Below are 220,270 nucleotides of genomic sequence, written 5' to 3'. Positions count from 1 at the left end.
TGGTTTCAGATGGTGGGAAGATGACAGTCATATGTGGCATCTCAAAACTCAAGGCTTTGTCTGGGACTGAGCACTCAGCCTAGCCACATGGGTGGCCATTCTCCCCAGGCACAAGCGCAGCTGTCTGTGCTCCCCTGAGGTCAGCCCAGTAAGTGACACTGGGGGTACACCGAAACATTAAAAAAAAATTTTAAAAACTCCAAACCCAAACCAATAAAATAAAATAAAATAAACCTGAAAAAATAACAATAGCACCACCATTTATGCTTTATATTCTGTGCAGCTACGGCAGACCAGGTCTGGCTCCAGCATGCATCTCTCTACGTCTCTCTTTGTTAATGGGCATCTCTGCCTGCCTGTGCTCAGCACCTGCAAACAGCTGGTACATGCTCATGTGTTGCACTGACATCTGTCCACAGCCACCTCCTTCAGCTGGAGAAGCTCCACTCCTGTTCATAAATAATTGTCCAAGCAGCTGCTGGCAGCCCTGGGGAAAAGGACTCGGGACTCAGGAAGGTCGCAGAGCAAATGCAGAGCACAGATGTGTTGTGCCCAGTGGCTGAGGCATATGGACTCCTCCAGACCTCTTACTGAGGCACAATTCACTTACTGCCCAGGGTGATAATATGCTCAAGTCTCCCATTCCTTGCATAAAATACAAAGACAGGCTAGGATGACCATCACTGTTCCTGGTGGTGCCATGGGAAGGTGACCTTGGGCCGTACTATCCCTTCGCTGAGGAGCAGAGGCTGGTGCTGCCCCAGGAAGATGCCAAATGATAGCATGGCCCTTGCTGTGAGGGTCGTGTGGTGACCTATGTCAAGGGAGGCTAGTCTGTGGTGGTAAGAACTGCCACCTGTCTCCCCATCAGAGCCTCCCAGATAGCAGGAACAGAAGATCTCCCCAGAGAATGAAATGCAGCCTTTCTCTTCTCATCACCTGAACTGCTCTCGGTTCAGATCAGCTTCAAGCTCTTCTGTGGCCTTTTGTCTTTCTCCCTTCTTTTAAAAGTGCTCACCAGCCTCCTGCTTCTCAGCAAAGCTGCTGGGGCTGGCCAACCAAAGGGCAGGATCTGACATGGTCTTCTCATGAGGTGAGACAGTAGGCATAGGGGAGACCAGTCTGCAGACTCCTACCTGCTGCCTGTGTTTTGGGCTCACGAGCCTGACCCTTTCTTAGGCAGAAGAGATGAAGATCCTTGCTGCTGAGTTTCTCTCTGTGGCCAAGTATCCTCCTGGAGATGAGGCTGCCAGGGGCTGGCTGGCTGAGCCTTGTGATGCTGCTCAGCAGCTCAGTCCAGCTCTCTGGCTGTCAGAAGCACTGGGGATTAAATACACCATCATGTATAAATCCTGTGTTTAAACAAATAATTCTCTCAGAATAACAGGCAGGCTTTTCCATATGAAGTAAAGCTGACACCTGACTCTTCACCTGACTTCTCCCAGGAGAATATTTTAATGAGGCCCACAGCTGTAATATCACACAGAGAACATTAACAATGCTAATTACCTAAAGTTTAGCCCATGAATACTCAAACAACCATACCTTGGAGACAGATTGTTGTTTTGGCCCAAGCAAAGCACTGATGGCTTGCACCAATGGTTTGCAAAATGAATCAAGGCTTGTGAGAGCATCAGAAACAAGGCGTTAGGCTCACAGCAGGGCTGGTAAATAAAACCTTCTGCTTGGACAGAAGGCAAATCTGAGATTGGAGAGATAAATTGCCTTGAGGTGGGCAAATCCCTCCTGAGAAAGCACAAAAGGTGTTGATGGGTCTCTCAGCATCATCTCATACATCAGCACAGACAAAGGGGGTCAATACTGAAGGAATTCTGTGCTAGGCAGCTGTAGCTGGCACCAACTAAGCCTTACACTGTGCTAGGAGAAGCCAGAAGTCCACAAAGATATGCAGCATGTAAGTGAGGTCCTGCCTGGAAGACATCCAGGGCCTTTGTTTCACACCATATGCCCAGTTATTCTGCAGCTCAGGGTCACCATGGAGGTGCCTGGGTGTGCTAGGTTGACTGTTCTGAACCAACCAGCTCCATGTGCTCTGCTCCCAGTGCCAGAGCTCAGTCTGTGGCGCAGTAAGTAGAGCGATGTGTACTCTGCTGCATGAAGCTCAGCCACCGCCTCTACCTTTAGCTCCTTATCACAAACGCTGCAGGGCAATGCACAGGAGCCATTGTGCAGCAGAAGAGGAGACTTGGTTCACCCAGGTGTCTCTCAGAGGGAGATGGGAATTTTTAGCAGTCTGTGTTGCTCTAATTGAGCACAAAAGCATCACATGGCAGGCAATAGCCCATTAGCAACACTGCGTGCTGAGAGGCCTTTTAATTATTTTTGTGTTCCCAGAGGACTACAGAATGCTCTTCGTAAGCATGGCATGGGAATGCCAATTAGGTGGCCTCCAGCCCTGCTAGACAAGGTCCGGTCACATCACCTTGCGTCACAGGCTGAACCCTGCCCTCCATTTTCTCCCCAAGTCTGCTGTTCTCTGCTGTGAAACATTTATTAAAGGGAGCTGCTGGCTGTTGTGAATGTTGAGTCTCCTGTCTCCTTGCCAAGGTCAGGCTGCCGGGGAGGTACCTTTGCTCTCCGTAGCTTCTCTTTGACACTGACAGGTCTTTCTTCCATTCAGCACAGGCAGACAGCCTTGGACAGAAGGCTCTTTCAATTTCTATGGATTCTTATTTCCAGGGAATAAGGTGGGTATGTAAACAAATCACTAAAGCAGACGCTGCGCAACAGTGAGCTATTGCGGTATCAGAACACATAGTTGCACCAGGGCATTTCAGGAGCATATAATAAAAAGCCACTAAATCAATTTCTGCTGGGACAAAAAGCCACCTTCACTCTTTGCAATCACCATTGTATCTTAGGAAGCTCCTACACTTAGAGATGAAATCCCAGTCACACAGAAGTGGATGGGAGGTTCAACCTCTACTGATGTGGTGATAGGTTTGCGCTCTCTGAGTTTAGCTGTGGTGTGCTGAGTTTGGATTTGCTATTTCATATAGGGTTTGGATCAGGAAAAGGTGAAGGCTTGAACCACAAGCTGTTTGATAACCTTTTATCAACTGTACTGAACAGGCACAGCTGAACTTGCTCAAGAAGGACTACAGTTAAAGTGTCAAATAGATTTTATCCCACTGTGGACATGTATTAAAGGAGTAGGAAAACATATCAGGGATAAACTCCATTAAAGCAATATGTGAGAACCAAAGTATGGGGTTGGCTGGAAATAACCTTCCCTAACAATGACCTCTAAAGGAAGTTTGGGGGCCAAAATATGAGTACCAAGTGTATATAGAGCATGCACCTCACAGCTGGGCTGTGCCTGCTCAGCTGCAAGGACCCAGATGCTTAGGGATGTCTGGGGCTGGAAGTGCAGCTTGTTCTCTGCAGCAGCTGGTTCCTAGCAAACCTGCAAACCTGTCTCTCATTTGCCATGTCCCTTGACAGCCAGTAAGTCCCAGAACATTTGTTCTCTCCTCACTTGGAAGCTGCCCCATAGGGCCAATGCTTTCTGGCTGTTCCCTATGCCTCTTCTGGCCTCTATGCCTCCTCTAGCTTTTTTGATGCGTGCTGGGCTGTGGGGATGGGAGGGTGGGAGCATGGAGAAGCTGGAAGCACTATGCAGCACAGGACCACACCACAGATTTATGCAGGGACATAATGATGTTTTCTGGTTTCTCCTTTTTTTCCTCCCCTCACAGTTATTCCTAACATTTTACTTGTGTTTTCGACACCTGTTCAGCCTTGACCTGTCATTTTCTCAGAATTAGCGACGATGCTGAGATCATTTTCCCGTGAAGTGATGGCTGATTTAGAGCCCCTCATTATGCATGTATAATTAGGGTGGGTTTTTTCCCCAGAAGCATTACTGTGCATTTATCAACAGTAGATTTCAGCTGTCATTTTATAACCCAATCTCTTATTATCATGAAAAACTTCTGCAGCTCTTCACAGTCAACTCTTGTTTTCACTGCCCAGAATAGTTTTTAATTCTCAGTAAACTTCTCACCTCACTTTTCATCTTCTTTTCCAAATCACTTGTAAATAGATTAAAAAATACACGTCCCATCTTAGATCTCTGGGTAATTTTCCTCCCCTGTAAAAACATATTGTTTATTTACACCTTTATGCTCTACTGCTACAAATACTCTGTGTCTTTTATTGGAACCACCAAACTGGCAATCACACTATTATTCAATAGCATTGCACTGGAAAAAGTGTGGACAGACATTACAGAAATAAAACAAGCAGCAGTCCCATTTTTAGGACTTAGCAGACAAGCTATATTTGTTTTGATCTGTGATTCTAATTATCTTGTAAATTCCTACCACTAAATTTCATCTCTCACTGTATGTAGTATGTAATATATCTTTCTTTTTGTTTTCTAAATGTATCACCACTTCAAAGTTCATTAAGCCTTTCCCAGAGACTACAGCTGATAAAATCCTCATCTGGATTCAAAGTATTAGCAGAAAGACTAACTCCTCAAGTCTCTGGCACTAATGCAAAATATTGCCATAAATCCATAGGAAACCAGATTTCATTAGTTCCATTGGTCATGGAATTAATTGTTTGCTCCAGTGCTGGGCACCTGCAGGCAGTGGGCAGCAGGAGAGCCAGAGGCTTTTTAATGTTGTTCCTCTGCTGTGTTTTACTTGATTTTTGTGTCAGGATTATGAGATGCCAGGGATGTAAAACAGCTTCTGGGAAGACAACAGCTGCCAGAAACACAGCCTTCTGTTTTGTACTTTGAGCTGTGCATACCATCTAGAGTTAAAAAAATAGTGCTTAGAATAATTTAAAGCAGAAATCTGTTACGTTCCTTCAAAATTACCCGTGCTTGGTTTAATAGATGCTGGATTAATTGCGTGCTGTCTGAGAGCTTTTGTTCCTCTCTGGAATGGCTGTGGTCTGTGCCACAGAGGTGAATGCTACTCTACTGTATGGCAAATTTGACATTGAAGGGCTCTTTGTAGAAATAAGACTGCCATTCTCTCCCATTGTTCCTTTGATTAAACAGTGCCAGCAAAAGAGACAGTTTTGATGGTTGTTTTCATATTATGGGCATCTGGCTACTAAGAGCTGGGCTGAGATCACCAAATCACAAGCCGCTTTAGAGATGTCTGTTTATGCATGCCGATTCCACAGTGATGTGATCCAGAAAAGTATTTGGATATGCACATTGAGGGGGGCAGGGAGGCAGGGAGGAGAGAGAAACAGTTTCTGGGATGTGTGGTGAAGACCATTTGTTGCCCATGTGCTGCTGTTTTCCTCTGGTACCCAAACCTGCAACTTACCAGTACCCCTGAAATAACCCTGGACTGTGGATGTTTTTCCTCCACTTTTAAATCAACAGACTCCCAGTGAGCTCTGAGGTACTTTGTGATAAAAATAAAAGAAATCTAGCATATTACACAGTGGAGTCATTCATTAACTGCTCCTCAGTTAGAACCTCTTTGTAGATACTCACCAATGTTGATTCACATTGGTGTGAATGAACACTTAGTGATGGCTTGGCAATCCCTCAGACACTTCGGCTTCAGTCGCAGGGACTCTGCAAGATTCTAATGGCTTTTGGATAGGTTGCTGGCATCTTCTGTTTGCTGAATAAACTCTAACACCCAGAGCTCTTCCCAAAATTTTTATCATCTCTTTTTGTTAGTACCAAAGCAAACAGGGAAGATCTTGGGAAGAGGGCACTCCCGACTCTTTCCACACGTCTGTTATCCAAACAGATACAAAGGCACGATGAAGGCTACAGGAGCATTTTTCCTTGTACTTTTAATTGAAGTGGCTTTAATATAAAAAAAAAAAAAAGATACATACAAGTTCTAAACTTCTGATTTTTGCAATGTTTTACACTTTTTCTAAGTTGCAACAGAATATTAGCTACGCAGGTAGTCAACACAGCTAACAAACTACATTACAAATTACTAATAACAGTACAAGATGCTTGGAATACATTCTTGCAAATGTGTATGAATACCAAAGAATTCCTTTGAATTGAGAGGTTTCCAACACACATTGCCCTCTTGTCTCAAGCCGCTGTAGGATTTCACTCACAGGTTTCCTAACCGCCAAAACACGGAAGGGCTGATCCTTGGCTGGTACAAGCTATGGTGGCTCCATTAGCATCTACAGAGCAATGTGAGTTGTCACGATTCACTTTGTGCTCAATAGACACCTTCAGATGGGGGTGAAACATCATGCAAGTTTCCATGCATGACAAACCGATGGGCCTTCTTGGTCGGTGCTGGTTAGTGCATTAAGCAATATATTTTTTCTGAGGGTTTCAATCTCTTTCTCCAGGAAGCAATCAGATCAGGATGACTGAAGAACAGTTGTGAGCACCCTGGATTCTTATAATGCTCTATGTAAAGCTGGGCAGATTTCCCTCAAAAAAAGCGAAGTTTTGAAGCCACCTTGTCACCTCTCCTCCCCCACAAAAGGCTGGCAAAGCTATCAAGCACTTATTAAAACTGAATGTGAGATAAGAAGAGCAAAGGTCCTCCACACAAGCCATGTCAAAACAAATCTCTACATACACACATTGTAACAATACAGTCACTTCAGAGTTCAAAAGAAAGGTTCACACTTTACAAAGGAGGGAAAGGGAAAAAAAAGTAACACAAGAAGCTGTCCTTACAATTATGTACCAGTTCCCAAACCTCTAACCTTAGTCTGTGGCCACCAAAAGTAAACGATTTCCAAGAAACATAGTGTAAACTCCAATAAGGCCTCACAGGGTGTAGCAACAGGCAACCTGGAGGTAGTGTACATGGCTGAAAAGGGATTTGAAAGAAAGACAGGCATTTTTCTCCTATTCTGGTACATTTACAAAACCAAAGACAGTGACAAACACACTACAGAAATGTGTCTCTCCAGCCTTGTGAGCCTAATTATGTGCCACCCAGGATTCAAAAGGTTTTTCCTCTGAAGTGAGTGGTATCTAGGGTTTTCTTCAGACAGGAGCCCTTATTCTTTCCCCCTCACTTGGTTGTTTTGGCTTGCCTCTGTACTTACCATTTGACCAATAGACATTCGGGTTCATCTGAGATTGCTGGGTTTTTCTCACAAGCATCAATACAAAACATCCTTAGCACTATTGCCCTGCAGACCACCATATCAATGGCACACTCCTCCAGGCTATTCACTGACAATTGTAGTTTTAGTTAAATGGGAAGGATTTTTAGTGAATTTTTTCATACCACCCCCATCTGAGCTGGATCCAGGAAGACTGCCCCTAGCCTCTTGGGACCTGCCAGAAAGGTGGATTCCTGAAGTGAAACATCCCAGGAACTTGGGAGACAGGAGATAAAGGCAGGTACAGACCAGAATTCTTTCCCTTTGTACCTGTTTTTTTTTTGCTCACTGAAGTGAGCAGACTCTTGGAGCCTTTTCCCAGGGACTGCCCTGCCTCAGCTGTGGCATTTGCCACCTCAGCCATAGCCGTGTTTCGCATCAGACCAAGCCAGCCCAGCCCCAGCACTGCGCCGGGTCAGCCCAGCCCCGCCGTGGTCACTCCACATGGTTTGCTATGTCAGAACTCATGCCATTGTCTCAGCGGCATAGGACTTTCCTTTGGATGAAATATCCTTCCAGGTTTTGTTTTAACCTAGGGGGGAAGGGGCTAGCTAGGTAGTATTTTCTGCTATTGGGGGTTTTTTGTTTCTTTCCATTTTTAGTAAAATCATTATTTTTCCTTCTTCATTCAGACTCCTCATAATTTTTACCTTGTCTATAGTGGGAGTTGGGGCAGGGAAATAAACAACAGAGGAGAGTTCATCTCATTGGAGGTCTCACCTCCTGAATATATTGTCATTAAACCAAGACACTGACTGGCATTGGATTATTTTGGTGGGAAGGTACAGAAGTTTGCAAACCCATGACAAGGTTAGCTTTTTGATTCATCAGCACATTATGAAAAGACTGAACACCAATGGCTCCAGCTCAGAGTACTGACACAAAAGTCAGGTTCACTTCTGCTGCAAAGAGTATAAAAGGCTATTTAGGGGATGCAGAAGTTGACATATTGTAGAAAACATGGTGGTGGCTCACAGTAAGAATTCTTCAGCTGTATTGCCTTTTCAGTGACTTTCATTTTTCTATTCATGTTAATTTGTAAGTACTTATGTTTTTTTCCAACCACATTATCTTGACACCACAGTTATTACATTACAAAAGCAACTACGATGCAGTCACTCAACATACATTATATCATGTGTAGGTAGGGGTATGTACAGCCAGGAAGTGGGGCAGCTTCCAACCCATATTTTGTTGTTTCCATAAGGCAGGCATATCCCAGCTAGTTGAGACAGACATAACCTAGAGCATCCTCAAATGTTGAAAAGAAGGCTATGAGTAAATAAGCAGATAGAAACCCCACAAACTAAGCTACAAGAATTAATGCTAGTAGAATGTCCCCTGCTTTGTAGGTCTAAAATGACTAAAATGACTCTCACCTCAAATAATTTTATGATGCAGAATGTGCAGTACGTGCAAAGAAAAAGCTACTCTTTCCCCTGTGAATGCAGGGAGTGGATGTGCTTTCTCAGTATTGTCTAGAAGTTACCCAGTCCACCTGCTCCTCCCTAGTCCACTGTCTTTATAACAATGATTCTTTTGTTTCAATGCCTAACTGGTAAGACTAGACTATTTAATTACGAATAAACTTCAAGGTTAGTGTATTAGAAGACTGGAAATAGATACCCTGATACTTTTAAAACAAATAATGCATTGTACACTTAGTGCTTCTCTGAATCCTCTTTTCACAGAGCAAAGCATCACAATGGCAAGATTTCCATCAGTTCTGAGCTGGGACAGCCAGTTCCAAGAATTAAAAATGTAGATCAGGCCTTCCCAGTCTTTGCTTCCCTGCCAAAAATACTCCCTGCCCCCTAGAGAAACCAGCTCATTCTGAATATTTCTGTGATGTAGACACTTCTGTACTGGGATCCACAGCAGGTGATCAATTGCTCTTATGCTGGCCAGTCATCAGGAACATTTTTTGATCACTTTCTGTATTTCTTAAATAAAAATATAAGAAAAAACAGTAAATTTGGAAGACTTTTTATCCCATACCCAAATTTATCTATTAGACTAGAAATAGACCACGGGAATGTACTCAGTTCCTCAGAAAGTTCTCAGAAATCAAGTCAGGAGCTTCTCGTGTTATGGGATGTTTTTTCGTCTTTATGCTGAGCCAAGCTTTAGCACACAACTATTGTGCATTTCACTAAAAGGGTTTTACACAAGAAACAAACTTTAACAATTTCATCACTGTGACATTGAGCATCATCCCAGGTAAGAGACTCTCTGAAGACTAAAAGAGCCTCTCGGGTACACTTGTCTAACAACCTTGTCTTAAGACCACTCTGGACCTTCCATGACCCTTATAAAAGTCCTTCAATTATTTGCAAAGGCCTTCCAGGACACAATCTGTCAACAGGAGGCAAGCCACAGAAATGGATGATACTGTGGCTGGACACAGACTATGGTTCTACTGTCTCTGATGACAAGATGGGAAGAGCCCAGTTGGACCCCAGGGCTCAAAGCTAGACATTGTTTAAAATACCTTTTCATTTCCAAACTGAAGAGATGTGATAGTAAAACCAATAAGTTACCTCAAATAAAAGCCCTCAAGTTACTTTTTGAGGCCATTTTTAGTGATAAACCAGTGCCAGCTAAAGGAGGAAGCCTCTGAAGTCAGAACACAGTTCTTGGATGTTTTGATCCCAAATTGAATTATTCTTAAAAGGGGGGATAACCTAAAAGTCTTTACAGTCTATTTTTAAATGAGAGGATGTTTTTCATATAAATTTCAGTAACAGAATAATTTGAAAATAACTGAGGAAACCATGCAGTCGCAGATGGTCTGTATTCAGTGTGCTCATGTGAAGCTGCTGTGACTCCACTGCATTAAAAAAAGACATACATTATTCTGTAGCAATTGTCCATGACACTGAGGCTTACAACATAAATATTGCAATACCTCATCCAGTTTCTGTATGACACACCATGTTTTATTGCAGTAATGTCTTATAATAGATGAAGGTGCTGCAGGGTCCTGTTTGGCCAATTGCTATAGGACCCTGGAGTGCACTTTCATAAGCAGGGAATATCTCCCACGGGAAGGGAGTTAAGATGAAGACTGGATGCCAGGAGAACCAGCTAAAAGCTTCGCATATGATTTTAGACAAATATTTTCTGTGCCTCACAACTCCATTTTCTCCCAGCACCTCCATTAAATGGGAGGTTCATTTCCTCACTTGCAGATTGTGCTGGATGCAAGATAATGGAGCACGGCCCTGCCATGCACAGCAGAATGCCTCTAAATCAAGAAGCCAGTGTTTTTTGCCAATGTGACAGATTGAAAAATGCTTCTGGTACTTCCATGAGTGGGTTACTAAGCAACACTTTGGCTTCCAGAGAGTAGCCCTGCTGGATGTGATCTCATGTGCCGGCAGCCTGACCACATCCCCAGCTGGAGCACTGGGGAAAGGAGGGAGAGTGTGTGCCGGCAGCAAGGCTGCATAGCTTCACTTGGCTGTAACACTGGTTCCTTTGAGATGAGCTGTAACCACAAAGGAATAATATCCCAGAGGTGATGATGGGCTCACTCACAGGATAGCTAAAAAGCAAAGACATACAGTCAGGACATATCATTGGGAGGGAGTTAAAGCTTAGAGGATTTAAACACAACTCGGTAAACCTATGGCGTATCCTGGGTGCAAGTCTCAAAGCAAATGGTGCTGAGGAGGACTGACTCCAGGGAGAGATGCTGAAAATGAGAGAGGCTGGAACGGATTTCCACATGAAGAGACAGAGAGATCAAAAAGACTAGAACTGATTAGAAAGGGGTAAGAGAGGGGAGGTTGGAGCTGACCAAGGTGAGGTCTGATACAGAAGAGGAAAATGTGCTGCTGTCCACTGCTTCCTGATATAGCAGTAAGGGGCTGTTTACAGAAAATCAGAAGGTAGTACACTGAAAACTGCTGAATCAAGCTCAAACTCCATGAAGTCAGAGAGAAATTTTCCTTGGTTGCTGAGTGCTCCATCATTATCTTTTGCTGAGAATTCTCACTTTCTTTTGGAAACTGTGACATGGCATCACCAGAACCAGACTGAGCCAGAATAGAGCACAAATAGACCAAACTCATCTGGGAAAGAAATAACTATTTTATTACATGTGTTGGTTGTGCTCAACTATTAAGCACTTTAATAAATACTAAAGTCTAAGACTGCTTAGCCTGGGCCTCTTTAGGATACCAGGCCAACCTCTTGACTTAAAGTTAATGGAGGAATGTAGACTGAGAGCAGCTGAGAATCAGTCTCACCATTTAAAGCATTGGTACTCTTTCATGTGTTGATAAGTCATGCTTCAAATAGGATTGAGATTAAGTTATAAGGGATAATGTTTTGCCTTATTATGTTAGAATACTAGCACACCTTTTCAAAACAATTGGGATTTTCTCCTTCCTCCTTCTTCTCCTTCAAGGTGAGTAACACTTATTATAGGATTCTAGAGCTATTCTAGATTAAAGTTTATGGTAAATAACAATATGATACACAAATATATATGTATATATATGTATATATAACTTAAGTCTTCTAATTAAAAATCTATACTATAACATCACAAGGTAAGGCTCTGCCAATGTATTAATGGGAATGCCACTATTTTGAGATCATTATTCAGCATTTTAAAATGCACTTAAAAGTTGATGACAACAGAGCTTTTATCTGAGAGAACTGCTATGGTGTCACAGATTTATCTTCCTTCAATTTTCCTTTTGAATAATGAGGACAATGTTGTCCCAAAGTCAAATAAAAGATCAACAGCAAAGATGATAACTCAGTCTTCCTCACCCCAGTTTTAAGTGTTTATGTTTTCTTTGCCACCACTTCTAGTGAAAAAAAAAAGGGTACAGTGGTGGCACATTCAGTCTGAAATGGCAAATGAAGAAAAGGTGAACTGATACATTAACATGTACACAAGCTCCTGGTTCTTAGGCGATCGGACTGTCTAGCACAGATGATAATATACTTAAATGCTCTTGAGCTTCTCTTTACATCTGAAATTCAATGAAATAAATTATCTCCAGGTCTATCCCCATCACTTCTGATCCAGGCTGCAGTGATGGAAGAATGTCTAAGTAAACAGGACTGCTGATGTCTGCTGCAGCACAAAAAATGGAAAGCCATCAAGGAAAAGAGGAAACGTTTCTCCCTGGTTTGTTTTTCTTTTTAAAGAACATTTTAAAATTAAAAGGTCTATATGAACTATTGTATGACCTTAATGTGGAGCTGGGATTAAATAAACACATGAGCTTGATTCCCTGCAATGATCAAAGCTTTGTTGAACACATCCAAGGGAGAGATAAAACCTGATGGTTTGATTTGGACTTGTCTCTATTTCTGAATTCCTCTAGATCGTTCAAATCAGTTTTAGTACATACTGTCTCTGACATATCGTAAGAAAAGAAAAAAATGAAATAAACAAGGAAAGATGTTCTGTAATAAAGCTCAAAGGAGATGACACTTGGAAATTCCTCACGCAGTTGCTATAGCCTTCCCAAAAGGATGCAGGGACACATCTCCAGTGTTTTACTCCTAGGAGAGCTATGAAGGAAGAGTATGTTAGGCATAATATTTGTGTTTGATTTTCAGCAGATACTTCTCTTTTAGTGTTGCTGGCAAATTTGGCACTGGCAGTGCATAGTGAACATCAAAATGCAGTCCTTTGTCCAGTAGCAGCGGATGTCAAGGCTGGAAACAGATCTGTGTTCTACCAGAGTTCATATGTGGCAGAGGGTTTGGCCTTCCAGGCAGAAAATCTGGAGAAATAAAAGGGAAATCCTTATCTTGATTTTCAGAACTGTAGGCACAAGGTTCCTTGATGAGACTTAGAAGTTTCAAAGTTTTATATGACAATAGCAGGAAGAGTCCTATTCAAGTGGACAAAATGTTGGACTGTGCTTTCTCATACACAGGTGAGACAATGCTAGCAAAGACCCTTCAGACTGCTACAGACAGGAATGCTTTCCCAGCCAAGCAATTCAATCATTCAAGACATGGAAAGGAGATGAACATGAAATGAATGTATCATCCTTTATCAGTCTTGCAGAATACAAAGAATAAAACCTGCCCTTCTCTCTCCCTAGCTCCAGAAAAGTAGGAAGAAATAAAATATTTCCTGAGTCACTGTGGAGGTGAAACCTATAGTTTGTTACAATGAACTTAATCAGATGGATGACTAGACTGACAACAGTCTGAAAGAAAATATCAATACCTGAAAAATCAGCAGTTTTCAGGTATGAAGTGTTCTATTGTTAACTTCATGCACACAAAGGGCAGTAAGCTGATCTGAAAATATTAGTTTCCTCATTTCAAAACAACCGTACCAACATATATTCTAAATGCACTAATACTTTACATTTTCATCCAGTGTGGCAGAAATGCACAGGATATGTTAATAAGCTATTGGCTTGATTCTCCAGCTGCAAATTGCCTGGCATTCTCACTTGCATACAATAAGAGGGTAAACCCTAAAAAGCCTTCTGTCCCCCAGAAGTACTTGCTGTTCTTTACCTTCCTTCCTCAGTTAAGTACCTCAATGCACAGTGATGATGGGGCTAGCCAAATACCCCAGTGGTGCAACTGGAGAGACAGGACAGTGACACACCTCTCTGCTACCCTGCTAAGGCTGAGTTTATCTTATATAAACCAGACCAGGTTTGATGCCTGCCCCAAAAAGCCATTTAATTACCACTGGGGCTGGAGGTCATTGCTGGTAATTATTTCATCACTGAAGATGGATTTGGCTACCTGCCAGTCCCAGATCCTGCCCTCTTTTACCAGAGGAGAAGCCCAGCCACAATAACTAAACTTTTTTGGTTTCTTCTTCAGGGTCTTCGACCTTCGGCATTAAACTCCTGGCTTGTCACCTGTTCCTATCTCCCAGGCAGTGTCATGGGCCCATGGCTGGCAATAATAAATGGTGTAAGGAGCAGTGTAGGAGAGCTGGTTCTTCTTACTCTGCCAGTGCAGCGTGGGTCTGCAGCACTGTGGTAAACAACAGTAGTCAGGACTCGCACACTGTTGGTAGGCTCCAAGTGCTTTGCAAAAACAGCTAAGAATTGCCATCCTGCCTTTTCTCCAGAAGCGAGTCATAGATTTGAGCACCTGCCCACAGCAGTGCTGCAATCCCTGTTGTAAGCAGAAATAAACCTCATGCTTTATGACTCTGCTTAGGTGGGGTGCAACGTCCCGCTCCCAGTCAGAGCAGCTCTGACTGTCCATGTCAGCAGGCAGCGGCACAACTCACAGCATTGCTGTACAGGCTGTCTCCCATTCAGGTCAGCTGTTGTTAGCTGAGGTCTAAGTTGGAAAATGAGTTTGTGAGCACCTCTGCCTCTTTGGCCACAGGCTGTTTTTACAGACACCTCTTGTTGTGGGGGCTAGGCCAGAACCCGCCTGCAGCAGTGGTCACCCTGCTCAGCTGCATACTTACCCTGTCCTGTCATGCAGTATATCATGCAAAAGTATGAGATGCTAGGATCATAATGAACCTAGACTGGTTAGAGAGGGCTTTCCTGTCCTGTCTGCCTGTTCCTCTCTGCAGAACTTATTTTCACAGAAACGGAGAACTGGTCAACTGTTAAAATGTCAGGGGACCTCCTCATGAGCAGCCCACAGCCTCCCGTAACAAAATTGACTAGACAATCCATCTTTTAATCATGTCCTCCATAAGATTTGCATTTTCTTCCCTTTCAGACTGGTGCAAGATTTTTCCCAATATGAATTAGATTAACTTTAAAATTCAAATATGGAAATGATTAATTCTAAAAAGATTGAAACAATCATTTTCAACTCTTCCGATATTTCTCCCGTATTTTTTGTAGAACTAATTTACCAGATTGGACTTGGATATGTGAATAATTTACGGTTCTCTCAAAAGCCCATTTTTTAAAAATAAATTTACTCCACACAGAAAAATCATGCCAAGCCCTACCTGGAATTTTCTTGCCCACAATGCACGCGATCCCTCTGGCAGTGACAAGCGTAATTAATATTCCTTTCTACCTCCATCCACTCTCACCTCCCAAATGACCCCTGTCAAAACACATGCTGTAGGTGTAAAGAACATGGAACAGCCCCATAACACTGCATGGTGCGGGAGAGTCTTCCTTTGGGGCAGAATTTACTATACTCCTTTTAAAGGGAAATGAGAAGTAATGATTTCAAAGTTATTTAGAGTAGCATTTGCTTCAAAAGAACACACTTAACAGTGACTTTCCTAGCTTGAGAACTGGCCTGAGGTGCATTTACAGAAATGCCGTAAACTCAGTGCAATGACACAACTATGGAAATGTAGTTTGGAGGCAGATTAGGACCCATCTCATGTTTCTTAAAGGTATTGCCTTTTCCAGACTACAGGGGAGGCTCTGCAATGGCAACATGGGTTCACCTCCTCAGTGGCACCCCTTGGATGCTCCCCCTTTTGAGACCATTTCTCCACCCCTCTGGTTTCTGAGTCTGCCACTGCAAGTGGTCCCCTCCCCAGATGGTCTTCCCACCATGGACAGAAAACTGGGCAACACAGCACTCAAATGTGATAGAGGGAGAGCCAGAAGCAAGCCATGGCTTCACACAATGTAGTCTGAATTGTTCAGTCTCTGGAACAGCCTGAGGTAGCTAACACCAAAGTAGCTGCCATTGTGGGCATGAAGGAGGTAATGTGCAATTTACTGCATCAGTAAAGACGATTTTCTGTCAGTGACCTTTTTTAGGTTATCCAAAATGAGTTAAAAATTAGAAGGATCAGGTGCATATGCTTAACTAACATACTTCAAGGCCACTATGCAGACACTGCTTTTATTTAAATATGTCCTCTCACACAGTAAACATCTGTTTTCATAATAAGACCAGGAAGAACAATTACATCATCCAGCCTGACTTCCTCTATAACACAAGCCTTTTTCAGTTAGACATTCCTGTGATTAACTAAGATTGCATTTAATTGAAATACATCTAGGAATCTGTCTGTTCTTGATTTGAAAACTTCAAGGCATGCAGGATCTACCGTCTTTCATGGTAGTTTGCCCTGATTTGTGCTAAAATATTACTTGCCTTGCCTACACAGAGGAGTTTTGAAAGATGCCAGAGTTCGTTCACCCTAGGGGCTGCCAACAGCCTTGCAGGTCTTGCCATAGCAAGAGAGAGAGAACAGCACAATGAGCCAGAGCCCTCACATTGTTTACTGGCCAGACCAGATCACTGCTATAACATTTGCCTGACAACGGATGGTGTTGCCCGGGTCATTCCTCCCAGCAGTCATGCAGGAAGACTATCCTTGGCAGGATAGCAGATGACAGGGAATCAGTTACCAGAGCTTCTAAACTCCTCCTCTTCCAAATCCCCATGGCTGTGCCACAGCCTCTCCACATCTCAGTAAAGCTGGTACAGCATTGTTCTCTTGGGGGATCAGTTAGTATTTCTAAAGTGCACCAAGACGTATGGCTCTGAATGCACTCTAAAGATGACACTGAGTGGCCTTTCCGGCCCCTTGTCTTAGACCCAGCTAGTGAAGTAGGGAGGCTGTAGCTGGAGGAAGTTCTCAGCAGGGGAGAGCTTGCATCTAATCTGCTGCCAAATTCACCTGGAGCTGCCTGGCTACAGAGCATAAAGCTGGAAAGTTGAGCTGGTCCACTTGTGGGTAAGTACTCTATCACACTGATCTCAGATGGCAAACAATGTTTTGCCATTGAAGATCTAGCAATCTCTCCTTCCATCATACCTCATTAGTGATGAAACTTCAGCAAGGCCACTGAAAAGTATTTCTGAACATGAAAGATACTCTTTGCTGCAGAATGGTTGTGGAAGGAGAAAACAGTCAGAACTATGGATCAAAACCACAAAATAAGAAAGCAGGTGTGTGCAGACATCACAGCTCCTTTAGCAATGTCTCCGTCACAAGGATGGAGACCACTGAAATTCTGCACCAGCCACTCCCACCAACTAGGCTACCTGAGACTTGCATGATGAGCCACCACTGTCTGCTTAACACACAGGCTAAAACAACATGCATTTTCCTCTCCATTTGAGAATGCAGACATTGTCCTACTCCTCCCCCAAAGTCAATGCAAATACCAGGAAACTGGAAGGCGATGGCCATTTTTATGATGGACCTAAGCCCAGCAGGACTTAGGTTGAGGACCAGCCCAAACACTAATCCACATCTGCTGCTCCCACTGCTAGCACCACCATAAAACTTTCCTCCAGCACGCACACTTCTCAGCTCCAGTCACTCTTGCCAAAACATTCATTTTCTGTGAGAGAGCTCAGTGGTGTCTCTGGTGAATACATAGTTGCACTCCTGGCCACAGCAGCAACAAGACTTTGTGTAAGACTGAGCCATGTGATGGTCCCAAAGTACCAGGTCAGCAGGTTCAACCACACCAACAGATAGGTGTAAATGCTCATGCAGATGAGCTGTGTCCTCCAAGTGCTCACCAGGGCCAGGGTAGTTCCAGACTGGAAGGAAGACGCTTTATTTTACATTTGTTCTGGAGCTTTGTCCCAACAGGCACCAGACACCTAATGCAGGTGCATGAGCTTCCACTTTGCTCTCCCCACACCTGATGCTCACATTTCTTTGTGCTCTCAGCTCATCTGAGGAGCTGTCACATGGAAAGCCTAAGATATTGAATGAATTTTGCAGGTAGCAAGTGTAGTTGCTCCAAGAGAGATGTGGTCCAATACAATTAGGATAAATAATTCCTAAATCTTTTTTTAACAGGTTAAAATACTAATGCTGCAGCCTGAGAAGAGGCTGCAACAGTAGGCAGGAGAATCCAGCAGCTGACAACAGCCACTTTTGAACAAAAAACAAAAGGGGAAGAAACTATCTAAATAATGAGGGAAAGTGCATTAGGTCACTATAGCTCATTCTAACTAAATGTAATTAGAAGGAGAAGGAAATAAAAAATAGCTTACCAATATTCTTTCACAATGTTTTTCAAGTGTTCGGGGACATTTAATTTTGCAGAAAAGTTTCAACCAAAATAAACATGCCAGATATAATCTTCAGTGTCCTTACCTACTTCTACAAGCAACATGAGTCACATGCTGCTTGGGACTCTCATAAATTTATATTATAAACCCACTTAAATCTATGCATAGAAAGTAATATACATCATACCCAAGAAAATGGTTATTCTGGGCTACTTGGCAGTTGAAGGAGTGGCAGGTTTTTAACTTTAAAGATGCATCTTGTAGAAGTTATTGATGTACTCATCCTCCTAGTGATGTTTTAAATTATTCAAAGAGACTTAACTGCAATAAACTTTTTTCGAATGATGCTCTTACTTACTTAATGTTTCTTCATTTCACATGCAGAGGTTTGTTTAAATAAAGTAGAACTATTTCTATTTAAATTTTAAAATCATTATGAAAATCCTTCTTTTCATATTAGATTCAATAAATTAGTCTTTCCTTTAGAGTTGGGGAAGGTTTTTTTGACAAATTATCTCATTTGCCAAAAAATGCAGTTGTAGAGAATTTGGGGGCAAAATTATTTGGAAATTCAGCTAGACCTTGTTAATGACTTTGACAAAAAACTGTAACACTTTGGAAATGCTGGAAATCCTGATTAGGCAATTCCCAGAAGAAGATGAAATTTTAAGTTGCAGAACATTTTAGCTTAGAAATTTCAAAAAATTAATCAAAAGTACCTCATTTGACTCTAAGGCAAAGTTGTTCCTTTTTGCAGCTTACTTTAGATTGCTCAGAAAATTGACAATTTTACTTTCTATGATCAACTTAAGATGACATTTTCTCTTTTGTTCAATTTTCTCAGCTAAACGGAAAGTCAGTTACATACATAACCATTTGGAATTTTCTGAATAAAAAAAAATTATGAGGCTGGACTGCATGCTGGCATTGCAGTGGGACAGTGTGCCTGAATATCCTGAAATACCAAAGACGGTAGGCTTTTCTAAGCATCTTTGTGCATACATACCGGTGCTGCTCTTCCTTCAGATACACTAAAGACAAGTTTCTAAAGATCTGCCAAATCAGGGCATTTGATCCAATGGAGAAAATGTCACCCCAAAAAAGTTCTGATCGGTGAACATGTGCTGTTCATGAACTGGGAAGTATTGAACTAATTGCAATTCTCAGAGCACCCCTCATAAACACCCATTCATATACAGAGTGGTTGCCATAAAGAGATTTCCAGTCAAGCCTGTGAAAAGATGCATCTGGTGCTGCTCCTAGCTAAAGTACTCACCAATAATTCCTTGGGAGATATCTTACTACTTTTGCTTTTACAAAAAGACTGAAGAGAAAGCACAAGGCCACACAAAATTGACTTCTCCCTGTTGATATAACAACCCTCCCCCTTCTGTAATGTATGTGAGCCTGTTAATGGCAAGCAGCAACCATGCATAGCAGTGAAGAAATTTCATCCAGAGCATCGGAAAAATACACAATCCTTCTAGTAGAGCCCAGGAGGTATGGCCTTAGTGACAGTGAATACCACAGGTACCTCTTCCTGTATTTGAGTGTCCATTCATTTTGGTGTGGGTTGTGTCTTTGTGTTCTGGATGGGAATCATGTGCTGGTATGGCAACACCAGGAGCAAAGTGTTTCTTTGACTGCTGGAGCTCCTCAGGCCTGGTAGCCAAAAGCTGATGCTCTCTCTCGGAGCAGCTCCTGGCACAAATGACAACTCCAGCTACCTGCAAATGAAGAAATCCTTCTTATAGGAATGACGGCAAATCCAGGCACTCAGAGTTTATGTCAAGATTGGCTTGAATAGGATATCAGGTATTCCTAATACTGGAATTGCCTGTATTTTTGTGAAGTGGTCTCTGCTTCCCTTGGTGTTGTGTCCATAAGCTTTCTGCATAAACTACAATGCTGCTGGGGTGCGCATTCAATACACCACTTCCCAGTGGAATAGAAACCTTTAGCTTATTATTAGCTTCATTTCAAAATTTTCCCTCCTGACTTAGCTTCCTTTTTACCAAAGTTACAAATATTAGCTCCTGAATCCATGATCAATTTGTAATTATTCTTGTCTTGCCCTTCATGTAAACTGCAGTCATTCACACTAACTTATCTCCTTCTCCAATTCTACTGCTCTCTGCAGATTTTAGCCAGAGGATCTATAATGTTAGGAGACTAATTCCTCTGCTCCACAGCCAAGTGACAAACTACAACCAGTTGTAGTATAGTCAGACTGAACTTACTGCAGAGGTCATAACTACATACCAAACGTAATACGTAAAATTCTCACCCTGCCAAGGCAGAAACGGATCATAGAGGAAGAAAAGTAATTTCTCTTAACCCAGTCTCCTGACAACAGACTCTCAGGTGCTTCAGAGAGGACCTCCCTATCTGGGGCTTTCTCTCTGGGACTTCGACTTCTTAGGAAGTCCAAAGTCACAATTGAGTCCTGAGTCACAGGACCTCAATTCAGTTGACTAAATTGAGGTGACCAATGACATGTGGGACATCCCAAGGTACCCATGACCCACAAAAGAGTCATATCCTGTAAGAGGAGGTAGAGACCAGGCAAGACGGAATAGGATATCACAGACCACACTAGACCTTCACATCTTAATTTTCTTTCTTTCCAGTGCTACTTGTCTCTGCTTTGCTACTGCTTCCTTAACCCTGCATGGCCTAGATCACCTTTCTGAAATTCTTCCCTTCTCCACAAGGACTTAATTGTGATTTTCAAAGCAGACTTTCAAGATATGTTACCTTCTGGGGGCTCAAAGACCGGTGGATTCAAGCAATACATGTGATAGCCACGGTCACAGTCATCACAGAAGAGCAGCTGGTCCTGAGGCAGGTTTGTTGAAGAGACAGTAGGGAAACAGGAAGAGAAAGAGAGGAGAAGAGATAAAATGATGTAAATTAGTCTGTTGCCAAGATGAAAACATAAGAATGGTAACCAGCAGTGCTCAGCTAGGAATGCAGACCTGCGACACAGAGACTAAGAGACTGTTGGGAGTGCAAAAGGCTACAAGCATCACATTTGTGCATCCATGATCAACCACCATATTTCTGAGAAGCTGCAGAAAGCCCTTCTTATCACAAAGGCAGCTCAGTTTCTAACTAGAAAATCACCATGAGAAGTAGAGGACTTGCTTCCAAGGTGGCCTCATGATGCAGGAGCAAAAGAGCTGTTAGGCCAGGGATAAGCTGTCCTAAGAGGACAGGCTTTGCTGGGCTCCAGGGTGACCATGTGGTGGATCTCATCCCTTCAGAAAAAAACTTTTACTTAGACAGTTCTCCAAAACTCAGCTGAGTAAATTCTTTGTGAAACAGATGGGAATAACATGACCACACCATGTGGTCTGCAGCTCTTTCATATATTTTGGGTGAAAAAATCTGCTCCGAAGTATGCCATGATTCTTAAGGCAGAACAGCTCCCTGGCTTCAGATTTCCTTATTTATTGCAAAAGCAAAAAAAATATCTCAGGCTTCAAATGTATTCTGCTGTAAGGAATGTAGTGTTAGCTAATGTCCTCCAAAGTTCTCCAGGCACTGTTAGTTCTCCCAGTTTCTCACAGGCCATGAAGGACCCTTGGCATCAGATTTTAACTGAAAACCCCACAGAGAGACATTGTTCAGCTGCAGGCTCTGGATCATAGTTTGGAAATCACTGGAATAGGTGATTAGGTGAGGCCTAGCCATCTCAGTTCAAATGTTTTCATGTTTACTTAATGTAAAAAAATCATGCCAAGAAAGTAAGGAAAATCAGGGACAGAAGAAACATACTTGGGTTATCACATATTTACATCTACTTCTGACTACCATATTGAAAATAATACTCTCTTGAAATGCCCTGCAACAGGAGTTTATGACCCCCAGTTAACTTCTATTGAATAAGCATACAAACTACAAGTATCGCCACCTTAAGTGACCCTGTATGATACCTGTGGTAAATTCAGACCAATGGCTGAATGGGGACACTTGGGAGAAGCCTATCTCTGCTCTTAGGGGTGGCTTTTCCTTGGAGATGTATGGAAGTAGCAGTAAAACAATGACCCACACTACTGCCACGTGCTCCTCAAAGATGGGCATGGGAGCAGATTGCAGATGCTTATTTGCATGAAAAGATAAATGAACTCACATCGTTCTCAGAGGTCCCACAAAGGCTGCAGGATTTGCACTCAATGCATTGCCACTGATAGGTTTTAACAGCCTCAGTCATGTTTGTGGTGAACTGCAGGCAGGTCGGGTGTCCTGAGGAAGATCGGAAACAACTGTCATTGTTAAGGCTCACTTATTGCTTGTTAATTAACCAGTATTAAATTTGGGAACAAAACACACATGGACATGGACTGATCACAACATGGGCTGCAACTAACAGATACCAAAGAGGAAAGCAGGCATTAACCCTTTCGCTGCCGGGCACAAGAGAAAATCAGAGTCATCTCCACCCATTCCCCATTGGCAAAGCATTTTTATTCAGAGCTCTTAAAAATGGTTTGGCTTTGAGTTGTTTTTTGTGCATTTGCTTTTTGTTTTGGTTTTCTTTTTTTGAAAGACAACAAGAGAAAGGATGAAATCAGAAACAAACCTGATTTCAGAGAGAGACCATCTGTCTTAATAGAAATTGGACTACAGTTTCAATTAGCGTTGTTTCGACTGGAACGAAGGACCTGGTGGAAATGAGGTTATTCTCCATTTCACAGCTTCCCTTCCTGGTGTCCAAATGGGTGGAGCAATTCTGTAAACTTTGCTTAAATGGAAGCAGTGGCATAGAGAGATGATGCAAGACAGGATGGAGGGATATAGCTTTTAATTTTTTTAAGAGCTCTGCCACTAAAGTTGGTTGGCACAGAAGAAACCAAATTGCACAGCTATCCTTCCAGGATCAAAACAAGGAACCAAAAGGAAAAAAAACCCCAAGCCAACTCCCACAATGAACTAAATGAAAGGAATAAAGAAGGGAAAGCTAGCAGAACAGTCACATCTAATTGGGAAGGACAAATTGCCAGAGTTACAACCCCCGCCCCTACATGCGTGTCAACTCCAGCTTTGCAAAACAGCGGTATCACAGTAGCAGGGTCAGCAATGGGCTTTCTGGAGGGGAAAATACAAACAAACAAACAAACCAAAGGTAGGATCAGTGTTCCTTCTGCAAAACAAAACAAGAAAAATACAGCGCTGAAATAAAGTACTGTACTCCCAAACCACCCCTATCAGGCTGAGACATTGCCTAAATCACCTGCAATAAGCTACTGGTGGAAAGCCACATATTTGGCATCCCTCTCTGATACAAGAAAGCATTAATGCTGTGCATAGTCATGACAGGTATAGTCAACTGCTCATCTGTAGAAAAACTAGAAATACAGGTATACACATCCAGCACTGCCGCCTCTTACTTCTAGAAACTCACGCAGTCAGGCGCACAGGGTTTTTTCACCTCCAGCCAATCTGCTGTTCTTAGACTACAGGGTATGAAAAAATCTTTTCCACTTCCACCAGCCTAAGCGCCTTTTTAAGAGTGGAGAAAGAAAGGCTGCTTCTCTGATAAGAAAAAAAGGCATGTCTGTGGTAGATGTGGGCACAGATGTGCCATCTTCATTACTAGACCTATCAGCAATATTTTGCTGTGTCATCACACCACCCATCACCACCCTACAAGAAGTTTCTGTATTTTCTAGCTAGTGAAGCAAACAGTTGCTGAGAATTGCTGGATAAGGCAATAATGCTGTGGGCAATATATTTCTTTTATGTGTCCATGGTACTACCAAATGCTGTAATAAGGATTTTTGTTCTCCAGTTATATTTGCACAGTTTTGGTATGAAAACTAAGCCTGTCCAGCAAAGAAATGTGTATACATAAGTTATTAAGGAAATGGAATAGAAAATAAAGGAGATGTTTAAGGAGGGAAGGATCAATGACATTGCTTGTATCACTCTTAAGCCTTTGAATAAAGAAATGTCTTGACAATGCTGGTGAGCTCAGATGGGCTAAGAAGATCACTGGGTTTTGGAGCCCTTGAAATATCAGCACAAAACAAGTATCAGATTTTACTTAGAGTTATAGTGAACCAAATCCAAACTAAAGTTCTGGGGAGCTTGAAACAGCAACTATGCAAAAGGAGATTTGACAAGATACCTTTTCTTCCTGAGAGGACCTCATATAATTTCTGATACTACTAAGCTAGCAGAACCTGACATGACACTGAAATGTTCCTCCAGATCTGATTTACAGTGAATGCAAACCTTATTCCAACACCAGTAAATAGAACAAATGGGCCACACTACATATTGGGGGGGAATTCATCCCAGCATCAGAGTTGCTTCCAGAAATGTTGTACATTGCTGTAATATATCACAGAAAGCAACTCATACAGGGAGGTGAGTTAATCAGAGTTAAATAGCTTCAGTCACATTTGAAAAGAAACAGAAAGAATGGAACCAAACTTAGGGAAATAAATCACAGCTAAATGCGTACACATCTTCACATGCTCATTTGTTTGTGTACACACATTTCTCATTGCAGAGATTCCAGCTAAAGACCCCCTTTTCTCACACAACACAAAGGTCAGGTTCTGTTCACTACTTTATCCATGTCCCTCTGCAGCCATTCCTGCTCTCTTCCAGTTATCTGTCTTGACTGTCTTGTTACTCATTTGCCTCAAAAACACCTCTGCAGGTCTTCTGTGCTGCATGTCTATTGATGGTGCCTCATCCTTGGAGTGATCCATCCTATTTTGCAGAGCACTTCTTAAGAACCTCACCTACCAGAAGCCTAAAAGAAAGGGTATCTTGTGTACTGAGGATTCCTTAGAAAATATTAATAGTAGAGCAAGGGCCACAGTGGTTTCTTTTTACTAGCAATGAAGAAATATTTTGCAAAAATATACCAATTTATTCACTCTATTAGGCTCTGTCTCCCACTGCTGCAACTACAAGAGTAGTGTCTGCATAGCTGCAGATTGGTCTCTGTTAATCCAGGGCTTATGCCATGTGTAAGGCAAAAAGAATATCTCGTGGACATGTCTTTCTTAGACTTCTAAGTCAGATCCTTTTTTACATTAAGCAGCATCCCTTGTGGTACCATGACCCTAACCTAATGTCATTGGAAACACTATTTTTACTTATGCCAGCAGCATGATGAGGCACTGTAATGTATGGTAAGCATGCCAGTAGATACATTAAAATTCTTTTTCCTTCCCTCCCTGCTCTCCTTTTTCACAATCTCTCTATATTCCTGCTACTTTTGCCAAAACCCAGTGGTTTACATCCTATGAGAAAATTCACACATCCAAGACTTCCTGAGGCAATGTTAGTGAACATCATCCCTGCTCCATATCACAGAACTTCTTAGCATTCCCTCTGTGTCAGAATACCTAAACACAAAGCCCCCTGTAGCTGCATGTGGCAAGCTAGAATAGGTAAATTCAAATTCCTTTTCTTATTTTTTTTGTGTTGCTTTGTTTTGGTTTTTTTTAAAGGCCAGTTCAGCCCACAAACAATTTTCTTTTACACAAAGAGCAGTCCAAAATATGGTTCAAGTTACAGACACTATGGTAGTGCACAAGCTGGAGAGCTGAGAATCTTCTTGCTTAAGTTCATCACTTATGTGGTTAAGATGAAGAAACAGTCTTATTTCATCTAAACTTGCGATAAACAGCATTTGCTATGGCAAAGTTGTGCAGCAAAGAATCTGCAGCTGGAACTCAGTTCATAATTTAGGTGGTGGCTCAGCTCTGGGAAACCCTGGATCACTCTTGCAAGTAGGTATCAGCTCCACAGATGTAATAAGAGGAAGAAGTAACATATATTTATGGTGTCACCAAAGTCAATAGACAGACCTCTAAAACACACTCTGGGAGCAGTTCTGTTGAAGGAGAAGGCAATATATTAACATTGACAGTTTCTAATCTACCATAACTATTCTCTACCTAAACTTTTGCTATGCTGCAATAGCTATAAACAACATAGACAATAAAACTTGCAGTGAGGTTTCCAACAGCTCATCCCTTTGTCTTAAAACAATATTTTAAAGTGTAGATCATGTTTGAAAGCTCCCTCATCTTTGTCGAAACTCTCCTCTGGATCTGAACTCTGCAACTGAGACCATATTTTATAGTGACATCCGTGTTTCACATGCCACTGCTTTTCATTGTACACTATGCTCACCAGACATTTGCTCAGAGGAGTAGGGAGGTGAGCACATTCAGAGACCAATTCTTGTCTCCTGCACTTGGTGCAATTGCAGGCTGATGGGAAAGATAATTTTAAAAGAAATACCCTAAAAAAATATAAAAATCTCTTCTGCTTACACTGGCTGTGTAACATTAAAGACCAAAACTGACATTAAAGGGCAGGAGCAATCTGCTGCTCCCAGGCACTCTTGTGACCAGTGAAGGCCTTAGAATGGCTCATTAGTGCTTTTTCAATAATGGATTCTGCATCACAAGATTAATTGCAGTCATGTGCTCTGTCACACCCGCCACAGACTATTTAAGTTAACAATCCAATCAATAACCTTTTTGAAACAAAGGCAGAGATTATCTTGAAGAAAAAAATAAGCAAAGTTTTTTTTTAATAACAAATGTGAAATTATTTATACAGAGTAAAAGGAATTTTGACCTAGTTTCCAATTCTTTCCCTTATCTTCACTATGTAGTAGTGGGCTTTTTAATCAATAGCATGATGAAAATTCACAGGGCTCCTGGCTATATTGCATCAGAATTTATTCCACAAACTATTCAGGTCTTTAAACAACTATAAATACGTATTGCATCAGAATTTATTCCACAAACTATTCAGGTCTTTAAACAACTATAAATACGTATTACAGATATAATGACCTATGTCACAGAAATCCCATCCAAATAATGGAAGTTTTACATGCAAAGAAACGGCATAATTTCCTCCTGCTAAGAATAAGGATTGCTGTGACCACTGCCATCATTAGACAGAATTATTACCATTATGTGTACAAAAGAAGGGAAACTTGTAATTCTAATAAGTAATATGATTTTATGGTTATGATATAAAAATTTAATCCTCATTTGTCTGTCTAGGAAGGCATGCTTACAGACTTGTAGTGTCAACAACAGATGGATTAGAAAAGGCCCTTAAAAACTCAAACCACCTAAGCACACCAAAAGACTTGGCTCTGCCAGAATCCCAGGTTCGAGGAGCTCAATGCTCAGAAAAAGACTAGACATTCCTAAGGGATGAGGATGGGAAGCTCTTGTCATTTTCCTGGCCCTTTCTATCTTTCAATGTGAAGGTGTAGATATATGCTTGCCTGCTAAAATGGAGGTACTCATGAACAGAAGCCCATGTTTGTGGGGTGAGGATCCAAGGCACCACCTGCCACACTACCTCTGTGTCATGGTTTGAGATAGGTTTTGGATTTTGGAGCTATCTCAAACCATGACACACTGTGATATGGAGAAGCAGGAGTATTTCATTACAGAAAAATATAATGGCTTTTCTAGTGGCCAGGGCAGGGGTAGATGTCGGAGTCTGCAGGTGAAGGACTCTTGTCTCAACCACTTCAGCACAGGGCCCCGCTGAATACAGCTTCTTAAGAAAAACACAAACAAACCAAAAAGGAAGTCTCACTCATAGGCACCATTGGGTTGTATTACTATTAGACAGAAGAGGAAATATTACCCCTGTGAATTTCTATGTCCTGATGGAAGTGAGAAAACCTGGCGGTTTCTCCCAGTGTGTTCCAGCACTGCCAACTCTGCTAAAGAAGTGAGTCTGAAAGGACTCAGTGGCTTCAGTGAATAGTCTGGTTGCTCTGATTTGGTTAGAGACCAACTCTCCTCTATTCTAATACGCTACAATGTGCCAGTAATTGTGGAAGAATTAGTGCCTCTAATAACTGATTGATCTCTGAAACCATTCAGCTGTAGAAGAGCTTATAGTTCCTATTATTTCATTTTCTAGCCTATAGTTGCTCTGGCCAGCATGGACAGAGCTTAAACTGAGCCTGTAGAAAGTGAAAGGGCACTCTGCTGCATTAGCACTGTGACTGGCAGCCAGCTGCACTCTGGTGGAGGTGGTTTGCTTCTCAGTACTGCCAGTTCCAGTAGAAGTGACATAAATTACAAGCACTTGCTCAAATATTCGGCACCAGTAGAAGAGAGTCCACTTTAATTGTTCACCCAAGGGACAAATAAAACCCCCGTGCAAAAGAAAGTGGTTCAGTCCCAGTTGCAGTTTGGCAGGTGTAATTGGAGTCAATGGGAACTGAAAGCAGGACAGACCTGCGTTTGAAGGCAATTAGAGCCAGAGATTTTGAGGAAGTTAGAAAATGGTGGTATGTGGCAGGTGACACTTGCAGCTCACTCTCCTGCACTGGTCTGCTGTTCCTTTAGCCATATAAACACCAAAGGGCATGGGGAGCAGAGTTAGCGAGCTCCTGCTGTAACACCCTTTATCTCCAAGCACTCCCCAGAAAATTTAATTGCCTGAGGAAACTCCACCCACCAGCTCAACTCATGCCCAGGTTTGACTCTACAATGCCATATAATTTTCTCTGAAACATTCTTAAGCACCAAGAGCATCAGCTAGGTTACAAGGAACCTCGGTTACAGAGGGTACCTGGAGAGCAAAACTTGGCTCAGGCTGCTCATGTGCATAAACAAAATGAAGGATCTGTGCATACACAGACCCAGATGCACCCAGGGAGATTAGCCACGGACAAGGCAGCAGAACTCCATCTGGCACATGGCAGCGGGAGGAGCTGGGTGGGATTCAGGGGTGACCTCTAGAGCATGCAAAGAGAGAGAAGCCAGGAGTGAGTTATTCTGGGTTTCCTAATGGTTTGTCAGTCAAATCATTCTCCACACGCCATCCCTGTGGTAGTAGATGGCACACATCTTAAAAAAGCTACTTGAGAAATCTTTTAAAACAATTTTACTGCAATAGATTTGTGATTTTGCCCTGTGTACCCGCTGCCCCTTCCTCAGCATGCACAATCCAGTCATACATATCTTAGCAGGGAAAAATGAAAAAACAGGAGTAACAGATTTTAAAAGCCTCTAAAAACTGCTGATAATTAACTTCGGTGCAGACCAATCACCACAGGGAGAACACCCCGATTTGGGCTGATGCTGCTGCATTTCTGTGCAGGTTTGCCAGGGGGAGGACAAGCCCTGCCAGGGTGTCTGCTGCTTTGTGGGTGTCCCCCTCTGTCCAGGCACACTTGTCCCTCCAAAACTGCCTGGGACAAGCTGAAATCTGCACCTCTATTTCCATATCTCCCAGAGATTTGGGCTGCGACAGATCTGGGGCACAGTCCCATTCCTCTGTCTTCCTCTCTAAGGCCAAGCAGTGGGGATTCAGACACACCTGACATACACTGCTCAGTTCACTGCAAAGATGCTGTGAGCCCTGTGCATTTGCAACCTGGGGGATCAGAAACAGCCCCCAACTGTAAAGCTGAAGGAGATGTCACATGCCCCCATGTCTCATGTCAAAACCAGCCAGCACTCAGCTCCCTCTTCTTCCAGACTGGCCCCCATTAACCACTGTTGGCCGCTAGACAAAATGGCTATTTCTTGCCTAAGAAAAATAATGTAGAAGCACTCAAATAACCTTGTACTGAAGCATCAGCTTGTTAATGCACTGGTAAGTCATGCCAGCACTGTACAATTCCTGGGGGTGAATTAGGTCAGAGTGACCTCCAGAAAAACCACCAGGCTGCATCGCTGAGTGCTGCATTATGGGTAACGATCTGCTAATTGCCAGGAGGCACTTGGGCTGCTTACCAACACCAACAGGAAGGAAACCTGCCTGCAGGCACCACACGGACTCCATATGCCAGGGACATAGCTCCTAATAACGAGAATAAACCCATTTATAGAACATGAACTGGCCAGGAGGACAGGCATGGAATGCTAATGCTGCCAAGCCGTACAGCTCAGGGGGGCCGACTGTGGAAGACACCCAGCAAGGCTGCCCATACACTGAAGGGCAGGTTTTGCATTTGGTTGCACAGTGAAGTAGGGGTGAGATACACAGAGCTGAAAATGCAAGAGTGAGAGAAAGACTGCTTATCCAGACAAGATGAATCACCACAACCTGGAAAGCCAACATCCCCTTTGCCCCAGGGACATTTTCGTTACCCTTCAACAAACTGCAGTGGAAAAAAACCTCCAGCACAGCTCCGACCTCGTCGCTATGCACTGCAGGCTCCCCAGCCAGGCCAGCTCACACACCACAGAGCTTTCAATCAACTGGCAGGCTCACTAAACCCTTTCAAAATGAGCAACCAAGCAAAAATACTTGGTCATAAACACTAAAAATAGGAACGGAGGATTGGGGTTTGTTTTGCTTTTTAACTTGGTGAAGCCAGCTCTTCCTAGTGCATTAAATCCACCTCCCTGGCAGCCCATTTAGAACATCTCCTCCCCCCTGGGAGAGCCAAAATCTCCAGCTATAATGAGAGGAGTGGGGTGGTATTTAAAATGCTAGGGAAATGGCAGCCTGAATAGCCTTCCACGAGTGGCATTGCCTTTGTTACCAACCACCCCCAAAACAAGATATCAGCTCTGCCCCTCCTCCCCTCCCTTTAATATAACAGGGCCTCTGCTACCTGCTTGAACACACATTTGCTGTCCAAATACCTGGTCCTTCCCCAGTGTTTCTGGTGTTAAATTGCCCCACTAACACAGCCAGATAGATGGCAGCCTGCCTGCAGGGATGCCCAGTGCTGCCTAGTGCTCCCATGATATCAAAGGAGCATTCAAAAAGACTCCAGTGTTTTCACACAAAGTGTGTCTAAACTGGTGGCAGCAGTGGATGGGACACATCATTTCCCCAGAGCGCTCTAACAGGGGTTTCTCAGCTGGGATTATGAGGGAAACTGCAACTCAGGCAATTTGTCATGACATTTAAAGCAGGCCATGTTCACCCGGTCAGTTCAGAGAGCATCAAGACAATCTCCACTGCACCACTGTGGTCCTCCTCAAGCATCAAGGACTGTGGGAAAAACTTCAGAGGTGATCTCACCCATGAGCCATGAAACAGCCATCCCATAAAATCAACTGTTAGTTGGAAACAGGATAGGCTGGGTTTACACTGATAAATTAGGGAAAGGAAAGGGATAAAGGAGAGAGTATTACTAATCTCTGGACTAAGTTTCTTTCTAGAAAGATTAAGGAATTACTCTAGACTAATTCCCTGCCAGCACAGTTCTAGAAATTTCAAATCAAATGGCAAACTCCAGAGAAATTATTTAAATGTCATAATTTTAATATCAAAGAAACTTAACTATGCAGAAGACACCATGCCATTGTATACACAGTGACCTCATTGCTGTTACATGAGGTAACATATCATCTAGGTAAAGAAATTCAGCATATGATGGGTAAATGGTTGATAATTGATGTGAACGTGCTGAAAATGCAAGAGGTCTGTCTTTCTCACACAAGCATAATTTACACTATTGCTAATGTAACTGTATGTTCAGACATAAGTGTAACTGCCTCACTCAACAGAAACAAAACCAATTTGGAGCAAGTTACTTCAGTCTCTTGTTAAGTTAAAGAATTAAGTTAAAGAAATCCTTTTAGATGCCAAATAGGCAATGATCTCCATGTACACTCTCCACTGTTCGTAATGCAGTGTCAGAAGCTGGGAAAATCCCATCGTCTACTGATTTTATTCCTGTTTGGTTAGGAATTTTTAAGTGCCAATAAAGATTTCATCAATAAGGCAGTCAGTTTTCACTTTTCTGTCAAAGTGAACAATCAATGTCCAGAGGGAAGTAAGAGCTATAACTGCATTCTGCAAAGCATCAATATGAGTGCCGTAGGAGGGAGTGAAATGTCTTTGTTTGCTCTCTAAAAAATGCAATTTCAGGGTGATCTAAACATCTGAGTGAAGGAGTGAATTTGAACAAAGTAGTTTCAGTCAAAAGCAAGTGGGAGGGGAGGAAGGGTTAAGAGGTGGCAGAGGGAAAAAACTGATTTTTCAGAAAGGGTGAGTCATTTTGGGCCAGTGTCTCACGAACAAAAAGTTGGACTTTCATTTTGGAGCAGTACCTTGCTTCAAAAGTGAACTTGATGGAATTGTTTTTAAGAAAGTAAAAAAATGAAATGTTTCATTCAGGCCTGCACACACTTGGCATTGGAAAAGGGTCATTTCATTGAGAAAAAGAGAACACATTTCATTTTGAAGGAGGAGGAGAACCTCACCATGGTCCTTTTCAGTTCAGTTATTTCAATGGCCTTTTTGAGTAAATGTCCAATAAAATGCTGCCAGAGATGAAAAAAACAGTAGGCTCTTTAAATTTGTTTTTCAGTGGAAAACCACCAGAATAAAATCCGTGATCTCTTTCCTCAGGGCTCACCAGACCTTCCACTCCAGATTAGCAAAGTCAAAGTGCAGGCCATTCCTTAACCTGTAACAAGTGAATTGTGCTGCTCTAACCTACACAACTAATACTTCATAAGAGCTAAGTATCACATCAGATTAAACAAGAAACGAGCTAGTTCCATGATAGCTGCACTGAGCCTAATGGGGACTAGTTCTTCTTCACACCATGCTAGACTCAAAAATATGTAAAGAGTCGTAGATGAATATAAAGGGTATGGATGTCCTCAGGAAATTCATCTCGACTTTTTTCTTTCAGCTCACTATATACTTTCAAAATCTCACCCTTCATGGAAGTGAGGAAGGGGTCTTAGAGAGCTAGTTAATGAAGAGGCTGACCTTGCCTTGCAAGAGAAATAAAGCTCTCTAACTCAGGAAAGGTCCTCTTCTCACATGAAGGACTATCTGGATGTTTGAAGAGTATGACAGCAATCTAAATTCAACCTAGAGAGAGTTCGTGGACAGTTAAGAACTCTTCTAAGCCTCCAGGCTGATGGACACATTCAGAGATACAGTCAGTATGGAAAGACCTGAGAAGAGCTGGGACCTGTTCTTTAAGAAGCTTAAGTACAGATATCCCAGCAACAGATAAGACTTCTGAGCCAGAATCCGCTGCAGAATGCACCACACTGTAAAACAAGTTGTTAAGCCTGGGGAATGGGCTGGAAAAACTTTAGTATTGTTTTACATATTTAAGCCGCTCCCAGCAGAGCACTGATGCGAAGCAACTATGATTTGTACCAACAGGAAAATTTATTTCTCAAAGATAGGCTGAAAACCACTCCATGTAAACTTCACTGCACAAAGTACTACATGAATTTGAAAGCTATGTGACACTGGCCTACACTAAAATAAAAGTACCCCTTTACTGACAGTACATCTTTCCACTATTTCCCATCCAGTGACTTCCTCTCACCTTGAAGAGTTGGCCTCAATACTGATTCCTGAAATCATCATATGAAGAAGTTAATGGCTGTTGGCTAATGACAAAAATACAATTTATCAAGCTAAGTCTTCAGCAATGCTTGATTATAGTATCTCCAGCATTATTTAAAATCTCTAATCTCTTTCAAAAAAGGAGGCTGTATCGGAAAGATTTGGTCATGTTCATTCACTTCCTGCAGTCCACAATGAAGTCACCAACACCAGGATGCTGAAGGAACTTAATAAGGGGCTTCAGTCCAAGAAAAAAATTACTCTTAACACTTCTATAAACCTAGATATAAACTAGGTCTTACTGAGAATTATGGAAGGTGAATAGCACTGAGAAATGAAACCTCACTCAAAAAAACCCCAAACTCCTCAGCATTAAGACTTTGCCTCTCTGAGGCAGGCCGCAGTAGTTCCAAGAGTTTCAGTCCACTGCCCAGCTTCAATGTTCAAAGTGTATTGCCTTTTCCATAGCAGTGCCATTGTTGGTTTGTAGATCATTTAAAGTTACCATAGCTGTCTTAGGCAACATTAAGCAAAACTGTTTCTAATTACTGACGGCAATATTAGCCACAACACCATGCTCCAGAAATATATGGGTTTTTTTAAGGTAAATGCCATCCTTCTCCCACCATGGTCCACCCACCATGGAATCATGAGGAATTACAGGCTACAAAGACATGAAATAACAGATGAGAGATAGTGTAAGTTTCTAACACACACAGCAAAAGCCTTTGATGAAACAGCAGAAAATACAGTCAAGTCTTAAAAAATATACTGGTGAAATTAAGGTGCCACAGATGGATGGCTCTCATCTTACGTCATTAAAATCAAAGATAGGACTTAACTGTGGCAAATGTCCAGCTTTAGTGCAGCAAACAAAATACAATCTTTATACAATAATTTCCAAGGGATAGTGGAGATCTTAGAAACATCAAGCTACAGTTTGGACAAACCCAGACAAAGCTAAGGGGAGTAGTCATTGCTTTAAGTAGTTGAGGTCTTACTCATCCATCTTCAACATCATGAATGGGACGGGATACTGAGACGTCTATGTCATTGCTAACGAGCATTAAAAGCTTGGTTTCAGAGACAGAGTGTTATAGGGGCTTTTTATCATTGGTAGGCTGATGGACCTAAATACAAGCAGGGCTCACAGATCCAGGATGCAAATTTTTATCTGACTGCAGGCAAAAGTTTGGAGTAAATCTTAAACTAGTGCAATATTCCAGTTCAGGTTAAAGCAAATTAGCTGATGCTGTTTTTATTCCACCCAGAGAGCTCAGGATCCCAGCCCTCAGCTTTGCCAGCCTTCATCTTGGTCTCAGCCCAGGGAAACCTTGGTTTTGGGGGCATCCATTTACTTCCACAATGCTAGCAGACATTTTTACTCGCTCCTGCTGCCATGTCTCACTCTCACTGGCAAGAGCCATTCTTTAAATGGGAAAATAAGATTTATTTATGCCAGCATAAATCTGCTCAGGGACTTAGGGAACAGCGGTATTTTTTTCTGTTCAGGTAATTTCTGCAAAATTAAAATTTTGTTTAGAACATTTCTATTTCCTGGCCTGTGGCTTAAAAAAAGAAAAAAATAAAGTGCATCTCTCACACTGGAGACAATGAAAATGACAACTGAGAATGGGAGATGACCTACTGAACAAGAAAAGTGTAGTGATGCCTTTTTCCTTCCTTCCTTCCTTCCTTTCTTCCTTCCTTCCACGCATTCATCCATCATATATCCTCCCTCCCTTTCTCTGATTTTGGGTAGGAAAAAAAAATTACTTGCCCCCCATGAATCCTTACAGAAAAGTAGTTCTGTAGGCCTGCAGCTCAGATTGTTGTAAGAGTATCTGAGATCAAATCACAGAAATGAAATTGGAACTTGTTAGGAGGGGCTTTAAACCCATCAATCCCATCACTTAATTTAAACTCTAAGGAGACTACCACAGCTACCTTCTCAGCATGGCTCAGAAATACAGATAGCACCCTACCCTGTCTTTTCAGCTGCCTCTGGGCCCCAGTGCCCAGCCACAGAACAGCTGAGGACAATACAGTAAGGAGTCCATGAACTGTTCTATTAGAACTCAAACAGGTTCCCAAGAGCCACAGTGACTGAGGACAGCAAAGGTAGCTGAAACTGCCTTTTTGTTTCCTCCTTCCTCCAATGAAAAAGAAAACAAAAATTGGTATGAACCCTTTTAGATTACTTTCTTGACAAGAGTCTGCTAAGGTCAGAAGGGAGAAAGAACTTCTTGTCATTCTAGAGTGTACCTTGAGAAAAGTTAATTACTGCAGTATGCATCATGCCTCTCTCCAATCAAGTAAATAAACGTACGCATAGACTGAGTATAAGCGCTAACTGGTGAAACAAGAGATTGCATATATTCATGCTTTGACATTATTAAATTGTAGAGAGTATTGGGATGGGGGTTCAAAATCAATTACTACAGGTCAAGTAATACAAATTACTTCTGTGAATTGGCCAAAGGCCTTGCGCAGGTAAAGATAAGGTCTGAAGGCAAGCAGTGAAGTTTTCAAGTCATAGTCACCTGAAGAAAGAGTGAAGAAACAAAACACTAATGGAAATTGAAATTACATGTGAAAAATAAAACTTTATAGGGAAAGGCTATAAAAGATGATCAAGGAGAGTTAATTCTCTACTGCAAAGAAACACATTCTATCACATACAGATTTTAAAAATCAGGCAGGTACAACAGAGCTTCATAAAAAAATAACAGCAAAGCATATCAGGGAAGAGGTCACACACAGAGTTTCCTAAAAAGATGGCATCTAATCTGAAACAGTATTTCCTCTTTCTCTTTCCATTCTATACAACCATACCATTAATCTAATATATGCAAAGGGAAAGGGAAGATTCATGTCAGCACTGTAAAATGCAGCAAAGGGAACCACAGTTTCCAGTTACTCCAATGACTGGATTAGAAACAGCATAGGTAGGTGCAGGAATCTTTAAGCAGTGTCACTAAAATCTATACAAACAGGTATCATATAATATAGACTCCACTTTTGATTCGAAATTACCTTAATGCATCTCTGTTAATCTCATGAAGAAGACTATTAAAATACGAACACTTTTAGGAAGATCCTCTATTATCACCAAATGATAGAAAAAACTCTTAAAATGAGTCCTACACAAAAGCACTTTTTGATTTCCTGCCTACCTTCACTATAGCAAGCAACAGGACCAGTTTCTGCGGTCCAATGAATGGAGAAGAGAAAGTAAAGACAAAAATGAAGATAATTCTTGGTTAATGTAATGGTTCATTAAGAAATACCAAAACAAAAATCTGGGGACAAAAGTAATAATTTACAAAATGGAAAAGGGAAACAAAATTAATAGAGGAGGAAGTTTTATTTTAAGCTTCAAAGAGAGTATTATAAACAATGGAGAGTTTAGAAAAGTATATGTACAAGTACTCAACAATGTCTTTTTAAAAGAAGATTATTTGTACTAAAAAAGACCTTGTGGAATTGGTTCGATAAAGTAGTATTTACAGAGGAATATACAGTAGGGACATTGGAAGCAGAACTTTTATTTCGAAGGAGTATTACACAAACTGAAAAGAGACCCTAGAGTTTAAAAATCTTCATTACAGTTGTGCGTCTTATATTTTGATGAAATTAAATTTATTTTTTTTTTCTCTAGAGGCCGTTTACCACCGCAAGTTTAGAAACCAACAAAATGAACAAAACAAGCCCATCCTGCTAAAGAGCTCAATGAGGACACAAATTCTGTCATTTAATTTAGCTGGAGCAGGATTCAGGTCTACTGGACATCTTACATGACTATTTTTGGCCCTATGAGTTAATCTGGGAAAAAACAGGCGAAGGAGAAGGGAGAAGGGTACAAAATCTTCTGCTACTGACACATGGAAACTTCTTACTGATGTGAGTTTGAGCTCTAGGTGTGCAAGAAACACGATGCAGGGGCAGCTTCACCTAGCCACGATGAATTTTTGTAGACATAGCTTTTTTCCCTCTGAAAGCCAACTAAAGCCACATAAACAAAGCTAATTTTTTTCTGTCTATACCCTGGGTGTCTCTACTAATACCTTTTGGTATGGTTTGCCCTCAGTTTGCCTCTCCTCTGTAACAGGGGTGTCAGATATCTGGCACCCCTGTTACAGAGGAGAAGCTAATCTGAGAGCCAAGTCCAATACTCTTCTAGGACACAAGGCTATCCTGCATCTCTACTACACTGCATCACACATGACACTAACAGTGCTGTGCTATCCTTTGTGAGCAGATTTGGCAGCCAACAAAACCCTCCAGTGCCTGTATGAAGCAGAACATCTTTTTTTCACTGAGAAAATGCCTCACAACTTAGAATTTGGGGTGTGAACATCCCTCACTGTTGCCTCACAGGACAATTTAGAATTGCAGCTGTGGGAACTCACATTCTTCTCCAGCTGAGTAACCCCTGTTGCTTGCTGCTGACATATGGGTGCACCTGTACACTTTTCAAAGTCCACTACCACTTAAGGAAGGGCTAAAGTAAACAAGTTTTCTACACTGGCATCATCCTTGACAGAAAGATCCATGCCAAGAGCACTTAACATTGAGATACTTCCTTTACAGACAAATCGCAATGAGCTGTGGAATTACCAAAGCAAAAAATAATACCAAAATTAACAGAGTGGCTTTCATTTTTGAAACCCCTCTTTCAGCAGAAGTATTTCTCAGCGTTGCTCAAGAGCAAACCTCTTTTAACATGCAGAAGAGACACATCAATCCTGTTGGGAGAAGACAGTCCTTTGAAACAGACATAAAATCTGGTAGCAAAAAAATTCAGCGACTGAGCCTGGTCTTTGCTACTCCAACAGTTTTTGTTTAGATTTGTGCCTAACACAGTACAGCAAAGTAAGTTTTAAGCATCTAACAGGATAATATTATTAAGGAGAAAGTAAACCAGAACAATCTTCACTTACCACATCCAATTTTCAAAAAACAAAGATACACAGCACATGTATGAATGGCTTCTTTAAAGCAAGAGAGCAGAGTTGACCTTTATTTTCATTATTTAAAAAAAGTTTTTTCCTCAAAGTAAATATTCAGTCTTTATTTTACAGTAAGTGCTTTTTAAAATTTCATGTCTTCACAAAATTGCATTTAAAATTTGAAGTAAAATGTATTTCAAACAAAAATACTGTGCAACTTTAGCACTTCTTTTCTTTCTTAAATATCGAAATAAATAAAATAGTTGTCTTTTTCAGTTTGTTTGTTTTTCAGTCAGTTCTACTGTAGATCAATTCCAGTTTGACCTGGGTTTATACACACACTTAAAAGAAAGTGAAATCAAGACTTCAAAAAACTTCTTTGTATTGCACCAGCTTAGGGCATCCCCAGGACTTCTCTCAACAGTTGGCAGCCAACTTCCCATAGTCCAGGCTCCTGTGCCAGATGGAACACGGGTACAGAAGAGTCAGGGCAAGGAAAGAAGTATCAAAGCATCCTGGCTTCTCTTGGTCTTCTGAAATGTGTTGCTTGAAGGATGCTGGAGTCCACGAGGGCAGGGCTGACTGCAGAGGGAAAGGCAATACAAAGTAAAACTAAACAAACTCAAACAGACAACAAAAGCAAGTTTTCAGAGAAAAAACAGAAGCAGCACAAACCAAAATTCCAACACTGATTACCTTCTAGTTCTTTGAAAATGTAACTCAACAGACTCAGTTTCAACTGATCATGGAAGCCATAAATTAATACAAACAAACAAATCAGATATGAAAGAGCATATCCAAGAGAAAGGCACTGAACCAGTCAATCTTTCTTATTGTGAACAACATTAAATGACCTTCATCATTCAGCTTAGATAACTGTCTTTTCATTGAGGGTAAGACCTTTGCTTATGAAATCCTGCTCTGATTACCTTGCTATATTATGAATTATTTGTAGGGAGCCACAAGCATATGCAGCATGGCACAAAAGACATTTTCAGAAGTCTGAGCAATACTCATGGGGTGGCAGCAATGTGATAACTCCTGGAAAGAATGAAAGATTGCATTTTGCATTGCATTTATTCCATGAATTGACTAAGTTACATGCTGCTAAGCTCCTGAACAGGATTAGATAGCAAATAAAATAATCTCTTTATTTCCACAAAATGTAAGTGCCTCCCCCCATGTCTTCCCCACATCTTTCATATCAGTTCTGGACTATACAAAGGTCCAAAATCTTAGAAGCTGCCAGCAACCAAAAGAATAAGTCAAAGATATGAACTGGCAGCATCCGCTTAAGAGGGCTATCAGAACTTGAAATCCCAACAGCTGGGGTTTTTTTCTAGATGTTATTACAACTTGTCTTCTCTGAAATTGGAAACTTAGCACTCATGGAAATACAAACAGGGACATGAGAATAGTTCTGACCCAATTTCAGTATTCTATGGTATTTACATAGGTTGGGGTTTTTTTCAACACTGGTAGATATCTGGCAAGGAGAACAAAGATTGGTAGGGTTTATTGTAATGGCTCAGTCAGCAAAAATTCAGGCTGGATACATTCCTGCACTGTGAAGGTTTGTCAAAACAACCCCATGCCAGCGTGAACACATGTATGTGTCTCATACTTTACATATACTCATAGCTACAAATTTCATGTAAATAGGAAAAAACCAAAAAACAGAGAATATGAAATGGGTGTTTATTGGAAACATCTACATATGTTGCAGCACAAAAGACACTGTGCAGATTTTGGAGCTTTTATAGTAAGATGACTCCCAGTGGGGTCAATTCAATGTTTGCTTGAGGAATTGATTCAGTAAAACTGAATGCCATGAATGCCTCTGCCAAGGGGCAGAGGAAAATTGCACAAGGAGCCAGGCTTTGAAAGGTCCATAGTTTTATGGTATTTGAACTATAATTTCAGGGCCCATCTCAAAATATCATTGTAAGAATTAACCAAAAGAAGGCAAAGTGGGCAGGAGAGAACATCACAGCCCAGATTCAGTGACTCTTTGGGTGCATTTCTCATTTGCTCCATGCATCAGTAGGCAGCAAACTGAGTCTCTGTCTTCAATCAAGAGCCTAAGCTGAGGTCTGTAAAATGGCAAACTAGAACTCAAAATGAATAACTAGTGTAAAATCTCAAAGGCAAAACAACGTGGGGAAGGAATTCTAGTAACACATTCTGCTGAAACAAGCGGCCATCTAGGAGCTTGTCTACACCATACTAGCAAGAGTATTAACAGGAAGGTTTCATTCAATAAAAGCAATAGCTAAGAAAGCCCAGTGGTAATCCTTCTGAAGTCAATGGCAAAGTTCTCTCTGACCCTTGTTTCAGCAGCCTATGCTCATCATTTATGACCTTACCACATACATACGATGTTATTCCCGGCACCATTACATATTAAAGAAATAAATACCCAGCCCACAAAACTGTGGGGTGCCTGGGCAAAGGGAAGAGATGCAAACTGAAGCAAATCAGATTTCAGTTCCATTGCTGTTCTGCCACATTCCTCACTTTTACTTTTTAACTTCAATGCCAGAAACCTGTATTTTCTTAAAAATTTCCTAATACATATTATTATACTTAAAATTTTATACTATTTTTGTGAAAGAGCTGAGGTCTGTCCCTGCCAAAATTTCAACTAATAAAGTGCTACAAAAGGGAGTAGGCTGAGGATCAGTGCACAATCTACATAGCCTTTCTTCTCCCCTATCAGCTGCTCAAGCAGCACTTCACTTCCTTTTTTCTCCTGTTCCCATCTGTGAATCAGAGTTAGCAGAGGACAACTCAGAAAACTATGTGTGTTTTCTGAGATCCTTTAGTATAGAGCAGTAGAAAGGTACCTGAGGAGATGGCTTATATGATTAAACACAGAAAAGTCTGAATTTAGGGCCTGAAATAAAACACCCTTTATTCACCTTTCCAATTGAGGCTGTCTTATTTTGGTACATGGTTTGCGTGGGAGCAGGTGTTTCAGGATATTCTTTAGAAAGTCTTGTGCTAACCTTCCTGTAATAAGAAGGACATCTTTGGAGGAGAACTGAAATAGCCAGGGTTGTGATTAATTGAAGGGCTGTAACTTCGAAGATTTTATGAAGAACAGCTGGTCTCACTGAACTGCTGAAATCACTGGGGAATACAGAGCATCACATTCCTTTCTGATTTCAAAGATTTTTTAGGTACAATCCAGAATTCACATTGAAAATTCTTTTTATGCCTTGCTAGATTGTTTTGACACCAATGTGTCCTTTAAGATACAATTGACACTGTGCAGTTCCCTAATCAGTGAACTGGCTATGGTAGTGTCAGGGTCCTCTTTCACAGGTTTTTTTTGTTTGGTTTTCATTTTTTTTAAATTGCACTTACAAAATGTCCTTCTGTATATTTTCTACCTCATTAACATTGTCATCTTTGCCTCGTCCATCTCAGAGGGTCTTGTGTAGTAGCCCCTTTGCTTTGCTTTCATCTTCAGCTTAGGAGCTACCAACCTCCTTTCCCTGTTCCCAGACTTCACTCCAGCACTACATGTCCTGAGAATATTTCAATTCCATATCAACACCTCATTCAATATTCACTGTTAACACTACTTTACAACACAGCTTAAACAAGTACTCTTTTAGCTTCCAACTCTACATCTTCATTTCCTCTCTATGATCAATGCCTTCCTATGGTCGGTACCACACTGCTCGGCCTGCTGGACTAAACTCGTGTTGGCTATCTCAGTCTAATAAGACACCTTGAGGAATCCAAGAACTACTTTCTCTCTATAACAATTAATTAATTTTATCTTCCTTCCTCTCTCAGGACTATATTGAACCATTGACCATCCATATACACATGAATGACATAAATAATGGCGATGGATATTTTTTTATGCTATCTGCAATAAATGTCAGATGGAAATTTTTATGCACTCTGTGAGCTGTTGTGGCTTCTTTCTGAGGGTACTGTGCTACTCAGTTGTCATGAAGATGTGTGGTTTGGTTCCAAAAGGATTAAGACTGTGTGCATTGTTACAGTAACTGCATTTATGAAGATAAATCAAGACTTAATGAATTACGGGCATCTGATTATTGTTTGTATTCCAAAAGAGCCTAGAATGTGTTAGGCATGGTTCACAAAAGACAATGGTAAGGATTCCATTTGGAAAATATTCTGTTTAGGGTATGCCTATTTTGCAGTGGATGCAGTGACTGGAGTTCTTCAGAAAGATGTACTTGGGTAGGTTTCAGCTACCTAGTTCAGGTGCTGCAAGGACTATAGTCAGCATATCAGTGCAGAGCTCAGCATGGGCTGCCACAGCATGGAAGAAGCTGGGTAAATATAGGGTTTAGTAAGTGCTGAGCTGTGTAGTGCCATCCTGCACCACAGGCCAGGTGCAGCTGGCTGGTTCCAGGTGTGTCAGGCCTACACCCCTCAGGCAGTGAAAGGCAGACAAATGAAAACTGAGTTCTTTTTCAAGTCAAGATAATAATTCAAGTCTTCATTACTTCTGTAAGCTTTTCCCTGTCAAAGCTTACTCTGACTGTATTTTGAGGAACACTGGGTAACATTTAAACTTTTCTTAACCTTCTAATTTGTATGATACGACTTCTGCATGGATAGAAAAAGTAGATGCAAGACAGATGCAAGAAATCCTGTTGTTTGTTTACTGTGGATTTAGAGCATTTCTAGGTGCTTGCTCCTTTTCTATTTTCCCTGCTGTTCACATGAGCATGTCAAAAAGTAGCAAGCAAAAGAAAAAAAAATTTAAAGGGAGAGAATATGATACTAATGCCACAAATGTAAGTGCAGGGATTGAAGGGCAGGAGTATCAGAAAAAATAAATCTGAACTTCAGTTTTTAAAATCTGTAACATTTCAGCTTTTTCTGTTGAAAATCCGGGGCACAGAGATTTCACAACTGAGTGAAAGACATTTCAGTTCAGACATACCTTTCAAATCCTGCTGCATGTTTCCTCCTTTCTGGGAAAGTCGCTGGGAAGGGAGTCACTCTCTTCTCCATTGCCCTTGGAACTTTATTTAGTATTGCTTTGGTTTTTTTCAAAAGAAGCTATTAAAAAGCAAATAAAGTCTCTCACGAGACACTACAGAGAGAAAAAACAGGGCGACACAGGAAAAAATGCTGTCAATTGAAATTTAAAAATGGAAAGAAAAGTATAGGTGAGGTATTTTTCCATATAATTTCTTCCATGATTCTGCTCCTCCATCTGTTTTGTCTGTGACGCCTATGACTTGCCACTTGTATTCCATCCCTATGCTTGGAAATTGCTGTCCATGAAGTGAAAAGCGAAGAAAAAAAAAAAAGAAGTAGAACGGCGTGAGGAAGACATTAAGGGGTGCAGGGAGGAAGAGATCTATTGAGTGTAAAGGTGTCCAAAGGAAATGGAAATGTGTTCCCCAAGGCCATAGTCTTCAATGGTGCTGTTGTATTTTCTGGTTGTTAGCATAGCAGGTGTACAAGAAGAGCCAAACTCCATGTGCTACAGTAAGTGCAAAATCTCGAAACGCAGAAGCCATCATATCAAGGGTTTCCTTGTCCCCTGATAGAGTCCGCCCACAGTGGTTCTCTAGAAACAGTTCTATTATCAAGTAGACATCCATTGCTTTTTTGTTTCTTTTTCTATTTTTTTTTAAAAAGTAGTTTTCTAATAATATATAGAATATATAAATAATAATAATAATTAAAAAAACCTATTTGGGTTTGCTTTCTGTTATCCAACCCATCTGTATTTTTTGTGGTTTGCCGATATATATATTAAAAGACAAGAAAATCAACTCTGCTCACTATTAAAAAAAATATTAAATCCACTTTTTATGTTTCCAAAGAGAAAGAGAAGGAGGGGAGGTGGGATAAAATCAAATTAAAATGAAAAAAAATAAAAACAAAACCCTCAAAAAAACAGGAAAATCAAAACCTTCTGTCTCTTCAAAGTAGTTGTCAAGAGCTTTAAAAGCTTGTGCTTTCAGTGTACACCCCACAGGAAAAACAACAAAAATAACAAAAATAACAACAACAACAATAACAAAAAAACCCAAGGACCTAAAATTAAAAAAAAGAAAAAGGTAATAATAATCTTAGTAGTAAAAAGGACAGCAAATCGTTCAGAGTTTCTGTGTCTTTTTAGTTATTTTAGCAGCCGCCCTTTTTGTCTGCAGAGGGAGAGCTGCCACCACAGCCACCTCCTCGGCTCGAGAGAGGCTCTTCTGCATCGTCCTCGTCAAAGCCATGAAAGGTCGAGGTGTCGCTTTCTGACGTGGAACCGAACAAGTCCTCCGTAGTGCGTGCTGGCGCTGCTTCTTCCCTCCTGCCTTCTCTTCCCAAATGAGCTGACATGTATGATGAATATATCAGCACATGGGTTAAGCAACAGGCATTATCATCATAATTTTTTTAATTATCATTTAATTATCATTAAAAAAATCAGACTATCGAGCTCATAGGTGTGTGCTTGTATGTGCCCGCACACCTCAACAACATAGCATAGGAAGAACTGCAGTAAGAGAAATAACAAAGGATCAGTTTCTCCTTCAAAGAAAAGACATCTACAAACACTACAGGTGCCCATAGCTACAGCAGCGAAAGGGTTAATCATGTTTTCCTCTCTTCAAAAGACAGTAAAATATTTCCTCATGATTACTGAGATCAATTTTTAAATATTTTTAGACCATATAAGTAATTAAACACTGTTAGCTCTAAGCACGATGACTTCAGACTGGCGTCAACTGTCACAAATTTACTGCTATAGAAATGTAAACCTCATCAGTCTCAGGACTACTTTTTGTCCCCATGCTTCACCTGAGCCTAAAGAACCTCTTCAGTAGACAAAATGAAATACATTTTGAAGACTAAGTGAAATTAGCTTAAACCAATACTGTTATGCAAATTCCATGGCATGTCCTTCAAAAATAAAAAAAAACTCCCAAACTAATATATACAGTTCAACAACTAAAACAACTGAGATGAGGAATGACCCATCTTGGGGAACACTGAAAAGTTCAAATGTGTGTGAGTCAATCCAACTTTCAGTATGGAGCAGGAAATTCTCCACACAGGACATCAATAATTGCAACAACAACAACAACAACAAGACTCTTAAAAAGAGATGTCAAATACTGAAATCTGCAAAACTGAGATTTATATTCTCTCTCAGTCAAACTTGTGATGTGATTAATAGTACAGCCTTCAAATTCCCTCTTCAAGAAAGACTGGCCCAGCAAAATTCAAGTGTGAGATTTTAGGGAACAGCTATTTTCTTATTCAGAAACAGTGAATGGTATTAACCAACCATTTGGTCCCTGCTCCAGCTACAAGGAATCAGCCATATAAGAAGTACACTGCATTGCTTGAGACACAAAGAATTAAATACTGTTCACAAAAAAAAAGACAATGGATATAGCAAAATAACTGGTAGATGAACCACCTTGTAGATATGTGAATTTACTGACTTTGTGAACAGAAAAAACGATATAATTTCCATGAGCTCTCTTTCAGAAATTTTCTCCATTATCAAGAAAGATGGCAGCCACCAAAAAGGTTTCATTGTTTTAGTTTAGAGATTAGTGTGTGGTTGTACCTTAATCACTTTCATCACACATCAGTCACAGCATTGCAGACCCCTATGAATGACTCAAGTGGGTCAGAATTTGTACAAGGATAATGTTTAAGGGAACTGACTTTGCACAGTTTAGGTTATGTGCTGATCTACTTGTTCTATCACACTAAGAAATCAAGGCAGTTAATGTATTTGTGTTACATTCTGATATAATCACTATAGCAATGTTTAAATAGCAATAAAATATAGATCTATCTCACTGTGCCATATCAGGACAATGCTGAAATTAGTTATATTGTAATATAACAATCAAGGAGAAGAGCAATGATCTTCCAAGATGGCACCACAGCCCTCGTGAACTTCCCCTTTCTATTATTACGAAGCAATCACATACACACTAAAAGGTCCGTGTCCCTGACAGCACAGCATTTGTAAGGATGCCCCTGGAGAAAACCAAAGGGGTTGCCACTGATCCTCTGGTGACCAGTCAGTATCATTTCAGAATATCCTCAGAGGTCACAACAACTGCAGAAGGCAATTTGTCATTGAGAGTCTAGTCCTTCTCCCATTGAATGTAGTAATAGACTTTCTATGAATTTCAGCAGGAGCATAAAAAGACCATTTCCTTGGCATGAAAACATTGCACATCGCATTTCAGCCACAAAGCAACAGACATCTTTCAATGACTACAGTACAGAAGGAGCAGCAGCCATATTGAATTTCAAGGCCTCTTTGGTTTTCAGATTTCCATATGATTGTCTTATCACCACTAGTATCACCACTCTACAAAAATACCACAACTGAAAACTTGGATCAAAGCTGGAATATGCAGTTATTAAAAGTCTTGTATTCCCTCTACCATTGCCACCACCTCCTACATGAGCTATAAATAACTGTTCAACTGGTATAAAATTTCCCAAAAAAGACAGAGAGAAAAAAAAGAAAGAAAAGAAGGAAAAAAACAACAACCCAGAAATAAAGACAACTCAGAATGGGAAAGACACAATTGCCTACATTTAAAAAGATAGAAGGGAAGAAAAGGGAGAAATAAAAACCTCTTTAAACAAAACTAATGATAGTCATCTTGTAAGAGGATAATTCTTGACAGCTACCCCCACCCCTACCCTATAATTTCCTCCCTCTTTCTTTTTTGGATGAAGAAATGCATGAAATGTGTAATCAATGGAAATGCTTGTCATGCAACTTTCATAAACCTTGTAAGTAATTCATAGTTGTAATTGTAGCATTTGAAGACAGAAACCATTCTTTAACATTGTCATAGGATTTTCTCCTTCTGTGTGAAGAACAACTAATACATGTCCCAATGTTCCCAAAAGCCAATAAATACATTGAAACTTTATTATTTCATAAGACCTCATTAGCTTTAAAATGTGAATCCAACAATAGGTTTTATGACAGAAAATTTCCCAGTCATCCTTTCCCACAAACACAGAGAAGAGGTAAGATTTCATTTTCTATCCCTTCCCAAATGTGCTGCCTTTCTTCAAAATCTTCAGAAGGTGCAAAACACAAATCACACAAATGCCTTTGTACAAGAAAGATACAAGAAGGAGTCACTTACCAGAGCGCCCACAGTCTGAGCACGATACAAGTTCCTCAGGTCGACCACTTTTTTTGTTCATATTGGAGCCTCCAAGGCAGAAGTCACAGTAGTTATTGGGAATGATGACCCCATCTGGTCCTTTCTGGGCTGCAGTCGGGTTAGAAATCAGATTTACTCAAAGAGCACTCATTTGGACATTTCCCCCTTCTACTTGATATGATGTTAGCTCAGTGAGTTTGCAGGCCACTGTCTTCCTAAAACATTGTCAATCAGAACAAAAAATGAACTACATAAACCACCTCCATTTTAAGTACACCCGCTATTGTATCTCTTTTTGCCTGAAATGCCCTTCACCACTTCCTTTATAATCCCAGCCAGGCTGCTTTCTCACAGGGACGTGCTTCCAGATATGTCTTTACAGTTCAGGGACCCTGTAACACATACAGGCATAGAGACAACCTCTAATGCAGAATCAGACCTATGCTGTCAGTAAGCCAAGCCTGGTTTTCAGGCAGCACTCATCATTGTAAACCCACAAAATACAAATTAAGAATGGAAAAATACAATCTCCAAAACTCAAAAACCAACAGCAGGGAGATTGCAGGGACAGGAACCCTTACTGGTTTTATTTCAAGCAGGTTTTTAGGGAACTACATCTCTACGTGGCAAGGTGTCCTTAGTCAAAAAGTTGGTTGAAATGCTCATGAATATTCACAGGCAAAGCCATTTGGGGTGTTTTGCCAAAGGCTTAAGCCACCTGCAGCAGTCATGTCCCCTGGGATTAGCAGGGAGGGCAGCAGATCCAGTGCCCAGCACAGGTGCAGAGTCAGCCTGGGGCAGACGTCCCAGCCAACAGAGTTAAAAACTCTTTCAGTCAAGAAATAAAGGAGGGAGGTTATATATTCTTAATTTTCAACTAGGAATAGTTGGAAAGGAGCAAACACACATTGGTCTTAAGTAGAGGAGGGGACAGATCCCCTAGGAAGGAGAGAAGGGCAGAGGTCTTTTGCATTCCTCTGAGTTGACCAGAACAGAAATGTGCTTTTTTTCTTGCTCACAACTGCCATTTTTCTCCTCTGCTCTCCAGAGAGGAAAAACTTCTTGTTCCTGTACAGTCTAACTAGGAACTGGGGCAGGGACAAGGGAGTAGAGGGAATGATTGGTCTTTGCCTTTGTTTCTTCTCTTTGAACTTAAAAAATCCAGTAGAATACCTAGCCTAAGCCTACCCCATGAAGATTTCTACAAACTAAAAAATTAAGAACTTTAAACTGTATCATCTATATTTAATTATCTTTTTAATGCATATTTTATAACTTGAAGATTTTTAACAGATGTTTCGACAGCCTTTCTAATGGTCTTTTTGTCCACATTCAAATTTCCCCCAAAGAACAATGACATTCTAAAGGGCTTCTGGTAACAGTCCAAGACATACACTTAAAATTAAAATTTCCTCCAAGTTCAATCTGTTTTTCTGGTTTGGTGCATCTATTTATTAATTTATTTGCAGCTGTTGATTAGCTGAACTTTTTGGAGTTCGATAACTGAAAGATTGCAGGAAAGGTGGAAGTAAGAAGAAAATTAAAACTCATAAGGCTGCAAATACAGCAATATCTTCCTGCATGGTCACTGAGTCCCTGAAAGTATTTACTAAACAATGGATTTTGCTCTGAAATGGTCCTAGTTAACAGATCCATAGCTCTCTCAAAACCAGAGAGAAGCTTGCAGTGTTGGATTAGTATTTTGCCTGTTCACAGAGAGGCATTTAGTATGTGCATGCAAGATAAGCAAAAAAAGAACAGGAACCAGGTGGAAGCCCAGTCACCAGCTCATTTTAAGAGCTGCAACAAAATGATCATAAAGTTGCTGCTTGTACATATTTTGTATATAAAAAGCAGATCTCCCTAGCATTTCTTTTTCCCACTGCAGCCACATTTCGAAAAAGTTAAGTAATTACATCTTTATATTATTCTGCATCTACAGACAGGCCATGTGCAATGCAAACTCAGCAAGCTCAGCATTCACTGACTTTTTTGGGTTATTGTTCCTTATTACATTACCTCACCTTTCATCCAAGTGTCTTAAAGCCCCTTACAGATACTAAGATCTTGTTATTAACCTTCAGTGAGGTCAAAAGCCTCTTTTGCCATTGACTCTAACCAAAGTGTTCTGGACTCTAATTAAGTCTTGTGGTGAGGTCACATTGCATTTTAAAGATGAAAGACTTGGAGGTAGAGTGGTGAACTAGTTTACTCACAAACACACAACAATTCTGTGGTGAGGCCACAAATAAAAACAAGCATTCGGGGTGACAGCCAGCGGACTTAGGAAAGAACTCCACTTCTGCCACTGCTCATAATGGTATAATTGACTTAACACTCTGCATATACTGACTTAATTTTTTTCAGCATGGATTATGACCCTAAGATCCACTGACTATCAAACTGGAAATGGAAAGGGGGACTTTGTGAAAATACAAACACTCATTAATTTGTCTGTGGTGTGTGGGAGAGGTGAAGGGTATTTGCTGACTATGGTGAAGCTGAAGGGATTCTCCGAGGCTGTTGGCAAGGGAATAAGCATGGGTTTTGATTGCCTCTTTTCTTTTTTTTTTCTCTTTTCTTTTCTTTTCTTTTCTTTTCTTTTCTTTTCTTTTCTTTTCTTTTCTTTTCTTTTCTTTTCTTTTCTTTTCTTTTCTTTTCTTTTCTTTTCTTTTCTTTTCTTTTCTTTTCTTTCTTTTCTTTTCTTTTCTTTCTTTTCTTTTCTTTCTTTTTTCTTTTCTCTTTTCCATGTTTTTCTTTTTTCCATTCTTTTCTTCCAATTTAATTAAATTCTAATGTGAGTGCCTATGTGGTTACTTATTGCTCATCACTTACAAATATCAACCTGGCCTACACAGATAAAGTGTGATAGAGATACCAGGCATGAAAAGTAATACACAGATGAGAAATCCCTGAAGTTACATCAATGATATCTTAAATTATGTATCTCTGGAGCCAAATAAGCCAAGCAATGCTATTTTCTTCTTTTTTTTTTTTTGTTCTAACAGGTGTAAAAACCAGAATCAAATGCGACATAAGCTTATTTTGTTGATCAGTACCATACAGTGAACTAAGCCATAGGCTAAATCACAGAAGGTTTGAGAATAAAGAGATTTTCAGATGATAGTAAGCAGAGTTCCTACTTTCAAAGGATTTTTTTCTTTTTATGTCCTTGAAGTTTCTTGTTCTATTTTACTCTTGTTCACAAATGATGAAGGAAACAAAGCAAAGATGGCAGGATTTAACGTGCAATAGTCATGAAAAGGGTATGATGCACAGAAAGCCAACCCTAATCCCACCACTTAATCAATAAAATTACTTACAAAACTAACTATGGGAATGAATTCACAAGTGAAAGCAACTGAATTTCTAGAGATGTTGCTGCTTTTCATCTGAGACATAATAATTATCTAAGCATCCACTTTTTGCACAAGTTAATCACCAAGTAGAAGGTGTTAGCATAAGCCAGACAAATAGCTCAGCTAGCAAGAAGTAACTCTTTAGCAGTGAGCTGAATCGTTTTGATCAGAAGACTGCCACTAGGGATTCTGTCAAAAAATGTTCAGCCAGAATCAGAAACTGTTTTAAAGCAAAGGCTCGAAAACCAACCATGGTCTTGTCCTAACTTACTCAAAACTCCTCTTTTACATTGCAAACTGCAACAACAGATCAAAAGCTGTGAGGAACTTTGAGGCGTACTGCCTGAGCTAAGGTGTGCTCATAGGGCATGTATTTAAATCAGTGCCTCTTGCTATTTCAACTCAGTGTCGCTTCTGTTTCATCAAAGGCCTTGTCTTCATCTACATCTGTCCCAAAATAAATACAGTATACAATTTTTTTAAAATACTTTAAAACTTTTAAAAATGAATTAAGGAGAGACATGGAAAGATCTGCACAGTTCAAATAATAGTTTCTTTGAACCTGAAAGGTGATTCATGGGAAGACAGGATGCAGACTGAGAGTAAAGTCAATATTTCCAAATAAATTTGGTATGCACTTATTCTGAAATATTTTTTTTCTTCCTAGCCTAATCAAGTTCATTTTAAACTATAACAAGTTAAGCAGCATAAGGAACTACTTAAAATATGATACCATCACAGGAGTCTTTTTGCAAAGTAAGTTCTGTAAATTAAGTAAGGTCTGTAGTATATCACACAGTAACTTTGTTCTGTAGACAAAACTTGAAAATCTAAACAAATCAACTGAGTTTAAATATATAAAATAACTTCTGTGCCTTCTTGATTTTGAAAGCAGGGGCTTTACACAGAGTTCTAGCTTCCCTTTATCCCTCCCAAGTAATCAAAAAACCTGTAAGTTATGTTCCTCATGGTTTCAGTTTAATAATCAAACCAAATCACAGTCACATATATTTCTTCAGCCTGTAGGTAATAGAACATAATGCTTAACCATAATTTAAGCAGTGCATCTAGGTTTGGCAGCATATTATCCCTATTTTTTATCATATCCACATTACTGGGAAGGCAGCAGAGAGCGTGTGGAGCGCACGCCTTGCTGTTAGGGTGGGGAGCTGTGCCTCATTTATTTAAATGACTACAGTAAATTAGCTACAGTCAGACATGTATGCACTTCCAAAGGGATTTCTTCTAGCACGTTTTGTCCAGCTCTTACCTGCTGCTTCTGAGTTTCATCCAAAACCAATAAAGTCCACTGTAGGTTTTCAATTCAATTCAAAAGGCTTCAAATCAGGCCATTTACTCTGTTAGCAAAAAGGATCTTCAGACAACAATTGAGACCACGGGACCCAGCGTGTAGGCCTGAATCAAGTCAGTGCACTTCACCGTGGAGGAAAAGGGGTGGATTTGCTTTTTTTGGTGGTGTTTTTATTTTGTTTAATTTACAAGACTCTTTGTCTGAGATAGTGCCAGTTTTCCTTTCCAACTCTTCCCTTTTTCTTCCTGTAAAAGGGCACGTCCAGTGTTGGCTGCCTGAGCAGCAGAATGCTAGCCAAGAGCCTGCGCCCCTGCGCCTGCAGTCATCAAGCCCCTTGGAGGCCTTGGTGACATATAATCCCAACCCATTGCTCCATGTGCCTCTCCTTGCCACCCCCCATCGCTGCCAGCGCTCCTCCCTGGCAGGCCTGGCCTGTCTCCATGGTGACCAGTGGGCTCCGCTGGCTGTCGCTGGCCTTGCCACCTGCTATTGCCTTGTCTCTCAAGTGTAAGGAATAGCAGCGCAGCCCCTCCATTTGCTGCTCAGAATGCTTCAGTGGAGAGGCAGGCTCACGCGAGAAATTACATAGTGATAATTATATTAAAAAATGGCTTTATGAGAAGGCAAAAGAAAAGCAGCGCTTGGACTGTGGCTTTCCTTGATGGAAGAGAAGGGAGGTGGCTGGTTGGGCGTGCATCCCCTTCTGCCCCCCTCCCTGCTGGGGTGCAGTGAGCAATGGTGGGGGCAGAGAGGTGGACTGGGAGCTGCTTCTGTGCTTAGGGTTAGACCCTGCCCTGGGAAGGAGCAATAAAAGAAGAATGCATCTATAACTGATGGTGTGGTGAGGAACGGGCCATGTACAGCTGAAGTGCACTCCAGGCTCTTGCTCTCTTACACATAGCAGCCAGGCAGGGATATGCACGGCCATTTCTGCAGACTCCTTGCTGGTGAATTAAGTGTATGGTTTTTTCATTGCAGTTTTCCAGGAAAAAGTGTAAATCAAAATGAATGACAGGAAATCCCCAGTCAGTCTGGGCATGTTTACTCTGTCGTTAACACCAAGATAAGCATGTTGGCTGACCCTAAACTGGGAAGTGTTGGGGCATTTGATACAGGACCCTGCAGCAGGCTGCTGTGGCACATCTGTGGATGTGGTACTGTTTGCAACTGAACAAGCTCAGAACTTGGGTGTAACACTGGGAAACGGCTGCTGTTCTGTTCCCAGAGTCATGCTGTTCAGCCTGCACAGCCCGATGGGCCTCCACTAGCTCCAGCCCCCCATGCTGCACTCCCCTGCACAGCATGGGCATACCCTTTGCTGTCAGCCAGAGAAGCAGGCTATGCTACTGAGAGGTGCTGCAAACCACCCACCCAGAGTATTGCCAGTTCTCCCTAGTAACTGGATTTTCTCCTTTTTTGAGTTAGCCAGTAGTGTGGAGATAGAAGAAGCTGTTGCCTTTGCACAGTTTTTAGCAACTCTAACAGGTTTGGCTTTCCTACAGCCCCTGCTCACAGAGAAGAACAGCCAAAGAACACTACAAGAAGTGCTAGGAGAAGGAGATACATCTGTAAGAGTCATAGGAAGCCTCTGAACGTGAGGAAAAAAAGATCATTTGATTGTGTGTTTTACAGGAATCGATGTGGCCCTTAAGTTGAACAGCTAATGAAAGAACTGGGAGGTGAGCTATCTAGCTGGAAGGCACAGCTAGGAAAATACACCATCAACTGATTGGATTCAGTACAATTGGGGAATCAGTGTTCCTCTACCATAAGGCAGCACTTCATAGGAATGTCTGTGCACTGATCTTATAGAGTCTTCTGTAGGAACACATAAAGCAGGAGCCAAAACCCCACTGCTCACGGTAAATCATTGCAACTGTCTAGTGCCCCATGATGATAAACAGTAGGAGATGCAGAATAGGAAGACAGACAAAAGAGTCTGACATGTTAACATACAGATTTCTGGACTTTGAGGTGTACCTCTCCTGAGACTTGGCTTCTGGCCACAGAAATGCATCATTCTCATCAGCTAAGGGAATATATTCCTCCTCAAGGAGGGATTATAATGCCATTATACAGCCTGGTCTGGCAGCATCACTCAGTATTCAAGTGAGAGTAGCCAGCGTCCTGAATTGGGTCCCTGCACCATCTTGTAGGCTTTCGATCTGGAAGTTACTCACTGGAGGAGTGTGAGAAGGCATAGAGCATCTATTCAGTTCAAATTCAGCCAAAGAATTTGTTTTCCAGTTGGTTCAATTTTGACATGGAGGCGAAAAAAAAAAGGCAGAAAAAGCAAGGAGATAGTGGAAAAGGGAAAAAAAATATAAATACATAAATACATAAATTATACCATTCCGTCTCAAGAGCTGATGTGCTGTTGAAGCAACACATGGTTTTCAAAAACTAATTAGTCAGATTGAAAATATTTACCAGGAAATACTTAGAAGAACTCAGTGCTTCTCTTCAATGACAGTTGTGTATCAAAAGCAGCATTTTAATTTTAGTCCCTGTCCAGGCACTATATAAAAGAAACATCAAGATAACAAAAAACCTACACCGAGACTCCAAACAAAACAACAAAAAGTCCTATAGGTCCCTGTACATGGGAGGCAAGTTTGGGATTTTCCACTATTTCATAACGCTAAACAAACTGATCTATTTTTTTTCCTCGGCATCCCAAAATACTTGCACAAAAGTCTGAGTAATTTACAGCTGCAAACACGGTTTGAGAGAAATCTTTACACAGTTCCAAACTCTCCAGTCACTAACATTTCTTTTAGTATTTTGAGTCTTTTTCCTTATGAAAACAAGCTCTGAAAAGAGAAAAAACTCAAACAGAAAAAACTCAAACAGATTAAATTAATAAGTCAACTCAAGGTAATGTACATATTTTCGCTGAAAAGCACCTGCCGCAGGGTATCTTGTTGCAAGGTGGGCATTGATGCATCCTTGCATTCAGAAGTAGCTCCTACCATGGCCCCAGCAAGGATCAGCACTGAGGCAGGGAAAAAGTAGGCCTGATGTAGCTTTTCAAATTGATGCTGCTTGTGGAGAGGAACAAACAGCTCACCTCCAACTGAGGGGCTGACTCTCGTCATTTATTCATGGCCAGCCCCCTGCCTGGATGGAAATAAAAATGTTTCAAAGATGACTGTGTGGGGGAGCTGGAGGACAGCTTGGAGGCACACTGAGGTTAGCACATTAATTTTTTATCTCTCGGGACTGGGTATCCAATTATGCTTAGAGTACACAAACAACTTTGGTTGGTCCCTCCAGCAGAGATTTATCCACATAATAAAATCTGTGATGGAACTGGGCACAACAGGCTGATGCCACAAAATAACGTACAGATGGTTTTGCAGGTCAGATGCTCAAGCTAACAGAGGGGCAGGAGGGCACAGGACTGCATTCTCATTAACTACATGTATTGCAGGACAGACCAAACTGCACTCGGCAGCAAGGCCAGCAACAGCCTGCACAATGTACTTTATTTAGGACTGTCTTATGCTTGTGGGCATAAGATCCTGTTCAGTTGTTGTTTACTGCACAGTTGCCTGCAACCAACGTTTCACATAGCAAAATGCCACTGAAAACTCTTCCCCTTTAAAGGAAAGGAAGTTTTTCTCCATGTAGACACACTATTCTCTTCTCCCAGGAATTAAGGAAGAGCATTTATACTAGTACGCTCATTCATGGACACATTTGAATAGATAGAAGTCTAATGTAATTTCTTTATCAGAATTGTCTCAAAATTTGTGAGCACCAGCTGCCCCCAGAGATGGCCTGTACCCATGGAGTGAGATGGAATAAAAGAACAGATGTTTTGTGGCAGGCTTGGATGCACCCTGAGCTCACAAATCTCATGCTCTCAGTGCCAACATGTAGAGGAAAAGTCAGCAGAGAAAAAGTCTGAGAATGGTATGGGATCATTTATTTTTATCAGTGGAGTTGAGGAAGGAGGAAGTTGACTTTTTAAAGAGTTTTATATAGTTCCCTTTTTACAGTTCCATACTCAAGTGAAAACATCAAAGAGTAGGTCAAAAATAAATGCACGTGTAGGCAGAGGCAAGACTACACAATAAGGAAGGGCTGTGTCAAAAGGCTAGATAAAGCATACAAACAAAGCAATTAAAGCTCAAACAAAGCTCAGACTAAGGTGTTTTAGGAAAGACAAAGGCCACAGAAAAGGGCTGAACTGTCTTCAGTTTGCAGTGGGTAATCTAGTGGTGAGGAAGAAGGACAGAAAGAGAGAGATGTAAAGAGAGGTAAATAAACAAACCTTCTACAACAGTCAAGGACAGTGAGATGTGCCAAGGAGGTGACTTGGGTGTTCTTAGATACACACCTATTCAGTGATTTTAAGTAGGTTCCTCCTATCTACATCTCTTTTCCAATCTCTAGATAATTTTCTGACCTACTCAAATTGGTCTGTGCATGAGAAGAGGAGAAAGAGGACTGAGTGTCCAGAAAGACAAGAGGCTTTCAGCTCTTGAGCTGGTACCATGAAGGGCATCAGTAGCTGAATTGTGCAGAAGCTCTGCTCCCTCCTGCATCATGACAGCTGCTGTTACCACAGGATCTGCAAGGAGTGGAAGCTGAAGAGGAGTCGCTGGTACAAAGGAAGGAAGTTTATGCTGCAGCTGCCCGCCTGAACTTTACTGACCCAGTGCTCACCTCCTACTGCATGGCAAATTTCAAATGGCTGGTTTGAATTTCCCTTGCCTTTTCTAAATCAGGCTGTTCATATCTCTGACACACTGCTAAGCAAATAACCAGATCCTACTCTATACCATATCTCTGGTCCTCCTGTACATTGGGTTGTGGATTAGCTGTTTGGATTAACATCCCCCCACCTTCCCTCCCTCTTGGCCCCCCCTCAAGCCCCAAGCCCATGCAGAGAGGACTCTCGAAGCTCGAAACCTACAATGCTGCAGACCTGTCAAATCTAATTCATAACACATGCCTAGCAGTTCCTAGGGGAGAGGAAAGATCTGATGCCCTGGCTCCCCACCATCCCCCTGTATGAAGGGACCGTTGTATGATGCAAATTAGCGATGTGGACAATTAGCATTCACATGGAAGATAAACAGAAACGTAAATTAAATATCACTCAGTGAAAGAGCAAAGATGCAAGATCTGAGCTTAAGGTTGTAAACAAACAGGCAAAAAGGAACAGTCCCTGTGACAGCTAAGCCATGTGGGAGTGTTACCTTCCAGCATCTGAGAATTTCCCCAGGGCCGATCTGCACGTTTGCATGGCTGTTGCCCATACTTCACTGGCTCCCAGCTCGTTGTTAAGTAGACTCTTTCCACTCAGGAATCTGGGCTTCAGAGTAGTTTACCCCAATGGCTCTAAACTTCTTCCTGTTTGTGGATCTGTGCATCAGCAGCTTCCCTCTGCCACATGTACCACACAAGAGCTCTGGGGGAACACAAACCTGAGCAGCTCTTTCTCTACCCTTTCCCACAGTGTAGACGCACTTTTTTTTCCATGGGCCAAAGCCAACTGCTCCTAACCTTACCATAGCTTTTCTAGCTCTTCTTGCTAACTTCTGTAATTTCCTAAGCACCAGAGACACGAGGACCAAGATTGTCATTGGCATCTATGACAAGCTGAGGGGCAGGGGTCATTACTGTTCTTTGTTTGGGCATCCATGCAAGGCCATTATCAATATTAATTCAATATAGATTTGCAATATGCCTCTCAGATATGCAAATATTACTGACTATTGCAGGCACAGGAAAAAACAAACAAACAATCAAAAAACCCCAGAGCTGATGTAAATGCTAAGTAAACAAATGCTACCGGCTGAACACTGACATTCCCCAGCCTGCATAAGCAGTCACTCTTAGTGCATTGACAGTTCAAGTTTATCAACAGCTGGAAGAGTCAAAATTACTTTTGCTGTGAATCTACAAAACATGTGAATAACTAAAAGGTAGAGCATAAAAGTGACAGAAACATAGGGATTGCCAAGTGGCATCATACTAAATAGTCCTTCAAGCTCAAACAGTGGCTAGTAGCAGATGCTTTGGAGAAAGGAAACCCCCTCCCACACCTTCCTGGGGACAATTATCAATTATCCTGCTTAGAAAAAAAATGTTTTCCTACTTCCATATTTCTTGTAGTTCTTCTTAACATATTAGAAACTGTTTCCCCTCATAATTTTCCCTATAAGCATTTCATTGCTTTACTACTTTGAACTAAAATGATACAGACCACATGCTTTTGAAAGTGAACAAAGCTACCTACACAACTCCCAAGATGACAGCAAACATCACAAAGCATTGCACACTGGCAAATTGAGAAACAGGGGATTAGAGACTTGGAAAAATCAGTAATAGAACACAGTCTCCTTGACTTCCTGTTCCTTGCCTAAGAAGCACAGGAAGGACAGTCAAATAGGGTGATGGACCTTATGCTCACATTGAGCATATGTGATTCATCATATATAAATTTGGTCCACTAAGATTCCTTTCAGCCTTGTACCAGTATGGGGAATTGAGGCACATAACTCTTCTCTCCTCTCATGTTCCAGCTCTCCTCCTTGCCGATCAATACTGATGTGGTTTCATAGATTTTCCCAAAGTGTAACTAAGAAGCAGCTTCTGGTGAAGTTGAGGGTAAGCTGTTCGGGGAGCAGATGAAGGAATAAGGGACAAAGGTGCTGTTAGTTTCATACCTAAAATCTGAGACATTGGCAAATGTCTCTTATTCAAAGGCAAAACAAAGGCAACCCTCTCAAACTATTGGATGCGTATTTCCTTGACAACCCTGCTAAGAGCCACTGGGAGGCTGCTTGATGATGGGCAGGTTGGGCATCTCTTCTTCCCCCCCCCTTGCCACTTCCTTCCCACAGGAGCAGTAATGGGAAAGTGACTTGCTGCAGAGATAATGCTGGGTTTGAAATGAATTTCTGACTGCTGAGCCAGCACCCATGTGAGCTGTGGCTGATTAGCTCCAAGCATCCAGGTCCCAATCACTCACAACTGAGCCAGGCAATAATGCCAGCCTCTGCAAGGCAAAGACAGGGTGGAGGCAACATACCTGAAAAGGATCTCAAAGGTAAAGGGAAAATCCTACTCACGTTTGTGGTTTTCGTTTCTGTGGACAGGGGAAGAGCGAGTCTCCTGCTCACGGGCTTCATCACCCTCTTCGCTGGCGAGGTGGGTGTGAGCATAGTGGTAGCTCAGCCCAGGCCTATTCTTGTAGCGCTTGCCACAGACTGGGAGGAAAGGAGATATGAGGGAGGGGAAGACAAAATGGAAACATCAGTATGATCCACAACCATAGCAGCATCCTCTCAAATAATGCTCCCTTTTCCTCTGAGAACAGCACCACACACTCCATGTGTCTGCCCAAAACTCTTCCCACCAGCACTGGTGGAAGGTGACAGAGGGCAGCTCTGCAGCCATAGGTCCCTGAACAAGCTTTCTTCCCATCTTGTTGCCAGCAGTTCATTCCTACAGGCCTAGGCAAATGCACATTCAATCCTTGCAGCTCATACAGCCCTAATCCTCTCTGCTAAGATTACTAACAAGACTGCACATAAAACTTAATGAAATGCCAGTTCCAATGTTGGTGCTGCACAATGCACAGCAATGGGAACAAGACTTAGAAGAAAGGACATTATTTTCTTCATTACTGATCTCTGAAAAAAAAAGGAAATGGAGTTTTTTAAAAACTTTCTCTAAAAGGTTAATAAATAGCTTTATTCAGATTCCTAGTCAAGATAAGGAGATGGAAATCATTCACAGTTTCTTGCTAAAGGAACATGTGGCAGTGATACTTCTTTGCCCAGGTAAACTTCATATTCAGCATCTCAATAAATAATACAATATGTGACAGAGAATCCTATTTCTGAACTTTTGTTTATTTTAGGACTAAGTCAACAGATATTAAGAACAGGATCAAACAACTCAGGGTGATGAAAGGTCTACATTTTCACAGGGAATTCACCTCAAGGTCAAGCTACATCTTAAGATTCATTACATACAAACTGAGTTTCTATGAAGTATTTAATTCATGCTATTTTCTCTAAGAGTTATCACTTTTCATCTCCAAAGCATTCTCCGAATGTCCATTTTCTTTCATACAGCTGTTTTGTCTACCAAATACAATTATTGCCATTTTAAATGATTGGAAAACGAAGCTTAGTGCCCTTTCTGCAAGTTTTCAGTCATGTTACTACCTTCTTTAACCTCAAGGATTTCGCACAGGAGTGAATGTCCTGTCCAGTAGTCTGTCCTGCATAACTTGCTTAGAAGGTCAAAGGAACTAGTGCCAGAAGAGAGAATAGAACCATTTTGGTTTTAGGCCCTTTGAAAAGAATCTCCAAGGGAGAAGGCACCATCCATTCCTAAAAATTTCATTCAGCCCCAGTATTGAAACCTGGGTCTGGGAAGGTCTGGGAAGGAACGTCAAAAGGCTCCACAAATAAATAAAATAAAAAAAATACCCACATCAATTATTCACTCACATATAAGTTAAAATTTGATTTTTATACCTTTCTGCTACTACTCACAAAAAGCCAACTGATGCTCCACATTCTGGAACAGATTATAGAAAATTGTAAATCAAAGCTTAGTACAATAACATATTTCATTCTCAGTATCTTCTAGCTGATTTGCAAATTCCCTCAGGGAAAACAGTTTGCCTTATTAGAAACATGTAAAACAACCTCATGATATGTATGAATATCTGGAATATTAGATACTTTTATCCCAGTTTTCTTCATTCTGCAAGGTGATGATCACACAGTGGTCATAACAGGACAAAAGTTTTTTTCAAATGTAATAATGTCCTTAGCCACAGATTTTTTGTCTTTGAATGCCTTTGATTTTAGAAATGAGAACTCCTGCAGAAGGGAGGAGGGAATGTTGAGGAGAAGTAAAATACCCATATACATATGCACATCCATTCTTTGAAGCCTCTGCCCTTGTTTCATATGTAAACCTAACTCTACTACTCAGCATTTTGAACAACTAGACTGCTGTTAGATGCATGCTCTCCCCAAAACATTAGTTCAGTCTCCCTTCTCCTACCACCATCCATGTTTTCTCCTAATGCATTCTGGAGAGTGAAACTACTCCTCCTTCTCTGTGGTCCTACAAGCAGCGGAACAGATGCTGACCAAGAGTCAAAATAAGATAGCCACAGCTCTGTATGACTTCGTCTCCATTTTTTGAATAGTGGAAAAACCTTAACACTACAGTAATCATCAAACGGGAGAGAGCTAACTGTTTAAATTATTTCAGACCAGTAACCTCCTCTAATTGTTGCAGCATTTCTTAAAATGGAGAGAGATATTTACATTTTTAGCAGATTGAGGATCATATTAAGTATCCTACTCTATTTCCCTTACTTTTGTGTGTTTGAAGAAGAAAGTTAAAAAATTATTCTATTGCTATGAATTACCAGTACTGTTCAAACACTTCTGTCAAATTATTTCCAGAACACTATCAGGTGATCAGTGCTATACTGACAAAGGAAGAGGCACTTGCAATTAAATATCTGCATGATACATACTATCTTGCTGAGAAATGTAAACAGAGTGGGAATTTGCTTATCCAAAGAATTGCAGGCTGTTACAGGCCAGAACTTAGAAGAGAACTGTCTTTTATCCAACTCTATCCAACTCTATCTTGCTCTCATATAGCTTGATCCTCCATTAATGCTAATGTAAGTGCAAAATCAGATAACTCTAACACCCAGTCCCATTCACCTATTAGAGAGAGTTTCAAACCAAAGATATTTCTAAAAGCCCTGCCAGACTTAATTTCATTCAACTCTACTTGAAAATATATGACCTGATGTGAATGCCATCTTAGGAACAAGATGGGTAAGTAAGCAATAATACAGCAGTGTGGATCAAATGCCACAAATGGGGAAGAGGGAGAGATTTTATTAGGCCACCAGACACTCCTATGATGAATGTTACTTTCCTTCCAACTTGAAGACTGAAATGAAGATATTACACAACTGTCTTATAGACAAAACCCAAAATTTGCAGACAGCATAATCACAAGCATTGAGTGTTTCATAAAAGACAGTACTCTTCTAAGGTCTGGCATGTTACAGCCTGCAATTCTTTGGATAAGAAAATTCCCACTCTGTTTACGTTTCTCAGTAAGTAAAATTAATATAAAATATACTTCCCCTGTTAAAAAGGGGATTTGAAACCTATGACTTAAAAGACTTTCTCATCAAATATCTAATGGCTATGTTGCTGTCATTTTGAAATTGTTACACATTTGGTCTTTGGCAGCCTGTGAGCTATGTTCCAGCCAGCTCTCCACATACATTTTGCACAATCTGTCACCAGTATGAGACAGAAGGAAACAATCCATGTTTTCAGTGGAAACAGGAAACTGGGGGAGTACATGCTGCCTTTTTTTTTCTTTTTGGTCACTGAATCCTGTCCCCCTCATTGTCTGTCTTTGGTTTTCTCCTTTGCCTCCCGTTCTTTTTTCTCAGCTGGGCTTTATCAAATACTAAATCTTGAGTTAACTGCTGGCAGGCAGTCATTCCTCAAAGTTATCTTCCTATCCTACCATTCACTCTACTCCAAAAAAGAAAAAAATATTAAAAACATTTCTTGTTTTGTCCTGGTTTGGTAATATGTTCTCCCCTGTTACAGCTGTGTCCACGCTCTGGCACATCTAGAGATCTCAAACACTAACAGTACATTTTGACCTCTACTGATGGAAAGATGTTACGTTTGTCCCTCTCTGGTCAGTACTATGCTATACATCCCTAGTATTAGAGCAGCTACTTAGTAATCCATTTTATAGAGAATTTTCTGTAGGTAGTAAACAGTCCTTGTTTCAGTGCCCCCAGAGGACAAGTCCCAGAAGCTATCTGCAGAATTAAGATCAAAGTAATGTTGAACCCCAGTGCAAAACATGCACAGGTCAACAATACATCTGTGCACATTTCAGTAAATGGATTGCTATCAGGAGCAAAGGAGAAAACAAGTATCCTATATGAGAAGAAAATGTTCAGCTATCAGAGTCAACTCTGTTCCCCTCTTACTATGTGCTCTACTCAAGATCTGTGTTATTCAATATTTTTTAAAGAAAATTTAGAAAGTGTTATTGTCTCTCTAACTTTGTCTTTTCTACCAATAATGAAGTCAATGGAAGCCAAGAAGAGCAGCTATGGTGGGAGAGTTATTTGTTGGGTTCTTCTGAACAATAATCTTATTCTAGATCTTATTGCTTAACTACTTAGGGATTCACTAGAGAGGATAATACCAGGAGATGATTTAGGGCTTAAACTGCTAATACTTTAAAGGGAAGTTGAAGTCATGATGGAGATTATGAGAAGCATGTAAAAATACAATGCTATAATAAAGGCATTTTCAAATCAGCTTGAAATTGTGAAATTTAACCAAAGGTCTGTCCTAAGCAGCAGCACTTAGTAGTGTTGGAATCATTCACAGTATCTGTAAGAATTAAGACAACAGATTAAGTGTCAGACAACTAGTAAAAATCAAGCTAAATCGGGATTTATCTTGTATTCCAGAAAACCTTCCAGATAATCAATGACATGTTTGACAGGATCAGGACCATTTCAAGGAGATGACAAAGAAGACAGGTGAAGTTAGCAAGGAATATACTAGAGCTGTCATTTTTTTAACAAATACAATAAAATAGTTCCTAAAGATTAGGCCTCAAGGAATTGCATTTGGCAAGTCATGCAAGAACAATGTAACATTTAACTGGGATTTTCTAAGGAAACTAAAAGAGAGGGATGCTCTGTACCAATTGAAACTCAGTGAAATCTGTTAATGTTAAATCGCTTAAGCTACCTGAAGACTTCAGCCTTTTGTTGGGAGAACCTAAAATATGTTTAGTAGAGAAAGGGGATGGGGAAGAAAAAGACTAATCTCAAAATAATGACATTTTCAGGCCCCGTTGAATGATGAACTTACAGAAAAAGCAGGAAGATGTTTCAAGCTATAGTGATTTGGATGTAGAGTCAAGCATTTTTAAAAACAAATCCATGTTCTGAATAATTATTAGTAATTCAATGACAAGTTCAAAGTGTTCATTTAGGGACCAAGCCATAGATGATCTATAGGCACAACACAAGCAGATAGGCACTTAGTGGGTTATTTAGGGAAAACAGTTTGGTTTTACCTCCAGCTGAAATCAGTGAGAATTAGGAGCTCAATTTTTTGAAACCTTCACAAGGCACCTTTCTACATCTTCAAGCACCTGAAAGAGTCCTGTTTGGACCCAATGCTTGCCTATGGTTTTATCATTAATATGAAGGGTGGAATAGAGAGTGAAAGAATCAAACATGCACAGAATGGATTGTTGATCAAAATACTGGAATAATAATAAAAATATATTGTATGAGATTCATTGATCAAATAATTCTTTCAAACAGTAATTTAATTAATATTGACACCTAGTATCAATAAATAAAACATAGTATAAACAGGACAAAGCAGCATAATGAGGAGACTTAACATGATAATCTGCCTGAGTAGAAACAGGTTGAACAGGGAAGGAACAACAAGCTATAGCAAATGGTATATTAAATATGAATACACATGGTGGATAAGGATGAAAACTCCTTTGCCATTGAAACATGACACAGCACTGGAGAGGAGCATCTTGCACTGAAGAAGGTTTTACTAAACAACCTGTTAGGTTAGCCATCTCTACCTCTCATAGACACATAACAGAGCAAGTTGCGTAAATCCAATTTCTTTAAGTAATTGTAAGTACATGTAAATGTATCAACCACTCCTCTTCTGAAGTGCTTGTATCCTCAGAACAGTGCATTCAACTTAGTTTTGGCCACCACTACTTAAAAAACACCCTTTGTGTTTTTGCAGATAAAAGAAACAAGCTTAGTAAAAGAGCTGATGAAAACACAGCTGGAAGAAGTCCCAGTAACTGTTTACAGAAGTAGAAGACATTGTTATCCATTGAGAAGCGTGCAAGGACTGCTAGTCTTGGACTGTGGCAGAGAAAATGTGTGTTAAAGAGCTAGAGAAACCTGGAAATTAAGTTCTTGACAAAAGAATCAGTTTCTATAAAACACTACAGGATCAGTGTCTCTGGGTACATACAGCGTTGCATTAGTCACTGATCCATCAGAGATCATAGGAAGGTTTCAGTAAATTCTTATTTTGCACAGGGAATGGATATGAATGCATAGCTCAGACTCAGAGGGACTGTGAAAAAAAGATACAATACAAATATAAGTTGCTATGCTAAAATAGAAGTTTATATGGGAATAAAACTAAAAGGAGACAAGGACATATTGGTAAAAGGAGAAGAAAGAAACAATTCCTTTCAGAGATGGGCAAGGGAAATCTTCCATAGATAGAGGGACAGAAAACAAAGGTGGATATAGTCCCACGTCTCCATGGGAACTTGAGAAGAATGAAAGCAGATAAATGAGGAGAGATAGCAGGAAAGTTAATAACTTGCAGAGATTCAGCACAAACTAACTGCTCTGGCTAAAGGAAGTAGACATTTGAAGTCATGAAGCTCAGGAGCTACAACTGATTGCAACTTTTAAACCAGAGCACAAGTTTTTAGAAAAAACTTCAGAGAAGGTTGTTCTTTTTGAAAAGTAGTAAATAATATATAATATACACTATGAAAATAGTAGAAATAATGGTTCCCCAGATGAATATTTGACATAGCATCAATTCTTATTAGACATGTAGGTATTCATTCATTCATTCATTCATTTACTCTGTCCCTCCTTCAAAAATCACATGCCCAGTTTATCATGAACAGTGGGGGTGGTGTATCTTCCACTTCTCTTGCTTGACATTGGAGGCTTCGCTTTGCTCCTCAAGTCCTACTTTTCACTGTCTTTTGAGTCACCTGCTGTATGTCCCAGCCAGGTGTTCAAGCTGTGTTTGGGACTGGTCTCATACAGCTGAGTCATTTGGCTACGGTACCATTTCCAGCTCATACCCATTTCACACTAGGCTGTCCTGCCACTTTCATGATTGAAGCATTTATCCCAAGGGAGCTCAAGGCACAACACTATCCACTGCAACTGGTTGAAAATCTGACCAACAAGTTTTCGACTTGGTGATTTGATGAAACGATGATTTTCGTGATTGTTCTAGCAATCTTATTGATGCTTTGGTCAAACATTTTATTCTGAACTTCTCATACAATATATGCTCAATAAAATCAACTGACGTATTTCAGAATATTTCAGTCCACAAAATAAGAAACCAACCACTTTTTAAAAAAAAACACAGGATGACAAAACATTTTGAGCTTTGAAAATCTTCTTCCATATGGATATTCTGTACTTTTATTCAGTTTTATACTGGTGTATAGTTGAATCCCTCTTTAAAAAAAAGGCATTTTTTTCACAAATAGCATTGCTATCTTCAAACACAAGGGGCAGTGTCAGCTGGGTATTGCATCACCTCACTGACACACAGACTAATTTTTTCCTGTAACTTTTTTATTACCAACAAAACCTGGTGATACATTCTTGTTTCACATAAATATGAATGTGTAAGTCGACAGAAGTTCTTCACCACCAATCATTTTTTGTGCCCATCTAGTTTAATATGAAAATTAATTTGGTTTAGCTATGTTTATGCTTTCTTCTTTGTGGCCATTTTCAAAACTCAAATATCAGAATACTTGCAGAAAAAGCAGTTTGGAGGCAAATTAAATAATATACAGAAAAAGTAAACTGCTGACCCATTAAGGTAATTATTTATACCAATAGTATGATTGAAGGAATCAAGTTTTCCAAACAGGGAATACATTCACTGTTTTTCACCTGCATGTTTCCAGGTAAAACAAACCTATCTGCCCAAAAGATCTGCACATGGAGTTCTGCAAACCAATTTCTAACCTACCACAATTAGACTGAGTTTTATCTATAAAAATATTTAGCAAATAATTTCAAAGAAAAAATTTATTTAAGAAATCCACCCAAGTAGAAAAGAGGTTTCAATAATAAGCCAATTGGCTTATTATTCATCATTAACTGTGTGTAATATTTCTATAGAAAGTTAGCAAGGACAGGATATTACTTTGGGATGATGACATTACAATTGGGACAGTTCTTTCCTTCCACTCCACAGTCAGGTAAAAGAGTTCTGCTATCACATAACCCTTTTCTCAGCTATCTACAATGGAAAAGGAGGAGTCACTGTGCAAAGTCTGCATTCCAGAGCTCCCTATGACTCTAAGTTTCCTAAAAATGAAATGTATCAGCCAAATGAAATAGGAAAGTTTATATTTCCAAAACCAAAGGGTAAATTTATGCTCCAAAATGTAAGCCAAGGCAAAATGCCATCAATACAACAATGTATGAGAGTCTTGACTTCAGGCTAGATTTCTGCTGCCTGCTTTGATACCTTCAATGTTTAATTCACTCTGTGCAAATCACTACTATGCATGTTGTAAGTTCTTGGTAAAATCCAAAAGCAATGCAAGATCAGACAATAAAGAGTCATTATGTTCAAAATTATTACCACTGACAAGTGTCCTTGGATTTAGAAGGATGTTCCAGAATAGAGATAAAGAAAGTTATGCATATACCAGCAAAGGAAACCTGTGGGTTTCAGCAAGATACATCCTGGGCTCTCAGAGAAGTTTTAGAAGACACATTTTAGTGCTTCCAACACACCAGCCAGGACAGCTATTTAACCCCAGCATAAATCTTCTGACTCTTCATATTTTAAAGGGTTTAGACAGTCTCATTCATGTGCAAGTCTTTCCATTTCTGCTCACTGCCCTTGAAATATTCACCTTGCTGAAGCAAAATACCTAACATATCCATCACCGTATGGTGCAGTCACCTGGTCTCACCATACAAGAATATGATTGCATCACATGTAATATAGTTCATATTTACCATGCATGCTCCTTATTTCTTCATGTTTTTGAAAATAAGCAGAAAATATTCCCATAGATCGACATAGTAAAAGTTATTCATTTAAGGTCAGTAACACAAGATAGGCAAATAGTAGAAAAAGGGGGATGCTAGTTGTCCTTAAAACCATCAGTTTTGGATGACAGAAGTTAAGATCTCCTACTATTCTCCTACTGCTATTAAGTTTTGTTAGGATATTTTCTTATAGGCTAGAAGGTACCTGGTAGCACAAAGTACAATTGCATGTACACTCTACAGTAAGCCTTAAAATGGGATGCTTAAAAAAAAACCACACACGTGGGTAAGATAAGTGCCCCTCAAAGAAATATCATAGTGAAGCAAAAAAAGAGTATCAAAAGAAGGAAAGCACCAAGGACTAGACTATTTAAAAACCTCAAACCATTGTGTAACAAATATCAGATTCTTCCCTCATGCTAGGACTCTGGTATCCTCCTTCAGTGTCAGCATTGGGCTCTAGTATAATTTTTCAGTTGGGGCAATGCCTTACTTAGCCTGCAGTCCAACTGCAAGATGTCAAACAGCATGGCCAATATGGCCAAGATACATATTCAAGGGGAATATGTATCAAAACAAGGCATTCCAGATGTTATATGTTTCTTAGAAGGGCTCAACTTTTAATGATGCCACAAGAGTACTTTCTGAGTGAGGGATAAGATTAAGACCTTCAGAATTTAGCCCAGTGAGATTTTAAAAGGACTGAAGGAAAGAGAATCACCAAATATATCAAGAGATACAATGAGGGTGAAGTACCTTTGTCGGAGATTTTTGAGTTATGCTTTTGTTTGTAACTATCTGAAACAGAGAAAGAAATAGAGGGTGAAACTTACATGGGGGGAAAGAAGACAAAAGGCAGAGAAGCCAGAAAAAGAGAAGGAGAAAGAAAATGTAAGAGATGATTTATTAAAGGGCAAAGGGAAGTGGAGTCTTGCTGAGGACTTAATTTTATTTCCTTCATGCAAAAACACCAAGAGCAGCAGCAGCAGCAGGTGGCAAACATGCAAGTCAGAGAGCAGCAGAATATTTTGCTGGAAGGGAAAAGATGAAGCCCTGAGTGCACTGAGCTGGTAGGACCAGGCTGGAAGCAGAATCAGCTGTCTGGGTGCTACTTACTGTCACAAACATAGGGTTTGTCGTGATCGTCCTGGGAGGCAGCATCATTCCGTCTCCTGCCACCTCCAGATCCCCGAGCCTGCAAGGACAAGAGGAATGTTAGCAATATTCAATCACCCCTCGGTCTCCTTGTGCCCCTCACCCTCCTATGAAAAATGTGCAATATAAACTAAACAAATCCTCAGCTTCCATACAGGTTTCTCAAAGGTGATCTTGACCCTTCATCTCCTAAGATACACACTATGTTAATGGACCTTGCAATGCAATGGAGATCCTCTCCACAGATAGCCCAAACTGTTCATCCATGGCAGTAGGTCACAGCCAGCACATATTCAGTCGAGTATCGTCACACATTCATTTTTGAAGATGTTCAAATACCTTGCTTAACTGAATATGAATGAATGAATAGATGAACAGGTGTTGGAGGATAAATACAAACATTAAATCAGCCAGAAAACAGGTCCCAGATAAAAGAGGTCAAATTATTTCCTTTAATATTTTCAAAAGGGGGTTGTTTGTGTTGTTGAGTATTGTTTTCTAGCTGAAAAGCAATGTTTTGAAATGACCTGCTGGGACAAAGATACCATGGCTAATTATAATATGGAGCTTTGGTAAGTTAGTGGAAAAAATCAGGTAACATGGCTACCTGGCTACCTGCAATAACAGGAATTACCCAGAAAGGTCCTTCTGCAGTTCTGTGTTTCTACAGTGGACCAGACTGGCAGCTCTGGAAATGGAAAATCTCTGTTTCTCCACAGCACAGACTTCTCTGTCTTGGCCTCCAGGGGTGAGAGTGGGATTCAAAGCTACTTGGTCCTGACCCTTCTCAGCTGAGATGCCAACAAGGGGACAGCTCATATCTGTCCAGTGGTGGAGAGATCTGTGATGTGAAACTGGGAATTGGCCAAGGCCTTCGATTCTTTCATGTTCAATAATGTACAGTCTATAAATGACAATCATTTTAGACTTGGTCTTTGAGGAAGTGATCACAGGTGGATGGCTAACTAGCCCTTTATTAATTCTTGTAGCTACTCTATTCCTGGATAAAAGCACAGAATTGCTTCTGCTGCTTCTGTTATTAAACTGTTGATACTCCTCACTCTAGACAAGGCTACTTGACTGAAATTCTGCAAGCTTTTGCATGTGAAAATAAGAAAGGGACAGAGCTTTGTTAGGTAAAGCTGAAGAAGGTGTAGAAATTCTGAGAGCATTAGTACCCAGACATAAAGGGGGTGTAAAAACTCTGTCCCTCTTCTATGCATTTGGAACAGAACTAGCACTGTTAGAGCTGTGTTCCATTGGACATTAAAGACAAGGAACAAGAAAATATTTTACACTGGCCTGACAAAGTCTATCAAAACAGGGATTTATAAAACCTTCACACATTATTTCCCTGGGATTGCTTAGGGCTAACTCTTAACATAGTCCTGAAGGAAAGACATGGATTTGCAGTTGTCTGGATAGGGTAAATACTATTAGGTATGACAAGTATAACTCTGCCTTCTGCAAAGACCTCTGTGCAGACCAGCACACATGTGCAGAGCAAGATTTGTAAGGGTGAACTGAAAAGCAGTTTCACCCTGGAAAAGGCCCCAGCAACAATTGTTTGGTGGAAGCTACTTTACTGACCATATCACATAAAATCATCTTACTAGTCTGCAGTATTTTCTCTCTGACTGCCAGCTTTGTAAACCCCCTCTGGGCAATGAAATCAATCCCAGGCTAGTTCCTTTCTTCCCTGACTGCTGCAAAAATGTGTTGCAAGCTAAATTTCAGCCCATGATAGCTCCTATACAACTCTCAATTCATCAGAGAGTCTTCACAGAGACAAGTGTTTGGTCCTTAATAAATATTTCTGCTGGTACCTGGATTAGGATCTAATTTCCCTATCCTACCAGCTGCACTGGCTTTTCAGGGCTGTGAAAAAGATGTAAAGTCATATATTTGTCACTAGTCAGTAGCTCTGACTCTATTTACACACTGGGAACGTATCTGTTGAGTAAGAAGGTACTATTTTTACATAGGTACCTTTCAGAATAGGACAGCAATTTAAGGTTTGTTGTTCAGAGTTTTATTAGTCTTACAGCCAGCTGTTTCCCTTCAAACTGTTCTCTACACAAATGCAGGAGTACACCATTCATGTCATGACCACATGTCAGATACATTTTTTCATGCAGTGAACTCAGGGGGAGATTTTTCAAGTCAGTGACTTTCAATGGGACTTATGTTCCTAAATGTCTTTAGTGCCTTTGAAACTGTCCCATGGGATATCCAGCTGACGAGCAGACAATCTGTACAGGTGCAGCTGCGTCTGTCTCATATCTTCTAGCAAACTACCCTTTCCAGCTCCTTCCACAATGTCCCAGTCCAGCAAAGATACTAAAAGTCTGCCTTCATAAATCCACCTCTTTGGCCCTCAGTGTCCTTCCTAATGCCCCGACGATTTCAGAGCTAGCCTTGAGGGGAAAGGAAACCAAGCAGCTGCCCCAGAGGCACTAAAATGAGTGCCCCATGCTTGCTGTTAGTGCCCCAGGCTGTTGAATTCAGTTATCCATGACTGTCTTCATTCTCCTGATGGGTTGCAGCAAAGACTACAAGACTTGACATGCGAGGCCTGGAAGCCAGGGCACAGCAGCCTTGAAGCAGCCCTGAAGCAGCCAGAGAGAGCAGCCAAAGGGACAGATGGAGAGTCCAGGATTAAAAATAAAATCATGCTGCAGGGAAAAGAAGGGGCATGTGCAATTTGGAAAGTCCAAAGCAGTAATTCCACCGCATTAATCCTGCATTGATGCTGTCACTCCTTCTCAGAATCCCCAAAGGTCACACTCAAGAGGATCTAGTTTCCTATGCATGTCCTTCCCCTCTTCTGCCCTCTAAAAATACTCTAGCCACTCCTTCCCAGAAAAACAAAGAGCTGCCCAGGTTTCATGTCCCCTAATTTCAAATCCCTAACCTCAATTCCCTATACTGGGTCAGGCTCACATTAGAAAAGGGCTGCTTTCAGAAAGGTGGTGAAACACTTGTGACCAGACAATTCAGGCTTGCCAGTTTTCAACATCTAGGTAACTTGGCCCTAATTTTGAAATCCTAATTTTTATCACATTTTGCTATGGTTATTGAAGCCACCAAATAAAAAACAAAAATTGCTCAAAGTATTTAGCACTCTTCAGACTTCTCTTTTTTGCACTGAAAGAAGCCAGGGCACTAGCAAAGCAGGAGTTAGTTGCAAGAAAAAGGCAAAAGATCCTGCTGCTCCTGTACTTAATAGGGGTCTGGTTCTGGGGCAGAAAATAACACATAAATTTTTGCTTCAACATGAATGGGACATCTAGCACCCTCTGACTCTCTCCACTACAGTAATATTCTGTAACTATAGTTATTCTGTAACATTTGCCTGAATGGAAAAGCAACAGTAACTTCAGGACTTTGTTTGAGTAGGTCTAGGACATATGAATAAACCAAATTCCCTTCTCCTGAGCAGTATATCTCTTTTAGCTATTCACTTCCTTTCACTCACCCTAACCAGCATGCGCAATTTATGTAAGAGCAACTTATTAGAAAAGAATTGTTAGCCTGGAATATTAGTTGATCACTACAATCAAGCTTGTGTGCATGTATTGATTCTATCTCCTGGTTTTGGTTACTGGTTCATACAAATTTTCTGAAACTTACATTTTTCTGGAAAATTTTTTTCCAGGTGGGGGTCTTTGGCTAAGAAAGAAAGAAAGAAAGAAACTGGTTCAGGTGATTTTGAGAATAAGGAAGGTGAAATATATACTTATCCAATTATTAAAGTGCTTTGATCTTATATTTAAGGACTTAAGCTCCAAAATAAAGAGGAGCAGAAAACTGAAACAACACAACAACAGAAGAAACCAAAAGAGAGGGTCTGATGCATAAGTATATTGCTAGTATTCAATGTGGTTTCATGTCTCTCATTCAAAAGCCATTATTTTCTGCTCACTTGGCCTAAAATGTGGCCCTTCTTGCTTGATTTCTATAAACACATCGAAAGGTATTTCTAGAGCTCCTGTGCCCCTGTAGCATCCACTGGAGCCAAAGAGAGATGAAAATGCTCAAAACTTCTGAGAATTGTGTTCATTTAGATGCCTGGCTCATAGGGCCAAAATTGAAAATGTTGATTCCAAGTTTTAAAATGTTGGCCTCATTACTTGACTGGTATCCTGATGAATTGTGAAGACAACTTAGGTAAAAGAAGGGACACAGAGTCCCCTAAGGATAAAATATTGCCCATTTTAAGCAAATAGAAGATTTGCCGTGGGCTCAAGACGGCCAGCGTCAGCCACAAAATGCTACCCTAGAGAAAGCTGCAAAACTTATTAACATAATTCAAGTTACTTTTATTAATACATTTTTGGTTGTCATGACTGAATTTCTTGCTTTTCTGTAATTAGTAAATGTTGTTTTAAGGAGCATTGTAATAGCAGGATGTTATCATAATTATTACAGTTTACAATTGTAAACACAGCACTAAAATAAACTTCCCTCACTTTTTACTCTCAAAGTAGTCTTTTTTGCCTTGGATATTCACAAGAATAAACTGAAAAAATATTAAAAATCTATCACCATATGACTGAAAATTACTATAGTATTATCAATATTATATATTTATTGATACACATTTTGCATATATAATACACATAACAAATATACACTAGAAAGCAGAGGTTTGCTTCCTTCCTTTCCATTCCAATAAACTCTCCACCTACCCGTCCTCTAGGCCTGTTCTTTCGTTTTGGAATATCTTCTTCCAAATCTTCTTCCTCATTCACTTCATCTGCATTTTCATCATTTTCTAAAACCCTCTGTGGTTGAACAATAAACAGGAATAGTTAGAAGAGGAGAGGAGGACACATACAACCAACTTCTGCTCTTCATTCCAGAGACTGTGGGTTATTACAGTTGATATAATGCCAAATCAGATCCCAGTACCACTACTTCTCTCCACTAAAGCAAAATTCGCTTTTCTTTTCCACCCTCAGATCTCCAGGGAGTTCTTACTAAAAATACTGTTGATATCAGTCAACTATGAAAAAAAGGTTCCTAGGAAAAAAGAGTGGCATCACTGAGCACCAATATCCCAAGACAAGTATTAGTATGTGTAACTGCAGGCCCTGTATGGGAACCTGTTTGCATGGGTTTTTTATTTTCATTTCTTGCACCATAAATTGTCTTGTTTTCCTTAACTTTGAGAATGCACATTAAGAATACAAAAATTCTGGGTTTTTCTCCTCAGTATCCCACAATCTTCTTTCTTTAGAAAAAATAGAGAAAATTTCTCCATATATTCCAGAATGGATCTAGAAAGCAATGTCTTTCAAGGCTTGCACTACAGGTACAACTCTAATCTAGAAGGAGGAGGGTTGCTGCATGAGAATGCTGGGAAATTACAGGTCTCACTGAAGTTAACAAGACCAATAGCAATATTTTGTTCTACTAATTATTTAACAGGAACAGTACTTCATCAGCTTATATAACTGTGAGATGCCTGGGCCATGGTATTTCAATCCTTTTAATTTGACATTTTGAAATGTAATCTCTATAGAACCAAACACAGGCTGGCCATCCTGCATGAAAACATGCACAAGTCAAACATTGCACAGACAAAGGCAAGACAAATCATCACAACACTAATGTTGGAAGAGGTCCCATTGAAATCCCCTCAACCCTTGCCATGTCTGCTAGGAATACAGGAACGGGCAGCAGCCACTCCTGCCATTCATGGTGTTGTGCCATTTTCCAAGGTGCTAATCTGGAATCACTAACTTACCTTTGCCATGACAACATTCATTTAAATTGCAACCTGCAGCCATGACGCAGATTCAAATCAGTGACATTAAACTGATGGGCAGGTTTTTCAGTCTTACTGTATTTGTCCCTTCTCTCTAATATATTTGAGAGCCAGAAGAAGGAGAACAGGAGCAAATCACAGTTTCTTTCTCTCCTTTCTACATACCTCAAGCACCAAATTCTGAATTTGTGGGAAAGAATACAACAGAAATTTCACTTTTCAAAAATTCTGTATTTGGAAGACCAACTAAAAAAGCTTGTTCTTATCTGATCAGCTAAATTTCTAATACTAATATTGGTCAGTGCGTTTTTTTAAAAGTACTAACAACTTTTAGAACATGGTAAAGGATCAAGTCTTCATCTGATTTTTGCTTCTTTTATTTTTAAATCTCAGGAGGCTATTAATGAGGTCAATTTCACATAATACTACAGTACATAATACTAGAGGGTGTAAAAGTTAAGCAGGTTCCAGTTCTGTACATATAAAATGTTCCTTCAAAATTCATACAATTGCATACATTAATTGACTTCCTCTTAGGAAACTGAAGCACTTGAAAAACGTACATGAGGAGACTGTAAGAAATTTAAGAATGTATGTAAGAAAATAGGCAAATATGTATGTAAGAAAATAAGCAAACTTACTGATATGAGTTTGTATTTTTACATTGCTTCCTATCTTAAAGTATCTCAGAAAAAAAAAAAACAGGGGCAACCACATCATATATGGGAAGGAAAGAAGCTAGTTTACAGCAATAATAATACACAAGAGTTAAGAAAAATATTACAAACCACTTTCTTCCTTTAAAATTGAAGGACCAATTTAGGAAAGAGATGATAAGTAATGAAGTGTGAATGTGGTGAGACTGCCAGACTGCCATGACTCTAATACTTGATTGAAGGGGCATAACCTTTCTGATGCATGGTGAAAAGGCTATTCTAACCCTTCTCCAGCAAACAATGGAGACACACATTAAATACCAATCTACTGTAGGGCAAAATCCTCAACCCCGTTAAATACCAACTGTACAGGAGGTCCCAATGACTGCACCTATTTAGCGGGGGGGGGGGGGGGGTGGAGGGGGAGGGGAGCACTTATCCTTTTTAGCAAAGTAACTTTTCCAATTCTGTCTAAAACTGTGTACTTTAGTGCGGCTAAGCACCAAGTTGTCTTCTCCTGACAGATACTATGAATGTGAGAGTGGCTGGGTCTGATGTGGGAATTAAAATTATGTCTACCCCACCTGCTCACTCTCACCACCACTGAGGCTGGGCCCTTTAAAGTTACAGCACAGACAAATATGCAAAGGAACAAAAGAGAGATTTGTGTTCTCTTATTTGTCATACCGATAAAAGCACTGATTGTGATTTTGATCTGGTACAGTCTAGCTGCCAGGTGCCAAAAAACACACTGAAAGCTGGCTACTAGTAAAGTCTTTGGCAATCGTTGTTCTATAGAACTGAATCCAGATAAGCTGTGCTTGCATTAAAAAAAGCAGCAAGACATGCTTTTTGCATTTGTTCTGATGAAACTAGAACCCAGGTGGACAGGTCACAGCTACAACAGTTTAGCTGATTTTTTTTTTAATTTTATTTTTTTTGGTACCCTCTCCCTGCTCTGCAATGCCTGGATTTATGTCAGTTCCACCATCTCTGAAGTCTCTTTCCTTGGACTGCCGCTGGGGATAATTTGGAAGCTCAGATCACACAGCAACATTCAAAGGGGCTTGTACAATCTCATAAAGATGCTGCACCATGACTTTTTGTGGCCTAGGAAGCAGGTATAAACAGATCTTTGGTTAGAGCTCTCAGCTTGATAGACGCAGATACACTACTGAAGAAGCAAACACAGAGAAGGCCTCATGTCAAGCTTGTCCCCACTCCATGAGCATGGGATGCTTCCTCTTTGATGGATCTCCTTTACCGGTGTAACTGGGAAGGGGAGAGCTAATTTTGCTGCCCCTACATGTGTAAAATTTCTAGCAAATCAAGCAGTAGGACTGAGTTCCAAGTAATACAGATTTGTTGCCCATGCTCTTGTTTCATTTGGCATGGGACTGCCCCCACAAATTTTCAGTAGTTTTAGGTGTAGATGCAACACGTTGTACCTCAGCCAAAATTACCAAGGTTGGCACATTGCTAATAACTCTCACTAAAATCCCTATAAAAGACTCATAGCACAATGGTGGTTTAGCATCACCAAAGACGTGCTGCTGCGGGAGAGACCCTTAAATCATTTTCCTAGTGATTTAAGATATCTTTAAAAGTGACGTGGACTTATATAAGAACCCCTTATATTACCTGAATTCCTTCTATGACAGACCTACAATTGTATTTCTACTTCTAATTGTTGAAGGATGGAATGGAATGTTGACAAATAACTTTCAAACCATAATGCATGTGAAGAGGCAATATTTCTCATACCTGCATCACTAATAACTAAGATAATTAAGGTTAAGAGATTTTTAATTATTTATTTTTCTTGTATACCTCCAGAAGACTACTTAGTATTGAAAAAACAAACAAAAACCAAAACAAAACCAACCAAACAAACAAAAACTCCCCAAAAAAAGACCCCAAAAAACCCAACAAAAAACCAGAAAACAGGGAAGGCAATGACATGTTTTTGTTTACAGTCAGCAGCTGTGAATCCAAATTCAAATCCATGTCCAAATTCACTTTAAATGTGAGGCACTAAAATTCAGTTTATATTTGGGACCCATTTCTGCTTGTCAGTTTAATATGTAATTATCTCATAGTGCTCCAAAACAAATTCCAACAAAAGAGCTGTGCAGACACAGTCAAGCAACAGATTCTTGTGACAGGAGAAGTATATGAGATCCTGAGTTCATTTTGAGCATCACAGAGTAGCACAAAAGTTTGGCAGTAGAATAACACAACTATCAACATATGCACTGTTCTGCCACAGGACAAAAGACTGTTAGACTTAGAGACAAAAAGTAAAATCGAGCCCTGATGTCAGAGCATGGCGCTCTCCTTTACCTGGATTTCTTGAATAGCGTCTTCCTCTTTAGTGTCTGTTTTTTTCTCTATTCCCTCTCCACGCAGCAAGGCTTCCAGAGTTGTACTTTCTGAGGTGAACCCATCTTTTTTCAGAGGCAGATCAACTTCTGAAAAACAAAACACACTCACTGTATGTGTCTCCCCCAAAGAGCTAACAAGCAGAAGGACAGAGATGTCAAGCAGACAACTAACAGACTTTCAAGCTTTTTTCTGTCTTGAAGGACAGTTCTTCAAGTTTGTTTAACCACTAAGGATCTCCATATAGTATTCACTTCTATCTTACTGAAAACCTGATATCTTTTCAATTGCTATGCTTGCTTACAGGAAAAAAAAGGCTGGACATACTGTATCAGGAGGAAATAAATGGGGGGTGGGGGAATCCTTCTCCTTTGTGTAAACTCCCTATGCTTCAAAGAAAGAATAAAAAAAAGAATAAAATATTTCAGTATCTTTCTAAGATACTGAAATAAAAAAATATAAAGAATCTGATCTCCCGAAGAAGAAAAGAGTTTAATGCAAGTTAGCATCTGGCACAATTTATACAGCATAGCTTCAACCCTCATTCTTCCACACCAGGGCATGTTCCACATGTGGGAAAGCAGAAAGCCTGTGTGGGGGGCCAATGCTGAGAACTTACGTAGAAAAACAAAGGGATGTGTCTTGAATTTTCATGTAATATTGACTAGATAAAATCTCCAGTTGGCTTAAAATGGGCCTACAGCAGTGAAGAAATGCAGTCAGCAAAGTTGCCCATAAAACAGGACAACACCCAATCACTGCAGGAAGAGCTAAAGGCTGGCTCAGGACCAGGCTGAAGGCACTGGGCTCCAAAAACTGCAGGTTTACGAGAAAGCTTGATACAACTTGCTGTACAAGCAAAGTAACAGAGCCTTATTTCCCTTTCAAATGCTGCTAGTAGATTATGAGGCGGCAGACAGGCAAATACAGCACGTTAATTTTAGCAAAGAGTTAAAATACACCTAGTGAATAACTCAGTTTTCCTTGTAGATCCTGGCCTCTACCCCACTCATGCAGCGGTTCATTCAGAACAACCCTATGGCAGGGAGACATCCTGCACATCTCTTTAGCTAGCAATTACTCCCTCCCTCCCTTCTACAGTGAGTTCCTTCCTCTAGGCCAATATATTTACAAATAATAATGTACAGAACTGATGCTCACAAATCAGCATCTGGTGTCCTTATTTCACAGGTCTATCCACTTCTCATCCTTTAGGACTGTGTTTTGTTCCCCAATATGCCTGAAGCTCCCTGTCTTTCTATCGCCATGAGTTGTAAATTCTGCAGGGCAGAAATTCATGTGATTTTAAAGTCCCAAATCACTCCTGCAATCCAAATAATGAATGAACACTTCCACCGGAGACAGTAAAATATAATCTGTTTCTTGGGGGTAATTGCGTCCCAGGAATATGTTTGTTCTATATACGAAAAACTCTTAGCCAGCAAATGATTCAGGGTCCCTGATCAGTGCTTCCACAACATGCTTGCTCCAGTCTTCTGAAGTGAGAGAACACTGCTCAGCCCATAACCACAGAAAATCCAGCAAAAATTCCAGGAAAAGCTATTCGATTCATGGAGGGAAAGGCTGACTACAAAGTATGCAGAAAACCCAAATCACTGGGATTTTAAAGGAAACTCCCAGGACAACCCACACAATGGGATGGGATCAACTCTGAATTGATTCCCCTTCTCATCACAAGGAGCTCTATTCATTTAGGCCTCTGTTTTCAGCATTAAGCTCTACACATCCACCCCATTATGGCCTCTTCCCCAACTTCTCCCTTACTTGAGCTATAAAAAAGACAGAGAAGTCAGAAGAGAATCATACAGATTGAATTTCCCTGTTGAACTACTAGTACCCCCCTCTGGATCCAGACATTTCAATAGAAAGAAGGCATTTTTGACTTGATTTATGTGCAAATCCCAACACTTGAATCTGAAGTCACTAAGGAATCTCCGTAATCATCTCTGGCTGTGGGCTTGGCTTGGTTTCAAAGTCCTGTTCTGGGGTGCAAAAGGGCATTTGCTCGGTATTTCCTTGTGGGACTGCAAAACCCAAGGGGTCATCATACATTCAGCAAGTGAAGAAGCTTCAAGCAAGCTCAAGGGCATTGGAAACAAACATGTCTTCACTGTGACAAACTATGTCTGTCTCTGGATACCAATACATACAGCAAATGAATTCATTAGAAAAGGAAATGAGCAAGGAAGGGCTGAGGGATAAGTAGAACGTATAAAAAGGTAACGCTACTCCCTGTTTGTTCCAGAGATATTGAACATTAAGTTTGATAAGAGGGAAAGGTAGGTTTTAAGGTCAAAAATGGGCAGCTGTCTTTAATAGGCATGTTTGCTGCTGCTACTTCCCAACAGCAACACTCCAGGAGGACTTTTCATCCAAAACTCTCAGAGCTTTTTCTAATTACTAAATTTAACATCCCACTGACAAGGCGTTGTAAGGTAATATTTTTATTTGGTTTACTGATGGGGAGATTGAGTCACCAAGAAGTTAAGTTAGTGAGTAAGGAATACGGCAAAAATAAACTCAGTGTAGCTGCCTCCCATTTGCCCACTAAACTGACTGCCATTCAACTCCTTCATTTTCTTCTGCACTGGTAGCATCTATGAATCCATTTTGCTCCTAAATAACTCTAGAAAGTGGGAAATGGCAGAGGCTATCTCATCTGGAATGTAAAGTTTATACTATAAAAACCTTCAGAGGTCCAAAGACAACCCCTTAGTAATGAATTCAATCTTTGTAATGAATTAAGTCTTTCCTGGAAGATGGCTAGTCTGTAAAGGATACAGTAATGAAGACAGGGAGTTATGTTTCCAAACCAGTTTTTGAATCCCCAGAGATGAAAGTCTTAAAAAATTTAAAATATAGTTCAGTTAATCTACAGAAATAGTTAAACACTACAAGGGATCATTAAATTCATTTCACAAAATCTCTTATTTTCTCTTCTGTATTTAACTCTCCAGGATTTTCCCAAAAAAGCAAGAAAAGTATCTTTTTCTCTTATGCCTGTACCCTAAATAAAACTGAGAAGCCAACTCAACACCTGAAATGTAGTTTTCATGTGAAAGATCAAGGCTTTCCCCAGATCATGAGAACTGCTGTTTGGAAGTAAGGTGGAGTCTGTTCCACTCACTGTCCTGATTATGAAAGTAACAGCCAGTGCCAGAAGCTTCAAACAAGGCCAGAGGGATACTCTCCTAGGCTTTTTGTCATTTTTTTTTATTCCTCTCCTTTCGAGGATAAACAGTCACAATTTTTCTATGACTCTGCTGTGGGAAGCTTTCCATACGGTCCTGACAAACCTCTCTGAACTTCCTCTTATTACACACTAGTCTTCCCAAGACAGACCAAGACTGCACCCAACATTTTCAGAAGAAACCACATATCCCATTTAAACAAATGAATTATAATATTCTTTAGATTACTCCTCAGGCTGTGTCTTTCAATGTCCAAGCTGCATACTAAGCATAAGAATTAGGAACCTTATAATGGAAACAAGAACTCCCATAAAGAATACATTCAAACACACAGGTATTGTATTAAAATGCCCATCCCTCTGCCCACTCACCAAGCACATTCATATCTCCCCGAGGAGGCCAGTACAGACCTCCCCAGCCACAATCATTCTAAATAACTTTGTAGTATGTGCAAATCTTTGTAGTTTACAAGATATTGCAACTCTCCAGCTTGTTCATTAATATATTACACAACACTGGACCAAGCACTAAACGTCAATGCACCAGATGTTAGCCTTTATCTATAATGAAATTTCTTTCTTTCATTATCTTTTATTCTGAAAGTTTTGACCCAAGATAGTGCTTTGTTTCTCTTTGTAGGCCTATTACATGCCAAAGGTCTTCAGCAAGTCTAAGAAAATCATCAAACCCCCCTACCTATTAGTTATTTCATTATCATATATAGAATTTTAAGAAAGTAGTGAGACATGTTTTTCCTTGGTAGGAAAAAAAAGTCGTTGGTTAGAACCTCCTATATCATCATTTCCCAGGTGCTTTCCTGATTATACCCAATTATTGTTTCAATCAATTTCTCAGATGGTCATGTAGAATTTATGGGTCTTTGAATCACATCCAAATCCTTTTAAAATATAGGTAATAACATTTGCTACCCACTAATTGTCCTAAATTCTTTCTATTGTAACTTCTAGTTTATATCACGAGCTCTTCTTCAAACGTTGCAATATCAGAGAACATAATCTTTATTACAAGTAATAACTAAGGCACTATAAATAAAAGCTTACTCTTTTATATAGAATTTTTAAGAAGGCTTGTAGATAAATTTCCTTTTGATTAGTATTGCAAATGCAGTAGCACATGGTTAATGTAGGAAATGCAGGAACTAGTGAGAACTATACAAAATAGAAGTGTCAAATCAACAAAAATCACCAATGAAAAAATAATATGTTATTTAAGAATCCTTCCCGTTTTAGTAAACCATGGTATTACTAGTGTCACAGCTAAATATTGTGCATACATTATAATTCAAATATGTGTGTGTGCATATAATTAAAATTTATGGTTTTTAACTTGGCAGAGTCCCTTTCATAGTGATTAAATTAACATGGTTATTTCTGCTTACCAGCTCAGTGCAGCAACCTCTCTATTTATCAAGGTCCTTAGATTGTGATGGTAGAATCTGAACGAGCACCCATGCCAGCGTCATTCCTGTATCTGCTTGCTATTGAACTGCTGCCTCCAAAAGAAGCACATTTTCACAAATCCTACAAAGTGGTGGGCTTTTTCAAGTTTTGATTCACCAAAATAGCAAAATAGCTGCAAATTCTTGTCCTTAAATAAGCTACATTTGGTTTACAATGCATTGGGAGCTAAGCAACTTTTCAGTGTCTCTTTGAAACATAAATTAAAAACAATAATCCCTTTTTCTATACAGTGCAATGTATTTGTTTTATAATGGATCATTTCCATCTCCACAGTAGCAGCTGCCACCCAAACCATCATCTCTGTGCACTCGTAAGCAGCTCCACTTCCAGTTCTAATTGGGAACAGAGATACTTATTGGGTGAGTTCCAGCGTGATCTATCACGCCAGAGACAGCTACTATGCAAACCAAAGCAATCCGGCTTCCAAAACCCCTCTTAGACAAACACTGACTTTGCACATAGATTCTTGCATTTTTGTTTCTTGGTGCCATTTTTTTGGAACATGAAAAGTGCCAGAGGAAACTATATATTAAGAGTTCATGAAATGATGTTTAAGATGGATAAATCCAAGGATATTACCTTAATAACCGCTACCTCTTTAAAATGACATAGGTGGTCTAAAAAAGCCACCTAATTCACAGCAAGCAGAACTACTGCTGAGTGAATGCAGGCACTAAGCTCATTAAGAGGATGTGGCAGGATGTGTCTGAAAGTGCAGTGCAGTGGCTCAGCAAGCAATTAAATCCCATGACAGTTTAAAATGAGAATCTATCAGTGTCACAAGAGTGTGAAGCCTCAGCATCTCTGCTGTTCCCACCCCCAGCGTTTTATTTATTATAGCGTATTGGGAACATAGGAAGTCAAAAAGATTATAATGAAGTATGCCATATAAAAACCAGATTAAGACTGCTCTTCTTTGGGGAAATATGCAGAGAGAGAAGCTGTCTGTTAGCTGTCGAGTTTGCAAAAGATACCATCTTTTGGGATGGTGCTCTCTGCCAGCAGACAGAGTGCCCCAGGGGAAATGGTGGTGAAAAACCCAGACAAGCAGCATCCATCCATCCATCATACGCTCATCTCCACATCTCCAAGGCACAAATATAGCGTTAGAGTGCAAAGGGTGGGGGCATGGGGGATGGAATCCCTTAAGAAAGAATGGGGAGACAATGCCATACATAAATAGCTGGATTTGTAGCTTTTCTGTGTATGCACGACCACACTCTCCTTAACTTGTTTGCTCTCTTGCTTGTTGTGTTCGTGGCCATTACAGTGACTTGTTAGCATCTTTAGAATTGATACATTCACAGCAGTGACCAGAACCAGGTGTACTAAAGGCAGGGCTCTGCAAGCTTCGTTTTGTAAGCATGCCTCTGCCAGCACAGCACAGGAGGGACCTTCACTCCTTCTGCAGATCTGGATCTTCAAAACCCTTCTTTCACTGCACTGTATCCTGCTGTCCCAGGGGCTTTTATGTTATGCCTTAATCCTGACCTTCCACGGTCCCTGCTATCCCACCCTTTTCTCCCAACACTACTGCAAGTCAGCACTCATCTGTAGCAAACTTGTCACTGCCAGTTCTACCCATACAGAACCTCCTGTTAGCCCAGCCCTAGGCCTCCACTGCGACAGATTACTGATAACACAGAGTCTCACAATGAGTCCATAAAAGTCAAACAAATGTCCCTAGCGAGTAGTAAACATAATTTCACTGTATTTTTAATCCAAGTTGCAATATAGCCATGGCTATACTGGAGGTTGTAAGGCTACTCCAGAAATTCTTTGTCTCTCCCACAAATTCCACTCTAAACCTCATGTATATTATTGCTCTTTCAAGGTAAACTGGGCCATGGTGAGTACAAAGACATTATAGAAGGAAGACTACTTGAAAAAAAATAGAGTATTTGTTTCCTCAGAAACAAACCATTTTGTGTGGAAAGAATAGTTTGGAGGACTCTGCCATTAAGCAAGAAGTCCTCCTCAGGCTGGAACCATGGGTTCCTGTAAAGCTCTGAAATTAATCTTAGTAAACAGTTGTTGCAAATTTTGAGCACTACTGAGGTTTGCTCTAGGGAGCATTAGGAGATTGGAAAATCTCAATATCTCCCTAGCACCTCCTCCTACAAAGCCACTAGTCTCATGATGAAGTTGGAGGAGAGCAGAGGGCAAGGGGAGAAAGTGAAGACAGAGGAAGCTCTGATATGACGGGATTGTACACTTTCACTCTTTAGCCTGGGCATAACTGCAGAAAAATCAGAGGACAACTTTAATACAGGGATCGAAGGGAAAGCTTCTATCAGCCCCTAGTTAAAAAATTTCCCAGGAGGTTACAAGACAACAGGAGTTAGAAATAAGGCTGCAGAAAACTGCAGAGAACATAAGGTTAAGCATTGTTTAGTTTAACCCACTATCAAATATGGACTTTACAAGCAGCTGCATCTCTTTGACAGACTAGAATGCCTCTATAAAATCTCTCAATAAAAAGCAACCAAACAAACAAAAAACCTCCCTCCTGTCAGTTGTCTCTTGGAAGTTCTCTACAGATTTATTTCTCAGCACAGATATAAATCATTGTCACATATAATACGCTGTACTTGCTTCTCAAAGACTGCCAAATTACAATATCAGACTAAATGCTGGATCAAGTAACTACCCTCAGGGCTCAAATCATCTCCATTCAGGAACATCTCCACTCAATAGCATTTTTATAGCACTCATTTGTGTTCTGGTCACTCTTGTATTTGTGTTCTAGATGGGCTTACAATGCACCAGGACTTCTGCAGCATCAGGCAACGCTGTAGGCAACACTGAGGGACAGAAGCAGGGTAACTGATACAATTTGTAGAAAATTCCTAAGTAAAAAGCCTATTCCTTTGGGCTTTGCATCACCCTAACAGGGCTTCTGGTCTGTTTGGAGTAAGATAATAACTTGGGCTACCTATCTGCAAGTGGTCATATAGAATAATTCACACAGATAGATGATGGGCTTTTTGATCCATCCAAAGAACCAGAATCTGATTATTACCAGACAGCTATCAGCAAACACCAGTTCCCCCACACCACCCAGCTGGGACAGTCACCCCACACTGCACATTCTGCAAAGGGTAACAGGAGTAGACCACCACTGAAAACAACTGTACTATATGTGACAGAACTGAATAAAAACACTTGTACCAAATACAAACTCATACATAAATCATGTGTAAAGCCAGCCATGCCAACTGCACTGCAAATTCTGTGAGATTCTGCATAGCTTCTCTTCCTTATCGAGGACAGTGGAGGGGATACCTCTAGTAACAGATAAATCTCTGTAATGCAGTTATCTCTCAGCTGCAGTGCACAAGCATCCCAATTAATTCAGTCCAGGCCTAGCAGAGCCGGCACTAAGCCAGAGCTGATAAACCTGCCAAAGCCAATCTGAGTCCTGCAGTGATTCTTGGGAACCTGCTCTGTGCTTTCTGGTGCTCTGAGGGGGTTTATGTGCTCAGCTCTGGCTGGCTCCATATGGTGTGGCAGCCCATTAACAAGGCCTTTCTAACACTGAAAGTCCTGGGGAGCAGGCAGAGACACCCAGTCACCTCTGAAGGCACCAGCAAAGGTGCAGCAGGGCTTCGTAGCACCGCTCAGCCAGATTACACGTGTCCTGGTCCTGATCCTGCATGTGGGAAGTCAGTGGTCCGTATGCCGGGCAGGCCTGGGAAGCAGGACAGCCACACTCACACAGCGCAGTGTCTGAGGGTCAGCCACACCAAGCAGAGCTATTTCAGCATCCCTGGCTCGGTGAATACTGAACCTGCATAAACCAATGAAGAACAGAAAGGCCACAGCAAAGTAGCAATGTTTTTAGGATAGGGAGCAACCACCCCAGATGCTGCCCTTGGCGTCATGCTGTCCCACAAAGTGATCCTGGGCCAAATTCTAACAGAGATACCTTGCTTTTCCATAATCTGTCAAATGGAGATAGTCTTCACCTATCCTCTGGGGTTTGGTAAAGCTTGTTTAATATTCATAATCATTCAGGCATTCAAATGAAGTGCACCAAAAATGCAAGGTGCTCCTACAGGGTCTCACAAAGACATATTTAAACAAATTTTCTTTCCAGACAAGAAAAACACTGAAAAAGTAAGACTATTTCCAGAGATACCAGATTTGAGTGGTCAATTCACAAATTCCAAAAAATGAAGATAATATTTACTCGTATGTTAAGACGCATCTGACTGATGAAGCTATAGAAATGAAAAATGTTATTATAAGAAGAAAGGCTTGTAATAGAAAAATGGCATGAGATGCCAGTAGGTATCCTTTCAGAAATGGGAAAGAACAAAGCAAATTATCTCTGAGATGCTCAGATCTCTTGCCACAAAAAGGCAAGCAATTCCAAGAGGTCTATAAAGGGTTTAGACAAAAAGGTGAACTCTAGAATTAATAACAGAATGGTAAACAGGAAGATTAATGGCACCAGAGAAAATGCAGATGGTGAAGCCGAGCCTGCAGGCTCAGCAAGACTCTGAATAGGGAGGGGGGAAAAGGCAAGGTGTAAACAAGGTGACCTTCAAAGCCACGGGAATGCCTGCCAACAGGCCAGCCAGAGGGCATCCCGAGACACAGATGTGCCATCTGGGGTAGGCTGTCTCATGACAACCTGAACAAGATTTGTCTTTTTCAGATTTTGCAGGGAGGCAAAATGTGTAGTGGCAGAAAATATTACCATTCATTCAAAAGAAGCACAATTAAATGCACAGGTTATAAAAGAATGCTATCCATTTTGTAAAGAAAATACAAAAGAATTCCCTGAATATCCCCACTCAGAAAGATCTTGTGCCCACTTGTAAAGCCTGCTCATGTAAGATGAGGGAGAGGAGAAACTGGTTTTCACCAAACAAATGTTTTCCTTGAGGGTTTATTCTTTAGGTTTATGGCAAAAAGGAAAAAAAAACAAAAACAAAAACAAAACACAAAACAACACCTCAGCAGCTACTGCAAAGCAGCTCTTTAAACCCATGATGGTATAAATCTCCCCCATCTTGGCATAAGTCTGTTCACTCCAGATGGCACATTTGGGTTGAAAGCAGGTAAAGATTTCTCAGGGAGCTCTCTATGTCCAGTATTTGCTTTTACAGAGCTCCCTTTCTCTGTCTCAGAGCTTAGATGGTCCCTGTGTGGCTGGGAAATCTCAGTTCTTTGCCTACAGTAAAAAGTGGGAGACAGAAACCTCCTACCACTGTTCTGCAGGGGAGCCTGGCTCTTTCACACCTGATGCTTAGATCATTGTGATCAACCAGAAAAATTAAAAAGTAAATGCAATCACTCATTTTTTTAAAATAGATCAATCAAACAACACAGTGCTATGGGGAATTATGCTATCCTCAATAAGCCTTCTACAAATTAAGCCAAACATGATCTGCTATGATATCCAGAGGCAAGAATTCTAGGGGAAAACAGAATAAGCAAGAACAGTACAGCTCACTGTAGAAAAAAAAGCTGACCCTAGCTACAGGAGTCCAGCGGGCAGTGTATTCACACACCTCTTTTCCTTTCAGCCTCACTCAAAGTACGTAAAATCTGAGTATTTCAGGCAAAAACTGTCCCATATGAGTTCAGTGCTGAAACTGGCTAATTCAGTACTAAGTGTACAAGCAGACATATCTGAATGTGTTTTATTCTGATGGGCTGCATACCAATGAAGATATTGTCATGACCTCTGGTTTCACAGTAGGAACCATAGGTGCTGGATGAGGTCAGGCAGCTTGTGCAAAGCCTGCACAGCTCAGCGCTGTTGCATCAAGCAGGCTTGACTTAAGCAAGCTTGCAATTGCTGACAGCAGCTGCCATCATGGCTCTGGGCATCAGTACATACCTTTATCCAGGAAGTCCCATCATATGGCTCTGCTGATTGCCTTTTGATTAGAATAGGAATGGAGAGATGAAGTACACAGCTGAAAATGCTAATGTGGCAGTGAGGAAGGAATCAGGAAGAACAAGGGAGAAAAACAGCAAGATGGAGGAACACTACTATATTCCTTCTCATCTGCTGCAGCAAACTAGGGTATGCTTCTTGTGAAAACTGCCACAGAAAAGTCTGAAAAATGGAAGCTCTGGGCCTTGAATTATGTCTTTTCAATCTCTCTCCTTTCTCCTCTCTGCTAACAGAGAAACACTGTATACTCCTAGGTCCTGATAATATACATTTTCACACCTTACAAAACACAGTGACAATAGATGATAATGGGGAAGAGGAAGAGAGAGCAATGCAAGGGGAAAACAAAGTGAAATAGAGAATAGTTGCTCTTCTCGCCTTTCCTCCTCCTCAGCTTTCTTTTCCCTTTGTTCATCTAACATTGAGCCAAACTGAGCCAAAAGGAGCTGCCATGCTGGGCTACAAGATTGATGGCTGCAGGCAGACTACACAGTGAAGAGACGGATGACTGGTCATTTCCCGCGATGCACTGAAAAACATCCATCCTTGCAGCCATGCTGAGCCCATTTGTGCTTCTTTTGAAAAGAGAGATAAACACAGGCAGCCAGAGGCACCTGACTGTCCTTCTCCCTCAGAAGGACACAGCTACAGTCCTCTGGGTTCCTTGAGAAGGTCGCTCTGTCCATCCCTGAACATCTGGCTGTGGGATTTGCTAACTCTCTCTCTCCCCCAGCAATCATCCATCTATTAGAGCACAGTGCAGGTTGGAAGAAAACGGTGAAGAGAATGGTGTGACAACCTCATCAATCTACCGCTACACGCTTGGCTATTTAGTTTTCTTTACACTATTCCTAAATGTGAGGGGCGACGGGGGGAAGAGAATTGCTACTGGTATGAAGGAGGGAATTGTGGAAATGGCAATATGGATTGGAGTGAGTCCTTATGACTATTAAAATGTTGTGCATGTACTAAAGCAGTAGGGAACTAATTAAGATTCAGGATTGAAAGGCAAAACAAAAAAGTTGGATGCACTCTTGTTCCATCTGTAGCACTTGCTGAGAGTTCAGATATACTTGGGGCATCCTCTAAAGAAGAGAGAGGTTAATTTTTTTTTTTTTATTTGCCCACTCAGATATTAACAGAAAGCTCCCTGGAAGAATAAACTGTAAGTATATTTATAATGCCAGCCCTGGTATAGCAGCTTCAGAGGCACAAAGCACTTAATCCTGAGTCCTTTCTATTTAGTTAATAGTGTCTTTGTTGCTGATACTGTCCTGGTCTATAGCAGGGCTCACAGATACAGCCTCTGTGTTACCAGTTCTCCTGCTGCGCTGCTACCTCACTTAAGCAATGAGCATTACATGGCAGATGTATCCATAGCATCACTTACAAATTAGCATCACTCCAGAAATTCCTGTAACCATGAACCTCACTTTGTCAGAGTAGCACATATCTGTAACTGTGTCATTCACAGACATTGCACCCAGGAAATCATGAGAAGATAAAAGCATTCACCGTCCCTCAAAACCACAAAGAAATTACTTACTTCAAGTGTTTAAATGTAGTTTTAGCACTCTATCTGAGCCAGCTTTGAAAATTTGTCTTTTATTCCCATCATGCAATGCTCTTTATTTTAGTCCAACAAAAAAAAGCATTTTCACTATGGATCTGTAGGACATGCACAGGATATTAATCATGACCATATGTTTTCCTGATATATCAACCCCATACTTGCTTAGGGTAATCACATGCATTCAGAAAGGCATAATTTCCATCAAGAGCGGTAAAGTTTTCATCCTTTCTCCTACATCAAGAACCATAGCTTTAGCTGGTGGAAATTGCTGCTCGCTGTAGTCTTTAATAGGACTGCCTATCTACAACAGCTAAGGTCCTACCACTAAATTACCTGGCTTGTTTAAGGGGAACCATGCTCCAAGTGCACCCTAAGTGAGACCTCTGGTCTAGAAGACATTGCACGGAAAAGCAATTTCTATTCCAATATACATTGCATTAACTCTCCTCCCCCCAAAGAGTTCATTATTGGGAATGGATGCCATGGCAAACATTAATGGTGTCATAATCCTGAAGCATAAACTACCTGTAATAAACTATTAGTCAATCAAATGCAAAATGCAGGGAATATTGAAATGAATCATAATCTAGCAAAAACACAGTTAATATCTCTCAGGTACAAGATGATTATGAGGCTGTAAAATGTTTACTCCAAAGTATGGGAATGACAGACTGAAGACTTCTACCAGGGAAGGTGGTGGGAGGTACAGGGATGTGGGAGGGGAAGCCATCATAGTCCCCATTCTACTCTCAGCAATTCTATAAAGCTTGGCATGTAAGATTTCAAACTGAATGTTATATTGCCATTTATTGCTCATTCTGTTATATTATGCACCAGAATAATAACTCCTATAATTATAATATTTTGTACTGCAAAACGATTTAATTAGCTATGTGCCAGGAGAAAAATAAAATATAGTAAATGTTTTTTAAAATAATATTTTAATGTAATTATATTTCTTTGCTTATGTTTTTAATACTTTCTTTTATAAAGCAGTGCTTAGATTCTACTATACCATTGACCTAGTAGACCAGTGACTGTATGGGCTCTATTTTACAGGATGCTGAGTACCAAACCTGCAAGTCTGGTCCAGCCCGGTACTTTACATGTAGATTTAATTTTAAGCATGTGACAAGTCACATTAATTACTAAATGATCACTCATGTTCTTAAAGCCCAAGTGCAGGTGCCTTCCTTTGCTGGGGTTAGACAGCTTGGCATCTTACAAGACTAAGCCCTGGGGACTTGATCCTATAAACCCTTTTTCATGTGATTACCAGGGAACTCCCAGAATTACTCACATGAACACAGAAAATAGATGCAGTGAATTAGATTAAAAATACCCATTTCCTAGAATCTTGTGTCCAGTACTTGCATGTAAACTGTACTTCCACTTCACAAAAACCCTTTTGATGATGCAGGTTATCCTTTTTCAGGCACTGTTACTAGCTATACCTAAAAAGTGGCAGTAGGTTTGCCAGCAAAGCTGTTCAAGTTCAGTTTTAGCTGCAAGACTCCTACAGGGTACATGGCCTCCTGTCCGCTCCTCCCTTGTGCTGGGGAGCTGACGAGTTGTGCCTTGGGGGAAACAGATCCACTGGGTTCCAGGATTTCTTCAGGCACCATCCCCTGGTGCTTCCCCAGCTGTTCTCATAGCCCTTTCTCCTGATAAATCCTGAGCTTACCTGTACCCCATTTTCGGTTAAATGTTTATTTCATAAATAAGTAATCCTGATGGTTACTCACAAACATCAATGTTAACTTCATAGTAAGGGGATAAATCCCACAGCATTTTACCTCTCCAGCAGAATAACGTGTCTCCTAGAGACACAGCATTCATAGTCAGGCCTTGGCATCTTAAGAGGCACATGCTTAAAGACCTCTTCCCAAAGATGCATCCTAGCAGCCAGATGTAGGTCAAACACACAGTAGCCAAGAAAAGCAAAAGAGCAAAATAATGGGCTGGATAACACAGAAAGGGTGGTGGCACCACAAGTAAGCTCTCTCTCAAGCAGCCCAGGTATTTCAAGCCAATGCCATCTCAGCTGCCTGAGCCCTCTGAGCTTTCCTCACATCTTGCAGATTGAGCCCCAGGAGATGACCTGCAGTCACACTGTAGAGGCCCCAAGGAGATCAACAGCATTTCTTCCATTTAATGGCCTACTGTAGTGACCAAAACGTTTTTCAGAACAGCCTGGCTCCAAAGTCATCATAACTCTATTTTCACAAATTTACTAAATACAGCTGAGATGATACACCAGTAGAAAAATTACCTCTGAGTGGCTGCATTGTTTCTGAAATCACAACAGCCTTGTGTCTGTGGGACACTGCACATGCAGCCTACATTGCTATTCTCAGTTATGAGACCCAGAAAACTCAGAAAGATAGATTTAATTGTTTCCAAAATTACCTTATCTTGTTCAGTTGCTACTGCTGCCTTAGCCTGATGACTAGAGCCAGAGGGGTTTGGCTTCAGTGGGCTTTTGATCAAAACCCAGAGAGGTTCCAAAGCCCAGTAGCTTCTCCATGCATCTCTCTCCTAATTATGCAAACTGGCTCAGCCACACAAGAACCAGGAGTAATCCCAGGTGATTCATACAAGCCATTTTAGCTAAACAACACAGTTCTCCTGGTAAAACTGTGAATATAAAATACATGTAGTGGCCTGTTCCAGATGCCACAAATAAAAGAGAAACGATTTACACAAAGTTAATCCTGTAAATTCCACCAACATGACTGTAGAGTTAAGCAGCAGAAATAATTTTTTTGTTTTCTTGACTGGACTATTTATAGAATATTATTTGCTTTTCCAGAAATCTTTTATTTCCATAACTGCAAAATCATGAAATTCCATTGGGGGGAAAATACACATTTACTCACAGTCACTGAGCTGAATTAGTCTAAGAATTTGCAGCTTATCATGTGTAACAACACCCAGCAACAGTGGTATATGATTTGAAGGAGAAGTTACCACAGCACCAGCAGCCAAGACATATGGAAGTCCAGCTCACCAGTGGCCAAGCAAGAAGAGTTACACTGTGCAAAACTTGAGATATCTTTATAGCAATTACATAGCACAGCCAGCATTGCAAAAGCTGGCTCAACAATTCACCTATGGTGAGTCTCTTTATTTGTACATATGAACGTGTAACAAATTACTTGTTTTTCATCACCATCTCAGTACACGTAAGCCCAGGTTGTGCAGCAGAGTTGGCACACTTTCATACCAGTTTTGCAAGGCTTCATGCTGATGGCCAAAACATTTAATGCTGGCACTTAAAAGGCTTGGCAAATGACATGATTTATTCATTCATTCCTTTTTATCTTACTTTAAAGGTCTCACATACCCTTCCCAAACTCTCTGAAAGTATTTATTAAATATCTGTTACGCACCTCTCTGAGATAGACAAATAAGATCAATGCTTTAACACCTCCATTTTAGATGCTGAGAAACTGAGAGAAAAAGACATTCCAGGTACTGTGTAGTCCTGTGTGGGGCACAGGTGATGCAAGTATGTGATAGTGTGGTACAACTTGAAATGCAGACATGGGCACCTCTACCGCAGACTGGCAAGAGGACAAAGATATTTCACTGCAGGACTTTGTCACGATTCTGTGTCAGTGAATACACGCAGAAAGGAACAGGTTCTCTGGTATTTTTAGTGCCATGTAAGAAAAGCAAAGCAAACCTTACCTGGCCAGAGATTTGGACCAGCAAAGGTCCCTGTTGTAGGAAGAATTTAAGGTGGTGGATGAGATGGAATAGATTTTCATTAAATGTATGTGTAATAGAAAGAAGCTAATTCACAAGGAGGTCCCATACTGATGTGTTTTCTCTTGGTGAGAGAAAGTCACTTTTTCTAACCCAAGTCATAGTTGGATGTATAAGTGCAGCTCTTGCCTGTGGTGCCATGGCCTGCTGTGAAGACAAGATTAGGGGAGAATTGCAGCCTACTGTTTCGATTCAGTAGCACTGATGGATTCATCTGTAAGCTGCAGGCTTAGCTGATGAATAAACACCTACTTAAATTTAGGCTGAAAGCCCAAAAGAAAAGGCCTAGCAGAAATTAATATTTATTTTGGTATAAGAAAACAGCAAAGAAAAAAACCCAAAATCTTCTGGCATCCCTACTCCCTGATTTGGATTCACACTGTAAAGCTTAATTTTATTCCCAAGTGCTATGGAAATGTGACATACCTAGCTACATGATAGACCAGTCTCAGGACTCTGCATGGCCAGCGTGCAGATGTGCTCAGTAACACATTGAAGGGGAACTGAAAACCATTCACTCTCCCTGTCACAAAAAGTTAAGGGTTTTTTTGTTTTGTTCTGCATGAGGTGGCAAATATAAAGATGGATGAGGATGGGTGAGAATGAGATCTACTCTAGGCTCAACCAGAAAAGACAGGATCCATGTGGAAACACTCAGTAAAATTCTTTGACATAGATCACGCAGCTTCTTCAGGTGGGGAGGTTGTCATCAGCTGCACTCTGCAATGCTGAGTTACTTGACCTTTGACCCAATGTTTGCCTGATGCTTGACCCAAACACACGGCTGGGCTGGCGCTTTGGCAGCACCCACCCAAACCAAATCCTGTTCCTAACAAACAATAATTCAAGAACAGGCTGCTCTTGCCGCGGAAGAAGACCTGGGAAGCCGTCCCACGGAGCATCTCGGCCGCTCGCCCCCGCAGCCCCGCGCCCTCCCGCGCCGGGGCTCCCCTGCCCGCCGCGCCCTCTGCTGGCCCCGCCGCGCCACTGCAGCCGAGCGGGAGCCGCGGCTCCGGCAGAGCCGCTTCCAGCCCCACCACGGCCACACACCGGGCACGTCCCACCGGGGCCGTGATAAGCGCGGTGGAGGGGGGGGTCATCAGATCGGTGATATTTTAAAGTACCGAAGAACGTATTATAAATAGACGAGGGAGGGTTTGGGTTTTTTGAACACAAAGTACTCCAGAATGTAAAGTACTTGAATAAAAGGCAGATTTTAAACGACATTTTCATTTCAAGGTTTTGGAGGGCCGAGAGCAAAACTCCTAGAAGTTGCAAACAGGCTGTTAAATTCCATCTTACGTCAGGAATCCAGACCAAGTCATCAAAGAATCCTGTTCCTGTCAGGTCAGCTCCACCCCAAACACAGGGTTCATGATTGCAAATGTTAATAAAAGCCATGAACAATTAAAAAAAAATAAAATAAGCTCTACACAAAAAGGATCTGTGGTAAATTCACATCTGCAGAAAGCTGTCAGAAGTCTGAACAACTGATAGATTCATATAGCCTCCTTCAGCAATATTGTATCCCATTCATCTGCATGTTACAGACATACGTTTATTTGGCACCAGAACTGTTCTACCAGTTATGATCCTAAGATGGTCTTAGTGGACCTCAAAGAGGAGCCACAGGCAGGTTTGATAATATACCATGATTGCAACCTTTAATTACAAAGAAGTTTCAATATATATCAAAGAGCAGGAAAACTTTTTGTTAAGAAAAGATGTGCCTCTCCTTACAGTGTTCATAGCAAAACAACACTGCTGTCTTGTAGTACAGTAAAAGAACTAATGTGTGATTGTGTAGAAAGTGCTGAAATCGAAAGTGAAACTACTCAATATTAATTGGCCTGAGAAAAAATTATAAAAGTAAATTCTCATAAAATTAAGTGTTTTGAATTAGTTTTAGGCTCTAATATCTTTGAATGACACTGAGCAACATGGGAAAGAAAAATAATATGAGACACAGGAGAACTGAGGTCTTTCTATATTTTTGAGTTCAATTTCCAGCTGTACCAGTATAACTGTCATAGAAGTAGTTTATTATCTTTGTTGCTCATTTCTCCACTTTGGAATCAAAGTACTTCCTTCACTATATTTTGTATATCTGGACAGTAAGATCTGCTATAGTATATGACTATAGCAGAGAGCATAAGAAAACTTCACAACAGTCCTTGGGATGATGATCTAACATGCTGCTTGAGTCTCTAGATGCTATCATATAAGTGATACTACTGCAAATTCTGTTCTTTGCTTTTTAATGTTATCTTAACTTTCTCTTGGTGAAGTGCCCCATCTTAAAGAGCACAGACCTCCATAGGCATGCTGAGCATCTTCCACAAGAGTTGGGGGCACTCTTCACTTCCCAGGAGACACAGAGTACCTTGTACAATCAGTCACAGTCTCTACAAGGTAAATTGAGATGATTTAAAGAGATAATAGCTTATCTGTAAGGATTCCGTTCATTCATCCACAAGCACACTCACCTAGGTACACCCCATATGCCAGATTAAAAACAGATCAGGCATTGTTCAACTGGATCTAAAAATCTTTTATCAGTACTTGCCTCAAACAATTCTACCATGGTTCATAATAGCAAATGAAAATACTTTTTTTTACTTTTACCCTTCAACAGCCAATAATAAAACACATTTCAGTAGCTCAGCTGACCACTAGACTGCCCAGACACAAGTAAAAAGACAGACACTAGTGCAGGACACCAGCTCATTCTCAGCACAGCAGTAGCACACACAAACTCTACTCGACACCCTTCAAGTGGATGGGAAGGCTGCCCGCTATGAAACCTCACTGTTGGCTCTCAGCCCAAAACCAAAGGACAGCAGTAAACTGAGACAAGAGCTTTCCAGTCATATTCCTTACACTCACAGAGCATGTGAAATAAAAGCCCTGTGTGCACGTATGTACGTACCTATATTTAGCCACCTTGTAAAACTGAAGTAGGACACTACCAATTTAAATTCCACCAGAGTTTTTGGGCATACTCATCCTATCTATTCTCATCTGCATAGCTGCAAAGCTTGGGTAATACCTGACTGTCAGCAGGGCTTACTGTAGGTAATACCACTTCCACAATTTTGATAGCTGACCCAATACAGAATCATAATACCACCCAGCACCACAAAACCACTGAGTATATAGGACAAGGATCAACTAAGATTTCAAGGGGCCTTGGGTCTAATCAGAGATCAGTCTTCCATTTCTAACCCTCCTCTTTCCAACTGCTGAGATGTTACTGAGGGCTAGAACCCTACTGCTTGCCTTTGCAGTACCTGCAGTTCACAGTGGTGGTAGAGTTAAAAATTCTCCTCCTTCCATTCCACTGGAAGAACAGGCTATCCAGCCCAACCCTCTCTCTCCCCCATTCCCAGACTCACAGGCTTCCCACGCACAGGAGCCCAGCTCTGCTCTTGCTCTTTTACTGGGCAGGGGAACAGCCAGCTGAGTGAATGTGGAGGCATGAGCTGCTTACGACCTTCCCACTGCTCTGTGCTGAAGTGCTGTGCAAATACTGCTGCTCAGTTCTGCAGAGAATCAGGTTTGCCCATACTCGGTTGAACAGAAGTCTGTTTGCATGAATATTATGAGAGTATCAACACCTAATGACTTTAGAACTCTGTACCTAGTGAATCACAGTATTAGCAACATGTCAATATATTGCCCATGACCTGTAATATGTTTCAAATCTGTACCAGTATTCATAGGAGTATTGACTGGTATGCTATAATGGCTCATGTAACAGCTCCTATCCATTACAACGATGAGCCCTTGGCTACACTTAAGCCATAATGCTTGGTTCTGAGGATATGAATATAACACTGAAAGATGAAGACCAGGCCATGTGAAAGTAAGTGTCAGGCATACTTAGTGAAATTCATGAAGATCTGGTTGTAATTTTAACTGGATTGTCACTGAAGTTATTATCATAAGTAAGTTTTGGCAATACTTTATTTCTCCCCCATATCTGTTGCATATGCCACTGGATGGGACAGAGGGTGCTTAGAAATAGCACTAACATGAACATTGCTACACTCTTGATCAAACCACTTTACTAGGGCAATCCTTGCATGTAACTCTGAGTAGAGTGGCAGATGAAAATAGACATCTAAAGGCTGCATCAGCAACATCTATTCCAGTGTTCACATCTTTACAACTTTGGCTGTAACTAGTCTTACAACCAAACACTTCCATTTGAAACCAAATTTAAGCAACAGATAAGGACAACAAAAGCACCATGTTCTATTAAGAAGCAGGCATCAACTGATCCCAGGAAAAACATTATAGTGAACCTTGCATTTTACAAAAAAACAGCAGGCTGTTGCAGCATATTTATTTTCTTCATTAGGTTTTGGTATTACCAAATGTGAAACTCTCACTCACTGACTGTTGTCATGCACTACCTAAGCCTGCAAAAGTAGGTTATAACTATAAATGCTGTAGTATTACTAAATGATTTATTGTACCCTTAAACTGCTACCAAGACAATAGTTTGATTCTACTTACTGATCAGCTCACGACTAGCTATGACTTACCAAAACAAAAATCCTGTGTATTTCCTGAATTATGTAGGTGTCTTGAACTTTTGGACACAACTTATTGCTATAATAAGCCACTCCAAAAGCTCAGATGCAGTCCAAGCAAGTATTCACACCCCTGCTGCCAACCCCATTGACTGTTATATTGGCCCCTTTTGGAGTTAAGATCCCCTTCAATGTTTGTTACAGCAACTGTCTTAAGAGAAGCATTTCTACACAGCCAACAAATGTAACACACAATACGACTAAGGTTTAGCCCAAATTTGATATTGTAGAATTGCACTGCCTGCATATGTTATATAACAATAAATATATAAATATATATAATATATAAATATATAAATATATAAATATATATAAAATACATAAACAATTTCACAGCCTCCTATATAAAAATCAGCTATTTGCATATTAAATGAGCACAAGCACTCTCTAGCTGCTGAGAACAGCTCTAACTCACGACTAGGATGCCCAAGCCCTAGGGGAGTGAAACTATGCAACATTTAGATTAGATTTCTTTCAAATGTATTTTACATGTCCTACAGTTGTCTTCTCTGTGCTTTTTAAGGGATCTTAGATTTCCACATCTTTGCCCCACACAGTCATCTGATAAGGACTAAAGAGGTCAACATTAGGTAGCTTCCTAGGTTCAGCATTAGGTTTTACCACAGTGTTTTCCCCTCCAAAATGTACAGTATTTCCGCTGTCCATGTTGAAAATAAATTACACTATCTTTCTCCCAAATTTTCAAAAGCTACCCTTAAATGGAGATCAAATGTTTTCCACCAGTTTTATACTTTCAAATCGGAGAAGGGGAAAATCCCACTTTTGGCTAGTGAGTCTATTCTGGATATGCACAGATGGAGTGAAATTATTTTGTGGTGTAACTGATAAGGAAAGTTACTCACTAGATAGAAATTGGTTGGAAAATAGATTTAAATGGCAGAGCAATATAACTCGCCTTATTTGGTTGCCACGGGCAAAGCAACAAAAGTAGCACTCCTGAGATGCAGGAGATGTTTATAGCAGGGAAAACAACACAGAGACAGACATGCTGAGGTCTCTTTATCTGATAACTTTGTGGTAATTGCCTTTCATGCCCTGTGGCATGTAGGATGCACTAATTTGGCATTCAGTGAATACAGCAAAGAAATGTAATGCAAACAGAAAAGAGTCAAACTCTACCCTACTGCTTTACCTTATAAAATTATCAAGGTGCAGCAGTGCTGGCATCATAGAGTCTGAGGTAGGCACTTCTATGAGCCAACATCATCCTTTTCCTAGAGTCCAGTCTCATTTTCATCAATGTACATGACTGATTTCATCAGTTCTTTCCAAGCAGCTCTGCTGTGAGGTCTAGTTCTATTTGCTGACCGAGATTTTGCCCTTGGTTTGAACCCCAGCTGAGTGGTTATGGGGATTTCTTCCACTTGTCCAGCTGTCCACTGATGTCTCTTATATTGAAGGTAGGGAGTCTTCAAAAACTGTTTCTACCAGAATCAACAGGAATTTTGTCTCTGATTTTAATGGATTTAGAATTTGTCTCTGCTGCCCCTTCCTGTCCCTTCACCAGCTACTGTGTAGAAGCAAAGTCATCAGTATTGCTGAGCATAGCTCAGTTCCCAGGCACCTTCTTTTGTCAAACAGGTTTTTTTAATATTCTTAATATACATTTGGGGGTTTTCTCCTGTACTTTTTATACTGGCAGTGTGTCACCTCTTAAAAACCACATACAGCTGTGAGTATATGTGTTCCCTCTTTCTCATAATGGCTGACCCCAGAGACAGCAAGCCTTTATTACTAACTGCAGGGAAGAATGCGCAACACTATGCTCTACCTGACACAGCTGTAGCTTCTCAACATCTGCTTTACAGTCAATCATTCAGCATCCAGACTCATCACTTCCCATAGTTTAATTGTGGGAGAAGAATACCAAGGACAAGAAGAATGAAAGAATAATGGACAAAGGTACACATACAGACCTACACAAATACACAAATGTGGCGTACGTTCACTAATTTCTATTATTTGCTGTTTATAACCTGGCCACATCCCTTGTCCCCAGCCCCATTAAGAAAAATCTTATCAATGTACTCTTACACACACACAGTGGTCTTTTTCACGAAGATTAGGCGGCAGATGCCAGAGTGAGCCTTTGTATTAATAATGTGCAGAGGAAATAATTAGTAATACATTGATCCTTTACATCCTTATGAATTGCTAATAGAAGCCAGGATTCACCCCTACAGAAGGTAAATTCAGCTCCCATTGCATTCAGTACAAGCTGTACACATTTCTGTAAGGGATGAGTTGCATGCAGAGGGTTTGGTTGTTATTGTGACAGCAAATAAAGTAAGATACAACAGATGCAATGAGAAATGGTTGAAGAGGGGCAAAGATAAAGTCCAAGGTCTAAATGCCAGGTTTGCATGTATGCCAGCTGCTCTGCAGTGCAGGAGAGAAAGGCAAACAAATACTTACCAGGTTTAATTTCCAGCAGCTTCAGCCTTGAATCCTCAGGGGGATGCAAACGCCTCTTTTTGCGCCAGCAACGTGCTGGGTATGTGTACAGCTGACCTGGGGCCAGGCCTGAAGATTAAAGGCAAAAAATTAATCACATTTCGGTTTGTGAACCACAAGCACTGTCTCTAGCATCTTTGTTCTTGCCCTTCCAGCATCTCCTTGTTGGAGGGTTCAATCCTGCAAATCATGAGGCAGAACTACACACTCAAGGCATCCAGTGCTCCTGAGGCTCCTCAGCACCTCTTGGGATCAGGCCTACAGAGAATCTAAGTTTCACTTAGACACTTCACTCAGCTCACTGAAACCAAAGCTGCACATAAATAATTTGTTATTTCTTCAGGGTAAATAGAATTTCAGACTCTCTTGGGTCACAAGGGCGATGCCTCCTCCACGGGCAGAGAAGGCCCCTTGGGAGAGAAAAGATGAAGTTCTGACATGCAAATCTTGAGGCCCTGATGTACAGAGCAACTCAGGAAATTTGTGTCTTCCAAATGGGAGCAAAACAAGATCCAAGAGGTCTGACTACATGGACTCTGTATTTTTGCTTAAATTCTGGATATTTTTTTGAATACCAATTCTTCATCCTGACTATTAGCTCCTCATGCCAATATCGTGATTGAGCGAGGAGATACAGCAGCAATGTTTACATTATTGCATGCTCCCTTAAATCACATTCGGCACTGCTGGCCTCTGAGCTGCCCTGGCTCTCCTGACAGCTACCCTTTAGCCAATGTTTGAGCTATACTTTGCTCTTTTGTATTCAGAACACAGCAGGGCTTCATGAATGCATCACTACTAGGGGCACAGAAGCACACTGACAAGTGCTCCAAAGTATCCTCAACTGCCCCAGATACTCACAACATACAGAAATACCCAGAAAGACACAGAAATGTTATAAGAATTAAATTCTTTGCTCTGCTTCCCTTGCTCTCTCTGTCCACCAGTTCTGCTTTGGCTCCTCTGTCCTGTCATTGTCCTGAAGGGGTTACAGTGTGACTGCAATTCCAGACTCATTGTCCTCAGAAAACAAATAAGACCACATAAGAGAGAGGACAGGAGTATGTTACCATATGTGAAAATGTACCAATGAACAGCCGGACAGCATCTAGGGGATGCCAGTAAAGCAGAACAGTTCAAGGGCATTAGGATGGCCCAAGAGTTCTCTCATCCCTTCTGAAGCAGCCAGGAGAGTATATCATCTTGGGAACAAAAATGACTCACCAAGGCAAATGAGAATATTGAAAGCAACCAATATCCTGTTACTTGGGGGTGGGGAGGAAGACAAAATAAAATAATTCACCTCAAGGGAACGTGCTAATCAAATTCTGCAAGTGAAACCTAAGCTCCTGGTTTTAAATATTTCAGCTGTTGGGAATGCCAGTTCAGACCCCAGCACTTTCCACCAACTTCCAAGGCCTTGGTGCATAAACATAGCATCTACAGCATAATTCCTGGTTGTGGCCAAGTGATGGAGTATTTGCAGAGATCCTGGCTGTTTCAGGGCGTAGAATGCTACTGGACTTGGGCTTTTCATGCCCTTCTTTCACTAATGCTCAGCAAGCTGGGCATTATGCCTACTCCAAGGACACATTTCAGAACAGGTTGCTTAGGACTGGTGGGAATAAAAATGTGAATAACTAGCACTTCTATAGTGTTTGGACACTCCTCTTCATAACACTTTGCAAACATTAACCACTGCAAACAATTGCCTTAATGATGAGGTGGATTGTGCCTGGCTCTGATTGAGTAATTAAAGAGGTGGAGGCAAGAAGCTTCACCCTTTCGTAGCAGATCCTGTTTAAGAACTTGCACACAACATTGAAATGGTGGTCGTTAGACCAAAGCAATAGGACAGAGAATCAGCCCTCCATTGCACGAGTTGCCACAGAGGAGTCATTTGAAAGAAATAAGCACCACAGCTTGTGTCCCAGACAGAAAGGAGCAAAGATGTACTGAAGTTTTGGGGGAGTATCTGTTAATGTAGGTTCAACTCTTATGTGAAAGAGCAGTTCTGGATTGAGCCAGGACACTAAAAGCCAACTGCACATGCTGAAAATCCAACTAGAAATAAAGCAGGTATCCTTGAAAGGAGAGAGGTCAGAAAGCCTCTTTCCTAGAGGACCTCCAGGTGGCAGGTAGATCAATAAGAGATGGATGGTCCAACAGCCACCTCTGCATCCCTTGAGGTAAGCTCTCTGTTCCTACTCACAATACCCCTGTTCATTAATACACTGCCATCCAATTAACTTAATACAGGTACCAGACCTTACCTTGATCCAAACCCATCAATGCTACCTTCACTTCTCTACCCTGTTCCCCCTCTGTCACTGTGCTGCCTCACATAAAGTGTAGATCTTACACAAAGGAGAGGCAACAAGGAAAGGGTCAGTCCTCAATACTTTGAATCTAGCCCCTTCACAGTCGATCTTACAGTGGATATGGAAATAATGCATATACAGGTCTTACTGTCTTTAGTCCTCGGTGGGTTGTCTCTCCCTCTGGTACCTTATAGGGCAACCAGAGAAGGTTCCAACCATTTGCTTATAGAGGAAATAGCAGAACCTGCAGTGAGTTATGTTGTTTATCTTATTAGTGTAGGAGAGTCATAACTCAAAGTTCGTGTGAAAGGCCAGGGGAGGAGGGGAAAAGGAGGGAGTTATGTGCGATATTGTGTGAAATTAACCCTGAACTGTTTATCATGAGATGCAGTGTTTTGACTCCTTTAACAAAGAGGACAGCAAGAATCCAGGTTAATATGCTGAGGTCCTGACTCTCTGTTTTTCAAGCCTGTATAAGTGAAAAGAGAACCTGGAGCTTTGCCATTTGTCTTTATACAGTTTTTCAGGTTAGGGTAGTAAATGGTAGTGAGCACAGCACACAGGACAGATACCAGGATGGCTGGCAGAGCCAAAAAACAGGTATACTAAAACTGTAGAGGGATGCTTTGACTCACCATAGTATTACAAGAAATAGATTATGCAAAGATACCCAAGGGAGCACTAAATGGGCTAATAAAAATCAAGAAAGAGGAAAGCAAATATGGGGAAGGAGGGCTGCTTCATTTCACACTGATTATTCTAATTCAAAATAACAAAAGCACCAGGTTTGGTGGCCAATCCAGACACAGGAGGCTTCTTTCACTTGATACTCTCTGTGAAGAATGTTCCACCATTAGCCTCCACTGCAGACCTGCAGGAGAAACGTCACTGGTCCTTTTTTGTAGGGCAAGCTGCCAAACAGTTCACTATCAGAAGTGAGGAAAGAAAGACTTGCAGAGTGAATTTGCTCAAGGTAGTCCACAGAGCTTGTGTCCGAGATAGGCAAAGCATTAAGACTTCTTGGTTCCTGGTGTGATGCTGTAACACTTTTATAATGGTTTCTTCTGCAAGTGCACAGACACCAATGAGACACACACAAGACTTTCTAACTATCTTTGTAGAAGTTACTGTTGACAAAACATTACTTGTGAATGTAGCAGATGTATACCTGTTTTTATATATACCTCCTGACTGTGTTCAGAAGAATAAAACTAGCAGCACCTTACTCATAACAAGATGCTACAAGAACAGAAATTCCTTGGGTAAATGGATTAGTCAAAAAAAAAAAAAAAAAAAAAGCTACTTTTGCCAAAGCATAATCTCTTAGGAATGGGGAATTTTCAGCTGAAGCAAAAACTCAACTATGGTTATGAAGCAACCCCACAAAAGAAGGGTGAGTCCAGAAGGTCAGACAACTCCCAGCTTGTAAACCACATTCAGTGGTCCCAGATTACCCCAGCAGTTTTGGTAGCTGAAATATTCTTAGGGTATTTTTAATGCTGTAAAACACCTGTGTCTTCTGCATTTTACTATAGAAAGAGTTTTCTGATAGTAGTGCAAGATAACAATAAATCTACTTTGGATATTTTAGGCATACGAGGAACGCAAGGATCCTTCCCTCAGTATATCGTAGGAAAGGGAGAAGAGAAGTTTCAGCTAAGTCTCAGCTAAGCACTCTTCAGAAGCAGCAATTGCTTTCTTAGCTACAGGAGAGTGGGGGAAACATCCTGTGCATTCCTTGCACTTCATCTCCTGTAAACAGGCCAGTGGAAGAGACTAGAGCAGGCTGCACCTTCCCATAATTTCAGATCTAGAATTTGAGGGGAGGAGGGGGAGTTCAGTATGGTTTACAGGAACTGGCAGGTATTTATGCACATGTACATGTCATGCTTCCAGTGACCATGTACCCTAGCCCCCTTCCTGCCTGGATTCTCTGGTCTTTATTAAAGAAAAAAAAAAAAAAGAGTAGTAACCCAGTTTGGTGCTGTCAAAAAATCTGTTCCTTGAGCATGTTGTTGCTCAGATACGGAGACATACCCTAGCCAAATTCCCCTGTGGTTCAGAAGGACTTCTGTCAGAGTAACATCTCCAGGTTACTGGTGACTGTCCTTTGCCTCTCAAACAAGGATTTCAGATGGATTTACTCTAACAAAGGAAAGACTGACCAAAGTCCACCAAAAAAACAGTGCTCTTTTCCCTTGAGCTTCACTGAGCTTTAGAACAGGCATTAGCCAAAGCTCCTTAAGGAAATACACCAACTTCTTTCTGCACCCAAGGGAACTGCAGCTCCAAAACTGATATCCAAGTCCAAAACAGAATCAGGACTTACATGTGTGTATATATATATGTATATTTCTAACCGTTGGAACAACGCACATTCCATTAACTGGACTCTTCTATATTTTACCTCGGTTTTATATCCTTCCCAATACAGTTCCTTATTTTCAGCATTCATCTGAGAAACTCCCACCTCCACCTTGAAGATAATTCCAGTCCTACTTAGAGCAGAGCATTGTGTCTTCTGCTACAAACTGGGATCGATAGCATTAAAAGACCTACATTGATGAGGCCTTAGAAACTACCATGTCACACACTTCTACAGGTAGAGAGAGAATAATTAGCATGAGCTCTCTGCAGTTACTAAAGGAAATCCCCTGCAGGCACAGAGGTTTAGGCAGTTTCTCTTCTGTGTGGCCTGTAGCAGATTTTTGCTCCTATTAATTAAACCCCATGAGGGCTCAGCGGCCAGCCCTCGATACATGCGCACGCATACACAGACACAACGCTACCAACCTGGTCCCCTGTGCCTCTTCTCCATCCAGATGTAGCAGTTGTTCTGAGCTACCCCAGTTTGTGAATCCAGGAAGGGAAGACGGACACTTCGCTCGGCGCACAGCCGAGAGTTGTAGCTGCGACAATGTTCAATTGCTTCTTTGTAGAACTGGTCCCCAAGTCTGCCAAAAGAGACAGGGCAGTCAGTGAGAATGATTGCGCAGCCCCCTCCAACAAGACTAGGAAAAGGGGACATGAGGTTGATTTAAAAATGGACAAACAGAAAAACTTTGCCTGAATAGATGCAAAGGTTGCAGACACGAGACACTGCTGAAGCAGATCATGCAGAAAGTGTCACCAAAAGATCAGACTCTCAGGAGCCAGACACAGATCTTTTCAATAGCAGTGTGGCTACTGAATGAGCAAATGATGCAACCACACTGGCCCATGACCTTGGGTCAGGCACATGTACACCATGATGAACTCACTCTATTGTTTTTCTTCCCCCCATAGTTTGTCCAGCCAATTCAGCAAACCAGTCATTTCAATCCCATGTTACGGCAACTCCTGCAGTATATTTTGAGCAACCAGAAAGCCAGCCAAGTTTAGAAGAACTTCGCTCTAGCATTTTTGGCATCGGAGAGCCCATAAGATCAAAGAACGTAGTCCTCTTATTGTGCACTTCTGAGGCATGAAAACACATCCCTTAACAACTAGAGCTATGTCTGCAATGGTCAGACTAGACATTTTGTCAGAAGCCTTCCAGAGTTTTCCACAGTGAAGCCTGAGGTGCCAAGAGCATCAGGCTACAACAGTGACCAGTAAGATCTAGCGTGGCAAATGCTACTTTCCTCTGGAACCTAGTGGGAGGAACATTTCTAAAGACAGTGTCACTTATTTCATAAAAAACTATTTGTTCAAAAACTCTGTGGAATCTTCATCTTCCCTTGAGAAAAGTTTAAAAACTCTGCCTGCTGGAGATTACCAAAATCTTCCCTCCAAATTTTTCTAAGCAGTGAAAAGCATCAAAGTAAAGCTACCCTGAGGACACAAAGCAGCTGTCGTGCTGAAGCATTGCAAAGTAGGTGGGCCACACTGCTGAACCTCATTCTTGATCTATTGTCAAGGTGAAATTTAGTCATGACACAAACAGCTAGGAAAGCTACCCATTAGGGGTAAGTTCATTAGAAAACAGTAGTAGAGTGATATATAGCATAACTTGCTCTGACTCTGATATTCATTAGTGTGCAAAAAGAGTATAGCACACACAGCAAGGGAGCCAAAGGGATGCATGAACAGAGATAGAAAGGGCTCCCTTTCCTGTTCTATTAGTTGTTTTCCCCACTACCCTCTTTTGTAGGCACAACTGGCGTTTTAAAACTTTGCACACCTCTGAACGTTAAATCAGTTCAAACTGCTCAGTTTTACCATTTGTACCTTTTTTGTGACTCACATCTTTTAAGGCACTCCTTAGTTGCACCTTACTACTTCCATGGGAATCAAACGCTTTTCTTCTGGGCCATACTGGCCCCATATTCTCTCACTGGCAGGGACCAAACACAGAGGCTCAGAAAGAGCACAAATACAGCAAATACCAAGGGAGGCACCTCTTTAGCTCCCTCTTCTCACTTCTGATGATCAAAACTTAATTTCCGCAAGTCTCAGGCCACCCAATGATGGGAAGATTATGTTTAATAGACCTTCATGAATCTTCCTTCCATAAACTTATCCAACAAACTCTTCAACCCACTGATCCTTTCATACCTAAAACATTGTGGGGCAAAGAGTTCCACAGGTGAAATACAACTCATGTTAAAAAAAAAAAGCATTTCCTTATGCTTGTTTTAAACCATATCTCAATGTCATTGTAATTGTATTTACAATTACAAGTCTAAGTGTCTCACAAAGCTTTCACCAGGTCATTTTGCTAATGACCAGAGGGTAGCCAGAACACTAAGTCTGTGGATGTGGAATGAGTACCTTAGGTAGATGCTGGAGCCCACCAGCTTCCTGATGCCCTTTGCCACTCTGACTTCAGCCACCACATTTCACAATGTCCCCAAGGGAGAAAAGGGGAAAGCTCCTCACAAGCAGAAAATTCACACAGGACTCAGTACATCCTTTGGCTACAGAGACTTTCTAAGGGTTTTTCAGTGGTTTTGTACAGAAAGGATGTCTGTGTGAATGTGGTGCCTCTCAGCCCTGTACTCCCCTGCTGACCACCAACTCCCAGGCAGATGTTGGTGCAGGGATCTTTGCAGGGCAGCTGAAGGAGAGAGCTCTCTGGACTGTGCAAGCAAGTGGAGGGTACAGCTGTGGGCAGAGCATGTATGGCAGGATCCCTCTGGACATCAAATCCCCTGCAATGACCTCAAACGCCCTTTTCCATAAAAAGGCAGGGGGGAAGGGGAGCAAGGGAGAAAGGAAGAGATAAGCTGCACTACTATACAAAGAATGTGGCTAGGAAGAAATGAAAGCTTATTAAAAGCTGTAATTAAAGTTGTACACTTGTGTAATCAAAGTCAGTAACAAGGAGACTCCAGTTGATCAAAGATTAACAGCTCTTTCCACAAACACTTGAGCTAGTGCAGAGCTATGTCAAATTCCTCCTATATAAAGCCAGGGATGCTCACTAACTCCACAGAGTTTACTGGAAGGAAGAGCACAGCTGTGTGACAACAAACTGCCATAACTGCATAGGTTTTCCTTATGCCAAAAATCACCTCAGTCATCAGAATATGCACACCGCAAAGCACTCATATTAACAGTACATCTCAGCAACCCAGATATAGGATCTGACGGGAGATTATTTCAGTTTCTGCCTTCTTTTAAGACTGAAGATAACTATAAATTTTAGAATGTTAAATATTTGGCTTTAAATCACACTATCAAGTACAGTGTAAGATTAAATTTCAGATTTTTTTAAGAGGGAGAAAAGACATTTTGAGATCCTCATGACAAAGAAACAACTAAGCTATTAGGTCAAAATCATTCTTGGCAAAATCTTGTAGTCTAGTTGTTTCATTACATTTATTTTAAAGATTTTAAATATGTATTTTATGCCTTATAGAAAAAAAATCATTTAGGAGAAGCATTTAGTCACCTCCATACTTTAAAAAAGCTTGCCTTGGCTCCATTACAGCAAGCATGATCAAAAAAATGCAGTCCCCTAAGTATTCGCTGGAAAGTTATTCAGACACTGAGACCTTAAGGAATTGCTCTGACTTCAATTATAAATTTTTTTTTAAAGTGACAAATAATCAAATATAGGAAAGTAAAGAAACAGTATTTCCTTATGACACTCATATCTCAGTGGTAAACCGCTTCCCTGCAATTACTTTTGGGTGGCTGGTTGTTTTGTTTTACCATTAGTATTTACTGGAGGGATTCTGACTTGTTCCAAATTTCAGTTAGTTTTTTTTAAGGAACTTTCTTTGTTTTCAGTGCTACATATCTAAACAGAGCATATTTTATCTTATGCAGGCAATACAGAAAATACTATTAGAATCAGGGGAAAAAAAAAAAAAGTATGGTCCTATTGTGTTCATCACTGTGGAATCAGAGAGGTGGGACAAATCCTAGTCCCCTCCTAGTAGGTTTACAATGGAGCTGGAGAACAGACAAGGGTGGGAATAAGACTGAGAGCACACATGCTCAAATGAAACTCAAACAGATCAGTTGAGTTTGAGCAAGTGAGGTACAAGAAGAGGAAAAAAAAAGAATGGACAACATTAATAGTAAAAAGTGTATCGTATGTCAGAAAAAGATTAACTATCTGATGCTACATGCTTCATAGTTTTCTCAAACTGTGTTGCTATGGCAGGCTTACACTTCATCTCCTGAAAAATTATGGGTAAAAACTATGGGGAATTTCTGCATTATTTTTATGAAAAGTATGTATGAGTCAGTGCTGTGCTGTGACTGACTGCAGGGGTCAATTCTTCCCTTTGGACATGGGAGTGAAAGGTCACAAAGACTTGTCTAGATTGATATTAATGACACAAAATCATCAGCATATGTGCAGATTTCAAAGATGCTGGGGGAAAAAACCCAAGGAGGAGACATGAACAACTGCTGGTAAAGGAAGGCAAATCGTACTGAAGGCAGCACAACTGGAAATACAGACTACAGTTGTCAGCACACTGCAAAAAGCAAAGAGCACTTCAGTGCAGAGCCACAGGTGAAATCCCAGATGTTTGGAACAGGCGTGCCAGTGACACTGCTGGCATACACACAAGCTTTGGACTTACATTCCAGCCCACAGACACTAAAATAACCCCATTCTGGCTGACCAATAAAAGCTCCCTGACTTGGAAGAGACAACCTATGGTTTTGCAAACCTCTGCAAAGCTGCATAGGAGGAGTAAATATTTAGTAAGAGTTAGGGGCTCTTTATTGGTGAAAAAAGGTAGGACTGAAACTCAGCAGGCTCAGAGCAGTGGAAGCTCAGTGTGAATGGGGAGATGAGCACTCTGAAAGCACCACCAGCCCTGTTGGTGCTGGGACAGTGATGTGAGGCTGGTGCAAATCTTTGCAGCCTTGCAGGTAGTCATTGGCATGACAGTGAGCACCAGCATGGAAGATTGGACCTGTGACTTTCTGAGGTCACTGTCCTTTTAAGTGTGAAGAAACTGAAGTTTTCTATCGTGGAATCAGGTCAGGTAATAGTGAGGTCAATGAAGAACAGCTCTTTCCTTCTCTCAACCTTTGCCTCCCATCTCTAACCAGACAATAAGATTTCTGAGCAGACTCCAACTTACTACTTTTCTATACAGTACCTAGTGCCATGACTCCTCTGTCTAAGCATGCAAAAAATGAAGAAAAAAAAAAAAAGAACCTGCCTAGTTTACGATGTTCATTTCTGTGCTGACAAGGGATCCTGATGGGCCCCTGAAAGAAGTGGAGCAGCTCTCCACCACTACTTCCCAGCCCATCCTGCAAACTCACAGATATTTGAGTGCACTACACCTTTTACAAAAGCTACAAAATGGGCAGAATCTAGCACAAGCCCTTCTGCAATGCCTAACACATTTCAGGTTAGGATCCAGAGAAGGTGAGCACTCACTGAAGACATATAACCAGCCAAGCTCAGCCATGATTACAGGTCCACATCACTCTGGGAAAACTTATATAACAAAGAGCCAGTTCTCCTTAAATGCAGCTCTTAAATTTCCACCAGATCCTCTGAGTTTGAATCCATATTTTCTCCAGTTCCTGAGACCAGGCCTCTTTCTAGTCATTTCCCTCTAAAACCTTCTCACTACATGATTAGGCAAGTAAAAAGCTGAAGGAAATGACTAATCATATAACAGAAAGTAACAGACTTTTCTTTTTGTTTGCAATGGTCCCCAGCATTCATCAAAAATGTGAAACTTGTTTTCCTTAAGACCCACAGAGTTTTTGTTTACTGTATGTTTAGACTCTAATCTTATATTTTAGATAATTTGACACTATGAGGAACACTGAGGAGAACTGAAAAAGACATCTTAAATCAGAATTTATTCTTCAGCAGCACTGCCATCCAGTTTCAAACTGGACAAGATCTGAGAAGTGGTGTGAAAGAAATGACACATTGTAGCTTCAGAAAATACTTTTCAAACTCCTTTTGGAGGATTCATGAACGAGTCTGAAAATGAAGCATCAGTGGGGTCTCAGGCCTTCTCACAAAGTTGAACAGAAACTAAGAAACCATGCAGGTGCTACCTGAGCTATCAGCTGCCTGCGACACTGCAGACCAGCTTGGCCAACCCTATGTCTTGGCAAGTGTTGAGAGAACTGCACTGAGCTGGCTAAACTCACTCCTTTCCGGCAGGTCCCAGGAGGCCCCTGACAGGCGTCTCCTCCTTCTCTCCATGAGCCATGACATGAAGAATGCCACAGGCTCAATTCTTCAACCATTTCTATTTAATATCTATGCAAAACTTTCAGAGAATATGATAAAGTATACGAGCAGCAATGCCAGCCACTACATGGATGAGACAAAGCTTTATGTGTCCTTTTTCCACTCATGCCCACAGTACTCTCCCAAATCTCTCAGTGTTGAAAGCAAGGGCAGCATGCCTGGCAAAGGCTAAAGTAAGAAGAGATCAGAGTGAGGCTGGCTGGAAGTGGGAAACAATTACATGCACTAATGTTGTTAATGATCCAGAGACAGACATTAATGTGGGAAATCTAATAGACACAATCGGCAAAAGGCCCTTCCTCTCCAGTCAACATAATTCTCTTCTCAAGCTGTGGCCTGGCCATGCTCATGTGTGTTTCTCCCATCTGGGCTGGCCTGCTCTCACTCTCTACCTTAGCCTAGATAAGCAATGAAGACAGAGCAAGTTGCAAAACTGTTGTACTCACTCTATCACAACACAAGCCAAAGAAGTCCACAGCCCCCCACCTTTCCTCATGCCTTTTCCTCATAGACTCTGGAACACCATTGATTTTCACGAAGGGCACAGTGAACTAAGTTCAAGCTTTCACGCTGCTTGAACATATGCTTCTCCTTTCTAGACCCAGATGGAACTGGAAACCTGTGCTTAACAGAGCCCAGTATCACCAGAATCTTGCAGCATCTTTGGACAGCAAACCCCCAGCTCCAGAGTATCGTCCCAGAAGAGATAAAGTATTCTGCTCTGCTCCTCCTCACATTACATTGCAAGATGCTAACACAACATTCATCAAAAGATCCAAGCAAAAGAAAATATGACACATTCAAGAGTGTCAGACCACTATTAAGCATTAAACAGCAAAGGCCTGGCTGGGTGCCTCCTTTGGCTGTACTCTCCGGAATTTCTAGTCTTTAAGCAGTTCCTAAATGCTACAAGCATGCACCCTTTGCAACTGCAGAAAGGTAGGACATAGAGACTCCAGAGAAATACAGAATGGCTTTCCTGATGTTAAGTGAAGCGTAACAAATTGTTCAAAATCCTACCACAAGCTCCAATGGGAAGCCAGAAAGTGCAGGAATGTGCAGATTCAGTTTTCTCATAGTGGTCAGTTGCATCTGTCCCTGCACAACATTTTCTAATGATGTAAGGGGTGTGAGCATAAGCAAAGGCAAAACAGGATTTCCAGATGTGCTACAGAATGACTCAAACTTTCTGGCCTTTCAGTTTTTTAACATAAACTTGGCAGCTTTCTAAAGGCCCACAAACACATGCCTATCCTAGACTCTCTAAGAGCCAGCTTGAGGCAGCTATTTCATTTCTATACATATTGAATAATTTCAACTGATGGACAATAAGCCTGGGAGTCAGAATAAAAAATGGCTAGCAGGACTGTTTCAGTAGTAGGTAGACTACAAAATCTGAACGCAAAGTAGTACACAGATGCAAGCAGAGACAGTGTTACTGGAGCAGCAGTGATCAGAAGGGAAATGGAAGAAAAGGCTTGCCAGGAGAGCTAATGCCTTTCATTGGAAGAACTCATACAGGCAAGTCAAAATAGACAAACTTCAAGCATTTGTTCAAAGTACTGTGGTAGGTGCATAAACTGCATGCGATGCAAGAGATTAGAAGCCATCAGAGAGCTGATGACAAGTTCCTGAATCAGCACTGGCACAGCTCAGACATTACAGCAGTCAAGAAGGTGACCTGAGCCATGAGTCTAGGTTGCATCCCAGATCAGTATAAAAGCAATGTGATGTTTTTCAGCACCCTCCTCCAAGCACCCAGCATTAGCCCATCCCTTATACAGAAGGGCAAAGGAATCCCCTTTGGCCAGATATTTATCAGCAGATTTCACCTGGTGGGTTGGAAATCCCTGATGAGTATTTGTGTCCAGAATTGACACTGCTTGAATCATGGTGTGATGCTGATTCATAGCAGAGAACACAGCCTCGCAGAGTGAGCTACATTCACTACTCTGAAAACAGACTTAGGCTGTAATTTAATCCAGTGTGAAACTACAGGTATCATCTCATGCAAAAAGTCTGTCTTTGAAGAAAAATTATAAAAGGTAGGCTTAACTTAAAATCTGAAGAAAATCAATCTGATTAGCCCATCCTCACAGGTATTGTAGAAGTATAAAAGCTCTGCTGGCCTTTCCTTTCAAAGAAAAGAAACAGCAGCACAAGTTAATACTGCCAAGAAGAGTGTGGTACATGATGGCATTTTGTCAACAAAAATCTAGCTTTCAGGATCAAGATCTGCTGCCGTTTTGTGCCGGAAGAAGGACCAGAGCTGGAGGTGCTCCTCCTCCTGCAGCTGTGCATGGCCCCAGTCAAGGTCTACAGCAACATTCCCAGCTCTCAAAGCCAAAAGAGTAGGATCACAGTGCCCATCTCATTCAGCTGTTAACATGCAGAGTTGTTGGCTAGATACAACAGGTACAAGATGATGTGTGCTTATGAAATTGGGTATTTCAGAAGATTAAGTTATTGGCCCCATTTAAATATACTGGACTTTGAACAATCATAATATGGCGCATGTGGCAATTTGTCCACATCTCTTACTTCTCTTTCATTCCCATTGTGAGGTATCAGCAGCAGTTTCCATGCCATACACCAGGCTACCTAAGGTGTTTCCAGGGACGGGTATTGCATATAATCTCTATTAGACTCAGCGCAGTGACCAATTAGGTTAATCTCAGAGGCAGATTCCTTGGGGATATCTCAGAGCATCTATCCTTTCCCAGGCCAGGGTTTCTGTTTTAAAGAGATGCAGCCGCATCCAATTAAATGAACAACAGGTGTGAAAGGTAATAACCTGGAGGTTTTTTGTATCTGAAGACAGCAGTCAAAATTCAGCTTGGTCCTAACCTCCCCCAAAAGGTCAGAAATTCTCTCCAATTACTAAAGGAATGAACTAATGAAAACTTCAGCAACAGTATTAGATTGGACGTGACAACATCCAAGGGATTTTTTATATATATTTTTAAAGAAGCAACTCAAGCTGCTAGGGCTTGGGGTCACCAGAATTCTGTTTGGCTTAGTGCAACCATAGTCTTAGGGGCCAGATGTAGTCAAAGACAAAGTCTATCCATTCAGCTCCCACGGTTCTGATTTCCCACAGTGGACCTATCTTTTGCATTCCTAGTAAAAACCATAATCTATCACCCAAGCACCAGGAAGACAGCAAACCAGAGTTCTACAAATTACTCCACCATGACTTCCTTTGTAGCTTTAACAGTTCCCCTGCAGAACACGGGAAGACCCTACATTTACTCACTAATAAATCGTGTGCATTACTTCAAGCACTGTCTGTTCTAAAAAGATGCTCAGATCATGAACAGAAATCCTCTCCTGGCTCTAGCTGTGCTAGCTAAAAATATCACCCATTCCCCTCCTACCCTGCTGCTTTTCACTGCTTGTCTCCTACAGCTTACTGCTCCCGCACCTCCTGCCAGTAGCAATACTTGCGTGAGTGCTCCCTGATTCAGTTCAGGCAAGGCCATTTGATCTGTTTGAGCAACCCCAGACGACATTGCCCGCAGGAGTTGACGGCGAGCTCACAAAACCCCTTCTGCCACCAGAGGTAGTGTCCAGCACTACAACCAGCTTGCGTTAGTCTTCAAATAGCACACTTGTTTGTTTGCAATTGGGCAAAGTCTGTTCACACCATCAGTGGTGACAGCTAGGTCACTCAGTCAGCACAGCCTTCTTGGGAGACACAGTGTATGCAAATGGAAGGAGGTTTTTTCCCTACCACCACTTTTACATCATTCGCCCAAATCACATCAGCTAAGCTGATGAGAGCATTCCTTTTCATGTGTCTCTAAGCATCTCATCTTTCATGAAGCCGTGTATCTCCATCAGAGCTCAACAGGCAGCAAGATGCCAGGAAAGACCACGGAGGTTTTGCATGCTTTAAGCCGTGTCAGAGTCACAACAGTCCAAGCTCTACAGCACAGTCCTGGTCTGAATGACCTTTGTTAGCCAGCCCTCTTGGAAGTTCTCAGGCTGGGATTTCCCCTGCACCTTGTGCAGTTACACAGTAGAAAAATATACAGTGTCATTCAATCCAGATGGCACAATTTAAAGGAGATTAAAATAAACATGCAAGTAGAAAAGTAGTACAAATGTTCTTAAATGGCAGGCAAGCTTCTCCACCACACCAAACTGTAATTGCATTAAAATTTTAGGTACTTCCTGTCCTTTGACTAGAAAGAGTTAGTGAGCTCACATTTTTCTGCTGACTTTTCTCTTTTGTAGGAACCTGGTTTCTCCTGCTGCAAAGGAAATCCCACTACAGGAAGCAATCTATTTTGCTCAGGTGAAAATGATCACACAAGTAGCAAAGTAGAGATTTATATAGATCTAACATAAACCCACATAATTATTAGAGTTTACTTTGCCTCTGAGGTCAGCTTTGGAAAAAAAATCAGCTAGAGCCAATACTTTAAAGATAAAGTTACTAATCTTGAATGGGTAGTACTTTCAGTTCCTCAGTCACAATACATATAACAAACAGAATACACATGTAAGAAAACGCAAAAATCTACTCTACCCGGTCAGCAATTATCAACTCCAGAAAACACAACAGGATAACATATTTTCTGTTCTTTACAAAGTCATCTCAAGCCTAGATAAATAAGATTGTGTTTCTTTGAGTTATTACTTCTCTTGAATACATAGGAACAATCATTCTGTTACTTGTATAAATCTACTGACCTCAGCAGATGTACAGCAGGGACATACTTGACTCACACCACATAGGGGAATTCCCAAGAGGACTGTGAGTTAGATTTCCTTTTCTCACCTCCTTCCTCCAGCTCTACCCACAAATGGAAGTAGGGCAGATTATGGGCATTCCTCTGCTGAGGCAATGTTATCAATCCTCAAAAAAGGAACAATAAGAGTTAGAAGAGGTGAAACAGATGCATCCAACACATCATCTCAGAGGTTCCTCAGCATAAAGAGTGCCCTGTATTGAGATCAAACTGGAACTAACTTGAAGGTCTAGGCACAGGATCTTCTGCAACTGGAACATATCCCATGGGAACAGAGTAAACTCTCATTGCAAATATTCACATTTAACTCTGAGGAGTGATGTTTCAAACACCTGTGCCCTTGTTTCTGTAGTTACTTAGGAAGCACATAAGAGGAACTCCTTAATAAAGTCAAGAAAAAATGCTTGCCAAAACTTGCTTTCAGAAACTCAAATATCTGATGGTTGTTCCCCTACATATTGACTTTCCTTGCACCTGTTTTTCTTCTGGCTTGCTTCCTGTTCACAGCACCACCTTAATTCAAGTATCAGATTGAGGTGGCTATTACTGTAGAACAGTTAAAGGAAACAGAAAAGCCTTGTAATTCACTTAACAATTAGCAAAGTTTACAAAAGTGTGTTGCTGCAATTATCACTGCAAAATAAAGATCCTTTCTTCTGCTCAAGCAGCTTACTCTTTTGGCAAGTTTCACTATTCTGAAAGACTCCAGTTGTTTAATGCATACCCCCATCATGCTAGGGCAGACTTTGGATGTATCTTTAGCCCTATGTGTTCACTGAGGTCTTCAAACACTCATGATGAAACCCTGCCTGTGACCAAGCATCAGGTCCCAGTGCAGCACAGCACATTATTGAGTGTGCAGGTCTCCTTCAATTCAAAATTAGGCAGATATTTGAATGTCTTGCTGAACAGAGATGGCAGCTGAACAGACAGACCATGCTTCAGTGCACTTTTAGAATGAGGTCTCAGAAGCAGGTACATGTGGGCAAGGCTGTTCAGGTCAGTTTATCATGTTTTCCCAGCTGGAACTAGCCAGAGCTAACACATTGCTTCCATTTTCTTTCTGGGATGTAATACACTGCAGTAGTTAAAGCTGCAGGTCACAAAAGTGTAATCTAGGGATCAGGAGACAGTCATTAATCAATCAACTGGTCAAAATAGGAACTGGGTAGATATCATTATCTCTGTATTACAGATGAGACACAGAGAGTTTGCATAACGAAGCCATAGAGGAAGAGAAGTCACTTTTCTTATTTCCCAGTTTTGCTCCATCTTTTCTTCTGAAATCTGTTTTCTCACTCTGCAAGACTTCCTTCCCCAACTGCCATCTAGCAATTTTCTTGATTCAGAGACAAAGCTGACTCCATGTCATTCTGAAAGCTCGTTGAACTTCTTCTATAGAAAAATCAGTTAAAGAAATACAAGAGTAACCTTTTTTCTTTTCATATATGCTGTAAAAGCTACCTGAACACTGCAGTGGCAGTGACAATGACAATGACAAGCACAGACAACGACTAAACAAGAATTTGGACATGGAACTAAACTGCATACTGAATCTCCACTTGTCTGCACACTAATTAGTACAGAATGGAGACAACTATCACAGTGGTCTATAAACAGGATGAGAAAAAGATTGACAAGTAACTGAAGGAAAAGAACTGAGGGAGTCAACTGTCAGAGCAAGGAGAGGTTGCAGAAAAAGAGAGAGAGAGAGGTTAGCCCATTGCCCTGGAGTAATGGCTAGCCTTTAACACATGGCCTCTGCTCCTGTCACTATTTCTTCTTGGACAGGTTATCTCAGGAATTTATGCTTTCCAATAATTACCTTTCAGAGGGCTCTCACTTATCTTGCAAGAGGAATCCAACAGTAACCTGACCTGCATTGCTCATGCAATCACCATCCACCCCCTCTAACCTTTCATCCCATCTCTCAAAGCAAAAGCAAGCAGTTCTTCCCAGACTTCCATTGCTGCATCAGCAGCAGTTGATAAAACTGGTTGGTGAATTTGATAAAAGTAAGAGTTTTAATGCTTAATGTTACACAAGCACGGATGAGCTTGCAGGCAAAAGCAGTAAAATATTACTAGCAGGTTAAAATATCTCCTGTAGGAATGTTATATTATCCAGAACTGAAGATGAACAGTGGTCTTGCACCACCATAAGAAGCATTTCCACCTGAGAGCAAGTTTTATTATTTTACTGCAGCAGATCTCAGAGCCAGTCAGCATTAGCTTTAATAAATTTTGGGAGTTGCAGGACCCTCTAATTAAACTCTCTTCCTGTTACTGTCCCAATCTACCTTTCTTCCACTATGTGAATTGCTTTTCTCCTCGAAACATCAGTGCCAAATGGAAGCTTTTGCTTTTGGCATTCTCTCCAAAGCCATTTCAGATGAATTTGTCCATCTTTGCTAAAGTATATATCATTACACTCAGTGTAATTATACTCCCATTCATGCTCTGATCAAGGTCCTCTCGGGTTGGCTTTTTGTGTAAGAGACTCCATTACATCCAATACAAGCTGATGGGCACCAATTTATTCCCATTACCACAGCTGGGACAAGGAGCAGGATTCTTATTTTCTGTTCTGGATGTAATGAGACATCTCTTCAGTCAGTCAGTAGTGATAAGGAAATACTTTACTATCAAGTCCTGAGAAAATATCAGTTCTTGACACAAGGAATAAAAAGTCATATAACATTTAACATGGGACCCTGTCATCAGTCCGAAACATATGGTCAGGGCACATGAACCATCAAATCTCTGTTCCAGCACGGATTTCCCTCAAACGGGCTTAGAACCACTTTGGATAGATACCCTGAGGAGTCTGTATTTCTTTTTCCTACACTGGCTACACAACTAACTTCAGCCTGGGAGAATGTCCATGCATCACTCTGACTGCATTATTTTAAAGGAGTCACATATTGCATTCAGACCCGTGAGAACTTTGGACAAACGCACACACTCTCACAGGCATTCCCATGCTCCCATCTGAACAGGATGGCACCACAAGAAAGAGTTTGATGTGGGGAGAGCATGAGAGAGGAGGGCAAGAGAAAGCTGCTCTTCCTTCATTAAACTTCAATAGGTGTCTAGGCCCGGCAATGCTGCACTACAGTTTGGATTTATGTTCCCCAATTAAGACAATTCACAGCATAAAGTTTTCTCTTTCTGTTTTGAAGGGGGAGGAAGAGGAGAAAAACCACATTCCAAGCATTTGGCACAACAAACTTCCCCAGCTATCCTCTGGGAACAAAAAGGGAGAGGGAAAAAAGGCTTGTCACCACACAATTTAAAATAACCCGTCTTTGCTGGCTCCACTCTGTCTCAGGGGTAGATCCAAGTCTTAGCCCCCACCCATTAGGGCTGCAGGCCCAAAACACTTGACATTCATCAGGAGAAGCAAAAGAGCTACAAGGCAATGGAAGGGAAAAGGAAAGAGTCCCTCCATGGGCAGGAGTTGAGAAGGGAAGAAAATGAAAGGATCTGCAAAAAGGTCACATTTTAAGGAGGCTACAGAAGTCTTCTGCTTCCAAGTACCATCATACACAGATGAATCATCTTGGTGTAGTTGCTACTGAGCATAGAGCAGGCAGGTAAATGCCTCCTCTGTCCTCTGAAGAGGACAGGTCTCCACTGTGATTAGCTTAGGAACTGTGATTATTTGACAGTAGCACTGTTGGCTCTATCACATGCGCAACAGAACGATGATCTCCTTCCTCTCCAAACTGTGCCCTCTGCTCCCCAAAGAGAACCACAAGCCACATGCATCAAATGCTAAAAAATCTCATCTTTGGTGAAAGCTACAAAAGAAAAGCCCTTCAGATATTCTTTGGAGTTTTTGTGGAATATACACTAGACAGTTACACACTAAATCAGCATAAAGAGGAAAACTAGGACACAGCACCGTGTCACTCAGTGAAACACAGGCCATTTTTTTTCAGAACACGGAAAAAAATCTAATGTATTACATAGCTCCACAATGCTCAACTTGAGTTCCTTGAAACATCACATGTGAGTTCTGGAGGAATCTGTAAGTTTAATCAGAGCCTTTTTGCTCAGCAAACAAGAAGGCTTAGCCAATACTTAAAAGAACTAGAGATTGCTCTTTAATCTTTGATGTAGTCAAAGAGAGAAGCAAAAAGATGGAGAGATGGAAAGCAACTCCTCGCACCAGCAGTCAGGAAGAAAACACAATTGCGGAGTTCTACAAACTAATCATGTTGTGATGATCTCACACTTCACTAAAGCATCTTCTCACAGTTTACCATCAATATGCAACAATGATGACAATGCATCAAAAACAGCATATCACAGCACAGAATCTGGTTACCACATCATGGTGATTATGTCCCTCCCTCTCAGTCCATTCAAGAACCAAACTTCTCAGGTTTGACTATCACTGATCTAAAATGTTGCCTATACATAGATTGCACGTATTTACAAATGAATCACTGCCACATGGATTCTTGGTATTAAGGCTTCCATGAATGACTTTGAATACTTTACTTTGGAGGATCTATAGGAACTCACATGTGGTTTTTGAATACAGAGAATACCTGGTGTTTATTTGGCATTTTAGATGTTTAGATACGGCCCCTTCCAGGTCGTTCTTTTTGTGGGGGTAGTGGAGAGCTGGGGGATCTCTTATCTTGATTTTCATGTGACTTCTTGCCAGAAGGAAGTTCAATTATAAGAAAATGATACATTTATATATTCATGGCTCTCTTATACCCCTTCTTCTGGTCTAGCAAGCCAGAAGACTGAAGGAAGATAGGGAAGTATAAGTACAGAGCATGCTAAAGGAAAATGAACCATCAGTATAAAGCCAGCTGATAAACAGCTGGCATCTGTGTCTTCAGCCAGCATCATCTTAGATGAAATTATGTCTGTTCCTACTAAGTAGCTCCTACTCCATTTTATCCTTCATAAGTTTGTCCATCAGCTGATGAGGTTTCCAGTTTTGTGTGGTGCATCCAAAAGTGGGGAAACAGCTGGAAACTGCTGCAGCATCTGGCAAGCATCTGTGGCAAAAATTCCTAGAGGATTTTGATGTGATAGCCAGTATGGCTGTAATTTACTATAGGCTGACATGGTTTTGAGATTGTTTTTAATATCCCAAATCTGACACTTTTCAGAATCTTTATGCTGCATGCTTCTGCTTAGATTTGTTTGCTTCTCTGTTTTTTGTTAATTCTACCTATATAAAAGAGAAAATCTTGATAAAATACTAGAGAAGAATCCCAGAACACATGATTCCGCAGAAAGAAGAGGGTCAAGTCCTAACAATATCTGCTTTTTAGAAAGTTGTTAGTGTTCAAAAAATGGTGGTGAAAATACAGTTTGTTTCTGCAATTATCTGCTTCCTTCAGGGTTGCATGTTCTATAGTCACTTGAGGAACATGTTTATATTATGTCCTGAAGGATCAAACTGGCTACTGCAATATCTTTCCATGTGATTCCAACTGTCAGTACATTTGAGTAGAAGAACAGTACAAAAATTAAAAAAAAAAATGGTGAAAGCAGAAAAAATACTACTCACTTTTGTAAAACATTTAATATCATAGCAGCAGGTAAATTATGACAAATTACAATTTAACTTCAGTCTGGATTTATGGCCTGAATCTGAACTTTAGAAACATCATTTCTCCGTGCCATCGTACACTTGGTGGTCATTAAAGCTTGCACAGACTGAGCACTCTGTTTCTATTTCTCCTAGATTTACACACACTTTGCTAAGGTAAAAAGACACACAAGATGGAAGAAGAATGAGGCCACAGCTCGGTGTTGGTATTTGCCTATGTAATGAGAGATTTGTTCAAAGACCACTTGGTTGAAAAGACAGGTATCAATCCAAATCAGTCCAGTGGGGAAACTTTTAATCATGGCTCCCACTGAACAAAACAGCAATACCATTGGGAATGACAAATTTGAATAAGTAAGGAAAGATGGCAAGAAAAGACTGAAAACAGAGCAGTAAATGGAACAGCACACAGCAGGGACTGTGTGTCTTTGAACAACAAAGGACTGGAAATTACAAACTGAAAAATAGAGCCCAGTCTCCAGCAACCCCAGAAAATTATGTACAAAGCATTTAGCATATAGAGGTCCACAAAAACAAGGTAAAAATGCTCAGCTCAGTATTTCTAAAAAAAAAAAAAAAAAGACCAGGTGTCTCAAGTACTAGTGTTCCAGGGCATGCACATTTTCAAGGGATTTGTGGGATGAATGCACTTAGATCATCTCAGGAGGTGATCTATGTCCCATGCTACAGAGAAAAGCAAAGGAGGAGACCAAGAAGACAGTAGATGACAAAGCATCTCTAGGACATCTAGGACTGTGGACACCTCCTATCCATCCTTCTTTTCATATTACAATGCATACAAGGGATGATCAGGCTTTAAAAATGTATATAAAGGCCCATTCCAAATGCTAGACCTGAACCATCATGGTAGAGGGAAGCAGGAAAAGTCAGGCACAACTCCACACCTCCCCAGATTTAGGAGCATTACTATGTAGTATTTGATTGAATCTTTAGCAATAGGTTCCATCTTGAACTTGAGATTCAGGTGCATCTCCGGTTTTAACTAGAAAAGCGGGCAGGAAGGGGATTAAGTCCAAATTCAAGAAGCTTAATCCCTGACTTACGGGAAAGAAGACATTTTTAACCTGATATTCCCATATTTTTTCCTGTATTCCAGCTACCACCCACACCTGGTATTTCACAGAATCACATAATGATTTGGGTCAGAAAGGATCTTAAAGATCATCTAGTTCCAACCCCCTGCCATGGGTAGGAACACTTTCCACTAAACCAGGTTACCTTCATGTTTTCCTCTTTCAAAGCAGTGAAGTATTTACAACATTTCCAAAATCAAACCACTCAAAAAATCATGAGTTGGGTCCTGTTTCCGAACTGGTAGATTACTTTAGGTGTAAATATTTCTACAGCCAACAGGGACAGAAATTTCAGCAGTAAAACTGGAATTTTCATGCAGTCCCCAGCTTGTAGGAGCTGGAGTTGCTAAGTAAGTAACATATTTTGAAAGCATTTATAAAATCACTGTCAAATGCCTAGAGAATAAAACCAGAATAATACTACTGTGTTAGACCCTAGCACACATCTTAGCAAAAACTGGCAATTTGAGTTGAGGCAAACCTTGTTCTCCACCGGCAAGACTTCTCTCAATTAAACCAATTCTAACTGCAGTCTGGTTTTCTCTTGTGAAGAAAATGCTCTTCTAGAAGAGGACTGAATCAATTCCTGTGTACTTCAGAGTACTTTTCACTTACATTAGTGCAAAAGGAGAATCAGGACACTTTGTACTATTCTTCCTATAGCTCTGTAACAGCAGAGGACGTTTTAGAGGGAATGACTAGACTTTCAAAATAATGTATTGAAGGAGACAGTTTAGGCTACTAAAATTCATTAATCATTCCAAAGGTAATTCTCATAATTTAACTTGTTTGTTAATTGTTTTACCTTCACAGACTATGAAACTTAAAGTTTGCAATCTGTTGCAGTCCCTGGAGTTTGATTCTGTGTTGAATAAACCAGAAAAATAAACCATGGGCAGAGATTGAAGCAGCACCAGGAACCCTTCCTGTATTTTATTCACCCCACTTTTATTCAGCCATGATCCCCCAAAACTGGCTGATGAAGCAGAAGTGTCAGGACTCACAGAAGTTCCATCTCACTACACCCTCCAATGACTTCCCCATAGCTAGAGAGTCAAGACAGGATATTAAAATGGTTGCTCTTTTTTGAACAAAAATGGCTTCTCAATTTAGATCACAAACATATCTTTGATTTGCCTTCTTCCTTTCTTGAAATCTCCCTGGTAAAGGGTCTGAAAACATGAGTCATTCCTAATAGTAAATCTAATTTTTCCCAATTCTACCCCACAGAAAATTCACTGAATACCACAGGGCTAAGCAAGGGTGGACTTTGTCCTACCTTTCTGCTACAGATCGCATTTTACTGTCACTGAGGGAATAAAATAATCATAAGAGCATAACGATAGCATGTGTTTTGCTAGCTGCTGTTCTTCACGTGGGGCAATCACTGGCAATTCTCAGATTTAATCTCTCCCCTTCCCCAACCATGCAGTTGATTACCGCTCTCATTCCCAGTTAAAAATCCTTGATCAGCATAAGGCATATAAAAGAGTCTCTGACCCCAGCTAAGGGAACCACAAGAGATGACATTTGGTTCTTTGAGAGAGGAGTAGATAAAAAGGAAAAATGACAGCTGGAGTCAGGACGAGCTAGTTAGTGGATTGCAGGCCCAGGAGGGTGCAGGGTGGGGGCCCACGAAAGAGAAACAATGAGAGACTGCAGCCAGACTGTTTCCTCTCCTTCCCTAGGTCTCCTTTGAGTCTGTAAGAATGACTGCAGCAGATGTCAGGACCCATGGGGATCACTCCTTTCGCTTTCTTGTTTCTTAAAAAAAAAGGTAACTAAAAAATATAAGAAATACTGGAGAAAAAAAATGAACCAATATCTCTGCTTTGACATGTGGGAATGAATACAAAGGTGAGTACCACCTTGTAATGACCTGTGGTATGTAAATACGCTTAAGCCAGCAGGGGGAATTTTTCTGGGTCTGGTCCAAGAGGGGCAAACATTTACAGGATCTGACTGGGATTAACCTGTGGTTTCCACTTCAGGATACAAAGGGAAAATAAAATAAGCAAGGACAAGGCAAGCAGCAGTTGTGAGGAACATCCCTGTGCTTCTCCAACACACACACCACAGCCAGAGCTGGCTTGCAAACACCCTTGGCTATCGCATTGGTTCTGGGAACACTCCCAGAAAGCACTCGATATGTGTGCACAGATGCGTGTGTGCTCACACAGGAGTGTGTTTCTCATCATGGTACACCAAACACATGAGATTTCATCCATTTCTGAAACATTCAATCTCATTCAGCATTACTCAAGACACCAGGCAGAAACCAATAAATATTAGTCAAACGCATTTTAGGCCAGATTCACTGCCACTGGTGTAATTCCCTTGAAGTCCATGGAATTACACCAGAGAAAAAGAGTCTGGCTGTTTAATATTTGTGGCTTGCCAAATTGTGCATCTGTGTTGGTTCCTTTGTTTTGGAGACACAGTTCTACAAATTATCATTATGAGAGAGATTAATTTTTCTTTTAAAAAGATCGCATTGTCACAGCACAGGAAGAAGTCCACTTCCATCCACTAAGTCCATTTTACTCCATTCCACACACCCACAGATGACATCATGCTTTTTCAGATTTGCAAATATGTGAAGGTGTACAGACACTGATGATTTTAAAGGCTTCATAGTAGAAGTCACTTCCTATCACAGAAGAACTTAGTAATGACAAGCCTTCAGATCTTTCCAAGGTTCATGTCAGGTATTTTAAAAGAGACATTCAAGTGAAAACTGTGTGTTTTGGCTTTGTGCATCAGGAACAAGAGGAAGCCTGGGAACTGCAGAAGAGGAGACCAAGTTCTGACCTCTGAACACACTTGTCCACTTATAGAAGGGAAGCTACATGCATTCGAGGCACACTCATTGCTAGCAAAGGGGCTTTAATCCAGATTTTTCCAAAATCTGTAATTCCCTCCTTTATAACAATAGGTTTCAAAAACACAGTCATTTGGAGGTTTCCCATTTCATCATTCTGGTAAACCCACTCAAAGAGAAGGAAGTTGTGCGAAGTCTTGAAAAAATAAAAAACCACCCCACTAGTGTTTTACTTTGATGGGCTAGTCAGGAACCATGACTCCAGACCACTTGTTTGACTCAAAGGCAAAAAGTAGTTTACAGCAAAATACACAGCAGCTAATCATGATGAACCTACTGGCTAAAATACATCAGCATCCCTAAACATTATTTATTTTGGAGGTGGCAACAATAGAAAGCAAGCAATTGATTATACAGCTTCTCTACCAATTAGGAACCAACATTCATCTCCTGTGTACAACAACCAAGATTAACTGGGCTCTTCAGCCTCTCCTTAATCTTTCTCAAGCACCCAGTAATATACTCGGCACCATGTCTAGCAAACACAACAGAAGACCCAGCACCAAAACCACTTAACAGCACTCAGCAGCAGTCTCCCACACCTGCACCTGGAGGGCAAAGATGAATCCTGTTACAGAAAAACGTGTGAGCGCTCAGAGTCAGGGACCATGTTAGTACATGTTTATGCGGTGCATTGTGCAGCAAGGCCCAAATGCAGAGTGGAGCCCCTGGGCACAGGGTAGGTTTCTTCTTCTTTCTGAATTTAGGAAAAATCATACAAGATAACAAAAGTGACTCAGCTAATAAGGTTTAGGAAAGAATCATTTATCTGCTTTCTTTGTAAATACCAGTAACTTGTTACTTTGATTTCATGTTATTTTCATCTGAAAGGCAAACCTGTTATGATGGGAATGAGCTCAGCCAAAACCAAAAAAACAGGGCACTAGTGTAACTGGAAAAAGACACCAACAGTTTGAGGAGGGGAAGTGCTCAGCACGCACTATGGAATGGAAAAAAAAATTAAAATAAAAAAGAAAAAGCAAGGAAGAACACTAATTAAAGACACAATGTGGATGCAGGAGAACACACAGAGATCTCCCCCACCTCACCCCTGCCATCCGTATGACAGTGCTGCTTTGTGGAACAGAACAATAGGTACATTATACTAACCTATAATTATCCCAAGAAGAATGATAGCAAAGTCAAGGCATTACATGAACATTGGAATATTGGATACAATCCCATAAGAAGCAAGGGGGTGGAGGAGGAGCTTTAAGAAGAGATTGAAACTTTCCCAACACAGAACATCAAAGAGGCAATTTCATGTTCTCTTCACATTTATTTGGGTTTTTCTTATATTTGATGTGATGATTTAAACACAGTTCCCTTTTTCATGTATTTCTTGTCTTCTTTATGCTGCAATTGGTTCCAGCACTGCAACATCCTCCTTCAACAGCATGGTGGATTTGGCACGAGCAGGAGCTCAGCCCAGTGCTTGACTGCACCAGATGTATAAGCAGTAGGAGGCAAGAAGGGTGGATGGAGATGAATGCCAGCTCTGGATAAGGAAAAGCGAGGGCCTGGCGATTCAGTGAATGCATAATCTAGTGTTACCAAGGCACAAGGCACACCTGTGCTATCATTCCAATCAGATAGCAGGGTCTGAAATACAGGAAGCAGTGAGACACAACTCTACACCCGTTTAAAACATGCCACTTGCATTCATAGTGTTATGCAATTTTGGGGAAATACTGGAGTTGTGGGGGTTTTTGCTTCTTCTGTTTGTTTTTAAGAGATGAAATATTGCATTAGACATGGTCTTGACCCAAAGTAACAGAAAAGAGTGGAGTAACCTATCAATTCTGAAAAATCTGAATGTTCCTTCTTGATTATGTTTTTTAATACAGTAGTAAGTATGATAACCTGGTGTAAACAACTGTATCGCTTGGTCCACCGAGTGGACCATGAAGGAGTATGCAAAAAAAGCAGACTAACATAAGCACCTCTTCCTTTGGTCATTCTAGGTGAACTCTGCTTGTAGATATGACTGATTGAGCCCTGTTTCCTGCAGAGAGACTGTCCAACCATTTCAGCACACTGTGTCTCCAAATAATGATCAAAGATTTAAAAGAACTCCTAAAAAACCTGAAGATCAGCCCTTGTGGGATGTTGCCACATTGCTTGTGCTCAGCTGCAGTCACATCTGTGTGTTCCTGGTGAAACCCCACTGCCTGCAGCATGGTCAGACAAACTTCTGATGAGCTACAGGGTGGTTCTGTGCTGTAGCAAGAAAAGGCCAATGCAAACAGTTATTAAATATTAAAATTATTTACAGCCCTGTAGTGACAGGCTACGTTGCAGGGCAGCATTCGGAGTGCTGTTCCCTAATGGGATTCAGACCTCATTTAGTGTGCAACATTGGATAGGGAATACAAGAGCACCTACTTGACACGAAGCAGGATACCTCTGACCAGCCAGCTGGTAGTGTTTAACCTCTGTTAAACACTGGGCCTAGCTTGGAGCTGTTGCTGAGTCCATATAGGCCCAGAAACCATGGTTAGCGGCTGGGGGAAGGGCCAAACTTAGCACAAACCACGTGGCACTGCCAGAGTGCAGCAAACAATCAGCGGTGTCTCACCTTTGTGAGAGAAGAAATCCAGGCTCCTGCTTAGCTAAAAAGGCAAAGAGAACTGGAAAGGACTGTTTTGCATTGAGACAAAAGTTCAATTTGCCCTGTTCAAGGGAGGAGCTCCCAGGCTGGAAAGAACTTGGGACTGGGCCACTGGCTCTACAGAAGTGAGCTCTACATCTCCCGTGTGACCATCAGCCCTCTGCCTTTGCAATCAGGGCACAGCTCCTGAGCCACCCTGATGTGAGGGAACATGAGAGTGCGGCTGTGCCTGAACTCAGCAGGCAGCCTAAAAGCAGCTTTTACACACCAAAAGCCTGCAGTATCATAATTTTGGGAAAAGAAAGTAGGTGTAGCATTCTCTCTGCTTATATCCCCACTTGCAGCCCTGACTGCAGCCACAACCCAAAAGTCAGATCCCATGCTCAAGAAAATAGGAGCTTATTAAACATTCCCTCAGTCACTTTGCTAATGGATTCCTAATCCCCTCTCATTTTTTGCTGTCCCAAATAAGCAGGAAGGCGAATGGAAAGGATATGATATGTTTCTGTGCTCTATCACCAAGCAGGTGTAAGGACTCCTTACACCAAGCAGACAAAAAGACAAGAACATCTGCAAGAAAGATAAACCACTGTCTGCCTCAATTCAGCAGCGTGGGGGCCCCTCTGTTCTTGATAACAGGTGTTAATACAGGCAATGATCAAGAAGTGCTCTCAGCTGCATCAGGTTAGGAAGAAAAAAGTAGCCATAACTCCACTGACTCAGGAAGAATGGTTCCTGATGTCATGCTTCTGAAGCTGTGAGCAGAATCTGGCATACAGGCAATTGCAGAAGTAAGTTAGAGGAGACAGACATCATCCAAGACAGCCAAAACATTAGGGCATAAACGCAGCTTATTTGAAGACAATGCTGGATAGGGCAGTGCTGACCCTTTTTTTCACTCCAGAACAGATAATGTCAATATTAACAACCATTTTTATTTGGACGCTAAGTAATGGAAAACTTGCTCTTGCCATTCACACTTCTCTCACTGCAGACACCCAGCTGATCTCATAGCCCTCCTCCCTCTGCCACATCCACGACTAGCCCCTCTGAGCAGTGCAGCAACTCGTATTTCATCTGTACCACGGGCTTCATGCATTTGTAACTCTGCCCACTGAGTCTTGTCAAAAAGCTGGAAAGAACACTGGAATGAAATCTATGCAGCTCTGGGGCCTTCTGAGTGATCACAACTATGACACTTAAACCCGCTAATGTGCTAAGCATTTTTTGGCAAAGCTGGTGCGTTACTATGGTATTTTGAGAGGGGGCAGGAGGTTGAAAAGATGTCTTTCTTGGGGAGGAACAGAAGACAGGAGACAAAAAATGTAACAAAGTGGATTTATCAGCAGTCTAATATTCAGCAAACTCCTCAAACTGGCCATAACAAGGGTTACATTTCAAGGATCCAGAAACAGCTTTCCAGGACAAAAACAAACTTGTGTTCCTGCCAGAAGGATATGCAGGACTGCCTTCTGATGAGTGTCTTTTGATTTTCTAGAAGAAGTATTTTCCCTTCCTCTTGCCCTTTTCTGACTTTGGTCAAAGCAATGTCTGGTAGGTTTATTCTCATGCTTTCTATTTTTTCAGCAAAAATCACTCTATCCCCACATCCTTTTTTGACTTAAATCAGATGAGAACCCAGGAGGAAGCCAACCCTGCAGCATGACAGGCTTTGTTATGTGGAAAACCTCCTGGTCTGAAAGCGCTGACCAGCTGCTCATCATTCCTACTAAACCAGGGACTTTTGCAGCTTTTTCTGAGAAGCATAGTAAGGCATAGGGAGTCTGTCAGAGCCCCAGACAGGCATGCATCAGGATGCGCAACGCTTCTCGTCACAACTCCTCTTGTAACTTTTGTATGTTTGCTTCTCACCCACTGTGCCTGCACACATTCAAAACTTGCTCAGGGAAAACCATTAGAGTAACTGCTGTCAGGCTATCGACCTGTGGGGAAAAATACTAAAATGCTTTTTTCTGCAGTAAGGCTATGTCAGGAACTATTTCAAAACAGTGGTAACAAGGTGTTCTAAGACGGAACTATGACTTGAGTGGATGTTCTTATAAGAATCAGAACATTAAAGTGCTAAACTTATAAAGAACAGCCAGAAACAGAAACATACCAAATACAATGGTATTTGACATCCACTCCACTCACACGTGTGTAATGCTGGAAGATGGGAACATCTCTGGAACAAAACAGGTGCAGGCAGAAAGCCAGGGCTCACTCAAGTTACACTTTTGAGCAGGATATTTTTGCAAAGTAATACAGTTTGATAGTTACAATTTTGTTACGGACCATCTATTTGATCAAGAGAAGGTAAAAGTGCATTTTTTATATGACTGGTACATAAAAGGAGACAAAAGGTGTCTTCCTTGAGAAAGCTAGTTTATCGTGTGGGTCTCTTTACCCATTAACAAGGGGTAGAACAAGGGAAAATGGCCTCAAGTTGCACCAGGAGGGGTTTAGGTTGGATATTTGGAAAAAATTCCTCACTAAGAGGGTTACCAAGCACTGAAACAGGCTGCCCATAAAAGTGGTTAAGTCACGATCCCTGGAAGTATTTAAGCCCTGGCAGCCAGGAGGGCCAACCGTGTCCTGGGGGGCATCAGGCAAAGCGTCGCCAGCCGGTCAAGGGAGGGGATTGTCCCGCTCTGCTCTGCACTGGTGCGGCCTCGCCTTGAATATTGTGTGTAGTTTTGGCACCACAATATAGGAAAGATATTAAGCCATTAGAGAGTGTCCAAAGGAGGGCAACAAAGATGGTGAAGGGCCTTGAAGGGAAGCTGAATGAGGGACAGCTGAGGTCACTTCAATTGTTCAGCCTGGAGAAAAGGAGACTGAGCAAAGACCTCATTGCAGTCTACAACTCCTTGTGAGAGGAAGAGGAGGAGTAGACACTCGTCACTCTTGCAACCAGTGACAGAACCTGAATGGCCTGAAATTGTGTCAGAGGAGGTTTACATTAGACATCAGAAAAAAGTTCTTCACCCAGAGGGTGACTGGGCACTGCAACAGACTCCCCAGGGAACTGGGGACCAAGCGTGACAGAGTTCAAAAAGCATTTGGGTGACACTCTCAGGCACCTGGTGTGATTCTTGGGGATAGTGCTGTGCAGGGCTAAGGGTTAGACTCGATGATCCTTGTGGGTCCCTTCCAACTGAGCATATTCTGTAAAAAGACGTGTACATGTGGAACTTGGGTGCTGGGTTAACAGTTGGACATGATCTTAATGGTTTTTTTTCAACCTAAATGATTCTATCGTAGTCAACATTATGTTCAAGAGGTAGTTTTTGACCTAAGAATATGTTAAAATAGTAAAACAACACATAACTGATTAGTAGAATTGAAAATACACAGAAGCAAACTGAAGAGTCAATCTTCTTGTAAAACCAAGACCTTCTTTGCTTTAAGCACATTCTAGAGAACATAATGGTCTCTCTTTACCCTCTTTAACAGAGACAGATTTAAACAAAAATATTGCACATATGAACTTTTAGTGGGGAAAACCAAGAGTAAGCAGAAAGATGTCTTCTTAGCAGAGCTCCAAGGAAGCAAGAGAGGAGCAGGTAGGCCCCTTCTCCAGACCTCTGCGGACTTACATTAATGTTACTATAGTCCTCATTTGAAATAAAATTAACCACCACCTCTTTGTGCCCCTCAACATCATCAGTAAATTTTTCCTGCTGTCACTGTGACTTGTTCTTCCCCTTCTGGAGAGTCTGGAGACTAGGGTATATACTAAAAGGAAGCAAACAGTAGTAAATTTCACTACTGAGTTGTTTCAGGCAGCATCCTGCTCTTGTTCACCCAGCTGAGAGGCTGCTAAATCAATTGCTTTATACCATCTCCCTATCATGCAGGTGCAGGTGCTACCTGATATAATCTACTCAAGGGTAGAGTCAGTGAAAGACAACACTGCCACTTACATAGGGACTAATATGCAACACTGGAGGCTGCTGAGCCCTGTTTTTCATCACTGAAGGCTGCAGGCAAGAATGTGCAGCACAAACCCAGTATTACGAAGCTGCAGTCCCGATTTCTGAAGAAAGGTCTGCAGCAGGCCAGAGAAACTTGCACACTCCCAGCCAAGTGTAAATGGTGCAAACTTTCTTGGTCAGCACAGGCATCTGGTTACAGTCTAAAACACTGCCTATCTTTATGAACCTCCCCTCCTGAGGGCCTTACTGAATTAAACCCCACAGGAGCCTCTTGAGGGACTTATCTGCACTTCTGCTGATAGAGGAGCTAAAGGCATGGGGAGGACATGAACCGTCTCCAAGCACAGGACCTGCTACATTAACTTCAACACCTGCACTATTTTAATCAACCAGACATGCTTTATCTCCTTCCCTGCCTACTACGTGGCCATTCTGTGCCACAGTCCCACAATCAGTTAAGCCAGCAGTAGCTAGCACTGACCTTAAGATGTCTTCTACCCTTCTCTTGCCACTGTTCTTACCATGTGACTGCTTTCGTCCTTATACCAGCACAAGCTCTCACACAATTACTAAATGTAAAAGAATGATGTAAAAATGAAATAAAATATTTTAATTGCAATTGGTTCTCTGGCCTGAACCACTTCATGTCGGGTACAAGAAAATGTTGGAACATATAGTCAGGAACCACTGGAGGACAAGACTGCAATACCGGCCTAAACCAATTAAGGGCCTTCACCATTGGTCAGTAAATCCTACACATCCTGCACTGATCCAATCATTTTTTTTCATATTTTGAAAGAGATGGAAGCAAGGAGATTTTGTGAGTTGTCTCTGAAGGATTTTCACCCTCACTCTCAGAAGTCATTAACTTGCTAATTCAGTCTTGTTTTATTCTGTTAGCACCTTCAAAGTTTCTGCCATCTATGCTGCAAAATAAGTGTGATCATACAGACACTCAGAAGAGGACAAGACAGTTTTTCCAGGAACAGACTAGTCCATGTTAGCGTGCCCACCACCCTTCCATGAGGCCACAAAGTTCAACTTTTTTTCTTATAGCGCTGTTACTCTACCCCTCTTCTCTCATTCTGCACTACCAACCACACATCCATCCTTCTATCAACTCTGTCCATTTTCTCTGTTTGGTATGCAAGCAAGTTATTAACATAATTTCAAGAGCAAATAAAACACATGGCAAGATCTCTCATTAAGAGATTACCCTTGACAGAAGCCCAAATGTGGTTCCCGATTCACCTAGATAATATTGTGAAGGTGCACCAATAAAAAAGCCTCCAAAGAAGAAAGAGGAAGTGTTTAGTGAGAGCATCACCTGAGAGACAGCACAGAAATTCTATCCAAACAGATAGTCTGCATGCTACTATAAGCCACCCTGTCAACAGGAAGCTCAATTACTTTTGTGCATTTGTCAACATATCAGCAAAAAAGCATTTCTCTTTCAAAAAGAACCATTCATAAGAAACAGGCATAACCCTTGTGATATTACTCACACTGGATGCACCATAGCAGAGTATGGTGGAGCTTGAACTCTGCATGTGCTTTGACTTTTTACCCCCTCTGTCCTCCTTTGCATACTACAGAAACCCATTGTACTAAATCACAGTGGTGATTCAGAAAGAAATATTTATAAATGGTGTATTCCATTTCAATTAATGCTACTGGCAGTGGAGACTATGTAGGCAAAACAAGACTTATACAAAAAACTATGAAGGGAAATGCCTTTGTCACATGTCCTCTGAGTGCCACCATGGTACATGGAGAGTCTTGTCACTTCCCACTTCATCCCCAAGGCCTCAGACAGAAGCTACCACCATTGCCACTAGCCAAGGGCCTTGTGCAAGCATTCCCTAACCTTTATCAGCTGAGACAAACTCAAGTAAAGAGACCTACTGCTTAAATGATATTTATGTTAATCCAAATTACTTTTTAAAGAGATATCTAAAAGGAGGAGCTTAGTGGCACACCAAGGGGACATTAACTTTCAGCAGAGAGGCAAAGACAAGCTGAAAGGACAACTGCTTCAGCTACACAACTGCAGCTCAGAGTACGCGCATATATTGCCTTGGTCTACAGCCATCCAGAGTGATGCAGATAACTACAGAGTCACATGTTCGGGTCAAGTCTAATGAGTTCAGCTTTTCATCAAGCTATGATATGTAAACAGTGTGTCTATAAATAAATAAATATGCCTCTCCAATGCTCTTGGTAGCCTCAACAATCTTCTGTGATACGTTAAAACAAACAAACAGAAAATTTGCTGCTTCTGGACCAGCTCACACTGCATCCACTACAACCACCAAGTACACCAAATACTTGGTGATATCTCAAGTATGTAACCAGTGGGAGCATCTCAGAACAACCTCTAACTACCAAAGCCCCATTGACTCAAGAAATAAATCTGAATCTCCTGGGATGCTCTGCAATTTAAAAAAATCCCAGGCAGTATGGAGTGCATAGCTGGTACTTCATGAAGCAGTGCTCTGCCCTCAGTGAGTCATTGTTGAATCAAAGCCCAAATTTGATGTTAATGGAACACTGTGTGGATGCAAAATGGCTCTGAGGTGAAGGTCCTGACAGACCATGATTGCTTGAGATCCTATAGAAATTGTCATATGAGTAAAATGTACACCAGGGGCAGACCACACTCCACTAAAACTCAGCAGTCAATTTGACCTCATGAAAACAAAAGGCAAACTTATTCCTATAGGGAGAAGGAAGAGGAGCTGCGTGATGATTTTGTAATGCTCATGCTACGCTGTGAACTCTCCTGGGAAAAGCACTTGCCTTCTGTTCCATCCACAAGAAAAACCTCTCTACAGTGGGGTGGGAAGGCTGGAAGTCTCTTGTAACAAAGCTTCCAGTAAAAGGAACACAACCAACTTCAAAGTTCACATTCTTATCAAAAGGTTTTTAACCTCCTATTAACATAAGTCATACTGAAGGTCATAGTACAGAAGACACTAGGAAACAAAAAGCTAATGCTCCTCTGTTTGCCTGCACTGCAGTTTTGAGAATTTCTTGCTTATATTTGATATCACCATTTTTCACACCTTTCATACAGAACAGATGAGAAAAAAAGCATATGAAAAAGAAAAGAAAGAAAAAACAATTAAAAACAAATATAAGACAAATCTAATACCTGAGTCTTCCAACTTTGAATTTCATGCTATTAGTCCCTTTAATGCCTCCAATTCAGAGTACTTTTCCATCTTCTTCCTCCAAAACTTGTACAGCCAGAAACAGACAACATATTTCCATGTTGTAACCATCCTTATAAATATTTCATAACGTACATATACTCATACTTGAATAACCCTAGGAAATCCTTAACTAAATTTTTAGCCTATAGATAGCTCTGTGAACTAAAATAAACAGCCTCCTCTCAAACACCTGCAATTGGGGCAGGCACACAAAGCTGGCTAATCATTTCAGGACTAATTCACTTCTTTGGGAGCTTTTATTACAGCTCTCTAGCCAGCCACCTTGGAATCTCACTAGCAACTCTTTTCAGTTGTGATTTGGACACAAACTGCCTAGTCTGGCACAACTGAGCTAAGATTCCACTTGAGCACAGCCCTGCTCTGGGAGAGCAGAAACGTCTGCCTTTCCAGCAGGCTCACTATCCCGCAAGAGCACTTTTGTCTACTTTGGCTATTCTGTTCCTTTTTGCAAGCTGGAATGTGAAAGAAATAGAGGAGGAAATTTTTACTTTTCAGAAATTTTTCATCCAAGATGGTTCAATTCTAGTAAGGACTCAAGTTGCTTCTTATTAAAGCTGAACTTATTTTGGTATTCTTTTTAAAGATTCTTACATCAGATTCTCCTGATATATGGTACAAAAACGAGAATTTGTACAACTGCCTCTGAATGTAACTATTGTTCTTACTGTTTATACTGGTGGGACAAGTGAAGAGTGAACACACAGTTGTACTTTATCGGTTCGATGATAAAGTACCATCAACTGGTGCAGGTCAACATACACCTTCACCATCATATTTTTCTCTACCTGGTTCATAGATAACTATGAAGATCCATTAACAAAAATATTACTGGCAAGTAATACCATCCTTGTGAAGTATGAAAAGTCACATTTCTGAGACATTTAAATCCGTAATGAAGAATAACAAATTTCATGTTTCTTAGCCACGTTCTGAAATAAAGGGCAAGGGGGAAAACCAGATAGAAATACTTCGAGAGAATTTAATAAAACTTGCATCCTCACATACTGTCTTGGGAGTCTAAATCCAGTCAATAGTGGTCAGATAATGATACCATGAGCACCTGTACAACAGTAAGCCTACTTCTTGAGGACCACATGTGCCAAAAACATTTCTGAAGAGTAGGTTACCTAAGGAGATTTTACCAATTTCTTCTGTGCTTAGAAGTCCTCATTTAGCATCAGCTGCAATGGTGGTGGCACCACCATATCAGAGGTTATTGACCCAGTTTTGTTGAAGAAGGTTTCCAATTTTCATCAAACAAAAGAAACTGGGTTAGCTTAACAAGTTTAAATTGTTGGTCATAGCTAAACCAACTGATGTCACCTAAAATGAAAGCACACAAACTGCTCTGCTAGGACGCTGTGGCAGCAGTAATTTCTGGAAGCAAGGAAGTCACAAACACCTTAGAATTGCAACATCACTCATCAAAAGGTGTCTATTTCTGGACTGACTACATTGGTTAAAATGTACATGTTTAACACTATGTCTTCCTATATGGATTTATTTTGCTTTAGATAAGTAATATATTGATTTACCTGAAATCAACTTCTTACCAATTTACTCTCTAGCTGACAGAATAAAAGGAATCCCATTATCTCACATATTTAAGGCCTAGTAATGGTGCAGATTGGCAGGACAGCCTGTGGGAAGGCTTCCATTCCTGATGACAATATTGGACAAGCTCATCAGGAAGGAGATTTAAGTCAGCAGATCTGTAAATCTAGCAATAAGAACTAACTTTAGTTAAATCTATTTAAATGGGGAGAGAAAAAACCTACATGGCTACTACAAGCCTGTAGTAGTTATCTCATTTGTCCTAATGAAGACCTTACCTCTGATGTGGAAAGCATTTACAGGGCCACAGAGTACAAGATATTCTAATGACAAATCTAATGATAAATGTTTGAGTCATTACTTTCTAATTTGTTTCTGATGTAATTCCCGTGAAATAAGAGTTATGCTAAAGATGAACTCTCTAGTTAAATATTGTTTGGAAAAAATACCATTTTACAGGAACAAAACAAAAATAAATTTCACAGAGTATAATTGTCAGGTATCTTTTCTAGCAGAAAAACAAGATTCTAGAGAAATTAAAGTGGCAGCTAACCTTAGGAAAAAAATCAAGGTACATGTTAAGACTTTAGCACTTGCTTTGCAGAATATCAGTTTTACTTGTTGTATTAGCTAAAAATACTAGGTGGGAGCACTCTAACTGAGCTACATACTTCAGAACATTAGTTTTCGCCCCTTGCAAAAAAAGCAACACCTGTTCCTAAGAGTTACATGAATGGATCAGTGACTGTTCAGAAGTGACTGAAACAATAACCAAGCCTGTGTTTTGCATTTGCTTTAATTCCCACAATGGCCATTCTTATCCTTGGCTCAGACATGCTCTGGAGTTTGTGACTGGCTCTTGCTAAAACTCTGGTCTCCCACACAGCAGGACATCCCGGCCTGGTTTAGAATTTTTACTTAGTCCTGTGATACCTTTTGTTTCAGTGCAGATCCTAAGGGCAGTGAGTGAAGCTGTCTCTCAGGTACATGAGCCCATCACATGGAGATACAAATTCCCAATCAGTCATCAAATGCTTCAACCATTATCCTTACAGGACAGCATACGGCAGAGGGTCTTCCAGCTGTAGATCCCCAACTTCCATTTCCCACTATTCACATGAGTATCATGTGTAAGCTTACGCTTACAAGGGATGTTCTGAGATTCCTGCCTGAAGCTTCTTCCCACCATTATTTCTTAGATTACACAAGCCACTCACTCAAGGGTTAACGTGTAACTGTGAAGTAATTTGTTTAAATACATATTTCTTTGGCCAGCTTTGTGCTGTGCCCTGTCATTCAGGAAAGCCACATTAGATTCCCATCCCAGGATTTTTTGTTCAGTTTTTCTTTCCTCTCTGGAGTGACAGGCTAGTTAAGGAGTGACAGAGACTGTCTCAAAAGAGTCCCATTCAAATATCAAAGCAACGGATGCAGCAAGACAGACAGACCTTCATTGCAAGCTGATGCAGCTCTCTCCCAGTGCACCATGCCACCACTGGCTCATCACATGACATGAAAGAGACTCTGGTTTTCTTTTATCACATCTCTAAACCAAGAGAACTGTGCAAGTTGTAGGAATTAAACCAGTGAAATCCAGGAGCAAGAGGAGGATCAGGTCTTTGGTGTTTTAAAGTGAACCTTTAACAGAGAAAGAAAAAGGAGGGGGGGAAGTAATCTCACATGTGTCGGAGAGGAATGTTGGCTTTGTTTAGGCAGTGACTTCAGCAAGAATGAAATTAGCTTGTGATAGCTGCAAAATACATTCTAATCCATCGTGCCATTTTTATCAGCGGTATCAGAGTTTGATGTAACTGGAATACATTACTCTGTATCTCAGGAAGGGCACAGGCCACTTATTAGTGAACAAGGGGATGAGTGGCAGAGTCATGCAGCTCCCCAGAAACAGCCTGCTTTGCTCCCCACCTCCGGTCTGAGCTTCAGCTGTAGAAAGCACTTCTTGCCTTTTTCATTTCAGCCATAACGACCACTCAGTACATCATTAGGACTGACTGGACCAAACCCAAGGCTCTCTACAAAATCACAGCAACTCCAAAACATTATGTCAGTGGGATGGCTCAGGCCTTTAAGGATTCACCTGAGATGGTATATAGGAGACTGTACATAGTACTGTCAGAAAAAGCACAGGATCACTGTTTGTCCTCTCTCATAACATAGAATGAGGGTGAATATTTGCTGAAGACCATGCTGAGGTTAGTTCTGTGTGTACAGTTTCAAAAGAAAATTACATCTGCCCATACAAAGAATTTTAAGGATGTGTATCCCTCAGCCTGGCATGGATACAAAGGTGATGAACAAAATGTTGCTCCACAGGCTTCTGTTCTGTACCTTACTGCGGTCATTGCACATTAGAGAGTGAAGCTAGACTTTCCACTGAGATCCTGACCACTGCCCAGAGGTTTCCTGTTTGGTACCATGAGAAGGTGATTTATTTATTTATTATTATTATTTTTAATTTGCTTAAACTGGGTACAATTTTCAGAAGACTACATCTTCTCCTTGAATTACTACATTTGCGAAAGGCCATGGGTGGGCATGCCACATTAAGGAGAAATGAAACAGAAAGAGTCTGGTGTGAAGAATTTACAATCTAAATTAAGCATAGCATAGCAAGGGTGACAAAAACCAGCAGCACGGAAGGACACATGCCACAACAGCGAGAGCCCACAGGATCTGTTCAGCAGGCATAATAAACTTAATGATTCTTTTTCTTGTGTTACTTCACTCCCCACTTCCCCCCCATTCATAATATTTAAATCTGTAGACAGTGAACTCAGTTTTCATCTCAGCATTGCAAATGGCAACATTTCAAATGACTTCAGTAGCATCAGGATTTGGCTTCATATCTGGCATAAAAGACCAGGGTGGAGAACAGCAAAGGAAGGCCTGTCTAAACGGAGGGGATTTTGTGAGTGGTTTGGAGGAAAGTTGAGCAGCACAATGCACAGGGTCCGAGAGGCATTGTTATATGATATGCAAAAACGCATGGAGACATTTGTGGCAGGAGAGTGCTGGAACAACTCAGCAAGCTGAATTAGAAGAAAAGCTGGCATGAGAAATAAAGCATTCGGACACAGGAGGTGAAATTCCAGTCCTGATTTCACCTATATAAAACCACTGACTTAATTGCAAAGAGGAAAGAATATGATTGAAAAGAATCAGGTTGGGAGAGAGCAATGCAGTGCATTGAAGACAGGGATGTGGTGTTAGAGTCAGAGAACTAGTCCAAAAAACATCACAGGGAGTCTGCGAGGAAGGAGCATGAGACACTGACAGCCCTGGGGAGAGGAAGATGTGTTTCAGCAATCATCCTGTTGTACTTATATAATACAAGAGAGGAGGAGGTCCAAAGGATGAGAAGAGAGGCACTAAAGAATTGACTATTTAAAATGGCAATTAGCAATGCTTCAGCCTCTAAATTGAAACAGAAAGCAATAGAATGACCTTTGTTTTATGTAAAGAGTCAGCATTTCTGCTTCAAAAAATTGTAAGTACAATCAAAATCGGAGGGTGTTTACAAAGATAAATGTGTGATGGGTAGATATCTGTAGGAATGCAAAATAATATACCTTATAACAGTAATGAAAAGTAATATTCCCCAAGCTGCAGGGAGTTTCAAACCAAAGATCTTTGAGACAGGTTGGAAGGGGAGGTGGAAGAGCACAACAAAAAGAAATATAATCCTAATAGGATCTTAAAAGTCATAAACAAAAGACAATAATCAACTGTGTGTTCTCTTCTCCAAATATACCACAGGGAGTTTCCATGATACAGTGGAGGCATCAGAGAAGAGACCTCAGCTGTATCAAGAGCCACTATGGGAATTAGCACCATCTGCTCCCCAAAGCAGAGAAGGAGGGGAAAGGGGAAGGGATGGGCAATGCTTGCTGAAAGTTGGTAACAAACCACATCTCTACCCTGCAGAAATGTCAGAATGTCAGCAGCAGCACTGTGGAAAAAAATAGGCAAACAAATATTTTGTAGAATCATGGAACGGTTTGGGTTGGAAGGGACCTTAAAGACTATCTAGTTCCAACTCCCCTGCCATGAGCAGGGGGCATCAGTCCCAACATATAAATGCTAAAAGTAAAATAAAATATACATGGTGGTGATAGGGAATAAAGAAGGAGAATGATCCCAGTTGTTTCCTTGTGTACCCTGGCACACTTCCAGCAAAGTCCATAAGGTGACCAAGATTTACAACAGTTGTGAGGATCTGGTCCAATGAGTACATTTTTTTGCATTGCTGCATTATGAATGTGGCAGAGTAAGTTCCAAGGAAGGATCCTGTCACCATTACTTTATTTGGACTCAGCAGCACTAGTACAGAGGTTCCCCACTTGGTGTAGACATCATGTTTACACCAGAAAAGGAGAACCTGTAGAGGTCACGTTTTGTTTAATGGAAAGAACACAACTCTCTGCACACACAGCCAAATGTTATTAGTCTCGCTTAGCTGAGGAGTTCCAGGATTACTGATGAGAGCAAGGTGCCCCAAAATACTAGTCTTGCTTACCTGAGCAGTCTCACTGACTTCATCCTTACTCTAAATGCTATCCACAGATAGCAAATAACTGGTGGTAATGGTTGGTGTGTCCAGTGCTGGGCTCCCAACTGCCACATGGGAGCTGTGGCATTCTGCATTATTGGCCATTGGACAGCCAAGTATTTTTGTGTGCAATTTAAATGGCTGTAGTGTATTAGGATGGTTAGCACCTCCTGATAGACCAAGGAAAAGAAACATGAAGAAGTTATAAACGTGTAGAAGGACCTGCTTATCACTTTAGTCCTCTGGAAATCTAGTTAACTAGTACCTAGTTAAAATATACATCCTTTCCATTTGTCTCGGGAGGCACAAAAGCCTGCATAGATCAAAGGCTGATTAGCTTAACATAGATTATGTGAAAGCCCCAGAAAGCATCAAATGTCAGAAAGGACTTTGTTTTCAAAAAGCCTGAGGGACCTGCACAAAATCCCAGCCTGGTCATTCTTCACATTTGAGAGTAACAAAATGATAATTTTAACTAGATCTCAGCTTCAAGAGAAGGTCTACATCCACTAAAGCTGAATCCAACAGCACATGCAAGCGTCTGACTGTGGAAACCAACTGCACAGTGCATGAAACCCAGCCTGGGATTTTCCAGCAGGGGAGCACTGTTAAACCTCCAATTTCCAACTGTAATCTCTGCCAGTTATTCAACTGGATCTGTAGTCTTCTTCCTCGTTTCATAGAATCATAGAATGGTTTGGGTTGGAAGTGACCATAAAGATCATCTTGTTCCAATCCCTCTGCCATTTGCAGGGACACCTTCCACTAGACCAAGTTGCTCCAAGCCCCATCCAGCCTGGCCTTGAACACTTCCAGGGATGGGGTATCTAAAACTTCTCTAGGCAACCTGTTTCTGTGCCTCACCACCCTCACGGTAAAAAATTTTTTCCTCATATCTAATCTAAACCTGTACTCTGTCAGTTTAAAGCCATTCCCTCTTGTGCTATCACTACACGACCTGGTAAAAAGTCGCTCTCCAGCCTTCTTGTAAACCCCGTTTAGGTACTGGAAAGTGCTATAAGGTCTCCCTGGAGCCTTCCCTTCTTTACAGTGAATAAGCCCTACTCTCTCAGTCTGTCTTCATAGGAGAGATGTTATGTTTTCTTCATTCAGAAAACTATTCCAAGTCAAAGCTCTGTACCAAGCATTTACACTATTAACACATGTTATCAGATCAAGGTAAACTCTAAGTTTCAGCCAAGGGATCTACATAACAGTTTATGTGCCAAAAAAGCCTTAATCCTAGAAATAGAGTTAACAAGGGAAGGCCCTCGGGCAGAGTCAGGAAATTGAAGCATACTAGCTGCTTTTCTCCATCTACTTAGCATCTCACACAAAACAAAGGATCACAAGTTAAGAAACAAAGAGATAGGTGACACTGGTTATTTGAGTAACCAGAGAATGAAACTCTGCAGCTCTTCATGTTCAGGTTACTCTGAAACACTTCAAAAGCAGTTATGAAATCGTGCTAAACCTAAAGAAACACCAGAAAGGAAGCTTAAGTCTCGCCCCAGTTTTCGAGGCTGGCCCCAAGGGGAGAGAGCCCAGGCACTTCTAACGGAGAAGGGTACTAGTGCTACAATTCAAGACTATCTTTAGCTCCAGCAAACTGAGAACTATTTGCTGGTTATCAAAATAGTGCATGCATAAATGAGAGAAACAGGATGTGGCAAAACGACCAGAATCATTTAAATTTTATTCTGAATCAAGACTCTGCCAGCCTACATGCCATATATGGAACATTTCCCCTGCAGGTGCAAGAAGTTTCTGTAGGATTTGCTCTTGCATGTAGTATCCCACAGACTAATATTTTAACAGATACAACTGTTGATTAACTGAATATTTTTTTCTAGTGTGGGGGGCAGGGAGAAGAGAAGGAAGAGGAGATAGAGAAAGAGACATGTAAGCTGCAGGTTTGGGAGGGTTCTTTCCCTTTCAGAGGCCCATCTGTATAAACCACATGTAGCAATATAACAAACTACCTGGTCAAACCATAAACAAGTTAAAGAAAGAGTTTGAGGGAGAAAGACATGAGGTATAGGGAATAGTCTCTTCTCAGACAGCAATGGGAGAATTGATTTTCAGGTCAGGAGATAAAGCACAGCAGATAAAACAGGATACTGTTTGATCTGCCCAACAGAAAACACTAGCTGAAATGGTGGCCTACCTGAAGGAGCAGGGATCAGGCAGGCAAGTGCCATTCCAACAGCATGCTGCAAAAGCACCAAGGGAGGAGATCCAAATTGCCCTTCCAAAGGGCACAGGGGTACTATTCACTCTACACCAACAGCAGTTTCCCATCTCAGCCTCCACAATGAGCCTAATCTTTAACAGCCACTCTGAAAACTAAGTTGCACACAAGGAAGTATATATGTGTTTAAGAGAACCTTGTCAGTAGGAAAAGTACATTAATCATTTGTGTTTAGGTACAACTGTAAAAAAGGAAAAGGGCTGTCTTCAGAGTGTTCACAGGTCCCCCCTGTGTTCTGCCAAGCATATCTAGAAGGCTTTACTTCCATAACTACTGAGAAGCTTCAATGAGCCCAGACCCTGTGATAAAGACATAGCTGATTTGTTGATTCATGAAAGATTTAGCAGAAGACAGTTGTTCTCTGCCTGGTTGTGGTCTCCTTATGACCAACTCTCTGTCCCTCATACAGTCTTCAGTCTAGTTTTTCTTCGTTCACTCATTTGGGTTTGGAAGTCAGCCTGCCACAATGTCAGGAAACATCCCATTAATTGGTGCCCCCATTCTGGTGCCTTTTGTACAAAATATTGAATCTAAGCAAGAAATCCCTGACTATGGAGGAGACTGATTTGTGTGTGACGGATGAGGAAAGAGAGGAAAAAGAGGATAAATACTGCTGGTCCTCATTTGCCTGACCATGAGCCAGACTGGTCTACAATGTAAAACTCACCTAAGATAGTTCAGTGTGTGACCTTCTATCAGCCACTCATCTTCCTTGCATTTTTGTTTACCAATCATAAAATGGGACAAAAGCAGGCACCTTCCCTGAAAAAAACAAACAAGCTTGCTCCCAAATCAGGTGAATAAATTACAAAAAGTTAAATATATTCTGGCAAACATGAAAGAGCCTCACTTTGTTTCAGTTTGAGATAGGTTATTATCACCAAAAAAACAGGCCAGCCAATAAAATCTGCATGAAACACATTCTCTTTGCAACTTCAGGGAACTTTATAAGGAAGAATTAATTTTTACATGCCTACTGTGTAGTCAGTCAGTCCATTGACAGGAATGATCAAGTGTCTATGTTGGTTCTCAGAAGCTTTCGATAGTTCTCAACTCACTTCCAATATCACAAGAAGTGTAAAGCAGCTCTTACCAGTTCCCACGGATTGATTTCATATTTTCTGAAATGTGGTGTTCTTCCTCAAAGTTCCATTCCAGAGTCACATGATTTACACAACTGTGGCATTCATAGGTATAAAAGTGTTTCTAAATCTGGGGTTTGCTGGGACTTGTCACCTCAAGGCTCAAAACCCAAAAAGTAAAGACAGACATTCAAAAAGGCACCCTTAAAAAAAAAACTTTTTTTTTTAATCTTCCTGAAGGGAAGGATCTGTCTGTGTCACAATTTTCAGATAGGCAGTACTGCAAGCCTACACAATGCATCTGAACACAAGCCAGCAGTGTGCCCAGGTGGCCAAGAAGGCCAATGGCATCCTGGCTTGTATCGAAAATAGCGTGGCCAGCAGGACCAGGGCAGTGACTGTTCCCCTGTACTCAGCACTGGTGAGGCCACACCTCGAGTCCTGTGTTGAGTTTTGAGCCCCTCACTACAACATTGAGGTGCTCAAGCATGTCCAGAAAAGGGCAACAGAGCTGGTGAAGGATTTAGAGAGTAAGTCATATGAGGAGCGGCTGAGAGAGCTGGGGTTGTTTAGCCTGGAGAAAAGGACGCTCAAGGGAGACCTCGTTGCTCTCTACAACTACCTGAAAGGAGGTTGTAGCCAGATGGGGGTCAGCCTCTTCTCCCAGGCAACTAGCAACAGGACAAGAAGACATAGCCTCAAGCTGCACCAGGTGAGGTTCAGGTTGGACATGAAGAAGAATTTCTTCATGGAAAGGATTGTTAAGCATGGCAACAGACTTCCTAGGAAGGTGGAGGAGTCACCATCCCTGGAGGTGTTCAAGAAACAACTGGACGTGGCACTTAGTGCCATGGTCTAGTTAGACAAGGAGGTGATTGGTGTGATCAGTCAAAGGTTGGACTCAATGACCTTAGAGGTCTTTTACAACCTAAGTGATTCTGTGATTCTGTAAGCAGCAGTAGTCCTGATTATGATACAGGCTTCTGATTTGTTCAGCATGGCGCAGACATTCAAAGAACTATGATTAGAATTTCTTGGATTCGCATCTCTCATTTATTAAATCTGCGAAATTATTTTCTCACCTCTCGTGATGTGGAGGAGATTTGTTGTCCTCTGCCACAAAAGCACAAGAATTTAAAATCTTAGCAAAGTGCATAAACTTGCAATACATTAAAAAAAGTCTTCAAGTCAATTACAGTACTTCACTTTGATTTTAACCTTTGGGGCCTTGTGAATTATTAAGCAATTTCCGCTTAAAAATAAATAAATCAGAAAATATCAAAATAGAATGATCATATGTGTTCTAAAATTTCTCTGAAAAACAACTTCAACTCTTTGATTTAGGAAAAAATCAACTGTATTCTGTAAACTGGATTGGTTTTGAAGAATCGACATACTCCACCCCAAAACACTCAGTGAAAACACTGCCCAGTCTCCATAGTTTTCAAATAATTGCCCCAGAAACTCCCTGCTCCCTCTACCCACCTCATGAGCACACAGCATTCTGCTTCTGAGCAAAACTTAAAGAGAGTTCAGGTAACTCTTTCTCCAGTAAGAAGGTCCAGTCCTGCATTTAGATATGTCTTAGACATTCTCTGATTACAGACATGTGAACACCTAAAATTTTAAGTTAAAGAATAAAGCACTATTTCCTTGAGGGCTTCCATTTCTCTTCAAGGTGTCAGAAGCAAGAAAGCTAAAAATACATGTGAAATCCAGAGAAGGAGGAAGCTGCCCTACTGAAAAACTCCATCTTCGACCACACTTTTCATTTCTTTGTATTTCTTTTCTGACCACCCAAGATCAGTAATACCATTGAACTGAAACAAAGTCCACACTTCTCTATTAAACATCTGTTGTAGAGCTAGAGTTACCAAAATTCATCTCTGCCTTTTCCACACAGCTCTCCATGACAGTGGCCTACTCTTACATGTAGCGTATGCATATCATAGCATTTGTAAACTAGAGGGTGAGGTGTTTTGATTTAGTTTCCTGTGGACAAGTAGGCACATCACTAGAAACACCATCAGAACTGCCTCCCTTGGAGAGAAGCCATAGGCTTAAAAGGGTTGTGGGGCATAAAGTATCTTCTCATTCCTTTGAATGAAGGAGCCCTTGATCTTTTTAAAGCAAGGTGAGGGAGTCTTGTAAGATCTTGCCTGTAAGCATGCTGTAGATAAAGGAAAGAACCTGTAACCACCAAAATATAAGAAGGAGTACTTCTTTTCCTTCTTCATCACCCCCTACTTTTCCTAAAGTTAATACCTCAGTAAATGTCAACTCCCACTGAAGCAAGTAATTTAACTTTAGCAGAAGACTTACCCTCCACCTTCCAAATCTCAGAACTCCTTTTTGAATCCACTACTGGTCAGGTGCCCTTAGCAGACTGTACTCAAACCAATTGTGTGCATACATGTACACATAAACACATAGAAGCAATCTCAGGTAATCATGAGAAGCAATCTCAGGTAATCATGATGCATACAATAATTACAGGTTGTCTCTCAATAGGCCCTTTTAAGGCTTTTTACAAGTATGCATCAACTAACCCTTAAACATTCCTTTAGTGCATGTGAGGTTTATTGTTCTCCTTATATAGGAAACAAAACTGAGTTGCTGAGTAGTTAAATAACCTGTCCAAGGACACTAAGGATGCAAGAAATGCAAGTTGGTTGTTCTGACTCATGATGCCTGAAATCTAACTGCTAGGCATGCTTCTCATTCTAGTTTCTCCAGGCAGCTTGCAGAGTTCATTAACATTTTCGAGAAACACATAGTCTGAATTGTCAAGAGGATTTTCCTGCCCAACTTGACTAGACAGAGAAGAGGAAGGGGGTTCTTCTTTTATATACTTATATCTCAGCCTCAATTTTTCTTTTCTAGTGGTATTCTCTGAGTTCAAGGAAGAAGAGAGGCAGGTTGCTAAGCTTTTTGGAGCTTCGCCGTAGCAAAGGAGAGGTGTCCTCTTACACCTTCAGGTGTTCAGTGATAAGTGGAGAGTTTCATGCTATATAACTTTAGCAGGTATCAGGTGAGAGGGTCAAAGGTTCTGTTTCTGTTTAAAAGACTGGCTTTCACAGAAAATGGGAACAGCTAGGCAATGTGTTCAAAAACTGACACCAAGTGGGGTAGAGAAGGGTGAAGGGAAGCATGGTAAGGATTTCATAAAGTTAAGAGTTTATAAAGTTTTAAATTAGAAGCTCCAGGCAGAAACCATTATCATTGCTTTGCTACCTCCAGTGTATCCAGCTTGACTGTTATTACTCTGTAGCCGTACCCTTTATTTCTGGTATTATGTTTTTCTTAGATTATGACTTTTTTATTTCTCTGTACTCTGTACAGTACAGTTTTTCCAAGGATAACTGTTTCATATTCATCTTGCCACTTCAGAGTACATAATCAGAACTGGCAAATACAGCATCCTATCCCACACAAAACCTACTCCTTCTAGCACTCACTCAGAGTATCTCTATTGATACAGTATTGTGCCAAGAAATCAGCAAAAGTGGAGTCTACAGTTCTGAGAAAAAAAATCTAACAAAATTAAATATTCAACTTGTGTTCTTTTGTCTAAGCAAAGGGTATGAAGTAACTAATATTAGTCTGTTCGCAACATGTAAGATTTGCAAAAACTCTGTTATTTTTTCCCATTAAATCTCTCTCCAGAGCATATTAAAAACTCTCCAGACCAAATACTTGTGGCCTAGACAGTCTTCATTTACCCTAGTGTAAAATACAGTTTACGGTTTACATTTCTTGAAAATGTATATGTCATGTACCACAAATAATGGTCACCGGAGGTAACATGGGTTGCAAGTAAACATTGTTGTGCTCCATACAGAGAAGGGAGTTGTGAGGACTTTCCTCCACTGCTTCTCACGTTCATGAACAGTAAAACAGAGTCACCCCAAGGCAGTGCTACTGGTGGGAAGGAGAGAGGAGAGGAGAATGAGCTACATCCCTTTAATGTTATCAGGAATTGTGTGTATCATCTTTAAAGCTGTGGAAATCTGAAAAGAGCTTTTCACACTGCTAGTGCCAGGGCACAAGACTGTCACCAAGCCTTTCCATTAAGTTTTTATGTGTCTCCACTACAATTAATGAGACCAAGAAACTTTTCAAAAATGGGCAATATTTTACCCTACTATCCCTGAAGACATGTTTGCTCGATTCAGCTTCCTTTCCATAACATACATAGCCTTCTGGATATTCAATATGAACACTGATTTGCAGCACATGAGGCAAAAAATTGCATAATAATCCAAGATAATTCAAGTCTGAAGAGACTTCTAAAGGTCTGCAGTACAACCTCCTGTTCAAACCAGGGTCAGCTGTGAGGTCAGACCAGGTTTCTCAGAGCTTTGTCCAGTTCAGCCTCGAAAACCTCAAAGCATAGAGGTTGCATAGTCTCTCTGGGCAGCATCTCTCACTGTTTGACTGTCCTCAGGGTGAAAAAGCTTTTCCTTACAGCCATTCTGAATCTCTTGTTTCAACTTATACTCTTTGTCTCTCATCCTCCTGCTGTGCAGCGCTGCAAAGAGCCTGGCTTCATCTGCCTGATGACCTCTCTGTAAGTATTGGAAGGCTTCCCACAAGGCTATCTCTTCTATAGCCTGAACTTGTGCAGTTCCCTCAGTCACTCCTCACAGGAGGAGGGCTTCATCTCTCCAATCTAGTGACATCAGATTGTGATTTCTCAGAACATTAAGAAAAATTTATTTTAATTGATTCTTTAAAATGGTTTAATTTTAATTGTTTATTCTACATTGTTACATAAAAGAAACTGAAGGAATGTCAATAATGTCAACTTTCAGACTCCTGTACTTCCTACATTGCACGTGAGAGGGTAGCAGCCACCTGTGACAAGGGTCACAGGGAGGGTCTTATGAAGTTATGCAGTCAGGTGAATCTGTATGAGGAACACCTCAGTATGGCTCTTAACAAGCTGTCCCAAGATGATTGACAGTCATGAAGAATTGGAATATACATATGCATATAAGATTACATAAATAATATCCAGACAGAGGCCGATTTCTTCATGCTTAACACAAGCATAGAGGCCAGCAACTCCTAAATGCTACTTAAATCTTTCTAAAGTCCCAGGCCTCTGAATTCACTTCTCTCGTCCTCCTCTCTATATTTCAATTCCCTAATTTTAAAAATGGGAATATCACAATATGGCTTCATCACAGGAATTTCCATATAACAACTGGTGTGGTGCTTTGAAGATGTGAAGTGCTACTCTGAGCACCTTAATTCAAGGCATGAAGAGTGGACAATGAGATGCATCATAACTACACACATTTTTTACTATTTCTGCACTGCACACACAGTCACACAGCAGTGATTAAACATGAAAAACCCTGTCCAGCACACACTGGATTCAGCCTAAAGCCTGGTAATTCTCTTCACTGGCTGCACAAAATTAGTCAGCACAGTTCTTGAAAATAGAGCTGTTCTCATGAAGCTACTCTCCCACCCGTAGTTCCAGCGGAGGTAGTGAGACTCCCAGTAATATTTAAGCAGTGACTGTGAGAAGGTGTGCTTCCTTACCACAAGTCTGTAATGAACAAAAGCAGATATAGGGCAGATTGTGGCTCCTTTCTTAAGGAGGTGTGTTAGGATAGTGGCAGCAGAGGAAGGAGTCTCTGAGGCACATCGTGCAGGATACAGAGGTCTCCTGCTGTAGCCTTCAGCACAATGTCCAATGCCAGTTTTGAAGCCCTGTCCTGGACAGAGGATAGAACAAAGCAGGGCAGTAAAGTCATCCACCAAATTTCTACAAGAAATTATGTAACAATTTAAACAATTTCTTATTTTTCCAAACCCTAACTGGAAGATGGTGTCCTTGGGACCACTGCAGCACTGCAAATGCCAGTCTCCTAGAAAACCTTTCCTTACACTGCACAGCTTTTATTCTTTCCCCTTGAAGATGAATGGCATGATACCTACAGTCCACTTTTATGCACTTGTGACTCGTGGGCTGGGCTTTTCTATCCCATTGTCTTGTATCTATGATGTGAAAGACAAGAATATGTTTTCCTTGTGTGTGCTACTCACTGCTGCAAAAAAGAGAGTGCGAGGGTTAAACAGTCATTTAGGACAACACGAAAGAGTTGATTCTTAAGTTCATATTTTATATACCAACAGAGCCTGAGGCCCATCTCACCCCTCTTGGCACACCTTGTGCTGTTGTTAACACCTGGGCAAAATATGACAGGTTTCAAACTGGAGTATTTTACATGCTCTGTTGGTGAATGAACCACCATATCAGAAAAACAACAGAGGCTGAAGATCACTTACCAAATTCTAATTTATACTGATCAGTTCAGAAAACAAAAATGCACAAAATAGGGAACTACACAAATTACTCTAGCACAGATAGATGCATTTCAAAAGTGGGAGACTCTCTTTGTTGTATTCGATGATGAAGTATGTTGAGAGCCGTTGTTGGGCTGGAAGCATTTAGGACTAAATGCTTCCAGGTCACACAAAGCCTGCAGGATCTTTAGGAGAAAGTCTATCTGACAGGAACAGAGAGGGAAAAGTAAACAGGTCAGTTTAGCTGCTCACATGCAGGCAGGCCCCAAGGGAGTTACTCTCACAGGCTTCCCCTTGAGATCTCCCTGCCAAACTCAGTGGGCACAGAATGTGTCCTGTACCCATGAGCAAAATAAATGGGATTACATTTCTCAGTCCCTTCCAGTTCCCAAGAGAAGGAAGTGGGAGTGGGAATGGCACTAGAGAGAGAATCTGTTAAAGCAAACAGCACCTCTGAAGACAGCATACACTGTCTCTTTAGCCTAAACAATTGAGCTCTCATGATAAAGCTTCCACTGAAGACCCATAGAAGACACTAAAAATCCAGCTTCTAGTAATGTTGCCAGAATAAGATTCTGGATGAGGCAGATAACAGGTCTGATCTGGCATGGCAAATCCTGCTTAGCAGATGAAGGGTTAAGTCTAGGAGCCAGAGAAAAAGGCTTTTTGCTTCTGCTTCCTCTCAGAGCTGTAACCCACAAAGCTTCTATGTGACAGTTGTGCAGTTTGTGTCCACATTGCAATGCACTGGTGCAGAGGTATCCCTGGCACTGCCCCTTGCCCTTTCCTGCAAGGCTGCCACTGTATTTCCTGTCTCCGTTCTTCAGTGGGAGGAGTAGAAAGAAAATGGATTTCCTTCCTTTACCAGTGGGAGGAAAAGCGATCAGATGCCTTGACCTGTGGTGCCCATTTAGTCTATAAAAACCCAAATGCACAAAAGCGTCTCTGCCTCACACCTCCCCTCAGGAACAGGAGTATAATTATCATCAGCTTTGGCACCTGCTGTTGAAGCTGTATTTTACTCTCTTTTGTCATGAGAGCCCTCTCACTGTTCCCACTGCACCACTTCCCAAAGTCTCTCTTCCCACTTTTTCACATAGGGTCTGGAAAAGAATTCTTGCTGTTGTTTTTCCAGATCTGAGCCCTCTCATCCAAAATCCCAGCATTATGCCCAAGGACATCACACCAGGCCCCACAGGCTATCCTCTCCAAGGAACACTGTGGATAGCCAATTGCTCTCATGTTCCTCATTTGCTAAGGTACGCCCATCCCAGTAGTTCACGGGGACCAGGACTGGTGGTAGTTGCCAGCTGGAAGTTCTTGGGTCAAAAACTGTTTAGTCAGTGCAATGAAATCACAGCCTAGTGGGAGCTACTTACAATACTGATTTCTAGTTAATAGTACTTTTTAAAGGAGTTAATTAATGGAAATGTCTTTAGTTTGTATTACAATCTGTCTTTTTGTGTCTTCATTTTTCTTCTGGCCGACAGAACCTCTTTTCATACCTTACCATGTCTCTACCATGCTTCCTATTCATTCTCCAATGTCCTTTTGCCAGTCACTTCCCCGAGCAGCCCTTCTCCAATAAAACACTTCTGCCTTAGAATCCAGGTAGTCGTCCTCTCCAAGTCTTCTTGTGTCACCACTGCCTGTAGCCAGCCTTTAGATTTGTTTTCACACCCTCCACAGGACTTGAAAGTATGCCCCCACCAAAACTATTTTATTCTTCATTAGTATATGGGAAGAGCACTGACACATGAACTTACATTTTGGAAGAGTCCCTATAACAATTTCAGGGATACCAAGAGATTAGTGAGGAAAAAAAGCCTGCATACATCCCCCTATCCCACTGGAATACCAGTTTTTTCAAATCAAAAAGCTGCAAACCTTTTAAGGGATTGGATGCCTTCATATCTGTGGTCGTTTTCTTTGAATTATTCTCAAAGCAAAGTAGAACACACATGTATGCACACACATTTTCTTTCCAATCCTTCCCTCAGTCCTGACCTCTTGCCCTGCTTCAACAGTGGTAACTCATTACTTCACTTTGTTAGGGGTTTGCTTGTCTTCATCCATCTCATTTTGGCCCTTCCAGGGATTAAGGAAATAGAATATCCTAACAGCTAGAAATATTTCTATTTTCTTCCACTAAAAATAGCATTAGGTGAGCAAGAACTGGGACTGAGCTGGAAGTCTGACAAGAAGACTGTTCTTGGGCCTCTTAAACAAAAGGGTTAAACTGCAGGAGGGGATTCAAAATTAACACTTTCAAGGTGTTATCAACTGCCTTAATACAGATTATAGTTTTTAGAAATCCAAAAGGTAGAGAAAATCTTCAACTAGAACTGAGATTGAACAGAAAAAGGCAGAAAGTGAAACTAAGGTACAATACTCACATAAACTGAAATATTAATACTGAATTAGAGTTCATTTTTCTGTTTTTATTTAATGTATTTTGCTCCATGAAAAATTTCACTTCAAGTGTTTGTTACATCCTTCAGTACTTGGCTCAAAAAGTGGCATATCTTCAACTAGAATGGGTGCTTTCTTGATGGGGGGGGGAGGTTTTGCTGGTTTTTGATTGGGTTTTTTTGTGAGGGTGTTCTTTTATCTGTTATTCTACTTCATAAATGGAGGCCTTTGGTCACTGGGCAGAGAGTGAAGCAGTGCAATGTATACAGACAATCAGAAGGAAAGTTAACAAGGGAAGACTGGGACAAAACCACGCTCTGAGCATAGTCCCTGGGAGCATAGCAGCATAGGCTGGGGTGAATGCTCTTTGCACTGAGTTACTGTTTGCATAGCATAGAATAACTTTGCTAAGCCATGTTTAGGTACCTCTCTACACTTCTGGTGGCCTTCATGCAGAATCTACATGTAGAGGAAACTACATAAAATTGAGAGCAAGATGTCATTCAAATAACCACTTTTTTCCAAGTCAAAAAGTAGCTGTAACTGGCACAAAAGCAGCTTGGACTGTAAGTGGAAACAAATTCCAGGGTGTCACAGTTTAACCCCTGCTGGCAGCTAAGTACCACACAGCCACTCACTCACTCCACACACACACCTTGCAGTGAGGAAGAGAATCAGAAAAAAAAAAGTAAAACTTGTGCATTCAAGTAAGAACAGTTAAATAATTGAGACAAAATCAAATATAATAATACCAATACTAATTATTTTACTGCCAGTCTTTCTTCACAATCCACACTTATTCCTGGTAGCCACCTGCAGCGGCCCTGTGAACCCATCAGCATGGAAACATACAGTAGTGTCAAGAAGCAATTGCACGTCTTTTGCCTTCACATTTGCAATGTAGACTTCCATTCACATTATGACTACTCTGGTGCCCAATAGGGGAAGCACCAAGCAGATACATTTATAGGAGCTGCTGCTTTCTTTTGCTGCAGTAAGGTTCTCCATAGGAATGTCGCAGTCCCAGCTATTTCATTTCAAACATACTTAGAAGTTTATTAGTGAAACTTAGAGGAGGTTTGCACAACCTCCTGGGTCCTCTCCCACACTTCCTGATCCATAGCAGCTTTGAGGCAGAGGACCGATGCAATCCCAGCAGTTGAATCCCAGTAGTGAAGGCAATCATGTAGGTCTTCTTGGTCATGCTGCCAAAGTTTGCGTTTCATCTCTAAAGATTTCTCAGAAACATGGTATCTAAGAACTCAAATGCTGATACATAAAAGGAGCACATCAGAGCTTCCTCCTGACTGTAGAAAGCTGTGTGAATACCTAGCTAGTGCACTGAAAAAGATGTGTTTCGTTGTCTCTTTTACCCAATGTGTGCAATGTCCTGGAAACATTGTAAACTATCCTGATCAAGTGCCTAATATGGAACTAATAATCATTCCAGTGAATACCTTTAGTTTGGAACAAGAGCATGTCTGTCTCCTCATCAGGATTCAGGTACTGCCCAGCATGAGAAGAGGACAACCACCTTATAGACAAGTGCCACCAGTTGCCTTTCATTATAAATATTAACTTATAAGACATGTCTACAAATGGCCACAGGAGCAGAAAGACAGACACATGAAGAGCAAAGGTCACATATGATTGTGAATCTGAGACAGAACTAAAAAATTCATTCCATTAGCAGTGACGTAGTGAGAGTAAAAAAGCAAAAAGAAACTGTGCAATAGGACAGAAAAGATAAAACAAAAATGTTTCCTCTAGTCAGCTCAGATCACTGCAGATTTCCCTGGGGTTCACCCTGCCAATACTGACACACACACCCCAAACCAATGAATAACTAATAAGTGTAGAAACAACTAATTAAGATTTTTTCCCTCTAGAATGAATCTGAATATAGGTTTTACATCCTACCCAGTCTGAATGAGAGGCCTATGAACAGATATTAAAGGCAGCAAATCTCTTAAATGTAATGCCCATTAAACAAATCAGCATCAAACACTTTGTATTCACCCACAAGTTTTAGCCCCTTATTTAGCACTTTATAACCATGTATCTCAAACTTGTCTTTAATAAAAGAAATAAAGGATTTTATGTATTCTTTTCATAGGGAAACAGAGGGACAATAAGGTACAGGACTTGTCTGAATATATACAGAAAGTCAATGGTGTAGGCAGAAACTAAATACAAGTCTCTGCATTACCAGTCTGGATCATGCCATTTCCTCTGTACAGCAGCCAAAGCGTATGTTTAATAAACAGATTGTCTCAGTCGTTGCAAGACCCGGGTGAACTGGCACACCGACTTCCCCCTAGGGTTGACATGCAGGAGCAAACATTGCAAAGAACAAAATACAGCTCTAGTTATTCAGCCAGTAATCAGAATTCCATCTTGCATTTTTGGGTCTCTTATTTTGAAACTTCTCAAGGTCTTTCTTGCAAGACTGCTAAGTACTGTGTGACTGCCAGAGACTTCGGCACATAAAAACAGCCATACCAGGTCAGACCAAAGGTCCATCTAACCAGGATGCTGTCTCAAACTCAGGGCAGTAAGGAAGGCACACAAAATATGGATATAGTGCTATTCTGCAGGAAATATACTTGTATATCCTCTCAACCTCTGGGGAACTGTGATTCAGATATCAGGGTATTCAAAAGCCATTGAAGGATTTTCCTTCTGTAAAGCTGAAATTTTGAACCCAGGTAAACTTTAATATCCCATACATCCCATTGTAAAGAGTTTCACAGATGTATTTAATATTTAGCAGAAAAGTATCTCCTTTTGTTCCTTTTGAACCAATATCTTGATAATCTCATTTGATGTCCTAACTTTTGACTTCAAGAGAGAGAACGAACATCCATCCATCTGCTATTTGCCCCTTTCATGATACTCCTGATCTCATGAACTTCTCTCATAGAGAGAGTCAGAAATCTTTTTACAGACTGGAAAACCCAAATCAATTTAGTAATTCTTCATACAGAAGTCATTCCTTTTGATCCACCTTGTTTCTTTCTCAGTACATCTTTGTGCTTATTGTATCCTTTTCAAGACAGGGAGACCAAACTGCTCACAGTATTCCAACATGCTCCAAACCTTGGATTCACGTAGAATCATGGAACCATAGAATCATTTAGGTTGGAAAAAAACCTTTAAGATCAGTAATGTGTCAAATATATTCTTATACTAATGATGTTTGTTTTCTTTCCTTTGATACTAACTCATAACATTCAGCCTCCATCTCTTCCTTCCTGTCCCCCTTTTCTTCCTTATTACCTTATTTTTATCTTTCCCTACTATTGAGCACAAAGATCATATTTTGGTAGATTTATTATAACTCCAAAACTTTTCAGTGTCAATAATCAGTTCTGTCCACATTCCTGTATACCTTAATTTGGGATATTTTTCCTGCATGCCTTAATTTACATTTATCTAAATGGAACATAACCAGTCATTTTAATGACCAAAAAAATTCAGTTTCATGGGGTCCTTCTTTAACGCTTTGCAGCATGGAGTATACTTAGTATTATCAGCTAAGTTTGCCACCTCCTCTCCACATTCTTTCCTAGATCATTTGCAAATATCAGGTAGTACAGGCCCAGTTATTGATCCCACTGGGCCTCCATGGGTGACCTGACCAGTTGCTCCTAGCCAGTGTTTTAAGGGTTTTAATGAAGTGTGCCTCTGGAGGACTTCTCAAGGCAGCTTAGGTTCTTTAAAAGCTTCCACAAAAAAACATTATCAAAGCCATTTGGAAATCATACTGAGTATCATGGTGGCTCCCAAATGGGAGTATCTGCTACAGGAGAAAAGCTCCCACCTGCAGGTCCCATTCCCATTTCCCATACCCTCCCGGCTGGAAAAGGAGTAGCAGGCTTCATCCTCCCCTTGTTCTCCATTCCAGTTCTTCCTACTTCTTCCTTCCCCATACCTGGAATAGCACTGGCCTTGACTCCTTATCCTTGGAGAGGCAAAACGCAGCTTTGCCTATGCTGCCAGGAAGCCCCAGATCCCCTTAGAGCACAGGTATCTGCCAGCCCAGGGGAGCACCAGTGTCACTAGAGTAGGTGGTGCTCCACGTAGCATGCTGATGAGTCATTTTGTAATAATTATTGCTACAGAGGTGTGTGGCCAACATAAAGCAGAAAAAGAATGTCTCACACAAGCACTGTCCCCTACTGTGTAGCTGCAGTTTTATTATAGGGTAATTTTCATCACCTTTCAAACAATCTCTAACTAGGCAAAGGTCTACCAACTCCAGGCCTCTTTAGTGGTATCTTGGAACAAATAAGGACTGGGTCCAATATCAGTCATTACTATTAAGGTCACCATCACATTTTATATGTTTATAAGTATGTAAAATGAAACACTGAGTGAAAGTCTGAGCAGGCCTGTCAGGAAACAAAACCACTCCATTTGACTCTTAGGTAAGTGGTACTTCTCAGGGACCAACAGCATTTTTGGCTCCTCTCAGATCTTTCTAAGTGATCCTCTCTGATGTCTTTCCCAGTGTGAAAGTCCAATGATTCCCCTCTCTGGGATCAGGTTCTGGTTTGTACACGGACTCTCGCATGTTGATTCTTTCCTGCCCATTTTAAGTTTCCCACATGAGAAACTGTTAAGAAGCGAACACAGAAAACAACAACAATCTTCCTAATATAAAGTGCAGTTTAAATGTAACAGTAGGAACAAGGAAGAATTGAAAATATTTCAAAATAAAATCTACTTGTGTCTTCTCTGTCTGAATTCTAACCTCCCAGAAGGATGCAGCAGCAAGTCTAGCTGCATGTCAGCCTGCTCCTGGCTAGTAACTACCCAAGGGAGCACCGTTTCACCTGCGGAGAGTTCTTCCCCCTCCCTATCTACTGAGTTGATTTTTTTTTTACTTCCTTAATCCAAAACGAGTGTGTGACCCAGTGGAGACTTCCAACGCCAGCTGTTCAGCTGTTACTATGTACCACTACTTGTAATGCTCATTTATGGATGCTCTTGGTCTTGTTTTCACTCTCTTGATCTTTTTTTTAAATCCTTCACAGACAGAAAACAATCAGAGGATATATGGCATCCAAAACTTCACAGAGTAGTTCCAAATCTCACACCAGAAAGATGAAAATTTCTGAATAGCAGCATCCTGAAATGGCTTAGTGAAACCAAGTGCCTATAACAAACTACTGTGCAGGAATGTTCTGGGAAATTGAAAGGTAGTGGTTGCTCTTTATCATCTCAATGGAGGGAACCACTCAGGATGAGCTCAGTTTACCTGACAGAAGCGGTTTTGCAGGTAGTTCAAACTGGGAAGTAACTACCATGCAGGGTTCTAAGGCACACAAGAATCATTTGAAAGTATAGAGAATTAATCGTACAGTTGGTATTAGCATATGCATGAACCATTGCTTTAAAAGTTCAAACAGCAACTGTCAGCTGAACAAAGTTGGCACAAGAGTAACAAAATGGGTTTTGCAATTGTGCTATTTTTACTATGTAATATCAATACCGTATAAAAGAACAAATGTTGTGTATAAGTTCAATGCCAAACCTAAACCATTGCAAACAGTGTTGTTAGGATGTGATTAAAATGTCACCATCATTATTTGCTGAAAAGAACTTTATCCCCCTCTCAAGCAAGTGTTTGCATTACTGGAGTTTTACTGGGCATGTTTGTGAGAAAGAAAGGTGAAGGAATAACGCAATTAAAATATTTAAAAATATTTAACTGTTCTGGCTCATTGACAACTGTATGCTCTCTCTGTGATTTTTTAAGAGCTGCTGATGCCTCATGGAAAAAATTTTGAAAAACATAGTATTGAAAAACAATTTTGCCAGTGTGTCATATTTTCTCTCTTATCTCTTCCCTTGCTTCTCACTAGTAGAAGAATCTACATGAAAACAGAACCTTGATTCTTTAGGTAGACAGAATTTGGATCTGAGCTCTGCCAAAGCATGTGGGTGTTTGGATCCTGTTCATTAAAGACATTTAACTTCAAATGCAGGTTCAATCTTCAAAGCTCACAAGAAGTGCTGAGATCCAGGATTTTGTTTTGACCCATCCCTGTTACTAAGAAGTTATCTGCTGTCTGTCCTGTCTGTTAAGCTATAGGCTTCTGCTAAGGATCTCATTAAGGGTTACTGGTGCCAACATTTCCTGCCAAATTATAAGCACCAGGTGCTACTGAATATCTGAGAAGGATGGAGATTCTCAGAAATTAAGGGAGGGGGGGAATGGGAGGAATAAAAAGAATTTTCTCTTGTAGTACAGTTGTCTTGAAATAACATAGACTTGGTTTGTCTCTCACACTGGCATAACTTTTTAGACTTCAGTGAAATCACACTGACTGAGTACAAACAAAAACCACAGTCTGTATGAAGCTAAAGCTTTTTTTTCGCATTCAGTGTGTTGAAACAACACATTCCAGCCCAGCCATAGAAGCTCCTGCTGCCTTGTAAGCACAGAAAACAGAGGTTCACCCCAAACCTTCCACTCTGCAATTTACTGTGAGTGGAGAAGAAGAGCAAGCCAAACTTTCTCAGCTCAAAAAGATGCCAAACTGGACTTAATTTCAAAAAAAGAATTAAATTTCAGCACAGCTTTGGCTCTCTTCCTGATTTAGCTATGCCAGGCAGAGCAATGGAAATGCTGGGTAAATACCTTCCTCGGGAATGTGCAGGAGAGCATGCTTTTTACGTGACCTTGCCCCTCTTTGTATCAAAACACTTCTTACTTTTACTGACATTTACCCCAAGGACATTGAAGCAGAACAGGAGAGGAAGACTAGCACGCAGACTGCCCACCTGCTCTAAGACAAGTTTTTCATCAGTGGATTTACCAACGGCTTGGATATCTGAGGAAGACTGACAGAACTGTAAGTGCCCGGAGTTTGTGCTTTATTGTTGCCAAGTCATGAGACAAAACCCAATACAGCAGAGGACCAAAAAACTAGAATTTCATGAGAGGCAAGCTGACACCTACCATATGCATTGGGAGAAAGAAGAAAACAGCAACAGTACATAAAGCAGTCTCCAGATTCCTGAAGTGCCACCCACCTGATCCTCTTGCATTGTGTAGTATCACAGTACTAGACAACCTGCCACACAGGCTTCAAAGGGGATACTTAGCTTAACTAGAGAGAGATGAATGTGCCCACAGAACTGCACTATCCCTTTCTCTGAAAAACCAATGAGAAGCAGCAATTGCTAGATGAAATGGAAAAAAATTACCAATAACAACTCCACTTCCAGTTCTCCACTGTCTTGCACTTCACTTCATTTACATCTGGGCAAGGTGAATGTGTAACCCTTCCAAACCATTGAAGCAGTAATTTACACTCACTTCCACTGCATTAGCCATGAGACTGAAGAATCAGGCCCTCTCTTACAAGCAAAATGTCCCCAACAATGAATGATGAGTAAAATATAGAATGTGTAATTCCACTTGTTTTGGAAAACAGTCAATTTAGAAAGGTTACCACCATAAGACAGCAGCAAAAATCTGCCCCTGAACTCCCAGCATCTCAAGCCATAGCCTTGTCAATAGTACACAGGGTGCAAAAGATTGTGGCCAGCTCAGGTCATTAGTTTCCTTTCTGGGCAGGAATCCCAGCATAACAGATACTTATGCATATTCTGTCCTCATTTTATCTAATTACAAATATCTCTCTAGGGATGGGGAGGGGAGAAGAGGTTTGATCACACGATTTTAGGTCACTTATGCAAGGGCTTGCTGGGATATGCATTGGCCCAAAGACTGCTACAATATTTTGAAAATTCCCAGAACCCTATAGTAAGAAAAAAATATGTGTATACATATCACTTTTTCCTATTTATATAAGTTTGTGAAACTGACCAGTAGAAAAGACTTGAATCATGTACTGCTATAAATCAGTAAGGAACATATGGAAATGTTTAAAATGCAAGGACATCGATTAACAAACAATGCCATAATGTATGTATATTTGTGTGCATGTATACACAGTTTTCTCTGAATAAGACCAACATCAGAGAAAAACAGAGTAAGTTCATTTAAAAAAAAAAATCTTTTATGTTGCTCATTTGAATTTCCACTTAATGGTTGCAATGCTGGTGAAAGATGCAACATTGTTTTATACTCATGAAATCTTAAGAGCCACATTTAGGCATGATTTAATTAAGTAAAACAACTTAATGTTAAGCAGAATTGTCCCTACTTTCCCTAGATCAACATGACCTAAGTCTTTTGCAGTCCAAGAATACGTACAAAATTTTACAATACCCATCACTATCACAAAGTACTTCAAACCTGTTCTTTAAGCATGGGTGGAGTTGAATACAGCAGAACTTCAGGAATTTCTTTTAGAGGGAAATGCAAGAATTGTTTGAAACTCATATGGAAAGACTGGAGAAGTTATTGACTGAATAATTACCTTGGAAAAGGACAGACACCCTTCAGGAGCAGAAAACAGTAGTAAGAGAAGACAAAAATGGATCTTAAAGGTCAGGAAGTATAGGGAGAATTTCTAAAGTCAAGAGTTACAACTTGCAAAAGTTATTTAAAAACAGCAATATTCTTCAGACATCAAAATAAAAGCAATCAAAGGAAGTTCAGTTGCTGTGCAGTTTGAATGGTACATAGATTAAATATAATATAGGTAGAAGCCAAAAAGTAAAGGAATGATGTGCTTCACTGGAATGACTGAGATTCAAGCCACAAAGACATTTGTGCAGTCAAGGCATAAATTCTGAATAATCTTTGTCCAAGAAATGCAACATGAAATCATACATTTACTAGCAGGTTCCTTAAACAGATACTGAAAATCATGGTTGCTACTATATTACCAAAGTATAAAATGCAAAATAAGATACTCTTTGTTAACTCTTTTAGAACAAAAGCCTTGCAAATTATAGCAGTAAGGCTAACTGAGCTAGAGTTTACTCACATTCAGTTTTTTAAGTGCAATATAATCAAGAACAGTCTTGAACAAGGAAGCTATAAAGATGAGAGATTGATACGTTGCGATAGAGTAACTTGACATCCTGCTTTCATAAGATACTTCTGAGCTATTTGGACTTTTAGAAAATGTTTCATGTACTAGTATATGAGAAATTACTGAAAGTTGAGAAGATGAGGATTGGCAAAAGAATGGTGATATGACTGAAAAACTACTGAAGAGGGTTGGACACAGAAACAGTAGTTGGGTGACAGGAGGTTACTTCTGGAGTTCTAGAAAGGGTTGGTCTGGGGACTGAAATCAATATTTCCATTAATGACCTGGGCACAAAAAGTGTGTGTGCTGAGAAAAGTTAGCCACTGACACAAGCTGAAGGAACATCAAGGAAATTAGGAGCATCAGACAGGAAGAATTAGATGGAGTGAATTCAGCATAAATGTCACTTAATACCTTACAGATCATCATTTCAACAACAGCTGAAAGGACAGGAGAGGAAACAATAATATCAGTCTACCACAGGATGACTGTGAACCACCAGCACTATACAACCACAAACAAATGCAAAAGCAAGGTTTTCCCAGAAGAAAGAAGTAAAAGACAAAGTTATTGTAGAGGGCTAAACCTCACTTGGAACAGAGTACAATTGTGTCTACTCGCACTCAAGAGAGTTGAATGTGAGTAATCCAAGCTGGAGTAGAGAAGGCAAGGACAATCAATACATCAGTCATCGAAGGAAAGGAAAAGATAGCACAGACAGCTTAGTATATCAAAATAAAGACCAAGAAGGCTTATAATACGTGACACATAGTGTCATATAAATGTACAAATCATAGTGGAGAGGAAGACATGGAGGGAGCAATAGTACTTAAACTAACAACTCCATGTTGGCACCAGAACAAATGGGTATAAACTGGTCACAAGTAGGGCTAGCCCAGGGATTAAAATGCTATTTCCAGCCATCAGAGCAGTGGGTTCTGGAAACATCCCAAGAGGAGTAATGGGAACAAACAGTCCAAGTGGAGATTTAAGACAAGGACTTTTCAGTTTATGAAAGAGATTATCTGACATAGTACCAGAGAACTGGACATAAGACCCAGGAAGCCTCTTTTAAACTTACACTTCCATTAACTGAGCCACTGTGGCCAATTTGGTCTTTGTCTTCTTGTCTGAAAGCACCCACAGAGGAACCAATTAGTGCCAACTAGGATGGTAGCCTTTATGATATCGGTACCTACAGAAACAGGACCAGGCTCACCCAAAAAAGCAAGACAAGATAAAAAGCATAGACTCTTTAATCGGCACTCTAGCCCAATCATGTTCAAGCCACTGTCATGGCCCCTTAGGTGCTTTGCAAAGGGAACACTAGTGCCAGCATACAAACCGTTCTTCCAGAGGTGGATGCGGAATTCCCTTCAAAGGTAGTCTATGTCAAACCCCATGACTGAGCCTCCCAGATGCTTCAGCCTCTAAGAACTCACTACTCTTTCATGAAGTCCTGTTAGCCAGGTACTCAGAGGAGACCTCTACACTGCAGGTGCTGCCTGGAACAACCACACAAGAACTATTAGCCAGCTAAATGAGGCCTTTTGGACAAGCAAAATTAAAACCCAAGGGAGGCAAAATGACAGAAAGCAAAAGAAATATCCAGGATTAGCAGAATCTCTTCACAGTAAGACTGAAATTTTCATTCAGCTTTGGGCCCTGTTGTAAAAAGTAGTCCTTATAAAGACAAAAGCAATAGGTCAAAGTCCTACAACCCTGAAAACAGATGCATTGGAGGGAAAAAAAATGACAGGTCCTGATTGATAACCATGCTTGAGAGAAGCTGCTAGAGGAAAACTGCTGCAGCAAATGCTGCAGGGAATTATTGCTCCAAAACCCTGCTGTGGCAGAAAAGGCACATGTGGCTGCTAGAGCAGGAGATGGACATGGTTAATTGGCTGGGAAAGTTTAGCAGAGAAGAAATTAATGCAAAGAGCTCACAGCCCAGGCATGCAAGTGAAGTGTCACCAAGTGAAGGAACCATTTTGCTGAAATTGCAATCAATTTTCAGGTCAGAGCCTTTCCCAAAGGCAGAGTGCTCACCCCTCATCTGCTCCTCTTCCTCCCTTCTGAGTGGTACATGGAGGAGAAGGTAGCTGGAAAGAGCAGTCTGGGAAACATACTGGCCATTGAGGCCCAGCCAGGTTTTGACTTTGCATGTGTTTAGCAGTGAAGAATTCAGAAGACATATCAGAAGACGGCCTCTCCTAACCCTAGGACTTTGTGGATAAGTCAGTTATGGAAACAAAACTAGAAAGTTAATAACAGGGGGAAAGGGAATTTACTTTCAGATCTACTCAGCAGAATGAGTACCTGAACCAGATATGTTTGCAGTCTGGTCAGATGGTCAGATGAGAATGCCAGGAGTTAGTTACTGTGGAATTACAGCAACAACACAGAAAAATTAAGTCCAAACAATTATTTTTTTAAAGTAAAGTGGAATGCAGAGGAAGACAGGACAGACACAAACACATACCACAGACCAGATAACACAGAAGATCTTATGCAGTGATGTGCCGCCAACACTGTGAGAAGTAGCACTCACAACTGTGTTCCTTTTAGCTTGTGTCTCGGAGTCATTTTCCTCAGTAAGGGTGGACTACACCTGGGAACTTCTTCATTTCTTCTGCATTTTAATAAAGGAGCTTTAAATACACTTACACATACTTAAAAGTAGCCATGTAAAGTAAATTGAGTCAAACTGTTCTCACACCAATGACTTTGGATTCAATACACAAATCGTAGTGAACAGACTGGTGCACAGCATATATATTTTGAAATGCAAAAGTACTTGCCACTTGGTTCATTTCTGTGGAAAAATCTTTACATCCCAAAAATGCCTTTATCAGCTCTGGGTACAAACCACTTCCATTAAGGATGGTTTAGCAATAATTATTGGTGAACTTCTTCCATCAGAACCAGACAGTCTTAACTCACTTTTCCACTCCTCAGCTTGGCCATGAAGATGTTGCCAAGGAAGGATTCCCATTTACCTTCAACACATTACTCTCATACTAACACTCAACACCAAAAGCAAAGCAATGGTGAGACAATGGCCGATGATGTGACTAGTATGACCATCACCAAGTCAGACAGTGCACGCCACTCTTCCCTTCAGAAGAATGGAGGAAATAATCCCACAAAAGGGACTATGATGCTTACTTTAAGCATGATTATAAAGTATTTTTCTGCCCTGGCATGAAAGTGACACATACTTTATATTACAAATAACACATATTTTTTTTCTAATTCTTTCATGCTGGAACCTCCTGAAATTCTCATTGGAGGATGGGTAAAGAGAAAATTCCATGTGCGAGAAATTTTATATAGCTGTTTTCTGCTCAGTTTGAAGAAATCTCACTTGATAGAGCTACTCACAGTAGACCAAGGTAGTCTTTTGCACATGAAGAGAGACTCTGCTTTAGACCTGTATTCATAGACAGGAATTTAACTATATTTTAGGAACATTCACACTAGTCAGGCTGAGTAAAGGAGGCACTAGAGTTATACTTGACTGTGAAAATAAGCTTATGACTTATCTGTGTCATATAACAAGTCAGGAGGCAGACTTAATTCAGTAAGCTCTTATCTGCCATGCTGCAACCATGAAACAAAGCTGCCTCTCCCTCTGCATGGAGGAAGAACACTGAGGCAAGTCTTGCTCCAAACAGCCCCAAAATGCATCACTTCATACTCCTCATCCAGGTATCACCTCACAATCCCCATCCTCCTCCAAAACACCTCCGTAGATCATAGACAGTCCATCCTTCCAGTCCAGAAGCCATTAAAGACTCTCATCCTGTATGAGGGAACTGAAACAAACATTTCATTTTGGGAAATGGCTCAGGAAGAACATGTGAGGAAGCACAGCAACAAACAACACATAAGGTAGATATAAATCCAGATAAAATATTATAATCATTAAAGGGTTGCTGCTCCCTGAAGGTTGGCAAAACGAAGAGAGTTAATTAAAAGCAATCTCCACACAGCGCTGAGCTAGCCCGCCCTGATAAATCAGCAGCCGGCATTGCTCTCATAGAGGTCAACGGGGGAAAGAGGTTGGGAGGCAGGGGAAAGCGAGGAGAAGATAAAACATTTAGCTGAGACTACTGACAAAAACAAATCAGATCTTGTGACAGAAAATTGAGAAGACTTTTCCACGTATTTACCCCATCAACACTATTTTGCTAGATTTAAACCTTGGGAATGCCTGTTTGCCATCAACATAAAACCAGCTAAGCTGACGGGGGTCCCATTCATTTGTATCAGCATAGGAGAAAAGAGAAGCAAGAAGCTTTTGGAGCCTTATCCCAGTGGGGAAGTATTAACATTGCTTTCATCTACATGCCATTTTATCACTGAAGGCTAACATCACCAACATTTGCAGAAGGGCGCATCCTTTTTTGAGAAGCAGATCCTAAAAGTGAAAGGGTCAGTCAGATATGACAAAGCAGTAGACGTATCTCAATGCTGCAACTGAGATGGTTTCTCCGTACCAGTGGAGAAAGAGTTCACTGTGAAGTCTTCCCATCACCAACCCTCACCCATCACATATCACATGCCTCTTAACCTAACCCAGCTATAAAAGGTACTAACCTATGAATTAAAATTATGATCCTGATTTAATCATACTTCACATCAATAGATATATGCTAATGAACTGGAAACTTTGAGGATAAAGAATCCATAGAAAACACAAGAACTTACAGTCTTCAATACACCCTTTAGTAGTTTAAAAAAAAAAAAAAGGCAAAAACCACGAAGGTAAGCTTGTAGATAAAAATGGGTTCATGGTATAATTTCTGATATTGGACACTGGCTAGTGATTTTTCTAACCATATTTTCTAAACAACAGCTTGAAACATGATGCACACCAAAGCAGTTTAGCAGTAAAACAGCTTTCTGAACCACTGTTTCCATTATTTCTTATTCAGATTGCACAGGTTTTAAAGTAATCATAAACATAAAATATATTTGTTCCCATCATTAGCTAAACACAGTCTCTCAGGAAACAATATTGAGACCAAAATACTTGAACAGTTACAAATCCATGATTACTTTTTTCAAAACTGTTCTTAAAAATGAAAACTGAATGGAAATATGGGCATTATTTTCCCTTGAAGAAATAGTACTAACTTTTTATCTCCATGATAAGCTTCCCTATGGCACTGTTCACTGGATAGTGAACTATCTGCGCTATAATTCCAACCATTTTGATTTTTCTTCCGACTCTGTGACTAGCCATGTTAGGCTGTGGATCCATAGGAACACCAGAAACTGCAAAGTTCCTAGAACCAGACAAAAAATTTCATAGCCACATGACACAAAGCACTGAATTGGTGTTCACTTACTCTTCCAAAACATGAAAAGCACCCAAAACATTTTCAAGAGGAAGTTTTGTTCCAACAGCCATAATCTATCTTCCCGTGGCTATCATGAAGCCAACTCAAAGCATAAAAGCAGCATAAGCACTGTACTCTGTGTTTTGGCAGAAGTAGCATGCCCGCATCTGATCAGATCACATCAGCCCTGCCAGATGATGCAGTAGGGCAGGCTGGAATTAACCAACTCAGGGCATGGCCTTATTCCATTGCTCTGCACCTGATTTTCTTTGCACCGTCCAACCTATTTAGATATTTGAGAATTAAAAGGCAGGAAGCATTAAGCCATGTGTTTGTAGAGAATTTAGCACAATGTCTTAACCAAGGCTTTGTATCTCACATCACAAATGGGAATCTGACAAAAAAGAAAGGGTAGAAACCATAAGTTACATAGAGTTCCTTTCTTTTGCATACTAAGATTTCATATGTGTTAGAGCTGGCATTTTATATTGATTTATAAAAATTATCAGAAAGCAAGTACAGAGTTTTCAGACTGATAGAACCCTCTGCATTGTACGAATTGAGAGATGATCCTCAGGTTGGATCAGTTCTGTCACAACAGACTGTGACATTAAATATCACTTTGAGCCTTTCTTACCAGAAAAACATTGATGTAGTCAGTGTCCGCATCAACACCTGAGCAGGGGACTCTCTCCTGGCTACAGCTCAGCAGAACAAAATTAATGAATCAGGATTTGGCAAGCACACGCTGCTGATCACAGCCACCTAGTGCACACTCATCAGTACCCGTCCCTGCTCCGCTCTTGCTGCTCCACTGGCTCCCTGTGAAGCCTCCCCTCAGACAGTGCTGGAGTGCCAGTAAAATTGTCCATGCAGCTGCAATTGTAACTCTCTGACCGCACCCGTTGCAGGCAGGTAACCTGAAAACTGAGACACACGCTGACATAGTCCTGCTATTTCCATACTGGAAGGGATGGGGGTGTGAGAAGGATATTTGCCAGCAGCCATTGAGACACTGCATTATTCTTCTCTGAGACATCTGCTGGGAATCTGTGGTTAAAATATGCTCTGCTGGGAAATAAACCATATCTAACAATTAAAAAAAAGTATCATGCTTCTAATAATTTAGACTATTAAAGATATATAAGGATTTTAAATATTCAGTATTCAAGCACTCAGTTATGATATTTGTGTTACATGTCACTCAGTTTAGACAGTAAAAATAAACTATGCAGTTCTTTCTTACGAAACAAGAAAGGAAAACCACTTTCTGCTTCTTATGCAGTAGTCCAGCATATTTGAGTTTGTTCCACAAATTGTAGAGAAGTTTTTAAAGAAACGAAAGAAGCACTTCCATCTGAAAATTTTTGTTTTTAAAAAAAAAGGTATTCTAAAAGTATGATTCCTTTTAGATTGTGTTGACGAGTTAACTTTCCTTACAAGAAACAAACCACTGCTAAAACTGAGACCTGCACTAAGGAAGCAATTAACACACCTCAGTCTCTGCATCCCAGGTAAAACTGTCAGGCAAAGCCAGAAGTACAGTCCTAATGAAGCCCTCAGAACAGGCCTTAAGCAATGTTGCCTTGGTGCTGCTCGTCTGCACATGGGAGTATGTCACCCCAGACAGGGAGACCTCAGATCAGAGGTTGGTCTCTCCAAGGGAAAAAAACATCAACTCCCGGAACAGATTCATTCCACTCCTACAAGTCCTCGGGGATAAACAATACAGGGATGGTTCTTGCTCAAGGCAACATCACATACAGACAACAGAGTGATGAGCCCAGAATAAATACCAAGATTGTAAAATTGATCTACTGAGCAAAGAAATTCAGCTCTGACATGAAAGACAAACCAGAGTGAGAAAACTCCAGACTCAGCAAATTACAATCCTAAAAGAAGGTTTATTCACAGCCAGTTGGGGCATTGGAATGCCTCATTTCAGGACAGCAGAGGTACAGCCAACTGTTGTAAGCTGCAGAAGACAGATATACAAGATGGACAAAGTCTGCTCTTGAGAGCAACCTCCAAATACCACGCTTCCAGTTTTAGGAAAGCAGAGGAAGAAATCAATTTTCATTAGGCTCCACAAAGGATAAGCCACATTACCTTCACCATGACTCAGACAGAAGACAGATCTCCATTTTGCTCTGTGTATCTGACTTCTGCATTGTCTGTGTAAACTATTCCCACCTGGACACTGTGAATGCTATCTAACAGGTATCATGCATCTAGCCCATTGGACATGTGTTTACCTTGAAATTATTACACCCTCCAAAAAATCATACCTTTGGGCCTCTGTAGCACAACCCAGATAGTTCAATATTGCTTTCACACACCACAAATAATATGTTTTTAAAACTTTTTATTCAGTGGCAGTTTTGAGATACAACCTCCATCCATTCACACAGCTAGACAGACTGAAAGGCTGGAAGACCAACAAAACAAAATTACAAAAGCACTGCAACAACTAATCACGCATAAGCAACTGGTGGAACCAGATATAAGACTGAAACTAGTAACATAACATTTATCAGAGCCTCTCATATTCAAACCATATTCAAACTCATATTCTGGTCTTCTTAACTTGGCTTTTTGGCCCTCTAATGACTTTGGTTTTATTCTTATGTTCCTCTGTGTAAATACAGTAACATTCATGCCCTGTTTTTGCTAAAAGCTGATGCTGAGATGTAGAAAATACAGTTTTCATGTGGACAACAATTTTGATTTGAAATGTGTCACACTAGCTCATTTATGTTTTTAAGTAACATCAGAGCCACACTGGAAGTGCTGTAGAGGTTTTGTATGTGATTTAATTTGACCAACAAACCCTGTTCTGTCAAGCAGAAGAAAATTCCCTTCTGCAAATCCATGTTAAAAACACCTCCACATCACTTGTAAACACTGAACTAGCAACCTACTTGTCTATTTTATTGCTTCCACCTTACACATTACACTTTCACTTAATATTAAAAAATCAGCAACCAGGTGCTTATGCAACATCCAAAAAAAAAAAGAAAAAAAAAACAGTCTTCACCACCACCTAATCAGGACATAGGGCTGTTTCAGGCACATGTAATGGGATACAGAACCTTCCAGTTGAGTTCCTAGCCTGAGTTCAAGCCAGAGTAATCACTAATAAATACTCTTGCCATACAAGAACCCAAGGCCCACACTGGTCTCTTGCCAATGTGAAACAGGGATCTGAACATAGACTATTTCTTCACAGCTGTCTCACGCCACAGAATTCATCATCACAAGGAAGACCATGTTGGCAGCCCAGGGGTCGAAGTTGGCTGTCAAGACAATTTTATCTGAGAATACTGGAATTGGAAAACTGACTGCTGCTGTGTATTTGCAGTGGGAATGCAGAGACAGAACAGGCCTGCTAGGGTTTATGATGTCAGCTCTAGCACTGTGCACACAAATCTGTGATGATCTGGTCCACAAACACCTGGTAGAAAATAAGTGTCCCAAAGCACATCAAAGTTATCCAACAATGCAGTCAGCATGCAAGTGAGCTGGCCTAACAGTTGAGCCTAAGTTAGCCCCTTTTGTCCCAGAGGCTGTCCTGAGCAAAAGGAAAAGCACTGGCAGTGCTAAACTGCTGAACTACTGAAAGGCAGCAGCCCCTCTGGTGAGTGTCCAGGCACAGCACTATACAGCATGAGGGATCTCACATGCTGAAATGGTAACAGCCTAACATATGTTCCATTTAGTATGTTTAATTGACAACCTGAAATAAAAGTCAGCTGTGGGAGTAAAGACAGATAAGGGTGAGGGGAAACCAGCTCCTAGACAAGACTTTGTGAATTACAAAGTCTTAATTATATTAAATGCATTATGGTACCATATGCACATCCCTAATATGGCAGAGAAGGAGGAAATGGGACTAGATGCTAAAACTGGAAGTTGAAGGGCTACATTCTAGACTTGATCTCTTAGAAAGTTGCTGAACCACTTTGTCCTAGATTAGCCATCCATAAAACAAAGGCAATAATCCTTTCTTCACAGGGGTGTTGAGAGGTTTAATTAATTAAGGTTTGCAAAGTCCATTGAGATTTCTGACTGACATTTGAAGTAATTCAGAGTACTTTTTAAATGTATTTTTTTCTTCTACTACACCACTCAAATCTTGTCATATTAAGATATCCAAAGGAGAAGAAGGTGGAAAGAAAAAGCATGGAGATAGGTACACAAACTAGTAGGAAAAAAAACCAACCCAGCAAACTCGGCACTTCAAATCCACTGCTGTCCCATCAAAGCTGTCAGAATACTGCCACTTCTACAGATGAAGACTGTGTTTGTCCAAACACCTGCCACCTTTACCTTGCAGACGTGTTAAACTTAGATATTTTTGCCTGTAGCACCATGTTGGTAAACAACGCGGTAATAAATGGCAGAAATAACAGGCAGTCATGTCAGGTTGATTGGATCACCAGAGGAAGTGAAGGGGAGAAGAGCATAGGAATGAAAGCACCAAAAGAGAACCAGAAAGTGAGAAGAGAGCGCTGAACAGAGAAAGTGGCAAGTTGAGTGTAAGAAGAAGCCAATCATTAATAAGGGACTCCAGGCACAGAGCTATTCTATGAAATGCATTCCCACAGATGTGCAGGTACACTGGAATACATTATCCAGAGAGACTAGTCTAGCGTGAACAAGGCCACATATGTGTCCCAGTGCCAGAGACAAACTGAATATTGGACACTCTTAAACGCACAAGCACACACAAGGAGCTGCTTGATACCTGAGCTGGGATTTCTCAGTCTCTACATTGTCCCCCATCTCAGAGCAAAACCTTTGTGTGGCCAGTTTCTGTAGGGGGCGTTTGTGGGTTCTGAGATACAATCAAAACGCAGACAGAGGAAATGCAAATGTCATTCAGCTCCCGTTCATTGTCAGGAAGGACACATGAGGATAAAACACTGTGCATTGCATCCCTCCCTTATTATGTGTCCTACTGCTTTTGTCCTAATTTATCCCATGCATAATTTATCCACATGTGTATTGTTTCCCGATCAGCAACTTTAAAGAATAAGTGAAAATTATAAAATGTTTTATTAAACAAGTTGTCAACAAAATCGCAGATGGTGTCAGACAGCCAGTACCAATTCTGCTTCCTCCACATAGCCTTAGTACTTTAAAAGGCACACCGAGAAAAGCGAACCCAGCACTTGATGTCTATTGTTTCCTCCTCTCACACCCCCCAGGGGCGAGGACAGGAGAAGGGAGCTAATTATAAATGGCCTCATCCTGTCCTCCCCGAGTTTAGCAGCAGCAGCGGGATCGGGCCCCAATTCATTTCGGCACAAGCAGCCCTTCGGCAGGATCCGCCGCGACTGCTGGGAGCCCCACGGTGCCGCGAAGTGCGAGGCGACGAGGCGAGGTCCCATCCGCCGGCGGGGCGGGGGCCGGGGTCGCCCGGCATGTTCCCGGGGCCGCGGCCGCTCCCGAGAGCTCGCCGCCTCCCACCCGCCGTCGCCAGAGGCCACTGAGCCCGAGCTTCCCCGCCACCGGCAACACACGTCCGCGGCTGCTCCCGGCCCAGGTGCGGAGCCGGGCGGTGCGGCCCCCGGCGTGCGGTGCCCGTGCCAGGGCAGCGCCCGGCGGTCGGGAGGGGCGCGGGAAGAAATCGCCCTCGCCTGCACAAGCGTCAAACCTGCCGTCGAACGGGGGGCAACGCCACCTCTTCCGCGCGGTTTTCAGAGTATGTTCCGTCCCTCGCCGCCCACCCATGAGGATACTCGGACTTCTTTGATTAACCCCCTGGCAACTGCGCTCCTCTCTCCCCGCGGATTCTCGTACCCGAGAGAGCGGGTAAATGAAAGCAAAGGTTTTCTGCCAGGACGGAGCAGGAGACAAACATGTCAGCACCCCTTCCCAGCTCGAGGCTTTCCTTTCCCTCCGGATCGCAGAGAGACAGCCGCAAGAACCCCTGGAAAAACCTTCAAGTGTTTTTCCAACTCCAGCCAGAGAGACTTGAGTTGGGAAAAAAAGAAAAAGAAAAATCTCGCAACCCTAATTTCATCTCGGAAAACTCGAAGGTATAAAAACACCCACTCAGCGCAGCCAGAAAGTGCAAACGAAGCGTCACCGCCAGGTACTGTGCTTCCCTGCTTTACTAGCAAGAGCGCTGCCCCCGTTAGCAGGGAAGTCGTTTGAAAAAGGTTAAGACAGCTCCTCTCCCTACATACGCTGCCAAATCCCACTCTCCCTAATGCCTTCGGGGATTAGCGGCGTGCGCTGCAGACCACAAGGAAAATAAAGGACGCGATCCAAAAGACGACAACCGGCTCCCGTGGTCCCCCTCAGAAATCAGCCTTATTTGCAGACCGGGAACCCCGGAATACCTTCGCAGCAGAAGTACCTGCCCCCTTCCTCCCTCCCTCTCTCGAGCAGGGGTCAGACCCCGTTCGCGCAGCCCTCGGCGGCTTGTGCCTGCTCTCAAGATGGAAACACAATCAACTCTCTTCCCCACTTTGAAAAGCGAAAGCCTGTCATATGCAAAACAGATCTCCAGACTTCCTGCCCCAAATCAGCGACCGGCAGTCCCGAGCCATTCATTTCACCCAAGTCTGCTTCCCTCCCTCTCCTCTTCCCTCTCTCTCCCATAGGAACGCCGAGGCGCGCCGGCAGTGCCCCCGCTGCCCCGCTTTTCCGACCGTCCAGCCGTGGAGCGAGGGGGGACGCTCCGATCCCCTTCGCCAAGACATCCCAACTCCCCAAAGATTTGCGGAGGTAACTCCGAGCCGCGGTGGGAGCGCGGAGGCTCCGCGCTCCGAGCGCCCCCCCGGGCCGGTGCTTGCCCCGCGGAGCGCGGCGGCGCGGGGCGACTCCGGGGGGCAGCGCGGCCAGGACGTGTCAAGTGCGCGCACCCCGCGGGACGCGGCCGCCGCCGGCCCCGCGCTGCGCCCCGGGAGCGCCGGGCGGGCATCCCGCCGCCGCCACCGCCCCCCGCCCCGCCGCCCCCCGCCCCGCGCCCGGGCTCCAATTAACCCGACAATTTTTTCCTCGTTAATTCGGCGCGAGCCGCGGGGATGTGTTGCACAAAAAACGAGCGAGTCGCTGGGGCAGAAAGGAGGGCGGAAGGAGGGACCCGCCGGGAGGCTGCCGGCACCCGGCTCCGGCTGGCAGCCAGCGCCGGAAAGGCGCCTTTTTTCATATTTAAACCACGCGGAATATGTACATTTTTGATTCCTACTTACGCTTTCAGGGGGTTGTGAATGACAGTCGCCATTTTGCTACAATGTAACAGAATATTGTGTCTCGGAGTTCTAAAGGTTCGCTCAGGGGAAGCGGCCAGCCAATGGCAGCGCGGCATACCGGCCCGCCGGCCAATGGCGCGCCGGGGGCGGGGCCGGGGCGCTGCTGGTTATTAGGGGAGCTGTCAAAGCCCAGAGGTCACTCCCTCTCCCTGGAACTGCTGCCGAGCAGGTCTTAAAGGGGCAGCGCCGCCGCTGGGGCCGCAGCCGCGCCGGGGGGCACCCGAGGGCTCGGGGCGGCCGGGGGGACACTTCTCCGCCGCTCTCCAGCTCCAGTTCTAACGCTCCGCGCCGCGAGAGGGAAAGCCCGGCTCGCTCCTCGCCCCCTCGCACGGCCGCCGCTGCCCCCCCGTTCCGCAGGCAGAGTGCCCCGCCGGGGGAGTGAGCCCGCGCCGCCCGGTCGCTCCGCACGCTGCCCGGCAGCGTCCTCCCCGGGCTGCTTCCCTTGCTCCACAGCCGCGCTCCCCGCCAGGTCTCCGTGAGCCGCCGGCGCTGGCAGCGGCTTCGGAGCAACGCGGCTACCCCTCCCCCAGGAATTTCCCTCTCCCTGTCAGTCATCCCGGCCCGCAGCCCCTGCGCCCTTACATAACGCGCGGCGGCCGGACCGCCCGCCCGCTCGCCCGGCCCTGCACAGCCCGGCTCGGCTCTCACACAGAGCAACTTCTGGCGCGCCAGGAGCCGGCCCTCCGCTCCCTCTGGCGCGCCAGGAGCCGGCCCTCCGCTCCCTCCGGCGCTGGGAGCCGCGAGGGAAAGAGCCCTGACCCGCGTTCCCCCGGACAGGCGATGAGAGGAGCGGGAGGCTGGACCCCGAACGCCACCGGGAGCAGGCAGAGTCCATTCCTGGGGAGGCAGCAAACTCCAGGAAGTCTGGGCTTACCTGCAACTAATTAAAGGAGCTTGCGAATGAATTATGGAGCATGACCCGAGTGATTTAAGAAGTGTCAATCCTAATCTCACTCTCAGAAGTAAATCCACTGAAGTTCACGAAATTATGCCAGTGTAAATTAGGCGTCAACAAGAGCAGAGTCAAACCAACAAGTTTCCTCCTTGTCTGATAGTAACGTCAACTTTGTCATCTCATACTTCTCTCCCTCCCTCAAAGGTCTCATCTCCCTTCAGGCATCCTCGATCCCTTTAAAAAACAAAACCAACCACCACCAAAACCAAGGCTGCTTCCCCATTCTTCACATCTATATTACCAGAAGAAACTCAACTAAAGACAATTAAAACACACTGCTGTAAAAGCAGTAAAAGGGAGGAGACTAAAGAACTAATTTGATTCACAACTTAAAGAATAAAAGAATGAAAGTAATGATGTTTCTGAGATATTAGGGTGCTAACAGAAGCAGAAATAGCAATCTTCCTGAGCTAGTGGGCTGAAATTGAAAAGATGAAGCAAACAAAATCTCTCTTGCTCAATTGTTTGACAAAATAAAACTCTCCAATAATGAGGCAAAAGAGAAGAGGGACAGAGAACAGAAAGACAGAGAAATTATTATTCACAGTGAGAAAGGGGAGATGAGAGTAATGAGAATGAGGTTTGCATCAAAAGTTTGCAAAAAGTTGAAGTTTAAGGTCTGTCTAGGGCCCTTCTTTCCAAAACACTGCCTACTCCAGCTACTAGGTCAACCTAGGTACTGTGCCAGGCATATATCCCTGGAGGGAATTATCTCTTCCATCAAAGCAATCTAAGCCATTTGGTTACAGGCACTGCTTAGGAGAAATAAGCTTTCTGTCAGCTGGAGAGTTGCCAAGATGCTGAGATCTATCCCAAAACAGTTCTGGGAAGTAATCTTTAAGAACGTTTCCATTATCATATTACATTATATTATTTAATATAGTAGTAGCCCAGGTGACATTGAATGTGACTTCAGACCCTCCAGTTCAGTACTCTCACTGCTCACAGGAAAAGCTAACCACAAACTGCCGAGTTGTCATAAGCACACAGTTGATGTACGTGCTGCAAAGAAACAAACGGCTTAGCAGGCACCTGAACTGGTGACTGTGGACTAGCAACCTGTACTGCATCTTGCTGTTATGAGGATTTCTGGTTCAGCTTTTCATGTTGCCATGACATTCACTCAACAGCAAACATTTTAGCAAGCATTTACCCTAGGATGGGCAATATTCACTTGTGGGATAACAATGACTTTGCTTCACACGTAAGAAAAAACAGCCTGGAACCGTAACACACTGCAGAACCAGAGACAGATTTGTGCAACTGAGAAAAGGCCCCAAAATCCAGCCAAGCTCTAGAAAGCCCTGAGATTTTCTAACGAGAACTGGTGACATTTTCAGAGAATTAAGAAAACCTGTTTGAGGTCATTTTTAAGAGTTAATGAGTCCCTCTGGTCCTGTTTTGTTGGATATATAGGCCCATTCCTGCTCTTCAGGCAAAGAGCTCTTGGTGCAGCTTGGCAGGGAGCGTATTGCAAAAATGGGATTAAGCCACACGTGCTTCCCTGGCTGCTACCGTTACTCAGACGTTGGGCCTTTATCAGTACCAGCAAAAGCAACGAACAGTGAGAACAGGCACAGATGACCTTGGACTGTTGATAGCCCTTTTCCCAGGCAGACCCCACGCTCCTGGCCAGGAGAACCAGTCAACAGCATTGTCTCGCTCAGAGGAATCTCCAGGATGCTCAAGGACAAAGCTGCTATATCAGCACAGTGGAAAGTCTCACCCACGGTAATAAAGACATCAGGCTTTGTTCACAAGTCCATATAATTTTCCTACCATGTGTTTAATTTAGAAAAAAAGAGGCACAGAGCACTGAGCGGCATTTTGCTTTTAACAAACTTTTTTAATAAAAATTTTATGCCATGCCATAGTTACCTCCATTTTCACATACACACCAGTCCATCAGGAGCAGATCATTTATGAGCTAAATTTTTAGACTGAATTTTGCTCTGATTTTACTGTACTGTAAGTCAGTAATCAATAGTCTTGCTATTGTTTTACACCCTACAGGACCAACACATCTCAAACACACTCAATTACATGTATGCTGAGTTACAACTTCAGGATTTCTACAGTTCTACATAGCTACTGTTAGTTTAATTCAGACTGACCTGAAACACAACAAGGAGGCTGCAAGAAAGTATAATTTAGAAGTAAATAATTTAGAAGTATTTTGCATAAAAAAACCTAGGTGGATGTATTTTTAACTAGAGGTTGCCAAATGTTTTGACAGCCAATATATACATTTTGAAAAAGGAAGGTAAGTTTTGACATAAATCTATTGGGGTAAGATCTATAACATTAACACAAGTATAGGCATACTGCATCTATAATACTGGAGTGAGCAGGGCTTTAGAAGGCAGAGTCCACCACCTCACCTCCAGTCCCTGATACAGAACTGTACCTGATCTCTACCCAAGTAGAACACAGTGTTGTGTCTTCTCAGTGTACTGGGAAATGTCATGTCTCATAGAACATAACACTGCTCTCCTGATCCACCTCTGTTTCAAACATTTTTACTATTTACATAATGCAAGCACGTTGACAATTTCTGTGAGGTCTCAATAATATTCCTGTTCACCCTGGAAAGCCTTATTTTGGCTGACAATATTTCACTGTGAAAGAATTTTTACCTGGTATTTATTATCTCCTGCTTTCCTTTTTATCTTATTAGGTTTTAATGTAGAGTTGCTCTTTTCTGGAGGGAGGGAAAGTTAGGTTCTTATTATACATTTCTCAACTCTTGTGAATTGGAAAGTGAAACAAACTAGACACTGACACTGAAAGCCACAAATCTAATTTTGCTATGGAGGGAAACATAAAAGACAAAGCTGAAAAAAAAAAAAAAGAAGTGGCTTCTGGTAGATTAACAACAGTTTAATGTTCTCAGATATTTCCAGGAATATACAATTTTATTTTCTCTATATATATATTAATATGCAAAGTACCAGATTCATATAGCTTTAAATATGAGAGTGCAGTAATGTAGTTTGTTACAGCAAAACAGGGCCCCACATGCACAGGTATCCTGCAAGAAATTTGAAGTCTTAACCCCTTTTTATTTATTAAAGCTGTGCAGGCATCTCTCATACACTGTTTCTTGTCAGCCCTCCTCTTCACTTTCTTTGATCTTTATCAATAGTTGCTTAGCTGAAAGAGGAGGAAAAGATATCACAGTGTCAATGTTACAGACTCAACACCAGCCCTCTACAGACACATCACCAAAAAATTTACATAGTCAGCATAACAAAGATAACTATGGAACTACACAGAGTAAAAATTGGCGCAACAAATCATTCTTCACAACAATGGGAACTGCATTCTTGGAAGGGACTTCAAATTTTTATTTTTTTTCTAAGCAAAATTTCCTCTGTATAGCTGTAGCAACAATTCTTGGATGCCTTTAGTGTAGCTTGATTTCAGGCCTGATTCTGATTTCCCAAAGTACACCTGGATTACTTCTATGCTGAGGTCTGGACTCAAGCCCCTTTATTTTTTTAGCGGGATGTTTTGATAAAATAAATATATTTTAACACTAAAGAAGAGTCTCTACTATTAAGAAATACATTGAGGCCTCAATCTGAATCTTTCAAAAGTTTGGGGAGACAGAAGTTTTTTAAGGTTCCAGAGTCTGGCTCAAATCTGTCCCCAATTTAACAAACTGCTAAAAGTCTATTTAGTGTGGCTTCCAGAAGATTCTTTGCCATGCATTGTTCTTAAATTTCCACAACAACAGAAAAAAATATTACAAACAAGCTACTTCAAAAGGGGAATACAACTTTGTTGTAGCCACTGCAATACCATAGTAATAGTAGGGAAAGGAATCTAATAAAACAGACATATGCTCTGAAGAGCACACACTCAACAACTATGGTTGTCCTCTCCATGAGGGGAGTCATTGGTAAAATTCAGAAGGGACAAAACTGAGTTCACATCACAAAGCTCATGATTTACATATCACAGGTCTGTCTGTCTTATTTCTTAAGTGAGTAATTAGCTGCGGGAAAAATTAAAGGAAAAAATAATAAAGAAAAATAAAATAATAAACAAAATTAAAAAAAATAAAGAAAAATAAAAGAATAAAGAAAAAGAAAACTCCTTTAGGAGTCCTTTTCACTCTTTCCTGCATTAAAGGTAGGGAAAAGTGTTTCTACAGTACATCCATTAATGGTATGCAGAGGTGGTACCCTGATTCATCCAAAATAATGGTGTCTCCTGTCTCCATCTATTCCTGGTGCAAGGGTGAAAGGGACTTTCTAAGGTGCCTTAAATTTCAGAATGAGTAGGTAGTATAGATTAGGGCACAACTAAATAGGCAGAATCTGATGATCCAAAAAAGTTTCTTATCACTACTCTGAATGGAGTCCTGAGATACTGTCTACCTATGGTTTTCACTGCCCTTAAAGACAGACTTCAAATGTAGCCTAAAAGTGGTGTAACATGACTTCCTCTTGCCTGTGAGGAGAAAACAGAATATAATACCTTCTTAATCAATCTGATCTCTAATAAGCACAGAGCACACACCATAATTTCATAATTATGATTTTAAGACAGGTTTAGCATTTGGATTGAGAATAATGAATAGCACTCTACCTGAGAGAATTAATAGCTGAGAAAAACATAAAACTGCCACATTCATCCAAAGAGAGTGCTAACTTTGAATCTGCTGTTGATTTGAACAGCTTCACCTTTTCTTCCTTACTGATGAGACCATCTCAAAGAAAGGAATGAGTATGTGACTATCTGCTTACTCCACTGTGGAGACTTTTTTTTTTTATTAGAGTGGGCAGAACTGAACTGTCCAGACATACCTTGAATGTAATGACTTGTTTTCTTTCAGTATTCAAGCTTTCTTGTTTACTGAGTGTATTTTGGTCTTTGGAACAAATACCATCATAAGCAGGCTGCTTTTGTAGCACATACAGGAGTTATACAGCTTAAAACAAAACTATGCCTTTTGACAATACTGAAAATTAGATTTAGCATGATAATATCTCACCCGCTAATGGGTTTTTTTAAGTTTAATATTATTCGTGAAATGTTTTTAATGTCAAGGGGGTTTTTTTATAATTTTAATAACACCTTCAAGAGTTTCACCCTCTCTTCTGTATAAACATGAAAGACTTACAGTATTGCATCCTTTAATTTTTTCTTTCCTTATGTTTTGTTCCATTATTTTCAAAACAATCTGTAACTTAAAATATCTTCCACTTCGTAAAAATTCAAAGAAAAAATCTGATGGGGTGGTTGCAGTGGAAAGAAAAACATTCACATAAACAGCAGTTTCGAATCAGTGAGGAGATAAGAGGGCACTAGCTCATTTTATTGCATTGATTGACCAAACACCAGAGGAAAATGCAAGTAAGGAGGAAGTAACACAACTCTTGTTTAGCTATGGTTTAAATCCTGCTAAATAGAAACAGCTTTAAAAGTGTCACAAAATTGTTCTTCTATTTCCCATCCAACTTTACATTGGTAGAGAAGAGAAACAACAGAAAGGTACAGACTGACCTGCCTAAAATACTGGTTTAGGTCAAGCCTAACTTTAAAAGCTGATGACTGCAAATTTCAGTGAACAAATGCAGTACTGGTATAACATAAAATTGATCCTGGGAATCTATTAGAGAAAGTTATTGCAGTCAATGTCGCAGTGGAGCCAGCCCTGATTTACCTGCCCACAAATCTCCCCAACTTGAGCCTATGGAGCTAATCTGATACAACTTTCCCCAATCTAGACAAGATCTCAGATCAGAATTCTCCCCTTCAGAATAATTTTGCTGATACTTTTTAACAGAAGTAGCCACATTGGTAAAATCCCTTACATAAAACTAGTGTTGCCATGGACAGAGCTTTACTAGTTGGGCTTTTTTGTTTGTTTTCCTGTTTGTTTATGTTTTAAGCAAGGGTGGAGCAGCTTTGCTGCCAGGACACCGCCTTCGAAGGCAGTAGCCACCTCTCCAGCAGGAAGCTCTGCCACACAACTCTTACTCCAGCAACTCTTCTCACACATCTAAGCCCTTGTGTCAAGTCTTCCACTCGTTTAGGCTTTTGCTTGAGTTGACAGGCCTTTGCTGACACTTCTACTCTGTGCTGCCTCAGCAGAAAGCACCTAAGAAGAACTTGCCAAAGCTTAATAGGAAATTCCAAGCAAAGAAAAAAGGCTCATGGGATAGTGCTTGATGCAAGGCCCATAATTTTACTCCCTCTGATGATGCTTATTAGGCTATTTCTAAGACTATCCTGTGGAGTCCTCATGCCTAGTACAGGATTTACCAGGCATATATAGACATAGGGACAGTTTCTCATCTTTCATGTGTATTACTAATATGGGCCTACTGCCTTTAGCTACTATTTATCCCAGTATCCACAAGAGTAGACTTACACAGGCCTCATTTCGAAACCCACAGTTAACAACTGTTACGAGGGAGGTCAAGTAGGCTACAGAGGCTCAAGTTCCCTAACCAATATAATCATCCTATTATCTTCACATTAGCTACAAGTAGCATTCATACATATATATGTGACACATCTTCAGATCTCAGGCTGATGGGACAGAAGAGATTGCTACTCAAGAGCTGAGAGCAGAATACAAGTCTAAACACAACACCATCACATAAATCTTACACTCTCCATCATGTCAACTGTGCCACATGCAAAAAATCCAAGTTTTCTACCTTGCTATTTCTTCCAACTCCTACTTCTAATGGGGCATTTTTTGTTTGTTTAAAAAGTCAACAGCCAGCTAGGAGCATGCCAGCCTGTACATTTGAAAAAAGAAGGCACAAGCATCTTCAACATCAGACAAAAAATCCCACCAAACATACCCAATGAAACCTCATAGGATTTAGAATGTTTTGGTACCTGTCATGCCCAGGAATGATCAAGCACTACAGTTTTTCAACTGAGCAAAGCTTTGTAAAGCTATGTGTAAGATCAATCACCTACTTCATATATGTTGAATTCTGCACTCACTTATGAAATATGAATTAAAATCATTAGAGAAACTTTGATAGAATAAAAACATCTACAAAGAACAATATTGCACTTGGTCCTGCAATGCTCCATCTTGCATAAAGTAGAATAGCTTACCAAATTATTTTCTTAGGAAAGATTCTTCCTGCTTGGCTCCTGCAAGCATCAGCATCACGCTACAACATGCAAGCAAGCAGGAATCTGGCTTTCAAGAAACCTATGCAGCCAATGGCCACAAAATAAAGCCTTATGATTGATTACTCAGGTTACTGTGCTCCAGAAATGGTACAGCAAGTATAATCAACCTGCGTTCTTTTCCACTCCTCTTCAGCTCTGCAACAGCTTTTTACTCCTTACAAGCCACTGGCTAGTTCTTCTCCAAGTTCTTTTTATTAAAACCCTTTATCTCTCCACACAGTAATAATTTCTCCTAGCAATCATGACCATCCACTTTTTTTGTTCTTCTAGACATAGGCATTGGCCATATCCACTTCAGGAGAAGGGGAAGAATAGCACCACAACACTCTGAGTTGTACTTGCACTTGCTGTGGGAGAGAGGAGCTTGTTGCTTAAGATCACTCTGATATCAGACAAGCAATGCCTGATCTTACTCTATTTATATACTTGGAATAATTCACTAGCTAACACTTTTCCCAGCTAAATGTATGCCCACTTCCTGAAATGGATTCAAACTTCTGGAGCATGGAGGTTACACAACAAGGGTAAGTATGCAAAGCCTACTGCCAGAGACATGCAGCTGTTTCCCTCACTCATACTCCCTCCTTCTGATTATTGAACATGAGAATCCCAGTTGTATTCCAGATACAAATGCAAGCATGTTATATTCCAAAGCCGGGCGCTATTCCAAACTGGAGTGCTGAGGACATCCAAGTTTAGCCTACTTGTTACCATAGCCATCAAGAATGCTGGGACCATAGGCATTCATTTTGCAGTTACCGCATATTTAATTTCACACACACACAAAAATTAATGCTCTAACCCACCAAAACAGCTTTGTTTCCAGACCACATTCTTACAGAAATATTCTAATACCTCTGCTTAAAGGCTTACGGAAGCCCTGTGCTGTTTCCAAAAATTATATTAAGAAAAGTAGACCCTAGTTCAGCAAAACACTAAGATATTTGTCTATGCATAATCATTGATACCATTCATTTGCTAAAGGTGAGCAATACTATTAAATACCTTGTGGAAACAAGCCTCAGAAGAGAGGCCACACAGGTATCAGCTAGGACTGGAAAATAATTTAGGAAGCAATAGTTGCAGAAACCTGGATTTCATAAAGAAATTATCTAGAATCAGAGTAGGATTATATGACTAATGCAGAGTCACTAAGTCTAAGAGCCCAAACAATAGGACACCTTGGAAGGCAGACTGGAGTATTTTAGAATGCTGTAATATAGTTGTATAAGCCTCGATTCACATAGCCTCGATTCCACATGGGACCCTGTGTCTAGTGTTTCCTATTAGGTAACTCTGGGAGTTATTGGATTCAGGGGCCTAGCTTTGGTCTCCTTAAGGCTGGACGTTTGGGCTACAGATGTTAAAAACAAACAGAAAAATCCCTGCCAGTAAGGTTCTGTTCCCATTTATAATAAGCAATTCTAACCTAAAGGCGTGGTTCTGCCAAAGTCGCCTTCAACAGGAGGAAGGGTTGTCCAACATTGTCACAATCAAATCCAGTTTATTCTGCCAGTAAGATTTATTCTGCATTATAGTGGTGTACGTTCTAGCAGAATATCATCTCTGTTTATATAGAGGGTTTAAAACATATGCATGCTACTGTTCAGATCTTCTGTGCAAATTTTCATATACTGTTCTCAAAGTCAATCTAATGGTACTATCTAATGTTGGTATTAAGATTTGAAAGTTCTGACCCAAAAAGAGTCAGCATTTCTTTATATCCATAAGCGCAGAATTTGGCCCAGACACAGTCTTTCTTTATGAAAGCATGGGCTCAATAAAAGCAAAAAGACAGTCCGAAATAAACCTGCTAAGAGCAACGCGCACGCAATTCTGTCCTGCTACACAGCCACTGCTCAGTATATCTGCTAACTCCCCGAATACACAACACAATACCGCGGGCGTGTCCGAATTAAGGCTCGATGTGTATTACGTACGGTGACTACCTCTGGGCGTGAGGCGTTTGAGGTCACAGAAAACCCCGCACGGCGTATTCCTGCCTGTCAGCCCTTCCTCCCCTCCCTGCTGCCCAGCGCTCCCCGCCCGGCGCACCTGGGCGGGCGGCGGCGGGGCGGCCCTGGGGCGCCCCCGCGCGGCACCGCCACGCGTCGCTTCTGAAGTTTCGGCGTTGGGAAGATTTGAGCGTTTTCCCGCAGCGAGAGCGAACGAGGTGCCTTAAATTTGGCAATAACGATGCCTGGCGACTCTGTATCTTCACGGCTTTGAAACTCAGACGGTTCGGGGAGTTTTGTGCTAGGTATATGGCTTTACAAATTTTCGGTGGAAAACACGCCCTCATCCGCCTGAGCTATGAAAAAGTAGCATCAGAAAGCTGCTGGGATGCAGCAACCAAATTCCCATGGATTCCACCTGTATTTCTGCAGTATTTGTTCCTCATTCAGAAGTCACAGCTGCAGCAGGTAGCAGGGCAGGGAAGACCAGTGCACTTCTGCTCTCTGTATTTTCTCTACTAATGTACAAGGGTGGCAGGGCAGTGGGAGAAAGGATACAGTTATCAGTTGCAGGGACGAATTATAATGCAATCCACACAAAGGAGTAGAATTAAAGCTCTTAAAGAAACCTTTGTTCTGGCATCTCCTAATTTTTTTTTTTTTTGAGGGGGGGGTGGGCAGCTAGACTTTGCAATCATACTATTACTTTTATTTTTTAATACGTTGTGTATATGGTATCATATCTATATATACCTGTGATGGACTATTGCGTACCATTCTGCTTTTCCCCAGAACGCTAAATACATAGCGTTCAGAACAAAGACATTACACCTCAAGACTTGTATTTGGACCATACACACACATAGTCCCTCTCCAGCATCTGGGAATGCACATGCAAGTATGAACAGACATCTTGAGAGCATCATTTAACCTTTGAAGTCAGGCTGTAAGCCTTGGGACCATCTCAAAACTACACTTGAAAACAACTTTTTAAAAAATAATCAGTGCTATATACACAACATTATTAGTTTTTATTTTCACTTTGCTTTACTAGTACTGAGATACTCCTTGAAAGCCATTTTTGAAGTGTTTTATCTGCTTTTGCTCTGTTCACTTGAAATCGTAGTTCTGTTTGTAACACTTGAATTATTCATACAGCAACCAACTCTGGTTTTGTATGGATGATGATGTTTCTGGTGAAGAACAAAACAAAAGGATCAGAGGAACACCTACACAGAAAGAAGTGTTTTCAGGCCAAAATTTTTAGGAAAAATTCAGGAAAAATCAGGTAAGAGAAGGATGAAAAACATACAAGACATCTCTATGAAGTTCAATAATTTTTCGCCATAAGTGATCTTTAAAGAAAGATTAACAACCTGTAGTATGGGTCACCCTGGATTTACTATGTATGTGTCAAATAACATGGGACTTTAGTTACAGCCTATAGAGCCAAAGAAGCATAAAAGACATTTATTTAAGTCTTAAATCACAAAGAAGCCTGTTATAGTATTTAAACTGATTTTTCATAAATATGAGTGTCACTCAGTTTATAATGCTCTAAAAAAGCCAAATCCGATAATATCATCCAATGAAAACCCTTTACAAATGCAAACTTATGATTTCAAGATCAGGTATTTCTCATTTTAAGAGTCCATACATTATGGCACTGTTTCCAGTTATCAAAGTAGTTTCAAGCTTTTTATGGAAGGATTCATTCCTTAAATCAGAAAAATTAACACATTAACAATTAATGTGGGGTTGGTTTTTTTTTTGATCGTCAGACTACAGAAAAAGCCCTCCAAGAACAAAGGATAAACACAACATTCAGCCCAACCAATTGTCTTCAGGGAAAAAAAAAATTAGCAGCCTAAACATTTCAGGCCCTTCCACTTAGCCTAGCTTCTACTGAAGATGACACATCTTGAAGGATAGTCCTATGAAAAGGATACCATGGTGAAACAGTTTGTCACTGGCTTTGGTATTAACTCACCTGGTACTATTCTCAAGCATTGTGGAGGCTGGGCAGGACACTTCACACTAATACAGAGTAAATTCCTGCTTTTCTACTCAACCCTCCCAACCCTTCACACCTCAGCCAGCTAGTGGCAGAGGAGGATGACATCCTACCTGACGTCCAGCCTGACAAAAAGCCAACAACAGTAACCAATCCAGACTGCTATCCATGTGTTTGTGAAAAGGGATGTGCATGCAATGAGTGTCCTACAGGAAAGCAGGTGGTGCAACAGCTTGAACCAAAGGGCAGTGAAAAAGCCAAATAAATGAAGACCTATAATTTGTCATTAATATTAGAATATTAAAGGACATATTCACGTTACTACACCCAAAAATAAGACAGTGCCTGATTCATCCCTCAGATTAATTTAAGTAGTCACATAACAAGTCTGACCGAGAATACTTATAAATTACCAAAAATTGTAACATGCATATTATTTTGATACTTTAAGTCAATAGGTTTGCTTTGGCTCAGCAAAATTAAGAAGTGCATTTTGTGTCTCAGGAGATTTGGTGTCCTTAGATAAGAAACCTTTAGACACCATTCCAGGATTTAGCACCTAATCCACATTCCATAAAAATAATTCTAGAGAATTAAATAGGCTTTGCATCAGACCTGTCAGGGTGTGTCCTCCTACTCCATGGCCAGTCTTGCCTCCTTGCTGCCTACACGGTGACATACACCAAAACTGGGGCTGTGTGCAGTTTGGTTGGTTGGCCAGCTGAGCAAGCTGGGCCAAGTTACCACGTGAACCACACTGGCTAAGTGTCATGCTTACTGTAACCTTCATGGATGAACAAAGCTGCACATAACTGAGCACAAGAAAGGAGTTGCTGGACCATCAGACAGGACTTACTGCCTCAGACACTGTTCCATATACTGGAGGTATAGCAGCGCTACTTATGCAGCCAGAGGTTGATGCTAAGTTACCCTTCCACTGGTGCTGTCATTACAAAGTTGTCATGCAAACACAACATAAATGCTGGTCACTTCTCTGAACATAGAAAATGGAAGTGGAAACAGCTGGTTTCACAAGCCAGCATAGCCTATTAATAATGTTTTAAGAAATACTACAGAGGTGACTTTAAATCGGAACTTTTATGAGTTCATTCCTCCTAATGGGTAGGATACATCTAACATATTAAGACTAGTACAGTTTAGATAAAAACAGTATCTTTATCACATTGCTTATATCTTTAGATTATATCTTCTGTAACACTGCTAATACAATCTCTTCATTTAGAAAGCAAACGGAAAGCTATGCATCTCTTTTACACCACACCTTGCATACTGCAGCTCACTACAGGCCAGTGGCACAAGAGACCACCAGATTCTGCAGCATTAACTGATCCTGAATAAATTATTTTTAACTGCAACTACCAAGCTCTTATCCTCTTCAGGGACAGCCATGTTCCTTGTGTATGGGCTGCATTCAAAAATTTTAATAACATCTTTTCCAGTCCCTGCAGCACTGCTTGCCACTACCAGCAACAGTCAGAAAGAAATCAGGGCCACTCAGTAACCTCTTTCCAGTGAAACTTTTTCTTTCCAGCAAACCATTTTGCACTAATTCAGAAAGCCTGTAACCATTTACTATCAGTCACATTACATTTCTAGTGTAGTCCTAGTTATTTCATCAGCACTAAAATTGGGAACCTGGAAATAACGGATTTTTTCCAAGCTCTCACCTAAAGCAAGCTCTGCTCAGTCTACCTACTGAAAGGGTATTGTAAGGTGTCAGAGGGTTTCAGTGACTATTTTCAATTAACCTGCAGAGAAGCTTGGGAACTGAACTTTATTATTCCCACAAAACTGAACTCAGGAGGAGTCCTTTTCTCCATTTTTTATTTTGGAGGTTTTCAGAAGATGAGGGGAAGGGGCAGGGAGAGAAGAGAAACTGACTCATAAGACATGTTACACAGGTAAAATGTGTGACAAAGTGACAATTAATAAGTCCTAACATTGCATGTACGTCTTCAGCCTCTGAACTACTCATTTTCAGTCAAGAACAAGATCTTGGGATATAACGAGGAATTATTTGAGAACAGCTCATTACTGAACCACAAGTCAGAGATGGCACACTCTGGGCACTGTGCCACAACATAAGAATCTATAGTGTGCTGAATTCCTCAATACTCTGTACAGTTGCTAGAGCTAGAAAAGGCACAAAGAAGGGCAAGAAGGATGGTCAAAAGATACAGAATAATTTCTGTACAGTCAATTTGTACAAACAATAAATGAAAAATCCTGAGTCCTCAAACTTGGAGAGCTGAGGTAGGTTATATCAGAAGTCTACAATGGGGGGCATAGCATTTGCAATCTGTCCTGAAACAAGAATTTTTTTCCATCAAAATTTCTAAAAGGAATGTTCAAAATTAACACAGGAGGTATTTCTTCCCATAGTTAAAAATTAAATTATGGAATTCCTTGTCAGAAGGTCCTGTGTCTGCAAAAACTGCATGCACTAAAAAAAAGTTTAATGCAGTAAAAATATATCAATGACTTTTTAAGTAACAGGTCTGCATCTGATTGTAATGTTTATTTTATTTCTGAAGTCCTGATTTCAGTTATTTACCCCATATAAGCATTTTTAGCTTCCTGTCATAGTATACTCACATACAGTAAGTATATCCCATGTGTGACCATTACTGAAGAATCTGTTCATTGCTTGGGCGATTCTGCCCCATAGAATTCAACCCAAAGAAATTACACTATGTAGGTCAAAAACAATTCCAAAGCAAAATACAGGTGACCCTCGAACTACTTTCACTTCTTTCTTTCATCTCCATTTAACTTTTTCTTGTGAGAAAGAAACATGTCGAAACAGTTCTCAGAATTTAATTTCTTCTAAAACGGTCTTCCCTCATTTCACAGGGCTGATGAGTGCAGGAATGGATGCAACTGCATGTTAGAAAGGTCATTAAATACTTGTATTCCTCCTAGGAGAAATTTTTAGTGGACACTCTCCTCAAGTCAGAGTACTTCTCTGTTGGACACAGTATACGCACATAGCTGGCAACTCTGTATAAAGACATTCATCTGCTATTTTAACTTTATCTAGAACCCATGGGAGCAATTTTATTTTGCTGACTGATCACCATACAACACTCACCCTTTATGTTACTTCTTTTGTACATCTTTTACACTTTGAACTTACACACAACTCAATGATAATCTGTATTTTCCTTTTTTTTCCACACTTGGCATTCTGAACAAAGATAAAAGATGTTCGAACATTCAAAGTGATGATGCTCTCCCAACTGATGTAATCACACTGTCTTTTAGCTTTAGGAAAGCAGACATGTTCTATACAGCAAACAAGAAAACACTATTAAGTCAACTTACACTCAGTTTTTACCCAAGTAGGGAAAAGAAAAAAAACCCCACAACTAACCAAAAACTACACACCACACACAGTTACATCTTGCTGAGTAATTAATAGAGATTAAACCCTGTGGTCTGGTAGTCTCTTAAAGCCCCTGGAAGTTCTTAACCATTTCATATGGAGTTCTGTCATCCTTCCTGATTCCTCCAAGGTCATAGTTTAGAATTTGAATTATCCTACAGTCAGTTACTTTAGCTATTCTTCTTTCCTTGGGATCTGCAGAGCTTTCCAGCTCCCAATTAGAAAGTGCTTTGCTCAGGGAAACAATAGCTCAACCAAGCCCATAAGCCATCTTCTGTGTTCTACGTCCTCTTTCAATTTCCATCCGATTAAGCCGAGAGCTAAAGTTTTGCTGGCTGGGCGTGGGTTTGTTTTGTTTTGTTTGCTTGTTTTTGGAACTGCAAACTGATATATCTTGTATGTGAAACAATTACTGATTCAGTTCTAAAAAGCACATAACCAGTTTCAGGTGTCTTGAGACTTTTGAGGATCTTACAAAATACTGGTAAGACTATCCTACCCCTGCAATGTTGTTTTAATTTAGTGATTTAGCTAATATTTCTTTCCAGAAACAGTTTATTGTTTTCATGTAAGAGTTGTATTCCTGAGTCTAAAATATGTTTTTATTTCCTTTTTTTTTTTTTTACAGAGGTACACAGAAATGATAGACCTTAAACTGTGCAGAAAATTAATTTTAGTAGTTTGTATATAGGGTCAGATCCTGCAGTGCTATTCCCATGGGCAAACTTCTGCACTAGGTACATGCTCTGAAATCTACAGGCTGATGTCTATACTGGTGATTGTAAGTGACCACAGCTCACTGTTCCTAGCTTCTATTCAGTACCCAGAAGAGTAGCAGTCTGAAAACCAGGTCCCAAAAGGGCTCCATGAAGCAGAGCATCTATAGAGCCATCAATGAAACAAGCATTCTAGCAGACTGAAGGCAATGCCAACGTCCATCATAAATATCACTGTAGACATGCAATTAGAATGAACGAAGGCACAGTAGCCTAAGAATAAAATTTAAGATAGAGGTCACAATTTTATATCTGGAAGTATCCAGATTATGAAATGGCATATAAATAAACCAAGACATGAGTAGACAATATACACTATCATTATGAGACTAGATTGGTATTCTTAACTTCCCTTCAAACCCTTCCCCTGTCACCAAACAAATCAAAGAACCCACACATACCCTCTACTGAACACACTGGTATATGGAGACTGCTTTCCCATAGTAACCTTCCCTCCTCCCACCCATATTCCTTCAGGATGGACTCCTGAAATTTCTTGAAAGAAATTTGCTCTCCCCACTTTACACGTCAGTAACAGGAAGGCTCCCACACTGGTTTGCATACACTGACCTGAGTTTCCTCCTCCTCCTCCTGCTGTGTTCTCCCTGTGAGAGGATTCAGAAGAGAATGAGTGAACTTTTCTTATCTCATAAAATTTTCATTCCCTTTTCTTTTTTCCTTTATTTTTAAAAAACACTTGAAACAAAAAATTCCACCATACATCTTCAAAGACAACGAGGTGGGGGGAAAGACTAAGCAAGTCACTCCTGCGTCATTCAAACAGTATTCTTACAAAGGGAACACTACAGCACACAATGCATACAAGACAGCTGAGGAAGCTCATGCTCCAAAACAGCATTGTGTTAATTTACTGTCCATTTCTGAGAACCACAGTCACATAACGCCTCCTTGCACATAACTCTCACCAATTACTTTCCTTTGGACATGAGCAGGATATAGACTTTGAGAAATTATGTGTTAGTAGCTCTGTAACACTGTTTAGTTGCTACAAATTTCAAAGATAAAGTGTTGCTTTCTGAAACCAAAACACTGACTTTCGGATTGACATCTCCCAAGAAGGGTTTTTTCCCCACAATATCATCGGTCTCTTCATCTGTTCAAAGCCATATGTATTTAATATAGAAGTCTACTAAAAAAAGATGATTCCTATGGTCTGTGTCACAAATTTTTCTTCCAGTGGGAAATCAACTGTCAGAGCCCTGACATCTGCTATTGATGTGTAAAAGCAAAGCAGTTCACTTCTCTCTGTATAAAAGTACAACCTTATAACCAAAGCAGACAAGGGACAGTATGAAGCAACACACAAGATTTTGACCACAGAAGAAAATACTTCCTTGGACGTGCTGACTAGTTCTTTTCATTGGCAAATTTTAAATACAAGGCTAGAAATCAATCTTGTAACTGTAAGCACTTTGTGTACTAGAGGCCCATAAGCTGCACAAATGAGTCTAGAGGAAAAAGCTGCCAGCTGCCACTATTCTAAAGACAGCATTATTTATGCCAGGAACTTGACCTTCCAATGCAGATCTGAAGTTTTCCCCCTAGAAAGAAGCAGGACAGCATTATTCAACATAGGTTTTTTCATCAGGATATTCTACTCTACAATGGCTCTGCAAAGAATATAAGGTTCAGTTCTGTGTTCTTGCAGTGTAAAGCCTCTTTAGCATCCCTATCAGTTTGACAGATCATTTTACCACCTGACATGATCTTTTACAAAAAAAAAAAAAAGCATAAAAGCAATAAAATTGTCAGAGGGGCCAGTTTTTGTTTTGAACTGACATGTCAGACCTACAGCACCACAGGAAATATGTCAGAGCATAGATATCTCTGTTGTTGGTATCACTTTCAAATCAGCATTCTCTACACCTATACACTGAAATATCTCCTCAAGAAGGTCTGGTTTTCTAGACTGAGATATGGTCATCTGTGTGTATACACACACAACTTACATATGCCTATACCATCAGCAGGACAGGTAAATATTTCTATACTATTTCATAGTTCTTAGATTGGGCCTACAAGTAATAATAACAGAAGTCAAAAAACAACAAAAGAAATTTCAGAGTGTTAAGTAACTGTTTATGCTGCACATAAAACATATTTAAGATATTTAACTAAAACATCAAAAATGTTCAAAAGGACTACCCATGTATCTAGAACTTTGCCTTTCAAAAGACAGCTTGCTATTTTCAAAGACAAATGTAGTATGAAAGCACAGCCATTTCTGGAACAGAGACTTACAAAACCTAGCAGGTGTGCAGAAGCCTGTGCTACATCACAGGAGTAACAAGCCTGGACCAAAATGGCAAAGTAAACTATGCCTTTTACAGCAAAAATTAAAGGACCTTTAACATCCCTTCAGAATCAGGGTCAACAAGAGCTCATTTAAGATATACACAGTTATCTGCACAAAATCTAGCACCAGCATCTGGATTTCACCCTATCTTTCTAGGGAGAGAGATTTCATAGAATCACCGAATACCCTGAGTTGGAAGGGACCCACAAGGATCATCATAGTCCAACTCCCAGCCCTGCACAAGACCACCCCAAGAATCACACCGTGTGCCTGAGAGTGTTGTCCAAATGCTTCTTGAACTCTGTCAGGCTTGGTGCTGTGACCACTTCCCCGGGGAGCCTGTTCCAGTGTCCAACTACCATCTGGGTGAAGAATCTTTTCCTAATAGCTAACCTAAATCTCCTCTGACACAGCTTCATGCCATTCTTTTGGGTCCTGACACTGGTCACTAGAGAGAAGAGATCGGTGCCTGTCTCTCTGCTTCCCCTAACATGGAAGTTGTAGACTGCAATGAGGTCTCCCCTCAGCCGCCCTCAGGCTGAACAAGCCAAGTGACCTCAGTCATGTCTCATATGGCTTCCCTTCAAGACCTTCACCATCTTCATTGCCCTCCTTTGGACACTAAGAGCTTTCCTATATTGTGGTGCCCAAAACTGCACACAATATTCAAGGTGAGGCTGCCCCAGTGCAGAGCAGAGCAGGACAATCCCCTCCCTCAACTGGCTGGCGATGCTTTGCCTGATGCCCCCCAGGACACGGTTGGCCCTCCTGGCTGCCAGGGCACTGCTGACTCATGTTCAACTTGCCATCGACCAGGGCCTCCAGGTCCCTTTCCATGGCACTGCACTCCAGTGTCTCATTACCCAGTCCATATGTACATCCAGGGTTGCCCCAGTGCAGATGCAGAATCCAGCACGTGTCTTTGTTAAACTTCATATAGTTAGTGATTGCTCAGCCCTCAGATTTGTCCTGGGCTCTCTGGAGGACCTCTCTGCCTTTGAGAGAGCCAACAGTTCCTCTCAGTTTAGTATCATCAGCAAACTTACTCAGTATGCCTTCAAGTCTTGCATCCAAATGGAAGATGTTGACAAGAATTAGCCCTAAAATGGAGCCCTGTGGAATCCCACTAGTGACCTGGTCACCAGCTTTATGTAACCCTATTCACTGTAACCCTTTTTGCCTGACCCATGAGCCAATTGCTCACCCACCACATGATGTGTTTATCCAGCTGTGAGATGGACATTTTGTCCAGAAGGATTCTGTCAGAGACAGCAATGAAAGCTTTACTGAAATTCAAAAAGATTACATCAACTCACTTCCCTTGATCAACTATGTTGGCTACCTTGTCATAAAAGGAAATTAAGTTTGACAAACAGGACTTTCCTCTCATGAAGCCCTACTGGCTGTGACCGATGACTGCGTTGTCCTTCAGGTGTTTTTCAATACCTCCAAGAATAATCTTCTCCATAATTTTACCAGTCACTGAAGTGAGACTGACAAGCCTGTAGTTTCCAGAGTCATCCTTTTTGCCCTTTTTGAGAATCAGGACAATGTTAGCCATCAACATTTGGAGGGGTCAAGTGGGACCCCTCCAAATTCCCAAGACATTCAAAACTCACTGAGAGATGCCTCATGATGACATCAGTCAGCTCTTTTGAGTACTCCTGGATGAATCCCATCAGGCCCCATAGATTTGTAGGGAGCAGTAGATCCCACACAAGTTCAAGGTTGACTGGGAGTTTATTCTCACAGTCATGGTCCTCCAGCTCAGGGCACTGGGATGCCCTGATTTGAAATGTGGATTTCAAATTAAATCCACATATGCAAAATGGAAGTGAGTTACTATCACAGTAGAAGATTTATCTTCTGAATTCCCAATCTTGTGCTGTTTTCTCATGCTAGAAAGTAACTCAGTAAACCTATCACTTTAGTCATTTGACTTTGACTATACAGAACAGAGTAATTAGCAAGTATGGGTACATCTTTTCTGTATATCTAAGATCACACCTGTCCTGCAATAACAACTTTTATACACAAGTATAGCAGCCTAGTAATGATCTAGCCTGGATTCTTGGGTTCTAATACCCAGACAAGCTACAACACTCATATGTGATAAACACTTGCATTTCTCTTACAAATTGGCAAGAGCAGCCACCAGATCTGCCATTCTGCACTCACTAGGTTGCTGCTACACGGATCAGGAGTCTCCCTTCAACTGTTCCCTTAATGTCTAATAGGACTCAGATTTGGGTTTTCTGTTTTGTGGTTGTTGTGTTTTGGAGATTCTAGTTGTTTTGTTTCATGGCAGCAGCAGCACCACTGCTCTGCACTGGGCTACTGCAGACGCATGAAGCAACACGCAATCACTGAGGTGGCAAACACATCCCAGTCATCTGTGCCTCCAATGGAAGAGGGCAAACCATGACAAGCAGAAGGTCTCAGAGATGGACTTTTACCAGAGGCTATCTCCTGAAATGTACCAGCCTATCTAAGGAGACCCACAGAACTACAGCCCCATTTCTAATAATATACAAAAATATGTACATTGCTGTAACCCATATAGGCCTGCATATTCTCCAATCAATATTCTGATTATAATCAAAAGCCAGAAAGTCCCTCCACCAGTGGCAGCAGTTCCTGATCCACAGAAAAAAGATTAATTCATTACTCATCAGAATATTCAGTAAATTACATCTGAGCTCTTCTCCTAAAAAAAACACTGAGAAGAAGGCAAGGTTTGACCAATGTATGTCTCACTCCTTAGGATACCTGATTGGAAAAGATTGCAGATGTAGTGTCAGAGCACACATATATAAAATACTAAGAGCTGATATATACAGAACCTACCACAAAATTTCTAGGAGTCACTAATTAGCATACAAGTATTCCTTGACATATTAACAGTCAAAAGCACTGGATTAAAAAAACCCAAACATAAAAAAAGTCAACAAAACACAAAAAAACCCCTCCTACAATCAATCACCACAACGAAACAAACTCTTAGCTAATGCAATTATATAAACTGTGAAAGTTCGGTTTAATTTGCCAAGTTTTCACGGTTTTTTTTTTATGAGCTCTGATCTGCAGGGTAGGAAAACTGATACCAGTAGAAAGAAGCTTCACCTTCTTCCTTGGAGGAAAGCCTGGCTAAAATATGCAACATCAGTGTCCCTGGACCCTAGCGCTTTAAATACAAATAAATACACTTTTAAGTAATGTTGCAAAGGGATTCATTGGTGTACTGCTTTTAAAATTGGTTTAATAGGAATTCGATACTTTGTACAAAAGAAAGACCCTACACAGCCAAGACAGGGCGATTTTGTGCAAGCACACTGCTGCCCTCTCCTGGGGCGAATACAATCCACTCCGGTCCTTACACCGCACAGCAGATCCTGAAGGAAGCTGCGCCTCCAAGACCATCAGGACTACTCTGGGGGCTAGAGATTTAAAATAAACAAAGTAAAAAAACAGAAAAGTGAAATACACACAGATACAGAATAAACACAGCAAGCTATTGATCATTATACAAACTGTGATAATTCATCACCTTAAATCCTTAAATTCTACAGCAGTTAGTTCCTTCATTTAGATTGAAAAAAGATTTCCCAATAGCCACTGAAAGAGTTGTCAAGCATTGGTTCTGACTGCCCAGGGAAGCGGTGGAGTCACCTCTTCTCAAGGTATGTAAGACTCGTAGATGTGGCACTTAGGGATATCGTTAGACTTAGCAGTGTTTGGTTAATGGTTGACTTGATCATCTTAAAGGTCTTTTCCAGCCTAAATGATTCTATGACCTAATGCAGGAGAGCCCAAAAGTGATTTTCAGCATCAACAGCAGAGCCTGTGGGACAGCAGAATATTCTAAGAACTAAGATAAAATGGCAAACAGCAACTTTCACATTCATAAGCACCAAAGAGTTTTGATACTATTACTGCAGAGTAATGCAGAGTAACCATACAAAGTTACACAGGCTCTTAAATTGCTTTGATTTCAGTGGCATTAGAACAAAGATAAATTTTACTGTTAGTCAAAATCCTGCTTTTGATTACCCTGCATAAGCCCAGGGTAATTCATGGGCCTAGGTACACTTCCCATTTACCAAAGGTTAATGAGTTGCCTTATGTAAACCGAGCTTTAACTGGCAGAATGCAGGTTTAATCCCCAGCAAGCATGGGACAAAATATGCAGCCTAAGCCTCAGCAAAAGAAGAGTTAAGACAAATCGATTTTAATTTTGAGATGCAACTGCTAAGAATGAACACAGGCTCACGTTCTGCAGTTTAGCTGAAAGGCAACTTACTAAACTGTGGTAATCCTAAGCCTACGTTCAAATCACAAAGTCTAATCTTATTGACAAAGTTTGGTCTTTACAGAATGTTTTAAAGCAATTCACAATTGTATTTTAAACTTAACTAATCACCTAAATAAATACAGTCTGAACATATGCATTTAATGGACTACAGAAGTATAAAACCAGTCCCTCAAATCACAGAAGCAGAAAAACAGCTAAGGTAAACAGAGGAGACGATGGCAGAGTGCATTCCGCAGGGCAGGTGGCCTGGAGCTGTTCACGAACCACCTTGAGATGAGCAGCATTCCACTGCTACCAGCCCAAGCACAGCCAATTCCACAAACTCAGACTGAAAACAACTGATTGTATAGCAGTTCTTAAACTGAAAGTCATCCATCCCTTTTGGGCATAAGCTTCATGAAAGTTAGCATTGCTGTGCAGCAGTAGGACATCCTACAACTCCAACATGAGCACAGCCTGCAAAACACACTCAGCATTAGGAAGGCCTCAGCTGAGTAGCAGTATATCCAGTTTTGGGGAACACACTTCAAGAAAAGATGTGTTCTCCATGGAAAGGATCCAAAAAGGAAGGAAGAATCGAAGCTAAAAGTTGTCATCTATAATATCCTAGGGAATTAGCATTCTTTAGCCACTCTTTAATCTAGAGGACAAGATTCAAAAGGAGACAGCATTTTCACATTTTCAAATATGGAATACAGTTGCAGAGAGCAAGGTAACAAATTGTTTTCTATATCCACAGAAGGTAGAAGGAATAGCAGTAATGGTTTTAAATTGCAGCAATAAGGTATTCAGGTAACACATAAGGAAACCTTTCAGTGAGAGATAAAACAATCAGAATAAACCAAACAAAAAGGCTTTAAGAGGTTAGACAAACAATTGTTAAAGAAAACGTAGGCGTAAATGTGTGTATTTTATTTGTACATTTTATTTAAATGCATACATGGGAAACCAGTTCTCTCTGAAATATCTTCCAGTCTATGACTTTTCACAGTAAATATCTGCAATAGAAGTGATAAAACAAATTATTTAATATACTTCTTCCCTGATGATAACTATTTCAGTGGCATGAATCACACATCTTAGAAGCAGCATATTGGTCACAGAACCTGGAATGTTGCTCACTGGCACCAGAAATTAAAAAGATGAAACAAAGCCAACGAACAAAGCAGAGAATAAGATTACTGCAAAGCGTTAGACATTCTGGATTATTATCCACAAGCCAGCAAACACCAGGAAAAAAAACATTCCCTGGAACCCTGTCCACAGGTGTCTCAGTAGGAAATTTACATACAAATCATCAAGTACCAATACCATATCAATCATCATTTTGAATCCAGTCTTCACCAGTGACAGTATTAACAACTTAACAGTTCACAAAAACTGTGATGCAGCTCCTGATGCAGCTTTCTATAGATACTTTTACTCTTCCCCTGTTACTGTATTAAAATTCAAAATTATCTTGCAGAAGCTAAAGATCAGTATCACTAAACCACTATGAGAAACAGACCTAATCAACAAAATATGCCGTAGAATTAGACCATACTGGTGGTCTGCCTTGTAAAGACAAAGAAATAGAGTTCACAAACTGTCTATGCAAGCTACAGGTGATTTGTGCAGCTGTTGATATCTTTAAATTATTCCTTTCCTGGGCTATTTTAACTCTAAGCATTTTGAACTGTAAACATAGACCATGAGAGTGAGAAACATAAAATACTATCTCCCAAAAACTACTCTCCTGCCAAGTGACAACAGCAAACTAGTGCAAACTCTAAACATCCAAAGGAACAAAAATCTATTGCCTTTTTTCCAGTACTGGCATTTTCTTATTTAAGTTATTAAAGTGACCAAAAAAAACCCTATCTTTTTGGAAGCAAAAAGGCTAAACTCGTTTCTCCACAATTGTTTTTGTTAACTATAGCTCACATTTTGTTTTAACCTTAATCATCCATTAAATGAACAAACATTTTTACCATACTGGTTTTAATTTTTTCACCTCCAACCTGCTGCATAAACAGGAAGGGGAGGGGGAAGGCCACTGTACAAAAACAGCTTAAGGGCACCTTTAATCAATGATTAAGAAGAGAAGGGGTTTACTACAGTGCCTTCAAAGAGAGGGTGGTTACCACTACACCCTTTGTTGCTCTGAGCAACTGAGGAGTTGCTTCTGATTGCTGCAGCCCCGTTTTTCCCTCCCACCTCGTCCATTCGCTGCACACCCCCCAAAGCTGCCTCAAAACCACCCATCCAGCTGTTTGCTGCCCAGCAGGAGAAGGCTAAAAAAAAAAAAAAAGAAAAAAGAATTAATTATCAAGAGGCCTCAGCCAGGAAGGTCACTTCAGAGAGAGAGCACCTCTCTTCTTCTAAATTCTTGACAGCTGCCCAGAGCCAAAGGACGGCTTGTAGGCACCCAGCGAGAAAGAAGCAGCGGTACCCTTTCGGTGCTCGCACCACTCAAAGCACGCCACCCCCAGCCACCTCCAGGCTTCCTCTTCTCTGCCCTGCATTGCTTCCCTACCGTGCTAAGCGACCCTTTTTTGCCCAAAAACTCCATCTCCGCACTCCACGAACCCCCACGCGCAGCCACCTCATCCCGCAGCCGCCTCGGAGCACCCGGCACAGCCCGGGGTCCGGCCCCGCCCCCCCCTCACGGCGCACGCGCCGGCCTGACCTCCTGCGGTTGGGTGAGGGAGCTGTCCGTCAATCGGCGGCCGCGGCCGCGGGCCAGTGAGGTGCGCCGTAAGGGCGGGGGCGGGGCGCTGGCGGCAGGGCGGGCGGGGCGCGGCGCGGGGACGGCGCGGTGAGGGACGGACGGGCGGGCGGCCCCGGGGCCGCGGTGGGGACGCGCGGCCGCCGCTACCGTCACTGTCGTCGCTGTCCTTCTACCTCCGGGGTGTTTGGCCTCACCGACGCGAGGAGAGCCGCGGAGCTGGTCCCGGATCAGCGGAGAAGCCGACAGGCGCAGAGGAGCGCCCGTGGTGCGGGCTGTCGGCGGGCCTGGTCGTTACAGGATATAAGGGGTTGAAAAGAGGTCGCCTTAGGAGACCTGCCTTGTGTGTTGAAGCGTTCCAGGCAAGCAGAGGTGCAGCATGTGTGTATATTTGCTTTATAAGCAGAAATGAGGAGGCATTACGGGCGAGGCAAGGAAAGGCGTGGATGGAGCGGTCCCAAGCGCGGCCCCCGCCGGCACAGGAGATCCGGTCACGGCAACCGCGCCGGAAGGCGAGTACCCGCACCGTGGGCTGGCAGGGGATCAGCCATGGCGTGTCATGCCTAATTAAATTTGCAGAGTGATGACTTTCTAGGACTACGAGGGTATATCTGAGAGCTATATCTGCCATCCCTAGTGAGAGTGGAATTGCACTGATTTCTGGAAGTTTACTATGTATTTACAACTGTACATTGATTTTAAGCTGAGATGTGGTTGCGTGAGCTAGTCCTTTCAGGTGTGCATGATCATCCCTAAACTCTTCAGCAATATGCAAAGGTAGTTCAGGGAAGAAAAATGTAAGTGCTTCATTCTAACTGCCCGTTTATTTTGTGCCTTAGTGTCTACTGGTGTAAAAACCGCCATTAAAGAATCTTCCTGAATGTTTGAAAGCATGTTAAGTAATGTGGTAATAGTACCATATCTAGCAGATCAGGAAAATTAAGTAAAGTTTCACCAGCCTTGAAAACTGATTCTTTCAGAAAAGTGCGTTTTATACTTTAGAACTTATACTTGCCTGTGTTTGAGCTGGTTTTATAGTTCTTTTTCATTCTCATATTCTTTCATTAATGCCTCTTGCAGGACGAAAAGATGCCAATCCTTTGCTTTAATGCGCTAAGTTTTTTTTATTATACATACTTTTAGAGAAAGAGACACATATATGAGTTACCACATTAGTTTCACTTGTATGAGAAAGGTTAGAAACACAAACGGGCCCTCGTTCAGTGAGTATAGAATTAAAAGGATTTTCTTAAAGAGCTTTAAAGTTAAGTTCTTGGATTTGATCTAGGGTGTTTTTGCCCTTGTATATCTGTTGTGTTCTTTAACTATTTTCAAAACTGTATAATCAAACAGCAGTAGAGCTGGTATTAGAACTAGAATTTCTTTATTGTTTTGTTTTCAATAAGTTAAAACTCTTGCAAAACACCTTCACCTACTGTATTTAAGATGATATGTAATAGGACCTGTCCTAAAAAGTGAGAACTGTACAGGTGATTCAGAAAACATCCCAGTGGAATTTTGCTCATCAGTATTGAATGTGCTTATTTATATTACTTCAAAAAGAGGAAAACTGCAGTTACCTCATCTACTGCAATGTTTATTAGAAAAGCAGAGGCTTTTCATTCTTGGAGTTTTCATTAAACTTTTGTTTATTTTGAATGTTTCTGAACCTCATCAGTGAAATTCTTGTTATGAAGAGAATGGCAAAATATTTTTGATGTGACATCAGTGTTTTACCCATGCTGTCTCTCAGTTTATGCTGAGAAGACTTGCAGGCTTTCAGGAGTGGGCTGTTCACTTAATGTAAAATTGCCCAGTTAATCTTTTGCCAGAAAGAGTTAAAGGTGCTTGCAGAATCAGCAGCCCCCTCTAATGTTTTAACAAGTAGTTTAAGGCTTTTAGGATGCCTTTATCTCTAATGTTCTTGAGAGGTTTTTAAGCTGTATATTTTCCTTGTTTGATTTTCATAGTTTAATGTATGGTGACATGCAGAGTGTGCTTATCACAGCACTGCAAAACAGTACTCCATTAATGTCAATAATAATCTGCTTTCTAGATTCTTTGTGGGAAATGCGTAGGACAATTGTGAGTCTGTCTTGAAGGCAGTGCTATTTTTTTTAGTCTGGAACAGGAGGAACCACAGACCCCAGTGAATGCAGGTCCCAGCAGCAGAGATCCTTCTTCATCCAGTTCCACACAGAACTCTGTAGTAGCAGGTAAGAGATGGTGTTTACAGGTAAAAAGTCAGTTTCTATATGCTGATTGAAGGAAAAAAGTAGTAGTAGCTGCATTAATAGTCTGGTGTTGCAGGAAAGTAACATCAGGTGATATACAAAGATATAGTGAGTGAGGATCTGGAGAACAGGCCCAAATCACTTTCAGGCCCAGAAGTGCTTCTTGTGTTTAAAAATTTGTGTGCTTAGCCAAGCTGATATAAGCTGAAAAAAGAGAAATTTGTTTCTCCCTCCAGAAATGCTGCTTCGGGAAGAAAATTAACTACTAAGGAAGCAAATAAAATAAGAAAGCATATAAGAAATTACTACTTGTATCCAGTTATTCAGTCTTTTGAAAGGGACAATGATCCACCACTTTGGAGAATCATCTCTCTTTATGCCTTCAGTGTATTTTGTAGTCTGTAAGAAATACACTCTGGCTAAATATTTGTTCATTAACAAGAAATGATGAAGTATCAGTGCTGTTGAGGAAGATGTCCCATTTATATGCTGGTTTCCTGACTCATTAAACAGTGTTAGCAAAAGCTAAGCCTGTGGAAACATATATTTCTCTGCAACAGGAGAGTCCTGAAACACCACTGATTCTTAACAACAGACAAAACCAGAGGGTTTTTGGTATATCAGTGTTTTATGTTGTGATTGTGTTAGGAGATGTATCCTGCAAGACATTTATTGCTGTGTAATTAGATTCTGTGTACTAAATGTAGTGTGCTTTTATTACCTTTACCGATTCATTGACTAACTTTTTATTTTTCCTGACCTGAATAAGTTTTGGTCACTGAACCTGAAAGATGGGGACAAGGATTTGAATTGTAAGCAGCATCAAAAAGAGATTACTTAAAATGAAAATTCTGGTAGTAGATAAAGTTTTAAATAAAAACTCTTGAAATGAAATGAAACAATTGTCTCTTCTGAATAAAATCCTTTGTCTTGAGACAATGTACCATTATGAATCTGTCAAAGTATTTTATCTGTCTGCCTCTGAATTCACCCAGACAATGAAGCACTAAAATTGAATGTTTCTCATCCCAATTTATCCTTGGATAGGGAACCAAATGTACTCTTGATTATATCTAAATCGCTCCTATGTGTTGAAGAAAAAGTATCTTGTTCTGGGAAGCGAATCACTTTATTTTGGTTTGTGTGATACCTCATTGTCAATTTTTTTACTGCTGTTTGGGACTGTCCTACCTAGCTTTTTAACTAAGAATGTCCCCTCATGATTGATTTATGAAGAAAGATCATTTTTGTTCTGCAGCAAAACCTTTCTTCTTTTGCTCTTCCGATCTGTCTGAATTTCCTCTTGGTCAGTGGTGACATCCCTTTTGTACCTGTGTAATGGCACTGCATTTGAAAACTATAATCTTTTTTTCTCCTGTAAGTGGCTCATCTAATCCTAATCTGTGTATCATACTTGGGACCTCTTGGGAGCAAGAGCTTTGAGTCTTGTGACTGACATTCACATGAAGACTTGCAATATCAAAGAGCCATAAACAAACTTAGTTATCCTTATGATTTTGTCACTTTTTCTCCCCCCACCCCCCAAGAACTGCCAGGATTTTATTATGACTCAGAAAAGAACTGCTATTTTCGCCTACTGCCTGGACATAATAACTACAACCCACTCACCAAGGACAGCATTCAGTATAAGGCGATGGAATGCAAAAGACTGAGACTCTTAGAAGAGGAAGAAAAACAAAAGAAGGTATGTTCTGAAAAAGATTGCAATTAGGCTTTATTGTATAAGCCCAGGACAGCTCATAAACTAAAGCCTTTCAATTCTGACACAGTTTTTGGCTAAGAATATATAGTCCTTGAAGCCTTTTATTTGACTGTTCCACACAGGAATGAAATCAAGTCATTACAAAAAAAAACCTGTAAAAAGACAGGAACTGTGCTCAAAATTGCAGTTGTCCAACAGTTACACTTGAGTCAGAACACTAGATGCCAGGTTTCAGTATGCTGTCATTTGGAATAAGTGAGCAATGTTCTTTTCCTGAGGCAATGAAGTGCTCCAACCAGCTATTCAGCTCTTTAGTCTCCACTGTGAAGAACATTTTGACTCTCAAGTGCTTGCTTTGTCTGAGCATTATAAAAAAGATTTCTTACTCTATAATTCTGCAAAGTGCTCTATCCTTTGGTCTCCTCAGAAAGTGTTTGCATGAAATTTAAAAAAATTATGAATCATAGAATGGCTTGGGTTGGAAGGGACCCTAAAGATTATCTAGTTCCAACCCCCTGCTGTGGGGGAGAATAGAAATGGAATGGAAAAGCAGTTCAGTGCAACAGTAAGACTGCATGCTTAGTAGCAATCTTGTTGCGATAGAATATTTTGCTGTATAATAAGAATTTAAGGTGTTACAGCAAAGCCAGAAGGTGACTTCACACCTCCAGGTGGTACTGCTGATTATGTAGAGTGAAAACAATTGCTATTGGTTTTGAGTATTTTTTTCTTCAGCTTTTATATTTATAGAAGCACCCCACATCTCACAGGAATATATTCTTGTCTGCTTACTGTAGTAGACCATGGAGATGGTGCTGGAAAGTGTTTTATAGATGTTCTGAAAATTTTAATTTATGTAGGCTAAAGGAAAAAGTTACCTACATATCCCAAACATCTAAGACCCACAGCCATGTTTGAATCATAAGCAAGCAAATAACTGAGTAGGCTTCCATGTTACTCTCTTCCAGAAAACAAGGGCTGGACTGAACTCATCTGTGCTGTTACAGAAAAGGCAGCTGGGTTTGCTCAGCTCCACAAGTTATTGCAGGTACAATGATTTGATTTGCCCTCTGTTTTCAGTGCCAAGTTCTGCTGTTAGTGCAACTGTTTCTGTCAGGTTTTTTTGCATTTCTTCTTCCTTTAGGAGAAGGAAGGACATATTCCTTAAAATTAGCAAAAAGGTTATATTCTGTTCTAATCAGGTTGCTAAAATGATGAGAATTCAAATGGGAAAGTTGTTTCCCAACTTCACTTCCAAAAAAAATTCACTTTATATATGCACACATGTATGTATATGAATATGCTGGTTTGCCACATTGTGCTTTAGGAATACAGCGCAGCTTTTCTTTGGATGGATGCCTTTCAACTGATGTGACCGTTCCCCTTCCCCCCAGTTAAAATAGATAAGGTAGCTCAGATCCAGGCAAGTTAAGTTAGTGACTTGCTGTGGTGTTGTTTCTGCTACTAAAGATGTGCTGGGCTTTAAAATAACAGGATGAAGTTCTGTGAATGTGGAGGATGCACATGTTCATGGGTTGTATAAGTTAAATTTTAGCATGCTAGTTATTCAGGCATTTTCTCTTCTGTGATTGAGAAGCAGTTCTATATGGTGTCCAGAATTCTTTTCATAGGCATTAAACTTAGGCTTACCTGAATTCTCATCTCTTCAACCCCCTCACCCCCCCACCTGTTTTTACAGGCTAGTCCATGAACTAAAAGTGAACGGCATGCAGAGGAGGAAGATAGAAATTCACAGTCCGGATTCCTCAGTTGCTGGAACCAACAATTTTAAAATCATTGTGGTATGTTATGAGAAATGATAAGTCTTTAGGATAAAGAGAGCTTATCTTCAGTGAAAATTCAGGCTCTTGCAATCAGATCACATAGGTCAAATTTTGCTTTCAAATATGTCTTATTCCTGTTGTGTCAGTTCTTAAAATCTGTGCTCGGTAATTTTAAACAGGTAGGGAGAGGCTGTTCCTTTCCTAGAAAGGAAAATTATAAAAAAGGTTGGATATGAAAGTGATTTTTATATTTTTCTTTATCTGATCAATATGTTCTTTTCGAAGTAAACAGGAGTGGAGTGGATCATTACTGTGGGACTGGGAGGGCAAGTGGAGAGGATCAAGAGAAAAAAGAAAATTAAAGAGAAGAATTTTGGGAGTGGCAAAGCCTGTGGTCCAGAGAGTCTATGTAAACATCAGTATTCATTTAAGGATCTGGAGCAAAATATCTTTCATAGGCTACATAGGAAGCTTTCCACGACCATCTCCTGGCCTTGTAAACAGAAAACTGCGTAGGTAGCCGAAGCCAGAAGGGAGTCGGAAATTTAGTGTCAGAAAAGTTAAAATGTAGCACCAGCCTATTTGCTGTGATTCAACGGCAGAATTCCATGATCACTTTTGATAAGGTTTAAATTTTTGTTTTGTGTCCTCTACCAATAGCAGTCTTTGCTTACCAGTCAGCCAGTGTAAGTGTATAGAGCTGTTAAAATTGGCAAGATCGTTTATTGTTAGCCAAGGACTAAATCCTTTTCTTACCCCTGTGTTTTCTGTGCATGTATGAAAAACTGAGTTGGCCACTGATTTTAGAGGTGAATGGAAAGCAGGTGGTGTTAAACAGATCAGAATTAATGTGTTGTTTCATTTTAGACCTAATGCAGCTCCCTCAAGCTGTTTTTCCTGTAAGTTTCCAGTAAGTGTGACCGGTAAGCTTTTATTTTACAGGCAGATGTTGCTTGTGAACGAATATTCACTGTGAACGATGTAGAGCATGGAGGATGTAAATATGGTATCATCAATCTCAGCGGTTTGGGGAAGGAGTCTCTCACTGTGGAGATGTATGACAACCTCTACTTCACAAACCGCAAAGTACTATTTTCTGTTCCTCCTTCCTTTGGTTATTGCATTCTCGGAATGCCATGAGCCTTGGGAGGCTCAGGCAGAAATGCCATGAGGGTTGGGGAAGGGGTTAGGAGAATAGAAGAATCTAGAAATGTGAAGCTTGGATAAACACAGAACCACAGTAAACTTGTCTCGGAAAGTCCTCAGTACCAGTGATAGTCCTCAGGAGTGTTATGCTAGAATTGGAATGCAAGACTAGGTAGAAGTACCAGCTTCCAAGGATAGTGCTTACTTCAGACTTGGACTGTAGCTGGGAAAACTATCAGAAACTACCAAGATTTGCATGCTTCTTAAAAATAATTTTGGGCAAATGTGTTTATCCTTAAACATGATACATATTTGAAACAGGCTTTCATAATCTCTTCATGCTCAGATTCTTTTAAGGATGGTCTCTTGAGTAATAGGATGTGCATGGTGCCTCAGTCTGTGTTTGGTCAGAATTCTCAATGCTGTTCAATCATTACAAGAGGAGTATGAGGCTAAAATGCTCGTGCCTCTTACTGAGCTATTTAGTGGACTAAGGAATTGTGCCCAGTGCCTAATTTGCATGGAAATAATCTCTCATTAATTGAGTAGCTGATGACAAAAATAGTATGTCTTCTTGTGTCTGAAGGTGAATTCTGTGTGCTGGGCATCATTGACTCATCCAGATTCTCATGTTTTATATCCTTTTAAAAAAAGCACAATTGCAGTTCAGCTTTCTCAAGTCTGCATCATACTGCACAGAAAAGCTAACTTCCAGGAATCCCTCTTGTGTAGTTGTCCCAGCAAATAAGTTTTCTGGAAAACAGAGGAAGTTATAAAAATTGAAAGGTGTTGGAGTTAATGAGACAGATGTATGGTTCTATGATAGATATATGTAGAACTGTTCCAGTGTAATAGTAGATGAAAGACCATGTTTTCTGCCCTGGAGAATTCCCACTTCATTAATAGTGTATGTAAATACTATATTCAAAATGACCTCATGTTTAGAAATTGGCTGAGGCAAAAGAATAGGAGCAGAGGGTTAAGGCAACAACCTCTCTCTGAAGTGAACCTCTTTGAAAGTGGGTTGGTTTGGTTCTGTTTAAAACCATCCCCACATTGACTGGGGAGAATGGGAGCAATTCATTGGCATCATGCTCTGCAACTGTCAGAGCATGTTCTGTAGGTCTGTCTCAGAAGAAGAGGAAAGTTGATGGTAGAGGAAGAAGTAATGGACAGTGCAGAGCTCAGAAGAGAGAAAGAAAATGGAATTTTGACATGGGAGATAGCAGACAACAGATGTGCTATTAAAATGCCAAAAGAAATGACATAGTAAAATATGGAATGGCCCCTGGGAAAAGCCAGGCAATTCCAGACTGACCCATCAGAGGGCAGGAGCTCACCACGCGTGCCCACGGCTGAGGAGGAGTTTGTTATTGGATGGTTTGGTGGGTTCAAGCTTTCCTCTAGTCATGTTACAGATTTACCCCACTGAACTTGAAATGCAGCTTTCAAATTCTGTTTATACCTGGTATAGTCTTCATAAAATACTTAAATGTAATCTAAATTGAGTCTTCCTTGCCTCACCAATGTATGCTCCCCTTTTTCCAACTTATCTCCATGAAAAACAGCTCTATATTAATGCAGTGTCATCAGCATATGACACTATGAATGATCTATGTAGGCCATGCTTTTTTAATTTTCCCCCTACCACTAGTGAGATGCCATAGTATTCCTCTTCTCTTACCTTTCTGGTACTGAAAATACACAAGCAAGAATTTTAGTTCTTTCTAGCTCATTCCTATGAAAGAAATGAAAAGTCAAGACTTAGTTGTAAACTTAAACACACATCAAAAGTCTCAACAGGAAGTATCATGAGCTGTGGTTGTGTCAGAACATCTTGTTTTTCTCAGCTATAAATGTTAGGCAGCTTGTTCCATTCTAGGGCGAAATCTGTTTTTCTTAACTCACTTCAGCAAGCTGTGTCTCATGGGAATTGCAGAAACACCAGGCTGTGCCAGTCTGCTTCCAGCATCATTGTTCAGCAGCACTAACCCAGGTAGGGTGTTTTTGTTGGTCTTTCTTCTACAATTTCTGCAGTTATGGTATGAAAAGAGCACAAATGAAAGATTATTTCAGCATTTTCAGTAGTTGGAGAGACTGTTGTCTTGGAAATTGTAAAACAGCATAAGAAGTTGAATGATGAAGAACTTAAGACTTAGTTAACAAGCAGTATTCAAAACACTGGTTTATTTTTAGTTGCTGCAATACTTGACTTTGGCAGAACACCTCACTTGTAAAGTAAACATTTGAGATTTTCCATGAGTAGCTTGGCCTGTTATTAATACTCAGAAGCTACACACAAGAAGTACTCACATTTCCTTATAGACTGTCAAGAATCCCTTCTCATAGCAGCTACTCGAATATGCTCAGTGGATTAATCAAAGGTGGAAAGCTGGTAGATGTCTCAGCCCATAGCTCCTTGTACAGGTTTATGCTCAGTTGTGTGTAAAGATGGTTGTTTGGGAGAATACTATGTCTGATGGCTATAGCTGTATCTTTATATATTTGTTGAATGTTCTTGTGGGCAGGACTTTATTAATTGGACTTTTTTGATAGTTGTTAGAACCATGCTTCTTCAAGTCACAGAGTGCAGTCCTCTAATCTGGTTTCCATTCAGACATGATCGGTTAAGTTTATACAGAGGGAATCTGTGATAGATAAGAGTAATGGACCTATTTTAAATTTTTATTGTCATGCTCTTTGTGCAGCCTTTAAAAAATATGCATAGAGTTAGCGTGAACTTGAAGAGTCACTGAGCGTGCCCAGTTGCTCTGTAGAACATTTTAAGCCCTTCGCCATAATTACGTTGTGAGTTCCATCAAAATCCTTCTGTCTAGTATATTCTGTTGACTGTTAAGGTATTTCCAAGTTTGACCCACTTCACTCTCCTAAAGAGTTGCTTTGTGGGAAACTTGCTAGGTAGCTGCCAGGAGCAAAGTAGAACTTATCCTGTCTAAAACTACGTTATCCATCTGCTCTTAACCATGTCACCTCTGCTACCTGACACTCATGTATGATTTGCCATGAAGGAAGTGAAAACTGAAGACTTAGTCTAGTCTGCTAATTGACATAAATTTTGTGCAGGAGCTACATGAGTAAAGGTCAAATCCAGTGTATTGTTACTTAATCAAACTTTTTTTTTTTTTTAAAATAGGCTGGCCAAGAATTTATAGGCTAGGCTTTGGCTAATCTGTAGTTTATAAAGTAAATGTTTTTTACTATAGCCCACTTGTCTTTAAAAAATAGCTTACTTAGCGCTGTGAGGCGAGTGTTACTTTTCTCTTTCCTGCCATGGTCAGCCCTCTGACTACTGAATAAATTTCACAATATCATCTATTTCTCAATATCATCTATTTATATATATAGACTGTAGGTGTCCTGCTTACAGCCATAAAGTCCCACTTCTGTTTCCTGTCTCTTGAGTAGCAGAGGGACGCTAAATGGGTAACACTTTCTCTGCTTCAGATTGAAATGTTAAAAGAAGTATGGCAATCTAAGAACCTTTCTGAGTTATCATCCCGTCCTAATGTTTTATGAACACTTCATGTGTTGCTCCTCTCTTCCAGGAGATCGACCTGGAATGCTGTGCAGTTTCAAGATATCCACTGCCTGGTCCTGTGCTTGGTGCCTGAATCCCCAAGCAGACAACTGCTTCAGCACAGGTGATCTCTCTGCAAGGCTAGCAACCCCCTCTGTCTCAGTGGGAAAGACTTACTGAATTCCTCTCCCAGCTGCTACTTGAATTACAGCTAAATTAACATAACCTGTCTTCCTTAGGCCTGACACGACGAGTTCTTGTGACCAATGTAGTGACAGGGCATCGACAGACATTTGGAACCAGTAGTGATGTGTTGGCACAACAGTTTGCCAGACAGGTAAGGAGAACATACACCCTTCATTTTTTCAGAGAGCTGCCTAATTCATGAGCTCTTTGTTCTATTTGTGATGGGGCTCCCCACGCTGTACAAAAGGGTGTGATGAGAGCTACTGTTGGATGGCTGTTCACAACAGAGCTGATGCGGTCTGATGCTTGCACCATTGAATAGCAGCAAAAAGATCAACTGATTACTGTGGCAACAGAGGTAATTTTTGTTAATATTACAGAGGATAAAAGAAAACGAAAGAAATACAAAGAGCACAGTAATAATATGTTGTAAAATTGTTTTGGTTTTGGCAAATAACCTCATTTTGTTAATATTCGGTGTATTGCCTCCGCAAAGAAGGAGAAAATCCCCATAAAATACTAATGGACTTGTTCACAAAGATTTAGTGAGAAGGGTGAAATCAGAAAATGAGAATTCCAGTTTCTGGTTTGCTGTTATGTTAGACTAAGTTCCTACTTACATAGCCAAACTTTTACAGCTAAATAGTTGAGGTTTGAAGGAAGCTAATGAGTCAGCTGAAAAACGTGGCAGCATGTAATAAAAATTCTGCTTCTTAATGCCTGTGTTAAAATAAATTGAAAACTGCACCACAGAGCTCAAAAACATGACACAGATTCTGTCTGCACACCTTGTAAGATCCTCACTCACTCATGGCTGGGCTTCGCAAATGAAGATTTGGGAAGGGCTCTACCCACGTTTGTTGCAAGGGCGTTGGTGGCTAAAAAGGCCGAGATAGGCATGTCCGGTTGCAAAGATCCTTACAGATGTTACATAATAGGCTTCTTTCTCATGGACTCTTCCAGACCCCAGTGCTTTACAATGGCTGCCGTTCAGGTGAGATTTTCAGCATTGATGTGCGTCAACGTAACCGAAAGGGACAGAGCTGGAAAGCAATTCGTCTCTTCCATGGCTCAGCAGTTACATCTATTCACCTTATGGAGGCTGAACATTATCTTATGGCAGCAGATATGGCTGGAAAGGTATGGTTTTGTTGTGTTTAGGATATGCTGTTCCTTTTAGTGTCTGGGCATTGACAGGTGCTTATCCCAGTCCCAAGGGCAGATACCTGTTCTTAGTACATTGTGTGGAACTGAGTGGTAGTTCCATATATGGATCCTCTTCCAGATCCACTGATTTACCATAGAATGGTTTGGGTTGGAAGGAACCTTAAAGATATTCTAATTCCAGCCCCCTGCCATGGGCAGAGATACCTTCCACTAGCCCAGGTTGCTCAAAGCTTCACACAACCTGGCCTTGAACATTTCCAGGGATGGCGCATCCACAACTTCTCTGGGCAACCTGTTCTAGTCACTTACCACCTTCACATTAAAGAGCTCCCTAATATTTAATCTAAACCTACCCTCTGTCAGTTTAAAGCTATTACCCCTGTCCTATCAGCCATTCCCCCTTGTCCTATCACTACATACCCTTGTAAATTGTCCCTCTCCAGTTCTCTTGTAGCCCTCTTTAGGTACTGGAAGGTTGCTTCTCCAGCCTGAACTCTCTCAGTCTGTCGTCACAGGAGAGATGCTCCAGCCCTCTGATCATCTTCATGGCCCTCTTCTGGACCTGTTCTCAGAGGTCCAACCATTAAGTACTCTCTGCTTTAACATATCCTCTCTCAAACAATTCCTTTAACTTGCAGATAAAACTGTGGGACCTGAGAACAACAAAGTGTGTGAAGCAGTACCACGGTCATCACAATGAATATGCTATTCTCCCTCTGCATGTAAATGAGGAGGAAGGACTTCTTACAGCAGGTGGGGGTGGACTCTCCCCTCCTTGTAGACTGTGTGGCAGTGATTTTCTTATGCCTGAGAGGCATTTCTTAGCTACAGCTGTTGGAAACTCTAAAGCTGTTAATTCTTTAAAATTCAGAAGAAAGTTAGCCTTAAACATACTGTACTATGCTATGAAAATTAAGAAATTATGTTATGCACACCTACTGTAATCACTCCTGTGTAGCGCTTAACAGCTTTATCTGCTGTGTCCTGCAAAAGTCCCGTTATCCTTTGTACAGTACATCTCAAGAGTAGAGCAGAAAATACTTGATTTTGAAATTCAGGGAAACAACATGTAAACAAACATTCTGGTGATTATATAGAGACTAAAGAATGTGTATTTGTTTAGTTGGTAGTTAAGTGGATAGTGTGGTGACGGACTGAAACATTGGTATGTAAGCCAGACTCCTTGTAAACTGTCTATACCACTCAGGTTCATTTTGAATATACTTGGTTACAGTCAGATATTTTTAATATTATTATATTGGGGGTGGGGGGAGGAAAAGTAGCAACAAATGAAGCAAAATCCCTATATCCTTATAGTATAGCTAAGTTTCACAAGGTCACTGTAAAGAGAGTGACCTTCTCTCCTTGTATTTGTCAATACGTGGCAGAATAATGAGAAGATTTTTTTAATTTGACTGAATGTTTCTCCCCTTTTTTTGCTTAGGAGCTTGATAAAGAGAAAGCACTTTAAATACTGATTTATCATACCTTTAATTGCCTAATAGGAAACGTACATTTTTCCCACTTTTGCAGTATTTCTGTTTCATAAAGTACAGATAAGCACTTTGCATCTAGTGTGTGTAGAAATAGTCAGGGTGTTTTCCGCATAGACCTTCTGCTTCTGTAGTGATACTCTTGCAGAGCCATGTAAAGTAATTTTTGTGTAATGTTGAATTTTGTTGTTTCCTTTCCAGTTGGTCAGGATTGCTACACCAGAATTTGGAGTCTCCAAGACACCCATCTGCTTAGAACCATCCCTTCTCCCCACCCATCATCCAAAGATGCCATTCCTAGTGTGGTGTTTTCTTCAAGACTTGGGGGTCGCCAAGGAGTTCCTGGCTTACTCATGGCTGTCAAACAGGACCTCTACCACTTCTCCTATATCTGACACAATATTCCCCTCAGACCTGGTCTACAAAGCTGCCAGTCTATACATGACTTCAAAAGTTTTACATCAGTCATCAAGCTATTGAGTCATGTGCTGCTCTTGCATCTGCTTTACCCATCTAATTCTGAACCTCCTTCAGCAGGTTTAGCAAATCTTGCTGTGTAAATCTCAGACCTCTTGTAAATAAAAGCTGAATATTGCTTAACTCTGTAGGCAATATTCAGCCTCTTTGAAATTAAGGCCTGTGAAGCGGGTAACTTTAAGGGTTGGTGTTGTGCTAGCTGATTTTGCTGTCAAGAGACTGTTCTAACTTAATCCTAGTTTAGTCATAGGTAGCTGTGGTCACATCCACCTGAGCAACTAGGCTGGCCCAGCGGAGTGGATTAGCAGAGTGAAGCAGCTGGAGTTGAGAAGCTGACGCTTTATGCGTTCTGGGGCTTTTTTTGGAGTACCTTTGGTCTGGGTTCCGCTTCAACTGCCTCTACTACATCTATGGTCAGAAGCAGTCCAAGGAATAGCTGTTTCCTCCCTCACAGTGTTGGTCGTTTGAGCTGGGCCATACTAAACTGTCCTTTTCAGATGATGGTAGCATGCTACTGTCCTGCCACTATTCCCTTTAAAAAGCAACAGGCACAGAACAAAGCCCCTTTTCTGGTCCAGTAGCAAAGCTAAATATCCCTGTTGATTTCTCATAGTGCTTCCTAACTAAGCCCACATCCCTAACATGGAGTTTGATCAGCAGACTGGAATGGCAGGCTTGCTCATGCAGCTGTAGCTGGACACAAGCCCAATCTGGACAGACCACACCCTCTTTAGGATTTGAGATCACCCATGCAAAGTCAGGGCTTTTGCATACAGAGGTACAACTGGGCCCTCAGCTACAAATTTGTAGCACTAGCTCCCAGTAACTGGGTGATACCATATCTGTATTTGAAAACAATTACTCTCCCAGGGAGCCTCCTTACTTCTAGCTCCTGCTTGGTACTGGGTTGGGCAAGACTGTCCTGCAGACAGTATCTGTAGGAAGCACTGACAGGATCAGGAACCCATGGGGGGTAAAGGCTGATGAACTAGGATGGGCTTCACAGGAAAGACACACTGCACTCAAGTTTCCCAAAATTCTTATTAAAGGAGTGCAGGAACCACCTTTTCATCCTGGGATCCACTTAGAGCACTTAGATGTACAATTGATATGTCAGAAATGTACTTCCCATGGGGTCCTGCCAGGTTAGCAAGTGAGGCACAAGTGGGTTATAATCACACCTAGGCTGCATGGCATGTCCACATGGAGGCTGTGTCCAACTGGCTCAGGGAGGTGGCTGTGTCAGAGCAAGGCTGGGCATCTGCATTCCAAGTGCCCTGTGACAGCAGGCATGGGCTGCACGTGCACACACAGATAAGTGTTGCTTCTGTCTACAGGTGGCCTATTGGGGGGCATACCTAGCACAGCACCCTCACCTGGGATACCATCTGGAAAGGGGTTAACAGTTCTGGGCATCCTAGGAAGGAGGGGGCTTTCAAGTCCCCCACTAAGCAATCCCGTTTCTGCCCTCAGATAAAAACCACCCTCTTAGGCATGTTACAAAGGTTTCTAGCTATTTCATTTCTTAAGAGATATTATTACTCTTTTGCACCTAAAGCTTCTGGCCAGAGCAACCTATTTATGGAGACATTGCGCCCTGCCCCTTTCATCCTGATGGCCCATCAGGTTTGTTCCACCTCACACTGGTGCATATGCAGGGAAAGCTCTTACTTCTACTCCTCTTGAGCCAGGAGTATTTGGAGTTTAAAAAGTGGGTTAGTAAAACTGTTCAATCCGTCACAAAATGTTTTTCCCAGACGAGGAGAGTTTCAGCTGCAGCATGGGCACAGCACTGTTAACAGGGATGAGGCACTCAAGGTTGTGGCATGAGCTCCCTAAGAGTTCATCAAGGACTTGGTGGTGCAGACAGTTCATCCCTTTGCATCCCTGCTAGTGTCTTGAGCTCATTGAGCACACTTCACGAGTGTGTCTCTGGTTTCCAAAAGGAAGCCTCACAAGTGCCCTGCAATGCAAGTCCTATGCAGGGAGATCCCCTTCCCAAGCCCCATGCAAACCTGACCATAGCGTGGGGATTTTTGTTTGTTTCCAGTGGATTCCTCTCCCCTTCCCTTTTTCCAGTGATTTTGAGTAAGACGGAATTATTCAAATACAGGTTCCAGGAAGGATAGGCCCTATTAAAAACCCTCTCTGATCTGCAGGGCTCCACATTTAGTTCTCCTGTTCTCTCACAACCTTCAGGTGTAAGCAATGTGCTGTTCTAGGAAACTGTTCTCAGCAGCTCTTCTTGCTCACCAACACTCCAGTGTTGTGTGTGGTGATCTCCTTCCTTTCCTTTGTATTTCTTTTACCCATTAATCTATATAGAAGACAATAGAGCAGGAAAACTCTCCTCTTGGGAGCAGTGTAAGACTTTACAGTGTGAATATACTCTATATGAAATAGCTGTTGCAAGGGTAGTCAAGATGAAAGATGAATCCCAGCAAATATTTAAAATGGTTTCCTCCCTCTCTGAGTATACATTCAAAACCCCCAAATCTTTCTTCTACCCCATTAACAGCCAACTTCTGTTTCCCCAGGGTCAGACTGAGCTGTCAATTCCTTACAGCTATGGCTCCCCTGATACATCTGGCTTCAGCATTCCTGTGCAGAGCCTCCTTTCTCATACAAAACAGAGTGGATGCTGCTCACAGTGTACTCTGTGCTGCTCCTTCCTTCCACAGACATTGTTTATAAGGCATGGGAGTCTCCTGTTCTCCTAAATGGTAAATCTTGCAGGCTCTTCCCATTCCCTCTACTACCCTTTGATAACCAAGAGACTCAATTCCTGGCTTGCTTTTTTTTCCTAAATTCGAGTAAATACTTGAATTTGTCTTGATTGGTTATACTAATTTTTGACATTTTCTGTTGCATGCACAGTGATTAATGTACACAGCACAACTTTCATAAGCATTTGCATTGCCTTAGTTAATAATGCATACTGCAACTAAGCATCTGCTCAGAAACAGAAATGTAGTTAACCCCATCCCACTGCAGACTCCTAATGTTACATCTGATTATCAACTCAGAGTTGCAACATACTTTATATTCATCTTGCTAGTAAACGTGTGGTTCAAACCCTTGCAGGTAGCAACCTACAAAGATCATGAACTCTCTTAAAACAGAATTAATTCCAAAATTTAAATTAAAATTTAAACTCTTTTCAGTGCTCTTAACTCCAGTAATGCCTGTTCTGCAAGAACAAGACTGTACAACAAATAAGCCGTTACCGTGGGAAACACAAACTAGAAATTGTGGCAGAAAGGCAACTTACATAACTGAAGATAATTTCTTTCCTTTGTTCCCTTTTAGGCAAAACTTGTAAAAGAAAAGAAAATAATTTCCTTTCTGTCCTTTTCAGGAACAAAATGTACATACATGTCCCTGCAAACCCACTCACCCAATTAGTGCTTTTGCAGCCAACACTTCTAATTAGGCCTGCAAGAGCTGTAAGAAAGGAGAAGGGAAGCAGGGCAAGAAGGAAGGCAATTTGGCTTCAGTGACAACAGCAAGCAGCCTGCAGGCAGTGGCTGAAGTATATTAAAACATCTATTTCATTATGCAGCAATATCAAGACCCTAAGGTAGTTAAAAATGAACTGCAGCACTCTTTCTCTCTGCTACAGTATCAAAAATAACCTTACTTCTTTGCCTCAGTTTCTCAGCAAGTACTGAACTGGAGGGCAACTTCAGAAGGGCCGGACCTGCACTCCAAGACAGGTTGCAGCATCCCTCATCCTGCAGACACCATTTCTTTGGTCCCTTTTGTTCACTGGAGCACAGCACAAAGCAGACCAGGCTCTTCTCACTGACCAAACTATCCCTCCCATCAACACAATTCTCTCAGAAGCAACAGTCTCACCCATGCTCTGTTCCATATACTCTGCTGCTATTAGTCATCTCTCGGCCCTGATGAATAAAGCTCTTTCCACATAAAACCCTTTAGGTCACATAAGGTTCTTAGACATAACAGGCAGAAAAATTTCTATTTTAACTTGAAATGCCTAAAGCAGGGAGGGGATTTGTTTCTGAGTCTTTTGTGGTGGTGTTGGTTATGTCTTTCTGTTGGTCCCAATTTATTGCAGTACATGGCTTCATGGTCATTCCTCCTCTATTATCCTGATGAATACTGAAACTAAGAGATTAAAAAAAATCAAGTTACTAGTCACAAATTCACACAGGCATTTCTGCATTTCTGAGTTTAATAAGGACCTGTTCTAACAGGACTAGAAAATTAAGCATTTGTTGTGAGAATTCAAACCCAAACATGTACATAGTCCCAAGGTGTCCCCTTACAGACGCTGCTTTCAGAAAAGTTATAATCTGGCAGTGAACAATTCAGCTTTGGTCCCCAAACCTTCAGTTGTTAGTGGCTGCTTGCATGTACTATATATACTACATATACTGGTAAGCTGAATCAAGCAGTCAATGCCAACCTAAGGTACTTTCTAGACAGGTTCTGGGGTAAGGGATTGGGGTTGAGAGATGCTTGATCCAAGTGTTTAAAACACTTCACAAATTAGTTTAATGTTTCAAAAATGGAAGCCAAGGTACCAAGTTGATAAACCTTTTAAAGTAATGTCTGAAAATATAACCAAGATCACCTGCCTTTTCTTGTTCAAACAACTTCTTTCCTATCTGTAATTCTGTTGATATCATGGGGGCTGTGAAGCACTCCAATGCCTTACTGACAAGTCATCATCATACGTACGCTATTTCTTCTCTTCAGTGCTACTGAAAAATTGCCTTTTAAGAAGAAGCAGAAAGATTTAACCAGCTTCTCAAAACATCAGAAATCAGTGTTTCAAAATCTCCAGACATTCTTGAAATTAGACCTTCTGTAATGCCACAAAACATTTCCTACATAAAGACTTCCATGTATATATATATACACCACTTGTATTTGTATATCTTTTTTCGCTTAAATTATATCCAACAAAAGTGAAGTTAAAAGCTGAATGCACTTTAATTTTGGCTTAAGATAACTGATTAGCTGCCATTCTGCTTTAGCTTTGTATTTGTCACACTATACTGTTGATTTT

At 41.1% G+C, this 220,270-nt stretch overlaps 2 protein-coding genes across 13 annotated transcripts; one reads left to right on the top strand and one right to left on the bottom strand.

Annotated features, from left to right (window-relative positions):
• Positions 1-17,252: 17,252 nt before the first annotated feature.
• DPF3 (double PHD fingers 3) lies at positions 17,253-175,883 on the bottom strand. 10 transcript variants are annotated; one of them, XM_032690231.1, is made up of 14 exons: positions 175,810-175,826; positions 116,708-116,873; positions 106,129-106,289; positions 100,976-101,083; positions 77,952-78,079; positions 73,871-73,966; positions 72,813-72,851; positions 69,141-69,219; positions 68,781-68,822; positions 59,212-59,349; positions 47,432-47,560; positions 22,169-22,281; positions 20,791-20,872; positions 17,253-19,760 (listed from the first exon to the last, which is right to left on the bottom strand). In XM_032690231.1, the coding sequence occupies exons 3-14, from the start codon at positions 106,151-106,153 to the stop codon at positions 19,690-19,692; spliced, it is 1,050 nt and encodes a 349-aa protein (XP_032546122.1). In that variant the 5' UTR covers positions 106,154-106,289; positions 116,708-116,873; positions 175,810-175,826; the 3' UTR covers positions 17,253-19,689. The 10 variants fall into 10 exon arrangements, 7 of the variants coding, with proteins under 7 accessions (XP_032546122.1, XP_032546118.1, XP_032546123.1 ...); XM_032690227.1 differs by lacking the exon at positions 116,708-116,873 and having other exon boundaries at positions 175,810-175,883; XM_032690232.1 differs by lacking the exons at positions 116,708-116,873; positions 175,810-175,826 and adding an exon at positions 137,663-137,677.
• Positions 175,884-201,554: 25,671 nt separating this feature from the next.
• Positions 201,555-215,350, top strand: DCAF4 (DDB1 and CUL4 associated factor 4). 3 transcript variants are annotated; one of them, XM_032689713.1, is made up of 15 exons: positions 201,555-201,574; positions 201,891-201,996; positions 203,606-203,700; positions 205,266-205,423; positions 205,869-205,871; positions 206,410-206,489; positions 207,141-207,243; positions 208,168-208,311; positions 208,958-209,007; positions 210,288-210,367; positions 211,938-212,033; positions 212,149-212,246; positions 213,059-213,235; positions 213,901-214,015; positions 214,957-215,350. In XM_032689713.1, exons 2-15 carry the CDS (start codon positions 201,893-201,895, stop codon positions 215,148-215,150), a joined length of 1,497 nt encoding a protein of 498 aa, XP_032545604.1. In that variant the 5' UTR covers positions 201,555-201,574; positions 201,891-201,892; the 3' UTR covers positions 215,151-215,350. The 3 variants fall into 3 exon arrangements, with proteins under 3 accessions (XP_032545604.1, XP_032545605.1, XP_032545606.1); XM_032689714.1 differs by lacking the exons at positions 201,555-201,574; positions 205,869-205,871 and having other exon boundaries at positions 201,581-201,996; XM_032689715.1 differs by lacking the exons at positions 201,555-201,574; positions 208,168-208,311 and having other exon boundaries at positions 201,581-201,996.
• The last annotated feature ends 4,920 nt before the right edge of the window (positions 215,351-220,270 follow it).

This window comes from Chiroxiphia lanceolata, chromosome 6, assembly GCF_009829145.1.
Source record: "Chiroxiphia lanceolata isolate bChiLan1 chromosome 6, bChiLan1.pri, whole genome shotgun sequence".
Taxonomy (NCBI): Eukaryota; Metazoa; Chordata; class Aves; order Passeriformes; family Pipridae; genus Chiroxiphia; species Chiroxiphia lanceolata.
This window is presented reverse-complemented; position numbering and strand designations above follow the sequence as displayed.

Coding starts and splice junctions, on each gene's coding strand:
- DPF3 (XM_032690227.1), bottom strand. CDS start 175,841: ATGGCGACTGTCATTCACAACCCCCTGAAAGC. Junction 22,282..47,431: donor CTCAGACTGTGGGCGCTCTG/GTAAGTGACTCC, acceptor GATCTTCCTCAG/GACACCCGACCTGCCTGCAG. Junction 19,761..20,790: donor GGTCTTTGAGCCCCCAGAAG/GTAACATATCTT, acceptor CTTCATTTGCAG/GTAGCTGGAGTTGTCATTTG.
- DCAF4 (XM_032689713.1), top strand. CDS start 201,893: ATGAGGAGGCATTACGGGCGAGGCAAGGAAAGGCGTGGATGGAGCGGT. Junction 206,490..207,140: donor AGCTCCACAAGTTATTGCAG/GTACAATGATTT, acceptor CTGTTTTTACAG/GCTAGTCCATGAACTAAAAG. Junction 208,312..208,957: donor TCTACTTCACAAACCGCAAA/GTACTATTTTCT, acceptor TTGTGTCTGAAG/GTGAATTCTGTGTGCTGGGC.